This window comes from Actinia tenebrosa, unplaced genomic scaffold (genome assembly GCF_029948245.1).
Source record: "Actinia tenebrosa isolate PJP-AT-01 unplaced genomic scaffold, QUT_ActTen_1.0 PGA_scaffold0__85_contigs__length_37466705, whole genome shotgun sequence".
Classification (NCBI taxonomy): Eukaryota; Metazoa; Cnidaria; class Anthozoa; order Actiniaria; family Actiniidae; genus Actinia; species Actinia tenebrosa.
Window position 1 is genome coordinate 4,119,295 of NW_028292569.1, and position 257,302 is coordinate 4,376,596.

The 257,302-nt window shown below is 39.4% G+C and overlaps 22 protein-coding genes, 1 long non-coding RNA gene and 1 pseudogene across 30 annotated transcripts in view; 10 read left to right on the plus strand and 14 right to left on the minus strand.

Moving 5' to 3' along the window:
* The window catches only part of LOC148913294 (uncharacterized), a 2,600-nt gene extending 1,578 nt beyond the window's left edge, over positions 1-1,022 (plus strand). Inside the window, exons 1-2 of the mRNA XM_089028587.1 lie at positions 1-864; positions 958-1,022. The exon at positions 1-864 is cut by the window's left edge and continues 1,578 nt beyond it. Coding sequence (XP_088884713.1) covers positions 1-531 — 531 coding nt within the window. The 3' untranslated portion in view covers positions 532-864; positions 958-1,022. The remainder of the gene's footprint in view (positions 865-957) is intronic.
* Positions 1,023-31,155: 30,133 nt separating this feature from the next.
* LOC148913295 (uncharacterized) lies at positions 31,156-32,950 on the minus strand. Its single transcript, XM_089028632.1, has one exon. It carries the CDS (start codon positions 32,906-32,908, stop codon positions 31,547-31,549), a length of 1,362 nt encoding a protein of 453 aa, XP_088884758.1. The 5' UTR covers positions 32,909-32,950; the 3' UTR covers positions 31,156-31,546.
* Positions 32,951-35,212: 2,262 nt separating this feature from the next.
* On the plus strand, positions 35,213-38,002 carry LOC148913296 (uncharacterized; annotated as a pseudogene). Its single transcript, XR_016119054.1, has 6 exons — positions 35,213-35,320; positions 35,374-35,682; positions 36,032-36,087; positions 36,180-36,268; positions 36,339-36,449; positions 37,025-38,002. The product of XR_016119054.1 is annotated as an uncharacterized LOC148913296 (transcript).
* Positions 38,003-41,449: 3,447 nt separating this feature from the next.
* On the minus strand, positions 41,450-48,416 carry LOC116303844 (schlafen family member 5). The gene is made up of 4 exons (XM_089028675.1): positions 48,260-48,416; positions 47,691-47,795; positions 46,535-47,267; positions 41,450-44,991 (listed from the first exon to the last, which is right to left on the minus strand). The coding sequence occupies exons 1-4, from the start codon at positions 48,303-48,305 to the stop codon at positions 44,085-44,087; spliced, it is 1,791 nt and encodes a 596-aa protein (XP_088884801.1). The 5' UTR covers positions 48,306-48,416; the 3' UTR covers positions 41,450-44,084.
* LOC148913297 (schlafen family member 8-like) lies at positions 48,311-52,988 on the minus strand. The gene is made up of 4 exons (XM_089026028.1): positions 52,547-52,988; positions 50,553-50,581; positions 48,458-49,406; positions 48,311-48,354 (listed from the first exon to the last, which is right to left on the minus strand). The coding sequence occupies exons 2-4, from the start codon at positions 50,556-50,558 to the stop codon at positions 48,311-48,313; spliced, it is 999 nt and encodes a 332-aa protein (XP_088882154.1). The 5' UTR covers positions 50,559-50,581; positions 52,547-52,988.
* A 1,658-nt stretch (positions 52,989-54,646) lies between these two features.
* LOC116303846 (vang-like protein 2-B) lies at positions 54,647-56,928 on the plus strand. The gene has a single exon (XM_031713454.2). It carries the CDS (start codon positions 54,839-54,841, stop codon positions 56,345-56,347), a length of 1,509 nt encoding a protein of 502 aa, XP_031569314.1. The 5' UTR covers positions 54,647-54,838; the 3' UTR covers positions 56,348-56,928.
* A 3,195-nt stretch (positions 56,929-60,123) lies between these two features.
* On the minus strand, positions 60,124-115,926 carry LOC116301460 (uncharacterized). Of its 2 annotated transcripts, none has more exons than XM_089028789.1 (44): positions 115,692-115,926; positions 115,492-115,559; positions 115,305-115,350; positions 114,236-114,354; positions 113,763-113,806; positions 113,579-113,666; positions 113,056-113,118; positions 111,924-111,985; positions 111,190-111,275; positions 110,409-110,491; positions 109,266-109,360; positions 108,367-108,484; positions 107,545-107,692; positions 106,305-106,353; positions 105,295-105,427; positions 104,686-104,719; positions 103,585-103,612; positions 102,738-102,756; positions 102,102-102,227; positions 101,255-101,314; positions 100,797-100,889; positions 100,059-100,139; positions 99,389-99,498; positions 98,514-98,640; positions 97,737-97,848; positions 97,064-97,173; positions 96,169-96,258; positions 95,638-95,702; positions 94,923-95,059; positions 94,116-94,153; positions 93,501-93,596; positions 92,638-92,685; positions 91,895-91,998; positions 90,750-90,935; positions 88,797-90,042; positions 87,182-87,381; positions 85,927-86,023; positions 85,003-85,109; positions 84,032-84,113; positions 66,449-66,571; positions 65,662-66,095; positions 64,969-65,086; positions 64,384-64,683; positions 60,124-61,378 (listed from the first exon to the last, which is right to left on the minus strand). In XM_089028789.1, exons 1-44 carry the CDS (start codon positions 115,744-115,746, stop codon positions 61,286-61,288), a joined length of 5,721 nt encoding a protein of 1,906 aa, XP_088884915.1. In that variant the 5' UTR covers positions 115,747-115,926; the 3' UTR covers positions 60,124-61,285. The 2 variants fall into 2 exon arrangements, with proteins under 2 accessions (XP_088884915.1, XP_088884868.1); XM_089028742.1 differs by having other exon boundaries at positions 102,738-102,759.
* Positions 115,927-119,791: 3,865 nt separating this feature from the next.
* On the minus strand, positions 119,792-123,080 carry LOC116301475 (pyroglutamylated RF-amide peptide receptor). 2 transcript variants are annotated; one of them, XM_031710544.2, is made up of 3 exons: positions 122,838-123,080; positions 122,335-122,457; positions 119,792-120,994 (listed from the first exon to the last, which is right to left on the minus strand). In XM_031710544.2, exon 3 carries the CDS (start codon positions 120,985-120,987, stop codon positions 119,971-119,973), a length of 1,017 nt encoding a protein of 338 aa, XP_031566404.1. In that variant the 5' UTR covers positions 120,988-120,994; positions 122,335-122,457; positions 122,838-123,080; the 3' UTR covers positions 119,792-119,970. The 2 variants fall into 2 exon arrangements, with proteins under 2 accessions (XP_031566404.1, XP_031566403.1); XM_031710543.2 differs by having other exon boundaries at positions 122,787-123,080.
* Positions 123,081-124,007: 927 nt separating this feature from the next.
* On the minus strand, positions 124,008-128,556 carry LOC116301463 (substance-K receptor). Of its 2 annotated transcripts, none has more exons than XM_089029099.1 (2): positions 128,001-128,556; positions 124,008-125,898 (listed from the first exon to the last, which is right to left on the minus strand). In XM_089029099.1, the coding sequence occupies exons 1-2, from the start codon at positions 128,009-128,011 to the stop codon at positions 124,860-124,862; spliced, it is 1,050 nt and encodes a 349-aa protein (XP_088885225.1). In that variant the 5' UTR covers positions 128,012-128,556; the 3' UTR covers positions 124,008-124,859. The 2 variants fall into 2 exon arrangements, with proteins under 2 accessions (XP_088885225.1, XP_031566386.2); XM_031710526.2 differs by lacking the exon at positions 128,001-128,556 and adding an exon at positions 126,668-126,931.
* Positions 128,447-136,564, minus strand: LOC116301473 (b(0,+)-type amino acid transporter 1). The gene is made up of 10 exons (XM_031710541.2): positions 135,791-136,564; positions 135,117-135,242; positions 134,142-134,241; positions 133,741-133,785; positions 132,907-133,030; positions 132,239-132,342; positions 131,073-131,169; positions 130,451-130,606; positions 129,552-129,717; positions 128,447-129,409 (listed from the first exon to the last, which is right to left on the minus strand). Exons 1-10 carry the CDS (start codon positions 136,278-136,280, stop codon positions 129,339-129,341), a joined length of 1,479 nt encoding a protein of 492 aa, XP_031566401.1. The 5' UTR covers positions 136,281-136,564; the 3' UTR covers positions 128,447-129,338.
* A 1,339-nt stretch (positions 136,565-137,903) lies between these two features.
* On the minus strand, positions 137,904-144,183 carry LOC116301464 (cilia- and flagella-associated protein 45). Its single transcript, XM_031710527.2, has 13 exons — positions 144,084-144,183; positions 143,848-143,946; positions 143,620-143,719; positions 143,119-143,188; positions 142,780-142,846; positions 142,263-142,424; positions 141,449-141,535; positions 140,973-141,236; positions 140,408-140,515; positions 139,330-139,607; positions 139,071-139,184; positions 138,609-138,785; positions 137,904-138,299 (listed from the first exon to the last, which is right to left on the minus strand). Exons 1-13 carry the CDS (start codon positions 144,084-144,086, stop codon positions 138,167-138,169), a joined length of 1,662 nt encoding a protein of 553 aa, XP_031566387.2. The 5' UTR covers positions 144,087-144,183; the 3' UTR covers positions 137,904-138,166.
* Positions 144,184-144,475: 292 nt separating this feature from the next.
* LOC116301465 (large ribosomal subunit protein mL37) lies at positions 144,476-147,601 on the plus strand. The gene is made up of 3 exons (XM_031710528.2): positions 144,476-144,881; positions 145,690-146,030; positions 147,214-147,601. Exons 1-3 carry the CDS (start codon positions 144,481-144,483, stop codon positions 147,549-147,551), a joined length of 1,080 nt encoding a protein of 359 aa, XP_031566388.2. The 5' UTR covers positions 144,476-144,480; the 3' UTR covers positions 147,552-147,601.
* An 860-nt stretch (positions 147,602-148,461) lies between these two features.
* LOC116301461 (uncharacterized) lies at positions 148,462-150,513 on the minus strand. The gene has a single exon (XM_031710523.2). It carries the CDS (start codon positions 150,434-150,436, stop codon positions 149,321-149,323), a length of 1,116 nt encoding a protein of 371 aa, XP_031566383.2. The 5' UTR covers positions 150,437-150,513; the 3' UTR covers positions 148,462-149,320.
* A 2,467-nt stretch (positions 150,514-152,980) lies between these two features.
* Positions 152,981-154,498, plus strand: LOC116301462 (uncharacterized). The gene has a single exon (XM_031710525.2). The coding sequence runs from the start codon at positions 153,050-153,052 to the stop codon at positions 154,151-154,153; it is 1,104 nt and encodes a 367-aa protein (XP_031566385.2). The 5' UTR covers positions 152,981-153,049; the 3' UTR covers positions 154,154-154,498.
* A 529-nt stretch (positions 154,499-155,027) lies between these two features.
* Positions 155,028-155,970, plus strand: LOC148913298 (uncharacterized). Its single transcript, XM_089026031.1, has one exon. It carries the CDS (start codon positions 155,116-155,118, stop codon positions 155,968-155,970), a length of 855 nt encoding a protein of 284 aa, XP_088882157.1. The 5' UTR covers positions 155,028-155,115.
* Positions 155,971-157,131: 1,161 nt separating this feature from the next.
* LOC148913299 (uncharacterized) lies at positions 157,132-157,677 on the minus strand (the record flags this gene model as incomplete). The annotated part of the gene is made up of 1 exon (XM_089026032.1): positions 157,132-157,677. A coding segment is annotated over one exon (546 nt), but the record flags the coding sequence as incomplete, so codon positions are not given.
* A 1,686-nt stretch (positions 157,678-159,363) lies between these two features.
* On the plus strand, positions 159,364-160,843 carry LOC116301474 (neuromedin-K receptor-like). The gene is made up of 2 exons (XM_089026034.1): positions 159,364-160,404; positions 160,838-160,843. The coding sequence occupies exons 1-2, from the start codon at positions 159,364-159,366 to the stop codon at positions 160,841-160,843; spliced, it is 1,047 nt and encodes a 348-aa protein (XP_088882160.1).
* Positions 160,844-163,606: 2,763 nt separating this feature from the next.
* Positions 163,607-183,283, minus strand: LOC116301471 (uncharacterized). The gene is made up of 31 exons (XM_089029335.1): positions 183,057-183,283; positions 181,201-181,294; positions 180,571-180,678; positions 180,077-180,163; positions 179,639-179,730; positions 178,777-178,845; positions 177,751-177,830; positions 177,425-177,534; positions 176,422-176,474; positions 175,817-175,880; positions 175,407-175,497; positions 175,141-175,220; positions 174,405-174,472; positions 173,698-173,808; positions 173,044-173,137; positions 172,266-172,385; positions 171,730-171,815; positions 171,087-171,246; positions 170,458-170,648; positions 170,297-170,382; positions 169,539-169,654; positions 168,880-168,975; positions 168,523-168,645; positions 168,203-168,264; positions 167,920-168,021; positions 167,050-167,229; positions 166,283-166,365; positions 165,849-165,932; positions 165,184-165,289; positions 164,856-164,994; positions 163,607-164,700 (listed from the first exon to the last, which is right to left on the minus strand). The coding sequence occupies exons 1-31, from the start codon at positions 183,182-183,184 to the stop codon at positions 164,080-164,082; spliced, it is 3,684 nt and encodes a 1,227-aa protein (XP_088885461.1). The 5' UTR covers positions 183,185-183,283; the 3' UTR covers positions 163,607-164,079.
* A 2,066-nt stretch (positions 183,284-185,349) lies between these two features.
* Positions 185,350-186,824, plus strand: LOC116301459 (G protein-coupled receptor 161-like). The gene has a single exon (XM_031710521.2). It carries the CDS (start codon positions 185,455-185,457, stop codon positions 186,679-186,681), a length of 1,227 nt encoding a protein of 408 aa, XP_031566381.2. The 5' UTR covers positions 185,350-185,454; the 3' UTR covers positions 186,682-186,824.
* An 879-nt stretch (positions 186,825-187,703) lies between these two features.
* Positions 187,704-189,025, minus strand: LOC116301466 (core alpha-(1,3)-fucosyltransferase-like). The gene is given in 3 exon segments (XM_031710529.2): positions 187,704-188,485; positions 188,487-188,549; positions 188,551-189,025. Coding segments are annotated over 3 exon segments (1,044 nt in total). The 5' UTR covers positions 188,872-189,025; the 3' UTR covers positions 187,704-187,825.
* A 3,717-nt stretch (positions 189,026-192,742) lies between these two features.
* Positions 192,743-194,601, plus strand: LOC116301467 (core alpha-(1,3)-fucosyltransferase-like). Its single transcript, XM_031710530.2, has 2 exons — positions 192,743-194,040; positions 194,157-194,601. The coding sequence occupies exons 1-2, from the start codon at positions 192,743-192,745 to the stop codon at positions 194,158-194,160; spliced, it is 1,302 nt and encodes a 433-aa protein (XP_031566390.2). The 3' UTR covers positions 194,161-194,601.
* A 4,794-nt stretch (positions 194,602-199,395) lies between these two features.
* LOC116301468 (hydroxylysine kinase) lies at positions 199,396-203,785 on the plus strand. The gene is made up of 2 exons (XM_031710531.2): positions 199,396-200,050; positions 201,606-203,785. Exons 1-2 carry the CDS (start codon positions 199,577-199,579, stop codon positions 202,239-202,241), a joined length of 1,110 nt encoding a protein of 369 aa, XP_031566391.1. The 5' UTR covers positions 199,396-199,576; the 3' UTR covers positions 202,242-203,785.
* Positions 203,786-203,852: 67 nt separating this feature from the next.
* On the minus strand, positions 203,853-220,078 carry LOC116301470 (orexin/Hypocretin receptor type 1). Of its 4 annotated transcripts, XM_031710532.2 has the most exons (4): positions 219,915-220,078; positions 214,175-214,274; positions 206,034-206,155; positions 203,853-204,852 (listed from the first exon to the last, which is right to left on the minus strand). In XM_031710532.2, exons 3-4 carry the CDS (start codon positions 206,119-206,121, stop codon positions 203,957-203,959), a joined length of 984 nt encoding a protein of 327 aa, XP_031566392.1. In that variant the 5' UTR covers positions 206,122-206,155; positions 214,175-214,274; positions 219,915-220,078; the 3' UTR covers positions 203,853-203,956. The 4 variants fall into 4 exon arrangements, with proteins under 4 accessions (XP_031566392.1, XP_031566397.1, XP_031566393.1 ...); XM_031710537.2 differs by lacking the exons at positions 214,175-214,274; positions 219,915-220,078 and adding an exon at positions 212,684-212,744; XM_031710533.2 differs by lacking the exons at positions 214,175-214,274; positions 219,915-220,078 and adding an exon at positions 210,734-210,847.
* Positions 220,079-256,178: 36,100 nt separating this feature from the next.
* LOC148913300 (uncharacterized) lies at positions 256,179-256,900 on the minus strand. Its single transcript, XR_016119011.1, has 3 exons — positions 256,808-256,900; positions 256,559-256,622; positions 256,179-256,239 (listed from the first exon to the last, which is right to left on the minus strand). It is a non-coding gene; the product is annotated as an uncharacterized LOC148913300 (long non-coding RNA).
* Positions 256,901-257,302: the final 402 nt, after the last annotated feature.

A 257,302-nucleotide genomic window follows, 5' to 3' on the forward strand; every position in this document is an offset into this window, starting at 1 on the left:
AGGAGTGTCAAGCGGTCGATGAAAGCTATACTCGGTGAAAGGACGGTAGATGAAGAGGTGCTGAGAACCGTACTCTCCGAAGCGCAAGCAATTGCGAATTCCCGACCGCTGTGCCACAACTCTGACGATGTCAAAGACTTGGAGGCGCTGACACCCAACCACCTTCTGTTACAACGTCCAGCTGTCACTCTTCCTCCGGGACACTTTGAAGATACAGATTTGTCAAGCAGAAAAAAATGGCGACAAGTACAGATCCTCGCGAACCATTACTGGAAGAGGTGGGTTCACGAGTACTTACCCACCCTGCAAGAACGCCAGAAATGGCTCAAGCCACGTCGAGACCTGACAGTCAACGATCTAGTACTGATTGCGGATGATAACGCACCGAGAGGCCAATGGCTTCTTGGTCGCGTTACTCAGGTGTTCCCTGGTAGAGACGGACGGATTCGAAGTGCAGCGATAAAGACCAAGAACTCAGAGTTACACCGACCAATAAGAAAACTCTGCCTATTGGAGGCATCAGGACAGTGAAGAAAGAAGAAAGAAGAAAGAAAAAAGAAGAAAGCTGCTATGCAGATAAGACAATTATATGCTAATGACGAAACCCTGGTTTCCTCATCGGGGGCCGGGATGTTGAGAATAGTTAACTTTTACATACATTTATTCGTTTTGTTTGTTTCTTACGATTTCCTTGACCCCATGATTTACCAGAAATTAATGATTAAACATAGCAATGAAACTTGATCTAGCCTTATGCAATAAAAGACACTCGCTTAATTCTTAATGAAACGACATGCACGTGCCTACGAGCCAACGATGATTTTGCCATGAAGACTAACTTAGATGCGTGATTCGCCACCAGATGTAAGTACAATAAATTCTAAACGTATATACTGTTTAAGTGTAAATATTTCCTCAAAAATGTAGGCTAATTTAGGAATTATTGTTACATTTTAGCGAACCTTGTACTAGCTTGAACCAGTTTGAACTTGATCCACGAATTAAACTTGAAACAGATACGAGTGAACATTTGTCAACTAGCTCTAACAAGCGTATCGTATGGTGGTAAAATAGACATTCCCCCGATATCTCTAACAAATTTCATAATTTAGAAAATAACTTCCACAATCAGAAAAATCATTTCATAATCTAGAAAATAACTTCCAAATTATTCAGAAAAATCATTTCATAATCTAGAAAATAACTTCCAAATTCAGAAAAATCATTTCATAATCCAGAAAGTAACTTTCAAATTCAGAAAAATAATTTCATAATCCAGAAAATAACTTCCAAATTATTCAGAAAAATCATTTCATAATCTAGAAAATAACTTCCAAATTCAGAAAAATCATTTCATAATACAGAAAATAACTTCCAAATTCAGAAAAGTCATTTCATAATCAAGAAAATAACTTCCAAATTATTCAGAAAAATCATTTCATAATCTAGAAAATAACTTCCAAATTCAGAAAAATCATTTCATAATACAGAAAATAACTTCCAAATTATTCAGAAAAATCATTTCATAATCTAGAAAATAACTTCCAAATTCAGAAAAATCATTTCATAATCCAGAAAGTAACTTTCAAATTCAGAAAAATCATTTCATAATCCAGAAAATAACTTCCAAATTCAGAAAAATCATTTCATAATCCAGAAAATAACTTCCAAATTCAGAAAAATCATTTCATAATCTAGAAAATAACTTCCAAATTCAGAAAAATCATTTCATAATCTAGAAAATAACGTCCAAATTATTCAGAAAAATCATTTCATAATGTAGAAAATAACTTTCAAATTCAGAAAAATCATTTCATAATCCAGAAAATAACTTCCAAATTCAGAAAAATCATTTCATAATCTAGAAAATAACTTCCAAATTATTCAGAAAAATTATTTCACAATCTAGAAAATAACTTCCAAATTCAGAAAAATCATTTCATAATACAGAAAATAACTTCCAAATTCAGAAAAGTCATTTCATAATCCAGAAAATAACTTCCAAATTCAGAAAAATCATTTCATAATACAGAAAATAACTTCCAAATTCAGAAAAATCATTTCATAATCTAGAAAATAACTTCCAAATTCAGAAAAATCATTTCATAATCTAGAAAAAAATTTCCAAATTCAGAAAAATCGTTTCATAATCCAGAAAAAAATTTCCAAATTATTCAGAAAAATAATTTCATAATGCATAATCCTGCTTTTGAAATCTCGATCAACTTAAATCTTGACTTAAATTGACATCTACAATCAGGATGTTTTGTAATCAGTTTTCTGAAAAATAAATATCTAAAACACTCGATAACAATTTCCGAGTCATTGTTTACCTTCCTTCTTCGCTGGATCGACTCGCCAAGTATTTGTTGGAGCAAACTTTGAGCTTAGCGCGTTTCTTCTTCTTTGTCTGATTCGTTTTGCTGTAATCTAATCCTGCGTCTCGGTATATTTTCGTTTTTTCCGGCCGACGTCTCGTCGATTTCGTCATGTATGACTTCTTTGACTGGGACTCTGTTAGAGTGGCCTTTATATAGTCGTTAAAGAAAGCGTTATCTGATATGATTGGTAGATTGAAGAGTTAGGGACCCAATAAGATCACAGTGGATACTACCATTTTCGAGCTATCGTGAACGACAAACATTTTACCGCGTTTGTTTAAGCGTTAAACCTGAGGCTTAAGGTGGCTGCCTACTTTTGAACGTTCGAATTGAGCCCACGATGAGCGCGCGCTCAAAAACCGCTAAAAAATCTACAAGATTTTATTGAAGAACCATACGCGTTTTGAGCTTCAACAGGGCAAAACCCTCACATTTTGCACGGGACTCTATATTTTTTGATAGCTCATTCGAAGAAACTCCTAAAAATCTAGGTTATATCAACATTTTAGGAAAAGTTTAAATCAGGAACACGTGAAAAAATAGATTTTTGTAGGGATTTTTGTTCGACTTTATGAGATTTTCTAAGAGCACCGAAACTACAAAATATGACAAATCAATGTATCTCTCTGTCTTTTTGTCGAAAATATCCATGTATTATTGTAGAATGATTGACTAGCCTTCATTTATGCAATCATATAGTCTGCAAATAACTATTATCTTATTCATCTTAATTTTTTTCTTATCACTTCTAGTGGCGCAATTTTTACTCCAAAAGCTCGTGCGTAGGCTTCCATTAAATGCTGATTATCTCGAAAACGAGCTCGGGACACCCTATTTTTCTTTCCAGATTTGGAATCAGCATTAAATTTCAATTCGGAAAATCGAAGTTTTAAAAAAAGCTTAAATCAATTTCCAAAAGTAGGCAGTCACCTTAAAGCGTTAAACCTGAGGCGTTTAAAAAGCGTTTAAATTAACAAAATTGTTAAAGGGCCACTTGGACGAAAATCGTTCCAAAATTAAAACTCTTTCATTGTTATTCTTAAAATGATTCGAATAAATCCCGAATATCTCAGTCACTTCTCGCGATGGAACCGCTAGAATCTCGTCCATGCGTCCTACTTTGTTGTGATTCTTGGCGTGCCGAGATGTATTGAAATTTTCGAATTATGATCGTCAGTATTATTGAAACTGAAAAAATTCAGCGCCTAGACATTGTTTGGTCATATAGTAGTTAGGAAACCGAATGAAACATTATATATTTTCTGAACAAACCAAATAAACCGAGTTTTACGAACATGGCACATACATTACCCACCAATGTTTTGGTTTGGGTTGAGTAAATGACGTCATAAGTACTCGTGCCAGTCTTCTTGAGTCGAATTCTGTGATTCAAAGAAATTAATGGCTGACGAAAATAAATCGTAAAATTTTGGCCCTTTCCTTTCGAATATCAGAAAGATATTCCAGTGATTGGTTCTTAATGTATTCAGGATTATTTCAGCAAAGTTCCAGCTCGAATGAAAGAGTTTTAATTTTGGAGCGATTTTCGTCCAAGTGGCCCTTTAATAAAATAAAATAATGAGAAGTTTAACTAGAATTCTTTAAATTATGTGCATAGTTTTTGCAAATTTTGTGATTTCGTGACAAAATAAAACTCTAATAAAATGTTTCAAAACCTTGTAAAGCAATACGAAAACATGTTAGTTGTGTTCTTCAAACTTGATATGTTCACAGTCAAAACGTTAACTAACCACGCGACAAAGGCGGCCGCTCGTCTAGTCAGAGTGTCAGGTTTAACGCTTGAACAAACGCGGTAAAATGTTTGTTGTCACGATAGCTCGAAAATGGTAGTAAATTATAAAAACCTAAACCTATAAAAAATCAATTCAGTCGAGGGCTAACCATGGAAAAGTGAAGATCTCCATAGTAATAAAAAAAATTGGAAGAGTTTCAAAGCAATTTGATCCTGCGTTTCGCGCAATGCATCTATGGATTGCCAGGGGGCAAACAAAGCAAGTCGTAACGAGAAATGTATGGGGACGAATCATATTTTCCACTAAAATCCGTGATTTGTTGGTGGATATTGCCTTTTATCTCTCTAATTTTATCGGATATGAAGTCGAGGAATGTGTATTCATCGAATACGTAAGTGTTTTGTTTGAATAGTGTGATAATACAGTCGGAAAACTCGATTTTCTTGCGTAAGCTAGATTGTGATATAGCAAGACGGTGCCTACTATTGTCCACGCGCACACGTACTGCGCATCTACATTCGAGGAATTTCAAAATTTATTACTCGAATAGCACGAAACAAAACGTTTATTTTCAATAAAAGTTAAAGCAGAAAACGATCTTAAGTAACCCAGGCTTGTTAAAGAGATAATTTGCTAAGGTTTAAGTATTATTGACAAAGAATCATAAGGTTTTTTGGGCAAGTTTCAGTGAAAAAATGACAGACTCATAGTTCTAAAAAACCAAATCCTTTCAATAATAAAGCTTTTTATCGTTTGTTTAGATTTAATCCTATAAAACTTGAATAAAAACAAACAAGAAATACATATGAAATTGAAAATGTACCATTTATTAATATCTAGATGTGTAATTATAGTTTTGAAAATCTTTCTTTGGTCGCTAAACACCTTCATCATGAAATTCTTTTACTTTGGAGTTCTCAATCTAAAAAATCATCTTATTACGTACCAAATATTTCAGAAATTCCTTTCTGCTGTTAAGTAAAAAGTCAATAGTAACTTCACTTCAAGGGTAACACACAACAGGCAGAACGAAGCCTGGGAGTGGATGAACAAACAATGAATGGTGGGATAAAACAAAGAACGCAGCTCACATGTAGAACAATACATATTGTTCACCATAATCCATGCTCTCTTTGTTTTTGTTATTTTGCCCAATCCCAAGCTTCGTTCTACCAGTGGACACCGACCCCACTTCAAACCCAATAGTCTTCCTGGAACTATAAAGCTTATAAATATCGAGTTTTTCTCTGTGTTTTTTGCTTGCATGGCAGGAAGCAGCATGTTTAGCTTGACGTGCAAACGCGCCGAAAACAGAGTTTGTCACGCCGTTTTTATGCTGTGTAACGCTTGTCACGCATTCGGCATAAGATTTATCCCTAATAGTGTGCTTTAACAATTCGTATATCTTAAAAACGCCTGGATACCCCTATTTTTTCTTCGTTTAAAGGATAGAGTAAATGCTAAATTAGCCTCGTGAAATGAAATTTATAAAAAATAATTGGTTTTGAAAAGAATATGGACACAATCTTTATGTACCTACTGATCGAAAATAGCGAGCACGAAGCTAAAAAATTATATATATTATAGCCAGCTATTAAAGTAATGGTAGAATTGGGTATATTTTAGTAAGGAAACAAAGTGTCAGTCATTTAGGACGATTTAAATGAGAAATTTCTCAAAATCTTTTGAAAAAAAATTTTTTTCCTGGTGTTAGTAAAATCATGACGTCATCACTTTTTAACGATTTTTAAGCCTTATTATTTCTTTTAAATGCATGGTGACCCCTACTTTTCTAACCAGAATTTGACAACCCTTTGATAGGTTAAAATAATTCACATAGTCATTTAAAAAAATAATTGATTCTCAATTAGTAGGCACCGTCCTTAACGGAATTATTCAATAGGATATTACTATTGATACATCAGTATGTGCAAGTGTTCCTATTCTAAGTAACTATTACTACAGTTATGTGTACAGTAAACGGCGTAAATAAATTTGCATACGTTATGTACATGTACGTTATTTAACATTTAAAACTGTGATAGAAATTATTAAAGTGCTAACAATCTACAGTAGAGTTAGTAGAATGTGTAAGTTTGTATATCAGGTGTCATATTACGTAATGTATGCATAAGACGGACACTTGGCGCCGGTCCTGAGAGTGTAAGTCTTAGAGAGGTTTCGATGTATACACTTATTTCAATAAAGATAGTCACCAAAAAACCTAGAAAGCTGAGATCACTGAGGATCATGGGAATTTTTTATTATCAAACAAGTAAATCTTTTGATACAATTTGCTGCTTGAGAATGCTCAGAAGAGGTGAGACTGTAACTGGTAAAAGATCTAACATCCATCAATAGTTATTAAAGTAGTTGAAACATGTAAAATGTATCTACCCATACTCCTTGCAGGTCTCAGCTTTGTAGCTTTTCAGGTAACTAACTTTATTGAAATAAGTGTATATGTTGAGTCAAGTAGTCGAAGTGTCGCTATGTATGCTTTCACAATCTAGCCACAGGTAGCCCAAGCTTGGTTTGTAGTGTCCTGTTATAAGGAAATGTACCTAGATTATTCAAAAATTTCGATAAAATCATTGAAACGTGAAATAAAGCCTCGACATTTTACCCGATCATTGAGAAATAGCACTTCTTTCTCTCTTACAAAGTTAGAATCAAAGAAAATTTATGATGTCTTTGTTTCAAAAAAGGCTGAACCTCCAACAGCAAAATTTAAATATGACATTGAAAGTGAGGAATCCTTGAACTGGAAGAGCATATATACGTTACCTTTTATAGTTACTATAGAAACTAGGTTAAGAGAATTTCAATATAAGATCTCAAATAGAATAATACCTACAAACACTTTTTTGCATAAAATTGGAAAAATAGATTCTCCACTTTGTAGTTTTTGTAAGGAAAAAGTGGATACTCTTGAACATATATTTCTTAAATGTACAATTATAAAAGGTTTTTGGAACGATATAATTACTTTTTTAACAAAAAATAACATTCAACATTTTACTTTAAATGTAAATAGCATTCTACTTGCTGTCTTTGAGAAAGATGATATATATTACAAGCTTTTAAATCATATCAACCTTGAGGCAAAGCATTATATATTTCTTTGCAAGCTTAAAGAACTCACACCAACTATAGATTCTTTTCAAAAAAAATTAAAGAAAAATCTCGTGACTCGTTTTCCATGTTGGATACTAATATTAGAAGTTTAAGAAAAAATATTGAGAATCTTGAATCTCATTTATTGAATGAGGTAGAAATCGACTTTGACATAATAGGGGTATCCGAAACTAAAATAACAACTAAAAATGAATCTTTGGATGTCAATTTGAATATCGCAAATTATGCTTTTGAATTTGTGCCTACGCCTCTTTCTTGTGGAGGCGTTGGCATGTATATAAACAAAGAGGTTGATTATTCTGTCTTGGAAAGGACATCTAATGAAGCATATCAAGCATTGTGGATTGATTTTAGCGACAAACGGAATGTCATTTGTGGAGTTTTGTATAGACAGCACAATTGTGCAAATGACTTTCTCTCATACTTTGAAAATGCACTAGAAAATTACAGCTCGTCACAAAAAAATATCTATGTCTTAGGTGATTTCAATATAGATTTGCTAAAATCAGAAACTTGTTCATATAGCGAAACGTTTTTACTTTCTTTACAAAGCTGGTATATGTTTCCAAAAATAGACAAACCCACTCGTGTTTACAATAATTCTGCAACTCTTATTGACAACATTTTAATTAACAATCCTGTCTCTGGAGTTTGCAGCGGTAATCTAATTACTGATATTACTGACCATTTCTCACAATTTTGCATCATTCCTTCTGGCAAAGGAACCAATAAAACATACCGGCAAAAAGTTAGACGCTTTTCAAAATCGTCTGAAAGTGAATTTGTGAAAGAAATTTCTGAAACTGATCTCACAGCGTGCTTCTCAGAAAATAACGTTGACAAAATCTTCTCCTCCCTTCTCCTCTCAACAAAGTTGCTCCTCTGAAAAAACTAAGTAAGCGATATATTAAAAAGCTAAACAAGCCATGGATAACCGAGGGAATTCGTGAGTCTATAAGGATTAAAAATCAGTTATTAATGTCTGGAAATAAAGACCGATATCTTTACTATAGGAACAAAATAGTTTCTCTTATACGAACAAGTAAAAGAAATCATTATGAATCTTTTTTTGAAGAAAATCAAAGGAGTGCAAAGAAGACTTGGCAAGCTATTAACTCATTTTTGCACAATAATAAGAGTAAACGCAAACAAGTTTCAGCTTTAAAGGATTCTTCTCTTAACGATCGTGTTACTAGTAACCCACACAAGTTACCTAACATTCTCAATACTTTTTTTGCTGCTGTAGGAAAAAACTATGCTAGTCGAATTCCGCAGTCCAAGACACATTTTACCGAATACCTTAAAAATATAAATCAACTTAATTCCATGTTTTTCACTCCTGTGACAGCATCTGAAATAGATGATGAAATTTTATCGCTATCTAATAATAAAGCTTATGGTCTATACTCATGCCCAGTTAATTTTTTAAAAGCATCTAAACCGTTTCTCAGTGAACATCTTGCGAAACTGATGAACTTATCTGTGCAAACAGGTAGATATCCGACAAAACTTAAGATCTCCAAAATTTGTCCTATTTATAAATCGGAGGATGATACAGACCCTAGTAACTACAGACCTATATCACTTCTCTCTGTGTTTAACAGAATCTTTGAAAATACAATGTATAATAGATTAATTACATTCATACATAAACATCATATTCTCTCTGACATGCAATATGGCTTTAGGAAAAATCACTCCACACGACATACACTTCTTGATCGTGATTAGTACAATACAACATAATATGGACAACAAAATATACACATGTGCAGTTTTCATTGATTTAGCGAAAGCATTCGATACTGTTGACCATTCCATTCTCATGAAAACACTTTATATTTATGGCGTGAGAGGATGCGTCCATAATTGGTTTAAGTCGTACTTGTCTGAGAGAACTCAAACTACTAGTGTTAGTAATCATATATCGAATAAAGAAGCAATTAATTTTGGGGTCCCTCAGAGTTCTACATTAGGTCCTTTACTCTTTCTCCTTTACATAAATATTAGCATAGCCTCTAATATTTTAAAATTTCATCTTTTTGCAGACGATACAAATACACTTCACTCGAATAAATGCTTAAAAACCCTTGAAAGGGAAATGAACAATGAACTAACAAAGCTCCATGATTGGTTCACTGCAAACAAACTTACCATAAATATCAAAAAATCAAACTTTGTTTTATTCCATTCAGCTCGTAACAAACCAAAACATTCATTGAACATTAAAGTCTTGGATTATAAAAGTAACCAGTATATACAGCTTGAAAAAAGGGATTATGTAAAATATCTTGGTGTTTTATTAGATAGTACATTATCTTGGAAGCCTCATATTGATTATATAAGCAAAAAAGTAAGTAGAATAGTGGGTATTCTCAGCAGATTGAGACATTTTGTTCCAAAAAATACTCTAATCAAAATGTATAAATCCCTCTTACAGCCGCTCTTGATATATGGAATATGTACCTGGGGTCGAGCTTGCAAAAAGCTTACTGATAAATTGCTCATTCTGCAGAAGCGCGCTCTAAGGTCAATATTTTTCGTGAAATCAATTCAAAGTGCAATACCGATATTCATTGAACATGAAATTTTACCAATCAAATCTCTCTATTTTTGTTCAGTAGCACAGCTAATGTACGATGTTAAATATGATTATATTCCCAGTAATATTAGCAAACTCTTTACTTACATAAAGATATTCACTCCTATGAAACAAGATCTTCTGCCAGTGATAATTTCTTTACTAGATATTTACGTTTAAACACTCAAAAAGATTCCTTCTCGCGAGTGGGTGCACGTCTATGGAATCAAATACCACCTTTCATTAGGAGTTTATCCAAAAAAAACTTCCAAAAGGAAATCAAAACCGTTTTATTAAACGATCTTAATATTAATCGCTATGATACTGAGATCTTCAAACTTTTTAAGTAAGTCTATCTGTAATAAGCTATTTTTCATTTTCTACTCAGTGAACTACTTTTCATTTCCTATTCAGCTCTTTGTACTCTGATATTAGCATTTATTTATTATTAACATGTAAAGACATCTTTGTAAATCTACGTGTATATTCTGTGAATTTAACCTGCCTAGACTAGCTTTAGCTATATGCAGGTTATATAGTTTTTCTTTTTTGTATTCTTTTATTCATCAATAAAGTTTATTAAAGTTTATTAAAGTTTATGAAAGATTACCTTTATGTGTGAATCTATCATAGCGAGAGATTCAAGCAAATTAGATAAACATAAAAAGAAATAGAAAACGTTATGGAAATTATGGAAACCCCCTTGAATAATTAACTGTTTGAATAATTGACTGTATGTATGTATTTTATTGCATTATCTGTAAAAAAAAAATTTTGTAAATATCAAATGAGATGCTTTGTTATGTAAATATTCAATAAACTGCTATGTATCAAAAAAAAAAAACTTTTTTCTCTCTGTGTGGTTATTTTTTGAATTTACCCCGTTTTAAGAAATTTTTTCCCCCCAGTAAGAAATACACAATAGCAAATCAAACACGTTGACGTCATTTAATGCGTTTGGATCGGCCAGGATAGGCCCAGTGAGTGTGGCTCATAATACTTGTAAACAACCGACAAGTTTTGGCACCTTTTGAATCACACACGCGTATAAATGACGTCAACGTCTTTGATTGACGGCAGTCTATTGCAAAGTGGACATCGCGATTTTTGTCTGGGGTGGCAGTAAACCAGCTGAACGCAGGCCAGCTGTGTAGTCTGGAGTTATAAGGCAATTGAGGATTGGCAGGTCACTCCACTACCCGTCGTGCTTCTCCTAACAATTCTCTCATGTTCTGCCAACCCCCGCGTGCTGAACTGCACACAGCACGCACGCGCGTTTTCTATTTCTTCAATAGCTATTTGGGAAACTCCTCTCTCGAAAAATGTATTTTTTTTTATTTTGGGGAAAGAATTGTTCGATTTTTGCAATAGTTTTATTTTTTCTGTATGTCGAATTTCTCGCGTATTTTTTAAATGCCATTTTTTCCGGCTTATTTTGTCACCCAAATACTTGCGCTCGATAAATTTTCTCCAAACTCGGGAGTAAGAATTATGACCATCTATTTATCAAGAATCTGAAGTTTCATGAAAATGCATCGATTTTTAAGCGACCTAGCCTGCAGAGCAGGCGTTCTTTTGATGGGTTTAAGGAAGAATCGGGGTTCCTGTTTCAACTACGTGCCTGGAAGAAATATGGGACCCAGCAAAAAAAGGGAAAGTGGGGGAGGGGGAGGGGAAAGAAGGGAAGCCTTCTTCCCCTTCCTGCCCCTCCCCCTTCGCTTCTTTTTTGCTCGGTTTCAATTCTTGCTCATTCCAAATTTCCAAAATTCCCCCTAATCCCCGGTTTTGCCCCAAACTCACAAAAACGCCTGCTTTGCAGGCTATAAGTGAGCAAAATATATCCATATTTTTGCGATTAGAGAGAGTATTTTTACTTTTGTAATCTAAGAATTATCCTTAAATTTTATGGATTGCCTTAATTCCCCCTTTGAACAGTTTTATGAGCTTTTTTAAAGATCACTGAACTGATTCCGAGATTCTGTAAAGGTACTTTATATGTATACAGGTCAGTGCAGTGACATAGCTGAATGTCTTTTGTGAATGCGAAAGCTTTGATATTTACGCTTAAAAGATAAAATACGTTGATGGATTTTGAACAAAAATCTATTCAGTTCATGTCGGTTGTATTGATTGGTCAAATGCTATCTTTGAAAATAAAGAATGTTTATGGTTAAACTGGGAATAGGATTTGGTGTACTGGGAATGGGATTTGGTGTACTGGGAATAGGATTTGGTATACTGGGAATGGGATTTGGTGTACTGGGAATAGGATTTGGTGTACTGGGAATGGGATTTGGTGTACTGGGAATAGGATTTAGTGTACTGGGAATGGGATTTGGTGTACTGGGAATGAGATTTGGTGTACTGGGAATAGGATTTGGTATACTGGGAATGGGATTTGGTGTACTGGGAATGGAGCAGCAGTAAGGGGGACTCGCGATTGATGTCGTATATTCACGGGTTTTACCCGCGTTATTCCGAACGCGTCCGAGTCGGGTTTTACCCGCGCGACAAGTCCCTTACTGCTGCTGTGTTGGGTACCGCAAACGGAGGTTAAAATATTTGTTGGATATACGATGCATGAATGTAAAAAGTTCACCAATGACTTCTGTGTGATTTGCCTAAGATTCAAAGTTAATATACCCAAGCCCAAGGGTTTCTGGTGTTGTGGTAAAAAAATGCAAATAGAAGACGACACGTCAGCACAGTGTTACGAGTGTGGTAAGAATATTCGTAATGCCGTACCGAATGCTACCAGAGAGCAGTATTACGCCAATGGAGGTCGTACGAAAACACCTTATAAGAGAATAAAATACTTTAGGGACTGGATGAGTCATATCCAAGGTTTACATCCGGTATATTTAGACGATGAAGTAAGGAAGAAAATCATAGACCATTTAGAAGAGCCAACCCCGCAAAGTCTACGAAAGACATTGAAAAAATTAAAGCTAGGGAAATATTACAAAGCTATTCCTTATCTTTTGTCTGAAATTACCGGTAAGTCTATTCCCGAGGTTTCTGATATGAGCAGAGCCGAGTGGATGTTTTGTCGGCTGGATAAGGATATTCCTTATTACCCCGACGTAATTTACGAAATATTTTACAAAATAGACCCCAACCACCCACTGTTAGGATGGATTCCAAGAAGATAGTGGATCTTATGCCATAAGATTACGCGTAATTTCCAGACTGTCGTTCGATATGTAAACGAAATCCTGTCGCGCTCTTTTCAAAGCAGATGTTTACTGAGCAAGCTTTCTTTGAAGCTCTTCTTTTGCTTCTTGGTAGATCTTTTTGCGAGATTCCTCGGAAAGATCTTTTACGACGGTTTTTTTGTTCCTTATGTCCGACTTTAATTTCTCGTACTTTTCCTCTTCGGCCAGAATAAGCGAGAATTCTACGTCGTCTATCTTTCTGTCACGCAAAGCCTTTGAGACAAGATCGGTAATTGTATTTACTTTAGCCCTTGACAGAGCTATTGTCGTGTCGTGCTTGGATATTTTGCTTGACAACTGTTTCATAATGCCCGTAGCAACAGCCGAAATAATACCACAGGCTGCCCCAACGCCGGCCAAAGGAACCCCAACAATTATTCCCGGTCCAGTAAGCGAAGTAGCAACGCCGGAGCCCGTTAACGCCACGGATATGGACCCTGAAGTTATCGCGATTTTATGTAGCGTACTCCGGGCTCTGACGTATTTCTTCCTGACCTCCTCATAGTGTTTTGTTTGCCCTTCCAAGTAAGCCAGTATTAAGTTCGCTTTATTAAGCCTGAAATTCTCCGCGTTTAGTTCGTTAGGACCTGTATCCTTAGTGGTAGTGTGATAATTGGGAACATCAGGATAAAGTGGAGGTGCTGATGGTATAACATCCATTATATACTAATGTACGACGCTTTTGGGAATAACATAGAGGAGCAGCCACATCACGACAACAGGGATTATGCCAACTGGAGAGCATTTAGGAAAATGTTTCCGCATGCAGACCCTAGTAAGTTTGAGCGTAGACCCGATGGGATTTATTATCAAGGCTCCAGGATGTACAGCAATGCAGACTTAGAGCCAAAGGCGACCGCCGAGCATCCTAAGACGGTAGAAAGGCAACCTAATTTTCCAGAGAATCTATTACCGGCAACAGAGGGTTACCCATTTTACGACAACAAAGGTGGAGCGGATGACTTTGCTAAGATGGTTACCTCCTTAGAAATCCCCGTGGGTCCTACGACTTTCAAAACAAAAGTCAGAGACATCTTTAGAGAAACTGCCATGAAACATAACTCAGGGAAAGAATCCAGAGAATGGTTATCAGGTCCCAACATGCGGTATTGGCCGCAGCAGTTAAACTTTGCTGTCTGGGCTGCTACTAAAGGATGTGGTATAGCCGCGGATATGTTCCATATTCCTTTCCTAAGATTCCACGTTGCCTTTACTATTCGCAGGATATTGTTTGAGTTAGGAGCGCCGCTTCCTGGTGACACTGTCTTTAACCCAAAGGATAACAAATATGACAAAGTCGCATGGGAGCGATTAAGGAATGAGTTTAAGCTTACCAACCCTGATTTTCGCAACAAAGAGGGTGCCGCCCATGGTTTAGGAGAGACTTACACCTATGCTTCGTATGTTGTTGCCAGCATAGAAACGCCGGGCATGGGGTATCCTAGCTCCTACGAATTCTCGGACTTAGGAGGCAGCGGAACGAAGGGTAATTTAATTTACTACATAGAAAGCAAAGAAAAGTATCCTTGGGCGCCTTTCTTTGCCGCAAAGGGCATTGGACTGAAAAACCTAGCAAGGATTAATCGAAGCATCGAAGCCTTTGTTTACTGCATTCTAGGGGCCCAGGTTAGCACTCGCAGCCCCATCGTAGATGCCTCCGGTGCGTCACAGGAAACGCAACAAGTATTCCTTGTCCTCTTCGAAAGCGCTGTTATCGAGAATGAGATCTCTAAGTCGGTGCAGAGATATCAACTTGCAGTGCAGCAGTCTAAAGTGCGGCTGGATTACGCTTTGTCGCCTGGTTGTTGGTTGATGCCAAGTAATTTGGTTATCAACGCCAATTCCGTCGTGGGTTACAACAATAAGCTGCAGCGAGCTACCAAGGACATGAAGTTTGGGGTGAACGACGTGAACTCTGACACTCTTAGAAGCATCCCCCATTTCGTGGAGAAGCCTAAGAAGGAGCACGTAGAAAAGCCCGCACCAAAGAACGTAAAGAAGAAGGTTTTGCCTGCGATACCTGAGGAATATGACCATAACTTATTAAAAGCCGGCCTAGCAGTCGCGGGTGTTAGTCTGAGCTATTATATATGGCGATGAACAACCCCTACGTAGCTGGAGTAGATTGTGTCTATACAACTTACACAGGCGAGAAAAAATACACCCAAGCATCTTGGGTTGATGTCACGGGCATGTCCGTGAATTTGAACTACTCGGGAAAGAAGTTAATCCTTTGTAGTATTTGCATTGGCACAGAGAGCCATGCCAACGTGGGCTTTAGGTTCCTGGATGACAATGGCATACTGCAGCCTAAGCGCGCGAAGACGAACAACAGGGAGCCTGCGCATTTCTCCGTAGAGCCGTACCCCGGCAGCGCTGAGAATCTTACGACTTGGACTTTACACATGGTTGCTGATTGCCATGGGAAGGTAAAGCTGCAAATGCGCGTAGACGATACTGGGAGCGTTTGCGTGAATAGCATAGAGGATCAAAGAGATAAGCCTTTTAACCACGCGACCATTAGCACTCTTACGGTGCTTAGTCTTTAAATATATGAATCCACACGCGAAGGAAGATTGGTTTCTTCATTACCTAGAGGAAAAGGACTACGTGGGCGACGAGTGGTATGACACCGGACTGTGGGTGGATGTTGGGGGGCTAGGATTGATCATATGCACTATTAGTATGTCGGAGCGGTATTCATGTAATATTGGATTTAGGATTGTTGACGAGACCAACGCCCCATTGTTGCCTTACAGAACGAAAAATAATAATAGGCACCCGGCCCATTTTTCATCCGAGATTAACCTATATAGCTTCGAAGACCTAGTACCATTAACTTTTCACATGATAGCCAATTGTCAATATGCGAAGCTTCAGATTCGCCCCAGCGATGCCACTACCGCCGGCGCCAAGCCCAGCATTGTCCGAATAAATGCTGCGGGTAAGGCAACCGAACCTCCGACGGATGCTACTTGGAATCATAAGCCCATTAGCACCATGAGCGTGCTGCCGCTAGTTCCGCATTAGCAAGGCGGCGCGAATACTATCTTTACTTATTCCCAGTCGAGGATGCCTCGGGCGCCCGACGACTATAAGCCCCCAGTAATACACGAGGATAAGATTAACCCTTCATCTTCCTCAGGAGTACCACCCCAATAGCTACGACTAATATCCAAATGTTGTTGCCCACGAACTTCAACAGTTCTCCGCCGGTTCTTAATACCAGGCTTAAAACGCTACCGAGCAAGCCAGGAATGCTTGCTGCCATTTTTTTACCTAAGTCAGTTAGCCCATTACCTAATTTCTTTACACCTGCGCCTGTAGCCTTAAGCGCGCTAAGGATTACAGCTACTACGCTTGAAATAGCGATCGCAAATGCCAGCGGCACGCCATATTTCACCAGGAGCTTTTTTACCTTTTCCTTGGTGGTAAGCCCCAGTTCCCTTTCCTTACCTTCTATTTGCGTTTGTAATTCCACCAGTCTTTCCTGAAGGGTTTCTACTTCCTTTTGGGCTGCCTCCCTTTCTTCTTCAGGGCGAGTTTGATCTTCGATTATTACTCGCTGTCGATCTATTTCGTACTCCAAGTCTTCGACGGCCTGTTGAAGTTGCCGTATTTGTTCCTCCGCCACTGCCTTGTCCAGCATTACTTGCCTTTCTCTGTCAACAGACTCCATTAATTCTTTTCCTAAGCGCTGTAGTTCCGTGTCTTTTCCCGCCGCTTCATTTACCGCAGTCTGTAACCTTTTTACCACACCGCTTTTTTCATCCATCAACTTAGTCAACCTAGCTCTAAAGTCTGCAATTTCAGCAGCATGACTCTCAGCGGTTAACCTACTTTGTTTAATGAAATCATCTTCCAATTCTTCTATTCTACTTTGTAATGCTATGTTATCCTCCTTAAAGTCGTCAAGGAGCTTAGTGATGCCACCCTCATCTTTGGTTAGCATATCAAGTTGTCGCGTAAGGTCATCGATGGTTATATTATTTTCCTGTATTTCATTCTTAAGTGCTTCCCTTTCAGTCCTTATTTTCTCTAAGTATCTCATTAAGCCTCCAGTCGCGTCGCTATCTTTTGGAAGTTCTTTAAGTTGTTTGCTTTTTTCCTCTTCGACGGTCTCTAATTGGTTGAGTTTTTCCTGGCGCTCCTCTTGCAGTCTGATTGCGGATCTGAGGGCAACTTTAGTGACAGGGTTCGAAATACCTCTACGGAAGGCCCTTTGAGCAGCTTCTGTTTCCTTTTCTGTCAAAGTGCTTAGTATCGTCAAGTTGGGCGTTCCAAGCGCATTTGTGACTCCTTTTGGAAGCTGGTTGTTAAGCAGGCTGGTATTTCTCCTTTGATACAGGTTGTGCCATTTTTCCCTACCCGATTCTCTAACTTGAGCTTGCCCTTTGTCTCCTATTTGGAAGTCCAAAGGAGCCAGGTTTATGTTTGGGTATCGCTCTCTTAGGTCCTTGAGGAGGTCCGCTGTTAAGTCCGACCGCACGCCAAGGGTTTCCATTTGTAAGTACTCTGGAATGGGCGTGTGGGGGTTCTTAGACTTGAATTTATCTCTCAAAGAACGCCTAGCATTGCGGGCCCTGACGCCATATTTGCGTGTTAGCTTGTCGAAGAGACCTTGTTTGTCTACGTTGTCATCAGGAAGTAAAGACTCGTATTCTTCGTCATTAATATCAACTTGGCCTTCTTCGGTAAGGGGGTCAAAATCCGTTCCTTCTACTTCCATTATATATGATAAGCTCAAAGTTAAATCCCAACGTATTACCTAAGCAGGTTGGCGGGCTGAAAGCAGAACGCACCTTTCACCGGGTTACGTTCACACCTTCTAGCGCTAAACCTGGAGAAACGCTGTATGTGGGCGTGCCCCGCCTAACAGATAACCTAGTATTGGTTCCTGGTACCTTGGCGCTAAGGTTCGACTTAGCGGTGCAGCCCAGCACTGTGGATGAAAGGTGTTGCGTCAATAACGTGGGTAGGAACCTCGTCTCTAAGATGAGAATTAAGTTCGCCGGGGAATCCTTGCTGGACTTAAATAGGTACGATCTGTATACCACCTATAAGGACCTATGGTTAACAGCCTTCGACCGCGCGCAAAGGATAGAACAAGGAATTGGTAGTCTCATCCTGCGTAAAGTCCGCACGCCTGTTAAGACGCAGCCCACGGACTCCAGCGGAGAAACCGCAGTGGCAGACGCAAAGCGAATAAAGACAGCCTATGGTAGCAAGTATGTCATCCCGTTGGACTTCGAAGTGATTACGAGTCATGGCGTGTACTACCCCAGACAGTTATCCGAGTTACAGTTCGAAGTAACCTTGGCCGATACGACCAACATCCTTGGAGAGATGTCCACCGCAATTAGTGGAGCCGTGGATCCCTATTCTATCACCAACTTAGAGCTGCAGTACGAAACGGTATACAGCGAGGAATTAGCACGCAGTGCTGGCATGGAATACAGCTCCGGAAAGGCATTCCTTTACGACCACGTAGTGATGTATAAGACATTTAGCTTCTTGGATAAGACGGATGAGGTTATCAACCAAAGCATTAACCTCCCCCGAAGAAGTCTCACGGGGTTAATGCTGGTGTTTGCCAAACCCTACGAGGCCGGTAAGCGCGACTCCGAAGCCTTCCATAACCCCAACATTACTAACGTGGGGGTAAACATAAACGGGGTACCAAACAAGGTCTACTCCCAGGGAATAAAGCCTGTAGACGTGTACAGAGAGGCAAAGCGTAAGTTTGGCGACCAAATTAGCCCCGAGGAATTCTTTAATGATAAGTACGCGCTGTGGATTGACATGCGCACCATTAACGACGAAGACCTACATGGTCAGGGTTTACGTCTAGTAAATACCCAGGATGGTATAACATTGGAGATCAAGCGCACCAAGAACGCCAGTGCAGGTGACAGCGACAAGATAAACTGCTACATCTTCGTCGTCTCAGACGCGCAACTGAGCGTGGAAATGAATCAGCTAAAGAGTGTTGCCTATTGATGGCTATAAAAAATATGCTATATATACAATGCTTCGCGTATTTGAAAACAACGACACCAAACTGCAATGCATAGTGCAAGGCGAAACTTTGTACTTCAAAGCAAAGGAAGTGGCTTTGGCGCTGGGTTACGCAGACCCTAAGGATGCCATTAAGGTGCACGTTCGTGATAAATACAAGAAAAGGCTTAGTGAACTTAGAAGGGAGGTGAATCGCCTCCCTTCCAACTTACACCCAGATTCCCTGTACGTAACCGAATCCGGGTTGTATCAGTTAATATTTAGCTCTAAGATGCCAAAGGCACAGGAGTTCCAAGATTGGGTCTTTGAGGAAGTCCTACCCGCGCTAAGGAAAACAGGTAAATATGAAATAGAAAGGCGCTTTGACGGTCCAAACAAGTTGGTATTCAAAATAGAAAATGAGTTTGACCTGCATAAAAAGGTAGTGGACTACATCCGCAGATTCTACCCCAAAATGCTCATAGCCCCTGGTCTAGGTGAACTGCAGGATTCGGACGGCAAACGTATAAAGTGCTGGCAGAAAGGATATCAACGCGGTCAGCCCGACTTAATGATCTTGAATGCGCACACACATTACCGTGGTTTCTGTATAGAGCTAAAGACCCCAAAAGGCAACGGCAGGTTATCTGAAGATCAGCAACTACTCTTACAGAGGTATGAAGAAAACGGCTATAAGGTGCTCGTAAGCAGCGACTACGACGAAATCTGCAGGGAGATCACTGCGTATGCTGAACACCTACGAATTCCCTGCAGGTGGTGCTGTAAGGGCTTTAAGACCAGTGAGACTTTGGCAACGCACTTAAAGATAATTCATAGAATATATGGACAAGGATAAATTTAACGAGTTAAAGTTCATACAAACGCACTGGCGCGATTTGGTGGTGGGGGAAATCTACGAGATAAAGAATTACGTAGTCTTTGAAGACTTGGACCGCCTGCGCTTGGTCTTAAAGAATAAAAAAAGAACGTACACCCTTTGGGCGCCTGATAGGATATGGTACGCCATCGAAGGGCAGGACGTTACCCATGTTATGAGTCATGGTAAAAAGGATGGCAGGTGGGTATTTGACGTGGTTAAGTATGAGCCTGAGAGTCCTCTGCATTCATAATGTCTAATAGGGTCCGCTGCGCTTTAGGATCCGCCGAGCACCAATGCCCCACAAAGGATCCTTCGAAAAATGCACTGCCACAATGAAGGCAGGTGTATTTTTTACGCGGTTTGGGCGTCGCAATGCAATCGGCTGGTAGTTCGCACGTAATACAGTCCATATATTGAAAGGGTGATTAGGAATCCTCCTAAGAAGGCGGCTGCGTAGGCTAGCACATACCTTTAAAAGGGGTCCTTATTTTTATTGTTGTTTTGTTGATGATACTTAACAAACAACAAGAAAAATAAGATCAGGATTTGAGACTCTTTGCACAAACCCTGCTTTACTATTAAAGGCCCCAAGAAATGCTATTTCGAATAGTGTCTCAGAATGTTAACAATAAGGTTAAATCTTTGTTAAGGATATGCTATTTCAAAGAGTGTCTCAGAATGTTAACAATAAGGTTAAATCTTTGTTAAGGATGCGTATCATATATTTCAAAAGGTGTCTTAGAATGTTGACGCTTAGGTTAAATCTTTGTTAAGGCAGTTGAAGATATGTTCCTCTTCTCTAACACAACCACAACGATCGCACTCCTGCCTCCAATACTCCCTTTTAGTCCACAGGACACCTTCGGCGCGTTCAAAAGAGGGGAAAGTACGGACTATCTTCTTATGGTAATCTATGCGATTCCTTAAGTAATCCTCTTTATGCGGGCAGCGACTCATCAAATCCGCACATTGGTAGCAATCCACGCCTTCTAGGTCATACGCCCCAAAGAGAAATCGATAATTCACTTCATGCGTTCTCCGGTGCGTCTGTAAACGTTGACGACTACTGAGTATCTTATTACAGAAACTACACTGTCTGGTTTGATCACAGACGCCCCTTTTCAGATGCTGCTGCATTTCGGAGGTGTTAGGGAATTCCTTATTACAGTCCTTACAAAGCCCACAAATGCGTTTATCCTGATGTTGTTGCATCTTTTGAACGGTGCTGAATTCCTTACCACAATCCTTACAAACCTTACTAATTGGCTTCTTTGTGCAAACGCCACGACGAACGTGGTATTGTAGTCTTTGTTTGGTGCTGAACACCTTCTTACACATCAAACAGTCCATATATACTTAACAGTATCTTAGCCTCCATTTAACATCCTTAACAAAGATTTAACCTTATTGTTAACATTCTAAGACACCTTTTAGATAGTTTCTGTGGTGTCTTAACAAAGATTTAACCTTATTGTTAACATTCTAAGACACTTTTGAAATAGTTTCTGTGGTGTCTTAACAAAGATTTAACCTTATTGTTAACATTCTAAGACACTTTTGAAATAGTTTCTGTGGTGTCTTAACAAAGATTTAACCTTATTGTTAACATTCTGAGACACCTTTTAGATAGTTTCTGTGGTGTCTTAACAAAGATCTAACCTTATTGTTAACATTCTGAACAACAACAAGAAAAATAAGAATGGGATTTGAGACTCTTTGCGCAAACCCTACTATACTATTTTGAATCCTGCAAGTGCCCTTCAAAAGGGGTCCTTATTTTTATTTATTATTATTAAATATCCTTAATTATTCTTAATAATAATAAATAAAAATAAGAATGGGATTTGAGACTCTTTGCGCAAACCCTATTTTACTATTTTAAGCCACCTACTAACCATTACGGGCGTTCCAGGCATCCTTAACAAAGATTTAACCTTATCGTTAACATTCTGAGACACTATTCGAAATAGTTTCCAGGCATCCTTAACAAAGATTTAACCTTATTGTTAACATTCTAAGACACTATTCGAAATAGTTTCCAGGCATCCTTAACAAAGATTTAACCTTATTGTTAACATTCTACAGGGAATATCGCATGAAGTCCTGCACGCTTTCTTTTGCCCAGCCCGCCATCGTCAAGATCGCGCCAAACCGTTCTGCACGCTTCAGACCGCACATTTCATCGTACAATTCCTGCACGCGCTCTTTCAGCCGGTCTATCTCCTCCCTTTGCATTTCTATGGTGTCTCTTTTATCTTTTGCGTCGGTGGCAATCCTTCTTACTGCGTCCACTGGGTCCATCGTATATATAATGGATCCGAACCATATTCCCTGCAATGCGTTGATAGTAGGACCCACCGGCTGCGGCAAAACGCAGTTCGTAGTGGAGCAGCTATTAGGACCCTTTAGATACCGCTTCGACTACATCGTGCTGCTTTGCCCCACCTACGTGAATAACCGCACCTGGGAAGGCATAGGAGTGAAAGATGACGACTTCTTCGTAGATATTTTGGACCCCAATCAGTTATCTGGACATTTGAAGTTTTGGCACAAACAATTCCCCAAGGACACGCAGACACTCCTCTTACTGGATGACATCGCCTGCGGGGACGACGTAAAAAGACGCACCTCGGAGTTGGTGAAGCTTGCCTTTAGCGGCAGACACGACAATATCAGCGTTTGGTTGCTTTCCCAGCAGCTTACCAGCGTCTCTAAGCCCTTCAGGGAAAACATAGGCTCCCTGGTCGTATTTTATACTCCGAGCCGGAGTGACCTGGAAACCATCTTAAGCGACTACGGCGGTGAGATAAGCAAGGAACAGTTACACGAATACATGCGGCATTTAAAGACGCACCAACATTCCAAAATGATCTTCTCTTTGAGGTTTCCCTACACGGTTGGAATCTATGATTCCTAATGTATATGGATATTGAGCAGCTCTTAGATGAAGTCCCCACACAGTTAGATGAAAGTAACCTTAAGGAACAACTCAACATCCTTGTGTCTTCGGGGAAGTGTAAAGAAATGATAGGTAAGGAACTTACCCATGAGCAGGTTAATAAGTTGTCAGAAGAGGAGGTTAAGAAGTTCCATAAGAGGTATGAGGCCGCCCTTGCAAGTAAGACCACGGACGCCGTAGCAGATTCCGCTATCCGACTTGCGACTAAATTGCTTGGACTTGCGCTGCCCATAGACGACGTGGAGCAACTACAGAAGGACATTAAGAGATGACTATGTCATCGCCCAAGAACTTAAGATAACCTGCGGGTGGTTGTCTTTGAAGTGTGGTAAGTTAATGGCAGTCGCCTCTGCGGCTTTGCACGTAGCTCAGCATGTCGACTTGAAGGAGGTACTGGTGTCTTGGAAGGACTTCAAGAAGGACAGAGAAGTCGAAAAGGTCTTCCAGGCAGCACTTGCTGAGGTACCTGATCAAGTCACCTCAAGTACTTAGTCAAGTCGTCGTCAAGTACTTAGTCAAGTCACCTCAAGTACTTACTTAAGTCATTATTAAGTCGTCCGTAAGTCATTGTCAAGTCGTCATCAAGTTACTTGTTAAGTCCTTCAAGTCCTTAGATATAAGATGAGTGGCACCGAAGAACAACCAGAAGATACCAAGATTACTAAGGCTAAATCTCCAGGCAGAGTTGCCGCGGGGAAGAAACTCGCGGAGATGAATAGGAAGAACAAGGCAAAAAAGGAGGAAAAGGTGGAGGAAGAGGAATCCTTTATTAATCCTGGGTACGTCATTGGCGCGATAGGAATTGCTATAGCAGCAGGCAGCCTCTACTTACAATGGCGGGCTACGAAGCCAAAGGTAAAGTGGGAGGCCGCAACATATCACGCACCCGTGAAGGAGCCCCCTAAGAGTAAGATCCCTGAAATGGAGTAATAACCTTCTCGCTTTGTAATATAATGTCGACCGCGTTGTTGAAAACTGTTGAAGAAGCAGCTATTATTACTTCCATCGTTGCGGGTATTGGTTGGGTAGGTAAGAAAGTGCTCAAAGAAGACTTTACTGAAGACCCAAGCAAGAGCTTCGCTAATTTTGCTAAGATGACCGCTGCCGTTGGCGGGGCTATCATGCTAAAGGATTACCTACGGAAGGAAAAGTACCTGCCGACGACGTAAGCTTTGCTTGCGTCTAATATAAATGGCTGCTTTGATAGGAGGTTCACTAATTGCTGCTTTAGCATTCACTGGCGCCAGTTACGCAGGTAAGTACATAGAAAAGGCGGCAACTGGCGGAAGTAGTCTCGAAGCTGAAAGAAAGAGACACGACTTGGCGCTGGAGAAATATCAGCGAGACGTGGCGGCTTGGAATAAAAAAAGACAAGCTTACAGGGATTGGTTGGATAAGAACTACCAAGACAAGATGCAGGCGGATAAGAACTTCGAAAACACAGACTACGCCTTTAAACTTTATGCACAGGCGCACCCCGACTTTAGGTTAAGAAAGCCTCAGTTTAAGAATTACTACCAGCCTTCTAAGAAACAAAAAGATAGCGAGTTGGTCTTCGTAGGAGTCGCAGGGCTGGCGGGAGGCGTAGCTTTGGCGTATCTAATATAATGATCGTCTTTTTGGAAAGCGACAAGAATAACTTTACCACTTATTTGAATCCTCCCATCCGCGCGGAAAGTGTTCGGTTGGTTAGTTGCTCTTTGTACAATTCTTGGTATAATTTAGTCAATGGCATGGTCAACGTACTTAAGGCGCCTGGCAGTTATCAAGGTGAAATGCTACCCGATGGACATTACACGCCAATCACCCTTGCTAAGGAGCTCGCCAAGCGCGGTTATACTCTCACCACGGGATTACCACACGAAATGACCTTCAAACATAATATGCCAAACTATTCAGTAACTTTTGGAAAGTCTGACCCATTGGGATCTTTATTATGTGCCTCGGGCAAGACAATTACCGACACAGCCATACCCGTGAAATGGAAAGTCGCATCCTCTTACGAAGTCTATTGCGACTTGGTCCATAGTTACAACAATGGAGAAAAGTCTTCTCTTATGTCCAAGTTTCTGCCCAAAGGTAATCCATTTGACCCAGTAGAATACACTCCCATTTCTTTGAGCTATGACTTGTCTCATTTGGTAGAAAGCATAAACATCACCATTAAAGTGGACGGAAAGACGGTGGATTTCAACGGACGTAAGATTAATCTCGTTTTGGAATTCATATAATGGGCCGCGTAGAGGACAAACTCAAAAGGATTTACTATGGACCTGAAGGCTATTGGAAAGGAGCGTCAGCTATCAAGAAACTCGCGACCGCGGCCAGGGTATCAGAAGAAACGGCTAAGAACTGGTTGAAAAAACAAACCCTCTGGCAGGTTTATCTTCCCGTGCCCAAGTACATTCCCAGGCCCAGCTTCACCGTAAATGCCCCCAATGAAGTTCATCAGGCGGACTTGCTTTTCTTACCACACGACAAGGTGAGAAGAAAGACCTATAGATACGCTTTGACCGTAGTCGATATCGCAAGCAGATACAAGGACGCCGAACCCATAACCAGTAAGGATTCTGGGGAAGTCGCAGAAGCCCTAGGTAGGATTTATAAGCGCGTCTTGAAATGGCCTAAGCTGCTGCAAGTGGATGCGGGGACGGAGTTCATGGGCGTGGTTACTAAGACCCTGAAAGACCACGACACTAAAATAAGGAGAGCCGAGGCAGAGTACCACAGGGGTCAGAGCATTGTCGAAAGATTCAATAAGACCCTGGCCGAGCGTCTCTTTGGATACCAGTATTGGAAAGAGCTGGAAGATCCCTCCAAACGCAACAGGGAATGGACACAGCGGCTCCCCCAGGTCGTCGCGGCTTTGAACAACGAGGCGGCCAGGGCTACGGGAATGAAACCCAAGGATGCCATAAAAAAGAAACACGTGGAACACAAGTCCTACGTCAGAAGTTCGAGGGCGGTCGGACTGAAGGAAAAAAAGCTACCCCGTGACATAGTGGTTAGATACCTCTATCAGCCGGGGGAACTCGAAGGTGGCAGTAAGAGAGCCACGGATCCTAACTGGTCTTTGGAAACGTATGAGATTTCGAAGTCCGTCACCAAGGAAGGGCAACCCGTGTTGTATTACCTAGATGGCCCAAGTCGTGGATTTGTCATGGAAGAGCTGCTCATAGTCCCCAAAGACTCAGAGTAGTGCTGCTCCGCGCGCCCGATTACACTCTAGGCATGTCAGTCTTACGTTGCCTCTGCAATGCCCGCGTTTGTTATTTATACGATCCACGGAGAACTGCTGATCGTCATTTGGGTCAAACCTCCATAGTAGAGGTATGTTACATTTGGCACAGCGTGCCCCTTTCTTATAGACGTCGTCCACGCATAGGTCGAACGTCATATTTTTTTCTTCGTCGTGCCGCTTGTAGCGAAGGAGTTTCTTGGCGATATTCTCTTTGGCTATGTCTTCTGGCGTCTTATCGTAACGCAGTTGCGGCCCCCAGGCTCTTTTTAACTGCTTGGCATATTCTACGCGGCTTACGGCGGTGTAGATAAGGTTGCTCCAACACAGCCGCTGGTCTATGATCCATAAGGTTTCTTTTATGGTAAGTCCTTGCGCGCTGTGGACTGTCATGCAATAGCCCAAGCGCCAGTCTGGATGAGAGGTAATCCTTTCCACCTTTTCTATGGGCACCCAGGCTTTATCGTGCGTTACTGCGTTCTGCAGTTGGATGTCGGTACCAGGTACCCAGACATCTCTTTTTTGCATGCGGGTGTCGTGGGGTTTGTAGCAAACAGGTACGGGATGCGTAGGGAAGCGCTCTCGGTGTATATTTAGCAAATCCTTTTGTATGCGAGATTGTGCTGCGCGTTTCACTGCATAGAAAAATGGATTTGCGTACCTGAGCAAATGTTGTACAAATCTATTATACTAAAATTGACACAAATTTGTTTCCAAGCCAAATTTGGTCCAAATGTAATTTTTTTATCCCAATCAAATGTGAGTAAAAGTGTAGCATTCTTGGTATTTGCATCAGATTTGACAAACATTTTATTTCTATAACAAATACTGTGTTTTACAAAACATTTGCCACGAAAGCAAATTTGGTCCAAATTTAAATATTTGTGTCCCAATCAATTGTGAGTAAAAGTGTAGCATCATTGGTATTTGCATCAGATTTGACAAATATTTTATCTCTATAACAAATGCTGGGTTTTACAAAACATTTGCCACGAAAGCAAATTTGGTCCAAATTTAAATATTTGTGTCCCAATCAATTGTGAGTAAAAGTGTAGCATCATTGGTATTTGCATCAGATTTGACAAATATTTTATCCCTATAACAAATGCTGGGTTTTACAAAACATTTGCCACGAAAGCAAATTTGGTCCAAATTTAAATATTTGTGTCCCAATCAATTGTGAGTAAAAGTGTAGCATCATTGGTATTTGCATCAGATTTGACAAATATTTTATCCCTATAACAAATGCTGGGTTTTACAAAACATTTGCCACGAAAGCAAATTTGGTCCAAATTTAAATATTTGTGTCCCAATCAAATGTGAGTAAAAGTGCAGCATCGTTGGTATTTGCATTAAATTTGACACATATTTTATCCCTATAACAAATACTGGGTTTCAGATAGGATTCGATATGCCACATACATGACGTCACTCTTTCTGTTCCAGAATGCCAGTAATCTCACAGCTTAAAGATTTTTCACATACATGACGTCACTCTTTCTGTTCCAGAATACCAGTAATCTCACAGCATAAAGATCTTTCACATACATGACGTCACTCTTTCTGTTCCAGAATACCAGTATTCTCACAGCATAAAGATCTTTCACATACATGACCTCACTCTTTCTGTTCCAGAATACCAGTAATCTCACAGCATAAAGATCTTTCACATACATGACGTCACCCTTTCTGTTCCAGAATACCAGTATTCTCACAGCATAAAGACCTTTCACATACATGACCTCACTCTTTCTGTTCCAGAATACCAGTATTCTCACAGCATAAAGATCTTTCACATACATGACGTCACTCTTTCTGTTCCAGAATACCAGTATTCTCACAGCATAAAGATCTTTCACATACATGACCTCACTCTTTCTGTTCCAGAATACCAGTAATCTCACAGCATAAAGATGTTTCACATACATGACCTCACTCTTTCTGTTCCAGAATACCAGTAATCTCACAGCATAAAGATCTTTCACATACATGACGTCACTCTTTCTGTTCCAGAATACCAGTATTCTCACAGCATAAAGATCTTTCACATACATGACCTCACTCTTTCTGTTCCAGAATACCAGTATTCTCACAGCATAAAGATCTTTCACATACATGACCTCACTCTTTCTGTTCCAGAATACCAGTATTCTCACAGCATAAAGATCTTTCACATACATGACGTCACTCTTTCTGTTCCAGAATACCAGTATTCTCACAGCATAAAGATCTTTCACATACATGACCTCACTCTTTCTGTTCCAGAATACCAGTAATCTCACAGCATAAAGATCTTTCACATACATGACCTCACTCTTTCTGTTCCAGAATACCAGTATTCTCACAGCATAAAGATCTTTCACATACATGACCTCACTCTTTCTGTTCCAGAATACCAGTAATCTCACAGCATAAAGATCTTTCACATACATGACCTCACTCTTTCTGTTCCAGAATACCAGTAATCTCACAGCATAAAGATCTTTCACATACATGACCTCACTCTTTCTGTTCCAGAATACCAGTATTCTCACAGCATAAAAGATCTTTCACATACATGACGTCACTCTTTCTGTTCCAGAATACCAGTAATCTCACAGCATAAAGATCTTTCACATACATGGCGTCACTCTTTCTGTTCCAGAATACCAGTAATCTCACAGCATAAAGATCTTTCACATACATGACGTCACTCTTTCTGTTCCAGAATACCAGTATTCTCACAGCATAAAGATCTTTCACATACATGACGTCACTCTTTCTGTTCCAGAATACCAGTAATCTCACAGCATAAAGATCTTTCACATACATGACCTCACTCTTTCTGTTCCAGAATACCAGTAATCTCACAGCATAAAGATCTTTCACATACATGACCTCACTCTTTCTGTTCCAGAATACCAGTAATCTCACAGCATAAAGATCTTTCACATACATGACCTCACTCTTTCTGTTCCAGAATACCAGTATTCTCACAGCATAAAGATCTTTCACATACATGACCTCACTCTTTCTGTTCCAGAATACCAGTATTCTCACAGCATAAAGATCTTTCACATACATGATGTCACTCTTTCTGTTCCAGAATACCAGTAGTCTCCTTGCATTCATACAACACCAGATATACATGTAACCAAAACATATATAAACCAAAAATGAGAACAAATATAGGATAGCAAACTGTATCATTTAGTGCTGTTGTTCTTTGGAAAACACTGCCAATGCATATCAAAAACTTAAAAACATTTTCCTTTAAAAGAAAATTAAAAGATCACTATCTTTCAAATCAGAGATTATAAGTATTTCTAGTGTACAATATAAGATTTATCTCAACTAGAGTTCTATTCTGCTTTTTCTTTATTTATATGATATTAATATATATTTTTAAGTATCTTGTATATCGGATTGTAACTGAATCAAAAATCTCTTTATCCTGTACATATCAGTCACCAACATAAATATTTGTCAATTTTCTCTGCATATCTTTTTCTAATTTGAGGCTGGGGGGCAACTAGAAAACGTCACTGTTATTGTCCTCCAGGCTCAAATATCTCAACTAATCTCTATTCTCAGTCTGTAATGTCATATGCACAAATGATATGAATAGAAATAAGTGTAATCTCTTTATTATAAATATTTATTATGCATTTATATTATATTTAAATTTCTTTATATTGTCATCAATTGTAATTAATATTTAAGAGCAATAAACTTGTTCTGTTCTGTGTGTTCATACATGACGTCACTCTTTCTGTTCCAGAATTGATAATGTAATGTTCTTGTACATTCAACACTCAGAGAAAAATTAGTGAGTTTTTAATAAGTTCTTAGGGACCATTCATTTTTTATCAGGGAGGGGAGCCGGTGGAAATCTTGGGTAGGGGGCATGTCAAAGAATCTGGCTTATAGAGGGGGGGAGGCACACGTAGAAGATGCAATGTCACAAGCGGGGGCCATTCAGGTATAGAACATGAGGGGGGCAGCAGATGTCAACAGCAATATAGAGGGGGGGCTAGTTTTTCTTGTATGGGCTCTTGCTGTAGTTTCACTGCCCCCCCCCCCCCCCCTCCATGATAAAAAATGAACGGTCCCTTATTTAAACCAAAGACTTTTTATTTGCCAAAACAGTTAAACATTTATACCAAAGCAAACAAATAACACTATTTTGACTAGCAACAAAGTGGGAAGCTTTTTAATAAAGACATTTAGTTCGAAAAAACAAACTGTAGTCGGTCTTTTCAATCTTTCTTAGTTTTTGTCTGTATTTAAAATATTTTACCATCTGAAGATATAAGGGATCTTTTTCGTAGTCAGAAGTACTAGTATTAATTGTTGATGCAGTACTTGTATTCAATCTCTGATTCTCAACTTGAAAATTAACTTCAGTAGTAATAATAGCAGGAGTTGATGCAGTACTGGTATTTTCAACATCTAAATGAACTTCATTGGACACATGCCAGTGATTGCCTTTCCCTTGTCCACAGGTTTTACTTTTCTTTGCCTTCTTTTTCTGCTTTGACCTCTTGATATAAGCCATTCGACTTGTTTTATTGTGCTTTCCCATCGTTAATTCCTTTTAAAAGAAATGGGCATCGAACGAGATTGGCGTGGTAAGCTTATATGATTTTAGCTTAGTACACAACGCACTCACAAAAATTTCGCGATCAATTTTTTTTAAACGGCAATAGTTTTAAATTGAGGATCATGTGGGCATTATAAATAGTAATATTATTACTATTATTAAAATACACATACTCACCTTAATGAAGAACTTAAGTGCGACCAATAAACCTTATTTCTTTAAACTAGAGGTCCATAGCACATGGATGCATGTCTTCGAAAAACCGAATCCCACAAAGCAATGCGCATCGCTATTACCACAGGAAACCCATTCAACGATAACAACAAAATAGCAAACATTCAACTTTAATAGTTCAGTAAACATTCAAGGGGACCTTTATGCACTGTTTTTATGTAAAACAGCTGTCTCAAAAATTTCTCTAACACCAAAAACAAAAGAAAAAACAAACAAAAAATAAAGAAAATGAAGAAAATAAAAGAGTAAGCTTAACATAGGATTTTCTTGCCATTAAAATATTGTTGAATTAATTACTTGGTTTCAAGTGGTATACCATGGAATATCCCATGTGTTTATTGTATTATTTTCTATGGCTTCAAGTGGTATACCATCCATGGAATATCCCATACCACAGTCAATTTTGTAATTTTGTTTTTGTACTCACTAGGCCTTATTGAGTGCAGTATGTACAAAGAAAATATACAGCTATTTCAAATATATATGTATTATATAATAATATAATAATATGCTAAATAGTTAAAGATGACTAAGTTCTTAGTTCTTAGATAAAGTAAAACGTGAATGACTAACGAATCAATTACCTACTACACTTGGATTTTCTGAGCCAAAGGACAGACAACCATGACCTTTTCACCCTTCAAAGTATCAACTGCAGGCACAAACTTTTGATGGATTCTTTGGACAGGAATGAAATTTGCTGGACCATCCATCTCAAACAAATCTCTGCACCAAACTTCAACAGGTGGCCCAAGATCCCTTTTCGCAGGGTGTTCCTGAAACCAGTGGACTACAGCAAAAACACAAGATACATACTGTCCTCCTATTTTGACATTTTGCTTGAGAAAGTATCTGATTATTCCTGGCCTTAAGTGAACACCACTTCTGTCAATTTTGCCACCAAGCTTACACCATCTTGTCAATATAAATGATGATCTTTGGCCAATTGAGTCACTTGATCCTAACTTCTCAGCATTAAATGAACATGAAGAGTATCTTTCAAACTGGCTTGTCACAGATGATTCATCAACTTCATCAAACAAATTGTTATAAACCTCCTTTAAAAAGGGTAAAAATTCAGGGTCCAGGCAATCTATAGAATAGGCCATCATACAGTTAAATAAGTTACCATCACAGGCCCAAACTCCTTTTTTGAGTGGTCCAATGGAAAGAAGACTCGTGGCTATAGCACCTACATGTTCACTTTCTGCTGTTGATGTGTCACATGCATTTTCCATTAGAGTTCCAGCTTGTTTTCTCAATAGTCTTTCAAAAATTGGTTTAAAGTTCTCTTGAAATGCACTGGGGAATGGAATATCCCTTAAGAATTGATCAGAAGTAAACCTCCTCATCAGTTGAATTTCTACTGATTTCTGATTGGTACCATACTCCCCCAGGATACCATTATACCTTTCAAAGCTGAAGAGCCAGAAAGAGTATACTGGACCATAATCCAAAATGCAGTCCAAAATATGTGTATGAAGATGCATATTAGGGGTGATCTTTGCAGTACCGTACATGTTTTCAACTGCCTTGCAGAATTTTAATATGTATGTGTGAGCAAGCATTGCTTTGTTTTCTGTTATAACTGGAGTACAAAATAAAAAGCATGCCATTACAAAGTCTTGCCATATTTGCAAATCAGGTTTTGGCAAAATATCCCAAAGAGCAAACACTGAGTAGATGAGTGTAAAATTCTTCCACTGATCAGCTGTAAATCCCCCATAGCTGTTTTCAATTTTCTTCGGCATCCTACCAATACTTGATGGAGCTTTGACTTTATCAATCTTGTCTTGTATTTTACCTAGGTGGTTTTTATTGATTAGGGGGGTTTGCTTTTCGGAGTCAATCCAAATATTTTTCATCACGTGTTTAGCAGTTCCAGTAAACAAGTTATGCATTGGGTCCACTATATGAAAACGCACACAGTCAAAATAAGGTAAAAACATCAGTTCGCTGAATCGGGTACCATATTGTGATTCCTTGGCAGTTCGATCAGCTGCAGAAGTCTGTTGCTGAGTATCTTGTGCTCATGCTGTCTATGTTCTTTGTTTGTTCTGGGTTCACAAGGAGCAAATCCAGAAAAATCAATTCTTGTTGCAACGTTTCCTGGGAAAAATTTCTTACATTTAGAACAACCAAGATTTGAGCCATGTCCTGTGAATCCACAAACTTTTCTGGTAGCAGGGATGTCGCAACCAACGCATAGCAAAACACTACGAACTAACACCTCTGACCCAGCAACTTTCAGTTTGACACCTGTCCATAGCTGATTAAGCTCTGCAACTAGAGGCTGTAGATATGTATTTATATTTCTTTTTGGCTCTTTTGGTCCAGGGATGATTCCAACCAAGAAAACATTTTCAGGTTTGAACCTTTCTGCTCTTGGAAGATTCATTAAAACCATGTAGATGGCTCCAACACTATATATTGAATGCTTAAATGGCTGGAACCAGTCAACATTAAGCATAAAAGCATAATTTTTTGCTGCAGCTAAAAAAGGTTTTCCATCTACATACTGCCATTCTTTCCATAGTCTACCATCAAATACATCAGCAAGAAATGATTTTGGTACATTTCTATCACGCCAGCTCTCTAACTTTGTCATGAAATTTGGTCGTTGTAAAAACTGTTCCAGAGTAGACACTATGCTATTGTAACAGTACACTTTGTAGGGATATAATCTAGTTTTTCCACCTTTCAAATGTACCTCTCTCAAAAGTGATTCATTGCATTGTGTTCGACGGAATTGCTGGCGATGGTGTGGAAATTCAACAAATGTGCATTTCTTTGTGACATGCTTTCCAAATTGTAGAGTGTAACAATCAACAAAATTATACAGATTCTCACATTTTGGACAAACTACAAACTTTATGAATTTATCTTGATTTAGTCCCAATTTGTTCTTGAGCAAATGCAATGACTTTGGAATCAGCATAGCCAAGCCTGTTACCATGGGAACCATGGGCACCGTTGATCCCAGTGCTTCAAAGAAAGTTTTCAAGAAACTCAATAGAATATCAATTGCATTATCTGAGAGACTACAAAATGAAGACCATAGACATACGAATAGTAGCAGCCAATGAACAAGACCTTTTACTTTATCCAATGTACCCAAAACATTAACATCCACTGAATACAGGTTTTTATTGACCCTGAAATCACAGTCAACGTCTATGTCGTTCAGGTCCCATACTTCCTGTAGCTCTGGTCTCCTTTCGTGATATATAAATTCATCATCACTCTCTCCCTCAGAAAGACCAACTAAGTTTCGATCTTCCGTTTCTAATTCTGCAATGTTGACACCTACCAAAGCAAATATATTTTTATTAAGCATAGTTTCATAACAAACTGTTATTTATTGTAATAGGAGAAATAAAATAAAACCCATGAAAAAACTTAAACAACTTTTTTTTACAGTTAAAACTTAAAATACCTTGAGGATTTCGATCTTCACAACTCGAAGTCGCTTCAAAATCTATACTGTTGTCCCCATTTATACTCAAGCTTGTATCACTATCGGTATGTTCTTCTTCGGAAGATTCACCGCATATTTCCCACTTATTCTCCTTTTTGTTGAAATATAAATCTACATGTTGTCTGAATGTCCTCAAGGAAACAAACTCTTTGCAGTGTTCACAGTATTTTCGCTTTGAATTTGACGGCATGTTTCTCGGATTTGTTTCATGGTTGTCTGGCGGGAACTGTACCGGAACACAGGAATCCCATACCGGTATTCCAGTTAAATTATTGTCACGTGTCTGGTCACGTTTATCAGTTGATTTTAAAAGGGAGTTGATTTTAAAAGGGAGCGTTTGGGAGTGTAGAGTGCATTCAGTCAAACTGTTGAATAGTTAGATAAATGTATCTTATAACTTAGATGAGTATTTAGTTGACGTCAACTAAAATATTAACTAACTTATCTAATTTAGGTGACGTCAACTATTCAACAGTTTCACTGAATGGACTCTATGCAAACAGGAAATACCGATCATATTTCAATTAATAATTATGACCTTTGAAATTCATATCATGTAAGAACCACGTGCTGTATTTACTTTAAGCCAATAGCGTTACAGCTTATCCAAACAGCGCAAATCTAACCAACCGCATGCCAGAACTAAGATCACTGAAATCTAATACTCGAACAGTCATAAGGCGCGGTAAACTTGAGTGTGTGGTAGCCACTTTCAAATATCTTTTGTCCAGAACACGTGTATTCCTTGTTTCAAACTGAACGATCGTGGTAAAAAATGGCCAGACTGCCTCCTAACAAGCCAAGTCGTCGTCGTGATCAAGATAAGAGAGCCAGCACGAGTCAGGGAAAGACAAGGCCGCAGATCACCGATCCAGCTGAGCATGCGGGTAATTCTTCAACTGACACAAGTTTAATTCAAGAACCTCTGGAAGCTAGTACCCCAGTTCTTACTGTAATGAGACAAGCCGAGTTTTGCCAAGTGGTGGTTCACAGTTGTTCGAAACTCCGCGCACAACTGCTACCGAAAATCATCGTAGGTCAAGCTTCCTGAGCCTCCTTCCACCAAGAAATACCACGGATCATGAAGATCACGGAGATAGCCAAGCGGACATCGCTAATCAGTTAAACGAGTTTTTTAAAAGGCAAGACGCCTTCAACAAAAGTATAGAAGAAAAAGTTCAGTTAGCGCTGAATGAAACAGCAGAGAAAACAAGGCAATCAAAACGACTTCCCAAGGAACTATCGGTAAGTCAATCAACAAGCTTTGAATTTTCTGTTTCGCATTAGTTTTGGCGCGCAAAGTTAGTTACGGTTGATGCTGTAAATTTATTTTACCATGCATTACTTGTGGTCTGTTACAAATCCCGCGCTGTGATTAACAAATTGCTACTGATCTCTTATTGGTAGTAAACACGTAATAGCTAAAAGGTTTCAACCCAATGTATATATGTATCTTCTTTAGACTTGAACGATTGCACCTTGAGCTCTCGTGCTTTACACCATGAAGCGAGATTTTTACTGATTAAATATCAATGTCAAAGGCTACGAAATTTTACTTTTACTGGTATTGACTTTTCGTCTGTTTTTATCGCAGAGCAATGTAAGAGCAGTTTATGATAAAAGCGATAAAAAATGGGACTTGTCAAAAAAGTAAGTCTTTATTATATTCATACTGTTTCAGTTATTGTCATTGGAATTACCCTACCTATACTTAAACAATCAATCGCTGGTATTTATTACAGATTCAATGATCAAGATAGGGAAATAAATGCCGCGATCTTGGCAGGAGTTCGAAGCACTGATTCAAAGACTTCTACCGCGCTAATTATGAGTAAGTTTTTAAATTAATGATAAGTGATCCAAGACTTTATAGCTTACACAATTCCAATTTTGATTAACAGGAGCAATGAGAGTGCATTTCAAAACAAAAAAAGCGGCAAAGACAAAACAAAGAACAAAAGAAAGACTCGCAAGTGCTGAAAGAGCAAAGAAAGCGTTCGCGACTGAACTCGGTAAGTAAAAAAGCACATCAAACTTTTTCGTGAACAGCTTGAGAGTTGAACCTTTTTCTCATATAATATAGTAAAACAATGGTCTCGGTTTTCAATTTGTCCCCGTTTGACCAGTAGGAAAGGTATCTTAAAAGGTTTCTTGGCCTTTAATGAAACTCGCTCACAATAAGAAACAAAGAAATTTTAATAACAATAGGTGATTTCTTATTACTTCTGATAATTGTTAGCACCCGGGCTAATAAATAGGACATCTGGTATACATGAGACAATTAATAAGCAAAATAAATATTTACTGATTTTCCAGGGTTAATATTCAATCATCGAATAACAGAAGAGCTAGAGTGAATATAATTTCCCTCAGTGTGTATCTTTGTCTCATATGACGCTGTGACTATTCATTACCGCTCCTTTGTTATCCGACGATTGAATATTAGCCTTGGAAATCGATACGCGAGGCCATTTTATAGGTTCAAATTCCAAAGTACTGTGGTCTAATCATGTCGTATGCGCAATCCATTACATTATGATACCACGTTTGACAATGTTATTTGTCGATCCTTCTCGTCTCTTCTCAGAAAAAGGCCAATCGTATCAAAGCGCTCAACCAGTCTACGTCCATAGCTGAGGATGACAAAAAAAAAATACTGCAACGTCATGACAGTGGATTTTATGTCCTCGGAAGAGTCGGCATCCGAAGACGAGTTAGATGCCGAGGATCCATCGGAAGAGTCCGATTCGGAAGAAGAGGGGAGCAAAAGAAAGAAAAGGGACTTCTTTCTTTTGAAACCTCTCCCATGGAGAAGCGAGGAGGTCACTAAACTGATGAAAGTTTTGGACAAAAAGTCAAAGAGGAGGAAATCTCAAAAAAGTCTTAACATGAGTTTAGAGAGAAGGGTGGGACCTCCTTCTAAGAGATGGGCTCACATTGATGCCCCAGCCTTTTCTCTTAAATAGGCTAATTGATTGAGTGAATGCGTAAAAAGCTAATGTGGCCAGACCATTGATTAATATATTATCTACAGCATTTGGCCGAAATAGCTTTGTACTCATTGAATACATTAATTGATGCATTTTATTTTCCTATCGGTATTTCTAATTATGCACGTCCTTAAATAAGGACGGCATTCACAAATTAGCCTCCATAGCGATACTTCATGTTAGTACGATCATTGTGATTTAATATGCGGCCGATTATTTTCAATAGACCTAATCGGCTAGCGTGTTGCTACGTACGTTGCCACCCAATTCAATTCTGGGAATGTTTCATTGGTAGTTATATTTTGGTTTTAGAGTTGAATTCGTAGAGACAAACTATTCTATTCCCAGAAGGTTTGAATTGGGTGGTAACGTACATAGCAGCACGTTAGCCGATTACGTCTATTGAAAGCACTTTACGAGTTGACTTGTTGACAACCCCAAAAACGTCCGTCAAAATGAAGTATCAATTTGTTGCAGTTCAGGGAGACAGGACAAAACAAATGTCAAAATGAAATTGTAATAATACTATTTCTGTCATTATTGTCAAAGAGCAATAAATTTTTTTCTTGATGTAACCTGAGTATCAATGCAATGTTTGGTTAATACATTAATTTACAATATAAATATTGAAAACATCATGCATATAGCGAGTATAGGTGGTACACATATGTTCACTGGAAATGCGAGCAAATTTCGTTATTTATCTCGAAAAGAAACATGATTTTACTCACATTTGCTCCTGAAGCAAAAATGTTCAAATACGAGTTTTGCGATGCATAGGCAGCCTTGAAAATATATGGCAGTTGACATAGATTTGTTTAACTAACAAACGCGAGCAAATTTGGTCGTTTACCAACAAAGCAAAACAATTTCTTTATACTTAACTTTACTCACATTTGCTCTTGAAGCAAAAAACAATCAAATAACCAGTTTTCTACACATTTGCTTCGTTTTCAAATATTAAAGATTATTCACATTTGCAGATAGTCAATTTTGTAGTAAATATTGAGTTTACTAACAGGTTTGCACGCATGCAATTTTAACGCAAATATACAACAGCACTAACATTTTACTCTGATCGCCAAATCTAAATCAAAGACGGCATTTACCGGCTTTGCTTCATGCGCAAAACCGATGGCAAATCACAGATTTGTACTGAAGCAAATATAAGCAAATTGGAACAAATGTGGTATTTACTTTAAATTTGCTTCACATTTGCGGTGCAGGAAATCCATTATTCTATGCAGTGTTTGCTGCTCAGCACCAGATCCTTTGGATGCCATGAGTACAGGAAGTCTTCGTAAGACTTTGCTCGTACTCTCTTACGTAACACCTTAGATTGCTCGGCGTCACTAAGGCCCCTTAATTCCGCTTTCAGGTTTCTTATTTGATCCTTGCTACGGTAGTCGGTGTTGATTTCCTCCGCATGGTCTACGAACCCCTTTAGCCATTCCTGGGGCATCTCTCCGGCTATTGGAGGAGGCTGGCAGGGATCTCCGGCGAATATTACTTGACACTTTCCACGGAGGAAGTCTACGAATTCTTTGAGGATTTCTAAAGGAACGGTGCAAATTTCATCCCAAAGTATTACTGGTGGTATGTCGCGGATGGCTTCTGGTACCCACTTTTGTCCATTCCAGCGAAAGAAGCTGTGGTAAGTTTGCGCGTCGTGGCCCATACCGCAGAGTTCCCTTTCCAAACGGTGCGTTGGCGTTAGCACCTTTACTTTTGGGAACAACTGCAGTACGCGCGTAGTCTTACCGCTGCCTCCCGTACCGTAAAGGTAAGAGAAGCGTTGGTAAGAGATTGGGTCCGCAACCGACGGTAATGGCTCTTCCGTCGGCGTTACGGTGCCCCGGAGGTGTTCTCCGTGATATTCTACGCGTTCTCTCCAAGCTTTTATTTCTTCATCTTTGACACGCCATTGACCACTTTCTGCAAGTTCGTCGTCGGTGTAGAATTCCTTCATCTTTTCTAACACTTCGGGCTTTACGTACAAGGAATCCGTAGCTACGCGCGGAACGTCCTCTTTGTCAAACCGTAGGAGCATCGCAAGTAGGTTAATATGCGCATATGCTAACATACTCGCACGCAGGTGGTAATATTGCGGCCTGTGGTCTTGGTAGTAACAAAGTGCATTCCATTTCTGTTCTTTCTGACCTTCTATGAAGTAGTCCCATTTCTCCACAGACACCATTGTTCCTTGTTCGTGGGCGCGCTTAATAAGGAAGCTTAACTCTCCTTCGTCTGTTATCAGGCGTCGCTGCATGTGTTTCTCGCCCTCCTTAGCGCCCTGTGTGAATTTTCCTATGACAACGCGTGCTGTGGGGTTGTGTTCTGGGAGCCATTGCGTAAAGGCGCTGTGACAAAGTATGGCTTCATGCGCTGTGTATTTTAAAAGTTTGCGCTCTTCAAAGAACTTCAATAGGGGCACCGGTATCCATTCTTTCTCCTGCAGGTGCTTCCCATACCACGCATAGATTATTGGATGTAAGTCTTTAGCCAACTTCCAAGACGTTAATCGTACGAATCCAGTTGCTGGGACGTCGTAGTGACCGTCTAACGAAACGCGGAAGAATTGGGAGTCTGGATGTCCGTAACGGTCGTAATATTCCTTACAATCCCCTAGACCTTTAAAACTTGCAGGGTAACAGTGTTTCATATCCAGAGACACGTACTCGTCTTCGTCGTACTCCATGTTCCAAAGACCACCGTGACCGTGTTCTACACAAGCTTTAGCTATATCTTTGAACTCTTTTGGGGTAGGTTTCCAGCCGTTTCTTTTCTTGGCAGCCAAGAAGTCCAAACTACGAGAGCTGAGGACCTCGTCTGAGAAGTCCTCACCAAGGGATTCACATGCACTTTGTATGCGCAGGTGTTCCATTTCCGGTCGGTATAGAGTACCATCTTGGGTCATAAACTGACTTCCCTCCGCGTCCATTAACCATATGGAATTCTCATGAACTAATTCTGTCAATGGTGACTTCTTATAGACCTTTGTCTCCTTCTTTTTAGGAAACCTTAACTCTCTCCATGCGTGTGCGTTGTGCTGATAAATGACTATAGGAGCACCTCTGCCTCCGTATTTGTGCGTTCCTGGGTAAATAAAGCCGTCGGTAATGTCTTTCACGTGTATGCGCCTTTCTAACGCAGTTTCTAACTTCTTGATGTTGTCAATAGTTGCTCCAGCCCTACGAGTAGCATCTTCCCATCTCTGGATGGCTTCTCTTCTTTTTAGGGTAAGTTTACCGCCCCGAGAGGAATCTTCGAAGAACTCTCTTACTAACTTCCCTACGCGGTTGCCGGGATGTCGCATTGGTTTAAGCTTCTTAACGTCTGGTTTCTTAATCTCGTACGCGCCGTAAATAACTACAGTAACCGGGTATGCGACCTCGTAGAACAGTATGTCTATTCCTTCAAGTGCTCCGGGCCTGGTGTCTTTATTCAGCACAAACAGGTTTTGCTTACCTGACGCCCGTATTGGATTGCGCCCCTTTTCTATCATCCACTCACCGTCTAAATACTTTATAAATGTTAACTCCAAACGGTAATTACCTTCGGGCATCAAATTGATTATCCTTTCTGCTCTTTCATATGTCATTGTCTCGTCCGTATCGCCCTCCATAAACGTTGTAAAGGCAAAGTCAGCATCCAGGCGATCCAACACCTGAGTTCTCAGTTTGCGCAGTTTTATTTCTAATGCTCGTGATGGCGTCCATCTATATGTAAAGGATATCTTAACCTCCGTTTGCAGTACCCAACACAGCAGCAGTAAGGGACTTGTCGCGCGGGTAAAACCCGACTCGGACGCGTTCGGAATAACGCGGGTAAAACCCGTGAATATACGACATCAATCGCGAGTCCCCCTTACTGCTGCTAATGGGATTTGGTGTACTGGGAATGGGATTGATATATAAAGAGATAAATAAGGGGGGAAATGGATACATAAATAGATAAATGTGTAAACAAATCAGAACATAAATAAATGAATAATTATAAATTGAAAATAAAAAGCACATGCACATTTTTAATACTTTCTTTATTCTCATAACATAGCACTACGATTTTCAAAATTTTTTTTTCTTGGCATGCACTTAATTAAGTAACAGTTGTTCCTCAAAAATTTTATGACTTTTTAAGAACATATCAACCTTTTTTCTTGGCATGCACTTTTTATAATTTAGTTACAGAGTTATTGTTCCACAACAATTTTACAAAGACTTTTTAAAAACCATATCCACATTTTTTCTTGGCATGCACTTTTTATAATTTAGTTACAGGGTTATTGTTCCTCAACAATTTTACAAAGACTTTTTAAAAACCATATCCACATTTTTTCTTGGCATGCACTTTTTATAATTTAGTTACAGGGTTATTGTTCCTCAACAATTTTACAAAGACTTTTTAAAAACCATATCCACATTTTTTCTTGGCATGCACTTTTTATAATTTAGTAAAAGAGTTATTGTTCCTCAACAATTTTACAAAGACTTTTTAAAAACCTAGAGTAAATAATGGATTTCTATTATAATAGGTAACTAGAGTATACATATTATCCACATTTAAAAGATAAAAATGGGGATGGAACTAACCAAAAATTTGGGATCCTAAATAAGATTGAAAAATTCTACCACAATAGCTGTATACAATCATTGGTTTCTAAAAAGGTTCATAATGGTTTTGTTGCATGTTGGATATCGTTTAACCTTGAAAGGTATTATTTAATCCCATTATTATTATTTGAATATGTCACAAAAGACAATTGCAGAAGATGTGCAGACAATGTTTGGGAAAATTCCATATCAATGTGACCTTTCACTGATTGGATAAACATTGTCCATGCATAGTGCATTGTGGGCTTGGTATACGACATGCAACATGCACATTTACCAACCTTTTTTTATGAAATAGCTGTAATATCACTATGTATAATATCTCCTGCCTGGATTTTTTTTAAACTAACATTTTACAATACTTGCATTCTGATTCCTTTTATATTCATATCATAATAATTATACTTTAACATCTAAGTTGTGACCTTTTTGCATGCTGCTTTGTTATAGCTTCTGAATCAATACAATTATAATTTTTTGTTCATCATACCTTATGCAGTGTTACTTGTACCTACAGTAGCGCACTGGCAGGCTTCCTTTAATTTCTCTCGCTCGGGGAAAATTAAAGGAAAACTCTGCCAGCAGGGTAATTTGTAAGTTACAATGTATGCCAAGGAATTTGCCTGTTTCCTGTGGGTGATTTCCCTTGTATGGAGTAAGCCAATTTCAAAAACTCCTTTTAATAATTCTTATACCTGATAAAGTCCTCTTTATAAGTATTCTCTATATAGTGTTATGATAAGGCTTTTAAGCAGCTATTGCCCATGTTGTTGAAAAGATTGATCTTGTGAGCCACTAAGAAAATAAAAGGGTGAAGACACAACATTTAGGATACTGATAAGGATAACTTTACCAGAGATAAAAGTGAATCCAAGTTTAGATGAATACTAGAGCCTCTTTAAGATCCAGTCTCACATGATTACTGACGATTCTGATTCATTAGGCTAATTACGATTATAGAAATTAATATTACATAGGAGATAGCAAACAGGAAAAAACTATTCTTTATAGCCTAAAGACTATTATAATATATTTCCATATCATTGTATTCATTTGGTTTCTCACAGATTAGTTCATTATTCTATTTATATTTAAAGAGAAGAAATGTTAGTCGTTCCTGTTTTTTAATCATGTGTGATTTGAGTTTTTCATAAAATAACCCAAGAGAACCTAGGATCTGGGTGTTACTAAACAGCGAAACACCAAAACACCGAAACAACGAAACAACACAATAAAACATAATTTTTTGCCAAATTCTAAGCTTCTTTGAGTCCGCATCCTGTGGAAAAACATAGTTAATAACTTAAATTAACTTTATGACTTCCTTTTAACGTACTTATGAATCACTGAGCTTTGACACTTTCTTCATTAACTAATTATAACACGATCTACAAACTCATATAAAAACTACCTTTTTTTTTTCAATTATTTAATCCGAATAAGAAAATAAATTAAACTTATCAAATGGAAAGAGAATGTTTTTGCCGTTTTTTCCAACATTACATAAATGCATATTTTGATAATGAAATCTGTGAAGGAAATGCACTTCAACACGTTTATAAATACACGTTTATACTGGGAATGGGATTTGGTGTACTGGGAATGGGATTTGGTGTACTGGGAATGGGATTTGGTGTACTGGGAATGCAATTTGGTGTACTGGCAAAAACATTCTCTTTCTGGTTTTGAGATTACTTTCTTATGCAAATTTAATAATTGTTAAAACATAAAGTAGTTTTCATTTGACTTGGATCATGTTAGAGTGGATGCAATTAAACCGTGAAATAAAATCAAACTAAATACTAACTAATAGTATCTATTTAGTGACAAATAGTTGCTATCACTCAATCAGAATATTCATCATACAAAGACAAATACACAATAGACCATTTGTGTTTTGAAGCTTAGAATTCAGCAAAAAATCATGTTTATTGTGTTGTTTTGGTGTTTCGCTGTTTAGTAATGCCCCTGGGATCTCTCTCCTTCCTAGCTTACTCAACCTGTGTTCCTGTTACATCTCTATCTCTTTTTTTTTGAAAGTGTTTCACCCCCTGAAGTTTATAACTTCATCCTTTACAAATGGGATATCTGTTTTTTTCAAGCAGTCAGCCAATCCAAAAGAGTTTGCCACTTGATCATCCTCAAGGATCAAAATGAGCTTGAGCTTTGCCCGACTACATAAGGAGACCATCAATGCCTCATTATTCTGGAAACCTGAATTAGGATCAAAGTGGGGGCAGAACCCAATAATGATGTCTTTATCCTCCCCACAGAAGTCGCGGATAGTGTCAAACACGATACCATGTTCAGAGACAGCCCTTCCATCCTTGACTGGACAATGCCTTGTGCGTTCATCAAATAATTTACGATACAAATTCTTTTCCTTTTCATCAGTAAAAAGGACGCCAATGGTGTCTGGATCAACTCCCTTATTAACCATGTCTTTAAGTAGGTGAATCAACATGTATACCAGAGTTACCAAGTGCTCTTCTTCTGGTTGATTTGGCACCAGAACTTCGACGTCCTCTCCTTCAAGATTATGTCCAAGTTGAATCAGAGGGCCATTCTTCCTGAATCTTTCACAAATGAATCTGTGTATTTTGCCAGTGGTCCTGATGACGGTACTCAGCTGCCTTTTGGAGAAACCATCTGGTAGCCTATCAAGTACACAGGATCCTTTGAATATCTGCTGGGAAGAGTCACTAAATATCCAAAGACTTGGAGGATTCCCGTTACGGTACGAATTCATGAATGTCTCCCACCAACTCCCACCAGTCGATTGAAGTGTTGAGGGGTTCTCCTTGAAATGTTGGCATTCATCAATCACAATATGCTCCACACCAGCAAGTGCATTATCATGTTCATTTGTCTGATAAGAAGTGATTCCAGAATCATAGTTGCATGTTAAACATAATGCCCCTGGTTTACCATCCATGGTTACTTTAATGTGCCTAAAAAGAAAGGCCAAAATATTAAATTCATATGTTTGAAAACCATAAAATGGAAAATGGTAACAAAACCACACTCTACATGAATTAATGAACTGGCAACAAATTTCGGTCCCTTAAGTTTTGGACATTCCGGTTGTCGCTACACTCTAGCTTCTCAGTTAACCAGAAAAACCCTTCAATCAAGGGAGGGTCCAACAAAATCTACTTCAATCCTTGGATCATCATCTTGTGTTAGTCAAGTTTTCATTATTTCTCTCCCTTGATTTGAGGGTTTTTCTCTCTCTCTCCCTCTCTCTCTTTTTCTACTCCGCAAAAAATCGTTAAAGTGCTAGTCTTACAAAAATGACACCATCCCTGGGAATTGTACCATATAAAACTAGATATGTAATGTAGCTTACTGTCCAAATTCTTTTTCAATACGAGACTGGGAAGATGTTGCATTTAGCCGGTAAAGTTTGGCCGTTTGAGGCCGCCATTAACCGATTGCGTTCCTGGCAACTTTTAGTGATTTGAAGGAAGTGACGTCATACGTGCCACCCTTCAAAATTCCCGGCTTTTCACAATGTGTAATTGCAACCAAATGTTTTGATTTAAAAACAAGCCTTAAACCAAGTCATGCATTCTTACAGAGAATGCTGTAGAGTCAGTGTGGATAAAAAGGATGCCAGTTGCGCATATGACGTCACACATAAATTAAAATGCAACCACAAAATCACTGCTCATAGAAATGGCGGACGGTCTTTTAACAATTTTCGGAAGTAGAATTCAGACTGGAAAAGTTTCTTTTTCGAACCAATTATTGTTTATTGGTGAACATCATAACCTATTTTAGCATATAGAAAATCGGGGATTTTTTTGCGTCATTAATATATTCATAAGACTAGCACTTTAATCTCATGTGAATCTTTGCTTTCAACTCAATAGAGGACTCAGGGCCGGGAAGTATAAAAAATCTCTTTCTAGATAGGTCTATTGTTTTTCAAAAAGTTAAAAAAAAGTTAAAACAAATATTGGCAAACAAACAATTAGTGCTCTAGCACCAGATCTATGGAAAGAAATTCCAACTGAAACCAAATTAGTTAAAAAATCCTTCATTTTTAAAAAAAAGGTTAAGGAGCATTTGCTGCAAAGCCAATGCCCCTCATCTTCGAATTAACTACCAAAACAATTATACATGATATAAATTTTGAAAACTAAGTGTTAAATTAGACACTGACATTCCAAAAAATTAACTAATACCAAAAATATGAGAAAAGAAAAATGTAATTAACCGATTAATTTGTAATTAGAATCTTAGTATTTTAAAAATTTAAAAAAGAATGTAAATAAAATATATTGTATTGTATATTGTATTGTATTGTATTTTCAACAAAGGGTGCTCTCATCTTAAGAGAGCTCAATGTAACTCTTCCCTGGCTCTAAATGAGGGGAATAGTGTTGTAAATCTAAAGGTTAAAGTGAAATTAAGCTAGAATCCACAGACATTAATGAAAACGAAAAAAAGAACAACAATTGCAACTGAATGCATACAAGGACATCATACCTGACTTTAGCCTCCAGCACCTCATTTGAGCACATAAACAAAACTTCTTTAAAAGAAAAGCCCTGTCTTCTTAGACGATGAATACGTTCAATCGCCAAAACAGTTTTCCCACTGCCAGGAGGGCCTGTTATCATCAATTTTGGCGATTCAAAATTCTCAAAGAGAATCTCATATTGCTCCTTGGTGAGCAAATGAAAAAGATGATTGCCAACAAAACTTTTAAATGAGGAATTCACTCTGGCAAGTACAGGGACTAGGGCTTTAATGATGGCCTGATATTTCTCATTAGACATCTGGTAGGCTTTGGGATAGACAGATAACTGAGATATCCTTCTATCTAGTATGCCTATGTCATCTTCTACAGAGCATGCAAGCGTGATAGGCTTAACATAGAATTTCTCCATGCACCCTCCTTCTTGGGCAAGTATCCCCTTCAACTTAGTTGCTAGCTTTATGTTGTACTTGCAGCTTTCACTGGTAGCTTCTCCCTCACATAGACTAACCAATAAAAGAGGAATGCTTGGAGAACAAACCAAAATGTCCCGAATCACCTCTGCTGGCTTAGTGTTTGGAAGCCCTATATCAACTCCCCAACATCTTTCAATGAATGTAATGCCTTCCCATTTATTTTGTTTGAACATCTTTTTCAAACAGCTAATAAATGTTTGCAATAAGCTTCTGTTTCTTGAATGCTTTGCTTGTTTTGGCCGGATCTTTAGTTTCCCTGGTGAACCTGCAATAAATAACAAATAGACGTCTTTAGCTTTAGTGTAATGTTTTCCCATTTCAGACCACCGCCACCGCCATCATAATCATCATCATCATTATGGTACAAAATATAGATAAATTAAAAAGCATCTTCAAGATCCAGCGTTAAAAAGGGTCTTCTTCAAGATCAAGCGTTGTTGAATATTTTTCCAGTATTGAATTCCACTGTTCAAGATTTCCACAAGTGTTAAAGTGGAATCTTTTTGTTACAAATAGATCTAATGGAATGCAATACTGGAAAAAATATTCAACAACACCAGATCATGTATTTTATTCTTGAAGGCTCTTTTGTATACTGAAAATACAAGTGCTTCATGGGATATTCTATGGTGTACCACTCCTCTCTGGTAATTAATATATATTATATGAAACATGTATTCTCAAATACCTTCTATCAAATCACTGTAAATATCTTCGATGGTGTCTTTCACAGTGTAATAGACTGTTCTCCCGCGTGTTTGACGCTTTAATTTCTTTTGGTCATTTTCATCTCCTGTCAAAACATTCACACAAAAACGTTTTAATGACAACTATCAAAGGTATGAATAATCAATAAGAAAATTAAGGAAAAGGGTAAGTTTGTTTGTATATTGGTGGGGATGGTTCATACAAGAAATCTATTTGTTCTAGCACCATGTTTACTTATTGAGACTTCAAAATTATTGGGGGCCCCCCCCCCCCCCCCCCAGACCCAGAAGAGTCAGGCTTTTCCCCAGCACTGGAAACACGAGGTGTGCTGGGGGCAAGTTTTGTCCACAAACACCTTGATATTGGTAAGAAAGCAAAGTTTCAGCTCATAATGTAATAACCCTGCTCATAATATAATAACCCTGGACACACACTTTTAATAAGGACACACATTGGTGCATTAACTGTTTCCAGTGTATTATATAATGCAATTTAGGGTAGGGGAAAGTGACCTTTAATTGCAATTCAAAATATAAATGTATACCTTACCTACAGAAATAAGCTTGTGTAGAGAAAGCCATTCCTTAAATTCCATATTGACTATTTTGTTTTCCTGATCCAGTACACTGCATACCGGTTTTTTCCTAAACACAGCAGTACCAGGGAAAGCACAAATATGGACTGCTATGACCCAAGTGTCATCACCAGCCCCATCTACTGGGAAGAACTTGATATGATAATCTTCACCTGCTTTAGGTTTAACCTCTTCTCCAGAATCCGAAACCCAAAGCTTTCGTTCCAAACATTCAACTATACTACGATGGATATTATCTTTCTCTTTGTTATCTTTGACCTTTTGTCCTTTGATGAGAGATTGTTTATCTCCTATTCCGAAGTACACTGTCCCTCCCTGAGTGTTAGCAAATGCCACTACATTATCACTTAGCTTGGTACAAAGGTTATTAGCCAGGTTTTCATCCTTGTTGGGATTGAGCAGCTTGTGTTCCTCGGTCATTGTTTCATAAGACAATGTTTCACCCAAACGAAATGATGTATGGAATTTTGGATTGTTTGCACAGACACACCCTTCTTTCTTACTTAGCAGCTCACAAATTCTGGAATACAAAGAGACTTTGTAGTTTCTCCGTACGCTGCGCTGTAGAAGGTGAGAATCATCAGTTAGAATGGTAACTGATGACTTCCTTACAAATATGTAAGTCGTGGTACCCTTGGTTTCAATATCTAAAATGTCATCAATTGAATCTTTTTCACCACATTCACCTCCAAGTGAAGTCTTTCGTTTTTCGTACAATTCTTTCAGCCAGTCATCTATATCTTTCCCTACTGGTATCTGTGTACTGTTAATTCTTATAACTCCTCCACTTGTGTTTCTAAGTGCAATTTCTACTCTTAAAACTTTTTCCACATCCAATTTCCTCTTTTTTTTCGTCTCCCAGTTAAAATTGATATCAAAATCAATCACAACTTCTGCCAACTTGGCTAGCTCATCTTGGGGGTAAGGTGTACTACTACTTGTACTACTTGCTGATTCTATTGATTCAGAGTAAGATGTGCTCCCTAATGATGACCCATCATCATCAATAGAAACATCGCGTTGCTGCGGATCAACGTCCCCTGCGCCTTCAGCTTCTTTACTTTCATCGTTGTGGGGCTGGTTACTTTTCTTACTATTTTTCTAGAACAATTTATATATATGTGCATGAGGATATATATGAAATATATATTTGTACTGCAGTTGCAATGTATCAAATTGAGCTGATCCTCGCAAATTGAAAGACTCAGAAAAAAATCTGAGTCTTGAACAAGATTTGAACCCGTGCCCTAGCTGTTCCAGTGCCATGCTCTAACCACTGAGCTACCAAGTCTCATATGAGACTTCAAGGACACATTAGGTGGGTTTATTGGTCTGATAGGAAAGATAATGTGTATGACAATATATATGAATATATATTATCATTTATATAAGAACACAAATTTGAAATCTATGATCCTTTTACTGATACTTTCAAGATCATTATTACAGTTTAAATGACTTACTACAAAATAATTCTTTTATGCATTTACCTACAAAATTTCAGTCTCCTTTATAGCTACATTTGTATGGTTCCCAGATCCCCCTGGGCTATAGAGGGCCCAGGAGAATCTTGAACCAATACTTATGACTGTTGCAAAAAAGAGTACGAAATTTAGGATCATCAGAGATAATATAAATTTCTGAGATCCAGTTCTAAAGCAGCAATAAAAAAAGCAAGAAAACACCTTTTGTGTGTGTGTTATTCTGAGTTTAAAGTTACATGCCTCCCCCTGCAAATCTATTATTATTTTATTGTCTCCCAATTCAAATTTATTTCATAAACCCTCTTTATTTGATAGCTTCTCCCAAAGAAAATAGTTAGAGTCCCCTCGCCACCCCCCTAAAAAAACATACTGTAGTCTCCTCAATGCAGCCAGTATGCTTCCCTTCACTCTATAGCCCCAGGCATGTACACCTATTTCAAAAGACATTGTCCGTTGTAGATCTGAAATCTGATATCTGAGACCAAGTAGCATGCTGCAAATTGTAATGTATTCACAGCCAAACAACATAGTTTTCTTTCAGATGGGAATATATATATGCATGACTTTTCAGTTAAAGAATGTGATTTTTCGTATTTTAGCTGGAAAACATAACAGCACAAACATTTGGTTTAGTCTCAGATCGCCCATTTCAGATCTCCAACAGACAACGTTTTTTGAAATAGATGTATCTTACAGTAAAGAGTGGTTTCTAAATAGTTATGTGCTTATCAATTTCATTGGTTTCATAAAATACACAACATACCTCCATTTGAAGCACTATGCCTCTTTTTGCTATTGGGTAAACAGAAAGAATATTAAGTCAATTAATGTAATGATCCAATTAAAAAAAAATCCATACTCTGTACTAGTTCCTAAGTCCTTTTTTCACACTTCTTCAGAAACAATTAAATCAATGTTAATAAATATATATTATATTTCATAGCTTGGCTTGCCTTTTTCCACTGCCTAACATGCATGGTGAACGTAGCTTTAATTGGTTCAGAAAAAGCCCTCTAATAACAATCAACTGTCTTGACTGTCACAGAATTCATTTCTGTTTGTAAAATACAGTATTAACATTCTCAGTGTCTATGCTTGACTGTATATCCCAGCTGGGCATTAAAATTCATATTACTCCTAGTAATTCTTACAGTACTTTATGTACTGCATGATTCTACATGAAGTTAAAATAGTTAAATCCTCTTCTTGACTGTGATAGATTATAGAAATCAAGAGTGGTTTTTACGAGTAAAGTGCACTTGGTTCTCGTCTCTGGGGTATCGAGGCTAAAAGTTTAAGTTCCGTGGGGTCTCTCCCTTAACTATTCTTGAGGGTTTTTCTTTGGGTTATCCAGTTTTCCCCAATATTTCTGCCCTGAAAAGATTGTTTTTCATATGTTGAGCATGAGCAGCAAGTTTCTTGTGACAAATTTCTGGACTGCCCGAAGTCAAGATTCCAGGTAAAACTAAAATGCTTTGTGACTTATTCATTATTTCAAAATAAAACGGGATTTTGAGGTTTGAAAATATCATAAGCTTAAGCTTCGATGTAAGGGTTTTTTGGTTGAAAAATATCATTTTTTTGTAATTGGTTAACACAACTATAATGGATAAATCTGATCTTTTAAAAGTTAACTAGATTACATTTCTAGAGAGCATTAATGCCAAATATTCGTGCTCATGTGATGTACTAATATCTGGAATAACCGGTTTGAAAACAGGTTTCTCATGTGATTTCTTCTTAGGGAACTGTTGTTTCAGGTCAGAGATGTTTTTCTCCCCTAAAGCAAGAACAGGGAACAGAAAAAGATTCTTACGATATATAATAAAATCTCCTGACTTCACAGGTAACTCAAGCAATAAAAAGGTTTGTTAGCAGTTCCAGGGACTCTGAATAGAATAGAATAGACTAGCAGAATAGACATCTTTAGTTCAGGTGCAATGTTTTCCCATTTCAAACCATGTGTCATTCCCTAGAGTATTGTTTCTTTTGTTTCTTATTGTATTCTTCTAAGGTTGTGCATAAGAAGACACATGAATATAGATACAACTCAAACAAAGAATATTATTCTCAAGGGACACGTGGGCTGAAATGGGAAAACATTACAAAAAAATTTTAGAATTTTCCTGACTGAATACAAAATTCCCTAGTCTCTTAGATTTCTTTCCAGTAACCAGTAACGCGGCCACCCCAGACAACAATCATGATGTGCACTTTGCAATAGACTGCCATCAATCAAACATGTTGATGTCATTTACGCGCGTGTGTGATTGAAAAGGCGCCAAAACTTGTCGATTGTTTACAAGTATTATGAGCCACACTCACCGGGCCGATCCGGGTTGATCCAAATGCATGTTAATGACCTCAACGTGCTTGATTGACAGCAGACTATTGCAAAGTGCACAATTTTTGTCTGGGTTGGCCGCGTAGCAATGCAAATGGCGGTAATCCCAAAAGTAAAAAGAGGACGGGTATTCATCGAGTGTTACACGCTCGACCAAACCCAAATTTGGCGTTATGTGTGAGTTCAAGTAATACGCGATCGATATATAGTCGCGCAACTCGACTGCAAGAAGGGATCTTTCAATAGATAAGAATTAAAATTTGAACTGAACGCGAACATTCAACATTTTCGATCAAACACAGCAGCCTGGCATCACTTCTTGTATACGAATTCTGTTTTTCTATGCACGATAAACTTAAATACTAACTTAAATTGACATTTTCACATCATTCTTATAAATTTCGAGTGCTTACCATCGATTTAAATCCTAAGTTTGTCTGAGTCTTCGTCGTTGTTTCAGCTTCTCTCTTGTCTTTATTCTTCGCTCGATCGACTCCCTTTTTCCAGGAATCCTTTAAGCTCCAATGTTTTCAGGATGATGCAATAAGCCTGAAGCGAGATGACGTTTTACCCCCGTCTCTAGACCCTAATCCTTTTCACACTGCTTTTGTTCTTTAATTATGACTATTGTTCCTGTATTCTCTAAGAAATCAGAAATTTTAATATGAAAGAATTTTAAAAACTATTATGGTATAGAGTCGGGGGCCGGGGTAAAACGTCATCTCGCTTCAGGCTTACCACAGGCAGCCCAATTCTTGTTAAACATAAAACTTTTCTTACTTTTCATAAGAGCGGTCTACCTTTAGTATTTAGTAAGGAATCATATGGTTTTTCCTTCCTTCCTTCCTTCCTTCCTTCCTTCCTTCCTTCCTTCCTTCCTTCCTTCTTCCTTCCTTTCTTTCCTTTCTTTCTTTCTTTCTTTCTTTCTTTCTTTCTCTTCTTTCTTTCTTTCTTTCTTTCTTTCTTTCTTTCTTTCTTTCTTTCTTTCTTTCTTTCTTTCTTTCTTTCTTTCTTTCTTTCTTTCCAGTCAGGGAAGGAATCGCATACTTTAATAAGTTAATTAATTGACATTTAGTGTAAAGTTGCTAGGTACGAAATTTGATTTTATCCCCAACCCCACTAGATCTGACCTCTTTCCCATTCCTTGAATGATGTAATCAACGATAGAACGATTAACTTCATTACAGTGCTGGTAAAAAAAAACTTCCCATAAAATTCTGTGTTCAATTCGAAAATTAAGGAAAATAAATTACTTAGTTCCGGCAGCAAACTGTAAATCATGCTAATCCAGAACACGAAGTATGACCTACAGAATCTATAGCAAGCCTAACCACATCAATGATACCGTCAATTGATTCTTTGAATTAATTTAATTGTCGGGTGTGTCTGCCACCGGCTTGAGGAATTTCAATCCTTCCTCAAAGAATCCAAGCGTGACACGGCTTGATTTATTTATAGATCCAAGGTCGGAGATACCCTTCAACTTAAAAACACTTCAATTCAATGAGATGAATTTCACTGTTTTTAGTAGTGTTTTCTCATTTTTATAATTATTTGTTGGGGGGGGGGGGGGGGGGGTATTCATGCTTCCATCTATTCCTAAACAAATTAGGCTTCCTCGGAAAAACAAAGGTTTGAATCTTGTTATGAATCGTATTTAAACTAAATAACGCGTTAATTTCTTCGAATTTCGAGTTCAACAACAGTTTAAGTTAGTTAAGTTGACGATGGATTTTGAGCAAAAACCTTCATGTCCGTTGTATTTGTCAAATGTTATCTTTAAAAACAAAGAATGCTTATCGGTTTTGATTATCGATTATTTTGAATACAGTCGCCATATCTCAAGTGAATTCTCCTCGTAACTTTCGAACTATTTGAATACTTGAGCCTGAAAAAACATCGAATATTCATTTTTTGACTAAAATGTTGATAAAATGATAAAACTGCTTAATTGATTTTGAAATGAAAATCGTGTTTCGAAAATACATCGATAAAAGTATCAATTTTGAAAAGCTATTTTAAAAAGAAGATTTAAAAAAAAAGATAGATAGAGGCTCAAGATTCCGTTACTTTTCACGTTATTTTCCAGTTGCAAATTGACCCTTTAAGTGCCGTAACGAATTAGACAATAATCAAGTCTGAAATCAAATCCTTGAATGCATAATTAAAATCTGTCTCGAGTCAATTGATTTTTTTTATTACAGTTAATTGAAGCTAATTTTGTTAGAAATCTTTCTAAATTTTTTCATCAGATTAATGTCAAAGATTCTTAATAATACGTGTTGGAAATTGCATTAAAAGGGAAGATTCTTAGATCACTTGGATTATTGAGTAGATTGGGTGTCAAAGAGGCTATTGAATAACCCACGTGACTTCCGAGGTGACTGTGATTGATTCCCAAAAGACACAGTCTAATTATTCTGATGAATTTTGATCTGACCAATCAGTGCGTCCCTTGGGTAACCATTTCAATGGCCTTGTCAGTTGTGTGGTTGACAGAAGCACCGCGCGGAACGCGAATATGAATACATTTGATCTCCAAACATTATACTTCGGTGGTTTGTGAACGCTGTCTTCAAACTTAGCAGAAAAGATCGAGTCTAGAGGGTTTATTCTTCGCCATTAATGCTTAATGAACTTCGGTCTTTGACCGATAAAGGAGTGTAGCTTTTTTTTTGAGCATTTTATTTGATTTTGAAGAGAAAATGCCGAGAGATCACTACCGAAAGGCTCCTGATAGAGACCATTACTCTCAGAACCATAAGACGGATCGCCGTGAGCATGAAACAAATGGCAGTCAAGAGCTCGACGAAGGAGTTATTGAAGTCCAAGTTATCCCACAAGATGATAACTGGGGTGAAACAGCGACGACCATAACTGAAACCGCTACTTCTATAGTGACACTTAGCGAGGAAGACATTAGTGAACTTGGCAAGGAAAAGAAGCGTTTTTCGTTTGCTTCGTGTCTAAACATCAAACTCATCCCCGCTGGAATCTTAAGTCTACTGCTCATTATCTCACCGATTCTTTTCATCGTTTTACCCGCGGTCTTATGGAAGCCTCTGATGTGTGGAATCGAATGCGATGGTATGTTTTTGAGCCTAGCTGTGAAAGAAATCGTTCTAATCGTAGGAATATGGGCTTTGTATTTCCGAAAGACGCGGGTGAGAATGCCGAGGGTCAACGTCTTGCGAGTTGGGATCATGACGCTCGTGTTTTTAGTTCTTGTGTGCTACTGGCTATTCTACGCTTTGAGAGTCATTGCCAACAAAAACGACTTGAACCTCGCGAATATTATTCACTTTTCATCGACTTTATTAGACACTTTATTATTCCTACATTATCTGTCTGTGGTTGTTTTATGGCTTCGACATTCAGAACCTGTGTATAACCTCAAAGTCATCCGAAGTACGGATGGTGTGAGTCAGTTTTATAAGGTGGGAACGATGTCTATACAAAGGACTGCCATATTTGTGCTCGAACAATACTACAAAGATTTCCCCGAGTATAATCCTTATATGATGTCAGTTCCTGCTCGTGCGGCCACCAAACAGTTCTCGACTCTAAAGTTCTACGATATCGATGGCAAACTCACCGACAACAGTAAAATTAATCCGCGAACTCGAGCGATCATTACTTCGAGTTCCCAAGGCCGAAGGAATCCCGGACGAAACGACCGATTTTACGAAGAAGCTGAGTTTGAGAGGAAGGTGAAAAGACGCAAAGCAAGGCTAATGGCAGCGTGTGATGAAGCGTTTGGTCATGTTAGACGTGTTCAGTTGGACAGAGGACCCACTGTTCCTATGGATCCGGAGGAAACCGCTCAGTCTTTGTTCCCTTCATTCGCGCGTCCTTTACAGAAATACCTTCGTACCGTGAAGCAACATCATCGGCATAACATGGATGCCATTTTAAAACATTTATCTCATTGTCTGGCGTTTGATATGTCGCCTAAAGCCTTTCTGGAGCGGTATTTGAGCGAACAACCATGTATTGAGTATATTAGCTCACGAGATACTCAAGAATGGAGTTTAGTTTGCGAGGAACAAGTCACATCGGGACTGTCCAACTCAACCGTCTTTCAACTAAAGAATGAGCAACTTTCTCTCGTCGTGACGGTCAACGACATCCCGTACTTTGATCTCTCGGAAGAGGAATTCGATTTTGAGAATAACAAATTCGTCCTGAAGTTGAATTCAGAGACCTCTGTCTGAAAGGATTGGAGGAAGATAGAGGAACGTTTGTTGACATTGCGTGTAAATATTGCTCGCATTTTTAAAACTTGATACCCAAATATGAACTGATAACAAAAATTGCGTCCCATGAAATCTACACGTGTTGTTCGTTTCATGAAATCAACGCAGAATTTAGTTGGTTTCTATTTGACACTGGAATGGTTTTTCTGGCGCGTTTGCACTGAACTGGCTTCTTCGAAAGCATCGAACAGGCTTTCTTTAGCTAGTAATGGTTTTTCTGATGTAGAATTCTTCGAGAATTCATAAGCTTTATCTACCTTAGATTCTATTCAAAAAACCAACGGAACAAGGTTTTTTTGGTAATATTTTAGGAAGATGTTTTTACATGACTTAGAAGAATAGAATCTGCGCGAAATATAAACTTCAAAGTGTGAGGACAATAGTTTTTCAAAACCATCTCCGTTGTTGAAGTACATATATTATTATTATAACTTACCACGTTGTACAAATCTTTCCATAATAATCTGTAAAGTACAGTCTAGCTTAGAGTTTTTCATTTCAATTCATGTCTGGAATTAATAAATATTTTTAGACGGTTTTTTGAAGTGTGCACTTAACTTTCTCTCCGGATATTAATATTATTCGTAATGATTTTCTTTGTTTTTGAGAGCTTTTTTAAGTGTTACAACTTCGTAGCTCACCACTCGTCCAATATCTGTAATATGTTTACAAGTTGGGAACGCGTTTATTGCTAGGGTCATGGCCAGTGATTTGTAATACTAAGGTAATCATTGTTTTGTAAATTCACCATTGATCATGATTTGGGATAAAGTTTTCGTAATCTTAGGACAAAAATGGGAAGATTTCAAGACTTTATGATATTCTTCAAACAGATAACAGATAAATAATACTATATGTATTTTAACAGGCAATCAAGGGTGTGAAAAAGGTGTTTCAAACAATACTCCGTTATTGTTTCAACTGCTTATTAATGTCTAGTATTCCATCGCACAAAATCCTTCGCTATCACTGCAAGACAAACACGCCAAATCGCTCATGAAAAAGCTTTTTCTCTAAATTTGAATTTCGAAATTCAAATATTATTGCAAATAACGCCTTCAATTGAAATCTAGTATGGAAGACAAAAGACTAAAACAGCGGGACTTCGACAGGAATATCAAAACATCCCATTTATATTTGAAGATAATAGAATTAGCAATGCCTAGCGGCAGTTCATGTTCAATAGAAAGTAATGCATTAGCAAATTGATAGCGTGCTTCTTGGAGTCGATGATAAGTGAAAATCTTTGATCCGAGTAAAAGGCTGTCTCGAAATTTGCTACGACTACAAATCCGCGTTAAAACCACTCGAACACAAATCATAATAACAAAACAAGTAATTGCAAAAGAACGACAGGAAAGCATCTTATTTTTTGTTTATTTTAACTGTTGAAAATGTTTTTAATTTTCGAGAATCAATATTATTAATAATTGCAGACTTCAGATTTTGTCGTTTGCGTAGAGTATTTCTTGAATGTCGACAAAAATTAGACCAATCTTTTCAAATTTGAATATCTTGTTTTTAGATGGTAAAAAGTGAGATTGATTTAATTAACAGGATGTGAAGTTTTGTTGTTATAATTCAAGTATAAATGTTGTATGTATATATTTCAGAATGACTTAGGAAGGAATCTTTGTTGACGTTTCGGCTGACTTTATGTAATCGGATTCGGCTACAAAGGCGGTCGGGTCTGGTATGTGTCAAGTCTTATCTAACCAAGGAGGGCTGACCCGATAAATCAGCTAGTTGCAAAGTTCAATGCGGCCGAGGGGACCAACACTGACTGAGAAAAACGCGCGCTTTGTGATTTGCCGTAAAACTCATCCATAGTGAATAAAACCCAGAGGATAAATATTCTTCGTTTGCACGTTACGTTTATCCGCTGGATGAGGATTTATCCGGTGGATCAGACTTTATTTTAATACGCTTCCGACAACCGGCTCCCAAGTATTAATTCGATGCCTCAGTCTTCGTTGTTATCACAGTTTAGTGTGGTGGTCTGTTTGTTTGCTGTTGATTCTTCTTTTCAATGTTCTTTGGGACCCTTCTTAGCATGCGTTGACTGTCATTTTGTCAGTCGTGTCTGAGTGTCTTTCTTTTTCCTTTCTCTCTTTTTCTCCTAATTAGCTAGTTTTCTTATTGTCGATCCGTGCATCTCGGTATCAGAGAACGTAACCCGATTATCAGGCTCTCTAAGGGGCGGAGGGGCCTGATATGATACTCCTTACAGAAAACGGGGCCAGCCGATTCTCCACAACGTGTCAGCGGTCTATAGTTTTCGACTGCATGCTGCTATTCAGTCCTAATCGCCTAATACAAACACCACATTTAAACCGGAAGCAGACGTCTTTTTTTTTTTTTTTTTTTTTTGCCGGAGACAAGGTGGACTGTGGTAATTTATGAGCGGACGTACACGCGTAATAACACAGCATTATTTCGCATGCGCAAAATATTCCATTATAATTCGCACCGAATATCACAACGTAATTACAGCGACTATTTTTGGCTTCCCTCATTGTACCAATTTTTTTTATCTGGCCCTTTTGGGTCACAAAGCACCTTTTCCGAATTCCCTTGCTTGGACTTGATAAAATAGAGTAAAAGTATGAATACATCAGGTTCAACCTCGAGTCACGAACTGATTCAATAAATTGAATTGATGGTTTTCAAGTAATCCCAAGAAAATCAAATAACAAACACATGGCGGCCATGTTGATGGTATTGACACTGAATAGGGGGTAATAAAAAATACCACCAACATGGCCGTGATGTCTTTGATGGCCGATTTAGACGGTACGATTTTCGCCGACAACTATCGTATACAACACGCTCTCGCGTCTGTCGTAGGCGAGTTGTAGGCTTGATTTACACGTTACCACTCGAGTTCTAGGATGGCGCGAACGTGTTGTGTACGATAGTTGTAGGCGAAAATCGTACCGTCTCGACCGGCTTTTAAGTGCAAACGAAGGCTAACATGGAGCTACAAAAGAAATCACACTTTCTCGATGGGATTTGTGACATTTCTTTTGTTGGTTTTTTTCTTTTTCTTTTTCATGTTAGCCTCGCATTAAGACATTTTTTAAGAAGAATCCTTCGGTCTCCACACGACCTCTAGTTAACCAGACACTCCTTAAAAATGTAAAATATGCCGGTTACCAGACCAATTGCATTGTGCTATTTCGCGGATATCTGGTTTGCGCGCTAGTACCGCGAGACATGAAACACTAGATTCAGATAACACGTGTTATGCTGGGAATGTAAGCCAGTCATGTTAACCAGCCGGAATGGCGCGAAAATTATCCTTCACTTAGCCAACATAACTACAAGGGTTGAATAAACACAGATGTTTTCAATTTGGGATCATCCGTGTTTAAACGGAGACTAGTCTCCCCCACAGCCGCTTTCAGTGTCGTCACGCAACGATTTCTACTCAGGGGAGAAAGCGTTGCGTGACGACACTGAAAGCGGCTGTGGGGGAGACTACACGGAGACGTAATCGTTGTCCAAAGTAGAAACGAATTCTACTTTTTGAAACAATCGCTGCAACTTGTCTCGCAACATTTTTTTTCAAATTGTGCCGTCGGTTGCACGCTGCAATGCCCCATGCCACTTGTGTCGCATCGCCGAAAATTGCTCCGTATAATTGCGCATTTAGCCTTGCGGGTGTCACCACAGGTAGACCAAATTACTTTTTTCAACTGGATACAGAAACGTGAAAAAAGACAGTGTCATAATTACTTTACAAAGTTATAATTTTTAAAACATCAACTATTCCAAATTAACAATTCACTTAAGATTTTGTTTAAAAATAAAAATGCAAAGATTATGACGTTATCTAGGTTCGTCCCCAGGATACTCCGTCAGCCTGGGGACTAGGCTAGATGTTGTCATATCTTTAATGGGTGTTTAAAAATAAAGACGTCATATAGCATGCAAAGGTTATGAAGTTATATATCTTTGTTTAAAAATAATGACGTCATATAACATATAAAGATTATGACGTCATCATACTTTTACATTTAAAAGCTAAGAAAACCGTGGAATGTTAAACATCGTGTTCTGACCAATCACATGCGACAGTCAATTAGAAATGAATTCATTCTCGCATGTGATTGGTCAAAACACGATGTTTAACATTCCAGACATATTTTAGGTGTTCACGGTTTTCTTAGTTTGACCGTAAATTGTTTATATAAAATACAAAGATTATGACGCTTTCGTAACTTTAATCTGTGATATCTTTGAAATCCCGTCTACAAAATAGCGAGATTAAAACTAAAGAAAATCAAGTGCTTCTTAAATTATCTTCTCTTATCTAACAATTGTTCTATCAAAGTGAAAATAGGAGATTTCGTAGAACTGTAAAATAATGCGGCACGACACAAAAGCGGCGTAGAATGACATCATCCACTGAACCAATCAGAATGCTCACGTACTGTCACGTCACTACAAGCTAGATCATTGTCGCGACACGAGTGATAAACGTCTGCGCATGCTCTAAATCCGTATGCAAATTAGTCAAAACATAAGTAAATTTGACTTTCAAACATGCCTGATAAATTGGACTTCACAAAATGCCAAAACTTAGTGTCCACGCTTGAAACTTAAGGCTAATTGTCTCATATTGTGTTTTCTAATACAGTATCTTGGTCTGGCAAAAGTATATTCTCGAACTTTTTTGTATACTTGGAGAAAACAAACATTTATTTTCTCACTCAAACTCTTCAAAATTCTTAGAAAACGTGCTGAAATGCACGCATGCGCAAACGTTTTTCTCTAGTGTCCATTGTCGCAAGATCATTTCAGTCATGTTTTACACGAAATCTGTACTATAAAAGGATTAACTAGACTAATTGTGTTAACTGTTTATGGTTTTAGTAAAGGATTCTAGACTATTTACTTGAGTCTTGGGAACTCGTCCGGTAACAGTGCGTGTACCCTACACGTGGGACATGTGCTTTGCTCTCCCAGCAGCCATTTTCTGATACACTGAAACATAAAATTACATCGTTTCAAAAGCACGTTGAATTATACCAAGTGGGTAGGGGTGGAGATTGGGCAACGCGCGCCTTAAATGTCCTAAAACACATCAAAAAAGAAAACGTAGCTAGCCATCATTCGAAAAAACAAAAGTACGACAGAGGTTTTGCACCATCGCGTGCTCTTCCCCACAATACTGCTTGCGCTGCTTGTAGTGAGATGCCCCGGTTGTACGAATCTGGGATAGCGCTATTCGACGTATAAATCCTTATACAGTGGATAAATCGATGCTGTTATCCATAAATTTATCCACTGGATAAGATTTATCCGTCGGATAGAGCGGATAGAGCTATCCACCCTTCGTACAACCGGGCCCAGGCCAAGAAAGTCCTTTTGCTTTTGAGAACTGAATTCTTTCTTATGTGTAATATAATGTATATTACAATGATTTAGGTTCATGACAAGCTTCTTGTCAAACTCATCCAAGATGGCGGCTATGCAAACCAACGACATGTCAAAGAAGGTAAACGAAAAACACATCCTCTCAAAGGGACAAGATTAGAAACCGTTGTGAATTAACTCTGAGTCTTGAGTAAACATTGCTATAAAAATAAAAGCAGAAGACAGCCTTGATGAAAGTTGATCTTGAGGGAATTAGGGGTTGAGAGTTCAAACATCAAATGTTCTTAAAATAGCTGTACAGAAATGCCTGTGTCAACACTAGATCTGCCAGAAAGTGGGAGTGTTGGGTTTATTCAACCCCTTCAGAGCGATTTATATCGTATTATCAATTAGATAAAGTTGTGTAAAAGCTTTGATAGCATGTAGTCTGGAGATCAGCTATATAAACTGCTCTACGCTATGATTCATTGGGAACAGTACATTTTGTATCAAGGGAGGGGGTGATGGGATTTGAAGGGGTTTCGTAAAAAAGGCGACCTTAAAAAGGGGAACCACAAAAAAATTTCCAGGCGCATTTTATTTAGTTTTATAAAACTTTTAAACTTAAAACTCTGAGCAAATTTGAAAAGGACTCGACTAAGGATTTCATTTGCAATAAACGGAAAGGGGGCTCCAATTTTTGGTATAAGTTACCAAGTGAATCTCACACTCTCCCTCCCTTCCTTCCTCCCGTCCTTCTAGCTTACTAGGGCTGTCAAATGTACGAACCATCGAAGTACATATTGTTAGCACATCCGCTTAGCCATGAAACGAAAATCGATGCAATTTCGTGGCATTCCTAACTTCACTGATGTCTTGTTTCTTGATTGAGGGGAGGGGTGTGGGGGGATCCTTCCTATATTTCCGACTGCAGACACTCCTCTTCCTTTAAACGTTATCACTGCAAGCTTATTATCCCCTAAACTAACTTCTATCGATACGAGGTTATCCTTTACAAAACCTAAATCCTCTAACAAGGACTTTACGCACCGGTCTATAAGTCTAAATCAATTTTTCACAATCGTTATAGATATATTGTGAGCTTTTCAGCGATCAAGTACTCCTAAGTGAGATAGATTTAACACCAGTAATGTGTCTAACTAGATCTATTAATACACCGCGATTGTTGTACTCAACGAGTCCTGACATCCTGTCATCTACTAATCCCTCTACATATTTCACTAGACGGTACGTCGTCTGGGTTTAATACCCATATCTGTCCTTTAGTATAAAAATACCTACACAGAATAAACGTAGAGTGTCTAGAGTAAACTTACTGTGTAAATTTTAAAAAAAATTAACGATCTTCTTTATACACAACTTTGAGATGTTTAAAATTCTGCTTCCTTAAAGACGACGAGAGGTGCTGACTATAACCTCGCGCGCACCACGGAGCTGACTTCACGACAATAAGCGCAATAGAGCTACATTTGCGGCAGTGGTTATTTATGCCTAAGTGGGAAGGGGGGCAGTGGTGCGGGATGGGGGGGGGGGGGGGGTTGGTGCGTAAATGCTTTATCTTCTAATGAAAAATAGGGGGAGGAAATTTTAGTACGTTTCGGGTTTGTTTGGTGGGGGGGGGGGGGGGGGATTTTTTAAAGCGCCTTACGTGGTTCTCAACATAGACCCCTCTCTGGGGATCCCTGTTAGCAAAGTCTCCAAGAATCGTCAACGAGGGGGACTCTGCTAGCAAAGATAACGAACGACACTGCTAGCATAAATAACGAACAATCCCTAATAAACGAAAACTCTAAGAGAGAATACAGATGGCATGTTATGACTCAACGTGTAAGTTTGCTCAGCAATGTTTGGATAATGTTAATACTAATAACACACTCCAATCGACTGACCAGGGTTATCACATAATGCACACTTCATTCGGCTTATCGGGCGCTGAGAGATCGACAGACTAACCCTGTTTATACCATCTTTGATGGGATTAATCTCGAAGGAGACTCCATGTTTTGGATATCAAAGGTCGAGATAAGTCATGCGACTGCGTTAATAGATCACGTGATTATTTTCTGCCAGCACCGCACAAAATTAACCGCTGTCAATCACTTAGATAAATAAGCGTCACGCATTTCTAGATACTGTGATATAACAAACTGACCGAGATTTCTAAAAGGGGTGTACGACACCGGCTTTAAAATATAGAAGTTGGCGGAAAATGTTGACGGCTACATGTTCCAAGGAGATTTAAGAAAGCACGTGCCTTACCTGAGAGGGTACGCAACGAAAGGAGCACGATCCTTAACCGAGAGGGTGTAGAACTTGTTGAATGCTTCACAAATATTAGAGGTTTGGTTGGAATTGGGAAAGCAAAATATATATATATCGAGGTTCACCCCTTTACCACTTTTATTTCAGCCCCCCCCCCCCCCCCCCAACAAAAAGAATGTCACGTGACCTACCGCGTTATGATACTTGTGGCTACACTCTAGGGTAACAGTATCTATAGGAATTGGTTGTGGTTGGAATTGGGAGAGCAAAAAAAAGATCGAGGTCCAACCCTTCACCACTTTTATATTCCCCCCCCCCTCCCCCTCAACAAAGTGTGTCGCGTGACTTACCGCGTTATGATACTTGTGGCCACACTCTAGGGTAACAGTATCTATAGGAGACTTCATATCATCATGGCATATAACACACGGGTCGTCGTCGTCATCCAGTTCAAAATATCCGCATGGCTTGTTATTATCAAGTGCCGAAGCCGCAGGGGGTGGTGGTGAAGAATTCTTTGTCGTGCCATTCATTCCCGGCCCGGGTGGGGTCGGGTTGGTTTGGAAGGGTCGTGATTGTTGGGCAGTGGGTCGCAGAGACTGTGCTGTTTGAGGCTGTTGTTGTCCTGCAGGAAAGGCTATTATGCCAACCTGGAATTGGAATAAAAGTACACGTTTATAACAGTTCAGGAAGCAAACACGTTAGTGTCGAACCACAGTAAAAGCTGCCGATACACGCTGCACGCAAAAAAAGCGAAAGACTATTTAGATGCTACAATAATTGAACATTTTTATCCGCCACTTTTGACTGTAAAGAAAATATGTTGCATAGCTGTGTATTAGGTATCACACGGTTGTACTTTTGCATGTCGAGCTGTAAAAAAAGCAATGCAGTTTGAAATGGAAGAATATTGCCGTGACTAATTGCTGTGTTACCTTGACTTTAGCAGCGACTAGATCAGAGACACTCTTGACGATCTCCTCCAGTGACAGTCCTGTTAGAGTGCCTCGTTTGTTCTGACGAACCTCTTTGATCAAACCAGTAAGTTCAGCCCTGAAAAATAAACACATAAGAGGGATTGCGTGACAATCACGGCGCATGAGGTCACGGCACGGTTACGGTTACGGTACGAAATTAAACTTCGACGATATAATACGGCGGCCATCTTGGTAGGGGGTAAAACAAACAAACGATGACGGGAAATATATATAGTTCCGTGTGTTTGTCTTTCTTTTATGGGTTAAGGTGATTAATGTACCGTATTAGTTCACCTTTTGCTGTATTCTCTCTTGGTGAGCTATTAATATCAATGGACGTCATCACAAAGCTGTTTGCCCCTGGATGACCCACAATGCCTTGCGAAGCAAGATGGCCGCCGTATCGTCGAAGTAGTCCATTAAAACCGTTAAAGGTAAAAAGCTCCGCAATGGTACCATAACGACATGCATTTATTAATGGAGAATTTTTCCAAATCATAAGAAAACTGTTTTATTACAAGCCTTTCTGGGAGGAAAATCCCATGAAGGTGGAAGGCGAGTGTTCTAACACTGCACTACCATCGGTTCTCAATACACGCTCGTAACTCGCCACTAGATTAGCCAATCCCAGAGCGTAAATTCCGTACTAACCTGGCGAGATAAGGATACATGGTAGACAGCCTTAGCATGATTCTATCAAAGCTGTTGGTAGGGCGGCTCTTGTTTTCAGCATCTGGTTTAGCCCCACTAGAAGATGTTCCCTCAGGTGCAGCCTGGGGTACCCGTTTGGAGATCTGAGAAGGTCCGGGAGGTCCCTTGAATTGCTGTTGCTGCTGTTGCTGCTGTTGTTGTTCCTGGAGCTGTTTTTGCTGCTGCTGCTGCTGCTGCTGCTGTTGTTGTTGTAGTCGTTGTATTCCTGGAGGGATGGCAGCGCTGGGGACGATGGAATGGGGCTGGGGAGCTACTACAGCCATTTGTGGAGCAGAGTGACCCACGTACTGTGATACTGGGTTCATTTGCACGTCTGGGGTGGGCTTGGGATGGTTTTGTAGGGGTGGTAGTGGTTGGGCTTGAACTTGGAAATTCTACGACAAATAACATGATGAAAACAGGATCACTATAATGCTATATAGTATAACATTAATTTCGGGGTTTTGTACAAGCGAGTGGAAAACAAGAGCGTCACGCGCAAGGCACGCCACGCCACGTGAATATTTCTAAAGTACTGACTTGGCTTTTTAATAGTCCTCTGTCCCTTCTTTTCCGCGACCGAGGACTTTTTTCCTGCTTCGCGCCAAATTTACGGTTTTCCGTCGGTGAATAAATTATATCAAACAGCCAATGGCGACAATTTTAGTGCGAAACGGAAATCCAATCCCTACAAGGGAAACAAGTCGTCTAATTCTCCTTCCATGGACAGAGAGGTAAAAGTACATACCTGTACCAGTGGTTGTAGCACTGGTGGGGCAGGGAACGGTGCAGGTCCTGGTATGGGCAGCTGTGTTAACGATGACAGCGGACGACCAGTCTTGAGCTCGCTGATTTGAAGATTGAATGATGCCTAGGAAAGGATAAAAGAAACATTACGAATTTGATCTTATTGCTTTAATCCAGCGTGAAAATATCTAATCACAAAGGAAAGTTAAAGTTAAAGCTCCCATTTTTTTAATTCCATAAACTCAAGGATGTCACATACTAGGATTCTAGTAACAAACTGACATGGAACGAGTATGAGTCGCAGATCTCGTAGAGAAACAAATCTCTGTGGTCTCGCGAGTTCGATTCCTGTACTCATCATCACATCTTCTCCAGGTTTTGGGATTTCCTCCCTCCACATTCCTTGCTAGTAGAGCCTATTTTCCTTTTGTTTTGGTGGTGAGAAAAATAAACTCTGCCGAACAACGCTATCATGATTTTAACAGCCGCTCTCGTCAAAAAACGTTTGGCGAAACGATTTGTTACATTTGTTCACGCGCACTACAAGTAACCGGTTAAAAACCGGATTTAAAACTGGTTTTGTTCGTCCACGATCGTGGACGGCAGTGTATCAAAGGAAACGCTCTACATCGGCAGAGTCTACCTCCTCCCCGTCTGAAAGAAGGGAGAGCAGCAGTAAGGGGGACTCGCGATCACCATTCGGAATCGCCCGGGAATTACCCGTGTTTATGCACTAGCGTCCCCCGCGGGAATTACCCGTGTTCTGTTATATGTTGCGCGCTGAGCCCCTTACTGCTGCTGTGTTGGGGATTAAAGGTAGCCGAAACGATGGGCAAGGTCGCAAACGGAGGATAAAATATTCCTTAGATATAGATGGACACCATCAAAAGCATTAGTAACAAGACCGTGCGCCGACTGCGAACTCAGGTGCTGGACCGCTTAGACGCCGACTTTGCCTTCACGACATTTATGGAGGGAGATACAGATGAGACGATGAGCGAGGAAAGAGCAGAAAGGATAATTGACTTAATGCCCGAAGGTAATTACCGCCTGGAGTTGACGTTTATAAAGTATTTAGACGGCGAGTGGATAATAGAAAAGGGCAGGAATCCAATACGGGCGTCTGGCAGGAAGGACCTGTTCGTTTTAAACAAGGACACGCGTCCTGGGGCGCTGGTGGGCATCGACATGTTGTTCTACGAAGTTGCTTACCCGGTCACCGTGGTTATTTACGGTGCGTATGAAATTAAGAACCCGGACGTTAAGAAGCTCAAACCAATGCGGCATCCGGGTAACTGCGTGGGTAAGTTAGTTAGAGAGTTCTTCGAGGATTCCTCTAGGGGAGGTAAGCTTACGTTGAAGAGAAGAGAAGCCATCAGGAAATGGGAGCATGCTACTCGTAGGGCAGGAGCCACCATTGAAAACATCAAGAAGTTAGAGGTTGCTTTAGAAAGGCGCATACACGTGAAAGACATCACCGACGGCTTCATTTACTCCGGGACGCACAAGTATGGGGGCCGGGGTGCGCCTATCGTAATTTACCAGCATAACGCACATGCGTGGAGGGAGTTAAGGTTCCCAAAGAAGAAGGAGACGCGCGTTTACAAGGAGTCGCCGCTTGCAGAACTAATGCACGAGAATTCTATTTGGTTAATGGATGCGGAGGGAAGTCAATTTATGACCCAAGATGGTACTTTGTATCGTCCTGAAGTGGAACAGCTGCGCATTCAAAGCGCCTGTGAGACTTTAGGAGAAGACTTCTCCGACGAAGTGCTTAGCAGTCGCAGTTTGGACTTCTTAGCCGCAAAGAAAAGAAACGGTAGGAAATCCACGCCGGAGGAGTTCAAAGACATAGCTAAAGCTTGCGTGGAACACGGCCACGGCGGTCTGTGGAACATGGAATACGATGAAGACGAATACGTGTCGCTGGATATGAAACACTGTTACCCCGCAAGCTTCAAAGGCCTGGGGGATTGTAAGGAATATTATGATAGATACGGGCATCCAGACTCGCAATTCTTTCGTGTTGCGTTGGATGGTCACTACGACGCCCCAGCAACGGGGTTTGTACGGTTGACCACCTGGAAATTAGCAGCGGGTCTGCACCCCATAATCTATGCGTGGTATGGGAAGCACCTGCAGGAGAAAGAATGGATACCGGTGCCCCTATTGAAGTTCTTTGAAGAGCGCAAACTTTTAAAATACACAGCGCATGAAGCCATACTTTGTCACAGCGCCTTCACGCAATGGTTACCGGAGCATAACCCCACAGCGCGTGTGGTCATAGGTAAATTCACGCAGGGCGCTAAGGAGGGTGAAAAACATATGCAGCGACGCCTAATAACGGACGCCGGCGAGTTAAGCTTCCTCATAAAACGTGCGCATGACAAAGGAACGATGGTGTCTGTAGAGAAATGGGACTACCTTGTCGACGATAAACTACACAAATGGAATGCGCTGTGTTATTACCAGGACCATCGACCGCAGTATTACCATTTGCGTGCCAGCATGTTAGCCTACGCGCACATTAACCTTCTCGCAATGCTCTTGCGGTTTGACAAAGAAGATATCCCCCGCGTAGCCACGGATTCCTTGTATGTAAAGCCAGAAGTGTTAGAGAAGATGCAGGAGTTCTACACTGCCGATGAACTCGCAGAAAGTGGCCAATGGCGTGTCAAAGATGAGGAGATAAAAGCATGGAGAGGCCGTGTAGAATATCACGGAGAACATCTTTACGGTAGCGTGGAACCAACCGGGGAGCCTCTACCTTCAGTTGCCGACCCAATCTCTTACCAACGCTTCTCTTACCTTTACGGTACGGGAGGCAGCGGTAAAACTACCAGGGTTTTGGAACTCTTTCCAAAGATAAAGGTGTTAACGCCAACGCACCGTCTGGAAAGAGAATTAACGGAGATGGGTTACGACGCGCAGACCTACCACAGCTTCTTCCGCTGGAATGGTCAAAAGTGGGTACCAGAAGCCATCCACGACATACCCCCGGTGATACTTTGGGATGAGATTTGCACCGTTCCTTTAGAAATCCTGCAGGAATTTGTAGAATTCCTCCGTGGAAAGTGTCAAGTGATATTCGCCGGAGATCCTTGCCAGCCTCCTCCAATAACCGGAGAGATGCCCCATAAATGGTTAAAAGAAATGGTAGACCACTCCGAAGAAATTAACACCGACTACCGCAGTAAGGATCAAATAAGAAACCTGAAAGCAGAACTTCGGGGCCTTAGTGACGCGGAACAAAACAAGATACTACGCAAGAGGGTACGAGCGAAGTCCTACGAGGACTTCCTTCACACATGGCATCCAAAGGATTTGGTGCTAAGCAGCAAACGCGCATCACAGTCTCGCATACAGAAAGACTTGCTAAATATACACCGAGAGCGCTTCCCTACACATCCCGTACCTGTTTCTTACAAACCCCACGATACCCGAATGCAAAAAAGAGATGTCTGGGTACCTGGTACCGACATCCAACTACAAAATGCTGTAACACATGATAAAGCCTGGGTACCCATAGAAAAGGTGGAAAAAATTACCTCCCACCCAGATTGGCGCTTAGGTTACTGCATGACAGTCCACAGCGCGCAGGGGCTTACCATAAAAGAAACCTTATGGATCATAGACCAGCGGCTGTGTTGGAGCAACCTTATCTACACCGCCGTAAGTCGTGTGGAGTATGCCAAACAGTTAAAAAGAGCCTGGGGGCCGCAACTGCGCTACGACCGCACCCCAGAAGACATAGCAAAGGAGAACATTGCCAAGAAACTCCTTCGCTACAAGCGCCACGACGAAGAAAAGAGCAAAGATCCCCGCTATGCGGGGATAAAGTTTGACCTATGCGTGGACGACGTCTATAAGAAAGGAGCACGGTGTGCCAAATGCAACATACCTCTACTATGGAGGTTTGACCCGAATGATGATCAGCAGTTCTCCGTGGATCGTATCAACAACAAACGCGGGCATTGTAGAGGCAACGTAAGACTGACATGCCTAGAGTGCAATCGGGCGCGTGGAGCAGCACTACTCTGAGTCTTTGGGAACTATGAGCAGCTCTTCCTTGACAAATCCACGACTTGGGCCATCTAGGTAATACAACACGGGCTGCCCTTCCTTGGTGACGGACTTCGAAATCTCATACGTTTCCAGGGACCAGTTAGGATCCGTGGCTCTCTTACTGCCACCTTCGAGTTCCCCCGACTGATAGAGGTATCTGACCACTATGTCGCGGGGTAGCTTTTTTTCCTTCAGTCCGACCGCCCTCGAACTTCTGACGTAGGACTTGTGTTCCACGTGTTTCTTTTTTATGGCATCCTTGGGTTTTATCCCCGTAGCCCTGGCCGCCTCGTTGTTCAAAGCCGCGACGACCTGGGGGAGCCTCTGAGTCCATTCCCTGTTGCGTTTGGAGGGATCTTCCAGCTCTTTCCAATACTGGTACCCAAAGAGACGCTCGGCCAGGGTCTTATTGAATCTTTCAACGATGCTCTGACCCCTGTGGTACTCTGCCTCGGCTCTTCTAATCTTAGTGTCGTGGTCTTTCAGGGTCTTAGTAACCACGCCCATGAACTCTGTCCCCGCATCCACTTGCAGCAGCTTAGGCCATTTCAAGACGCGCTTATAAATCCTACCTAGGGCTTCTGCGACTTCCCCAGAATCCTTGCTGGTTATGGGTTCGGCGTCCTTATATCTGCTTGCGACATCAACTACGGTCAAAGCGTACCTATAGGTCTTTCTTCTCACCTTGTCGTGCGGTAAGAAAAGCAAATCCGCCTGATGAACTTCGTTGGGGGCATTTACGGTGAAGCTGGGCCTGGGAATGTACTTGGGCACAGGAAGATAAACCTGCCAGAGGGTTTGTTTTCTTAGCCAGTTCTTAGCCGTTTCGTCTGATACCCTGGCCGCGGTCGCGAGTTTCTTGATAGCCGACGCTCCTTTCCAATAGCCTTCAGGCCCATAGTAAATCCTTTTAAGTTTGTCCTCTACGCGGCCCATTATATGAATTCCAAAACAAGATTGATCTTGCGTCCGTTGAAATCCACCGTCTCTCCGTCCACCTTAATGGTGATGTTTATGCTTTCTACCAAATTAGACAAGTCATAGCTTAAAGAAATGGGAGTGTATTCTTCTGAGTCAAATGGATTACCTTTGGGCAGAAACTTGGACATAAGAGAAGACTTTTCTCCATTGTTGTAACTATGGACTAAATCGCAATAGACTTCGTAAGAGGATGCGACTTTCCATTTCACAGGTATGGCTGTGTTGGTAATCGTCTTGCCTGAGACACCTAGTAAAGATCCTAATGCATCAGTTTTTCCTAGGGTTACCGAGAAATTGTTAGGAAGATTATGTTTGAAGGTCATTTCGTGCGGCAATCCCGTGGTGAGAGTATAACCGTGTTTTGCTAATTCCTTAGCAAGGGTGATTGGCGTGTAATGTCCATCGGGCAGCATTACGCCTTGGTAATTGTTAGACCCCTTATGCACGGTGACCATACCATTGACTAGATTATACCAAGAATTGTACAAAGAACAACTAACCAGCCGAACCTTATGGGCTTTGATGGGGGGATTCAGATAAGTGGTAAAGTTATTTTTATCGCTTTCCAAAAAGACGATCATATATTACAGGGGACAAGTCCCCTTCTAGAAGTAAGCTACGCTTGCTGACTTAGACTAAATACGCCAAAGCTACGCCTCCTGCCAGCCCTGCGACTCCTACAAAGACCAATTCATTGTCTTTTTGTTTCTTAGAAGGCTGGTAGTAATTCTTGAACTGAGGCTTTCTTAACCCCGTTAATGCCGCGGGGTGTGCCTGTGCATAAAGTTTAAAGGCGTAGTCTGTATTTTCGAAGTTCTTATCCGCCTGCATTTTGTCTTGGTAGTTCTTGTCCAACCAATCCCTGTAAGCTTGTCTTTTTTCATTCCAAGCTGCCACGTCCCTTTGATATTTCTCCAGCGCTAAGTCGTGTCTCTTCCTCTCAGCGGCCAAATCTCCGCTTTTGTCGCCTCTAACTAATCTATCCAAATATTGACCGCCATAATTAGCTCCAGTGAATGCTAAGGCTGCAATAACTCCACCTGCGACCACGCTAGCCATTATATATTAGAAAATCACACCGTAGGCAGGTACTTTTCCTTCCGTAGGTAATCCTTTACCATGATAGCCCCACCCACGGCAGCGGTCATCTTAGCAAAATTAGCGAAGCTCTTGCTTGGGTCTTCAGTAAAGTCTTCTTTGAGCACTTTCTTACCTACCCAACCAATACCCGCAACGATGGAAGTAATAATAGCTGCTTCTTCAACAGTTTTCAATAACGCGGTTGACATTATATTACAAAGCGAGAAGGAAAATCTAGGTCGCCACGGGTGATAAATCTACTCCATTTCAGGGATCTTACTTTTTCTAACAGCCGGTTCCACAGGTGTGTGATATGTTGCGGCCTCCCACTTTACTTTTGGCTTCGTAGCCCGCCATTGTAAGTAGAGGTTGCCTGCTGCTATAGCGACTCCTAACGCGCCAATGACGTACCCAGGATTAATAAAGGATTCCTCTTCTTTTTCCTCCACCTTTTCTTCTTTTTTGGCTTTGTTCTTCCTGTTCATCTCCGCGAGCTTCTTTCCCGCAGGCAACTCTGCCTGGAGATTTAGCCTTGGTAATCTTGGTATCTTCTATGGGTGGTTGTTCTTCGGTGCCACTCATCTTATATTAAGGGACTTGAAGGACTTGACAAGTAACTTGATGACGACTTGACAATGACTTGGCAATGACTTGACAACGACTTGACTAAGTACTTGAGGCGACTTGATCAGGTACCTCAGCAAGTGCTGCCTGGAAGACCTTTTCGACTTCTCTGTCCTTCTTGAAGTCCTTCCAAGACACCAGTACCTCCTTCAAGTCGACATGCTGAGCTACGTGCAAAGCCGCAGAGGCGACTGCCATTAACTTACCGCACTTCAAAGACAACCACCCGCAGGTTATCTTAAGTTCTTGGGCGATGACATAGTCCTCGCTTATGTCCTTCCGCAGTTGCTCCACATCGTCTATGGGCAGCGCAAGTCCGAGAAGCTTGGTGGCCAGCTTAATGGCTGAGTCTGCTACGGCGTCCGTGGTCTTACTTGCAAGGGCGGCCTCGTACCTCTTATGGAACTTTTTGACTTCCTCTTCTGACAACTTATTAACTTGCTCATGGGTAAGTTCCTTACCAATCATTTCCTTGCACTTCCCCGAAGACACAAGGATGTTGAGTTGTTCCTTGAGGTTACTTTCATCTAACTGTGTGGGGACTTCATCTAAGAGCTGCTCAATATCCATATATGTTAATGGAATACGGAAACCTCAAAGAGAAGATCATCTTGGAATGTTGGTGCGTTTTTAGGTGCCGCATGTATTCGTGTAACTGTTCCTTGCTTATCTCGCCTCCATAGTCGCTTAAGATGGTTTCCAGATCAGACTTGCTCGGAGTATAAAATACGACAAGTGAACCTATGTTTTCCCTAAAGGGTTTAGAGACACTGGTAAGCTGCTGCGAGAGCAACCAAACGCTAATGTTGTCATGTCTGCCGCTAAAGGCGAGCTTCACTAATTCGGAGGTGCGTCTTTTTACGTCGTCCCCACAGGCAATGTCATCCAGTATGAGTAAAGTCTGTGTATCTTTAGGGAATTGTTTGTGCCAGAACTTAAGATGGCTGGATAACTCGTTAGGATCCAGTATGTCCACAAAGAAGTCGTCGTCTTTCACTCCTATGCCCGTCCAGGTGCGGTTATTCACGTAGGTGGGGCAAAGCAGCACGATGTAGTCGAAGCGGTATCTAAAGGGTCCTAATAGCTGCTCTACCACGAACTGCGTTTTACCGCAGCCGGTGGGTCCTACGATCAGAGCGTTACAAGGAATATGGTTCGGATCCATTATATATACGATGGAGCCAGTGGAAGCAGTGCAAAGAATTGTCGCCGACGCAAAAGATAAAAGAGACACCATAGAAATGCAAAGGGAGGAGATAGACCGGTTAAAAGAGCGCGTGCAGGAGTTGTACGATGAAATGTGTGGTCTGAAGCGTGCAGAACGGTTTGGTGCGCTCTTGACGATGGCAACGTGGGCTAAGGAGTCCGTTAAGGACTTCATGCGATATCCCCTGTAGAATGTTGACGTTTAGGTTAAATCTTTGTTAAGGATGCCTGGAAACTATTTAAAAAAGTGTCTTAGCTTTACTATTTTGAATCCTGCAAGCGCCCTTTAAAAGGGGTCCTTATTTTTATTTATTATTATTAAATATCCTTAATTATTCTTAATAATAATAAATAAAAATAAGAATGGGATTTGAGACTCTTTGCGCAAACCCTACTTTACTATCTTAAGCCGCCTACTAACCATTACGGGCTTTCCAGGTATCCTTAACGAAGATTTAACCTTATTGTCAACATTCTGAGACACTCTTTGAAATAGTTTCCAGGTATCCTTAACAAAGATTTAACCTAAACGTCAACATTCTGAGACACTCTTTGAAATAGTTTCTGGCCGTTAAGGACTTTATGCGGTATCCCTTATAGTGGTTATTAAATCCTTATTATATATGGAGTGCGTGCACTGCAACAAGGAGTTCAGCTCGAAGCAAATGTTAAAATACCACGTTGAAAAAAAGGTGTGCACTAAGAAGGCACGCGAAAGGCGTTGTAAGGAGTGTAATCGACTCTTTAGCAGCGCGCAGATGTTGGATTACCACGTGGATAACCGCGTTTGCCTAAAGAACGTATGTGAGCGCTGCGAGGAGGACAAGAACGACGAATGGCACCGACATCGATGCCGCGGTAATTATAACCTGCTGAGCGTGGCTTGCGAGGAGCACGGCGACGTTGCTGCACGATGTTGCCCAAAGGAAACCCAAAGGAAGTTAACGCGCCGGAAGAAAGAAATAGACCAGCGCTTTACGGAGTTTGACTGCGTCGAAGGCGTAAGGTGGGAAGATAGGGAATATTGGGAGGCAACCTGCGAGCGTTGCGGCTGTCAAAGAAGTGACCAGCATATTTGGCAGTGCCTCTACGACGGTCAAGGCGGCTTTAAGGAGTACTTAGATCGCTTTGAGGCCTGGCATGCCGGCAATGAGGCGGCAAGGAAAGCCCGTAGAAGTTAGAAAGGACCTAAGATAGTAAAGTAGGGTTTGCGCAAAGAGTCTCAAATCCCATTCTTATTTTTATTTATTATTATTAAGGATAATGAATAAAAATAAATAAAAATAAAGACCCCTTTTAAGGGCGCTTGCATAATGAAAATAAGGACCCCTTTTAAAGGTATATGCTAGCCTACGCAGCAGCCTTCTTAGGAGGATTCCTAATCGCCCTTTCAATATATGGACTGTATTACCTGCGAACTACCTGCCGACTGCATTACCCCTCGTAAGCCGCGTAAAAAATACACCTGCCTTCATTGCGACAGGGTATTCTCCGAAGGATCCTTTATGGGGCATTGGTGCTCCGCGGATCCTAAAGCGCAGCGGGCGCTTAACTACAAAGAGGAGATGGAGTGACTCTTCTTTCAATGTCAAACTTCCATCGGCCATTTACCTTACCATAGCTGCGTAAGTGGGTGAATTCCTCGCCCTGAATTACGTACCGCACGCAATCCGGCGCCCAAAGGGAATATTCCTTACCTTCTAAGTCTTTGAGGACTAACCGTAAACGGTCGATGTCTTCGAAGACGACGTAATTTTTTATTTCGTATGCTTTACCGTGGACAAGATCACGCCAGTGAGTCAAGCTGAGCTTCATTATACCTATGGAATATCTTTAGGTGCGTTTTCAAAGTGGCGTAGGACTTAAACCGCTTTACACAGCCCTTACAGGGAATACGAATGCCATCCGCGTAATCCATCAGGGCACGGCAGATAACGTCGTAATCGTTGCTAACCATCGTTAGGTAACCATTTACGTCAAGCTGTGAGATTTTCTTAGATTGCTTCGCGGATAAGACGCCGTTTCCTTTTGGGGTTTTCAACTCAATACACAACCCGCGGTATTTCTTATGCGCATTTAGGATCAAAAGGTCGGGTTGACCGGCTTGGTAGCCTTTTCGCCAGCAGGTTATTCGCTTGCTGTCTGAATCTTGAAGTTCGCCAAGACCCGGCGCTATGATGAAATCGGGGTAAAACCTACGTGTGTAGTCGACGACCTTCGCGTGTAGGTCGGCTTCATTTTCGATCTTAAATACTAACTTGTTTGGGCCGCCAAACCGCCTTTCTATTGCATATTTACCCGTTTTCCTTAGCGCGGGTAGGACTTCTTCGAAGACCCAATCACGAAACTCCACAGCTTTGGGTAGTTTGGAGCTAAATATCAGTTCATACAAACCAGGTTCGGATATAAACACGGCATTTGGTTGCGCAGTAAAGGAGCGGTGATTCGCAGCCCCTTGTAGATCAACCCATTTTTTCTGGTATTTCTCAGATACGTGTGCTCTAATTGCATCTCTAGGGCGCTCATAGCCCAACGCCAAAGCCACTTCCTTTGCTTTGAAGTACAAAGTTTCGCCTTGCACTATGCATTGCAGTTTGGTGTCGTTGTTTTGAAATACGCGAAGCATGTTATATTTAAGAAATATTTTAATATGCGACACTCTTTAGCTGATTCATTTCCACGCTCAGTTGCGCGTCTGAGACGACGAAGACGTAGCAGTTTATCTTGTCGCTGTCACCTGCACTGGCGTTTTTGGTGCGTTTGATCTCCAATGTTATGCCATCCTGCGTATTTACTAGACGGAGGCCTTGACCATGTAGGTCTTCGTCGTTGGTGGTGCGCATGTCAATCCACAGCGCATACTTATCATTGAAGAATTCCTCAGGGCTAATTTGGTCGCCAAACTTACGCATTGCCTCCCTGTACACGTCTGCGGGCTTTATTCCCTGCGAGTAGACCTTGTTTGGAACGCCGTTGATATTCACGCCGACGTTAGTAATGTTAGGGTTGTGAAAGGCTTCGGAGTCACGCTTACCGGCCTCGTAGGGTTTGGCAAACACCAACATCAACCCCGTGAGACTTCTTCGGGGGAGGTTAATGCTTTGGTTGATAACCTCATCCGTCTTATCCAGGAAGCTGAACGTCTTATACATCACTACGTGGTCGTATAAGAATGCCTTCCCGGAGCTGTATTCCATGCCAGCGCTACGGGCCAGCTCTTCGCTGTACACCGTTTCGTACTGTAATTCTAGATTAGTAATAGAGTATGGGGTTGTTGTGGTAAGTGCAGTGCTTAGCCCACCAATGATGTTATTAGCATCTGCTAAGGTTACTTCAAACTGTAACTCGGATAACTGTCTTGGGTAATACACACCGTGATTCGTGATTACTTCAAAGTCCAGTGGTATGACATACTTGCTACCATAGGCTGTCTTTATTCGCTTTGCGTCTGCCACTGCGGTTTCTCCGCTGCCGTCAGTAGGTTGCGTTTTCGTAGGTGTGCGAACCTTACGTAGAATGACACTACCAATTCCTTGTTCTATCCTTTGCGCGCGGTCAAATGCTGTTAACCATAGATCCTTATAGGTGGTATACAGATCGTACCTATTTAAGTCCAGCAAGGATTCCCCAGCGAACTTTACGCGCATCTTAGAAACAATGTTGCGACCCACGTTGTTAACGATAATCCTTTCATCTGTGGGGTCAGACTGCACCGCTAAGTCGAACCTTAAAGCCAAGGTGCCGGGTACTAAGACTAGGTTATCTGTTAGGCGGGGTACGCCTACGTACAAGGTTTCCCCTGGCTTTGCGCTGCTGGGGGTAAAGGTGACCCGATGAAAGGTGCGTTCCGCTTTCAGTCCGCCAACCTGCTTAGGTAATACGTTGGGATTTAACTTTGAGCTTATCATATATAATGGAAGTAGAAGGAACAGACCCCGACTTCGATCCCACCACTGAGGAAGGTCAGGCTGACATTAACGACGGTGATGAAGAACCGCTGCTTCCCACCCAACAAGTCGACGATTCCCTAAGGGATAGGATTGCAAAGGCCCTAAGACATCCCAAAGCACGCGAGTACACGTTTCCGCGTGAGCACATAGAGCTTCAAAACATGGGCGAGCCGGAAGCAGCCGCGCGGGAGACCGTAGAGTGGGCAAAGCAGGAGCTGGAGCGGCGTTATCCCCGCCTTGATGCTGACGACGTAAGGCTCACAGAACGCGGAAACAAAGTTCTCATAAGCGTTCAAGACCTAAGATTTCCTGACAAAGACCGCTGGACGAAACCACAACCCCTCTTTGATGAGAATGGTGACGTTAGGGGTGACGTCTCAAGATTAAAAGGCTTCCAAGTGGCTACCCGGAGCGCTTTAGAGCGGCTGGAGACCCTGAACGAAAAGGTTGCGCTAGAAAAACGCGCTGAGGAGCTGCAAAAAACGTTAAAAGAAAGGGAGGTAGAATACGCAAAGCAAGGTCAGCTACTTGCCGATGCTGAAAAGAAGTCCGCCCATCAAGATGAAAGAATAAAAGAAATAGGAAATCAGGTGGATCAGGCCCTGCGCGAATTAGACAAAGCACGGGAGGACTTAGGAGAAGCCCAAAACTCAGGCGCCTCGGTGGAAGCACTGCGGGAAACGTTGGAAGAAAGGGAGGAGGAATACATGAAGCAAAACCAGCGGCTTGCCGACGCGCATAGAAGGGAGGTCGAATTCAAAGAGCAAGACATAAGGGATCTGGTAGACCAAAGGAATGAGATTCGACGTGAAAGAAATAAATTACAAAAGGATCTTGATCTCACCCTGCAGGCGTTGGACGTAAAAAGCGAAAACCTGCGGGCTGAAATGTCTGACTCCTTGGTAGAAAGGCGAATGTTAATGTCTGAAATCAATGCAAAAACAGATCAAATTCAACAGAAAGATCAAGCCATCAAAGACTTAGAGTATGAAATAGAACGACAGCGGGGGGTAATCGAAGATCAAGAACGCCCTGAGGAAGAAAAGGAGGCAGCTCAAAAGGAAATAGAAAATCTAGAGGTACGCCTTGCGGAATTACAAGCGCAAAAGGAGAAGTTGGAGAAAGAATTGGGACTTACCACCAAGGAAAAGGTAAAAAGAGCCCTTTTGAAGTATGGTATTCCGCTGGCATTTGCGGTTGCTATTTCGAGCGTAGTAGGAGTCATCCTTAACTCACTTAAGGCAACGGGCGCGGGCGTAAAGAAATTAGGCAATGGGCTGACGGACTTGGGGAAAAAGATGGCAGCCGGTCTTCCTGGGCTGCTGGGTTCGGTTGTTTCCTTGGCACTTAGGGCCGGCGGAGAACTGTTGAAGTTCGTGGGGAATAACATTTGGATCTTGGTTGTCGCTATTGGGGTGGTACTCCTGAAGAAGATTCAGGGTTAATCTTATCCTTGTATGTTACTGGTGGCTTATCGTCGTCAGGCGCCCGAGGCGTCCTCGACTGGGGATAAGTAAAGATAGTATTCGCACCGCCTTGATAATGCGGAACTAGCGGTATGGCGGTCATAGTGCTAATGGTCTTATGATTCCAGGCAGCATCAGTCGGGGGGTTCGCCTTTACTGTGGCGGCATTTATCCGAAGGTAGGCAACGCGGTTGGGGAGAACTTGTAACTTCGCATATTGGCAATTGACTATCATGTGAAAACTTACTGGTGTTAAGTCTTCTACAGTCGGTGGTGGGGGTTCCGACGAGAAATGAACTGGGTTCCTATTATTATCTTTTTTTCTGTAGGGTAGTAATGGATGGTCATTCTCATCGACAATCCTAAACCCGGCTTTACATGAATACGCCGTTGAAATACTAATAGTACACATGATTAATCCCAGGCCCCCAACCTTCACCCACAGCCCGGTGTCATACCAATGCTGTTCTAAGTAGTCCTTCTCCTCCAGGTAATGGAGAAACCAATCTTCCTTCGCGTGTGGGTTCATATATTTAAAGACTAATCACCGTAAGAGTGCTAATGGTAGCGTGATTATAAACCGTATCTCTCTGATTTTCTATACTATTTATGCAAACGCTCCCGGTGTCATCTACGCGCATTTGCAGCTTTACCTTCCCATGGCAATCGGCGACCATGTGGAAAGTCCAAACCGATAGATTTTCGGCGCTGGTTGTGGTGGGCTCTACGGAGAAATGCGTAGGCTCCCTGTTGTTTGTCTTATTTCTCATAGGCTGCAGTACGCCATTCTCATCCAGGAACCTAAAGCCGACGTTGGCATGGCTGCTCGTACCAATGCAAATACTACAAAGGATTAACTTCTTTCCTGAGTAGTTCAGGTCCACAGACATGCCCGTGACATCAACCCAAGATGCCTGGGTGTATTTTTTCTCGCCTGTGTAAGTCGTATAGACACAATCTACTCCAGCTACGTAGGGGTTATTCATCGCCATATATAATAGCTCAGACCAACGCCTGCAGCTGCTAAGCCGGCTTTTAATAAGTCATGGTCATATTCCTCAGGTATCGCAGGCAGGACCTTCTTTGATGGTTTCTTAACTACGGGTAGCTTCGTTTCGTGTGACTTTTTTGACTTCTCCACGAAATGGGGAATGTTCCTAAGAGTGTCAGAGTTCACGTCGTTCACCCCAAACTTCATATCCTTAGTAGCTCGTTGAAGTTTGTTGTTGTATCCTACTACAGAACCAGTATTTATAGATAAATTACTAGGCATTAACCAACAACCCGGGGCTACTGCATAGTCCAACCTCGCCTTAGAATTTTGTATAGCTAGTTGGTAACGCTGTACGCCCTTGCTAATGTCGCCCTCCAAGATTGAACTTTCGAATAAGATCAAGGCTTCGGCTCGCGTCTCTTCTGCGGCGCCCGTATTTCCAATTATACTTGATCGGGTATTTACCTGAGCTCCAAGGATAGAATACACGTAAGCTTCTATGCTGCGGTTCAAACGGGCAAGGCCGGCTTTGGTTAGTCCTTTACCTTCTGGGGGTATGAAATTAAAGTATTGCTTCGTTTGCTCGTCGTTGGTAATCTTGATAATCAGCGGGTTAGCCCCACCATACTTACCACCCTCGTCTTTGAACAGAGGTCCGTCTCTGACTTCCTTAGTGGTTTTGGCATTTGGTTCAAAGAAGGTGCTACTGTCGTGAGTTTCTTTGTGATACCCAGTGTCCCACTGCAACCGCAGCGTATGCACTTCCTTATCGCTTAGCTCGTGCCCACCAATCCCCCAATAAGCCCAAATATGCCCCAGCCCATTGTTAGCGCCCGTAGTGCATCGGAAATCCTTCCCTACAACACCAAACTCCTTACAAAGCCTGTTATAGGCCGGCACGCTGTATTTGTTATCTCTTGGATAAAACGCGGCATCTCCCGGCAGCGCAACCACCCCCATCTCATGCAGTATTCTTCTAACCGTGAAGTGGAAGTGAAACATGAATATTGAATTCTTCATCAAGTTTGCACTTACCCCACAACCGCTGGTGGCGCACCAAACTGCAAAGTTCAACTGCTGCGGCCAATAACGCATGTTAGGACCGCTTAACCATTCATGAGATTCCTTGGCGGTGGTATGATTAATGGGCACGTTTTTGAAGATATCTCGCACCTTTAACGGAAAGGAATGGTTGTTAGAGATCCGCATGTTCAATGTCAAATCCAAGCTTGGATGTTCATCAAATGAAACCGCGGGTATCGGATAAGTACCGGTACCAAGCAATAATTCCTTTGACCAACCTTGCACGGGCTTATGTTCGATATAACCAGAATTCTTCAGTTGATTGTCTATCTGATCGACCAGCGTAGGTTTCAAATCCTCATTGCTGTACATCCTAGAACCGTTATAGTAAATACCATCGGGCCTTCTTTCGAACTTACTAGGGTCTGCATGCGGAAACATCTTCCTAAATGCTCTCCAATTCCAGTAATCTCGATTATCGTGATGTGGCTGCTCCTCAATATCATTCCCAAAAGCGTCGTACATTAGTATATATAATGGATGTTATACCATCAGCACCTCAGTTGTACCCAGATGTTCCCTATACTACACCTAACGAATTAAACGCTGAAAACTTTCGTCTGAATAAAGCAAACTTAATTCTGGCTTACTTGGAAGGGCAGGCAAAACACTATGAAAAAGTTAGGAAGAAATACGTCAGAGCCCGGAGTACGCTACATAAGATTGCGATAACTTCAGGATCCATATCCGTTGTGTTAACGGGCTCTGGCGTTGCTACTTCGCTTACCGGACCGGGAATAATCGTTGGAGTTCCTTTGGCCGGCGTTGGGGCAGCCTGTGGTATTATTTCTGCTGTTGCTACGGGTATTATGAAACAGTTGTCAAGCAAAATATCCAAGCATGACACGACAATAGCTCTGTCAAGGGCTAAAGTAAATACAATTACCGATCTTGTCTCAAAGGCTTTGCGTGACAGAAAGATAGATGATGTAGAATTTTCGCTTATTCTGGCCGAAGAGGAAAAGTACGAGAAATTAAAGACGGACATAAGGAATAAAAAAACAGTCGTAAAAGATCTTTCCGAGGAATCTCGCAAAAAGATTTACCAAGAAGCGAAAGAAGAGCTTCAAAGAAAGCTTGCTTAGACATCAGTTTTGAAAAAAGCGTGACAGGATTCTATTTACATATTGAACGTCAGTCTGGAAATTACGCGTAATCTTATGCCATAAGATTTATGCTAATTACTCATCTTATGGCATAAGATTTATGCTATTCGCTCATCTTATGGCATAAGATTTATGCTATTCGCTCATCTTATGCCATAAGATTCACTATCTTCTCGGAATCCATCCTAACAGGGGGTGGTTGGGGTCAATTTCGTAAAATATTTCGTAGATTACGTCAGGGTAATAAGGAATATCCTTATCCAGCCGACAAAACATCCACTCGGCTTTTGTCATATCAGAAACCTCGGGAATAGACTTACCGGTAATTTCAGACAAAAGATAGGGAATAGCTTTGTAATATTTCCCTAGTTTTAATTTTTTCAGCGTTTTCCGTAGACTTTGCGGGGTTGGCTCTTCTAAATGGTCTATGATTTTCTTCTTTACTTCGTCGCTTAAATATATCGGATGTAAACCTTGGATATGACTCATCCAGTCCCTGAAGTATTTTAATCTCTTATATGGCGTTTTCTTACGACCTCCATTGGCGTAATATTGCTCTTTGGTAGCATTTGGTACGGCATTACGAATATTCTTACCACACTCGTAACACTGTGCTGACGTGTCATCTTCTATTTGCATTTTTTTACCACAACACCAAAAGGGTTCTGGCTTAGGTACGATAACTTTAGGTCTTAGACAAATTATGCAAAAGTCGTTAACGAACTTCTTACATTCGTGCATCGTATATTTATAAGATATTTTAACATTCGCGCAACATATAACAGAACACGGGTAATTCCCGCGGGGGACGCTAGTGCATAAACACGGGTAATTCCCGGGCGATTCCGAATGGTGATCGCGAGTCCCCCTTACTGCTGCTAGGGAGAGAAAGAGGAGAGACTCTGCTAGTAGGGACCCCTCCACAAAGCCTACCACACTAATACTCGTTGTGCGAATCAGCCATGCTTTCACTTGAGAACTATGAGATTTCCCAGAGGATTTCCCGTCATAACTTATATATTCACTTACATTACACTGTATGATTTTCTGACGGCAGTCATTAGCATATGATTTCCATATGGCAGTAAGTTCTTCTAGTTTAGAATTGGCACTAGGGTTCATAAAAATAAAAAACAATCACAATGAAAAAAAAAAATTAAGATGCTGTTTGTTATGTTTCTTGAAGCAAAATATCGGATATTCACCATTTTTCATAGATCGGTTCACTGGTCAAACACAAAGCATTCAGTCGAGGGTGCAAGGTTCAAATTTGAATAAACCTTTGAAACAACCTTGGCGCTTCGCTTGAGCACTTTGTGTTTGACCAGTGAACCAATGTATGGAAAATGGTGAATAACATCTAGAGCGTCTGATTAGCAAACAGATGGTCACGGGTTTGAATCCCGCCTGGAGCTCGGAATTTGCTTGAAGATATTTCCATTCACATATTTTTTTAAAGACGCGGGGGGGTAGGGGGGGGGGGGGGGGATGTGGCAAATATCTAGTGAAGGACATCACCGCACTTGAAAAAGTACAAAGAAGGGCCTCGAGACTAGCACTTCGACAAGCGAGAGGGGAAATGCCATACGAAGAACGATGTAAGATTTTGAAGTGGCCTATCATTCTCCTGAGAATAAGATTCTTTGTTCCATGCTCAAGTATATTCTCGTGTGCAGACGTTAAAGAGCGTTAAACAGAAATGATGCTCTATGGAATGACGCATCGTCTTGAGAATAAGATTTTTGTTTGAGTTATCTATATCCATGTGTCTTCTAATGTGCAAACGTTAAACAAAGAAAGGATACTCTAGGGAATGACACATGGTATGAAAAAGGAAAACATTACGCCCAAGGTAAAGAGGATTGTAGATCGGTTTGGTTGATTCTGGTGTAAAACTTTTTGATGTAGCTGACAGTGGTATTGGAGATCCCAATATTGGATTTCTTTGTAGTCAAGCTTACAAGCATCCATCCAACTGTGACAGAGAAAGAGTTACTAACCTTGTTTTTAAAGCTTCCAGGAGATTGTTGATCGTAAGGTGAGCTTCGTGCATGGCTCGCTCTAAGAACCGCAGACCAACATCACGACGAAGCTCTAACAGTTTCACCTGAAAGATAACAGACCAGTGGTGAAGCGTTACCTATATCTATGGTGTATCACTTAGACTTGCTCCACGCCGACCTCACTGAAACTCACAGAGTCATTGGGCTGCCTGTGCTTTATTCAGCGCACGTGAACTAATACTGGGGCATTTTCTTGACTATATTATATCATTAAATGACCTCACTGAAACTCACAGTCATTGGGCTGCCTGTGCTTTATTCAGCGCACGTGAACTAATACTAGGGCATTTTCTTGACTATATTATATCATTAGGTGACCTCACTGAAACTCACAGTCATTGGGCTGCCTGTGCTTTATTCAGCGCACGTGAACTAATACTAGGGCATTTTCTTGACTATATTATATCATTAGGTGACCTCACTGAAACTCACAGTCATTGGGCTGCCTGTGCTTTATTCAGCGCACGTGAACTAATACTAGGGCATTTTCTTGACTATATTATATCATTAAATGACCTCACTGAAACTCACAGTCATTGGGCTGCCTGTGCTTTATTCAGCGCACGTGAACTAATACTGGGGCATTTTCTTGACTATATTATATCATTAGGTGACCTCACTGACACTCACATAGTCATTGGGCTGCCTGTGCTTTATTCAGCGCACGTGAACTAATACTGGGGCATTTTCTTGACTATATTATATCATTAGGTGACCTCACCGACACTCACATAGTCCTTGGGCTGCCTGTGCTTTATTTAGCGCGCGTGAACTAATACTAGGGCATTTTCTTGACTATATTATAGAATTAGATGCTATGCCCGGGGAAAAAATGAATAGCAAGAAGGGATTTTTGATTACCTCGGCATCCTGAGCTCGTGTTTCTTGCTGCTGTTTTAGAGTATTTGCTTTCTTGATAAGTTCTTCTTTTTGTGCAAGGCTGGTATTAAACTTCGTTCTGGGGAGGAAACAAAATGATGACATGCCAGTGGTGGTGATGGTCATGATGGTGATGACAGTGGTGGTGATGGTCATGATGGTGATGACAGTGGTGGTGATGGTCATGATGGTGATGACAGTGGTGGTGACGGTCATGATGGTGATGACAGTGGTGGTGACGGTCATGATGGTGATGACAGTGGTGGTGACGGTCATGATGGTGATGACAGTGGTGGTGATGGTCATGATGGTGATGGCAGTGGTGGTGACGGTCATGATGGTGATGGCAGTGGTGGTGATGGTCATGATGGTGATGACAGTGGTGGTGATGGTCATGATGGTGATGGCAGTGGTGGTGACGGTCATGATGGTGATGACAGTGGTGGTGATGGTCATGATGGTGATGACAGTGGTGGTGATGGTCATGATGGTGATGACAGTGGTGGTGATGGTCATGATGGTGATGACAGTGGTGGTGATGGTCATGATGGTGATGGCAGTGGTGGTGACGGTCATGATGGTGATGACAGTGGTGGTGATGGTCATGATGGTGATGACAGTGGTGGTGACGGTCATGATGGTGATGACAGTGGTGGTGATGGTCATGATGGTGATGACAGTGGTGGTTATGGTCATGATGGTGATGGTCATGATGGTGATGGCAGTGGTGGTGAGGGTAATGATGGTGATGACAGTGGTGGTGATGGTCATGATGGTGAGGACAGTGGTGGTGATGGTCATGATGGTGATGACAGTGGTGGTGATGGTCATGATGGTGATGACAGTGGCGGTGATGGTCATGATGGTGATGACAGTGGTGGTGATGGTCATGATGGTGATGACAGTGGTGGTGATGGTCATAATGGTGATGGCAGTGATGGTGATGGTCATGATGGTGATGGTAATGAAAGTGCTGGTAATGACTACAGATATTTTTTACTCTAGGCTAAATGATTTTCCATTGAGATCTTTTGGGATAAGATTTCTTTGTTTGAGCTTCAGTCATATAGAGCGTTTTCACATGACGTCAAAGCCACCCTATTGGTGTACCTTTGACAATAACTTTGTCTATTTTCTTATGTTAGGTACACAAATATGGCTGTCATCTCTATTGTCATTTAACTCTCTAGGGGCTGAAGTGAAAACGCTCTATAAGTGTAAATGTATAAATGCTTACTTTTCATTGCTCAACTCATCTTTAGCTTCTGTTAATTCTTTCTGTAGTCCAGCGATGGTAGCCTGATAACGGTCCCGTTCTATCCTAAAGTGTTCTTCAAGGGAGTTAGCAAGCTTGACTTTTTCTTCACACGTCTCACCAAGTCTCTTCAGTTCTGATTCTCCTTCTTGTTTCGATGATTGTAATTCTTTTTGTAATTTCTGCACAAGTATGAATGTCATTAGGCGTAGCCATTTTGACAAACCACATCTTGTGATGCTTAAATACTCCTATTTCAAAAAACGTTGTCATCGCCAAAGGCGATAGGCGATAGGTTATTCCAACATGGAAATGCCGTTTCGTTGAATACAAAGAATATTGAATCAGTCTCAACACGAAGGTCCATGTTCTTGACGAGAATAAGAAACAGAAACACAAGTCATTCCAGCTATTATTGGATTTTAGAATGACCCTCTCCTATTGCTTTTCGCTTATCTGCTATTGCCTATCGCCTTTCGATGACAACGTTTTTTGAAATAGATGAAGAACAGTATTTGATAAATGTTTAATTTTAGCAATGCTCCTTGCAGCATGCCTACAGTTTGCACTAGTCATACTATAAAATGTTTTATTCAGTTAGAAACTGCTGCTGCAACCATTGCAAGAAGCAGGCCTAGAAATTACTTCTTGAAGTCAGCCAGACAAGTTGCAATTAACAAATGCGTTAAAACACTCATGAACAATTTATAAGATTTTGGTTCAACTGGAGCCACCATACACGTCACGAACATGGATTTTTATACTTCGATAGAGATTTGACGTCACGGGCATGTCAAGGCAAAGACAGGCGCGTTAGTCAAAGATAATTAGGGTTGACTATGACCTTGATGAAGCTCTAAGTCTTCATCTAAACTTGGATGCATACTTCATCCCTGATGAAGTCATCCTCATAGTATTCGAGTGGTCTTTATATAAAGATCACATGTGTCTTTATATATAAAATCACTTGAATACTAATGAAGAGGACTTTATCGGGTATAAAGGTTCATGCACGTGACGTGTATGGTGGCTCCAATTGGACCATAAGCTTATGAATTATTAATGAGTGTTTTAAGTTCATATATTATGTGTAAATAATGTCAGCACTGGAGAAAATATACCGGAAAAACGCGCAGACAAAATTTAGGAATATTTCATATCGTTTTGACATTTCGCTCATAGCATTCGCATCGCCAATATTGCATTTCAGGTTTGGTATGCAACGTGCAACAAAACCTTTACCAACCTTATTTGATATATAGAGGATATTACATGGGCGCGCGGAGATACGAAATTTATCTTCGAGTGTTGAAAAGATCTCTCACGAGTGAGCGTAGAGAGAGATTTTCAACACGAGAAGATAAAATTCCTATCTCCAAGCGGCCATGTAATATTCTGTTTATTATATAATTATCAATGAAGTATGTTTTGGCTTTTTCAGGCAATTCTTCCCGTGTATTTTTGAATAGCCATCGCAATGGTGTTATCTTCACACGTGAAAATAACATGTTATTTTCACCTGTGAAGATATCAATTTTTCGAAATAGAGAAAAATAGATATTTCATTGGTAATTATATAATAAAGCTGTATATTTACCTCTCTCTCCGTTTGAATATCGGTGAATCTTTTCTTCATTCTCTCCAGTTCTTGAGTATGTCTCTCTTGGATGCTATTCAGCTTTTCTGTAGCATCCTGCAGCTTCCTCGATATTTCATCCTTCTCTTGTGTCATCTTCTGATATTCCACCTTGAAGGGCTCTGGTTGTGAATCAGTCATAATACCCTTGGCTTTCGTTTGCAGTTGTGTTTGTACTCCTTTAGACTTGCATCCAATGGTAGTCTCTGAGCCAGAGTTTTCAACTCGTTTGTATTTCACAGGGGTAGACAAAGTTGGACTCCAATTTCTATTTTTGCTCTCAGTGTCTTGTACCTGTCCATTTATTGCTGACAAATTCTCCCGACTGCCACCCACTAGGGGTAACAAATTGTCCAGATTACCAGCCACTAAGGATGACAATGTCTTTTGATCACTACCCTCTGGGGGTGACAAACTCTCACGACCCCCACCCTCTTGTGGTGTTAAATTTTCCCCATTACTACCCTGAGTGGTTGTTTTTGTACCAGTTGGCTTTTTCAGTTCTAATGTTTCATCAGAGCAGTCACGGAATACATCAAGTTTTGATAACATTTCACTACCATTACCGCTAAGCGTTTTAGAACCTTCCAATACATCACTCTTCTTCTGTTTCCATGGAGATCCACTCTGTTCCATATTGGACAGCAGTTTTAAAAGGTCAGATCCACGCCCCTTAACTGTTCCTTCTTGCGACAAGTTGGAAGTTTCTTCATCGTCTTCAACATTCTCCGAACAAATTGCATTATCCTTAGATAAATCCTTTATCGGTGACACATCACCTACTTGCAAACTCTCGCAAGACGACGGCTCACTTGGGATAAACTCCCTAACTTCAGGATTCAATGGGGACTTCCTTAAACTGGTATTTGAGGAATGAACAGTGCCATTGCCGTTAAACTGGCCAATATTATCGTCCTGTAGGAAATCATGCTCCATAGCCGAACTATTAAGTGTCCTTATACTAGGTTTATTTTGGGTAATATATTTGTTAACATTTTTGACTATTTCTTGGAAGTGCAGTTCGTCTGGAAGCATGACGACATTGCCTTGTACGACAAATTGCTCGGATTTCATTAGAAATTGTTTAATTCCGCCACACTCTTGTATTTTTTGTTGATGTGTTTCGGGTAGAAAGCTGATTGGTTCGATCATGCGTGCATCGCCAACGTCAAGTGGTCCGTGAGCATTGAGGGTCTCCTTAAACAACCTGGAAAACAATATTTATAGTGGTTCAGTATGAATACTGGGCAAGGACATCAAACAACCCTAATGAATTTTGACAGGAATCGAACTAGCGTGACAAGGCCATCAAACAAACCCTATTCTTGTGTGACAGGAATCGAACTAGCGTGACAAGGCCATCAAACAAAAATCTATTCTTGTGTGACAGGAATTGAACCAACGTGACAAAGCCACCAAACAAACCCTATTCTTGTGTGACAGGGATCGAACTAGCGTCACAAGGATATCAAACAAACCCTATTCTGGTGTGACAGGAATCGAACTAGCGTGACAAGGATATCAAACAAACCCTATTCTGGTGTGACAGGAATTGAACTAGCGTGACAAGGACATCAAACAAACCCTATTCTGGTGTGACAGGAATTGAACCAGTGTGACAAGGACATCAAACATACCCTATTCTGGTGTGACAGGAATCGAACTAGCGTGGCAAGGCCATCAAAAAACCCTATTCTGGTGTGATAGGAAACGAACTAGCGTGACAAGACCATCAAACAAACCCTATTCTGGTGTGATAGGAAACGAACTAGCGTGACAAGGCCATCAAACAAACCCTATTCTTGTGTTACAGGAATTGAATCAGACTTTAGAGTAAACATGGGGCTCCTCCTCTCCAAACCAAAACACACCTACAGAAACACCCAAATAAACCATAGCTTATGAGACACTTACGAATACATATAATCTTCAATAGGATCTACACAAGTTTTTTCTTTAGGTGGTGGAGTGTCTTTAGGAGCAGTGAGTGTAGTAGCTTTTGGGTCCACGGCTGCACGGTACTCTTTTTCAAAGGCCTGCACATCAGACTGCAGATGAAGAGGGATGGCGAAAGGAGAGTTTGGTACAGTGGAACTGAAACTGATACCAAGAACAGATAGTCACTAGATTTTACATGAGATATTGTGCGTAACAACCCGTGTCCACTATACAATAACAAAACATATCTCTCCATAGACCCCTTGCACTAAATCCCCTACTTTCTAGGGGAAAAAAAGATTTTAATCCTCAAGAGAAGGATATTCTTTCGTTTTGACCTCAAAATTGGAGTTAGCGCAAGATGTCTAAAGTCAGAATGGTGACAGGACCGAAATACCCCCTTTTAAAAACCATGGTTCCGTCTCTCCACACTTTCCCCGTCCAATTCTTGGGGTGCATGTTATGCCATAGCCGCCATGTTGGTTGACGATAACAAAGCATTTCTCATTAGCTTCTGTTGTTAGATCAACCAATACGGCGGCTGTTCCATTGTTATTTATTATATAGTTGGGATAATACGCGCGCGCTGATTGGTCGAAAACTGTGCGCGAGGTTCTGTTAGATTCTGCGACCGTCTTTCTTTTTACGTAAATAAATTCAATACCAAGATAAAATTAGTAACTATATAATGAAACGAATAGAACAACTTTTTCCTTGCTTCGTTCAGAAATAAAGCACTTAGGAAACGCCTTCAATTCTTGCGTGCTTTATTACTGAACGGAGCACGGAAACATCTGTTTTATTTGTTAATTATATCTTATACACCCATTTCAAGAAACGTTGTCGGTCGGCGATCTGAAATCTGAGACCGAAAGGAATTGTGGGTTGTAGTTCGCAAAAAGTTAATATCTTGATATACTAACTTTGAGCGATGACCTGCGCTGACAAACTATCTGGGTAAGTGTATATTGAATTTTGAACGAGAAAACACTCAGTTCCCCACAATTCCAATCAGTCTCAGATTTCTGATTTCAGATATCCAACCGACAACGTTTTTTGAAATAGGTGTACACTGGATGAGGAAAATATCATGTCATCTGTAGAAATCAAAGTTCTCTTACTTTTCTGGTTTTTCTTCGTCTTCTTCTTTCACTGTAGCAACGGTAGGTTGTTTAGCCCCCTCTCCTTGACCATCATTCAGAAACTCGTCCAAACTTTGAACATTCTGTCAAAGGATTTAAAAAAATGCAAAACCGAATGACCAAACGATGCTGAATTACTGTAAAAAAATCCTTGTTTTACGAGGGTAAAACTTAATAGCCAGTGGCTAAAAAAACAAATTAAGAATAGCTACATACCTAGAATTAATTTTAAAAAACCTAATAGGACGGATTGCATGATGGCGTCATTTGACTCCCACTACCAAGAATGCTTCGCGAATTTTCTTTCTTATTTAAATTTGTATTCCCTCATGAGAATAGTAAGACAATAGCCAATGTGGACGAGCACGAATATGTAGCACAAAGTACGATGGGAAACCGAGTACTACACAAATTAGAACAAAAAAATCAATAGAATTAACACAAAAAATACTATTTTATCTTCGTCTGTTGAAGTACGTAAAGTTTCATAGAAAATGTCAAAGGAAAAATTGTCAGAGGAATTTTTAGAGGAGCTGAAAAACCGTAAGTACTCGGTTTCCCATCATGCTTTGTGCTGGAGATTCGTGCTCGTGCATATTGGCTATTGGTGCTAATTAACTGAACAAACGAAAGTGTGCAAGGGAGTCTGGTAGTTGAGGTCAATGATACCAACATGCAAACGTCCTATTACTAGCAATAATACAACCATATAATATTATTACCTTTTTCTTCTTCTTGCCTTTCCCCTTGGCACCTCTCAGATAACATCCCTGAAACATGATAACAATACACTGTGTCAGAGGAACACTGAGGGAAACAGTAATAGATAGATGGTTATACAAGGTGAGTTGATAGACAGACCCACAACAAGGGTCTGTGATCTGTTTTCTGTTTCTTTATGTGTTGCTTTAGCCACCTTCGACGGCCGTATGCTAGATAACTTAAAAGCGGCGCGCGTCTATATACTGCGAAATAAACACGATGGGAGCTGTAGAGCAAGAGAGGAGTCGTAGAGAAACACGAGGCGTAGCCGAGACTTCTCGAGTGCTTTACAGCTCCCATCGTGTTTATATCACAGTATATAGACACAAGCGGACGTTTTATATCGCTTTTATAAAATATTTTTGAATGATTTCGCGCGAACGTGTCTCTGTCCTCTGATATAAACAAGGTAGCCACCCAATCAGCGCGCGCATTATATCTCAAATATTTTATAATAGTTAATTATGTTTCATTTCCATGAAGTAAAGTCATTATCGTCATCCCATTGGCTCAGCCGGTTGGTAACTGGCCTGTTGTGCACGTGCGGAAGGTGGTGGGTGCAAGCCTCTGCCGGATTAACACTCAGGGTCCAAGGGTCAGTTCATTTTTTATGGCCATGGGGGAGGAGGGCTTGTGGGATTTGTGGGGGGGGGGGGGGGGGGGACGTAAACAATCATGGCATTTAAATGGGAACCACCTCAAAAATATTTAGCTATCAATAGAAAATTTATTTAACAAATTAACCTGTTGTAATTTGTTTACCGAGCTCAGAAATAAGGCTAAGACGGCATACACTGGAGTTTTAAGAGTGGTCAATACATACCAGATCATCTTGCATTCTTTCTTCTCCTTTTCTCAGGATGTAAACTCCAGTATCTACCACCCTTGTGTCTTTGATGAGTTGTTGTGGTTCTGCACACTAATGACACACAAGTGAATATAATAAATCCGGTGCGCTCATTGGTTACAATTTACATCTTATGCTGCTATATTCACCTGCAGGTGAATGTAGCACGCACGCTTAAACTCACGCTTATTTGTCAATTTGTGCCGCTTGCAGAGATAAATAAAATTTTAAAAAAAACTTTGTCTTCATTATTTATTGCATTCACTTGTGTTGATATACTAAAACAATCATTCACCTCGGGCTTGGTAAATTATCGGGGAATATTGACTCGCGTCTTGGTAAATATTCCCCGATATTCACTTAGCCTTCGGCGAATAATTCTTAATTAATTGGAATTTAGCTTGTGAGGTTAATATGGAGGGAGGAAAACAAAAAACCCAGAGAAAAAACCTTGTATCAAGGGAGAGACCTAACAGACTCTGCTCATATGTGATGTCGCGTCCAAATAATGAACCCAAGACTCCAGAGGTGAAAAGTAAGTGAACTACAACTACCCCACTCTTGATTTCTAAATTCACTTTCTGCACATACCTGGGTTTTATGTACTTCTTTCTCTTCTGGTTCTTCAGCTGAAAAAGTAAGAACGAATCTGTAAGAACATACATTCATTCATAAGTGTGACGTCTATTAAGGCTTAATTAAATATACATAATTGAACTGGTTCATAGAAACAGTATTTAAAAAGATCATTATTTTACTCATGGTTTACATGAAAGCTATTTTAAATTTGCATTATTCAAAATGGCCAGCATTTAATATATTACTAGTTACAACAAAAACACTAAAATACCTTACTTGACGTCATCATCATTAACATATTGGAAGTATGAACCTTCATAACTTAGAGACGCATCACTCAAATCAAGAAATATTTTACCAATAAACTATTTACTTTATGCAGAACCAGTACTGAAAATATTGTCAAAGGGTTCATTTGCACTTTTAAAACAAATTCAACTGGGATGATATTAGAAGGATACACCTAACTGAAAAAACGTTGTCAGGTTCAAAAAAAGGTTATATCATCAAAGCTAAGACCGAAGGGGAGCATGGGAAGACAAACAATTATGCTAATTTCATGCGTATTGCAGTTTTCCCTTCCTGTGCACATTTTATGCATCATGGCTTTGGCATGTTGTTAATCTAGGTCAACCGACTTTGCTCTACTGTGCATTTTTACATGTCTATATGCAAATATAATACACATTTCGGAGTACCCAAAATCCTTTTAGCTTCGATGATATGACCTTCCTGAACCCGACTACGTTTTTTCAATTAGGTGTGTTGTTACAAAACATTTCTATATTGTTTATTCCAAGAGCATCAAGATTAACCTACCCGGTTTTGTTTTTTCCTTGATATTGTTCGGAGCAGGATCTTTATTCTCTTGCTCTGCCATATCTTTTTTAATGTTGTCTGCTTTCACTTCTTCTTTTTCCTTTCTTTGTTTCTCTCCTTTTGGTTGTTTTTGATTGCTAGAATAGACAGAATTGATTGTTTATCAATGAATTATATCCTAGGGAATATTTGTTAAGTGGGAAATGCATCCCGTGATTTATCGGCCATTGGCCCAACACCAGACAGTGTAGTTTATAGGGTTGATGCCCCCTTGTCATGATGCCCCCAGTCATGACGCCCCCACGTATACCATGACGCCCCCAGTCTGTACTACCGTGACGCCCCCAGTCTGTACTACCGTGACTGCCCCCAGTCTGTACTACCGTGACGCCCCCAGTCTGTACTACCTTGACGCCCCCAGTCTGTACTACCGTGACGCCCCCAGTCTGTACTACCGTGATGCCCCCAGTATAAACCCCTAGTCTCTATTAACACTTATTTAATAAGAAGTTTAACAATATTTCATAGTATAAATCCAAGAACGACAAAAAAATAATGAAAAGGAAAAAAGTTGACAACAAAATTTCATCTGATTTAAGTCCGATTATTAAAAATTGAATCGGTTGGAATCACAAACTCTTTAGCACTGTCACAGATTTTCTGTTTTTGGGGAGGGGGAGGGGTAGGGGAGGGTTAATATGTGATTTGTTCTTACCCATGAGCTTTCACTTTGTTTTGCTTCACTTGTTTTTGTTTGGCTTTCACATTTTCTGGAACAAACTGAAAAAAGAATTTAAGTTTTCATGGCAAAATCAAGGGCTAAAATGGCAGTGTTGTTAGGCAACAGACCTTTTACCGTGGGAGTAATGTATTCCCATTTCAGACCACATGTCATTCCCTAGAGTACCATTTCTTTGTTTAAAAGTTAATTGTGACAAGACACATGAATATGGATTCAACTCAAACGAAGAGAAGACTGTTATTCTCAAGGGAATGACGTGCTTTGAAATGGGAATACATTATGCCCATGACCAGCCCCTCCCTTGTTTTCCATTATGTTTATAGTAAAAATGCTATGGCTTGGATTTTTTCATGTAGCCCCCACCTCTTGAGACTGATTTTTTATAACCCCCTTAATTCCCCCCCCCCCCCCCCCCCCCAAATCAAAGATGACTTGGCCCTTAGTATCCTATTTATTTTTTAATTGACTGCTGTTAAATAAAGATACTAAAATAATTCAATATACCTCAGTTTTGAGTCCGCTAGTACCATATATCTGGATACCAACCACAGGTGCACCACAATCAGGTGTCAAGCACACACGTTCTAGATAGTCCTATGAAAAAAGGTATTAATAAATATGAGACAATATTCAGAATTTTTATGAAGCCAGATTGGAGTTTCAAAGGGTTGGCAATGGTCTGAGAAGGGTATATATTGGTGTTGCTTAGTTCCAGAAAATGACTCCTCCATGGAGGGTGATTGGAACTTCAAGGGGTGGGAAGGGTCTGAGAAGGGTATATTGTGTAGTACCAGAAAATATCCACACCTCACCCATGGAGGTGGATTGGAATTTCCAAGAGGTGGGGAGGGTCTGAGAAGGGTATATTGTGTAGTACCAATAAAATATCAATACCTCCCCCATGGAGGTGGATTGGAATTTCCAAGAGGTGGGGAGGGTCTGAGAAGGGTATATTGTGTAGTACCAGAAAATATCCATACCTCACCCATGGAGGTGGATTGGAATTTCCAAGAGGTGGGGAGGGTCTGAGAAGGGTATATTGTGTAGCACCAATAAAATATCCATACCTCATCCATGGAGGGGGATTGGGACTTTCAAGGGATGGGGAGGGTCTGAGGAGGGTATATTGTGTAGTACCAGAAAATATCCACACCTCACCCATGGAGGAAGATTAGAATTCTCAAGGGGTGGGGAGGGTCTGAGGAGGGCATATTGTGTAGTACCAGAAAATATCCAAATGAATTTCCAAGGGATGGGAAGGTTCTGAGGTATATTGTGTGGTTCCAGAAAATATCCCCACCTTGTCCATAGAAGAGGGTTGGAATTTCCAAGAGGTGAAGAGGGTCCAATAAATGTGTTTCTGGTATTTTGAGATTATTATCAATACAAAGACATTTACCTTGTCAGCATTGCTATCACCATAGTTACTCTTATATTTCTTCCAGCAGTTGGGATGATATTCTATTTTACATGATTCATCACATATCAACCTCACATAACCCTTGTAGTCTGGGGGAGAAAACAAAGACATGAGACAACCTCATTTTATCATTCGTTTGTTTGTTTATTCATCCATCTATTCACCATCTATCCATCCACTCACCCAACCCATCCACCCATCCACCCACCCATCCATTTATCCATCTATTCACCCACCCACCCATCCATCCATCCATCCGTCCATCCATCCATCCATTCATTTATCCCCCCACAAACCCACCCACCCACCCATCCATCCATCCATCCGTCCATCCATCCATCCATTCATTTATCCCCCCACCCACTCACCCATCCACCCTTCAAACCACCCACCCTCCCACTCTCCCACCCACTCACCTACCAATCCATCCATCCACCCACCCACCCATGATGTTTGAAACCCATCAATGAATATGGGTGGGGTTATTATATGAAAGTGGGCGTCACTGCCATAACAAAACTCGAGTCTGTTCCACAGTTCGGTGATTTTCATAATCCCCTACCTCCCTCCCCTACCTGGCTCCTCTCTTTCATACTCCATTCCCCTATTCATTCTAATCTCCCTCCATCATGCCTCCCCAAACTTAACTCACCAGGATCAGAAAGGTAGATATTTATCTTCCCTCCATTACATTCATTATATCTACATATAGCATCAGGTCTAGGTGGATGTTGACATCGTGATATGATGTCCTCAAACGCTACCTAAAACAAATAAGATTACAAGTTAGAATGATTATATTAAATTTTGTCAAATATTTTGATATTTTGAATAGCCCACTTCCAAGATATGCTTCACTTGTCACACACAAGGGTTTTAATGCGAGGCTTTGTGCATAATGCTGAGTGATTAGTGAAAGAAAAAGAGAATAAATTAAATTCAGGGTTCCTGCTGCATTCTCGTTACAAAATTCAAGGACTTTTTAAGCACTTTTCAAGCACGAAAATTCGATTTTCAAGGACAAAGTTTTTTGCATTAGAACGTGGTTTTAAACACTGATTCAATGTTAAAGTGCAGCTAATTCAGCCGGGGCCACTAGCTTAGATAAAAAACGAGCATGACACGCAACCAACCAGTAAACAAGCATCCAGAAACTCTTCTATCAATTTTGATCATTATTCATTTTAAAAGGAAAGTTAGAAATAACATTAAGTTTGCATTAAATTCAAGGAGTATTCCAGGGGTTTTGGCATTTTCCCCTATTTTCAAGGGCTTTTCAAGCGCCCTTAAAAACGTGTTTTCAATTCAAGGACTTTTCAAGGATTTCAAGGAGTAGCACGAACCCTGTTAATTTTACACATAGCCTCATACTGAAACTTTTGTGTGTCACAAGCGAAGCATATCTCTGAAGTAGACTATTGTAGTGTACCTTGAGTTTTCCTGGTTTAGTTTCTTCTATAATGGTCTGTGTTCCTGGCCATCTGTATTCACCATACTCTTCTCCACATCTCACCATGTTGAATCCTTGGTTGAGTGGTTGAAGAGCTTCACTAAACCTAACCACAACAAAAACTAAGGTAAACAGATTTCAAAGATTTATTCCAAGCAATCTCTAACTTTTAAGTGGCTTCAATTTATTGAATCAGTGGGGGATGGGGGTTAATGTATTAAGTATTTGGGGGGGGGGGAGGGGGGAGGGGGGAGGGGTGTGGGTGAGGACAATAAAAACATTTGGGTAAAGATACAAGAGAAGTTTTCCAAAAATGTTTTTACTGCCATTTTCAATACTAAGCGAACTCAGTAATTAAAGTTGCTCATTCGAATTTGTTTTTTTATTGCTGCCAGTCAAAATATAGAAGAAAAACCTTTATAGAACTGCATTTTGGAAATCATTTTCCCATAAGATACAACTTATGTCATTGATGTTGACTGAATTGATTGACTTTGATTGATGTTGATTGTTGGCTACAGCTGTATGTGGTAATGCACTACGGTGTTGATGATCCTCCTACAGCCATTCTCAATCACATGTTGCTCTTGCGATTGTTTCTGTCGCGATGAAGGAGGTTTTGGTGGATGCAATCACAAGGCATTTCTTTAACATTGTCGGAAACACAAAGCTATAAGGGCACGTGCCTATAGAATGTCATGGAAACGCCTTGATTGACATCCACCAAAAGCTTCTTCGTCGCAACAGAAACAATCACTAGAGCAGCGAGTGTGATTGAGAATGGCTGTAAATGAATTATAGGATTATACCACCTGTAGAAAGTAGAATTTGAGTAAATGTTGTGTTTTACTAACTTGTTCTGTCGTCGAAAGACCTTTCCAAGTCCATAGAAAGCCAATGGGAACTTGATATCCTTGTACTTGACAATGATTGTCTCAAACTGTTTTGTAGCTTCAAGGAGTTCCTAATTACAAACACCAAAACTGTAAGTTGATACAATCTTATGATTGACATAAAGCACATGCAGAAAAACCATGAAATGAATAGAGGATATTACATGGGCGCGCGGAGATACGAATTTTATCTTCGAGTGTTGAAAAGATCTCTCACGTGTGAAGATAAAATTCGTATCTCCAAGAGGCCATGTAATATTCTGTTTATTATATAATTATCAATGAAGTATGTTTTGGCTTTTTCAGGCAATTCTTTTCATGTATTTTTGAATAGCCATCACAATGGTGTTAACTTCACACATGAAAATAACATGTTATTTTCACGTGTGAAGATATCAATTTTTTGAAATAGAGAATTTCATAGTTAATTATATAATAAAAACAAAGTTCATACTGACAAATAGTAAATATTTAGTGAATATCCGTTGCTATCGCTAAAATTCGTTACACAAAAGACACAAATGGTTTCTTCCGTATTTTACTTTGTGTAATGAATGTTCAGACTAGATTAATTCACAAGATCTCAGAATATTATTTCCAAGCATTCAGCTTGGCTTTCCTAAAACCTTACCTTGTAAATGCCGGTTTCCAGACAAGCTGTGCCGTGGGCATATAAAATTAGAATGTAATCTATACTTTTAATTTTGAATATCTAAAAAAGATACAAAATCAGATATGAGGAAAATAATCTCTAATTATAAAATCACTGAATCGTATGAGTCATAAAACAAAGTTAAGTAGAGACAGGGTTTAAAATAGTGACTGGTCATCAGACAATGACCATCTAGGATTGAAACTGGTCCGGTCATAACTTTTGCCTCTAGCATCTTTAGAAACGTCAATCTCATACCCAGAGCCTACGTTTCTTCTGGCTTGCAGCGAAGAACGAGGGCTCTGGGATAATCCATTTTTGGCGCATGCGCAGTTTTCCGGAAGTGAAATATAATAAATGAAAATCATGCTTTCAAACTTACTTTCGATCAAAATAAGAATTAGAAATCGGGAACATATTTATTTTTATTTTTGGCAAGTCTTTTAACGTATGCGCTCTTATACTGGAAGTCCAAGAAATCCTGGTCTCAAAAAATGGATTATGCCAGAGCCCTTGTTCTTCGCCGCAGGCCAGAAGAAACGCAGGCTCTAGGTATGAGATTGAAGAAACGTGGTATGACTGAGCCAATTAATTTGGTTGGTCATCATGGCCGACAATTGAACAGCTGTTATTTTAAGCCTTGTGAAGGAGCTTGAAGTGGGGGAACCCTAAAGTCATAAATAGTTGACTACAGATTAGAGTAGAATAGTGATTCACCTCAAATGCATTTTCAAGTGAGAGCATTTCAAAGGCTTCTCCATAGTAACGTACAGATGCCTTCACTTTACCATCCAAGTATGCCTTGCTTCCCTATTCACAGTGATGTAAGAATAAAATTAATAATAATAAGTTTGTAGTTGGAAATTTATTTTGGTATGCTAGCATGTCTGTAATCAGGGGGTAACAAGGCCCATAACTATCAGATGGATGGGCAGAATGACTGGCTGACTGACTTGCAGACTGAATGGCCGACTGACTGGCTGACTGAAAGACTGGCCGACTGACTGGCCGACTGACTGGCCGACTGACTGGCTGACTGACTGGCCGACTGGACAAATTAAGAGTGTCTAAAGGGGTTACGGGGGGACTGACCATTCAACCAACTTAGTCATCCATTTGCCCAATGTCTTAACTACTCAACTATCCAATATGAGCATTATACTTAGACTTTTCACCTGTTTGAGTGCAAAGGTAAGGTCTCTTCTCTTCTGAGGGCCCTCTGTTACCTCTAGTGCCTAAATATTCACCAAACATTAAAAAACCATAATTAATTAAATAAAATCCACAAATATAGACATACAAAATGGTAATAAATAATTCTACATCTACATCTAAATTTATAATGTACAAATGTACACAATGTACAGTTATCGCACTTATAGTACACATAACAAAATTACTCGACTCTGATTGGTAGAGAGGAGTACAATTATAGCGTTAATTGTACTCCGTAGGAGTACTAAATTAAGTCGCTATGGCAACACAGCCAAAACAATGTCAAAACAATTATTTTCTATCATTTTGTACTTAAAAAACATATAAATAAAATTTTAAAGCCGTAAGAACTAATCTTTTTTATGCATTTCAGTTGCGCGATGGACTGAAAATCGCCCGCCAAATAGACAAAGATGAACGGCGTCGCTTCGCATTTTTTACTGAAATTTTGTTGAGTGAACTATAAACAAAAAATCACGCGATCTTCTCATACAATTTGGAATTAATAGACACTCGTAATGTTTTGAAAGTTCTTTAATTGCACTCGCTTAAAGGCTCGTGTAATTACAAGTACTTTCAAAACATTACTCGTGTCTATTAATTTCCAAATTGTACTCGAGATCGCGCGATTTCCTATACTAACTATGAAATAAAAACTATTAAAATAAGTACAAAATAAGTGTAAATGTATATACAAATTAATATCATAATAAATAATAATAATAATATAATAATAATAATAATAAATAATAATAATAAATAATAATAATAATAATAATAATAATTCCCAAGCAAAACAAGACTTACCTCTTTTCTTTTTGCTTGGTCTGGTTCTTTTTTATCTCTTTCCTTTCTTTTTCGTTTCTTCATTTCTGGTTGAACTGCTCCATTGACTTGGTTTACCTGAGGTTTCTCTGCCAATTGTTTCTTCATCTATGATATAGATTATGATATATTCAACATTAGTAAAAATACACAGGTGATTATTGAAAATCTTGCGCGCTGATTGGTCGAGAAACTCACACTATCACACGATAATCGCCTTCAGCGATAATCCAAAATGGCGGCCTGCCACTTTGTCTATTTATACTAAAACAATTATTTGCCTTAGCCTCAGTTAATATCGGGGATTATTATATGACCGTGAATCTTAGAGCCTGGACACTAGAAAATCGAGCAATCTGATTGGATAGATCGCATCGCGGAGTGGTCTAGATTCTCCGGTAATAACCGGTCTGATCGCATATTAATCTTACGGCGAAAACATTTTGTCCTTTTTAATGAAAAGTGGTCATATAATAAAACTCTTATCAACCGAGCTTGGTCGGTCTTTACGGGATAATCTTGACCTCGGTCGGGTACAGACCTCGCTGCACTCGGTCTGTACATTCCGACCTCAGTCAAGATTATCCCGTACAGACCTCCCGCTCGGTTAATAATTACCTGGTTATCTTGATTTTTCCTTCTGAAAAGAATAACATTTGCTATGAGTTTTTGTTATCATTGAGGAGTTTAACAAAGCTAAGTAGTACTTTACAATAGACTAATCAACATGTGACTAGGAATTTAATATGACCCAGTAAAAGAGGACCAAATAAAGGGGCCTTTGGATAGACAAGTAAAAATTTGGTCGTACATTGTCCATTGACTAGCCATTACTTCCTAGCCCTGGACCAGTAAAATAGGACCAAATTAAGCGGCCTTTGGATCAACAAGTAAAAATTTTGGTTGGACATTGTCCATTGACTAGCCATTACTTCCTAGCCCTGCAAAGGCTAATCTTAATTTGCACTCTTAAAACATAGTCTAAACTTCATGTTGTCATCCATTTCTTGAAACTTAATAATCAAGTACAACCAAGCAAGTCACTCAAGCAAATACCAGGAAAGTTCTATAAATAGACCTTAGTCACACAACATCCATGTTTATTGCCACGAGAATTAAAGAACTTGTTTCTGCCCATTCAGACAAACTCATCCCAAAGTGCTTCAATGTGAGTCTCATTGGGCAAAAATCTCTTGTTCCAGATAAATAGAGGTTTTGCACCATCACGTGCTGGCACCAAAATCCAGCTTGAACTGCCTGTAGTTAGATGGCAGAACAATAAAATCCCTGTGCTCTTGGGAATTGAATTTGTTCTCATGTAAAATGATTGTATTGTTCCTGGCATCTAACATGGCTGCCGTCACATGATAATACAAAGCTGCTATTGGCTCCTTGTGAGAGGTCTATTGCAAAGAAATTTTAAAAGCTGTCTGACTTAGATACCGGGTAATAAAATATTACTTACATTGGTATGGCATCGTCAGAGTCACTTTCTGTTTTTCACAAGAAAAAAAGAAAGACTAAATCAATAACATATCAATGAATCAAGGCTGGCATAGTTGTTGTGAATATTTATTGCTTGCAACCAGAATGGATGGGAATGCACACGGCCATTGTAAAATTGATTGACAGAAGCCAAAATGCCTGGACATCTGAGTTGGTTAGGTCACAGAAACATGAAACACTGTATAAGAGTACAGTCGAACCTCTATTAAGCGGTCACCCACGGGACTTAGCCAAGTGACCGCTTAATAGAGGTTGACCGCTTGATAGAGGTTTTACTTATTTAGGCCACATTTTGTAGAAAATTAACAAAAGAGTGCATAATTGATCACGAAATGTACATTTTATTCTTAGAAAACAGTAACACTAGAAAATAGAGCAATAAAGTGCAAAATTGCTCACTCAAAATATTTTTTTTCGTCGCAAACTGTAGAACAACATTGCATGACTACGTACGTACAATACAGTGGTTTGTTCTTGCTATAAAAAATCATGATTTGTTTAAGTTACAGTACAGTATTATGAAAAAAACTCAGTTATGGTTGTTTGTAATTTAGGGGCAGACAACTTAAGTTCATGAAACATGTCGTTCACTTTGCTAAGCGCTAGCGACAGCTCTTCGTGACCATGGAATTGCGCGAAGTGGAAATTGGCCGAAACAAACTGGCTAGTGCTGCGGATTTGCTTTATACACAGTGACGTAGAATACGAACATCTGTTATTGAAGTTATGCTATCTAAACAACTGTTAAAAGAATGTTGACATGTTTTATGTATTTGGTGTCATAATACATCAATGTGTAACCAGTAGGTGACCGCTTAATAAAGGTGAAATACAATGCAAGTTTACAAATTGGTACGTTGATATGGTGACCACGTCCGCTTAATAGAGGTGACCGCTTAATAGGGGTCAAGTTTACAGTATACATGAGAGAGAAAATTCGGGACTTTAGTAAGTGACCGTTGAATAGAGGGTGACCGCTTAATAGAGTGCCGCTTAATAGAGGTTCGACTGTATTTCATTAACCCTAAGAAAATTTCTGATTCATTTAGTAAGCTATTACCTCTTGAAGAATCTGTTACTAATTCTGGAACGTCCTGATAACAAAAAATAATAATCATTGAAATAAAATAGTTTTTGTAATATATAATAGAGCGGATGCAATTAAACTGTGAAATAAAATCAAACTAAATACTAAGGCCCCGTCCACACGTATCCAGAAATTTTTGTATCCGCAAAGAAAATGTTTGCGTCCACACGCAGCGTATTTGAATCGTTTTCACCTTCCACACATGTCCGTTTTCGTAGAATTTGCAGATACAGTCACAGAAAATTTGAGGACACACGTGGACACAACCCGTATCCGTAAAAAAAATTGGTAAATAGTAGCTATTTAGTGACAAATAGTTGCTATCACTCAACCAGAACATTCATATACAAAGACAAATACGCAAGAGTACATTTGTGTCTTTTGTTTAATAAATGTTCTGGTTGAGTAATAGTGACTATTAGTCACTAAATAGATACTATTAGTCAGTACAGTATTTAGTTTGATTTTATTTCATGGTTTAATGGCATCCGCTCTAGCTCAACAAAAAAGTAAACCAGGAATGGCTCACACACAGCTAGAATTTAGTTCGTTAGAAAACGATCAAAACAAAAGTTGATTTACCTCCCCATCTGAATCTGTTTCATCAGAACTGGACATCATATCATCATCATCATCATAAATATCATCATCACTATCTCCACTAGTATCGGAGGTATCAGCATCTACAAGGTCTGGTATGCCATCTATAATATTCCTTTTGAAAAATAGCAAAGAAATATGATTATGTTTCGTAAACTCAATTGGTATTAGTCAGTCTGTCATGCAGGGGGTTGCAGTTTAACTCCTGGCCAGACCAACACTCAGGGTCTTAAGATAACTTAGGTGAAGGTGCTTCCTTGTTAATTACCGGTACACCTGCAAATGATTAGAGCTTTGCTTGGATCAGATGACCACGTTAGACTGGTGGTGGTCCTATCCCTAATCAACTAGAGATGTTAAAAGCAGACCATGAGTTTATCAGTTTAATTACCGTCAAGTGTTATCGTCAATCACCAAGGTTGGTGTCATTATTATTATCAGATTGTGTCAATGTGTCCAGTCAATGTGTCCAGTCAATGTGTCCAGTCAATGTGTCCAGTCCATGTGTCCAGTCAATGTGTCCAGTCAATGTAACCAGTCAAGAGGACTAGTCTAAGAAGCATTTGGCTGGACAGGTACCAATTTTAGTTGAATATTTTTTATTGACCAAACCTTTTTAAACCCTGAGGCCTATTCACTTGATACGGTGGCCATCTTGGATTGCAAGGCATTATGGGGCATTCAGGGGGCAAACAAAGCTTTGTTAAAGTAATAATGTTGATTGATGATAACAACTCACCACAACAGAATACAACAAAAGATGAATTTAGATTGGACATCAATCACCTTAATCCACAAAAGACACACGAAACCTTACAATGTATATATTTTTTCTGTCATCATTGCTTTGTTTTGCCCCATGGCAAGATGGCAGCAGCATCATCAAAGTAGTCCATTATTGCTATTTGCATTGAACTAATTGTCATTTGATTTTCATTCAGTGCTTTTAAGTATAGAAAATGTATAAATTGTGATAATCATTATTTATTTACGCTTTGGTTTGATGTTTTTCCACTTTTGCAGTTTTTCTGGCTTGGATTTCTGCAAAAAAAATTAATAATTTGAAAATAAAGCTAATGTATCAGGAAATTTTTTAAAAAGCTTAAAGCTTTTTTCTTGAAAAAGGCGCAATATAGCCTAGCTACTTGCTTCACACTCGGGCCATCAGCAATGAAAAACCTTGAGCCATAAAAGTGAAGTTATACGAGATGATTTTTAGCACAACATTGTTGCATGAAAAGTTGGCATGGCGGGTGCAGAAATGGATGGAAACAGTGTTGTGAGTTTTGAAGGTCATTCAAAAACTTGCAACATGTTGCTTCAAAGACACATCGCTAAAAATTGAAACCACACACTAGGTTACATGAGAACAATTTTTGAGCAATATCACTGCACGAAAAAGTTTCAGTGTGAATGGTCTCCTGAAACACCATCTTAAGGGGGGAAAAGACTGCTTGCCTAGACCTTTTTGAATTCCAAATTACTGCTGTGATCCTTGATTACAGACTCATTTACTCAGGGTTAGCCTCATTTCAATAAGCCAGTTCAAAGTTTGAGAATCGTTTTCAGGGCAGTGTGATTTTGTCCCTAATTTCTAACTTTCTTTTGCTTATTTAAGAACAAAGGAAAGTTTAAACAAAGGTGAGTAATTCAGGATAAAATCGCATGCACAGTGAAAATGATTCTTAAACAATAAACTGGCTAATTCCAACAGTAAAGTAGAGAATGCACAACTTCAACAATACAAACACTTTGAAATTCTACTATCCCTCACCTCTGGAACACACGGATAATCTGCACAAAGTTGAGGCTAACCCTGAGCAACAGAGAACTCGAAACTGAATATTTGAATCTGTGAGTTAGCTACTCACTAAATTGCCCTATTTCACCATGACATCCAATGCTTGTTTATGTGGGGATAGAATCGCCAAATCCAATAGAAAATTCAACAAAATTTGCTCCTAGCGAAACAATTTAATCTAAAATGGCCTGATTTTCAGATATAATATGTGTTAATATGTACTAAAAAATATTCTGAGCATTTGCTGGCTATTCTACCTCTCTTTGTGGAATGATATGGGATTTAGAACAATTTTCGGTTGACCTGACCCCGTCCGACGACCATGATCTTTTGCGTTTAAACAATAGATTGTTTTGATGTGACATCATAGTGAGGTAGGGCAATTAGATGGTTTGATAAATTACAATAGACACTCTTTCATAACCCCATACCTTTGTTTTTTTCTTTTAAGAACTTTTCATACTGAAAATCTAAATCCTTACTGTCCCTGGTGCAGACTATTTTTGCTTCTCGGTTGGTGCTTATTGCCTCATCGATCAGCCCAAGTTCAAAGTATGCTTGTGCATATCTGTACTGACCCTGCGCAATAGCAGAAAAAAATATAATTAACCGTTTTGTCAAGGTTGCATGCGCATCCAACTTTACAGGCCACAAAACTGAAAAGTGCATATTAAGTAAAATTGATAAGCCAGTTTTATATTTAAAGAGAAGAATGATCGATTTTATAAATTCTTAGCTAAAAAAATTTAGAACAATGCATGATAATACTTGCATTCTGGTATTGTGGCCCGTCAAGTTCCTTAAATTTGGATGCGCACGCAACCTTGAGGAAACGGTCTATTTATATCTTGTTGGATAAAGAGCACACACTGTGGTAAGAGGGAAGTGTGAGGCAGGAGTCTGCTCTGACTAAAGGAGAATAAGTATTGACACGCATCCATAATATTTAATATAATGAAAACTTCACTCAATACCAGACAAATAAACCTAATATAACACTAGGTTAATTATGGTGGCCCTCGACAGCAACCCTCGAAAAGATAACACAACCACATTATTTTCAAAACAGTTATTCATGTGCGCTTGTGTGTGTGTATCACCCTTGGATTTGCCATCCTCAATAAAATGTCAGTTGGTGCTTTTTCATGAACAGTGATAATACCAAGGACAACAGTACTGACCGTGTAAAGTAACAATATCAAGAAAAATGATACTTTCAACTGTTAGAAATTAACTCTAGGGTTTTCTCCTACCTTTGCCCAATCAGGTTTTAGCACAACAGATCGCCGTCCATCAAACAGAGCTTGCCATGTTTCTTTAGTTCTTAAGTAACTCTGTGCTCTGTTCCCATATAATATGTAGCTATATTGCCTACAAGATAAGAACACTTATCAGTTACGGCACGATTACATGGACCAATATTCTCAGCAATTGTCTCAACTTGCAAGAGGGTTTACACAGTGCAATGGAGATGCAAATGTTGCCAAAAGTAGAAACGATTTCTACTTTTTGCAATGATTGCTGCAAATTGTCTCTCAACATTTTTTCAAATTGCAATCTAGATTACAATCTGTAATGCTCCATGCAACTTGTGTCACAACGCTGTTGCGAGACAAGTTGCAGAGAATGCCTTTATTAACCTCATCCAAAGGCAACCAGTAATCAGATTCAGTCCTGGCGTTTCTTATATACTTAGTTAGATAGAATTAGGATGAGTTTACATAGGCAGTAACAAAGGCTTTGCTGCTCATGGATATAAACATGAACGTTGCGTGATGACCAAGGTCTATTGTTCCGCAGGTCAACTATGTTCTTTGTTTGGATTAATCTTTTATCTATTACTTATACACTATTTTTATACTGTACTGATTTGAATAAAGTTTGTCACCAAAAACTTAGAAAGCTGAGATCACTAAGGATCATGGGAAAGAATTCATTTCAAACAAGTGAAACTTTTTTGATACAAACTGCAGCTTGAGAATGCTCTCAGGAGGTGAAACTGTAACTGGTAAAAGATGTGCAAGTCCATCAACAGTTATCAAGCGGTTACAACATGTAAAAAATGTATCTACCCATCCTTGTCGGTCTAAGCTTTGTAGCTTTTCAGGCAACTAACTTCATTGAAATATGAAGTATTTATTAGTTGACTTACGACATTAGAATAGCTTTGGTATAGGCTGATATAGCTGCCTTGTATTTGCCGTCCATAAAATGTGTATTCCCTTTTTTCTTCATATCTATACTTTGCTGTAAAACAAAATTAAAAACATGACAATGAACCACTACTGTAAATGGGAATTGGAACTTATTGATACAGGCTTTGGGAAGGTGCTACATGCAGGGAACAAGATTAACTTTTAAACCCACTAGCAAAACCTTGCCTGTATAAGTTTTGTTCTCATCACTAGTGATCGGATGGGGTGAATAACAAACATTACTTGATGTGGATTCTAAACTTTTCAGTCCTACAATTTCTAGAATGTGGTCATACTCACAAAACTTAGCTAGTTAAATTTTTTGTCACTCACTAAATATGAAATATGACCGCATTTTTAATTTTGTGACAGAACAGAAACTCTGCACCTGGGAATGCAAAATCCTGTCATGACTTCTCTTGAAATTGGGTAAGCAAGGGCAAGTAGAGGTGAGTGCTCACCTCTCATCAATGCGACCTGGGTTCAAGTCCCGCTAGGCTCGGTGTCCTATGTGAGTAGAGTTGTTTGTTGGTTCTCTACTGTGCTTCGAGGGTTTTCCGGGTTCTCCGGTTTTCCACCCTCCACAAAAATCAACTCTTATTTCCAACTGGATCATGGAATGAGGGCCACAGGTTTGTTGCCCATTGGCATTTATGGCTATTAAGTGCTAGCCTTGCAACACAAGCACAATTTGTTTTTTTCTTTTTAATTTTTTTAATCTATTGCTATCTTTTTTTCTTTGAGCATTTACCTCTAATTGCAAATGTTATTGAACCCTGAAACAACCTTCCCTTGAGGAAGTTTATTAATAAATAAATAAATGGGATTTAGCAGTGGCATTTCTACAGAGTAGCTATTCATCGACTGTAATTCCAATTGGAATTTAGGAGTTGATTTTTGCAGAGGGAGGAAAGCCAGAGAACCCAGAACACCCTCGAAGCACAGGAGAGAACCAACAAACAACTCTACTCACATACGACACTGAGCTCAGCGGGACTCGAACCCGGGTCGCATTGGTGAGAGGCGAGCGCTCTCACACTGTATCACCATCTTACCTTGGTCTATTGCATTCTTGATACTGTATTAAGATTCTTACATACCTGCTCATTCTGACGACATGTATCTTCAAACTGTTTGGTCAGATCTTTGTTATCTCTTGTTAATTTTCTTATGTGGTCATACACTGAATAAAACAGACAGCAATACAATTGATACAAGCTATGGTAGTCCAGTAGTCCGTAATATTTTGTATCTCCAAGGGGTTAGGTGTGTAGTCAGTCTAAAGGTGCGATTACATTGAGCAACTTTCTCTGCAACTTGTCTCGCAAAAGCATTGCATTAAAAATTACAAGAGGGTTTACACGCTACAACAGAAACTTAATCCTTGCCAAAAGTAGAAACAAATTCTACTTTTCACAACGATTGGTGCAACTTGTCTTGCCACATTTGTTACAAGTTAAAAAATCTATCAGTTTTCTCTGTAATCACAGGGTGGGACAATCACGAACAGAACTCTCAGATCCAAGCTGGGTGAAAGCCCAAGATCGAATTGGAATTTAGAAGTTGGTTTTTGCGGAGGGAGGAAAACTGGAGAACCCGGAAAACCCTTGATGCACAGGAGAGAACCAACAAACAACTTTAATCACATACAACATCGAGCTTGTAGGGACTCAAACCCGGGTCACTTTGGTGAGAGGCAAGCACTCTCACCGCTACGCCACCCGTGCTTCCCTACATGCTCCCAACACCATTGCAAGACAAGTTACAAAGAAAATTGTTCTATGTAATTGTGTGTTCATCCTTGTTAGATACACCTAAGATTTGCATTGATCTGGTTTCTTATCTCTAAAGTAATAACCCTTGCTACAGAATGGAACTTACTTTGTTGAAGTGCCAGTAGTAATGAGGTATCTCCTTTACGTTTACTATCCCCCTTTTTCTTTAAATGGGCTGTTTTGATATGCTCCCTGCAATCCAACCAAAATAAATAAATAAATAAATAATATTCTGAAATATCTTGGATATGTTTATTCATGTTCAAATTAAACATGGAAAAGAAGGTTACGAAGAGAGGCGTATCTTATATTTATTTGTGCGAATTATGTTGTGAATGAACAAATGGATTCATTAATAGGATGTTTGGGTGGATGCATGGTTGGGAGGGAGGGAGGGAGGGAGGGAGGGAGGGAGGGAGGGATGGATGGATGGATGGGTGAATGGATGGAGATTGATGAATGAATGGATGGATGGATGGATGGTTGGGTTGGTGGATGTATGGGTGTGTGGGTGGGTGGTGGGCAGATGGACAGATGTATGGGTGGATGGATTAGAGTATGGGTGGATGGATTAGAGGATGGATGGATGGGTGAATGGATGGGTGGATGGATGGGTGGATGGATGGATGGATTAAAGGATGGATGGATTAAAGGATTTATGGATGGGATGGTGGGTGGATGGGAAGGTGGGTGGGTGGATAGGGTGGGTGGGTGGTTGGACAGGCAGACAGAAAGGACATTTTGACAGGTTAATTTTTTTAGCCTTACAATTAATAAACTGCTTATCAAAACAAATTGCAGCCGCCTAATGACTTACAAAATTCCACTGACATTACTAACCTGATTTTTAAAAATATATTGAAGCTTTCTGCACACACAATAGCATTGTCTAGTTTGTCCAGCTGTAAACAATAAAGAAAAGAAAATGTTTGACATTAGTATGATTCAACCATTAGTATTCACAAAAAAGAATGCCTAGACATGTACATAACACTGTTTGCATGTGAAGTTTCTAATGCTGGGTGCCCCTCCCCATTTAAAATAATATGCAATGAAAGTCCAAAAAACTAAATTTTTCGGCAAACAGCAACATTGTCCATGGACACACCCAACAATTGATAATAATAATAATAATAATAAATTATGATTTATATAGCGCTAATATCCCCATGGTTCAACGGCGCTTTACAAAAAGATCTGATAAAACACATAAAAATATAACTATGAAGGTATTTAGTGTGGTTAAGTAGGTGTACGTTAAAATCTTTAAACAATAATAATTACAAACAACTTTATAAATACATACATATTTGATAGACTTTTTTTGCATTATAATGATGAAATCAATAATAGACCTCAACTCGGACGCGCTCGGAGGTTTAATGTTTTTCCATGTTTTTCCATGTGTCATTCCCTAGAGTACTACTTCTTTGTTTAATGGTTGCGCTCAGTTGCACGTGAGAAGACACATGGATATGGATGCAACTCAAACAAATAATTTTATTCTCAAGGAATTGACACGTGGTCTGAAATGGGAAAACATTGCTCCTGAGCCGAGGAGGTCTATATTGATAAAACGAATAAAAAACTTAAATTGAAAAATAATATTTTTTCTATCTTTTGAACAACTGAAAGATTTATAAATCATTAAACTATTAATTAAAATGCCAATTAATGGTTCTGGGATAAGCTTGCTGTCTGGATATCAATCAAATTACATTGTGAATCAAAAAACTATGGGCACCTAGAAATATTCTAGGAATGTTCTATTCTTCTTTGGCCAATTAGAATTGACTTTCTAACCACAAGATAAAGGAAAGATAACAATCATGCTTCTGATTGGCTATTGAACATTCTTGAAATATTTCTAGGTGCCCACAGTATTTTGATTCACATCGTATGCTTCACAATTATACAACAGAGTTATTACAATATTACTGTAACGATTGTTAGTAATGCAGTTGTGACTTACAGCATTAACTTTGTCCATCATTCCTAGTGCTTTTTCTGTTTCATCACTGTCTTCCTTTGCCAACTGTAAGTCAAAGTAAACAGTTATTTAAATCAATCAATCAATCAATCAATCATCATCATAGTCAATCACAATTAGGTAACTAAACAAGCTTAAATTTTCTCAAATTCTGAAAAAACCTCTGGGCTGATCTAAGTCAGGGCATTGCTAACTCACAGATTGAACCCTGAAACAACCTCTGTTCTGATCTAAGTCAGGGCATGGCTAACTCACAGATCGAACCCTGAAACAACCTCTGGGCTGATCTAAGTCAGGGCACAGCTAAGTCACAGATCGAACCCTCGACAACCTCTGGGCAGATCAAAGTCGGAGCACGATTCACTTGCAGATTAAACCCTGAAGCAATCTCTAGACAGATGAAAGTCAGGGCAAGGCTTCATATAACTCTCCAATTTAATTGAAATTTTTCTTTTATGAAAAGACTAACAATAACTATACAAGGTGAGAAAAAAAACAAGCTTACCAAGTACTTAGTCACATTGTTGAAAGCATCTTCAATAATATCAACAGCCTCCATACATTCTTGGATATGCAGTGATGGATCAATATTCCTGTGAATAGTATTCAAAATATATTATAACAATGTGTAGCATTCTTATTGGAGAAATACAAAATGCATGCTTGCAAAATTTGTGAGGTTGACTTACTTTTTGGTTGGCAGGAGATTGCATTCATGGGCCCAATTGATCCACTGCAAAGAAACAACACAGAAAATGCCTTTCAACATAAACAGGAGACGATGCAGGGTAAGTTGAAGGGGGGGATGTAGCACCCCCCCTCCAGCATGTTGGTTATGCTTCTTCAAGTAGTAAAGAAAGTATATTTCTTTTAAGTATATTTCCTGTTGTGTCATTTTCAAAATTTGGTCAAGCCCCCCTCCCCCTCCCCCATATCTTTGAAAAATCTCACAGAAACTACCATGATTATGCAATAAATAATTATTACAGCTGTCAACACCCCCCCCCCCCCCCCCCCCCCGGCTTATTTTTGGCTGGATCTGACTCTCATACATGTACACTGTGCTGACTGAGATATACTTCCAAAAATCTCACATAAACTACCATGATTATACAATAAATTATTAATACAGCTGTCAACAGGTTCAAACACAAAATGTTACCTTATCTTCCTGTTCAACAACGTCAAACAGAAATGGCGATAGGAGATAGATTTTCATCACTCTGGTGTGTCTTTCTCTAGATGCTTTGCTCAAATCCAACCACATCTCAACACTCTCGGCTATAATATTTGGAAAAAAATGTAATTAATGATCAGTGATGAAGAACAAAAAAAAATTGCTGGTGTTAGTACAAAACAAATCACAGTTTTTCTTGGTGTGCTTCTTTTGCATTTTCTATGTGTTTAGCCACATATCTGAGATCATTTTGAAAGCATACTGCATACATAACATTCTTTCAAGCACATGGTAGAGTGAATTCACTAAATTTGTGAAATAGATATTAGACTAATACACTTTATTAGACCCTAAAGCCATTGTTTTTGTGTGACTTTTTTAATGACAGAGCGTATTCTTGCAATTTAATTGGCTAAAAAGGTATGGTCACGGAGACAGCGCGCACATGAAACCGTTTTTCTCTTAAACTTTTTCCTCGTTTTTATATGTGTTTTTATTTTTATTTTATCGTATGAAACAAATCGCTCAAAGATTTCCTGTCTGTCCTCTTATTGAAAATAGATGATGTCTTAAAATGTTCAACTACTCACTGCACTCGTGGTTCTGCTTGAGTACTGAACATTTTAAGATGTCGTCTTTGTTCACTAAGAAGACAGATAATGTAAATCTACAGATGAGCGATTTGTTATATTACATGTTGGCTAGTATTTCTTATTTCACAGGCTAAACGCCTTCATTCTTATCACATTTGCTGCACTGCATACACCTATAGTATTGAGACCACATCTAGGTTGTGAGCAAACCTTTCATACAGAAATCAATACCATGGACCAACCCACCATACAAACCTTAAAATATGCAACATGGCACATTTTTCAAAATCGTAAACAACATTCGTAAGATCAAAGCAGTCATGCATTTCCCAACTATAAAACTAGGCTTATTTCTAATCAATTATTGTCATCTGCAATAGTTTCAGCTTTAGCACTGTAAAATATCTAATAACATGTCGTTTTAAGGAAACATCTTCGCTTTTTTAGCCACAAAAAATTACCGTTTGAAACGGCTTTACGATGATGTAGTCTTGGTCCTTTAGTCTCCTAGAAAATAAAAAACAATGCATTTTTATACAAAAATGTGGGACAATTATGTGGGTTTAATATCTAAAGGAGAAAAAGAATTCATAAAGGCTTAAAAAATATCACTTTTATATTATTTTTTAAAGGCGTTTTTTTACTCACGTCGTCTGAATCTGAACTGTCCACGAGTGAAGGCATACTGCTATCTGTATCGCTATCTTCTTCCCTAACTTCTCAACAGAAAAAGAAAGAAAGAGAAAAGAACAGTAAATAAGCTATAGTTAAGTTCCGTTGACAAGAAAATAGCAAAGAAGGCGGAAATCATATTTTTGGAGTGGTTTTATTGTAGTTTTTTTCATTACCTTTTTTAGGCTTGGCTCGTGTCTTTGAGGGCCGTTTACGAGGTGAACTCGGCATTTTTAAACTCAAATTCCTTGACTTTCTCTTCACTAAACGAAACAGAATATATCCTAAAACACTCCTTGAAGGCTTGACTACTTATTTAGGATAGTTTTTTTTTACACTTAAAGAATATTTTTCGCTGCAATTATGAAAACATTACGAGAGTTTATTTTGCTGTGAAATACAAAATGGCGGTTGTGCTATATGCATGAGACATCGTGACGTAAACACGACCGTTGATTGGTTGAAATTCTGTTACGGAATATACTGAGGTATAGTACGAATATACGTGCCTTTATATATATCTTTAGTCTTTATTTATTTTTTATTTATTTATTTATTCAATTACAATTAGATGTTTACATACGTGTTTTTTTTTTACAAAATACAAAGGTATATTATTTACAATTAAGGATTAGTATATTTACAATTAGTCTTTAGTCTAATCTTCTGAATAGTTTTGTTGGATAAAATATTAAGCGGCCACGAAGCCTTTTTTCTAAGTGACACAGTTATCCAAAACAGACATTGACATATATGTAGGCGGCACAGCGGGGAGGTGGGTACTTCTTCTTTTTTTAAACAGCTTTATTGGGAAACTAATATTACAATGTGTTGAATAGAAAAAACTAATAGTTACCCAGAAAGGGAAGTCACGAACGGGACACGAGACCCATGCGAGGTGACCACCTCATGAAATGTTGAAATAATTAGCGTAAAAATATATGCAAAAAATATAACATTATACGTAAAAATAAAATAAAGAATGGAAAAATAAGTTCATTAAGATGAGACTAGTGTACTTTATGAGGTTAACCTCTATGACAGGGACATATATACATACGTACTGTTTTGTGAAGATGTTGTAATGAGGCATATACATGGACAACTCAGACAACAAATGCAAGGTCATCAGCGCGAATGACTATAATGAAGTGTCTATTTTGGGTCTCTGGACTCAAAATGGACCCTTCTCAAATTACCACTCTTTCCACTGCTACGCGTTGATCAATACAATAGTCGCAACAGGGAAATAGGGCAATATAGTGCCGCCAATCAGAGAATATAAAGGTACCGACACAGTTTATTTGAATGACGGACTATCGATGGTTTTCACAGCCACCGTTGGATGAATTTAACAAAAGATCCGTCATTTGTCTCTTTTGTTATATCATCCAACATGGCCGCCGTGTCTTTTGTGGGCTTTTGTTATTTCATTCTCTTGGGAATGATTGCAAACAACTGCGCGTAGCAATAAAAAGTGTAGTAAAGTATTTTATCTTCGAAGAAAAACTTACGTGCTTGTCTAAAATGAAATTTAATCTATTCAAAGTTACGGTGGGGAGATGCAAAAAAAAATTTAAATTAAAAGTGGGCATAAGTTTCAGTTCACCCATCCAGTTACTAACTCCGCCCACCCGGACTTGACTCAGTGTCACGGAAGCCCAGGTTTTTTCCACTGGACCACGGTTCCAGGTGAATCAGCATAACAATAGCCGTGAAAACAATGCACCGAATAGACTAGACTTTTTAACATAAAATTTTCAACCGATTCCGTGCGTGGCAGAGATGCAAGGGATTAGCCGATATGGTCTGGGGGCCGGCTGGTCTCTCCCCTGATGCTTCGGCTAGAACATTTTCTTGCGTAATTCGTACACCCAAGGGCAGAAGGATTTAATCGCCGTCAGGTCCGAAGTCCATACGACGCCTCAGCTCTGCGGATGTCTCGGGGGTATGGCACAATTGAATCGATTTTTTTTTTTTTTTTTTTTTTTTTTTTTTTTTTTTTTTTTTCTTCCTTCATTTCTGTCGGTGGGTTCGAACTCCATCGTATCCAGAAAATATTTTCTATTTTTTTTAAGCATGTTATCATCAATTTAGCAATATCATATTATGTTTTAAAGAGTAACTATACGTAATTCCTTTTTGCTCATACAGCTATTTCAAAAAAGGTTGAATACTGAATACTGCATACTGAATAATGCATTCCAAGACCAAAGGGCATTATACGTGGGTCTAGTCAATTTGAAATAAAAAGTAAATATACAGCAATTAAATCAGATGCGCCCCCTGCATGCGATTAAACTGGAAGATAATGTTAAGAATAGGAAGTTTAATCTGCAAGAACAATTAAATCGGGTCTAGTCTGATTTACATGAGAAAGAATTCACTTTCTTGGGGGGGGGGGGGGGGGGAATGCTCTATTGTTGTGCCTCCTGTCATGCCCGCCATCACGTGATGGTGCAAAGCCTCTGTTTTACATTCGTAGGCTTGTTTCCTAGTTTGCAATACGACGATGCCCTTGCACGCACAGTATTAGAAACAATCCAAGACCACCATAGAACTCTTAAGAACTTTTTCAAACAAATATTTGACAACCTGAAAGTACTGAATTACATAGTCTTTCACGCACCCGCCATTACAGTCGTCACGCAACGCTCACTCCCCTAAGTTACTTAGGGGAGTGACCGTTGCGCGTGACGACACTAATAGCGACTTCGTAAAAGACTATAAATTACATTCCTTATTAGAGTGCATTCAGTCAAACTGTTGAATAGTTGACGTCACCTAAATTAGAGTGAATAAGAGAAAAATATCAAATGCCCTTGGCAGAATTCGAACCCACGTCTTCGGTATTGTAGTCCTAAATTAGATAAGTTAGTTACTATTTTAGCTGACCTCACATAAATTTCAAACTGCGAGTAAACAGCTACTGAGATCAGGGGGAGAAACGATGATACAAATGAATGTCTATTCACTCATTCTTTTGTAAAACAACCCCCCGGATTAGCATGACCGTTATTTGGCGCGCTTTTACTATTTTAGGTGACGTCAACTAAATAGTTATCTAAGTTAGATACATTTATCTAACTATTCAACAGTTTGACTGAATGCACTCTAGCACAATTCAATAAGATTAATATAGTTACAAATTCAGTAGGAATCATGAAACTTTATCATCATGCAAAATACAAGACAAATCGTTTTTCCAACTACTCATTTGTAATGGGTTTAGTAACTACTATGATAATGGTCACGAGGCTTTATTCTTGACTGTAATGAGGATGATGATGATGATGTTGATGATGATGATGATGATGATGATGATGATGATGATGATGATGATGATGATGATTGATGACTGATGATGATGGATGATGATGATTGATGATGATGATTATGATGTTGATGACTGATGTGATGCTGATGCTGGTGTGATGGTGATGCTGATGCTGCTGGTGCTGCTGCTGCTTCTTCTGCTGCCGATGCTCTGCTGCTTCTGCTGCTGGTGCTGCTGTGTGCTGCTGGCTGTGTTGTTGCTGTATGCTTCTGCTGCTGGTGCTGCTGCTGCTTCTGCGGTAATGCGGCTGCTCTGTGCTGCTATGCTCGCTTGTTCTGCTGGTGATGCTGCTGGTGCTGCTGTGCGGATAAGATGCTGTGCTGCTTCTCTGATGTGCGGCGGCGAGGTGCTACTGCTGCCGCTCCTGCTGCTGTCTGCTTGCTGTGTGCAATGCTGCTGTCTGCTGCTGCTGAGGATCCTGCTGCTGCTGCTTCCTGTGCTGTCATGCTGCTGCTGCTTCTTGCTGCTGATGCTGATGTGCTGCTTGTCTGCTGCTGTGCTGCGCTGCTGCTGCGCTGCTGCTCTGCTGCTGCTTGCTCTTATGCTGCTGCTGCTCTATTGCTGCCTTCTCTGCTGCTGATGATTGCTGCTTGCCTGTTTGTGCTATGTCTGTCCTGTATTCTGATTGATCTTGCTATGCTTATCTGCTGCTGCTCTGCTGTTGATGCTGCTATCTGCTCCTGCTGCTGCTTGCTGTGATGCTGCTGTGCTCTGATGCTGCTATCTGCTGTGATTGCTGCTAGCTCTGCTCTGCTGTGCTCTAATGCTGTCATGTGCATGTGTGATCTGCTGCTGCTGTATGATGATGATACTGCTAGATGGATGATGATGATGATGATCTAGAAGAAGAAGATCAAGAAGAAGAACTTTATTAATAAAAGTGAGCTTTCAGCCCGAGGCTTATTTCCACGAATCACTTTATGCTACATCTCGTATTGGTATAGTTGTATTAGGTATTTTTATTTATTTCGATTTTACATTATAGTTACGTACGCAATTTAGTTTATAACTGCAATGCAACTTGAATAAACTTTCTATCTATATATCTGGTCTGGTCTGGTCTGGTCTGGTCTGGTCTGGTCTGGTCTGGTCTGGTCTGGTCTGGTCTGGTCTGGTAACTACATAGAATGTTCATTGGTAGTTTCATCATTGATGCCACTTCTGGGATTCTTCATACTTGTGTATATAGAATCTCTTTTATTGTCATAACGAAAGGCATTTTTACGAGACTTTCTGCAGTAAACAAGCTCAATCAAATGGCGCCGAAAAACCTTGCTCTGGAAAGTATAGATAAACGGATTGATAGAAGAGTTACACGTCACAAGAATGATTCCACAGATAGAGGGAACGTCAACCGAGTAATTGTACTCTATGTCAGTGTAATGGTAAAGAAGATAGATGATGGAGTCTGGTAACCAACAGGCAGCAAAGATAACACTGACAATGACCACCACCTTGGTTACTCTCTTCCTCGACTTCAACACGGCTAGTTGCGTACCTTGTTCTTGGTTTTGCTTGAACCAAAGAGTGTAGATGACTCTGCTGTACAGAACAAGCATGATGGTGATTGGAATGACCCCGAAGTAGATGAAACAAAGTGTGCTGTAAGCACTTCCAAACCACTTCTTCGACCATATTTGCATACAAAGATGGGTTTCTTTGTCATAATCCAATGCCAGAAAACAAGGAATGATTATCACAAATGCAGAGGTCCAGCATCCAGCAATCACTTGCTTAACTTTCCTTCCATTTAGCTTGTACTTTTTACTATAAGGATGCATTACAGCAAAGTACCTCTCAAAAGATATGGCAACAAGAGTGGCTGCAGAACAAGCACCGCCAATCCAAGCAAAATACCCTCCCGTCAACAATTTGCACACAACTGTTCCAACAATACCATCAGGATGAGAGAAAAATTGGCTGAAGATGTAGAGCGGCGAGAAGAATACCCCGACCATCAAGTCTGCTACAGCTAGGTTGAGGAGAAGATATATCATTGGAGATCTTAAGGACTTGTTGGTTAATATGATCTTGATGACTAGGGAGTTTCCAATGATGTCCGTCAATACTAGGATTGATAACGTCAGGGTGACACCTATTTGGGCAGCTTTGTCGTCAGCATACAAACCAGACATGTTTGACCTGGAGGAAAAAATGAATAAAGCAGTGAGTTGAACTGCTTCAACTTTCTTTCTTTTTATTTAATCTGATCAGGTAGTCAATCAGTTTGTTGATCCATCCAGCGATCCATCGATCCGTCCGTCCGTCCGTCCGTCCGTTCATTCATTTTAGAGCAGTTTGTGTCGGGTCGAACCTTTTCATTACTGTGATACCTTTGGTAGCCATGCAACTAAACTTTCATATTTGGAAAGTTATAAATTTCACTTTCTGCATATCTTGTGGGCATATCATCTTACCCCGGTCTTCAAACAGAAAGCGATTTATTGAGCGAGTGCATGGGGATGTGAAATAAAAACCATTAGTTCGCCAAGATATATCTACATCATTCTTTCTTGTACATTTAAAATATTTTTCAGCGAAGCATATTGGTCAAGACGTTTTGCTTCCAATTTAGACCCCGTCCACACGTAACCAGAACTTTTTGTAACCGCATCTTTTTTTTTTTTTTTTTCGGATAGATACGAGGGTAGCACTTAATAGCCAGTGGGTAACAAATCTGTGGCCCTCATTACATGATCGGATTGGAATAGTGCCTAGTCCCTTTGTCGGATAGTTTTTCTTATTGAGCATGCGCTAAATCGTGTTTACGTCATCGTATTCGAAAATTTATGGATACGACATTCCACACGAATCCGTATTCGGAGCGTATCCGAAAATTTCCACTCTGGAGACCGTTTTCGAAAATTTCCGGATACGGATACAAAAATTTCTGGATACGTGTGGGCGCAACCCGGATCCGAAAAAAAAAATGCGGACGGGTGTGGACGGGGCCTTAGAAATCATAGGAATGATCTTACTGGAACCGTGAGACAAGATTGTATAACTAGAAGAAGAAGAAGAAGACAATGGAGTTAGCGTCTACTAATATGTATTTTATGTGTAATATAGACACCAAAACACTAATTCACAGATAAGCCTATTATTACAGCAAAATACAGCAAAGTTATTTTGCCCACCAAATTAAATTTAAAGGCTTCAAAACTGGAGTGCAGTGTTAAACTTTATAGACGAAGAGAACGTCTTAAAAAATAATCTGAGATGCTACGTTGGAGTTGAAGGAATTTACTCCTCGTCTTTTTGACTTATTCAAGAACGAAGATATTCAAACTTATTTGAAAAATTAAATAAGCTTAAATAGACTACATACTATTGAACTTTTCTTGTAAAAATGTCGAATCCAAAGTCGACCTTTAATGCGATCAATCAATCAGTCAATCAATCGCTTTATTAATGTGCCGTTCTACTAGCTTGCCACAAGTGAGCATACTAGTCGGGGACACCAATTTCAATTTCAAACTCACCTCGTTTGATAATTCTTTTTCTGTTGAGTTTACCAGATCAGCTTCTCGTGAAGTCAACAAACGCTACCAACTTGTTTTGCTTTGCCTTTCTGTGAGTAGTGTTACTCAATTCGATTTTTCCTTCTGAAAAATGAAATTCCCTTGCAACAAAAACTTTCGATTTTATTGTGAAAGGTCTGATAACCAAAAAATCTGAAAATATATAATGTCTTAGCAAAAACTTTCGTCATAAAAGCTCTAATTTTGACCTGAACTGAAGCGAAAGGGGATATTTTATGTAAGGAAAAATTGTGAAGAGAAAATCAAAAAAAAAAAAAAAAAAAAGATTATTTTAACATCTACTATTTTGATAATTTGTTAAGCTTTTTTTGTAATTTAAATATATTTTTATACAAATGGTATATTAATAAAGCTTTGGGGTATCTCCGATTGGAAAAGAATGCGGATCGTACCTTATTTAAGGGATCCAAATCTGCAGGTTGGTATATTTTGCCTCAACTCACCTAACCTCTTTGCGCTCGGTTGATACTTTGGTACCTCTTAGGGTGTCGCAAATCTTAAAGGACTGTACCAGAGAGTAAGCCAGTACTTCTAAGGGTTTACACTTATTTTTTAACGTAATAGTAAGATACCTGAGATTAGAACATAGTTAATGCAACGGAATGGCTGGGAAACCTATTGTTCTAGGTTTTTGTTTGACTTTATCCATTGTTATATGACGTTGACCTTGCACAGAAAAGGAAAAATGGTTCTGTACTTTGTTCACAGTATTAGGGAATATATATATTTTTTCCTAAAAAACGTTTTAAAATGGTTATTATTTGTTAATTAATCCTATACGATATTATTTATTGCTCATCGAAAAGGAAATTGCCCTTTTTAATGCTTTCTTTTTTATCATCTAGTAATTTAACTGTATCTGAACGGAAATATTTATCCGCATGGTTTGTTGGCATCGGATAAAATTTTTCACTTTCAAAATGTTCAAACATGAAAATAATAAGGAAATGAGTATTTTCAGTCATACTTGCTTTGGTCCATTGTTCACGGTCAGTATCACGTGATGGTACGGTTCAACCTCAAACGCAAAACAATATCTTTATTCTATGGAGTTTCCAAACCATTCCACTCTATAGCTATTATTAGATTATGACAGCCAGAATGGCAGCTGTGATTCAGGATATTTCCTTTCGGTTCACCGTTTATGGGAAGCATAATGCGCCGCCTCTCATCAATTCGGCTCGAGTTCGTCCTGCCGATCTCGATGTCGTATGTGAGTAGAGTTGTTTGTTGGTTCTCTCCTGTGCTTCGAGGGTTTTTCTCCGGGTTCTCCGGTTTTCCTCCCTCCTCAAAAATCAACTTCTAAATTCTAATTCGATCTTTGGGCTTTCACTTAGTTTGGAGCCTAGCTCTGTTGTGATTGTCCCACGCTGTGATGCAACAGCGAAAAGCTTTGTAGATTTTGTAGATCATCTGACGTCTGTCACGCACTTAGATAGTATGAATTATATATTTTTACTATGAGAATTCGCCCACAAAGCCCTAGGCACGAAGGGAATAAGATATGGGAAAAAATCGGCCCGAGGCTTCGCGAGCGACTAGCCGCTTCAAAGATTTTTATTATTTTTCTATAATCACCTGTGTATTTTTACGAATTTAAAATAGATGACGTATGAAATATTAGTTATTATATTTAATGCTATTTCTCCTGTTTTCTATCAATAAGCTGAAAGAAACTCGACCTCTTTATCAAGGTGCACTTTCCATTTCTGGTGTTCGTGTTGACACAAGGGAGTATGGTCACTTTAGGTTTGGACGATATATCCGTGGGTACTTATTTGGTGTGTGCATTACATGCAGTTAAAAAAATAAGTAAAGGATCAAACAATAGGGCGAGGGTATTCCTATAAAGGCCGAGGCCGAGGGCGCAGATCGGATTTAATAACCAACGTCGACGCAACGATAACAGGCAGATTAGGATTCCAGTTTTTTCTTCCCGCAAACGGCAAACGTGACCACGTTTTCATCGTTTCCCTACATTTCACTTTACCTTTTGCAAACCTTCTCGACAAAGACAAGTATTCTTTTGTTTATCCACTACTTGGACATTTTTGCGTTTACTTTTCACTAATTAAAAAATAAATATGGTCAACTGACGTCTCACGTTTGCCGTAAACGAGAATCTTATACTCTAATTGCATAGATGCGTTATTTAGGAACAATGGATTTGGATTTCATATTGATTTGATATGAATGTCCCCGGGACAGGTCTAGATTTTTGAAATATAGACCTGTACCGGGACATTATTGAGGATAACAACCGCATCACACAATAGGATTGGGGTGTGGCTAGTTATTAATAGATGTAATGAAAGCCTGCTGTAATAGCGGAGAAAACTCCGTCATTTTCGTTTCGTAATTTCATGTGCTAATGGTTTTTGGGGAACGTGCTGAAATCCACGTACAGTGGTACAGTGTGGTGTGGTCTTTTCGTCTCTATTTTATCAGTCCTTTTCTGATGTGATTTATTCTTTTAATGTTGTAATTTGGTCTTGTGTACCCTGGTCATGGTTGTGCTGATCAATACGACTGCCTGTTTTAGGGCCGGTGTCAAACGATTCCATCTCCACACCAACCGAATTTCTTCGAAATCTCCTCAAGCAAACAAGCCTGATTAAGCAATTTCTGAACTTCTCGCTCTGTAGAGTATAGATGAATGGGTTGATGGCCGAGTTGAACGTTGCCAGGACGACACAAATGTTATAGATTACGTCATTATTGTTGAACGGTTGGTCGTAGTGGTGAAGAAGGTAGACGGTTTCTTCGGGCAACCAGCAGACTGCATATACAACGCTGACAATGACCACCATCTTGGTTACTCTCTTTCTTGACTTCAACACGGCTAGTTGTGTACCTTGTTCTTGGTTTTGCTTGAACCAAAGAGAGTAGATGACTCTGCTGTACAGAACAAACATGATGGCGACTGGAATAACCCCAGCAAAAATAAACCAAACCGTGCTGTAAGCTTTAGCAAGCCACATGTGTTGTTTCGGCCATTTTTCCATGCAAATGTTAATGTATTTATCGTAATACACGGTCACAAAGAGGGGAATATTCAGCACTACAGCGAACATCCAGCTTCCAATAACTATTCGCTTAACCCTTGGTAACGTTAGTTTAAGCTTCGTAGAGTGAGGATACATTATAGCAGTGAATCTCTCACAAGATATCGCCAGAAGAGAGATGATAGATGACGCAGCACCCGTCCAGGAAATATTTCCCGCCGTTAGAAACATGCATGTTAATCTTCCAGCAAGTCCATGAGGATGGATAAAGAAATGGCTGAACACGAATCGAGGCGTTAGAAACACACCTACGATCATGTCAGCCACAGCAAGGTTGACGAGAAGGTAGTTCATTGGTGATTTCATGGATTTATTGGTCAGAATGATCAGTATAACCAGGGTGTTTCCTATGAGGTCCGTCACTACTAGGATAGATAGTGCCACGGTGACGCCTATTTGAACAGCACTGGCTTCAGCATACAGCCCAGACATGCTTGATCTGTATAATCAAATTAATGATAAAGCAATCAAATCTAAAATACTACTCTAACTTCGAATAAGCCTGAAGCGAGATGACGTTTTACCCCCGTCTCTAGACCATAATCCTTTTCACATTGTTTTTGTTCTTTAATTATGACTATTGTTCCTGTATTCTCTAAGGAATCAAAAATTTTAATATGAAAGAATTTTAAAAACTATTATGGTATAGAGTCGGGGGTAAAACGTCATCTCGCTTCAGGCTTATTCTCTGTTGCTCAGGTTTAGCCTCAACTTTGTGTAGAATATTCATGTGTTCCAGTGAAGGTCCGTGGAATTTCAAAGTAATCATTAATACGAGAATCCCTTGAACACTTCAGTCTTTATTCAGTTAATTAGCAACTATTATTTTACTATTTTCAATAATTATTTTACTATGTTAAAAGGCAATTCGAATCTGAACGAGAAAAAAAAAAAAAAAAAAAAAAAAAAAATCGAAGTATTTTGATAGAATTACAGTAAAATGACATCGTCATGCCAACATCTCATTATTGAAGTTGTGCCTTCTTTACTTTAGCGCTGGTATTGGTGAATATTTTTACACTATAAAACGAGGCTAACGCTGAGTAAATGCGTCTATAATCAAGACCCACATTGGTACTGTACGGATTCCAAAAAGTTCCATGAAGCGTAACCCCGAAAATGTCAACCCAAGACCGTTAAGGACCACGGGTAGGCATTTTTTAAATGGCTAGTTCCAAAGACCGACTACGACCTTTCACTAATTTTACCTGCTAAAATATATGTCCATTGATTACTTGTAACTCCTACTTGATCAAGATCTAGTCTTTATGTTCTCATTTATGATAGTCTTAGCTCAAAATCCTGGCCAACTTTGACTGTATGTGTTTTGAGTTGGAGATTTAGAGCTGACGTGAATTCATTTACGAGACCAACAGGATGTTAATATATAATGTAAATTTTACGTCAATCATGCAAGGAGCATTTGGTCAGAGCCTCACATGCCAAAAAATAAGCTCATGGCTAAATCGTTCAACGCCAGATTAAACTGGAATTTAGAATTGAATTTTGTTGAGGGTTGAAAAAAACAAATAGCCAGAACAATAAACTCGTTCCATTTAATGAGTTCAAACATGGATTTTCTTTATGAATTTTTACATGCACGACTTTTAGAAGAGCGTGCTCGCTCTAGACTCATCTGCTTGTATAAATAAAGTCACTATTTATTTTGCTAAGAGTTTGGAAATTTGTTTGCCGGTCGCTTATAAATAGTGCTCTTAGAATGCATGCGACAATACCAAGTGCAGATTTTGTTTTTCACGTTTTTACGTCTGTCACAACACATACACCGACAAACTGTTTGCGAAATGAGTCAGTATTCTCAAGGAAAAGTTTGTTTTTGCTTTCCGGAGAGACTTGGGATATTTGACATAAAGATTTTAGTTTTGATCATTATCAGCGAAGATCATGTTAAAGCTGGAGCCGATTTGAAAGCTGTGTAAGACGTGTAAGTGCGATGAAGGTAAACATGGTTTGCGAGTGTTTGAACTATAAAGGTGAAAAAGTGATTTGAAGGAAGCTGATGTAATTTCATCAGAAAGAAAGAAAGAAAGAAAGAAAGAAAGAAAGAAAGAAAGAAAGAAAGAAAGAAAGAAAGAAAGAAAGAAAGAAAGAAAGAAAGAAAGAAAGGAAGGAAGGAAGGAAGGAAGGAAGGAAGAAAGAAAGAAAGAAAGTTCTTGAACAATCTAAAATAAAGTCGACATTAGTATTATCAAATATATTAAGATTGAGAGTCTCGTCGCCGTCCCGCTGCTTTTACGAACGACAGGCCATTACGATTGGCAAATAATACCCGCGCACTTCTGACAGTTTATACTTATATTTCAGAGCTCCATGCAAGTTATATCACGAATGAACAAGAAATTTCAAGCTAATGTACCTTATTTTTCACTTTTAAGATTATTTCAAGGTTACTTTGCCTTATTTACATTTTTGGATTTAACTTCTCGACGAAAACTTTCATCAAAATTACTTTAGTTTTCTGAAAAGCTCGCTCGTTATACAATTACTTATTATTAGTATTAATTATGAAATGTTTATTACCTTATGTCCATTAGGGCTTGTTTGAGCTGGTTTCAATGGTTTTTCCACTGAGTTCTCGATTCGTCTTTGCGTAGTTTTTCTCGGACTAGCGATGTTGTAAACACATAGAATTCAACTTCCCGAGCTTCACACCATCCTAAAAACAAGCAGCCTTTCTTGTTTAGTTTTTGGTCTGCCTTCGTCGATATTTGGAAGTCGGAAAACTAGAATATATAAACGGTTTTAAAAGACACTTTGATTTATGCGACGTTTGAGCAAAAGTGGAGACTTAAAAAACAACAAACTCGCACTGCCCAGACTGTTCGGTTCTACATTGAAAATAAATCTGAAGTTTTTAAGTGCAAGTACTAAGCATTGGTTAATTGGAAAACTGGAGATTAGGGCATTAATTTAAGAAGGAATTTAATCGCACATGATAAATAAGAATACTGTACAAATAGAACCAATTGTAGGTAAAACATTGTTTATCTTGCTTGGCGTGACAGGGTTTTTTTACATCAATAACGACAAGACTCCGAATTGTTCTCTCTTACGAATTCGAAATCCCCCCCCCCCCCCCCCCAACTTTCTGGTTTATTAATAACTGGTAGCTAAAAGACCAGGATAAATCAGTTTGTTGCTTTGTAAAAAATGATTTATCCTGATTTATTTATTATTTACTTTGTTACTTTCTGAAGTTTTCCTTGTCATTAAATGTGTGGTCCTCTAGGTATGGCCTAAAGATAAAGTTCCTTGCTGGAACAATCTGATAGCGTTTAACACTCGTACCGTGCATTTAAGCACGCTCTCTAAGACGGAATTCTAGCGGTTTTTTTTTAGAAAATAAATGTCGTTTTCCCGAATATACGAACAAATTTGTCAATATGAGTATACATGCTTTTGTGGGACCAAGATACTTAATTGTTAAAACAATTTGAAAGAATTTGCTAATTATAACGTAAGTTTTCAATTTTAAAGTTAATTTGCAAGACAAGTTTAAAAAAAGTTTGGATATTTTTAGAGCAGCATTGGGGTCAGTTGCATGCGGACTTTGAGCATGCGCAGTTAGCTGGTTTTCTCTCGTTTCCCGATATAAGAAGTTGTACTTAGTCACGTGACCACCCCTTAGCTCTACATACTGCAACTCAGTACTACCAGCCTTTGCGCAGCCTTTACGACTATTTGTGCGCATTTCGTCGTTATTCTCAAGGGCAAAGAATACAATTTTGAATGAATAAGAAAATTTTGCAAAGGATTCTGGTAATTGTACGGAGTAAAATTACGTCACCATGCTTGGTGAAGTGTCTACTTTGCAGTCTCTACTATGTGCTTTGCGTTCGACCACTGAAGAAGATGGTTTTAAAGTAAGTCTTTCTCTGTTTGTGGTAGAGCAACGTTAAGGAACTTCTGCAGCCAAAGAGTCACTCGATCTGGAAAGAAATGTGACATTAATGTTATCTATACCTATGTACGGTCAGTCGGTCAGTCGACGTCAGTCGGTTGGTCAGTCTGTCTGTCAGTCGGTCAGTAGGCAAGTAGGCCAAATAAATTCATTTATTCAGTTAAGCTTACCAATGCATCCTGGGACGAATTTGTAGCGAACAAATACAAAATACACAGGGATCCCAGCCAGAACAAAAAGAAAGCATAATGTGGAAGATACTGGAGACTGTGCGAAGGAAGCAACCACGAGGTAGATCGACAGCAAGATAAGTAGGCATGGGAAAACGATAAACACCTGAAATTACCAACAAATTATTTAGACGTAAGATTGATATAGAGAACTATGGTTCAATGACTGGACAGGGCTGCTGGAATAACGAGTCAGCGGTCGTGGGTAAAATCGCGGGCTCACGATGACTAACTTGGTTTCCAAAATAGGCCCAAAATCTGATGACGTTTTATACCTTAACTACCACAATCTTTTCAATTAAATCTTTTTTCATATTCAAATGTTAAAACTCGATCCTTTAAAAATATAATATACCAAGACAGTGAACATTAGCATACCAAAAAAAGCTACCGAATAGAATTCTGGAAGTGTAGGTATAACGTTTAACATGGCTATAGTTTCTAAAAAAAGGTACAAAAGTGCAGGGGATAAAAAATGTAGAAAAAAAAAAAAAAGGGATAACGACGATAAACTAATGAAGGCCTAGAAAAAATAAAAAAATTATTTTCATCTGAGCTATCAACCAATGTCTACTGTTTGTTTTAATTCTATGTAAGACTTTTATTATTTATACTTGCACTAAAATGCTCGTTCCTAAAAACCCTCGGGACGACAAATTCGAAATTCACACAGATACGAAATTTTCCATGGCCATGTCTATTTAGACAGTTTGGCGCATGCGCATACGTTTTTCATCCTTGACGCATGCGCATACGTTTTTCATCCTTGTCTATGCCATCTATTATGTCCTCTTTTATATAAATTATGTTTCTTGTAATTGAATTTGAGATTTGAATACCTTGTAAGGTCGTTCGCTGTCTTTCTTTTTGTACCTCAACCATAGAAGAGCAGACAGAGTTACGCCATAGTTGAACCAGACCAGGAGACTGAAAGCGTTGAGGAGGGAAGCGATGGAAGATGTGTCTGGGATCACCATGATTGTACAAATAATGAACTGAAAAAAATGTCTTGGTAAACCAGTGGTGCTTACCATTTACCCTAAAAAAACTCGGAATTACGGTTGGAAAAACAAATGGTGCGTGTCATTCCCATCGAAATGTTCCAGAAAACTCGGTCTTTCGATAGGTCATCCACTTTTCCCGCTCTTTTTTGTTCTCCCGGTTGCGCGTGCAGAAAAACGAATGGTTTAAAAATAGCATCAAACTGTGCACATGATGGTTACGAGGCTATATAGGGGGGATTCCTTCTCTTAGTTCATTTTCTATTGTATGAAGCATGTGCAACTTTGACAATATCAATGTCTCGAAATCCCACGGACTTAAAAATAAATATACTGAAACAAAGATAGATATGCATGTATAAATGAATCTGTGGTTATCACGTAAAAACAGCAGCATGCTTTGAATAATAAAGAAGACTATTTATTTATTATTTTAGATAAATTTATGATATTAGCATACCGATGTCAGTAGGGCTGGAAGAGGAGTTCGTTGTTTGGTGTGTATCATGGCGAGGAGCTGAGGAAGGTGGCCTTCGCGAGCGGCGGCAAAGATTAATCTAAATGATGAACGAGATATCAAAACAAACTAAAAATTAGAATTGCCCTATTTCACTAGGACGTCACTGCTTGTTTATGTGGGGGATAGAATCGCCAAATCCAATAGAAAATTTAACAAAATTTGCTCCTAGCGAAACAGTTGAATCTAAAATGGCCTGGTTTTCAGATATAATATGTGTTAATATGTACTAAAAAATATTCTGACCATTTGCTGGCTATTCTACTTCTCTTCGTGTATTGATACGCGTTTTAGAACAATTTTCGGTGAATTTGCGTTGATTTGATCCCGTCCGACGAACATGATCCTTTGCGTTTAAACAATAGATTGCTTTGATGTGACGTCATAGTGGAATAGGGCAATTGTAAACTATTGAAAAGCAAGTGGAAGAAGCTACATAGCACTTAGTTGATGTAATGTTTTTCAGAAAATCTATCGATTCTGTATTCCTCGTTTGTCCGTTACGTCATCGCAGCCATGTTGGTACCATTTAACAAAAGATTTCTCATTAGCATCAAATTGTTAACAGTACCACAATGGCCGCCATGTTTTTGTCTTTTAACTCTTTTGGGAATGTTGCAACCCATCAATAGAGCGTTTTCACTCGCGTGAGAACATAGTTAATTGACTATGGAGAGAAGGCAGCCATAAACAATAGAAACTTTCTGCACGGTATTTGCATAAAAATAGAGTTCAATTCCTGGAGGATAGAAAATGTATTGTTTTGGTACCCCACAATAGCCCCTGTGATGTCACGTGAAAACGCTCTATTAGTTGCGATTCATTGTATTTTTATGAAAACATTACATTGCTAAGTAGGTTCTACGATGAGCAAACGGCACATCGTAGGCCAGTCTTCTGCCAGACAGACTGGCAAGCGAGTTACAGACAAGCAAACGCGGGATGGACAAAACAGATGGTAGACAACCAAATTGGTTAATTAACAGAGAGACACAGAGACAGGTATAAAAATAAAGAAAATTAAAGAAAAAATTCGCAGAGAATTCAACAAAAAGAGAGCAAGAAAGCAAGCAAACAAACAAACAAACAAATCGTAGCTCACTGCTTACCTTCCTCCAGCAAAAGCACTGCCATTGACAGAACCAAAGACAGAACAGGCAACAAGGAATGGAATAGTCCAGGCCATTACACCATACAAACGGCTCGCTAATGTCTAATAAAGAATAACAAAAAATGAAATTTGTAAATAACACCGCTGCGTTTAATGATTACAGACTGATTCACTCAGGGTTAGCTTTGTTTCGGCGTCTAAATATTCACAAATACAAACGGTAAAGTGAATTAAGAATGCACAGCTTCAACAATACAAACACTTCGAAAATCCACGAACCTTCACTGGAACACGTGAATATTGATGATTGAAAGCATTCCAAAGAAATTCAAAAGACAAGGACATGCATGGCGGCCATCTTGTTGCGATAAACAATGGATTCTAATGAGAAATAATTTGGTAACGCACCAACATGCATCGCCGCTATGAGAATAGTAAGACAATTGGTGCTAATTAACTGAATAAAAGTAAGTGTGCAAGGGAGTCTGGTAGTAGAGGTCAGTGACGCCATCATGCAAACGTCCTATTCTACACAAATTCTGAGCTAACCCTGAGCAAACAGACAACTTGAAACTGGAGTACTTATCAAAACAGGAACACCCTATATTCGATGTCCAGAAAGAAATTTTGACAGGTGTACGGATATAATGCATTGATGATAATTACCACAGCCACGGCATTGGATTTCATAACTTCATCTCCGCTGAGCACCGTCAAGAAACCAACATTGACGAGAACGTACGAAGCAGAGACAACAGGAACTGCAATCCAGATGGACAGCGGTAGGTTTCTAAAAAACAGCATTCGGAATGACATTTTTATTTGACGTTGTTGTTGAGAGAAAAAGAAAGAAGCAAAGTTGACGGGAAAAATGAAATACACTAGTGAAAGAAAGAAAAGAGAAAGAAGGAAGAAATGGAGAAAAGATGGTAGACAGAAAGGAAATAAAGAATTGAGGGTGCTTAACATTTAAAACCAAGTATCCGGCTGGGAATTGGTTTGCTGATAATGATACATGCAGAGCGAGAATCAAATGGCACCGAAAAGAAACCGAAATTAAAAGAGCGGGAAATTTTGATTACCGACAAATGGTACACGCGTCTACCGCGGGAAGAACCAAAAAGAGCGGGAAACTTTGATTACCGACAAATGGTACACGCGTCTACCGCGGGAAGAACCAAAAAGAGCGGGAAAAGTGTAACCTACAATCGAGAGACCGAGTTTTTCGGACCTTTTCGATTGAAATGATACATACCACCTGTCTTTCCAACCGGAATTTCCCTTGTGTCCCTGGTTAACGGTAAGCAACCAAATAGAAGGTAGGAAGAAAGAAAGGAAGGAAGGAAGAAAGAAAGGAAGGAAGGAAGGAGCGAACGAACGAACGAACGAACGAACGAACGAACGAACGAACGAACGAACGAACGAACGAACGAACGATGGAAAAAAATAGGGAGAACTATATAATTTTAAAGCTATATTTCTGTTAGAGAAAAAGTGAACCTTTTTGGATTCTTGAATTCTTCTATTACGTAATTGATATTATTCCTGTGAATAGAATATGATAAATCATTATTAATTATTAGTTATGAAGGGAAGATATTCACAAATACAAACGGTAAAGTAAAGAATGCACGACTTAAATTTGAAATTAAACGGACCTTCATTGGAACACATAAATATTTTACACAAACTCGAGGCATGTGAAACTCGTGTGTAGTGAATATTTTTGCATTCATGGCAAAATATGGCAAATTCACCACCCCCCCCCCCTCCCTCAGTAGTCCTTGCGATGGGCCTGACGTTTAATGAACAGTTTAGTTAGTTGCAAAGCGGGTTAAAGGCCTTATGTTCACTTCTAGGCTCAAGAATAATTGAAGTGTGTACGTGTGTGATTTAATTACCATCCATCGTATGAGAACAAAGCATTGTAGAAAGCAAATCCAATGACACTTAGTCTTGGCTCTGTGCCCTTGAACGCGTTGGTGAAACTAGATACGTGACCTGGGGAAAGAGTTTTAATGGGGCATCAATGAGAGAAAAGTTATGGTCATGGGGAAGTGATCATGGATGCAATGGTGGGGTTGATGGATGTGGTGATGATGATGATGATGGTGAAGATGATGGTGATGAGGATGGTGATGAGGATGGTGAAGATGATGGTGATGAGGATGGTGATGAGGATGGTGATGATGATGGTGATGGTGAAGGTGATGGTTATGATGATGATGATGATGATATTGATGATGGTGATGATGATACTATATGATGATGTGATGACACTATATGATAGCAGTGTTAGTACGGGAAACATGGTGAATGTTATGATGACAGTATTATATAATGACTTGATAATGCATGTTGGTAATTAATGATGCTGGATGAATATAATGCATAATGGTGTTGATAATCATAGTGATGACGATGATAATGATAATGATAATACGAAATGTGTTTTTGTCACTCGGTAAAGATCTATATGTTAAGTGTATGCTACATCGAGTGTATAAGCAGATTAAAAAATCTGCCTCAGTTGGGTTCTCGCGGGACTTGTCTAGCAAACGAGAGGTCAGTGGTTCGAGTCCCGGGAAAACCCAACTGAGGCAGATTTTTTAATCTGCTTATACACTCGATGTAGCATACACTTAACATATAGATAATGATAATGTGGGTCATGTGCTGCTGCTGCTGATTATTGGTGATGATGATGATGATAATAATGATATGGTGAAAATGATGCTGCTGCTAATGATAATGACGATGATGATGATGGTCATGATGATATTGGTAATGCTTCTCCTATTGATGATAGTAATGTTGGTAATAGCGATAACATCATAATGAAAATGATATAGATGGATTTTAAAGTGTTTGCAAACCTTGTGCGATTCTCACGATGCCAGTCAATATCAGCATCACTATGGCAACCATCTTGGCAACAGTCAGTCCGATCTGCAGCCGACTTGCCCATTTCACGCTTGCGCAGTTAACGACGATAACCACCCCTAGTGTGTCAGAAGACAAAAACATAAATACGTTTATATGAATAAATATTCTGGTTTTGGACACACGTATCCGGAAAATTTTGTATCCCCAAATTTGGTTTTGCGGATGCGAAAATGCTCGCGTCCACACGCAGCGTATTCGATTCGTTTTCGAATCGTTTTCACTGTCCACACGTATCCGGAAATTTTTTGATCCGCTGATGCACGCTAGTGCCTAGTGCCTTTGACGGATAGGTTTTCGTATTGAGCATTCGCAAAATCGTGTTTACGTCAACGTATTCGAAAATTGGCGGATACGACCTGGGATACAACCGGGGCCTTAAATTCAAAATTCTAACATTTTTACTTTATTTTGAAGTCCTTTTTTCACGCTCTATTTGTCATTCCCTTTTAGGGGGGTGGGGGGTGGGGAGGCAAAAATGTTGAATTTTTAACCTCACTAATAAATGTTTTTGTAAACATTGTCTTGGTTAGGATTCCCACTTCGCTTGAGTACTGCATAGAATCGAATTATTAATACAATTCATTGCAAACTTAGTTTCTCTTACCTAAAGCTATAACTGCTAGGAGTTTCTGAAGTTGTACCAAATCTTGTCGGTCTGTACATCCAGGATAAAAAGGCTCAACTACGTAGGATCCAAAGACAAGAACCAGAATAGCAACACCGCCATTTTTCAAAAGCAAAGAATATACCCAGGAGAACAAGAACGCAGGGAGAGGTCCAAACGCTTCCATGAGATACACATACTCGCCTCCAGACTTAGGAATGAGAAGCCCTAACTCTACATAGCAAAGAGCTCCTAGAAGACTTATCAAACCACACAGTGACCATACTACAAGGCTTAGACCAACTGAACCTGAGTATATAACGACCCATTTTGGGGTAGCGAAGATACCAGAGCCAATTATAGTGCCTACGAGAAGAGCCACACCGCCAGGGACTCCTAATGACCTTTTTAAAGTGATAGCTTCTTTAGTGGTATCGTTTATGGTCAGACTTTCCGACTCAAAAGCTGGATTTTTCTCGTCCGCAGACATTGTTTTTGAGCTTGAAGGCTTGGCGGGAATATTAAACACACTACTTTACAATTCTTACTGACCTTTACTTGAACTGACGCTTAGTAGAATAATTAGCATTGGGCCTGTCTACATATAGAGTATACAGTCACTGATTAATGCTTTGCTTGAATACCTGTGAAGTTGGCGGGAGTTTCCACGTAGAAACTCAAAAGATAAAACATATCTCATACATCGTTTCACTAAAACGATGATGAAAAAAGTATAATTATAATATATCAAAAATATTTTGGCAAAATCATGTTGAGAAATGTAGTCATGAATAAAAGCTAGTTCTTATTTATCTAGTTCTTGAAAATTCAGTTGTTTGAAACGAGTGCCAAAAAATGTACAATTAATTTTTTTCAAACTTTGTGAAAAGTCTTAGAAAAGTTTCTCATGATTGCAGACATGCCGAGCACTGTTTAAATGTAAGATAATAGCTTAGAAAAAAGTTGATATAACTAAACTGTAAACCAATAAAGTTGTACTGTCGTGAAATATGCAAAATAAAGAAACTTGAGTGAAAAACACCATATGTGGTCAATATTTACTGCATTCAGCGCCTATGTTACACATGATATGATGCACAATAAAGCAAGTTTTAACAAATTCACGTCTGATAATCATTGCCGGAATGATCTTCTACTTGACCAGAGAAACCGCAAACTGCGAAATCGAGGTCATAAATTACGATTTTGGGCGACTTGGAAACTTTCGAGTTTAGCTAAAATATTGTCAAACATTTCTCACAAATACGAGATCGAAATAGATATAATATAATCAAATTTCTCATGATGCATGACGTTTATTCATTATTTGCATATCTCAGCGACAGTTGCATTAAGGCGAATCTAACTGTCAATCACGCAGATCAAAAGATCAAGCGAAAACTAGAAAAACACGTTGAAATTTCTCTCTGTATGAAGAGCCCCAAAAATAAATATAGAATATGATCTCAAAACCCCTATGAATCCGAAATCCGAGATCCGAAGGCGACCGAGTGGAAAATCCGGATCTAATTGATTATCCGCAATGAATCCAGATGGTCCTGATGCAGAACTCCTATTTCATAAAATATAGACGAACGTGATCAAAATAAATCATGACGTCATCCGGCCGAATCCGCAGAAGGCTAAAAAGTACCCCCCTTTGGCTCCGAAGCGGCTCCGGAGCTCGATGATGTAGAACGCCTCCTCCCCCCTACTGCGGGCCCGGGGTAGCCCGACGGGGCCCGTGGCGCAGAACCGCCATTTCATATCTACAAAATACCGCCACAAAAAATTGACGGCATAACTCCCTATTTAAAGTCAGATATATATTAACTTTTTAGCTTGTTTTGTTTATTTTTTCAGCCCCTAATATGGGTTCGTAACCGGCTGTAACTCAAAATATCAGGTTGAACAAAAACTTTCGCTTGTTTTGGATTTTAATTTCTACCTAGTCTGGTTTTTCGTTCTATTGAAATTTGACATGTTTAAGTTTTTGCAAAGCTCATCTAAATGCAAGATTTTTCTAACTAACTTTTTGATACAAGAAACACAATTATTCAAGCTCAGTTTTAATGCAAAATTGACGAACACCCTCACCCACTCTAGTTATACAACTTTTAATTTTGAAACTCTATTTACATTTGTTCAGTTGAATTAACTAAAATATAAAAACGCAAAACACTGCACATCGAAGAACGTTGAAACCAGTAGAATTTTTTTCAATCTTTGACTTTTATTGAACTAAAAACCTCTTTACAAATAAATCAAAATTCCAAGTTCCAAGACAAACTGCCTGACAATTATATTTACATATTTTTTTGGTCTTAAGTTATGAATAGCGAATACATTTTCCTTGAAAAGTTGAGAGTTATTTATTTAATAAAGTCGAGATAGTGATGGCGGGGGAGCTTCAATACGACGAGCTACTTCGTTACAGTATTTGTCCGGGACGCCGGCGTGTTTTAATTCATGCAATTTTCGTCTCTTGATGTCGTCAAGCTTTTGTTTCCTAAAAAAGAAGAAGGTTGGTTAGAAAAAAATTGTTACGGTGTAAAACGACGACGTTATCAACAGCAACAAACGCAGCGGTAGCAATAACGACAACAGAAGTGGAAAAAAAATCAGACTGAAAAGGAGAGTTACCGCGAACAAGACAATCTAAATCTTTCGGGAAATCAAACTATTTGAAAAAATCAAACTATTATATATTTTTTACTCTTTTTAGGATAAAAAAGCTCAAATGTACATATTTGTTTTTGTAAGCTTGCATACGCATAGTGATTGGTTGAATTAATAGGTTAACAGTTGAATGGTTTACCTTGCTTTTGCTTCCTGATCAAGTTTGATACCTTCTTCAAAGAACGCATTTCTCGCGTGTACGCGATCTTTTTCCTTTTCTCGGATTTGCTGGCGCACTTCATCGGCGTACTGATGGCGGCGAATGGAAGCTACTTGGTCTGATTCTTCGTCTTTAACTTTTTGTTCTTCTTGTGCTCTGCAATAAAATGAAAAAAATATTCGTCAAAACAAAAATAAGACTTTTCAAACTGCTTAGCAAATCTCCTTAAATCTAAACCTTTAGCATTGAAGATACAGATTCAGCTTTTCCTAACCCATCTTTTAATCGTCTGAAGGAACAGTTTTACAATTTCAAACCTCTTTACCGATAAATTATTAAGTGAATAAAAAAGAAAGACAGGCTTTGCGGGCAAAGAACGAAGGAAAGACAGCTAAAGGAATTGGAATATTATCTAAAACGTGTATTGTGGGATATACTTACTTTAGAACACGTTCAAATTCAGCTCTGTCTCTTGCGGCTTGAACAGCGAGGAAATGTTCCTTGTTCTTGACTTGATTTTCTCTTGCAGCCTTCAACATGGCTTCCGTTCTCATTCTACGTGAAGGAATTAGATTTGTGAGAAAAGAAAAGATTGGCAGACCAGGGAAAAAAAAAGAAAAAAAAAAAAAGAAAGATGCATGACGAGAAATAACGATAAACTTTTGAGACAAAGTACAACTAGTTTTGAAAGCAAACTCACTTCTTCTCATTTTCTTCTTTCTCTTTCTTCCTCCATTCTCGTTCTGCTTCTTCTTGGTTTCTCTTGGCTCTCAACGCATCTTTTTCAGCCTGTACATCCTTGGCTCTCTCCTGCTGAGCGCGAAGCCTAGCTATCTCCTTTTCTTTCTCAATCCTAGCTTTCTCCAGCTCCTTCTGATAGGCTTCTTCTCTTTCTGCCTTTTGTTTCAGGTATTCCATTACCTTTACTTCTTCCATTACTTCTTGTTGTTTCTTCACTTCTCTCTGGCGTTGAATTTCCTATAACAAACCCATGAAATTATCTATTTAGAAAAAACGTTTTCATATGTTTTTCTTGGAAAAGAAGAAAGTCTAGCGCGGTAGCAGGCATACGGTCGCTAGCTGGCTCGTCCCCCGTCGTCTCACTTGTTTTGATCGAAGCGCGCAAAGGGTAAAGGGAAGGTAAGAAGACGACTGGGGACGAGTCAGGGTCGCTAGATTTTATGAAAGCCTCCATTAACCGAATAACCTCTTTAGCTTAGTCAAAGTCTTGAAAAGGGTTTTTCAGAACACAAATTTAACCCACTATTATAATAAGCAACTAACCTTTTTTTAGGCTGTGTTCATAATGCATGGCAGAGGGGTGGGGGGGGGGGGGGGTGGCAGGTGAAATTGATGGGGGATCGGGAAAATTTTGGTAGGAAAATGGGGGATAGACAAATTTTTATCAGAAAAATAGGGGGGATGCACAATTGTTGGAAGAAGCTACCAGCCTTGCTTAGGGGGGATCGTATTTTTTTGCATGACTTTAAGGGGTGTTAAGAATTATTCTGGACATTTCAAATTTTCACCTGCCTCCCCCTGTCCCCCCCTCTGCCATACATTATGAACACAGCCTTAGCGATCAGTTTTCAAATTCCCAAAGAGTTTTTACACATATTTATACTTCTATTAAGTAAGCTATATTTAATGAGCACTTGAGAACTTCCCCTAGGTGGCCACTTTGTTTTCGTAAGAGACTTTTGACAGTAATCAGACTGATATCTTCTGTATCTAATAGTAAAATGAAATTGCTTTGGTAAGATAAAATCTTAGCTTACTTCATTGGCTTTTGCAACGTCTTTCATCAGAGATTTCTGCACTTCTTTCTTCTTGATTAGATTTTCCATGTCTTCAACTTGCAGCTTGTCCAGATACTGGAGCATTGCCTAATAAACAAAACAGAAAGATTGGAATTGTTTCGATAAGAAACAGTTGAGCAACATCTAATCTATGAATACTGTGTCCTAACTTTGCAAGTCAGGTCATTTTAGGGTTTAATACGATTTGCAATAAATTAGAGGTAAACACTCAAAAAAAAAAAAAAAAAAAGAAGAGTAAAGCTAAAAAATAAATCGTCCTTGCGTTACGAGGGTAACACTTGATTAGCCAGTGGCTAACAAACCGCTGGCCCTTGTCCCATGAACGAATTGGGATTTAAAAGTTGATTTTTGCAGAGGGAGGAAAACAAGAGAACAACACTAGTAACTCCACTTACATACTTGAATGGAAGCTGGGTCAAATTGCCGTTGGTGAGAGGCAAGCCCTCTCACTGCTACACGTCACCCATGTGCAGAGTTTTAAAATCCAAATTATTACTTTTAATATTACACATAATGAACTTACGACTGTCTCTTGGTCTTTCCTTTCTTCCTCCAACATACGGTACTGTTCATTGTCCTTTATCTGGTCCCTCAGAACCTTAGCTCCTTCTAATCTCTCCTCCTGTTTAGCCTTTTCCCGTTCTTCATACTCCACTAGTGCCTTAAGTCTCTCTACTTCCATCATTTCATCCAGGCGCTTGTCTTCCTGGAGCAGTTCTTTCTTGATTTCTACTTTTTCTATAAGTTGGGCATCTCTGATAGCATGACATTTAGCGTTTAAAATCAACTGAAATAATCAAAGAGCAACTCTGTTTAGTGCATAGAATAGAAAACTTACTTGAGAGGCATTGTGATGACATGTTACTACAATTTTAAATATAATGCAGACTTTGTATTTGAATGTTGCACATTGGAATTTGGCTATTATTGCTGCTAGTCAAAAATATAATAAAACAAGCTAGTATAAATATGGAGAATTTTCCTATTATTCATATTTACTTCATTCAGTTTCTTGATTTCATCCTCTTGCTCTTCCATTTGTTCATTTGCTTTTTCCAACAGGTGCTGACTTCTCACCTTTGCCTCCTGAAGTGATAAGGAATCATACCAAATTTATATATTAATTTTGCTTAAGGATCAAATTATTAAATTCTTATTCAATCTGTGAGTTAGCCTTTCCCTGACTTACATCAGCCCAGAAGTTGTTTTAGGGTTTGATTTGTGAGTTAGCCATGCCCTGACTTACATCAGCCCAGAGGTTGTTTCAGGATTTGATTGTTAAGTTAGCCATGCCCTGACTTAGATCAGCCCAGAGGTTGTTTCAGGGTTCAATCTGTGAGTTAGCCATGCACTGACTTAGATCAGCGCAGAGGTTGCTTCAGGGTTCAATCTGTGAGTTAGCCATGCACTGACTTAGATCAGCGCAGAGGTTGCTTCAGGGTTCAATCTGTGAGTTAGCCATGCCCTGACTTAGATCAGCGCAGAGGTTGCTTCAGGGTTCAATCTGTGAGTTAGCCATGCTCTGACTTAGATCAGCGCAGAGGTTGCTTCAGGGTTCAGTCTGTGAGTTAGCCATGCACTGACTTAGATCAGCCCAGAGGTTGTTTCAGGGTTCAATCTGTGAGTTAGCCATGCACTGACTTAGATCAGCCCAGAGGTTGTTTCAGGGTTCTATCTGTAAGTTAGCCATGCCTTGACTTAGATCAGCCCAGAGGTTGTTTCAGGGTTCAATCTGTGAATTAGCCATGCACTGACTTAGATCAGCCAAGACATTGCTTAGTTATAAAATACAAAGGATTTGGTTTTCACCAACCTGTTCCAGGTCAGTCAATTTTTCATTTTCCTTCCTGTTCAAGTCCATGTACTGCATGTAGTTTTTTCTTTCTTCCACTTGGTTTTGAAGCTCCTCTTTCCTTCGCTTCAGTTCTTCTAATGCTGCTTCTCGTTCTTCTTTGGACAAAACCCTTGAGGCAGACTAATAAGCAGTAAAGAAAATACTGATCTTAACCCTTTCACTACTAAAAGGGTCCAAATCAGGCTCTTCCTGGAACATAATTAGGGTGCTATTTATTTCTCAATATCAAAATAAAAAACGAAAAATATAATGTCCTAGGGGACGGGTAATTGAAAAGCTTTTGGCCACTCTAGGGTTAAATAACAAATTTTAAATTAATGTACATTGCACACCGCAAAAATAGTCTTGGGGCAAGCAAGGGCATTAAATGTTTAACTCCCCACCAAATTAACAGCAGGGGGGGGGGGGGTGGGGGAAGGGCATGTATGTCCAATTGGATACCAGTATTTATTCAACTACTCAGTTATCAACTTACTTTAATACGGCCAAACTCGGCACCCTCAAGGATAATAGAACGGCCAGAAGGATCTTCTTGGGGTACCCTGGAAATACATACAACAAAATGTAAAAAAGATAAAATAGGATTTCCACAGAGTGGCTCTTCATCCACTGAAATTCCAATGGAATTTGGAAATCAATTTTTGTGGATAGAGGAAACAGAGAACCCAAAGAAAACCCTCAATGCACAGACTCATATACAACACCTGGGGGTACTTGAACCCTGGTGGCATTGCCAGGTAAAAGCTAAGTGCTCTTATCATTACGAGGTGGTACATGACACATATACCTCCTCCTCACCCTTTGTCATCCTTACCTCAGTCTGCGAATCAAATCCTTGGTGATCACTTGAATAGTTTCTGGCTCATCTGAATGACGAGATCGTCCTAAACACGAACGATAAAAAATGTAAGCTCATAATTGTCTTTATTGCTGACGCGCTGGATTGACACAACAGCTGCTGAAGGGAAGTCGGGCTAACCACTGCTGTCAATCAGAGTATGCAAAGGTACCAAACAATATTTCCTTTGACTGCAGTTTTGATCAGCACGTAGCAATGAAACAGTGGTAATCCACTGTATAACAAATCCTCAAATTATAAAAAACATAAGATTTTCTAAATTCTTTTTAAGTTAAAATATTTACATTTAGCTTAGTAAAGTTAAATGCTAGTCAAATACCATGAAAATGAATAAGGTTTTTATTTTTTATTCATATAATAATCAAAATATATAAGTTTTATTAGAGAAATTTTAGGGCAAAGATTGTAACGAAGTAGATTATTGAAGAACGACTATTTAGCTTTTTTTAAAAATACCTTTTCCGATTGGGGATTTCTTTCTTGAAAGAAGTAATTCTTCTTCTCCTCGTACATCCCTTGGTCTTGTCTTTTGGGGGGAACCGAATAAAGATTCGTCCTGAAGAATATAAAATTGTACGATATTTTTTTGGTCAACGATACTTATTTTCTCGATATTTCTTTAATGTTTAAAGTTTATCGCCAAGTTAAATCATGTGAATTGAAAATAAAACAGTATTTGCTTACCACTGTCGAAGTTTTGTTAATAGTGCGGTACTGCCTTGTATAACATCGTCTTGATCCTGAAGAACCCGCAGAATCTACTGAAACCACTGTACTGTTCGGCTGTGCAAGAACAACAAAAAACCCCTCTTCAAAAGATCGCTCCAAAATAATTCAAAACTGCTACGAATTAACCTCAAAAAATGTCTATATGTTCTTTATATTTTAATAAAGATATGAGAGAATTTTCAAGAACTTACCATCACTGGTAGCGCTTAAAATAAGTCAAAATCTAGAGCTTCTTCTCGTCTTCGTTGAAGTCGAATACAAAATGGCGATCACCTGAACAACAGCAAACTTTACATCAATGTTGCTATGGTTACAGCGCAACAAATACGAAGAGAGACTGGAACTGCGTTGCTCTAAATTACACAGGAAACCCAAATAAAAATAAGTTCAACATATTTCGAAAAAAATAAAATAAATAAATAAATATCTTGTAAATATTCTTTTCAAACAAAAACAAAAATCCTGAATGAGTTCGCCTGAGTTTTCAAGTTTTAGAATTGTTACAAATACGTTAAATAAATAAGCAATTATAACCAAACTGGGTTTCCTGTGTAATAAAGAATCCGAGAGGGATTGTCATACTTCAAGATGGCGGCCACCAACATGTGGAACAAGTGTCTCTCAAACTTCAAAAAACACAGCTTCATAACGACAAACCAAAAGCTTCTTTCCTTTAGATATATCTTAGGAAGACATGCTGGGCTTTGTACTGCTGTAAAACCTTATGCTTTCCATCCAAAAACTCGTACATTAGAGTCAGATATCCAAGCACTTTATCTTACCAAGACAATTCAAAAGGAAGGTCTCCCAGATTCTTTACAGAAAAGTATTTTAGACGATTCTTTGACAGATAAAATGATGGATAGATTTAGACAGTGTGTAGTACAAACACGGCTTTTTAATTACGAGGGAGAAAGGTCCACCAAGACGACATGTGCATTGCCCTTGATGTTGAACATGATGAAGGTGGTGTGGAGTGAAGCAAATAGGTAAGGATTTGAAAAATCTGAAAAATTCTGTAACTTAAAATAATGTAATTCTATATCTTATTATCTATTGCAAATGGTGGTTAAACACTAACCACCATGTGCTGTCATCCAGACAGAATTCTATTGCTGGGTTTTAATCAGTGCTATCGTCGTGTACGGATTAACGAAGTACGTCATAGGTTTCCGAACACACGAGTGGGACTTAGAAATGTTGGCTCTCCTCACTTAGAAAAAAAATTAAGTGAAGACACCAAGAATTGAACTCGGTACCTTCGGCACCAAAGAACTACTACAATGCCAACCCCAACCCTAACCCTAAACCTAACCCTAAACCTAACCCCTAGACCACGAAGTGAATTCGGTTGGGTGGTCTCATTTTTTAGTCATATTTTAACGATGTATCATCAGCGCGTGCACATAAATATTTATTATAGTTTAATTTATGCTATCGTAGGGTACGACTACTAGCCGATTACTCAAAATTTGAATTTGAATAGAATTCTCCTGACAATTCCCGTACACAACGATACAACCTTTTAATCAGCCAATAAAAGTGTCTGAATCTCATTATCTGCTTCAAATGGGGGTCAAACACTGAACACCATGTGCTGTCAACCAGAAAGAATTCTATTGAAAACTTGCAATTCAGCTGATGAACATTTCTGCTTGAGACACGGCAATGACGTCAAGTGAAACCAACTTATAGTCCTTGCACAAATTTTCTTGAGTGATCCCAATACAATGTTTTCAGGTCTATTTGCTCACTGTTTCTAATAAAGTCCAAATAAATTACATTCTTTTTTCATAGCTTTCCTGGTCTTAATGACATGTCTCTGTCTCACAAACCCCATGTATCAGCAGTATGGAAACGGCATGACGACACCATCCAAGTATCTGGTAACCTAGGTTACCTACTCTCATCAAAGACATTATTAAGTCCTTATGTCACGGCTGATTTATTGAGGGAAACTGAAGAGATAAAGCTAGAGAGTCTCGATCTTATTGCTCCAGTGTTCAATCTACTAAGAGTGGCTTCAAATTGTGAGACAGACACTGGGTTTTATGATGGCGCACCTTACCCACACGCACACACACTTGTGTTAGTGAATACAGAGAACAAATGGTCCACTAGGGAAAGATTTGCTCAAGGTAAGCCATTTTGTTTTATTTTTTTCAATTTTTATCCAATAATATTGTTTTTAGATCCATACAGTCAATCTGTAATATGACACTTTATCATATGACCCATACGGCCCTGCTCGTGCGCTCTAATAAAACCATTGGAAAAAGTCACGTGATGGGGGCCAGACGGGTTGACATAAGCGGGCCGGAAAAACCAGTCCAGCCCTGCTCGAATCCGCGCGCCTTCTTTTTCTTAATTATTTTTATTTTCGTGAGGGTCATATGATAAAATGCTTATTGGCTGAGTTAGGTCGGGCCGTACGGGAAAATATTTGGCTCTCGGTCATTTGTACAGACCTCGCTCTTTCGGTCCGTACGACATGACCTCGAGCCAAATATTTTCCCGTACGGCCCTCCCACTCAGTCAATGAGTACATAGTATGTGAACTTTACACACAGTGTAATGTTGGTGAAAATGGTAGTGTACACTGCTGTTGTACCGACTTTTATCTACTGTTGAGATGGGAATAATCCTTGGACTTTTCATCATATTACACTGCTCAGTTGAGTTTGGCATAATGGTAGTAAAATTGTCGTGAAGGTTTGTTGGTGAAATGTACATGGGCCAACATCATGGATAATTGTCATACACACACTTTATTGATGGTGATGTCAGTAATATGCTTGCTTATTTCCTATTATACTTTTTATGTTGCTACTGACAACATTTCACTGACAAAATTTTGTGGCCAAACTTTTGTTGTGCCAAACTTGACTGAGTAGAGTAGCTTTTTTTGTTTTATCCTGTGCCTAAGTTTTTCGTACAAGTTCACTGGTTTCCCTCTCTCTTCAAAAATCGAATTCTATCATCTGATTCAATCCTTCAAAAAAAACATATCAATTGCTTGGAAAGCATAGCTTTAACAATACTGACAATAGTCCCTTTCACAGTTCCCTGCACCATCTTAAAAGGTAGCAGTGCCTTTGAATCGAAGCAAAATGAACGGTGAGCTTGCAATGATAGAGACCTTTTTAACACATTAAACGATTATTCACATCTCTATCATTTCAAGCTCACTGTTCATCTCACTTCGATGCAAAGGCACAGCTACCTTTCAAGATGGCTCAGGAACTTGTAAAGGGGACTACATAATATTTAAAAAAATATTTTCTAAAGAAAAAACTTCCTAAACAAAATTTTTATTCATAGGTTTAATGTTCACATTTGGGAGGCTCGTTACCCAGGCAATCAATCTCCATGATAACCAGATGGGTAAGATTTTAAAGGAGCCTTTAACTGCTCAGTGTGTGGTATCAGATGGTTATAAGCTGTCCTTTATTATCTACCAACTCAACACTTTGGATTTCTCTTCTGATGAGGGGGTCAAAAATATCGCTTGGGTTTTACCCGGAATGAAGATGTATGAGAAAGCTTTACTGGAGGAGGTTATTCCAGAGAGTGGTCAATATGAGGCCAAAGTAGAAGGATTTAATAGAGACTGTTTTGAAATTTTCACTAATCTTATCACCAATGGAACTTTGAGATAATATTTGTAAAAAATAATTCGTTATTACTGAAAAAAGATTAAAGATTTTGAGTTTGTGGTCCATTCTTAAATTTTCCTAACTCTTGAACGAAGATGATGATGATGATTTATGATTAGTAATGATGAAGTGTGGAGAGATGGGACCTCCATTTAAAGTGGTCATCTGAGGCACTCGAAATTCAAACCATTTGCAGATGTAATAGACCTCTTTACCTTGGGCATAATGTTTTTCCATTTCAGACCATGTGTCATTCCCTAGAGTATCATTTTTTGTTGTAGATGAGAAGACACATGAATATGGATACAAGTCAAACAAAGAATCTTATTCTTGTGAGAATGACATGTGGTCTGAAATGGGAAAACCTTATGTCCAAGCTAAAGAGGTTTATTACAAAGGCAGCACTTTCTCCTCAGTTATTTTGAGGAAATGAGTGTTGGTCCGGCCGGGACTCGAACCATGACCTGTAGTCTCACAAAAAAGTCTGATGTTCAACCAACTTAGCCAACCGGATGGCGGTGAAGCTTAGTAATATGAAATATACTGATGAAAAATCACTTGCAGTATTTTTTGCTGAACATATTGTTGGAGATATCAGATTTCTATCTACAATCCTGGACAAAAGTATTGGGACAGCAACATAAAATTGTTATCTTCTCTTCCCCCCCCCCCCCCCTGAATTCAATGTTGGGGCAAACGGGGCGTTTGCGATGATGTGTGGTTTGACCAACATTGAATTGGGGGAGGGGGGGTGAGCTTCATAGAGATGAAATGGCGTATAAAAATTGAGAAATTATGGATATTAAGACAATATTTAAAAATTTAGTGCTGACTTTTCAAGTGGCCCAATGACTTTTGTCCAGGGTTGTAGCTAGATTTACGATATGCCTGTGTTCGCAAAGTAAGAAAAAAGTTTATTACCTAAACTTTAAACCTTTATTTCCAAAACAATATATACTTAATAGAAAGATAAATACAGTCATTTTAGCATATGGTGCTTATAACCTGGTTTGGTTGCATCCTTGTTTCTAGTGCCCCTCTCGCGCACTGATTGTTTTTTTCATCATCAATAAGAGGACAGACAGATAAAGCTGACGTCAACGAGCGCGCGCTCTTTCCGTTGGTTGTTTTGATCATTAAAAATGAGAAGTTTTTATCGTTTTTGTTATTGTAAAAAACAAATTGACATCAGATTTTTATGTGTCTGTCCTCTTATTGACAATAAATTGTGTCATCACATTGTCAAAGTAGTGTGGATCCACAAGGCGTAGCCGAGTGGATCTGCATACTACTTTGACAATGTGATGGCGAAATTTATTGTCAATAAGAGGACAGACACATAAAAATCTGATGTCAATTTGTTAAATTGAGCAGGTACTGTGAAAGAGAATGGTCCAGGTTGCATGGATCAGCTATTGAAGTCCATTATATTTCAGGCAAGCAGCAAGCTATGAAATCTGGTCTAGTCTCCCAATATTCACTTCTTTAACTTAAGCTATAAAATATAAGTTAGATTTAAATAAAGTAATAAAACTTTTTCCTAAAAACTAATACAAAACAAAAAATAATAATGAAAACTTGGGGGAAAAACAATTTTTTTGTCAAACTTTTGCTTCAAAAGAGCTTTTGCAAAAACCTTGACTTATTTCCTTACAAATATGCATGAATTATTTATTAAACTTTAGTTAAAAACATGCAACAGCCGTAAAAAACTTCAACAAACTTTTTAGGAAAGTTCGAAAAAATAGAAAACGTGTTTGCGTTCAAATTCATCAAGTCATTTGAATCGCGAACGCATCATGTCGGACTTGTTTTTCATTAAGCTGTTCTTCCATTTTCACATAAGGTTGACTTCGGTCGCCAGTAGAACGAGGATAACGCTCTACAATGGACTCGTAAACATTTTCAACTACATGAAACGGGTTCTTCTTCTCGTATTCACCCAGAGTCTTATCCACAAATGTCAAAGCCACCTTATCTTTACCAGCACCTTCAACTTGGGTCTTGAAGGCAGAAACAGCAGCTTTGGCCTCCATTTCTTTGTATTCATCGAGAGCTGGAAATACTTTAGCGTAAGATTCGACCTTTGTGAGGTCATCGTAAGCTTGAATCAAAATATCTGTTGGCGTTTTGTCGCTCTGGATTTGTTCAGAAAAGTACATTTCTGCTTTGCGTTTGCCTTGATCTTTAGCGAGCCCTTCCATTTTAGAAGTGAAAGTTTCTACTGCTGACTTGGCTTCTAGTTTTAAGTACTCGTAAGGGCTTGGAAGGGATGAAATAGGGCGCTGGCAACAGCATCTGTACGTGGTTAAAACGATAAATGGGACACCAAGCATGATGGCCAGAAGTGAGAACGCAATGATTTGCGATTCGTCGCTGGCCTTCGAAAACTCAAGCTCAATTCTCTTCTTTTCTTCGATAGTTTTGTTAAAAAGTCTCGCTTCTTTGTTCCCAGCTTTCGCACAGGTATAATATTTTCGCTCTAGGAACGACCAAAAGATCCATATCGCTGAAGCTACAGCACTGTAGAACAAAACCTCGAGGAGATTCTTGCTGAAACCCCATTTTGGAAAACAACAAGGACAGTATCGCCTCCTTGGGCTTATTCTCCTTCGATCGCCTTGATAACAACATCCTGTCGCAATTTTCCAGAAGCCATCGTTCAAAAACAGAGCGATAAGGAAAAGTATTATTCCTGGAGCGATGATAAACATCCAACCGTACGAAGCATGGTCTTTTATAGGGCATTTGAAGAGATCTTCGCTCGATACGATCGCTTGCATTCCAAACACGAGTAACACTGTCACGACGTTTCGAACTGTTCCAGTTTGTTTCTGGAAAACCGATTTCAAATTTGTGAACATCGCTGCCATTGTGATGGAAGCCATCTTTGAAGGTGGTCAAAATCCAATGTGGCGAGAAAAACAAGTCGTAGACTGTTGTTGTGGTCTAAAAGTCACGCGATCAAGCATAGTAAAAACAAGACTACCACAGGAAGCCCAAACGTTCAAATCGTATGTGAATCATCTGGGCATCGTGGCATGACTTATTCGAACAGTTCGAAACCTGAAAGACTAAAACAATATCTGGGCTGATCTAAGTAAGGGCACGGCTAACTCACAGATCGAACCCTGAAAGAATCTTTGGGCTGATGTAAGTCAGGGCACAGCTAACTCACAGATCAAACCCTAAAACGACCTCAGGGCTGATCTAAGTAAGGGCACGGCTAACTCACAGATCGAACCCTGAAAGAATCTCTGGTCTGATCTAAGTCAGGGCATGGCTAACTCTCTTATCGAACCCTGAAAGAATCTCTGGGCTGATCTAAGTCAAGGCATGGCTAACTCACAGTGAATCGGGATCGGAATGCCAAAGTGCAACACATTGCTTGAAGTAGCGCCGAGTCTTGTTGAAAGTGTCGCTGGTGAAGAAGAGACAAGAAAAGGATATAGAGATGTTTCCCCAACGAAGCCTATTGGTCCTGAAGAATCCATATAATGTTGTCGCGCATGATAAACTATAGATTTGCTATGCGCGGTAACTCCAACTTCGGCTTGGAACTATTATTGGTGGTCACCGAACGGAACTATAAAATGGAGTATTTGGGAAGCGTGATGACGGGCCAAAGGGTCGCTACCAGTCTTTCTCTAAACTTCGTACAAAAACGTCTCGCTGCAGTGCTTCAGTTGTCACTTCTAGTCACCCCTCTCCCGCTTTTTCACAAATCAAAAAAAGTGTTTGTAAGGAAAAGTATTTTTATGGGGAAATTTTCTATTATTCCGCCATTTATGGGTTTCTTGTGGTATTTGCGCAATGTATTCTATAACCGTCACCCCCTTTAAATCCTAGTTCCATCCCTTACTCCTCCCCTTTGTTTGTCTCCCTTGTATGGCTGGCACTGATCACCAGTCAAACGAGCATCGTAAGTTGCTACTTATCGCATTTGCTGTCATCACACCAGGCAGTATCCTGTGTCAAGAGAGGTTACTAGCCAAGGATACCGCTGGAACAACCATCTGCGGATGTAGTGTGGCCGTCACTATATATTTATACTTTCTAATATAAACAAATGCCTTTGTGCATGATATTTACCCACTTCAGGCCATCTCATACCCATTTGACATACCTAGTGTCATTGTTGAAGTCTAAAAAATCCTGGCCCTCAAAATGAAGGCCGAAAGCAAAAGAGTGGCACCGGATGTAATGAACTGAAACCTTGGTAACAATGCCCACACTTATATTAAAAACAAGTTACTCATCCATCGAATAGCCTGCGTGCAGCCAGACTTTTCTCTCGACGGACTTAACAGTAAGTTAGGCCGGCTGCACGCAGGCTACCAGCGAATGATGTCGATTGGATACAAATATTTTTGTAGCAATTTTTTTAGGTTATCCTAGAATTTGTGTGAAATATAAATGTTTCAGTGAAGGTGGGTAACAATTAATCGCTAGTGGTTAACAAACTAGCCCGTAGGGGGAGGGGTGGGAAGCGGCTGTACACGGACTACTAAAGGTGGTGACACACGGTGTAACATTGCACGTGACATTGCAAGCAACAAATTTGAATCTGGGTGACACACATTGCAATAGGTTGCAAGAATAGAGCGCAATTCAACTTCAGATTTGTTGCATGCAACGTTGCGTGCAACAAGTTTGGGGTAGACACACGCTGCAACAGTCCTGTTGCGTGCAATGTTGCACGCAATGTTGCACCTTGAGTCAGCACCTTAACAAAGCTGTAGCCTTCGTTTTATGATTGAATTGGAAATTAGGAGTTGATTTTTGTGGATGGAAGAAAAGCAGAAAACCAAGAGAAAAACCCTCGAAGTACAGGAGAGAACCGACTAGAATCTTGTTCACACACAATACCGGGCCCGGCATCTTTAGTTCCAACCTGCTTAAATTTTGCATACAAAATTCGAGTCCAATCGATGGATATTGGAAGAACTATAATAAATACAATTTCCTAGGAGGGCAATCCGGCTGCTGAATTTTTGCGATAGCAATGTCCCCTTGTAATTGGTTGACATACTCCTCTAGATAGTCCTTTGTGTATCAACGACGTCCCTAGTGCTCGTGATCAAGCTGTCTCTTTTCACTATAGAAGCTATATATCGGCTCTAGGAATAAAACGTGCACAACAAAGAAAGTCGTACTTAGATGGTACTTGAGACAGTGAAAACGGGTCACTGCTGATTACCACAGGGACCCCAAAACTTAATACTGAACCGTTTCAAATTGGCTTGTATTCACTACTGTACAAAGAGAAAACTTGAATTGTTTTTGAAAACATGAGATGTATAGGACTAGCAAATGCTTTTTTTTGTTTAGATGATATTATCCCCCCCCTCAAGAAAGAAACGTGACCATACATAGCTCTTCAGTACTTCATTGCATTAGAGCTCATTAGTATGTGCATCCCAACTAGTCTAGATTCAGTCTGCATAATTGAACAAAGCACTCAAAACTCGTTTTCCTTACCCTTTTAAATATAAATCGAGATGGCTGTCGACAAGCCTAATGTTGTAGCCACTGCCAAAGAGCTCATCAATGATAACACCGCCACTCTGCGAAATATTATTGCCACTTTGTTCGTGTTTGCATTTCAAGCTCTGGTAACAACAGCAGACCTTTTCAAATGTCCATCCAAAGGAAACGCTTCGTATGGCTGTATGTTCATATTCGTGCCAGCCCTGGTTCTATTCCTGATCTCGCTGCTCCTAAGCGAAAGCTTCAAAAAGGTGTCTCAAGGATGCTGTTACACTGTAGACCCATCGAAGCAGATCGTGCGAAAATATTGCCCCTGCAGTCGTCCAAGATGGTGCTGCAACAAGGAGATGTTGACGGTTTTCTTCTACAGCTTTATGGCAGGCTGTCTGTGGATCTTTTGGGCCCTCTTGCAAAAAGACTACTATACTTGTGCAGTGTTTGGAAACGAAGATCAGTTGAAGAACGTTACAGGAAAGAATAAAACCATTTTGGAAAAGCGTTACCAGAATACACAGACAGAATCCCAGATCTATGGGTTTACCCTTCTTGCACTCATTCTTGGGATTCCATTGCTCTTTATAACCATTAGAAGATGCTGTTACCTTCGACCCCTCGCTTCAGTTCCAAGTCTCTTTGAGTACGAAAAACTGGAAGCAAAAGCAGCTGAGGCGAAGCTGAAAGAAAAAATCGAGGCATATGCTACAGCCCAAGGCGAAGGCAAGGCCGAGAGGCACTTTGCAGAGCACTTCAAAGCAGATAAGAGCGTTGCCGACATCATCCGAGAAGCTCGCGCTGAACTCTCAAGCATCGAAGGTTACTCTGAAGCATTGGATTCCCTCGATAAATACAAAAAACTCGAAGCGGAAGCTGTCAAAGGAAAATTCAAAGACAAAGTTGAAGAGTTGGCGGAGGGAAGAGTTACTGTAACTTTCGAGGATAAGACATGGAAGGAGTATGAAGATGATGACCCGTACGACTTCGTGGAGAATGTCTACGAGTCGATTAGCAGGGAGTACCCTCGTGTGACTGGTGATCAGAGCAAACCGTACAAGAAGTACAAGCACATCGGAAAGAGAGGGGAAATCGAGATGACTGAGCGCCATGATGAAGCGTGAACCAAAAGACAATGTAGTGTGATTCCTTGTAGTCTTAGAACTGTCAAAATTGATCAATGGTAACGTAAATATGTAGGAAATGATATGGTACGAGTAAAAGAGACAATTTAGAGTATCTTTAAAAGGTATAAACTATAAACAATATTGTAATTAAAGTAAGTTAATGGATCGACCAAGACGCCCAGTAGGGTCTACTCAAGTCAAGCATAACGACTTCATAACGTACTTTTAAAAGTAAGATAAGTTTTTAAACTGAAGTTTTAAAACTAATAAATCAAATAAATTGGTTAGAAATACCTTGTTAAGCTATCTACAAGTGTCAATTAAAAAACAATTCAAAACGGATTTACTATGTTATGATATGTAGTAATAACAATAATAATAATATAAAGAATAAATAATAAGAATATAGGATTTAATAATGATAATAATAATAAGATGATAATGATAATGTAATAATATGATAATGATGATAATAATAATAATGTTAATAATATGATGATGATATGATAGTGATAATAATATGATATAATAATATAATATAAATAATATAATGATAATATAATAATGATAATAATAATATGTGCTCTGCTCTATCTACTGCCCTGCTGCTACTCTGCTATGCTGCTCTCCTGCTCCTCCCCCTCTGCTCCTACTCCTCCTGGTAATGATAATATAATGATTGTATCTCTATATGATAATGATAGTACTTCATGAGGTTTTCCTACCTACCCTTTTTGGTCAAGAGGAGCCCCTAACTGATTCACTGCACGAAGTTGTCACGTTAACTCCAAATCAGGGTGGTTTGGGCATTCCTTGTTTAAAAGAAGATTCGCCTCAACAATTCGCAGCATCGAAGTTAATTGACATCTAGACACACCGAGTCTATAAAAGATCAAAATTTAACACCTTTGGAGGACTCAGAGGATCTCAAGAGTCAATATCGCAGTTTGAAAGCAATTATGACAAAGTCGAAAATCGAGCGCATCGACGGTATGATGAATCCAGAAATGGCAACTTACATCGATCAAGCAAGAGATAAAGGTGCAAGTTCCTGGTTAAACACTATTCCTTATGACAACCAAGGCCTAACCCTCAACAAGCAAGAATTTAGAGATGCCTTGCGCTTACGATATAACATGCCCCTAAGTGATCTACCTTTGACTTGTCCATGTGGCTCGTCTTTCGACGTCAATCACGCGTTATCCTGCAAGAAAGGAGGCTTCATTGCCCAAAGACATGACAATGTTCGCGACTTTTTAACCACTCTCTTGAGCAAAGTCTGCCATAACGTCCAAGCCGAGCCTCGGCTGATTCCACTGAATGGAGAACGGTTTAACCTAAAATCCACGACTACAAGCGAAGATGCACGCCTGGATATCAAAGCGGGGGCATTCTGGCAACGAGGAGTGACAGCATTTTTTGACGTACGAGTGTCGCATGTCAACTCCAAGTGCAACCAGAAGAAAACCACCTCATCAATATTCAACGAACAAGAGCAAGAAAAGAAAAGAAAATATCAACAGAGAGTTCTGGAAGTGGAAATGGGTTCATTTACACCGCTTATCTTTGGGACCAATGGTGGTATGGGCAAGGAAAGCCACATTTTCCTAAAAACTCTAGCGGATAAACTGGCGAACAAAACTGGACAAAGCTATTCTGACACAATAACATATATTAGAACAAAGTTGTCGTTTGAGATTTTGAAAGCTGTAATTACATGCATTAGAGGCTCCCGCACTCCTTTTTATAAGAACAACGAAAGTGACTTTCTATTGGACTTTAGCATTAATACTAACCTTGCCGATATTAGATAATTTTAGACTTTTTTATAATGCTTGTTTTTCATTTGTTTTTTTCTAGTTTTTTGTAAATAGTAACTTTTTCTCTTTAAATTTCACAAAGTACATAATGTAAATATTCTTTTATTATTATTATTATTATTTTAATGATTTACAAACTTATTATTATTATTACATTATTGTTAAGTATTTTTGCGTGATATTCTATATATATGTAAGTGTCCTATAGAGTTATTATATTTTGTGTAATAAATGTATCATAATTATTATAAAATAATGATGATATAATGATAATATAATAATAATATATAATATAATATGATAAATAATGATATATGATATGATATAATATATAATGATTGATAATATGATGATAATAATAATAATAATCTATGATAATATAATATCTAATGCTTGATCATCATATCCTGATCCTCTGATACTCTCATCTATATGTCTCCTCATTATCCTCCTGATCTCTCTCATCATACTGTATACTAATGCTGGCTCTCCTACTCTCTGCTCATATCTCCTGCTCTCTCTCTCTCCTCATTCCTCCTGCTCCTCTATGCCCTCCTCATGCCTACTCTCCTCCATCTCTCTCATCACTCTCTCCTGATCCTCCTCTGCTCTGCCCTCTGCTGTGCTCCTGCCTCATCTCCTGCTCTGCTCTATCCTCCATCCTTCCTACCGTGACTCCCATACTGCTGCTGCTACTGCTATCCTCCTCATGTCTCCTAATACTGCTCCTCTCTGCTGATATACTCCTCATATGCCCTGCTCCTCCTCCTTAATCCTACTGCTGACTATGCTCTCCTCTCTGATTGCTCTCTCCTCATCCTGCTCCTCCTGCTCCCCTCTGATGCTCTATCTAATCTACTGATCTCTCTATCTGCTCCTGCTAATGATATGCATGCTGTCCTAAAATCTGCTCTGATCTCTGCTCCTCTAATCTCATCTCATATCCTTTTTTAAAAATCCTACATGAAAAATATCTATCCATAATAATAATAATCTAAAAAAAAAAGAAAAGAAAAACTAAAAAATATACTACTAATATAAAAATATATCTACTAATATATAACCATAAATCTATTTAGTAAAAATTAATCCTAATAATATATGTTAAAAAAATTAGTAATCTGGCAAACATTTTAATATACATATATATTATCATTATATTATGTTAAAGTATTTGTTAATTGCTGCATTTGCAGTCTCAACATCCAAGTCTATGTCCTTTATGTTCCTAAATAATCTTCTTGTGGTTCTTGAGCCCCTAAGGCATAGAAGAGCCGATCTCAAAAGGGAGAAAGAAACCTTTGCTCGTATCCAGGATACAGTGGTGGCATAATCTTCTCCTTTCTTGTTGGCAATTAGTTCGGCGAGCCTACTGTGGTATCTTCTACACTCATCTGCCATACCTCCAGTTGTAGTGAATACTAATGGCGTAAAAGTCGCTTGTTCAACTTCCAAGACTCTGCTAGCATACTTGCGCTTCTTCTCATTCTCATGCAGGTGGTATATTTGCTGGGGGGTGAGGTCTTTGTAGGACTCTGCATTTGGGTGACACACCCTAACATCAAAGAATGCAGATCTCTGCTTTTCCCAAAAGCCACGTGCATGAACGTCAAGGCGAGCATCAGAAGCTTTATTAGAACCTCTGGTCAGGATTTCTCCTGTAACTTCTTGAAGTACTGGTTCTATTTCAACGTCATTGCATAATAATAATAATAATGATAATGATAATAATAATGATAATGATAATAATAATGATGATGATAATGATAATAATAACAATAATGATAATAATAATAATAATGATAATGATAATAATAATGATAATGATAATAATAATGATGATGATAATGATAATAATAATAATGATAATAATAATAATGATAATAATAAGGATGATGATAATGATAATAATAATAATGATAATAATAATAATAATAATGATAATAATAATGATAAAAATAATGATGATGATAATGATAATAATAATAATGATAATAATAATAATAATGATAATAATAATGATGATGATAATAATAATAATAATGATAATGATAATAATAATGATAATGATAATAATAATGATGATGATAATGATAATAATAATAATGATAATAATAATAATAATGATAATAATAATGATAAAAATAATGATGATGATAATGATAATAATAATAATGATAATAATAATAATAATGATAATAATAATGATGATGATAATAATAATAATAATGATAATGATAATAATAATGATAATGATAATAATAATAATAATAATATATTGAGTATTACACGGTGTTTCCATACTTTACATATCCTATTAAGAAAAAGATGTTATTAATAATAATAATAATAATATTATTATTATTATTATTATTTTTATTATTATTATTATTACTGATTACATCTTTCGTTCTCACTCTTTCTCTCTCCCTTCTTCAGCCCTCTTTCTGTGTGACGTCTCATTTTATTGGGTTGCCTGTGGCAAACAAGCCTTAAAATACATCGCGTTCTCCGTGTTTTTTTTTCCGGTCAGAAAATTCAAACATTGCGCAATAGTATCCAGCTTCACGGCACTACACAAGAGTCCTTTCCTGGCATATGATACAGAGATCTCTGTACAAAGTCTGATCTATTGCCATGTGACAGTTGCCAATAGACCCGTTTCGAGTTCCAAATTACCGCTGTGTTTCTTGATTACAGACTCATTTACTCAGGCTAAGCTTCGATTTTGTGAAGAATATTCACGTGTTCCAGCCAAGGTCCGTCAAGATTCAAAGTGTTTGCATTGCCGAAGTTGTGCATTCTTTACTTTACCGTTGGTATTTGCGAGTAATTAGACACTGATTCGAGGCTTAGCCTGAGCAAATGAGTCTATAATCAAGAAACACAGCGGTAATTTTGAACTCGAAAAGGGTCTATTAATGTCAATGAGTTTTTTTCACAAATTTTATTTATCTCTGCAAGCGGCACAAATCGACCAACGAGCGTGCGCGTTATATTCACCTGTAGGAGAATATAGAGGCATAAGACGTAAATTGTGACCAATGAAGATGCTGGATTTATTATATTCACTTGTGTATGCTAAAGTATATTAATATGTATATAATTCCAAATTAAGTTCGGAATTTATCTTTTTTCTTGACAGAATTTCACTCCTCTCTGATAATGACACCCGCGTGTCATTTTATCACTTCTCCAATTTTTTCTTCTTCAAATAAACAAAATAAATATCCTTCCCCCCCTCAAAACCAGGTGATAAATGCTGCTAGTTTTATAAGAAACGCCATTTTTCTATTTGTTCTTCTGAGAGCTTATTCTCTTTTTTGATCTTTAGGAAAAGACTATTGCCAAATACTGACGCCAGCTTTTTACTTTGAATACATTTAGATGTCTTCTCCGGCAAATTCAAGCATCAATTTAACATTCTACAATTCTTCGGATACGACGAAAACCCCACCTTGGATTATCAGCGATCCCGAGATTTACAGAGTATTATTTACAGTGTGTTACGCCTTGATTCTGGTCTTGTCTGTGCTAGGCAACACTTCCATTATTGCTATTGTTGCCAGAAATCCATCGATGCGAAGTACCATCAACTATCTGATCGCCAACATGGCAGCAACAGACTTGGTAGCATCGATAGTCGTTACAGCACGATTTTTCGTCGTCTTTCACACTCTCTCTTGGGAATGGCATATTCCTGGAGTTCTAGGGAGCATTCTCTGTAAATTTGGTCCATTTGTTCGAGACGTCTCACTGCAAGTTTCATTCCATAGTATCGTTGCCATCGGATTTGACCGTTTCTTTGCCGTTGTCTTCCCGATGAGAGCCACTCCAAGACTTCTTAATACCCGTGTATTATTGCCCATGATCTGGCTGGAAGCTGTTTTATTTTATTCTGTATACATTATTAGGTATAGGATAGTATCTTACCAAGGGGTAAACATTTGTTATAGTATTTGGCCCTCTGGGTTTGACCCATATAAATCAGAAATAACTTTCACGCTTATTCTATTAATCCTAAGCTACATTATCCCTTTCGTAATCATCTCAATTTTATACTCTATTATTGCTTCTCATATAAAAAGGCAGGACATCCCAGGACCACAATCACAAGAGAATGAAGAAAGAAGAAGACAACTCAACAAAAGGATTGTGAAAATGTCTTTTACGATTGTGATGAGTTTTTTCACATGTTGGACGCCTTACCACATTACTGTACTTCTAAATCTTTTCAAATGGCGAGGACAAATTTCTTCACAACTTGGAATTGTTCTGGATATTTTTGTTCTAGTTTCTTATTCGAGCTTAGTAATAAATCCTTACATTTGTTTTTTATTTTGCTCTAATTATAGAAAAAGTTTCAAGAAGCTTTTCCCGTTTTTCTTCAATTCAAGAATCGAGCCTTTGGATATCAGAGGGCGGACGGTTAGTCTCCCCCACAGCCGCTTTCAGTGTCGTCACTCAGGGGAGAAAGCGTTGCGTGACGACACTGAAAGCGGCTGTGGGGGGAGACTACCGGACGGTGTGCCGTCTTCAACAAACTGAAATGTTTACCTTAAATCCATTTAGAAGGGTCGTTGGAAATGAAGAAATTTCTACCGTCCAATAGATTTAGCTTTATACACAAACACACAAGGTTAAGGTATATACAAAGAAATCTCAGTTGTAAAAAGAACATTCCGTTGAGATACAACTGTATAATTTTTTTTGAAAACAATGCACGAACTTATTACAGGTAAAAAATTAAAATATAACACAATATAAAATCGTTTTCTATGTTATTTTATTCGTTTTTTATTGCTTTATAATGAATACTAATTTATGAGTGATTCCTGCTTCGTGTTTTTGTGAAAAATAGTTGTAAAAACATGTTTAAAAAATAATTTATTTTACATTAGTAACGCATGGATTGGTAGGGCAAATTTCCTCATGACTTACGCGCTAGAAGAAAGTTCGAAATGGAACTTTTGTATTGTTTTTTAGAAGGGAGGAAAACTGGAGAAAAAACTGCGAAACTCAGGAGAGAATCAAATATACTCGGGTTTTTTTTGACATATCTTTTTCCTATAACACCATTTTATTCACCCTGCAAAAAATGAACAAATTTAAAAAAATAAAATAGGCCTTTTTCGAAAATAAGCCCTTCCAAATGGTACATTGAGTAAATATATAAAAATGAGCTGATCCTCGTAGAATATGAAGCAACTTATGCAGCTGCAAATTGAAAGACTCGGCTTTTGAACCCGTGCCCTGGCAATTCCAGTACCATGTTCTAACCACTGAGCTACCAAGTCTCATATGAGACTTCAAGGACACATTAGGTGGGTTTATCGGCCCGATAGGAAAGATATATGTGTGAATGAGAATATATATATGAAATAATATATATTTGTAGTGCAGTTGTAATGTATCAAATTGAGCTGATCCTTGCAGTATATGAAGCAACTTATGCAGCTGCAAATTGAAAGACTCAGATTTGAACCCGTGCCCTGGCGATTCCGGTGCCATGCTTTAACCACCAAGTCTCATATGCGGAGACACATTGTGTGATACGAAAGCTTTTTTTCAGAAATTTGCGGTATCAGATTTTAACAAAGGTATCTTACAAAGGATACTATCAGTAATACTCTTATTAAAACTCCTGCAAAATGAATTGTGGCTCGACTTCTTGATGAGAAATTCTAACAACAATTAGTTTTCATATCAAAGAGATTGACAAGAAAAGCTGCCATGAATTAGGCGACGAATAATTTCAATTCAAAACAGGTTTTGTAAACAGATTCAGAAAATATTGAAAACATGAACAATTTCCCCCCACGATTTTTAGATAAATGCAGAATATTTTTTACGTAATTGCACTATTATTTCAAAGTTAGAATTCAAAAGCAATTTGTGCTACTTTGATTACGATTTTCGAAGAATAAGAGAGAGAGAGTATTTGCGGGCAAAAGGCGTGAAATTTGATGACATTTTGGGAACATGATGAAACCACGCAAATGAGATTTATATTAAAAAGAAAAAATTCGAACAAACAAAAAGTGACATTTAACACGTTTGAAGTTCATGCCAGTGTCAGGGTAAATATACACAAAATAACGGAGAAAAAAGATTCTTCAAATTAAAGTCTGCTTAATCGTTGAATGAACTGCGGAATTCCAAAACCTTAACAAGAACATGTTACAAATTATTACTTTCCAAAAGGCATATCTTTACAAGCTTTGAACTCATTTCCTTTAAACTTCACAGTGTTATTGTGATATTTTCATGCTCTTTCCAGCTATGGTTATCATTTTTGTTTTACTAAATTAAGAATACCTCCAGATAAAACTTATTTTGTATTCTCTATAAAACCAAGGAATGCTTTTTTTTAAACCATTCGACCGGCTCAAGTCTACGCGACTGGACTTCAACACTTCCCACTCGCCTACGAAGGTTCGTGCTGTAAACCAGGCATAACTAGTCAGATAAAATTATGGAGTCAACTCGGCTTCAATGATTACTACCCAGAGTTCCTTTCGGTCCAGTCGCGTAGGCTTGAGTTGGTCGACGACAACATTTTTTGAATTGACTGTATATAAAGGGGTTCTAAAGCCCCGTTTACACTGGCGATTTTTGCGGCGATCTTTGTGGCAATTTTCAGTCGGGAATATGAAATCTTTTGTCTCATCCTTCAAAAGAGACATTCGTCTATAGGAAAATCTTGGTATCCTGAAAAAAACTTTACAAGTAAATTCTTTACCATTATTTATTATGGACAAAAAATCGCATCCATAAAAAAAAAAAAAAAAAAAAAAAAAACGCATCAAAAATCGCCGCAAAGGAAAATCGCTAGTGTAAACGGTGCTTAAAACTCGTCATCAAAACTAATTTGGGTCGAAATCGTATAAAGTTTGTATTTTAGTGTTAAGGTAATGGAAACCTTGGTATTCATTGAAATTTCTTGGCTGACCTCAGCAATAGAAGATGACAAAATCCGTATATCCGCGGCCATGTAATATATATTCTCTATTTCTTCGTGCACCTGCTTTTGACAGCTACAGATTAGGTGAAGTGAATGCGTGCCAATAGAAAGATGAGAAGTCAAACAGAAAAAAAAAATGGAACGGGTTTAACTTTAAAATGATCTTGGTTTGTTTGTTTGGAGTGAGACGACGTGTGGTAAATGTCGGTAGTGTTTCCTCTAGGGAAGAAAAATATGAAGGTGGAAGAGGAAAGAAGCAAAGGAAGAAAGAAAGAAAGAAAGAAAGAAAGGAAGGAAGGAAGAAAGAAAGAAAGGAAGAAGTCAGAGAAATAACTAAGAATAGAGGAAACAAAAACAAAAACAAAAAACAACAAAAAAAAGAAACAAAACAAAACAAAAACAAAAACAAAAAAAACAACAAAACAAAACGAAACAAAACAAAACAAAACGAAAACAAAACAAAACAAAACGAAAACAAAACAAAACAAAACAAAACAAAACGAAACAAAACAAAACAAAACAAAAAAAACAAAAAAAAAAAAAAACAAACAAAAACAAAAAGGAAAGGAAGGAAGGAAAAAGGGAGCCACACAGGTTCGTCAAGTCAAAACAAAGGCGGGACAACCTCGTGTCCAGCCCAGAAATATTGAAAATCTTTTACAAATATGAGAAATAAAACAAATTTATTTAAAATCCGTGGTGTCCTGCACCAATAAATACCATTATTATTTGCAATAATTATATATCTGGGATGATAAATATTATTGATATTATTCAAAATTATTGTTTTCAACTTCAAAAGGCATCATTATTATCTTATTATACAATCTATTATAAAAAATATTGTTTTTCGTGCTCGCAAAGTGAACTTTAACATGACTTTCCCCTCTTCTCCACTTCACTCACGTGACAAGGCAGCCATATTGGTGTGCCAAACAATAGAAACTTTCTGCACAGTTTTTGCATAAAAATAGAGTTCAATTCCCGGAGGATAGAAATGTCTTATTTTGGCACACCAACATGGCCGCTGTCACGTCACGTGAAAACGCTCTATAGTTATCAAGCGGTGGAATCACGTCAAATGCATCTACGCATAATCCTTGCTGTTCTCGCTTGGTAAAATTAATATAACACATTAGCTATTCAATAAGGCAGGAATCAACATGTGCATTTATGTCCGCATTTTTCGTTCCTTCTTCGAAGACTTTCCTACAAATAGGACATGTCATACTACTTTTCTCAGTATCAGTGACGTCATTCTCCCTACCCCTCCCTAGAGCGGAGAAAATACTCGACTGTTTTTGTCGCTTTGATGTTGATCCCGTTACGTCAGAAGACATTGGTCTCTTTAACGATGTCTTCCCTCCCCGGCCCCTTTTTGACACACTTGTCTTACCTCCACTAGATTTAGCACCTACTTTCGAAGCGGTGCTTCCCGTTGCTTTGGGGGCACCAAAATAAGAGGATGTAAGAGCTCCATTAAATTTAGTCTCTTTGATGCAATCTTTCGTACTTTTGTCAACAACAACAAGTTCCCCACCATCCGTGTTCTCTGGATTACATTCCGGATTTTCCACGTCTTTAGTCTTGATTTCTGTTTGATCAGAACTTTCTACAGGGCGAAAAAAGGTCTTTATAGTGATTGGAGGGTTGATGGCTTTGGCAAGGGTTTTATTATTGATGGCGGCTACAGATTCTTCGGTTGCCAGTGCTGCCGACTTCAGCGAGTCCTTGATCGACGAACTCCCATTTTTATTCTCCTGAAATAAAGTTTTATTTTTAAAGGATCTTCTAAAAATGTTCACCAAAATGAGATTTTTAACTCAGCCTAGGCTCTTTTATTACGCGCAGTAAAAACTGACCGCAAATATATTGTAAAAATATAGATTGGGTATATCCATGAAGGAAATCTTACCAATAGTCTGTCGTTAATGTGCTGTTCCTTTAACAGTGACGTCACTTCCGGAATAAGTTGCTCTGGGTACCGCAAACCGACTAACCGCTGACCATCGTCAAGCTCGACGCGGACGACTCGTAGCGTTCTATTTTCTCGACTGTTTCAAGCAAATTTCATGTATCTGTTATAATTAAAACTCTGAAAAATTCTTATTACACTACTCTAAAATTAGGAAACAAGAGCTACGAATAGATTCAAATGACGTCATAAAAAAACGTTAAACTAGTTACCAATCTATCGAGTAGAGTCAGACCACAGGTATCCCAATGGATACTTTTCTACTTACGTTAGTCCTATTTTATCAGCATTTCGTGCTACAACCCATTCAAGTGTAGATAGTATAGGTACAATTCCCCCGCACAGCAGACTGACTTGTGAAATACGACACCCAACTGAAACAAAAACAAAGCTTTAGTTACAAAAATTATTTTACACGACTAATATCCCACATGGTTCTCTTATACCTTTCCTCTGCAGATAAATTCTGAGCATGCGCATTTCGCTGAAAGAACCTTGCTTTTACAAAACAGGCAACCAATGAGATTCAATGCGGTTCTACTTATCCCAGTCTCGTACCAAAAGCCTACGTTTGTACTGGCCTGCGGCGAAGAACGAGGGCTCTGGCATAATCCATTTTGAGACCAGGATTTCTTGGACTTCCGGTATAAGAGCGCTTACGTTAAAAGACATGCCAAAATAAAAGATATGTTCCCGAATTCTAATTTTTATTTCGATCTGAAGTAAACACAGAACTATGTTTGAAAGCATTATCGTTATTGATTATATTTCACTTCTGGAAAATTGCGCGCCAAAACAAAATGTATTATACTTTAAGCGGCTTGTTCTTCGCCGCAGGCCAGAAGGAACGCTGGCTCTGGGTACGAGATTCATGTACTTATCCCTTGAGTTTGAGCATGCGCATTTGACTTACTATGACAACCTCAGTCTCACCTCTACACAGAGCTCCAGATTTACAGTTCGGTCCGTGAAAACAGTAGTCTTTGGTCTTGTCGTATTGAGCTCTCCATCCCGACTCTACAGGGTAAGAAGATCAATATCAAAATCACAATCAAAGATTTTAATTTTCCTAGCCTTATTCGGGATATTCCAATCGGAATGGGCTTCCTTGGCTAAATTAGGAAGCGGAAGACTTGGTACCAAGCTATATATTTGTTCCTGTGTCGATCCACAGGATAACCACAATTTAACATTTTCGTTCTTCTACCACAGGTAACCCACATTTGTAACCTTGGCTTGGTTCAATCTCGTCCCCCGAGCCCTGCATTTCTTTTGGTCAGCACGTTACTCGTTTCCTGGAGCTGACCAGGAGGAACGTGGGCTCTGGGTGGGTGGGTATCAGATTGACCTTGGTTCTTTTAACTTACCAGCTTCTTCAGGAGAGATCTTTTGATATTTATGGAGCAAGTCTTTTTTCTCCTCTTCGAAAGGTGACTGCCCTGTATTTGGTCTGAAACAAAAAGGTTTACAAGGAAAATTAAAGTCTGCTAGCGTTACTATTATAGGTCAAGGGGATGGTGGGTATAAAAAAAGGAACAAACAAAAGAAAAGATCAATAACTTGTCAGTCCCCTCCCCAACCCCACCTTGCCCTGTAATAACGCAGCGCAACCGTGACGTCATAAAAACGAAGACAAAGGCGAAATTCGGACAAACAAACTTACAAGTTTACTTTCAGCAGATAATGTTTACAGCCGATCGCAGTTGATCTTAGTTTACATGGGTTATTATTGTAACTTTAAGTAAAAATAATAAAATCGGTTCGTATAATCCTCGTAGCGGTTAAACAGAATGCAATGTTTGTCCGAATCTTTAAGCTATTTTTAGAATCAGTACGCTGCGCTATTAAGTTCACATTACAGTCAAATTTTCTATTAGGCATTCCGAAGTTGAGAATAACACTGGGTCGAATTGACATTGAAGTGTATTTATGGATTGCTTTTGGGGACGAAATAGACGCCATCTTGGAAATATGTCGTCCAAAACAGCCCCACAATGCACTGCAATGCCAACTCGACCCAGTTTTTTCTCGACCTTCAGAATAATTACCTAAATTAGTATAATTTATAAATCTAAAATTCTAAGAATAAATCGTAAGCATTAAGAGAGGTGGAGACAGGTATTTTTACTCTTACCTTATAATATTAAATAAATGAGTAGAAGATTCTTTCTGTAATGCCAGTAAGTAGAACCGTTGGTGTTTCTGTTCTCTCTTGGAGCAGTAGAAGCCATTCAGTTCTGCCTTAGAACTGTGGTTGAATCGCGATAAGGCTGATTCCCAGTCTACTCCTCGGTCAACGTTCAGGATCACGTGACTGGATAAAGGAAAAGTAGTAAGTCGTCTAACGTGTATATCTATCCGTCATAGGAGACGCGGGTGGTGCGGCTAATTCCATTGTGTCAAAAGAGCGATTGTATTAGAGGACAAAGTACATGATTACTCAAACCAGTTTTTTTCTCAACCTAGGAATGGCTAATACGCTGGTTATTTACGTTTTCGGGTCACAGAGGCTAAAGCTGCCGATACATGCCGCAATCTTTTCTCGCGCTGGTAACGCTATTTCACATTTTTGTTGTACCGAAAAATTGCAACGTCTACCATATCAAAAAGGTTTGAAATGGCGTGATACGAGTGATGTTTTCATAATTGGACGAGCCTTTCGGCGAAAACATCACGAGTATCTATATATTCAGAATTGCACGAGAAAATTGTGCGATTTTTTGTTTATAATACATTCAACAAAATTGAGCAACTTAATTGGGCCTCTACAGAGTACAATTTAGGATAATCAATTGTACTCTTCTTGTCCAATTAGAATCGAGTAATTTTGTCGTGTATTATTGTTATGCACTGATTAGCCTCTCATACATGTGCTTCCGCGTGAACACGAGGTTAGTCAGTCCTGAACAACAGTCATTCAAATTGGTAGCCATATTTCGATCAATTGATCGCATAGACAGACGGACAAGCAGAGACAGACATTAAGGTATCTACTGATACGTACTGTGTAGGCATAATACATTTCTGTACTTCAGTGAAGACTGGGCGTGGCTTGTCAATCATCGTGATGGACGACCCTGTTATGTCTGTCACGCCCTCATTAAACCTGAATGATAAAGAGCATTATGTCAAATAATACTCTACCCTCCCATCCCTCCCACTGACTTGATAGCCCTCACTCCTTCCCATTTTTATTCTGGTAGGAATATCGAATAAATATTGCTGCCGTCGGTGTAATGAAGGTCCATTATATTCTACTGTTTTAGTAATCTTCCAGTCTTACTTACCTGCCTTCCCGTTTTGCTCCCTCGATAACCGCGTTCATACACTCCACAAAATACGAGAAAAACTAAAGTAAAAGAAAATAGATAAGATCGAATGAAATAAAGGGGGGGTGGGGAATAGGGTTACATTATACGCAACAATAAACCGATATCGAGTTCTCTGTTGCTCAGGGTAAGCCTCGACTTTGTGTAGAATATTCACGTGTTCCAGTGAAGGTCCGTGGAATTTCAAAGTGTTTGTATTGTTGAAGTTGTGCATTCTTTACTTTACCGTTGGTATTTGTGCAAGTGGTGGTTGTAGAATATATGAGTTTTCGTCATACCATATTTTGTCGCTCTACGCTCAATCCCAGAATTCTGTTCAAGAATCTAGCAACATCACCGCTGTCTTTCTCTTTGACTGTACTACTGCCTGGATCAGCTAGTCCCATCATCTGAATACATTCCTGAAGTAAATCACAACATGCTTTATTTTACGAAAATTGTCAATTTTCTCGCTTTCTGATTGGTCTAGCCAGTTGATCGGAAATAGTGACGTAGAAATGACGTCACTGTAAAACTGAGGTGTCTTCAAATTTTAAGACAATCTTATTCAGAACATTGAATTGTCTGGTGTAAATAACACAGTTAAATCATTCAATGTAAATACGAGGATGAATTATAAAATCCTACCAATTTACCTTTAGGGTCTCATGAAAGCTGTCTAGTTCGTAGGCCGTGGAGATCTGGGCACCAGCAATGACTTGTTGAAGGCTCACCCCAGGTTGTAAATTACTCTAGTGAAGATAATAGATCATTATTGTTAACCGTGATTGAATACTTATGATTAATTAATCACATACCACATATCAGTGAAAATGTTAACTAACAAAATTGTACAAATTAGTGGAAAGTTTCGTAGGTCTACAGTCTACTGGGGTCTACTGAACTTACTAATTTGTGCTAATTTTTGCAATTTGTTACGAAGTTTTTTTCCGGATAAATGGAATGCACTCTCATGCAAATTATAAAATAACCGTTCTAAATCTCGCGTTCTGAATGGTTGGAAGCGCGTGCTTCATGAGGGCACACAGCACGTGCGAGCACTTTCAGTTTCGTCATTCCTGTAACTTGTATTTTATAAGAGATAAAAAACTTGCTTGCTGTGTTGTGTGGAGTTATAAAACACTTGGGGATTGGCAGAACACTCGAGAAGTGTCTAGAAGCACTCCGCTACGCGTCGTGCTTGTCCTAACACTTCTCTCGTGTTCTGCCAACCCCCGCGTGCTTTATGCTGCACACAGCACGCGCGCGTGTTTTCTATTTCTTCACTTGAGATGCAAAATGAAAGAATACTTACAGAGCTAATACATTGATACATGCTTCTCAGAGCAGATCGACCATAATTTGTATCAAAGTTGAATTCATTAAGATCTGCACCTGTGGCCGCACGACGGTCACCCTTGGTTAACGCCCCTGGAAATAAATACGTTTTACAGAAACTCATAAGGAGGTTGAAACGTGTAACAGCCATACATTTCTTTTGTACGATACTCAAGGAATATTAACTTCTTTCTTGACAAATTTCTTTCTAGTTAATCACGTCCTCTTAAAATATTCCCAAAACTAAGAATTAAAGACAGATATTCCAAATTTTTGATTGAAAGATTCAGTAAATCATCTCATCATCTCATCTCATCACGATCAGGAAATGCAGTGCGAAGTTTCATAGTGAAGAGAAGCGGCCATCTTGAAACCAAACTCGTAATTCCAAATATGGTATCAAAACTCCTAATTTGCATATCTGGATATCTCGGAGCATACTTTTAGTGTTACTCGCTTCAACTTCCTTAGTTTTAAGTTTCTGGTTTTTAAGCCTTCTAAGACGGTTTTATTTGATTCTATGAAGAGAGCCATGTTGGAAGACGAAACAATTCCTTATTTGATATTCATTCACCACTTTCCATACATCGGTTCACACACAAAGCATTAAATAGAGGCCCTAAGGTAGTTTCAAAGAACTATTCAAATAAGAACCTTGCAGTCTCGACTGAATGATTTGTGTTTGACCAGTGAACCGATGTATGCAAAGTGCCGAATTCTTATTTCTTATCGTACCTAAAGATTGTAGTCGCCTAGCAACAGCAGCAGCAAATCGTCTCTCTCCTCCCAGGTTAGTTGTCACGAGTTTATAGATAGGTCCACTGAAAATACAATTGAAAGAAAATTTATCATTTCTGTAAGCTCATTGGCTGACGCCATCACGTGTCCTGAATCACCTTCTCTGATTGGACCGATGTGATCTTCCCAGCTGTTGGACCGCCTTGTCAGCGCTCCACGGTAGCTCCATGGTGAGGTGGACTCGACGTTTCTGATTGGCTACTCGTAGATCTGAGTGCAAGGAGATTCCCGTACTAGCCGCGTCTGAGATTATGGCAACGAGCTTCGATCCATACATGAAATGATTCCTCTAGAGAAATAAGAAAATAACTTCAAAACCATATTTATTTTAGAAAAAAGAATAAACCCTTGGTTGCTCAGGATTAGGGACTTCAAGATTTGCCTTGTGGATGAGTTGACTTTACTGACAATGTCCTGAATGAAATCTCCAATGAACAGAACCCCAAAGAGAAGTTATTTACACTTCCGGTTGACGTCGCCGTCGTAGATTTTGCTTCTTCAGACCGCGTGTCATTCTCTTGAGAATAAGATTCTTTGTTTGAGATGTATCCATATTCATACGACAAGGTATATCCTGGCTTAATGTGCGGGTAGCTAATGCATATCTTCGAAGAGTAACTATTAATAAAATAATTAAACCGCTCTATTTACACTGTTATGCTACTGTCTGACTCACAAGTCTCGTTAGAAGGTTCACTCCTAGCCTCGTTTTCAAGACAAAACTCACCTCTTGTATATTGAGACTTTCTACTTGAGTACTGTCCGACTCCCGAGCCTCGTAATGGGGTTCTCTATCACTGGCAGTCCTAACCACGCGACCACGCCTCCCGGTCATCTCTGCCACGTGACCTGGGCCTCCTAACTGATCGATGAGGTCATCTAAGGGACTGAAGTAAAATAGATTCATAAGCTCAGTTACATATACCTCACAACAGCACAAGTGTGGCCGCCTAATAGAGGTTTCACACCATCACGTGCCCATGCCCATAATACAGCTTGGGCTGCCTGTGGTTAGATGGCAGAACAATAAAATCCCTTTGCTCTTAGGAACTGATTTCTTTCTCATGAAAAACGGTTGTATTGTTCCTGGCATCTAACATGGCTGCCGTCACGTGATGGTGCAAAACCGTTATAGAGCGTTTTCACCTGACGTCACATCGGCCATGTTGGTGTAACAAAACAATACATTTTGTATCCTCGGGGAATTTCACTCTATTTGTTTTTGCAAACTATGTGCAGAAAGTTTCTATTGTTTGGTACACCAATGTGGCTGTCTTGTCACGTGAGTGAAAACGCTCTATTGGTCTTCTGATGTTCAAGCCAACCAACATGGCGGCCATGACGTCACATCATTACCGACACCAATTTACCTTATGGGGAGACCGATCTTCTTGATAAAACCAAGAAGAAGTGACTTAGCAGTGACAGACCACTTGTCCTCCACAACCGCACCATCCTGTCAATCAACAATACAATAAGTCACGTGACTAAACTCCCTTAAACAATGCAGTTGCGTTAGAATAAACACCCTAAACACCCGCTGTGGTGGACGCGTAAATATGAAAATGGCGTAAATGGAAAATCAAATATTTTGTAAGAAGTTGTGTTAAAAAAATCGTGAAAGGTAAGGGATTGATGCCAACATCATTACTTAGACATTCTATAGCCGACGATATACTAGGCGATTTTATACGCTTGTTGGAGCGAATTTTGATCGTCGCTTGAAAACTCGTCATGTGTGTATGCTACTGCGACGGCGAGTTTCCAGAGCGATCTTGATCGGAGCGACCAGCGATCTAAATAATCTGGCATGTCAGATAATGGCGATCAAATTCGCTGGCGATTGGCTACGATCAAAATTCGCTCCAACAAGCGTGCATGTCGTCGGCTTTTAGTGTGAACGTACCTTGGTCTCTATCTTAGTAGGAAAGAACTGTAAGATAAACCTGGTCATGATCTCCTCTGTGATGGAGATGAATCTGTTGATGGTTCCTCCGTTACGATTCAGCTCACTTTCTAAACTTGCCTGTTGGTCAGCACATACAAATATCAATGTACACTCCTTTTTCATACATATAATTAATGCATAGTTTTTGAGGGCCACAGGTTTGTTGGTATTTTTATACTATTACGTGCCACCCTCGTTAAATAAAGTATTTATTATTATTATGAAGTGTCTGGTTGCCAGAGGCTAGCGATAGCGAATATCGTATTGCAAACGATTCTTGGCGAATCTAGGGTCAAACAAGCTAGCGTGATCACATGGATAGCGTGCGATCGAGTTGACCCATTAGCAATAAATAGCGTTGATCGATATCGCGGTAATTACCGATCAAATAGCTCGGAGCTGCTGATGACCAAAGATAATGCTAGCGTAATCACCAGAATAGCGTGTGATTGTAATAGTGTGTGTTTAACGTATATAGGCGGCTAGCGGGTAGTCAACAAACAACGGTTATCGTAGACTATTCGCTGCTACACAGATCGAGTCTAACTTTGACTAAATTTCATTTAACCACATTTAGAAAGCGAGGCCAACAAACGTATACTAAAAGAAGGCGACGATTCTTGTGCACCCTTTGAACCCCCATTATTTAAATTCATTAACATTTTCAGTCTTCTCACGGTTTTTATACCAAAGGAAACCCACTTTGTCAGTTATTAGTTATTTGTACGGTACTAACCTCTCCAGTTGTTTGTAGACCAATCACAACACTCATGTTATTCTGAAGGGCTGTCTTGGCTTCTTGCACGATGGTTGGTACTTTCATGCTCATACTAAACAGTAGGAATAACTTCTGTTAAAATGAAATAGAACTCCCAGGATCACGTGACTCCATATTAACACCATGCACCATCAGCATCAACTTCACTACCACCATCAACACCATTATGACCTCCATCATTACCATCGTCATCATGACTTCCATTATCACCATCATCCTTATTATCACCATCATCACCATCACCACCATCATCACCATCATCATCACCATCACCACCATCATCACTACCATCATCACCACCATCACCACCATCATCATCATCACCACCATCGTCTTTGTCATCATCATCACCATCACCATCATCACCACCATTATCATCATCATCATCATCACCACTATCGTTATCATCATCATTACCACCACCACCACCATCACCATCAGCGTGTAGTCATCACCATCACCATCAACATGTACAGTGTATAATCATCATCGTGTAGTCATCACCATCATCATCATCGTGTAGTCATCACCATCATCATCATCGTTTTGTCATCACCATCATCATCATCGTGTAGTCATCACCATCATAATCATTGTGTAGTCATCACCTACCAAAGCTGTTTAAAGAACCTCTGATGACAGGACCAGAACTGTGACCACAATCTAGGGGTAGCTGACTTGGTCCTTGCGACTGCATACTCCAAGGATGTCTTTATTTCATTCCTGGACAAAAACAAATCATGATTACCAGTATTTCTGAAAGAACAGGCCTCTATTGATAGCTGGCATTATAAACTGGTTAGTTGAAAAAAACTGCGAGTTATGGCCACGGCACTACTGGACCCGAAGTTGTAGCTTACTCACTTATTGAGCTGCAGACACGTTCGTCGTTATAGCACTCTAGTATGATTCATTTGGATTATCATTCACTGATTCATTGTGTAGAATATTGTGGTCTATTGCAGAGGAAGGTCCATCTGTATCTGTATCTGTATCTGTATCTGTATCTGTATCTGTATCTGTATCTGTATCTGTATCTGTATCTGTATCTGTATCTGTATCTGTATCTGTCCATCCGTCTGTTTGTTTAAGGTTGTTTTCTGTTTTGTCAAGACTGGACGGCGTACAATCTATAACTTGTCATCGCTTGTCACCACTGCAAAGTATAGCAGTGGCGCAGCTCAAACGGGGTTGAACTGAAAGCATGTGAAGGCGCCTCTGGCAGCCGCTATACAGTCCATGTATGACCACGGAGCACAGCTCTAACCAGTTTGAATTAGTTATATAGTTATATATAACACAAAGGTTACGCTACTTACCAGACATGTACTGAGGTATCATAAACTTTTCTTTGGTCATCTGTTAATACTGCTTCAGCATTCATAAACTGATAACAAATATATATAAGATGACACGCATTTATGAGTATAGCTATATCATACTTAACAAACTGTTGTTCAAGTCAACAAACATGGCGGCTATAGACCCCTTGCATGTGACGTCAAAGCAGCTCAATTTGGAGGACAAAACAAAGGAATTTAAATCTCGTGAGAATTGGAAACCTTTTGTTATGTCCTCCAAGATGAGCTGCATTCCGATGTACTGCGAAGTAGTACCCAAGACCAAGACATGGTCGATATGTTTTTTTTTTAAATGAAAAGAAAAATCAAGGCCAAATTACTCTGTTGGCGTCACATGCAAATCAAGAATACAGGCTTTGCACCGTCACCTGATGGCAGCCATGACAGGTGACATGAACAATTGAATCTGGTCTAATCTGAATGAGAAAGAACTCAGTTTCCCAGGGAAAGAGACTATTGTTGTGCCTCCTGTCATGGCTGCCATCACGTGACAGCAGCCACATGGTACATGGCAGGAACAATAGAATCGTTTTACATGAGAAAGAATTCATTTCCCAAGAGCAAAGGGATGTTATTGTTCAGCCATCTGACCACAGGCAGCCCAAGCTATATTATGGCGGGGGCACTTGATGGTGCTAAGCCTCGATATACTTAAACAAAAAACAACAACAATATACTCATATTAAGAACCCACCTCTGCTTGTCTGAAGCTCAGGCCCCTTGAGACATACATTCCAGATGCCTTCATTTCCATAGCCAGCATCTCTGCTGCACCTGTGAGGAGAAAAATAATACAGATACACGACGTCATTTTCTGTCCCGTGTGAAGTGTTCATCAGCTAGTTTTCACTAGAATTTGTTATGACTATTTGAGGTGACTATTTGAGGTCTATAGTCTGCCTGACAAAAACTTACTACTCAGTACTAATATCAGGGGAAATAACGAAAAGCTTAGCTCACCTAGACCTCGTTTGGTAATGGAATCCAGGAAGGACTGGAATGATCGAAAGGCTGTCCCTACTCCCCACAGTCCAAGCCTCTCCATGAAAGCCTTAAGAGATAAAAACAAGGTTATGAAGATCACAGTGGTGGAAAGATAATATCTCCCAAAGATATGTTGAATAGTACACACATTTTGGCCACAAAATTCTGCACAATGTACAACTTAGAATCCTCTGAACTGGGAAAAAATTACGCTCAAGTGGGTCGAGTGTTATCGTTGGAAATCCAGGAGAAAAATTTGGTTGCTTGTTTCTGGTAGTGAGAAACAAGTGACAGAATTTTACCCCTAGGTTCCCGAGGATGGTTAGGCGTAGAAAGTGTAAAATTAAGGAAGATATTCATTGACAAAGTAAATAACATTTTTTTACCATATTTTTGACATCAGTAACTCCAGTGGCACTACAGTACACCACTCTTGCTCTAGGTAACAGTCTTAAAAGACAAATAATATAATGGCAGTTAGTTATGATGTCACATGCAAACCTATTGAGCAGGTGTATGTTACGTCATAGCCGTCATCTTGGTTGACGATAACAAAGCATTCCTTATTAGCTTCTCTTGTTAGATCAACCAACATGGCAGCTGTTTGATTGGTATCCTCCTATTCTTGGGGTGCATGTTACGTCATAGCCACCATGTTGGTTGACTATACAAAGCATTCCTCATGAAGCTTCTATCGTTAAATCAACAAAAATGACGGCTGTTTGATTGGTATCCTCCTATTCTTGGGGTACACGTCACGTCATAGCCGCCATGTTGGTTGACAATAATAAAGCATTCCTCATTAGTTCTCTTGTTAGATCAACCAAGATGGCGGCTGTTTCATTGTTTTTCATATCTCAAGGGATTTTGAGTCACATGGCTGCACGCTTTCTATAGATCCATTTAGTTGATCTGAGAAAAATCACAATCGAGAAAAAAAAAATTTATGGTACCACCATATTTTGATTCGGTATAAGTTATTTTTACAAACCGTTGAATAGTTGTCACAGCAAGAGCTACTTTGGTGCTGTTTTCTTCCTTCCCCTGAAAGATCCAGAGAGAACTGTGTCAAGCAAAGCAATTTTATAATTGAATCTGATCAAATATAACATTAATTCATATTTTTCCACTACTAGAGCGGCCAAAAAAGGCCAACCATAAATGTGACATTTTTCCTAGAGAGGCCAAAAGCAGCCAGCAGAAAAACATTTCTGCTTTGCAATTATCCATCCCCTAGGACATTTCTAATGTGTTTACCACTCCTAGGTGGACGGCTTAATGCCTAACAGGCCTTGTGATGCAATTGATAAGGCAGCTGGTAGATTGAATTAGAATTTAGAAGTTGATTTTTATGGAGGGAGGAAAACTGGAGAACCAGGAGGAAAAACTATTGAAGCACAGGAGAGAACCAACAAACAACTCTACTCACATACGATACCGAGACCAGCAGAGCTTGAACCCGGGTCGCATTGGTGAGAGGAGACGCATTAGCAGCGCACGCCACCCATTCTTCCCAATTTCCCATTCCTATGTGTTGAAACACGTGGGCTATTGTTTTTTTTGAATCATTAACAAATCAGATTCTATCAACTGCTTTGATGTGTGTTATAAGGCCTCAATATATACTGAGCATATATTTTTCATTTTGATATTGAGAAAAAAAAAACACCCTAATTATGTTCCAGGAGGAGCCTGTGTTGGACCCTTTTAGCCTCTAGTAGTGAAAGGGTTAATATCATAAAAAAGAAAAAAACAAAGGGAGAGAAAATGAGAGAAAATCAATGAAAGAAAGGAAGGAATGAGAAGAAGTGAGTTATAGAAGTGAGGGATGGAGGGAAGGAGGGAAGGAAGGAAAAAGGAGGAAAAGAAAAATGGAAAGCACTAAAGAAAGAAATAAATTAGAAGAAAGAAAAAGAAGAATAAAAAAGGAAAATAAAAAAAATTAATAAAAAAGAGAAATTGAAATACTGAAGATACAGTTTTTATTGACTTACTGGGATGAAATGCTTTGCTTTGTGACACTCGTCAAATATCAGGCATCCATCGAACGCTTCTCCTCCACACCAGTCCATTAACTGCTGAAGACGAGTCTGCCGACCAGTGCCTATTCATTTGAAAAATGAAGGTGCATATCACTACCTTTATCCCACACATATTCTATATATTATAATTATTTAAATCATTGACGGATGGAGGGAGGGAGTGGGGGGGGGGGGGGGGGGGAGGGAGAGAGGGAGGAAGGGAGAGAGGGAGGGAAGGATTTGTATGGGAACAAGATGAGTGGGATGGACTAATGCATAGATAAATAACCACAACACACCTTTTTGAACTGAGGAAACCAATGTAGCATAGGTGCTGAAAACAACCCCTTCCTTGCAATCTGCTGGCAGACCAAACACCCTGGCAAAAATTATCATGATTTTATGAGAATGAAACATGATGACATACACTAAATCAAAATATGGTGACCAATCTGAACAACTGTATTGTTCTAGACTGACTAGCCTTATGTTCGTGTGGAAACAAAAGTGTTTTCACATGTATAAAAGGGTAATCAGTCCTGCACAATAGTTATTCAAAATAGTCACCTTATTTTGATTTAGTGCACTAAGTTCTATTTTTCATATTTTATTACCTCTTTTCCACTCTAAATGTGTATATTCTTGTAAACTGTTTACAGTAGTAGTGTCAACACAGTGCAGGTAATTCATACAAAAATACCCAATCAAGGACTGAGGGTGTTTTATGGGTAATAGACTTGCCTCTCACTCTGCATGGGTTCTCTGGTTCGATTCCTGGACTCGACATTAAATGTGAGTAGAGTTTGTTAGGTCTCTCCCTTGATTCAAGAGTGTTTCTCTGGAATCTCTGGTTTCCATCCCTCCACAAAACCACAACACCTTAAATTCCAATTTGATTTGTGAGTTAGCTGTGCCCTGACTTAGATCAGCCCAGAGGTCGTTTCAGGGTTTGATCTGTGAGTTAGCCATGCCCTGACTTAGATCAGCCAAGAGTTTGTTTCAGGTTTTGATCTGTGATTTAATTAGCTATGCCCTGACTTAGATCAGCCCAGAGGTCGTTTCAGGGTTCTATCTGTGAGTTAGCCATGCCCTGACTTTCATCAGCCCAGAGGTTGTTTCATGGTTCAATCAGTGAGAGAGCTGTGCCTTGACTTAGATCAGCCCAGAAGTGTTCTCAGGGATCAATCTGTTAGTTAGCTGTGTTTCAGGGTATCAAAAAAATTTGAGGAAACTTTTTTAAGGTTAAGCGATGGTAGTGTGTTAGTAATAGTAATAAAATATTATAATGACTATTAATAACAGTGTAAGGCACATGTAATGCCTACTTTGTCTCCTTGTCCAGTTGTTGACAGCCTTCAATGACTTTGATAAAGCAACCAATGTCATTCAAATCTCTGAAAACCAATGACAATATTTTGCAAAAAAAGTTACTCCTATCTATAAGTAATATGATACAGTGTAACAGGGTTCATGTTGGATTCCCAAGGACTTTTCTAGGAGTATTCAAGAAGGTAAATTTGAATTTTTAAGGACATTTTCAACCAATAACAATATTTTGCAAACAAATGTCACTTCTGTCTATAAGTAATATGATACAGTGTTATATAACACCTGGTTCATGTTGGGTTCACAAGAAAAAAATCAAGCACTTTTCTAGGAGTATTAAAGAAAGTAAATTTGAATTTTCAAGGACATTTTCAAAGCATTTCCCTAAAGCTTTATTTGTTGCTGTGCTTAATGAAGGAGAACACTTTTTAAATCAAGCAACACATTTGGATTGTTTGTTTGTTTGTGGTTGCACATTTGGCATATCCCCCACAGATTTTCCTGGGTAACCACAGGTAGCCCAAATAACCACAATTTCTATAATAACGGTTTATTTTTGATCAATAGGACGTTTGCATGATGGCGTCATTTGACTCCCACTACCAAGATGCTTTGCGAAATTTCTTTCTTATTTAAATTTGTATTCCCTCATGAGAATAGTAAGACAATTGGTGCTAATTAGCTGAACAAAAGAAAGTGTGCAAGGGAGTCTGGTAGTAGAGGTCAATGACGCCATTATGCAAACGTCCTATTACTTTTTACCAACATTTCATATTATATATTTTATCATAAATTCAAGGGCTTTTATTCATCATTTTTTTCTTTTTTTATTATTTGTGAAATATAAGACTATTTTCTCACCTCTGAGCATCAACTTTAAGATCAGTTGAAATACTAAACCAAATGTGCTTGCATCTGCCTCGGGCATAGTTATCCAAGATTATCCCTGAGATCTGAAAAAATATCATCATGATGTCAGTCCAAATCTTTATTTAAATCTCTTTACAAGTTGTCATACATGTATCTTTTAAAATTTACTGTGGTTTTGGATATTCTGTGAACTCAGATTTTTCAACGGCTTGTTGTGAATTTTGTTGTTGTTGTTGTGAAATTGGTTTTTCACTGCTGCCAGTCAAGAACATGAAAGGTGCCGACTGATCATTTTCGACTGATGGCAGCGAAAAACCAAATTTCAGTGTGCAGCTCGTAACTACCGAGTATCTCATAATATTGAACCTACCTGGTTATTATTGCATAGGATATAATACCTGGTTGCTATAATCGGTATTATTCTATTACCTGTCTTCCTTTGCCGACACCAGCTCCATCTCCAATAAAGAATCCAGCTCTTTGTTCGTTTGGAAGAATTATTTGATGTCTCTGGCACTACGAAGATGAAAGTGTAATGTGTAGTTCCAGAAATTATCCATACCCACCCCACAGAGAAATTTGGAAATTTCCGAAGGGTTGGGGGTGAAACAAAGAACAAAAATTGCAGGTATGTATGGAAGAAAACTGGAATTTCCAGGGGTAAGACGGGGTCTTAAAAAAATTCCTCCATGATTTGGGTATGGATAATTTCTGGAACTACTGTACACAATAAGATTTGCTATAGAAATATTTATCATCATAATGCATCCTCATGATTCTAGCTAGCGCTAAAATCATTTTCATCATCATCAACATCATTTCCATCAATCATCAGCTTCATCATAACCAAATCCACCAACAATTTATCATTGAACACTACTTTATCATTAAAACCAGAGAATCCACACAAAGGTATGACTTACTGCATATAGAACTCCCTCTAGCTGGAGATCACTCAGTTTTCCTGTCGATACAACATCTGTTGGTAATGAATCAAAGAGAGGGTACTTGGCTTCTGGTGGTGGCTGAGCCTGTTTGGAATGACCAATGCAATTAATAAATAGATTGAAACAAACCAAGTAAATAGCATCTTCTTTATCATTGTCACCATAGGCATTATCATTATCACCATCATGTCATCAACATCATCATTATCATGATCAGCCATCATTATGATCATCACCAACATCTATCATCAACACCATCATCATTTCACCACCATCATCATCATGATTGCCATCATGATTACCATCATCATCACCATTATCATCATGTCATCATCATCGCATTCATCATCACCATCAACCATCATCATTGCCATCATCATATCAGTTTCTATTATGCATTTCCCTCACTATCTTGCCTATGATTGGCTACGACAGCCAATCCTCGATAGCAAATGAATAATAATGGTACGATAATAATTGTTTATTATATTTGATGGTGTGCAATAAAATACAAAGACAGTGTTGCCACATTGGCGGTATTGTAGAATAGGTGGTATATGTAATGTGTAAACAAATAATTGGCTAAATGAGTTCTAGATAACATACAGCTAAACATCCAGCTTCGACAATATCTCCAGGGTGCTTCTTGATGTCTGGTTTATGAAGTGACCGACACTGGTAACTAGAGAACACTTCCTTGCTGTAAACAACAAAGAAAGACCATTACATTCATCATTAGTAAAGGAAATCGCAAAATCTCGATTTGGAATTAAAAGACACGAGTAACGTTTTGAAAGTTCTTGTAATTGCACGAGCCTTTAGGCGAGTACAATTAAAGAACTTTCAAAACATTACTCGTGTCTACTGATTTCCAAATTGTACGAAAAGATCGTGCGATTTTTTGTTTATAGATGATGGCTAGTAAACACTAGCGTGGACTGCGTCAGTGTTTCTAATGAAACAATTATCGTAGAATGATAAGTTATACACCGTAGTGAAAATAGTAACTGACGTTTCAGACGTTAGTCCTTCGTCGGAGTCAATGGATTGACTCCGACGAAGTACTAACGTCCGAAACATCAGTTACTATTTTCACTACGGTGTATAACTTATCATTCTATGATTTTTGTTTATAGTTCACTCAACAAAATTTCAGTAAAAAATGTGAAGCGACGCCGTTCATCTTTGTCTATTTGGCGGCCGATTTTCAGTCCATCGCGCAACTGAAATGCATAAAAAAGATTAGTTCTTATTAGTTTTTATGGCTTTTTTTTTTGCCGCTGTTGACATGTATTGTTTTGGCCGTGTTTCCAGAGCGACTTAATTCGGTACTCCTATGGAGTACAATTAACGCTATAATTGTACTCCTCTCTACCAATCAGAGTCGAGTAATTTTGTTGAGTGTACTATAAATCATTAAATTTATAAAAAGGTTATTAGACTTCTATTTGTTTATTACAGCCAGATTCTTTTACAAGTGAAAGCGGCAATATTTTTTTTGAGAAAAGATACAGCTTCATGAGAAAAATTATTTGGCTGTAATACACAACTATAGCAGTGTAATAAATAAAAATAACTTATTAGACAATTATTGTACAACATGAAAAACATTGTCTCCCCGATTAGTAGGGCGCTTGTGCCTGAAGAAGAATTCGAAACATTAATAAATTTATTATTATTATTTCAAAACCAGTTCACAGACGGTGTATTATCGCTCTGTAATTACCCTATTTCACTATGACGTCACTGCTTGTTTATGTGGGGTATAGAATCACCAAAATCCAATAGAAAATTCAACAAAATTTGCTCCTAGCAAAGTTTTATCTAAAATGGCCTGGTTTTTAGATATAATATGTGTTAATATGTACTAAAAAAATTTCAGAGCTTTTGCTGGCTATTTTCTACTTCTCTTCGTGGATTGATATGGGTTTTAGAACAATTTTCAGTGAATTTGCGTTGATTTGACCCCATCCGCCAACCATGATCCTTTGCATTTAAACAATAGATTGTTGAAGATTGTTTTGATGTGACGTCAAAGTGACTTAGGGCAATTGCACTCTCGGAAAATGGTTGTAATACACAGGAAATTGAGTGTGTCATATAATAAAAGTAATAAATTCATTTTAAAACCATTGTCTTAGTTTGGGGAGGGGAGGTTGACATTAGTACTGATGTTTTGAAGAGAAAATCTGAGCCAAGCAAAATATAAAGCTTCTAAAGCTTAACATCAATTCATAAAAAAATTCTTTACTGCCTCAGCTACCTTCATACGTCCAGGGAATGGAGGGGGTGGGGAGGGTAAGGTTGACATCAATAAGACTTATCAATGTATCATAGATAAAATATAATTTAAAACATAACATAACTCATGACCTATTCCCTTACAGGCTAAGCTACTATGAAAAGAGCTTAAAACAGCCTGCATAGTCTAGCGAATGAATGTTGTTTTATTTCCTAGATACCTTCGTTGTTCATCGAGAACGCCATGCGCCATCTTGTTTAGTTCTTCCTGTTCTTCATTTGATCCAATAACTCGATTAATAACCATTTTAGCCGGTGTTTGGCCTAGATTAGCCGTAGGTACGAACATAATTGATAGTATGAAGCTATATCATTAAAATATTACGGTGTAAATTGAGAAAAATATAAAGTTTTGGTCAGAAATTTTTGAAGTTTTGTGGAGCGAAAGTCCCGCGCATAACTTTAGGCACCAGTCTCTTTCGGACGGAAATTCAAAACTCTAAGGGAGGGGAGGGAGGGATTTACCAAATAACCAAATAATAGGAATTTTGATTATTTTAAGCCAAACAGGCGTAAAAATTTCATGGTATCGCGATTCTCCTCCCCTATAAGTTTGATCGAGAAAGCCATTGTCGTCTCAGAATTACCGCACGCGATTGGCTCAAAGCGTTTGATTGACGGCGAAAATAGCACTTTTTTTGGTATCGACAATGCAATGGTTCTCTCAAAGAAAAATTATTCTTCTCTTTTACAACTTTTATGACAAAAATTATTTCTTGACGATGTGGTACGAGGATAAGGGATATTACAAGCTATATATCTTGCACTATATCTTACAGGTGAGTGAAAAATATCGTACAAAATTTGATTTCTTTCAAGTTACGCTTCGAAAAAAATTGCTTTATTAAAATACAATTGTTTGAATGACAAAAAAATCGTAGAATCAGCTATTCTTCTATTGACGATTTGTGTTTTAAATTAGAATTTAAATTAGGTTTTATCCCAGAACATTTTAAAAACAATTATTTTCAAATGAGCTTCTTCGGTTTTGTAAACTCAACGAAAATGTCAAATTTGCTTGAGCGAACACTTGGCGAGCAAATTTCCAATGCATTAGAAGCTAAAGAATGAAGTATAAAAAGGAAAAAAGAAAAAAAAAGTGTAAACAGTTTAAGCAATAAAACTATCTCACACTTCACTAATTTTATTATGATGAAAGTCGAATTTTGATGAAAACAAAGCTTTCGAAAGCGAAGAGCATTTTCCAGTATCCGTTGCTAGGGAAACAACACTTCCCTTGCTTTAATTTCCTTTTTCTTTTTCTTTTTTTTACTGAAAAATAGTAGAATAATCACGATACCGAAAATAATTGCGATTTTGAGACGTTTCCAACTTCAGTTTTTGCCAATCATTACCAATATTTTCTGTACCGTGCTCTCCTCTCCTGTGTCATGTCTCAGGCACACGGCGAGCAAAATTAAGAAAAAACTATATAAAGAATAAAAATAAATTAAAATGGGTGACTTTTCATCTTAAAACTAGCATCATTCAAAGAGTTTAAGAGCGAAAATTCTTTGAAGCCCACTCAAACCACACCCAAAAAATGAGACTATCAATAGGCCATTTTCTCTGAATGATTATAATGACACGAATATGATGTTATATAACACTTTCCAAAACACGTGCTCTGTTTTTTTCCGGACAAGGTCATCTTTTTTTCCTTTTTCTTCACACAGGCAGACTTAAACGGGTCTTTTAGAGTTTGGGATGAATTTGCTTAAATAAGTAAAGTAAAATCACAATAAATAAAGTGAAATAATGTTTTCAAGTTTATTTCGAGAAAAGTATGACCAGCTCAAATGAAACCACACCCAAAAAATATGGACAATCTAAAACACATTCGACTCTCTAACAGATTTAATAAGATCTAGATGGGAATGGCTGTTATATAATATATTCTATAACACTTGTGCCGTTTGACACGCAGGGCGCATTTAAATGGGGGAGGGGGGGTGGGGGCAATGGCTCCCTCTACACGTTGTTTTTTCCCCTCTCGCTGCAGCATTTCTGAAAATCATATGTTGGCAATTTCTTTAGAAGCATGTCATTGGGCAGTCCTCTGGTTATTCTTATCGCATGTCATAGTCTGACTTAACGCTGATTTTTCTTGTTCCCGCGCCCCCCTTTATATTACAGATCTGACCGCTTCTGGAATCGTTAATTAATATTCAAAGCAATAGTCGGCTTATTTATAGGACTATAAATAGCGGATTTTTTTCAGTCGAGTTAACATCTTCTGTACGTATGCGTACATTGCACATGAAATGAGTTGATCAGTAGAAGGAAGCGTTGTCCTTAATTTGGAGCATGAAAATAAGGATTTTTTCCCCATTGACATACGATACATCCGATCAAACTTGTCACGCGAATAACGAGAAAACGTTACTGATAAAGAACAGTGAAATTCAACACTGTGCGAAGGAATTTGATCAGATATTGGGGTACAAAAGCAGATCGACCCCGCAGTTAATCATCTATCAAAAGGGCAGTCGTGAAGTACTGAACAAAGCAACACTGGACCTTTTTGAAGGATAATGTTATTTGCCTCACAATACAGAAATGATTTCCAACGCCGAAAATCCCGGGGAATTCTCGAAGTACATGTATGGAGTTGTAACAACGACAGTATTTTTCATCATGATTGGTGCTATCATTTGTAATATTCTCGTAGCCGCCGTGATCTTTAAGAAAGTCCAACTCTACTCAAATTCCTCCAACAAGTTTGTGTTCAATTTGTCTGTTGCGAACTCAGCTCTCGCGGTTTTTGTGCTACCGTTTGTCATTGTATCTATTGCCAAAAGAAGATGGGTTTTTGGCGACATTTGGTGCCAAGCTTCTGGTTTTATTACAATACTACTCAGTACAGACTCACTTTTGACGGCAATGATTTTGAGTATCGACCGATACCACTGTATCGTAAACCCACTAATATATCCTCTAAGGATGTCGTCCCTAAAAACGAAAGTCCTCATTGTTTACACTTGGCTACAGAGTTCGTTCACGGCTATTCTTCCACTGATTGGATGGGGAAAATATGGATATCAAAGGCGAAAGTTTTCCTGTACGGTTCAATGGGGAAGTGTCGTCAGTGAGGGATACACTAAACTCTTCGTCACAACCACTTTTGTTCTACCTTTCATAGTTACGTGTTGGGCTTATTATCATATTTTAAAAGCTGCAAGGCAACAGGCTCGAAGAGGACGACCGGCTCGAGTTGTTAACCGGGCGTCTATTACCTCGACTACATCTGGTAACATTAGTGGGCTAAAAGCTGTCAAAACTACTATCATTGTCTTAGGGAATATTTTACTGTGTTGGGGAGTTTATATAGTAACTATTCTACTTGAATCTGTTAAGTTAAAGACCCCTGATAGTTTGCATGTGACTGCTATGGTACTAAGCTTTCTCGTTACGTGTCTCTATCCTATTATTTACGGTATCAGAGTCAAAGCTATTCGAAGACACACACGAAAGCTTCTAATATCTGTGCTCTGTTGTTGTTGTGGATATGATAACACTGTGAGACCAATCAGCGCATCAGAAGCAGGGTTCTGTGTAGCTCCTTCTTCTAGGATGTTCAGGATGAGGTCTGTCTCAGATGGTTCTGTCAATTCGATAGCTTTAGAAGGCACAGCTGAGCCAGATACTGAGGTCTGTATCGCAGGATGGTGTTTACCCACCATTGTCGAAGAAACAGACGACACCAGCCAAATGAAGTTACCCAACTCAGAACTCACTGATCTGGATGAGATAAACTACGCCTTACCCGGACAAATACCTCTATAAAATCGAACAGAAGTCAATCCATCCTTAAAGAGAACCTTATCTAAAAGACTAGTATTATTAACCCTTAGATAAAAAGAAAGATTTATTTAAGTCAGAAATATTTTTTTCCATGATAATATTTTTATTTTAAGTGCAATGTATATATTTCTGTCTTAAGCTTTGTAAAATCCATCACGTAGGTTTTGAAGCTATTTATGTAGATAAAAATTTCTGTTATTAAAATAATTCTCTAGTCGCAAAATTCTTTTATGAAACTCGAAACTCTTTGCAGGAGCCATATTTGCCTTCTACCGGATAAAACTTGGGTGGTCAAGCGAGCCGGCTTGTCGGTGTCACTGCTCTCTGATTGGTCCAGCAACATTGCATCCATCATTATCAGAGCCCAGACAGTTGGAGTGTTTGATAAAAACATTTCAAGGCCGGACCACCCGCGAGAACATCCTATAATCGATGCAAGCTCTACATATCTTTCGGCCTTATCTAGGTTCCTATGCAGGGAATCCTGGAGACGGCTTATCCCTTAAGACAGGCGAGTTCTTCGACTTTATGTATTAAAACCGAAATAATAATAATAATAATATTAATAATAATAATAATAATAATAATAATAATGAAAACTTTATTTTAACATTTTTACAGCAATTATAAATCTCTCTCAAAGGCAATTTACAATTGAGTACTCGAATATGACTTTACGAACACTTGAAAATTTACAAAACTAAACCTTTATCAATTCAGGATTATCCCATGCTTTGTTACGACAACAAAAAATGTAATAAGTGGATCTGATGATGATTTTCGTTACGCTCCTAAATATATAATTCTAATAATAATAATAATATTATTATTAATATCAATTTATTTCTTAAAGACGCATAAAACATAAGGTCTCTATGCTTCTAACAAGAATAAAATATAGAACATATAATTATGAAATAAAAAATATATATAAGATATAGAAAAAATAAAAACATATATAATTGTATATATCTATCCAATATAGAAGGAAAAAAATCAAAAAAAGAAAACAACAACAACAACAACAACAAAGTAATCTTAAAGTCAAACGTCAACAATAATATTTCTCAAAAACAGAAGTCTTCAGGTTGTTTTTTTCCATACGCACAGGTATCCCAGTACAGAGCTACCTTTCCAATAATTCTCTAATTCTATCTTCGTACTGTCCACACGAACTCTTTATTCCCCAGAAAGAATCTAAGTCATTATACACCTTCACCGGAAGATTTGGGTTATTTAGGTCCGCACACATCTGACAATTCCAAGGGTTCGGATAATCTATTTTATACTTGAGTTTCCACTGAAAATACTCATTGTACGCTGTATCGTTCTTATCCAAGTATTTCAAGTAACTCGCTAAATCTTTCAAGGACGGGAAGTCCATAACATTGATGTACGAACCTGGAATTGCAATTTTTGAATCGTACTTTAGAGGCCCTAATACAATAGGGACCATGTCATGGTGAAAAGGAGTGTACCAGTACTTCTCAGTGACATAATCAATACAGTTCCTATTTTCAAAGGATAAATAAAACTTGAATCTTTTTAAAAGCTTGTCACAATCGCGTGTTTTTCTATTACAACGATTTTTTTGATTGTATTGTTTCCCACACGCTCCAAATACAGTAACATTAACGTATTTTAAGAGTTTAGCTGTTACATTGTGTCTAAGGTTTCCACAATGACTAACCATCCAAGCTATAAACTTGTCTTTGCCTTGAGCATAATTCTTTAGATGTCGAGTAGTTTGTTTTTCAGTCGAAGCTAAAGGACTGTAATAGTTGTAATGGTACGAAGAAGTCCGAATCTCCTCGGTAAGTCATCGTCCAGTTGAAAAAACCGTTGTACAGGTGCTGGCTTATAGTACGTAAAATAAGGATTCTCGTGCATGAAATAAACCCATCTTTGTTTCGAAGTTCTGTTTTGTGAAATCTCTTTCATGGTATTTACACTTGGCATGTCTCTGCCGTGAAAAATCACCACGTCGCTTCTTGCCAAATCCATTTTATCATATGTTAGTCTACAGTTCGTTACCTTGCATGTTTTACCTCTAAAATGAGTGAAATTATAAGACGTTTCCAATCCTCTCCAAGGAAGACGACCAAACAGTGGCGTGTAAATCAAAACCAGTTGATAGCTTTGCTTTCCTTTCTGTCTTTTGAAGTGAGCCATGTCTTTTTGACTGAACTTTATTCTCCGAGAGATTTTCGGTTCTTCCCTGGAAGCGTTCAATGTCGTACTCAGTGTCTTGTTCCAAGTACATCTTCATTGTACTAACACTTTTATGAGAAAAATCAACAAAAATATCTTCCTGAAACCAAATGATTCCTAAAGTAATCAAAGCAATACAAGTTACTACAGAAATAAACACAACTCTCAACAACATGTTGTTACTCGGTTGGGGTTAGAAAACTACGTGTAATAGGAAAATAATTAAGAGAAGAGAAAAGTATTTTTAGTAAACGTGTCAATTATAATTATTCACGAGGAAGAATTGGTTCGTCCTGCTAAGGCTCATGGGTTCTACGTCTTGGATACATTCTGCAGCTAATTAAGATAATTATTTTTCGATTCGATTTACTTAAACTTTAAGTTTAAATTAATCCACTACGATTTGGCGAATTGCTTTTATTGTTGTTGTTTATAAATTTATTCGTATGTACATGTACTATCAGAGTATGCGTGCTTTGAAGGACCATCGCGTTTCTAAGCGCTTGAAAGATCTCACCAATCTCGTACCCAGAGTCTTCCCGCCCCTTCCTATCGTCAACGGGTAACCGGGCGCCGTCCCAGGCACTGACGACAGGAAGGCGCCGGAGGACTCTGGTTACGAGATTGAGATCTCACTAAAGAGAACACACAATTAGATTCATGGAATCTAGCTATAGCAAGGATTAAAATATGAATAAGTTAGAAAGATCATACTGAGAAATAAAACAAAACAAAAGAAATAGCTTTTCTCTGCAAGGTTTCTTTTTAAAAAAGTAGTTCTTTTAAGATCGAAGTAGTATTTTTCGCTTGTTTTCGACACTAAATTGATCAATTTCTTTCCTTCCTTCCTCCTTCCTTCCTTCCTTCCTTCCTTCCTTCCTTCCTTCCTTCCCTCCTTCCTTCCTTCCTTCCATCCATCCTTCCTTCTTTCTTTCTTTCTTTCTTTCTTTCTTTCTTCCTTCCTTCCTTCCTTCATTTCTCTCTCTTCAGTTCTTTCTGATCCCACACATCACACTTGGCATGACTTACATGTTCAAACCGTGCTTTTACAAATCCTTTAAAAAGCTTTTCCGCGGCAACAGATCAGTATAGTAGATCAGTATATCAGTATCAGTATAGACAGTAAAGAACGCTTAATTGATTTTGTAGATATATTTTCTTCCCTGTTGTACTTTTTCTATATATATATGCTGTTTTGTTTTTTTTCTTTCTAATCATTACATGTAATCTCCCACGATGTAATCTCCATTGTACTTTTCTATATATATGTGTTTTTTGTTTATATGTCAAACTTTTTTTTGCTTTTCCCAAAACTCCAGAAACCTTGTAATTATACCGTTAACTGTGTAATCTCCCAAGATAAGACTAGCTCTTGGAGAGAACAGAGAGAACAGAGAACAGAGAGTTAATATGTTATATCGACTAGTAGCTCCCTTAATAGCTTCGCTCCATTTCTTTTGTAGTCGTTAAGCTGGTTGGCAGATTTGAATCATAAAACTTTACCGTATTTCTCAGCTGGAAGGCTGTAATTATAAGCCGAAACATTTTTGCTAATGACTGCAGACAACGAAAGAAGACTCATTTAGCCCAGAGTACTATAGCAAGCACTCAAAGTCGTCAATCAGCAAACATTTTGTCAAGAAGAGATAACTAGCTAAAAACTAGTGTGAGCTGCGTCGGTGTTTCTAATGAAACAGTAATGATGAAAAGGTAAATTATACACCGTGAAAAGATGAAAAAACTTACTGACGTTTCGGACGCTAGTCCTTCGTCGGAGTAAAAGAGGGATCAATTAGGGTATTGTTAAGGGTATTGAAAAGACTAGCTAGATTGCATGTTAGTAGATCGATATTTCCTAGATCCAGATTTTTCAGCTCGACAAATAACAGCACTGTACCTCGGAAATAAAGAAAAGAAAACATAACCATGGATGGATACAAGACATATATAGACATATTTTTTCGTTGTTCAGTGGGGGAAAATATCTCGTTTTGACGAGAGATAATAGAAAATACTTGAAAATTTTGGCTGTGACAAACAATGCATTGCACGCCTAAATTCCAAATCATCTGGTATTGGTGGGAAACGATACGACAAATGCGTAGCCGTACTATTCACAAGCCGTAAATACACGTTGTGTTTGGATGGATTACTGGACGACAATGGAAAGCCATTTTAATGTTTCGACGTGTCGTACTGTGTATAAACGTGCTGTAACTCCAGTATGTGATTGCCACTCGTACGAAAACGGTTTGCTGAATAGTGTTTTCTTTTTATGGTCTGAAGGTGATCAGTGAAGTTAAGTACTTGAAAAACAGAACTACACTTTTGAGTTTAACATACATGTTTCGGCAGTGACCTCTGCCATCGTCAGTGGATGCACAGGTAGCCCAAGCTTGGTTTCTGTGGTGTCCTGTTATAAGGAAATGTATGGGGAATCATCAAACATTTCAATAAAATCATCAAAACGTGAAATAAAGCCTCGAAATTTTACCCTATCATTGAGAAATAGCACTTCTTTCGCTCTGCGTGGTTATTTTTTTTTAAATCCTTAAAACGGGCTAAATTCAAAAAATAACCACGCAGAGCGAAAGAAGTGCTATTTCTCAATGATAGGGTAAAATTTCGAGGCTTTATTTCACGTTTTGATGATTTTATTGAAATGTTTGATGATTCCCCATACATTTCCTTATAACAGGACACCACAGAAACCAAGCTTGGGCTACCTGTGGTGGATGTAAGACTAATTAGCGGTGAGCTATAAATTTTCTTTTTAGCTATAAAGTATATACACCCTTATGATGCTTAAATTGTTATTGAAAGTTGTTAAGGGTATTAAAAAGACTGCAGGATCTCAATATAATTATATATATTACAACACAAATGATAGGCTTTCCGGCCGTAATATGAACTACCAATTGCCCTATTTCATAATGACGTCACAGTTTGTTTACATGGGAGACAAAATCACCGAGAACAATGGGAATTTCGACAAAATCTTCTTTCTCTCCGAAAGTTTGGCTTCAAATTGTCCAGTTTCCGTATATGTTATGTGTCAAGGTTTATCCTTCCATACTAATAGTATTTTTTTTTGTCATTCCTCCCTTCTCTGTTTTGTAAATGCAATTTATTGTGTGTCTTTTTCTTTGTGTTGTTGTCATTCTGTCCCCCTCTGGCGATCAAGATCCTTAGCGTTAAAACAATAGACTGTTCTGTTTTGATGTGATGTCATTATGAAATAGGGCAATTAAGGTCCTCATTGAATGCATCTAAGGATCTTATTACTAGTGCTATATAACAGCCCTATCACCCAGTCTAAGCCATTGCCTTAAAATGGAATACCACCATTATATTCTTAATTGGACAGGTCTTGCTGATATGGGATTAATTAGGCAGCTATATAATTAATAGGTAATGAGATTTCATGCTCCCCGATCAAGAAATAATTAGATTCGAAAAATTCCTCTGACTGCCAAATTGGACTTGGCCTACGGCCTCATCCAATTTTGTCAGTCCTCGGAATTTTCCTCGTCCAATTATTTCTTAATTGGACAGCATGGAGTCCTATTACATATACTAACTTGACACTTAAATAAAGTTATTATTATCATTATTATTATTATTATAATCGCCTGATGTGACCAGCAGCAGTCGCAGCGTAACTGAGCTCAAAAATGGTGGGACACATGAATAAGTATCATTTATGAGAATCTTATTTAACTGAAACTAGCTGATTCGAAGTCGACTTGTTCTCAGAATAAGGGCAAGCAAATAGATACAATCAAACTCGATAAAGCAGAAAAACTACCTCTTTAATTATTTCCATTATACAATGCGTTTCACTTTCAAGAAGATATTTTTTGCTAGCACAATCATTCTGTTGTTGTTCTTGATTCTGGCTGCAATTTATCTTCGTGTTCAACTTACGACAGCAATGAAACAAGTACGAATGGAAAAAGTCGAAGAGAATAACGAAAAACAAGCAAGGTTGAACGAAACGATGATTACAATACGTTCGCGGCTGTTGGAGATAAAGAACACAGGAAAACAAGTGAAAATGACAGCAACAGTAGAGGGGGAAAAACATTCGAAACTACACCCACAAAACAAGTCACAAGAGATGCAATATAAACTAGTTTTGATCTATACTCCATGGTTTGGAATTATGCCATGGCCACAATTGAAGAACACGTATAATTTCACTCATTTTAATGGCAAATCCTGCAAGGAATCAAGATGTAGACTGACATATGATAAAAAGGATCTGGCAAGAAGCGACGCGGTAATGTTTCATGGAACAGACTTACCAAGCGTAAATACAATGAAAGAGATGTCACGAAACAGAAGTTTGAATCAAAGATGGGTTTTCTTCATTCACGAAAATCCTTACTATACTTTTATTAATACAAACATGTATAACGGTTTCTTCAACTGGACAATGACTTACCGAAGAGATTCGGATATTTTCGCACCTTATAGATATTACACACCATTGGATTCAACTGAGACGTCAATCAACAAGAAGCAAAGGAACTATGCTCAAGGCAAAGACAAGTTTATAGCGTGGATGGTTAGTAACTGTGGAAAACTTAGAGACAAAGTAACAGCAAAACTCCTTAAATATGTCAACGTTACGGTGTTTGGGCCGTGTGGGAAGCATTTTAACCAAACTAATCGTTGTAATAGAAAAACACGCGATTGTGAGAAACTTTTAAAAAGATTCAAGTTTTATTTATCCTTCGAGAATAGGAACTGTATTGATTACGTCACTGAGAAGTACTGGTACACTTCTTTTAATCATGACATGGTCCCTATCGTATTAGGGCCTCTAAAGTACGATTCAAAAATTGCAATTCCAGACTCGTACATCAATGTCATGGACTTCCCTTCTTTGAAAGATTTAGCGAGTTACTTGAAATACTTGGATAAGAACGATACAGCGTACAATGAGTATTTTCAGTGGAAACGCAAGTATAAGTTAGGAAATATGAATCCTTGGAAATGCCAGATGTGTGCTGATCTCCATAACCCTAATCTCCCCCCCAAAGTGTATGACGATTTGGGTAGTTACTGGGATAAAAAGAAATCTTGTGAGAAGTATGAAGAAGAAGTCCGTAAACTATTACAAAGGTAGATTTTAGATCCGCTGGTCGAACAGAAATGTGATTTAGCATAAATTCTTGAAAAAATGGAAGATTGGATTGTAAATATGTAAAATCTCAGGTTTTTTTTTTTCTTTTTTTCAGATAGTCACCGACAGTCATGCTATGTATTGCAAACCATCTATTGTACTGGGCCCGGTACGAAGAGTGAAAAGCGCGCGCTATCCGAAGGATAAATCTTATCCAGTGGATTAACGTATTGGATAACTGCGTCGACTTATCCACTGGGTAAGGATTTATCCATCGGATAGGGCTATCCACCCTTTGCTTCAACCGGGCCCTGCTGTTTAATTTTGGGAAAACAAATAATTTGTTGATTTTTTTATGAGTAGTTTGTTTCGGCTTGTCTTTTATAAGCAATTCTTGCCATAAAACCTTGTTCACTGAGGTTATTTTATTCTATTGACGTCATAAAAAAATTTGTTATGAGCTCAATACTACAGCAAGAAATGACGTCACTGCAAAACTGAGTTGTCACATAGTTTAACTATGGTTGTCATGAAGATTGCAGCGAAAAATAAAAACATGCCCGTCATTGCAATTAAAAAAAAATAAAAATAAATCGTTACCATTATAGCACTGCGCTTATTAGCAACGTAATTTAATATTTGCTGGCCTTAAAATCCAGACTGAAAATCCACGATTTCAAGGAAGATTAAAGTGGCACTTCACTGAGTTAAAACAATTTTTTTTTTCGTTTCTGATTGACAAATTTTTTCCCCCAAATCAGCTGGAGAAAGCCCAAGAGTAGAGTTAGAGGGCCTCTGACTAGGCTCAGTTTCATTTGTGAGGTTGTCGTTTGTGACAAGCCTGCTCCCACTGACCCAGTGAGGGGGGATAGGATCGCGAGCGCACCGAAACCACCACGACCTAGCCATTTCATTTTCATTTTCATTGATGGTCGGTGATATTTAACAAAAATATTTCTCATTAGCATCCTTTATCCATCCCACCAACACGGCCGCCATCTCTTGGTCATTTAGGCCCCGTCCACACGTACCCGAAAATTTTTGTATCCGCAATTTTTTTTTTCGGGAACGGGCTGCGTCCACACGTGTCCGGAAATTTTTGTATCCGTATCCGGAAATTCTACGAAAACGGACACATGTGGACGGTGAAAACGATTCGAATACGCTGCGTGTGGACGCAAACATTTTTGTATCCGCAAAAAAAAATTTGCGGATACAAAAATTTGCGGATACGTGTGGACGGAGCCTTATTAGTGACTTTTTGCAATGCTTGAAAACCATCAATGACCTCTTTAGCTCGGGTGAGTCTTTTTTTTTTTCATTTCAGACCACGTGTCATTTCTTTGAGAATAAGATTCTTTATTTCATTTGCATACAAACAAAGAAATGATATTCAAGGGAATGACACGTGGTCTGAAATGGGCAAAACGTTACGCCCAAAGTAAAGATTTCTATTGAACACAAAAAGTATTCTATTTTAATTTAATTGATTGCGGTTTTCAGTTTTTAAAATATAACAAGAATTTGAAAATTGATTAAGAATATTACTAAATAAGATAAGTAACTGTCCAAAGATTAACAGCGAAAGGTGAAGGTATTTAACCCGTGAAATAAAAAATAATAGTCAAAGTGTATAATAGTCAAATAGACACAAAAGAAAACAGCGGAATTAAGATCTACTAAAGTGTATTAATCAAATATCTATTTCACTGGTTTAATGACTTCACTCTATGCTGATATTAATACATAAAATACACATTCGCACGTGAGTTACTAGCCTCCTTTGCAGACGTTATTTGTGTCGGTCTCTTATGCCTTCCCTGAGGCATAAGAGACCGACACAAATAACGTCTGCAAAGGAGGCTAGTGAGTTACGTGACACGATGATAATATAAAATGAAAAGATCGCTTAAAAGATCTGTTATTTGTTCTTTAAATTACCGAAATTCAACGATGCATATCATTACGAACATTATGAATAGTCTTTGGATAGTTTTCTTTTGTGTGTATTTCACATTGACAATTAGTTATTGGGCTGATGCTGTCCAATCTCTGGAAGTAATGTGCTACCCTTGTGGCAAAGGTTTCCTTATCCAAATTCACCTGCGTCGGGACTCGAACAGGGCGGCGGTAAAATTTCATGAACTTTCAAAAACTCATTAATAATTCATGAAGGAAACACAATAGTAATCATGACCATGAAGGTGACTTTTCCAGTTTAAATTATGATCTAAAATGACACCAAGATATTTAGTTTCTTTTTTCTGTTCCAGATTGTTATTGTTGATGAAGAGTTTAGGCTGAAAGGGACGTTTTTTCTGACAAGAAGTAAAAATAACAAAGTTGGATTTACTAACATTTAAAGTTAACTTGTTAGCACTTAACCATTCATTAACTTTAATTAATTCGAACGAGGCTAATAGTTTTTTTTCTAGATTTATAAGATCTTTATCAGAATAGAATAAATTTGAGTCATCGGCAAAAAGATGAATATCAAAAAGATTTAGTAGAGTTGGAGAAATCCTTAATATACAAGAGAAACAGCAAAGGGCCTAAGACTGAACCCTATAGTCACATTCATATAGTCATGCGCTAACTTACCTTTTGTCACCAAAAAAACTACCCGAATCCGCCATCATTTTTTTTTACATTCTCGCATAGCTAAATTTCTGTAGAATGCCAGCCACAATGGCCGATTTGATCACGTGACCTCTTAGTGCAAGTCGTCTATTTAGGATACATAATTGCCATAGCTTTCTCTTTTGTAGACGTTCCAGTTCTAGCTTTAAATAACTAGGTAGAGCATGGCAAAAATTCGGAATTCTCTACTTTCACATTCCCATAATACTTTGCGTCTTTGGGGGGTAACCAATCAAAAAACTGTCCCAATTAGCCCCATTTCACTATGACGTCACATCAAAACAATCTATTGTTTAAACGCAAAGGATCATAATAATAATAATACTTTATAATCATGGTCGTCGGAGGCGGTCAAATCAACGCAAATTCACCAAAAATTGTTCTAAAACCCGTATCAATCCATGAAGAGAAGAAGAACAGCCAGCAAACGCTCAGAAAATTTTTTAGTACATAATAACACATATTATATCTGAAAACCCGGCCTTTTTAGATTAAACTGTTTCGCTAGGAGCAAATTTTGTTGAATTTTCTATTGGATTTGGCGATTCTATCCCTACATAAACAAGCAGTGACGTCATAGTAAAATAGGGCAATTATTGAAAGGTTTCTTAATTGAGTTTATACTATACCTGCTTTTATCTGTACAATACTGATTATCAGTTTATTCCAAGTTATTTTTGCATGTACAGATCATCAAGAGTTTTGGTCTTACAGAAAATGTATTGACTTACGAATAATGTTTTAAAATTTTCCTTAAATGTCTTCAAGCTTCTATCTTTTTCTGGTTTTTTTTTTTTTTTTTTTTTTTTTTTTTTTAACTTCTTCATTTTATCTTTGGATAACAAACAAGGTATTGTCAACATTGTCTGATCGGCCTTCAGCAAAATAAGTGGGTTTTTACCCTCTGGTTACCCCCCAAAGACGCAATGTGTTATGGGGATGTGAAAGTAGAGAATGGCATAATCTATGTGTGACCTAATACATGTGATATAAAATAAGACTACGTCAGATGTTGGGACCTTAGCCCTTTGTAACTGTACTAGAAAGTTTAACCTTATAAATATAACCAATCTGACTTTATTCTTCACTTGACTAGTCTGAAGATGGCTTCCGCTCAGGTTGTCGAAACGTCAGTCACATCAAACAGTCCTTGTCAGGATTACATCCACCCGAATGAACATAGTACTTCGGTAAGCATTAAATCTAATTTAAAAAAATGGATTTTAAAAAAGAGAAATTTTATGTGGATAAGATGGGATTCCAACCCGCCAAAAGAAAATTGAAAGAAATAAAAAAGAATAAATAAATAAAAAACGATTCCACTGTGCCATACCCCCGAGACATCCGCAGAGCTGAGGCGGCGTATGGACTTCGGACCTGACGGCGATTAAATCCTTCTGCCCTTGGGTGCACGAATTACGCAAAAATGTTCTAGCCGAAGCATCAGGGGAGAGACCAGCCGGCCCCCAGACCATATCGGCTAATCCCTTGCATCTCTGCCACGCACGGAATCGGTTGAAAATGTAATTTCAAAAAGTGTAGTCTATTCGGTGCATTGTTTTCACAGCTATTGTTATGCTGATTCACCTGGAACCGTGGTCCAGTGGATAAATCGTTGTCATTCAAGATACTTCGTCAAGCTCGTCCGAGGAGGGTTAGCAATGGGATGGATGACCTAAACACTATAGTACTCACGCTTTTGCTCATTTTTTCCGTTTTTCTTTTTTGATTTTTGAAATAATAGAATAAAGAATATCGCTAGCATTATTAGATTAGATTTTTAAGAAATTAAAAAAATATCAAATAACGGTCTGATAAGTAAAGATGACTTAAAACAAAAGGAGAAGACGATCTACCATGGGGAATTGAATTTTAGAAATTGCATCGACAGAAGGTGTTCCTCTGAAGAGTGTTAAGGAGTGCGGAGTAGCTGGAGTTTTACAAAGATCACAACAATCAAAAGGGCACCAAAGTACGCTTTTTTTCTCTTAGATATTATATCGACAGAAGGCGTCCCGCCACAGGGAGCCCGGCTTTAGAATTTGTACATGAATAAAAAAAAATCAATAAGTGCTTTATTGGTTTTCCTGTGCTTAGAATTTGTTCATGAATAAAAAAAATTAGTAAGTGCTTTATTGGGTTTCCTGTGTCATTTGAGGTTTGAAACAAGATGCTGATACGTTGAATTTCCGGTAATCGTACTAACCAGTAACTTGATAACAGATTAACGTAACGTATCAGTGTAACGCACGTCCTAGTAAATACTGAATTAAATTTGAATTATAAGCTGCTCTCGAGTTACTTACATTACTCCTGCTATCACGTTACGTTAATCATCTATCAAGTTACTGGTTAGTACGATTACCGGAAATTCAACGTATCAGCGTCTTCAGGCATGTTTTTACAGTAAAGGACAGAATCGATATTTAAAAGGAAAACGACGGATGTTTGGAATATATCAGTTTACAATTTCATCGTGTTGTTGCACGCTACCGTGCCTCCATCATTGATCAATTCGCCCATTCGTCGCTAAACATTACGTGATATAAATCTTATTGGATTGTGTTACGATCACCAAAAAATTTACCCTGGGTTTGGACATTGTTCTCGGATTTCGGTACGAATGGTTTGACTTTCAAACAAATTATTTACTTGATTTGTTGATGTAGCTTCCTGATACAAGCAAAGTATCATTTTTTTGCTACTTAGAGAAACCGATAAACAATCGGAGAATCCAAGAACAATGTGTAACCTTTTTGGTGACCGTAAGACCATGCAACGCCGAAGTGGTCAAATAAGTGATGCTTCCTGTCACGTATTCCATAGTAATAGCGAGTGACGCCGATAGCATCACACTGAGCTCTTATTCTAAATACTGTACCTTCATTCTTAGCCATGAGTTTGGTAAGACCAGAGGTTTCTAACGACTTAGCCATGTCATTGGCTAAATCTTTATTTGGTTTTTCACATATTTCGAAGCTCAAAGAACTGGAAAGTTTCTCGGACCGAAATTTTTACATCAAAGGAACGCGAATTCATAATGATCAACCGGGCGAGTTTGTGCTCAAAGTTTTAAATTCCTTGGACAGCCAAGAAAAAGAACAATTAGATGCTGAAATAAAAGCTTCGGAATTCTTGAGAGAAAGAGGCTTTCCCTGTCCTGAAATATTTAGCGTCGTGGGAGCAGACGATAAAATGCCACATGTAAAACTAGCAGACGGCAGTCCACGAGAAATTTCCAAGACAGCTGGTTGTGTTGTCAGATTGATAGCTTTTCTTCCTGGAGACGTAGTCGATTCTTTGGAGAGAAATCCTGAACTAATGTTCACGATTGGAAAGCTTGTTGGAGCTTTAAGCCTACAGTTCAAGGTAAGCTTTGTATAATTCGTGACAATATTTACATTTTTTAAGCGCTAAAACTAGAAAGGAAGTAAAAAACCCCAAGTAAGCTTTAAAAGTACGCGGTTTTCATTTTACAAAACTGAGCATGCTTAAGCTTGTAAAATAACTGTTTATCAAAACTTATTAATTTTATTAGCATTTTGAAATCTTTATTAAATACATCTTCATTCATAAATTCAAGCTTCGGTGGCTTTTACTTTGCATTCAATGCATTCATTATGAATTTTAAGTTGTTAATTATTTTCTTGGTCTCTGACGTCACGGTGAAAAAGTTTGAATCTTGAATGCTTGATGTAAGCTTAACCTTATGAGCATGATTGTCAGGCTGAAAACATAAAAAATAGCAGTTGAGATCAAAGTAAGTACAAGGTAAGTGAATTATCATGATGCTATACGTGACAATACGCACTGTTGTCTGTTAGACTGTTTCACTGGTTAATGAGGAACTGTGTAAATGACTTCACTTTAGCTCAAGCTTGATCAAAAGTCATATATCACAAAATGTTTTAGTGAGGAAACTCGAACCGTAAACACTTCAAGTTTTTTAATTTTTTTGTTTGGGATGCATACTATACATCATCCCTTGAGCCCATCGATTGGAAATAAGATTTATTTTGAACTCAATGCTTCATTACCGTTGTAGAGAGACCTGAAAAAAACCTCAAAAGTTTTCACGGTTCGAGTGTCCTTACTGTAATAAATGTAATTCTTGGTATTAAAAACTCCATTTGAAAATACGAATAGGACATTAACAGAAAAAGAACGCTAATATATAATATTAATGTAAATGCCGTTCGCACTAGACCGACAAAAATTGTACGAGTCATTTTGATTCAAGACAGAAATTGGCTTTGATAAAAAATTGTTTGGCCTGTTGTGTTCGTACCACGAGATACCAAAATCTGATCCGCAAGAAGTATATGTCAATCAAAATATAACATTTGCCTATAGGTTTGTGGTGGTTGGTAGTTATTTTCTTTACCAAAATTGGGCCTCCACTCTGAATTCATGTTGACACCGTAATTACTAATGACCCGAATTGATTTCGCGCCAAATGCATATAGGTTCTGTTAGGGATCAAGAAATCTGACAGTTTTGACGTCTGACAAAATTTTGTCCTGCTTCGAAGCAGGCCGATGGCGTCTTTGAAGTTTGGTAAAGCGAGACAAATTTTGCTAAGATAAAGAAGTTGCGTTCGCACTAGGAAATGGCTGATGTTGACAGATATTTTTGCAAAACAACATAAATTTAGCCTAGTGCGAACGGGCCGTCTGCGCACGGCAGGATCTTACAAAGTCGTAGCGTAAAAATTCCATTTATTCTTGAGAACTGAGAAGAGGATTGGATGTCTTCTTTTCTTTGTTCTCTTCTTTCCTCCCTAACAGCCCCGGCTTTTCGAATGAGGTCTTTACTCAAGATAGCAAAATCATCTAGAAAGTGGGCGTGTTATTAGTTATTGATATTAATTTAAAAAGTTTTGAAGAAACTTTTCAGCCTTACATTTCTTTGTAAAATTTTGCAGGATTTCTCGCACCCTGGATTGAAATCAAGGTCAGAACAAAATTTTCGATGGGATGTATTGGAAATTATGAATCTTGAAAAATACATGGTAAGCTTGACAGATGAATACCAAATACACTTGTTTCGAGAAGTGCAAGAATCATTCGTGTCCAAAGTTAAACCCAAATTGGGGGAATTCCGGCGAGGCGCTGTCCACAACGACTTGAGTGGCGAAAACTTACTCGTATCAAAGCCGCCATATACCGTTACTGGGGTAGTTGACTTCGGAGATACGATGGAGTCAGTCCTGATTAGTGAGCTTTCAAACGCGATGGCATTTTTTATGAAAGGCGACCGCGGAATAGAATTTAGCGGTTACATTTTGGCTGGCTACCAGTCCGTTTTTCCGTTGTCCAGACATGAACTGGAGTTGTTGTATTACTTTGTCGCAGCACGTCTAACTCAGATAGCGCTGCATTCACAATGTAATGTAATTAAGCAGCCAGATGACAAGTCAATGCAGGCCTGCTTGAACAAGTATTTCAGTACAATAAGGTCATTCTGGAGCCGTTCCAAGGAAGATGTTGAGAAAATATGGCACGTCTGCGAAGAAAAGCTCAGGAATTCGATAAAAAATAATCAACCATTGAACAAGTGATAGGATACATATGTTAGGACCTATCAAAATTGACCTCTTCGGCGCTAGGTGTCACGTGGTATAAATCGTGTTGAATTGCGTTACGGTCACCAAAAAGGCCGGACATTGTTCTTGGACTTCCGTACAAATGTACTGACTTTTGAGCAAATTATTTGGTTTGTTAAACTGTTTCTCTAAAAAGCAGTAAGACAAGCTTCAATCAAATTAGAAAAAATGGTATTTTGCTTGTATTTATGACGCTAACTCAACAAATCAGGTAAATAAATTGTTTAAAAGTCAGTACATTCGTACCGAAAGCCGAGAATTGAATGTCCGAACTCTTTGGTGATCGTACCACAACCCAATAAAATTTATACCACGTGATGGCTAGCGCCGGAGTGGTCAATTATCTACGGCAATGGCACCACCAATAGTCCCTTTTATATTGGGCATAATGCGTTCCCATTTCAGACCATGTGTTCCCAAAGTCAGTATTGATTTTTTGATTAACAGTTGCGCATAAGAAGACACGTGAACTAAATAGATATAACTCAAATAAAGAATCTTATAATTAAGAGATTGACACGTGGTCTGAAATGACCAACGTCACGCCCAAGCTAAAGAGTTGAGGTCTAGCTCAAGAGGTCCCTGTTAGCCTCGCTTTCAGTTGTTTGCGTCCAAAGAAGACTTTATTTTTTAATAGATTATTTGTTGTATGGACGGCGGAAGAATATCCATATTTTTATCATAAGTAAAAGCATACAATGGATTAGTCTTTCGTATTTCACATAGAAATTTACAACGTTGTAGTATACATAAAATTTGGTATTATTGATTGTATGTGCATGCAGATGCCAGCATGCATATTATATACAACTTATTAATTCACTGGCATCTTGCGATCTCGTGTGTGTCCATTGGCATGCTTACATCTGTCTTGTGCCATCCTACATGCCATTCATATACAACATAATTCCTGACATGTTATATGCGGTATAATTTGAATAGGATATGTTAGAGTTTCACTCGATTGCCTTCAAACTAAGAAACAGTTGTTTCAAGTAGAGGCATTTGGGTCAATACAATAAATCTATATAAATTGACCCAGATGCAACAATTGTTGAAGGCAATAGAGGTGTGTAACTCTCATCATCATCATCATCATAATAATAATAACAATAACAATAACAATAACAATAACAATAACAATAACAATAACATTAACAATAACAATAATAATAACAATAATAATAATAATAATAATGATAATGATAATAACGATAATAATAAAAATGGGATTTGGCAGTGGCATTTCTACAGAGTAGCTCTTCATCCACTGTAATTCCAATTGGAAATCTCCAGCAGGCATCCTTGGCGATACTTCCATGTGCGTCCATTTTCATGCTTGCTTGTGCTTTCCGTGTGCACTGTGATATATACTATGGCATCACACACATTTTCCGTATTATATATAACATGTCCATATTGGCATCGCGCAGTATTATCCGTATTTTAGTATACAAAATACCAAAGCTCCATGGCGTAATACATATTTACAATGCCCATTTTCATGCTTGCTTGTTCTTTTCGTGTACTTTGGCATCACACATGTTATCCGTATTATGATATACAAAACACCAAAAGATTTGTGTCTTTATAAGCCTTCCTTATGCACCGTGGTGTATATATGCTTCATGGCATAATACATATTCACAATTTTACGAAATTCATGAATATTATCCAGATGTATCGGTCGTAGTTCCCCCAAAAGATCTCTCTTTTTTCCCAAACATGCCCATTATCTTATCGCTAAAATACGGGTCAAACAACGCGTATAATACAGGATTCAAAGTCTCATTCATATAGCTCATAAAAAGAGCTACCTCATAGATGGCAGTCCTTCGATGTACTTCGCGGGTCCCTCGGGTAATCCGCATGAGTTCCAACACGATCTTTGGAGTCCAGCAAATGATGAATATGGTAACAAATGCGATGGTAAGTTTGACGGATTTCAACTTGATTCTTCTTAAGTTATGTTCAATTGGATCGGACGATGCACTCAGTTGGTTATGTTGCGACGGCTGTCTAGGCTCTCCGACTTTTTTCAAGTTTAGGATTTTTTTCATAAGTCTTGAGTAACAAAATGTCATGATTGCTAATGGCAAGATGAAGGTGAAGTACATTTCGACAACCCAGTAGCACTTATTCAGCCACGGGTATGGAAGGCCCCTTGTTTCACATATCATAGTGGTTCCATTTTTAAAAGAATGCTGCTCCAATTCAATATCAAAGATAGCTAAGTAAGGTGTTGAGACCAAAACGGGCACGAGCCAAGAAAAAATCACGATGTATTTTCCATGACGGGCTTTCAGTTTAGACGTTAAAGGTCGTACAATGGATAAATAACGGTCCACTGCGATGAATGTTATTATATAAACTGACGCGCCAAGCGCCGAAGCTTGGATGTATTCGATGATTTTGCATGTAGCCCTGCCGAAAAGCCATTTTTCTAGGAGTTCTTCAGTAAATTCAAAGGGCATACAAAACATTGTGACAATAAGGTCTGCGATAGAGAGATGGAAGACGAGGAAATGTGTGATGTGACCTGAGGTATGGCCCCAGTGTTTTCGACCTGAAGAAATAAATAAAATGATAAATCAGTCATAAACCAAACATCTTTCTTATTTTTCCTTTCTTAGCCACTTGGGTTCCCTGTGTGATAGCGGAGGGAGGAGGAGGGTTGGGTCACTAGCTCATTTCATTCACTAGTTTGCTCTCAGTCTCAGTCGGTCATGCTGACCACAGGTAGCCCGCCAAAAAAGGCTTGAAGCGAAGATAGAGACGCTTATGGAGAACCAAGGTGGCATGTTGGTCAACAACAGATTACTCCAGAGATGAGGCGGTTAGCCGTGTGGGATGGGCTCGGAAATCGTATAAAACAGTTCATGTGAGTAAATATTAGCTAGCTTTCATTTATTTTATTATTATTATTTTTTCGTTAGATTACATTCAGCTCTTTAAGGATGGTGGGTACAGTTGTCAGCGCGCACTTTTACTGCGCACATTACGTAATCCACAGGAACTCCAATGTTTTCAAAGTAAAGATTATTATTCTTTTCTGATATATATTTTTGCTGGTGGTAACATAATTTTCTCGACTATTTTAATTCTTGCTCAAACGATCAAGACGGCGAGCCAACTTAATAATAACTCATTAAACATATTGGTAAATGGTGCTATTTTTAATAAAAGTGTGTTTGCATTGGGATATTTGGTCTTTAATGAATGTCCATGGAACTGAAAGTTAATTGGTTTGTAAAGATTGGAAATATTACCACCGACCAAACCAAAGATTGGTAAGGTAAAAAAACGACAGATATAAATAAATAGACAAGAAATAAACAAGGACACAAAGTAAACAAACAAACAATCAGAAAAACTGACTTAAAAACAACAACAACAAAAAAAACCCCAGCAACAACCAAAAATGGCACACAAAAAAATGACCCCTTGGCGTGATTTTGCTTAACTTGCTTGTATTCTTAGTTCTTATCATCAAAAATGAATAATATAGATATGTAATCGACTAGCTTAGACTCGGCGTCGTATGTGAGTAGACTTGTTTGTTAACTCTCTTCTATGCTCCGATCGATGGTTTTTCTCCGGATTCCTTCCTCCCACCGCAAATATTATCTTCTATACCTAAATTCCGATTGGAATCCCTCTGCTAAAACACAGCTATTTCCCATTTATTTTATTTATCACCGAATTATATTATATGTATCTGTATATAGAATATTCAAGAATACGCACCAACATGAAGTACGAGACAGTTCCCGATGGTCGTTGTGACGAAAAATATGGCGATGATTGAGGCTTTCAATGCAGACATGTTGATCATGGTTTATGATTTTCTGATGTTGAACTGGTCTGCCCTGCAAACAAAAAACATGCGATATCAACCTACAGACCTCTTTACCTTGGGAGTAGAGCACATGCAATAGAACCATGAAATATTGATTATCACAAATGGCCCATTGTGTATATGTGTAATGAATGTCCGGTTGAGTGTTAGGGCGACTATTACTCATTTAGTAGTCTTGTCACTGTCAATTTTGACTTAATTTCATGGTTTTATTGCATGTGCCCTAATGCTTTTCCATTTCAGACTAAGTGACATTCTCTTGAGAATAGAATTCATGCACAGACGTCAAACGAAGAAATCTTAACTCTAGAGAATGACACGTGGTCTCAAGAGTTAAAATAAAATCTCTCAATTTTGGACGTCGTGTTTTCATTGTTTGTGTTAATCTGTTTCATGAGAATAATATCTTTTTTGGTAGCAACGTCTAGCTTGATATACGTCCTTACAATATCCTGCGTAGCGGCTCTCCGCGCAGGGGTTCGGGGGTTGGGGCAGGGGGAACTCCACACCGGAGAGCTGTTTCCCAGAATCGTCATAACATGAGATTTGAATATTTAACACTCGAGGGGAATGTAAAAAAGAAAAATAAAACTGGAATAAAAAAGGAAGTGTAAGAGAGAAGAAGAGAATAAAAAATGAAAGGGAAAGAAAGAGAAGAAGAATGAATGATAGAACGAAAGACAAAGAATAGTTATTAGAATATATACTATATAGTTGATAGTTAAAAGGTTCTTGATGATGATGGTTTTTAAATATTTGTAATAACAATCCCGCAATATTTCAAGAGACAAATTCGACATCAAAGATCCAGTTAAAGTGGTTTTGCTGTAATTAACTATATTCATACAAACATAAGTACTCAATACCGAATTTTGGTGCGGTGAAAGTACGTGCCAGGTGGTCGCGCGAATGCGCGAAGAACCGGAGCCCCCAAGGACCAAAATTCAAGCAATGTTTTGCTCAAAAGTTATTTTTTTCGTATACGATAAATTATCATTATTTGTAAACATTAACTATACACATCTATACAGCATTATAGTAGTTTTATATTCTTTAGTTTTCGTTCTTATTCAATCCTCTTACCTTTTTGCTCACGGCAAAATTTAGGACAATATATGGATACACATAAGTAGAATACCAATAAAGTACGATAAAAGTGCCTCACACAAGACTCTCGTATGTTTATCCCAAAAGCCTTATGTATAGTAAGCGGTTGTGTCGATCGATCTCAACACCTTAAATGATCCTAATTAAAGCGATCCTTAGGATTGGCTCTTTCTTAATCTTTTGTGATGACTGCCACGTATAGTAGCAAAAAAAACTTATTTCATTAGGACTTATCTGAAGAGCTTGCGATGTTATAATTAGAGCCCGTGGGAAATTTAGAAATTTATGGTATTTATTATCCAGGCCCATCTGTATAGGACTGTGATCTGATTAAACTATTATTTTCTTTGTTGATCACAAGGAACAGTTTTTTTCGCGTAGAAAGTGTTGATCGATCGTGTTTATAAGCTATATGAGTTGATCTAGTTTTAGTTCTATTCTTTGAATTCTTTACTCCTTTACTCTCGCTCTCTTCCTAATTAACAATAATAACATTAATAATATTAATAATAATGATGATGATGATGTGATGATGATGATGATGATGATGATGATGATAAGCTATATGTGACCAAGTGGATGTTTAACGGCAAAGACGATGAAACTCATTGCAGGTCTTTTCCAAGATAGGTCGCAGGAAAAGAAGTGAAACTAAAACTAAAACTTGGACTAAACAAAAACACAACTAAACAGCACAAAATCTGGAGCAGAACTGATTTATTTTTCAAATTACGAATACTGTTGCGTGATCACTTACATCATCATTCCAAATATGGCTAGTATAAACGTAACGCAACAAACTCGACTAAGTCTTCAACCAGTATGTTTTCAACCAGTTTTCAACTTGGTTACACACCTCCCAACAAATTGTGTTGTCGTTCACGGCAACAAACATAAATGCAAAACTTTTACAAATACAAGGCTTCCAATAGATAATACCAAAACTACAAAGTTCAGAGAAATGTCCAGAAAAACACAATTGTCTGTAAGTTAAATCTATGTTCCTCTGGCTTCCCGCGAAGACCTGACAACCAATTCCAGTTTATCATCTTCGCTCTCTTTAGCCTCCACTTGAACTTCCCGATAAAACTTGAGACTGTGCTCTGTGTAACGTTCTATCATGCTCTCTGTACTTCCATTTCTATCTTGTGCGAGAGTCCCAGCTCATGTCAGTGTGTAAGTGTTCATTATTTTCCCTCGTACTTCATCTCCCAAACACGCGACTTGTACATTGGGTACAACTATGTCAAACGCGTAAGTGTTTGTTCAGTACTTCATCTCACGAACACATGACTTGTACATTTGGTACAACTGTGGTTTCACTGTCTTCTACTTCCCGCTTAAATTTGCTCTTGAAGTGTTCATGTATTATCCCTTTACTTTTTCATTCAGAATCTACTTATCAGTCATCGTCTGTGAATCGTTATTCAGTTCAACAGTTGAAACAAAACAGCAAAAATCGTCATCCAACAAAATGGCGTGTTTCAAAACTGAAGCTCGGCGTAACGTAAATTTAGCTCCATCTTTTTCCTTCTCCTTCTACTTCTTCTTCTAACAATCCTCTCCTCCGTGGTCCTCTTTTAAGGTCGACACTCGACCAACTGTGTCGAACTGAGTTCTACTGGTGCTTTTACTTGTTTTTAAACTTCTCTTTGGAGTCTGTTTAAAATCATGATCTTCATCTTCTCTGTTTCCTGACGATCTATCCTGCTCGCGACGCCAAATGTGACCAAGTGGATGTTTAACGGCAAAGACGATGAAACTCATTGCAGGTCTTTTCCAAGATAGGTCGCAGGAAAAGAAGTGAAACTAAAACTAAAACTTGGACTAAACAAAAACACAACTAAACAGCACAAAATCTGGAGCAGAACTGATTTATTTTTCAAATTACGAATACTGTTGCGTGATCACTTACATCATCATTCCAAATATGGCTAGTACAAACGTAACGCAACAAACTCGACTAAATCTTCAACCAGTATGTTTTCAACCAGTTTTCAACTTGGTTACATATAGATTTCAAGTCTTTAGAAGATGGTATGAACACCACCCAGACAAAGTAATGGACAATGCAAGAAGACTTGATACTTTGGGGTTTTCGGTCGCTCTCGTATTGGTGATTGACATGCAAGAGTTTTAAGTATCCGCACTTTTAATGGCTCTAATTCTCTATTTGCATATAACTTTGAATGCTCTAATAAAATTAAAAAAAAAATAAAAATAAAATAAACACAAAAATTTTAAGAACAAAGATTAGTTTTCGTTTTCATTTCCCGCATTTTTCTCACTTTGACATATCGATCAACAAAGAAACAAAGTCTGTCAATCTTGTCCTTAGCAATTATATCTGGTCTGTTTTGCCGGTATATCTTCTTGTGTTTATGGACTTGCAGATCCCACAAGTTGGTAACTACCATGAGTGGTATGGTTAATAATTCAGCTTTTGATGTTGTATTGAAGATTCAAACACATCCGAGGTTCATACACCTTTGAAATGACCATGCAGACACGTTTATTATTAAAATATCTTGAATATTTCAAAATAACTTACTATCCAAAAACAGGCGACAAATGACGGTAAAATTTTCCTAGACATTTTAGTATCCAGAAAGATTTGAAAAGAGGTCAAAAAGGTCTTATAGTAAATAGTTTAATACTTACCAATAAATGACGGTACCGCAGGGCTTCTATGAGACATGACACTTTTCATGAATTGTTAGATCATAGTTAGCTATGGCCGTTAGAACGAACAGGTGCAAAACGTGGTCAATAAATTGTTTGAAGACTAATACGCAGATGGTTCAACTCTCGAAGAAAGTTCTAATATACCGAAGGCACACGAATAACAACAAGAAAATGTCAAAGCAGATGATATGATAGTTTTCAATGTCAATTTTCTTGCAATTCCTTTCTTGAATTTAGATTAACGAACCTGCTCTTATTTTCTATGTTTGCCTAGGATGCTCGGCTTGAGCTTCATTGCTTCGACCATTGTCACTGAGACCACTGACACTTGAATTCTAAGCCGGTAATTCTATAAACAGATGTTCTAAAAGTTGGTTTATCACTCAAATTGTTTCTCAAGTATTCCGAATGTTCCAGTCCTATTGTTTAGTGTTCATTGGGTCTTTCTAGCATTTGGATGTGTTAAATTTGCCCCTGAACTTAAAAATTCTTATTCAATAATATATTTTACTTCAAGGAAATATAATTTTTTCGCGTTTTTGAAATAGAAATTTCAGCTTGACATCTGGTGATATTGTGAATAATTGAAATGTGAAGAGTTTTGTTTTGCATTCGAGATACTTGTTAGCGGGTCATGAATTAAATATGGACCTGAAAGTCATGCAGCTTATTCAAACTTTATCAAAATTCACTGTTAAAGATTACAAATTCACTGGGTAGATAACCTAACTGGTTTCCAACGTGTAGAGTATCATTATAGACTTTCTAATTCCGCTTTTTTATTTTTACTGTGTACCTTTCATCTCTGCTTCGCGTCAAAATTGAGACCAACGGGTTTTTCAGTCGATTAATGGGAAAACGAGAAGACGATACTTGCGACTCTGCCGGTAGCTCGCAAAAATGATCTTTTTATTTGTTCACTTCACTTAGGTTTTCGGTTTAAGAGTGTTTTTCCGCTTATGAATTGACGCTACTAAATAATTCTCGTAGCAGGAAGTAGAAGCTCTTTGAAACGCAAATATTTTTTAAAAATAGAGATATCAATATTGATAGCTTGAATAAATTGACTCGTTGATTCACAAAAATAACCTGCTACTGGGACCAATGTATGGAAGACTTGATGCTCCTAATTGCCTCCTGATCTGGGAATATGTTGGCTTACAGACCTACTGAAGCGCTTCTGATATATCGTTCTGTTCTCAGGATTATAGAAATAATAAAATTCGCCATTTTGGCAAACGTTAAACTCTTTGTTTGTTTTGTCTTTTTTCCGCATTGACTATTGACGTCATACAGTACATTTACTTTATTTAATTTTAGCATTTTATGACTTCAACTTCGGCTAGGCAAAACTTCCTTTCATCTCGTCAATTGTTTTTTAGTCTTTTATAAAGTTGACTTTGACTTTTGTTTATTTACACACATATTAAATATACAAAAGGAAGGACGGAGAAAAAAGGATAATAGTAGAATTTACGACCACGCATTTTGTCATTAACGGACTCTGAGTTCCGCACAAACATTTATTTTTCAACGACAGACTATAATAGGAACGACAATGATACCTGTTTTGGCTTGAAGCCGATGATTCTAAAATTCATTATTTATGAAATGAAATAACTAATCGTAACCATATGAAATAAGAGCTAACTCATTCGTATTTTCGTTTTTATAATTGAACGCCTACAGAGATTCAAGATGACTGTAATATTGAAAACAGATATAATGAAAGAGGGAGGGATAGACAGCTACTATGTTGTTTTTACTAGCTTAAAAAAACAAGGGATCCAGAAAAAAGTTCAGAAAATATTTCATGGTTTGGCCAAAATTGGGTACACCTCATATCTTCCAAAAGGGATAATTTTGAAAGTTAAAAAATCTTTTGCTTACAAAATAATTACAGAAATTCTACTTTTACGCTATAATAACTTATGGTCACCACGGGTGACAGTTTTATAAACCCTGCACCGAATCAACTTCAGTGTTTTGCGCATGCGTCATAAAAAGCTCCTGGCTAATTACACAAACTGAAAATGCTGCACTAGGAGGTACACTTAAAGTAAATAAAATAGCTAAGATATTGACCAATGGAACTAATTACCTTCATATGTAAATTGCCCATTTCAAACCATGTAAAGTTTACATTGGTGATCTCAAGAGAATTGTTAGTTTAATTTCTGAATTTATTCGTTCATATTCATGAAGATTTAAAATTTTTTGGAAGAAACGAAACATTTATCCAGAGAACATCATGCCTTGTGCCTTTTTAGGTTTTCAATCGAAACTTGAATGAAAAATAAGAGTTTGTGAACTACAAATATGAATAGAAAATACTCTTTAACATCACACAGCACGACTCTCATTACGCTAGTTTTAGGTTTAAGAGTAAGTAAGTTTTATAAATGACAATTCAGCAGTTACCCACAAGAATATTATTGGTAATCCATAGAGCGAAAGAAAAGAACTTGAAAAACGTCCGAGGTCCTGCATTCATGACTTCTAGAGAATTCATGCTTCTAGAAAATTCAAGATCAATCGGAGGAGGATCTGACGATTTTAAATAGTCATCAATTTGCTGATGAGCTAGTTCGTGAAAGAAATGTCATACTAGGAGATGTCAACGACTGCAATCATGATAAATCAAGCTTTGTGTGTGTGTGTGTGTGTGTGTTTTGCTTTTTCTTTCTTGTTTGCTTGACTTAGGACGTTAATCTCATTTCTGTGAAAAATCCAAGATATAACTTACCTTGTACATTTGTATAATGCTGATTAGTCTCGATTGTGTTGTACACCCACTATAGCTAACCTCCAACAACTGCCGAACTGGCTTGCTTTTGTCAATGAAAGATAATTGAAGCCAACCTGGCTTATATTGCGAAGGAAATGAAAAATTTGAATTGAAAGATATATTGACTTATTTCCAAATTATTAGAAAGACAAGCTTGATTGTGTAAACAAAAGACTGTAAAATTAGAATATTTCGTTAATCAGAATACTGTAGACGGTAAAACAATGAGACAGATTATTTTAAAGGCTCAGTCCTACTGTATGCAGTGCATTCAATTGCAAAATAATAGAAATATGTTTGGATAATAATGGGTTATTAGGATTTTGGGGTAAACAAACATAAGGCATAATTGAAACATTTTCTTATTATTTCTTAAATACACCTAATTTCAATAACGTCGTCATAAAAAAAACTAACAAAATAACAAATAGAAATTGATTAGAAATATTTTCTTTATTTTGATTTCAATAACTATATCAGTTTACCTTTAAGAAAATAACATCAAAAATGTCAATATGCCTTTACGTTCTAAAATTACACTTGATTTCATAACTAATCGTTGCGGGGTTTCAAATCTCGGTTTCAATAAGCTGAGAGCGGAGAGTATTAATATGTTACCGATTATTTTAGCGGATTAGCTAGAAATTTTATCGATACCTTGAAACAACTTAACTGATACTCACAGATCGATTTAACGTGGAATGTTTTGGATTAGGAACTCGGAGAAAAACCCTCGAATCAAAAGAGAGAGCTAAGAAATTATTCTAACAGGTGATGAAGATTCCATGAATCGGACAGAGAAAGTACTGGCAAATTTTTTCTTTCTCAAAATCCCCACCTTTCAAAAATCATATATTCAGTCGATCACGAGTTTTGAATTTCTTCTCTTTAAACTCTAGAGTTTTACTAATGAACATGCTCTAGAAATGGTAGTTAATTTAATTTCTGTTTTAATATTTTAAAAATACATAATAAGGCTTATTTCTAGGAACATAATCCTCACCCGACCGAGCTTCTTGGTTTCGAAGCTCGATCTTTATGAATTCATCATCATGTTGAAGAGAACGACACTGGTCAAGCTCAAATCATTTGATTAGATCTTAAATATTAAGATAAGAATCGCTTAATATTCGAGCATGAAGAAGAAGAAGAAGAAGAAGAAGAAGAAGAAGAAGGAGAAAAAGAAGAAAAAAAGAAGAAGATCGAGGCATGGAGGAAGAAGGAGAAAAAGGAGAACGATAGAACGGAGAAGAAGAAGAAGGAGAAGAATAAAATAAGAAGAGGAAGAAGAAGAAGAAGAAGAAGAGCAGAAGAAGAAGAAGAAGAGAGTAGTAGGAGATGAGTGAGGAGTCGAATACAAGAACCGAGAACGAGGGAGACGAGAGACGGAAAAGAAGAAAGAAAATATAGAAAATAAAGAAAATAGTGGTGGACTTTTTCTTTCCTTACCTGCCATTTTGTGTTTTCTTTTCAATCTCAGCCTTATTTCAGTATCCTTTATGTTCAGTCTTCTTGGCAATTATGTCTTATTTTTCTGAAGATCTAGGTGCTGAAAAAACATTTATTACATTGAGTATGGCTTAAGGCGTGATGAAAAATATTATAGTATTGATATGACGCATTTAATCGGTCTATACGATACCATAGTATGATTGTTCAACAATAGCAAGTCGGTATGTACTAAAGAAAAAACTAAATGTCTAGTATTTATCATAGTTAAACTATTCAAATACTTTCCCAGGCTGTCTTCCTTCCTTCCTTTCTCCTTCATTACTACCTTCATTACATTTATTAAGGAACTACCTAATATCTTACTCGATCAATGCGTTCATGGGAGGATCCGAGATTTTCAGTTGGCAAATTGGCTTGCTGTACTTCTTTCCTTCTTTCCCGGACATGTACTTTACATAATCTTATTACATCTTATATATCCAGAAATTTGTTAGGGGGTGTGCCAAATGAAGAAATGTATATAGAGATGCATAGCTTCAAAAAAGCGTAAGAGTAAATAGGGCGTTATGGGGCTGTCCGGTGCACCGCACGACACCCCCTGGATTCGGCCCTGATATTAGTGGTTCGGTATTGTCCATAACTTTGTATAATAAGAAGGGCCAGCCAAAACAAAAGAGCACGTACCATTACATTTAAGTTAGCGATCTGCCTACTACCGACGACGAGGGTGGGCTTTCTCTATAGTCGAAAGCCGCTGAATTACCATCATGGTGCCCTTGTGAAAAGAAAGGTGATTAAAAATCTTTTTAGATAGGCATCTGGTCAACTTAAGCCTTAAACATTGAAAATCGATGGTTTGGATCATAAATGCTTTTAAAATAAAAAGCGCGCGCTGATTGGCTAAATGCCGTGTTGATACTCGCATGCAAAATCGTTCAATATCGTCCAATAGCATTTTTAAAAGTCGGTTTATCAAACCTGTACAAAATCTGCTCGTTTTTAAATTCCTAGAAACTGTTTTTGTTTAGTTAATTCTCGTTACTTATTCGATTGGTATAGGATTTTTTCTGCCCTGTTTACCTTTCGCTGTAATAAAAAAATAAAAACTGAAATAGAAATAATTTTTTTTTTCTTTTTGATTTAGATTAAAATAAAATTTAAAAAATCCGCTTCTATGTACTAAGGAATATTACTTCCTGACATACTCCTTTACTATGATCTGGGTTAAAAAGAAATTGCCATCATCGACATATTAAGGGGACGTAACACTGAATATCCAAGCATTGAAGAGCTCAAAGGACGTACTATAAAACTAATAACACTTAGCTCTTGTTAATGTTTTTCATAACAACACTGGAAGTTCGAGAAAACAATTCAATTTGCAGTTTGATATCTAAGAATTAGCACACATGCTGAGCAAAAAAGGCAATTTTTAGTCGAATGGGTTGAAAAAAATTGAAAAGATGCAGGTGATCGATGTCAGTGACAATATACAACAATTCGATGCTAAAGTACTAATGAAGATTAATCGAAATTTTAACAAACATTTTGAGTTCGCTTAAAAAAACAAAAACTAATAAAAGAAAGTTATTTCAATTATGATTACATTGACAAACTTAGGGTGATTATGAATACTTTTGAAAAGAAATAGGACAAACTCGAACGAATTAAGGCAATTCAAAGTAGTATTTAAGAAAACCCCATGCAAAGGTTTAGAAAAGACTAAGCTCAACCAATTTTGACTTCGAAGTTAAAAAAAGACTCATCATGAATTGTCGACTGATGATGATGAGCCATGGTGATGATACATGATGATGATGATGATGATAACAATGGTGATGATGATGATGATGATATTAGTAATAACATTCAGTCTTTTTGACTTGAAAATAACACTAACAATGAGAAAAAACTGTTCTCATATCTCTGTACTATTATATGTGGCTTGTAATCTCTTAAAGATAATTAATAAAAGAAAAAATACTAAGTAAAGGAAAAAACTGGGGAAAAAACACAAATAAATACAAATGTAAAAATAAATAAATAAATACCCCGGGTAAATAAATAAATAAACAAACAAACAAACAAATAATAAATAAATAAATAAATAAAAAAAAAAATAAATAAATAAAAAATAAATAAATAAATAAATAAAATAAATAAATAAAAAAAATAAATAAAAATAATAAATAAATAAAATAAATAATAAAAAATAAATAAATAAAATAAATAATAAAAAATAAATAAATACAAATAATAAAAATAAATAACTAAATAATCACATAAATCAAAAATCCATAAAAAGAAATAAATAAAATAACTAAATAAGAACCAAAAATAGAAAAAATAAAAAAAATAATAAATAAATAAAAAATAAAAAAATAATAACTAAATAATAAATAAATAATAAATAAATAAAAATATAAATAATAAAAAATAATAAAATAAATATAATAATAAATATAAATAAAAATAATAAATACTCACCAAAGAGGAGAAAAGAAGGCCACGCTCCTTACTAAATACCCCGGGTAAATAAATAAACAAACAAACAAACAAATAAATAAATAAATAACGAAAAGAAGGAGAAAAAGAAGGCTATACTTGTTCATACTTAATGCAAAATCATTAGAGAATAATGGCAAATCGTTTGTTAAAATTCAATCAAGATTGTGGCTATGAAAAACCAGCAATATATTCCAAAAGGTGTAGGATAGATTAATATAGATGATCTCAAAACTGTGGTCATGGTATATAAAACGTGATGTAAAATATATACAAAATCACTGAAACTGGAGACTAGTACTACATACCGAAGTGATAATTTCGTCATTGGTATGACGAAAAGTGACCATCATTTGATGTTTTTACTGATCTCTGTCCCATCCTTTTAGTTTGATTTGGGTGTACTAAATGTTTCCTATTTTAGATCGTGTGTGTCATTCTCTTAGGTATAAGATTCTTTGATTGAGATTCATTCTTATTAGTTTATTCTTTCTAATGAAAAGTTATATGAAGCTAACTCACAAGAAAACGTTTTTCAATGAGGCCGTAACAAAAAAAAAAAAATCATTCAATATTCCTGCCAAGACTTCATCACACACAAGAAAGAAAATAAAGTAGGGAAAAAAAAAAAAAAAAAAAAAAAAAAAAAAAAAAAAAAAAAAAAAAAAGGAAAATGATAACTTTTAAAAGGTTGAGAAAGTGGAAATCGAAGCACATGGACAAGAATGAGATTAGAATGAGTAGTGCCAATGATGAATATTAAGCAGTTAAGACGAGTTGCGAAAATAATAATAATAAAAAAACAGTTTAAGATTTGCGAGATTTCATCAAAACTGCGTGACGCATTGTTTTCTCTGATTTGATAGAGTTGACACATTATTCCTGTTTACTTATGTAAACGTTAGACATTTTGACAACACTCTGAACTCCGTACTTCCCCGTTTTTGAAACAACTTCCGCTCATTCTTAATTGTCAACTTCTGGTTATGCCAATTTAAGTCTTAAAAGATTTACAACAAAACCAAACATAAGACTTCATGTATATTTAAATAAAAAATAATGAAAAAATAAACGAATAAAAAAAAAAAAAAAAAAAAAATAAATAAATAAATAAATAAATAAATGAATGAATGAATGAATGAATGAATGAATAAATAATAATAAATGAATAATTAATAAATAATAAATAATGAATGAATGAATGAATAGATGGATGGATGGATGGATGGATGGATGGATGGAAGGAAGTATGGATGGATGGATGGATGGATGGATGGATGAATAAAATAAAAAAAAGAAAAGAATTTTGATGGGAGTTATCACGCCAGTTTTTCTCGACACCACAACGTGCCAACATTCTGACATCAAATTGTCAGGGTCTTAACTGGAAGACGATTAAGACATTTTGTAAAGAGCCAATAATAAAATATGTTCACAGGATTATAATAGCAAAAAAAAAAAAAAAAAAAAAAAAAAAAAAGATAAGATAGAAAAAAAGAAATACTAAACTATACGAAATGTTGAATTGTTTTTATCAAATATTTCGTACTCAGATCCTCTTTTTCATGTTATTGACACGAACTAGATAAAGATGCTTTCATGTTTGAATCATGACAGGTAAGATCACGCCAAAAATGTTGGACAGAAATGCGTAACTGTTGTTAAAGTGGTACCTAAAGTAAGGGCATCCACCTGCTGCTTTGAAAACAACAATCACTTGAGTTCTTGTAAAGGATGGTCATTCACCTAGAAAAGTTAGCTTGATTTCATCAAAATTTTTTCGGACACGTAGAGACAGTAGGCAAATTGATATAGCACCGGCACCCTAAAAAACTATTACCTATTCCAAATTTGCGTACGTGACATTACAAATAATCATATTTGTACAATACTTTATTATTAAGGTAGAAATTTTTTAAAAGAAAATAAAGCAAATTAAAAAAAAAAAAAATCTTCAAAGGCTTGCGTTTGGCATGACAAAGAAAATTTCTTAACCGTTTAATGCCACGAAACAATTGCGCTTTTAAAACCTTTGTTGTCAACTAGGACAGACATTATAATTTGGTCTCTTTAAATGATATGACGAAAAGAAAAGAAATTGGATAAAATGTCATTATTGACGGCTTGATTGAGCCGCCTGCATTACTTAAACATATTCAAGCAATACCAAAATTTTACCAATAATTGTTTTTCTTGAATCGGTACTGTTAAGGCACTATCAAAGAAAACCTAATTGAAAACGTAATGAGACTTCGTTTTAATTGTAAAATTCGAATTTGCTAATGGATGTCAGTTTCCGATTTCAGGGAAAAAAAGATAATTTGATTGCCAAATACATTTTGCCCTCGAAAAATTAGTTCTTTTCAAACTATTTTTTTTACAATAGTATAGTTTTGTTTTAGTAAAATCACAACGTTATGATTTTTCCCTTGCTGATTTCTACAACCAAAGCTATTCTATTCTAATACCTTAAGAGGAAATTTTTTTCAATAATGGGCAATAATGGCGAAAAGCGCCAAAAACTAGATTTTCGTATGAGATTTGATCCCAATTTTCGTTTTGGGTTAACACTCAAAACCTTTTTTAAACAGTTAGAAACTGATGTACTATGATAAATTGCCTGTTTGAAGCGGTATTTTCAATTGTACAAAGATGTTTTGTTGCATTTGTGTTAGAATGTTGCTTTGCAGGCTTTTTTTATAGAAAATATATGGGAAATAAGCAAATGAAGGCCAAAACCTCACTTTCGAATAAAACACTTTGATTCCACTTTCATCGGTCATCTCCACTTCCAAACAAGTTAAACTTTCTGAATAACAAGTTTTTAGCCTTGTACAACAGCTTTTCTTCTAGAAAATAGTTTTTGGCGCTCACTGCTTGAATATGAAAAAAATTCTCTCTTAAAACGTTATTTTGCCTCCAACCACTGGTAATCCCAGATTCTTTCTTTTGTTCTACTTTTAGGAAAACCAACCGAAGTAAGTTTACTTTTAATAAAGTTGGTAAAGAATCTCGTAGATTCTGATAGAGTATATATGAAAAACGATGAAAAGCCAAGCATTTCAAAAAGTACTGAAGTAGGAACAGTTCTCTGTGAATACAGGCAGTTTGGTGAGGAAATAAAAAAACATTTAACAACCTAGGCTTAGCGTAGAATGTTTTTAAATCTTAACCTTAACACAAAAGATTAAGCGAAAGAAATGTTATTTAGAAAGAAAATTATTCTACTTACCGGCATCAGTGATGCTATATGGATGGGATGATGGTTTACTAGCCTTAGTTCTTCTGATGAACGATGTGGACTCTAGCTTGGTCCCCCATGATTCCACTAACTTCACAATTCAGCTGCTGGGTTGTTGATTACATATCACCTTGGCAGTAATGTGCAACAATGACATCTCCAGTTCTCACCGCTGTCTTAATTATGTTCGTATATTTATTTAAAGACAGTAAATATTCATAAGCGTGCCAATGGTAGCTCAAAAGGTAGTCACAATGCACTGCTGTATTATAGTGAATATCTTCTGTGGGAGTGAAAAATAGCATGCGTCTGTCGACTGTGCTTGATGAATGTCTATTTGATGAGATGCGACATCGTAGTTTTTGATTGGTTCAAGCGGTAGCAGAGATTCAAGAGGTAGTTCGTGGAAAATCATTTGCATCATCATTTTCATGGCGTGGTTTAGTCAAGTTTAGACGTGAAACCAATGGAGAGCCTTGCTTTGAAAGGAAGTTTCTTCACAGGCAGCTATTAAAGTCACTGTACACTGAAGTCTTTTAAGGGGTACATTCACGAGAAAATGTTTTTAAATTGAAGGAATATATAATGAGTCCTTTAATGATATTGACATGTTTCGGCAGTCCAGCTGCCATCATCAGTAGTAGATAATATATCACAAAGCTAACTAGTTATATAGCAAAAAAATATATGAATATGTATATATAGTGAAGGTTTAAGTGCTTAACTCACAACAAACTCAACAAACATCTTGTTGAACATGACTGGTGTCGCGCTGTTTGCAGCAAGGATTCTTTTCAGGTTCTTGATAGCGCACCCACGGACTTTCAGCTTAAGATCAAAGTAGTATAGGGGATGGGGGTTCCAGCGCAACGACCACTGGAGGATTACCCGTCTAAAGTACCCCCTTTGATTCGTACCGCGATTACCCGCATCCCGCGTCTATGTAAAATATGTTAGTCTATATATGGAGTGCGAAGATTGTAAAGAGTTTGTTTATGACTTCTGTATAAAGTGCTTAAAACCCAAGTTTGTACCTACTAAGCCAAATAAGTATATTTGTTGTGGTAAAAAAATGCAAATAGAAGACGACACGTCAGCACAGTGTTACGAGTGTGGTAAGAATATTCGTAATGCCGTACCAAATGCTACCAAAGAGCAATATTACGCCAATGGAGGTCGTAAGAAGACCCCATACAAAAGAATAAAATACTTTAGGGACTGGATGAGTCATATCCAAGGTTATCGACCGGTATATTTAGACAACGAAGTAAAGAAGAAAATCATAGACCACTTAGAAGAGCCAACCCCACAAAGTCTACGGAAGACATTGAAAAAATTAAAACTAGGGAAATATTACAAAGCTATTCCCTATCTTTTGTCTGAAATTACCGGTAAGTCTATTCCTGAGGTTTCTGATATGAGCAGAGCCGAGTGGATGTTTTGTCGGCTGGATAAGGATATTCCTTATTACCCTGACGTAATCTACGAAATATTTTACAAAATAGACCCCAACCACCCACTGTTAGAATGGATTCCCAGGCGATGACATCACATAGCAACGCCAACATTCCTCTTCCTCATAACAACCAGCGTTTTCCGAGCACACGATCGAAACCCGAGCACACGATCAAAACCCGAACCAAATATAAAAAGCCGAAGTAAGTTGGAAATGTAAACAACCTCGGCGAGAAACTAATCTGCATATGAACCAGACAGCCGGCGTTCGATATGTAAATAGAATCCCGTCACGCTCTTTTCAAAGCAAATCTTTACTGAGCAAGCTTTCTTTGAAGCTCTTCTTTTGCCTCCTGGTAGATCTTTTTGCGAGATTCCTCGGAAAGATCTTTTATGACTGTTTTTTTATTCCTTATGTCCGACTTTAGTTTCTCGTATTTGTCTTCTTCGGCCAGAATAAGCGAGAATTCTACGTCGTCTATCTTTCTGTCACGCAAAGCCTTTGAAACGAGGTCGGTAATAGTATTTGCTTTAGCCCTTGACAGAGCTATTGTCGTGTCATGCTTGGATATTTTGCTTGACAACTGCTTCATAATACCCGTAGCAACAGCCGAAATAATACCACAGGCTGCCCCAACGCCGGCCAAAGGAACTCCAACAATTACTCCAGGTCCAGTAAGCGAAGTAGCAACGCCAGAGCCCGTTAACACAACAGATATGGATCCTGAAGTTATCGCAATCTTATGTAGCGTACTCCGGGCTCTGACGTATTTCTTCCTAACTTTTTCGTAGTGTTTTGCTTGTCCTTCCAAGTAAGCCAGGATTAAATTTGCTTTGTTGAGCCTAAAGTTTTCAGCGTTTAATTCGTTAGGTCCCTCCCTAGGTAAATCAGGATAAAGTGGAGGTGCTGATGGTATAACATCCATTATATATACTAATGTACGACGCTTTTGGGAATGATATTGAGGAGCAGCCACATCACGACAACCGGGATTACTGGAATTGGAGAGCATTTAGGAAGATGTTTCCGCATGCAGACCCCAGTAAGTTCGAAAGAAGACCCGATGGGATTTACTTCAACGGCGAAAGAATGTACAGTAATGCGGACTTGAAGGCACCAAAGCCCGTTCGTAAAGAAAGGCCACCAAAACCCGAGCATAAAGAAGTACCACCCAATTTTCCAAGGAATCTATTAATGGCCAAGGAAGATTACCCATTTTACGACGCCCAAGGTGGTATAAACGACTTCGATAAATTGGTAACGCATTTGAAGATTCCAGTGGGTCAGCAATCATTTGACGTAGTAGTAAGGGATATCTTTAAAGATACGATGTTGAAGCATACGTCGGGTAAAGAGGCCAGGGAATGGTTAGCAGGACCCAACATGCGGTATTGGCCACAGCAGTTAGACTTTGCTATTTGGGCTGCCACTAAAGGTTGTGGTGTTGCCGCGGACATGTTTCACATTTCATTTATGCGGTTTCACGTTGCCTTTACGGTAAGGAGGTTGTTGAAGGAGCTTAACGTACCCCTACCGGGAGATAAGGCATTTAATCCAATGAATAACCGATATGACGCCGCAGCCCTGGAAAGGTTAATTAATGAGTTCAAACCACAGCAAAAAGACTTTCGTTATAAGGAGGGTAAGACGCATGGGCTGGGTATAGTTTACGTTTGGGGTGCCAATGGTGAGAAGCCGGCTGACTACGGACATCAGGAATACCCAAGTAATGAGTTAGAGTTCAGTGATATGGGTGGTAATAAGGGTAATAATTCATTAATTACTAGAATTCAAACGAACTACCCCGGCACTTGGGATCCATTTGTGTTAATGAAAGGAAAAGGTTTAAGGAACCTAGCCAGGATTAACCGTAGCATTGAAGCATTCGTGTACTGCATCCTGGGAGCGCAGGTAAATACCCGCAACCCCATTGTTGGATCCCAAGGCGCTTCACAGGAAACGCAACAAGAATTCCTAACTTTATTTGAGTCTGCAATAATAGAAAATGACATATCTAAATCGGTGCAGAGATATCAATTAGCGGTGCAGCAGTCTAAAGTGCGACTGGATTACGCTTTGTCGCCTGGTTGTTGGTTAATGCCAAGTAATTTGGTTATTAACGCCAATTCCGTCGTGGGTTATAACAACAAGCTGCAGCGAGCTACTAAGGATATGAAGTTTGGGGTGAATGACGTGAACTCTGACATGACCAAGGGCATTACTCACTTCGTAGAGAAACCAAAAAAGGAGCACACAGAAAAACCCGAACCAAAGAAGAAGCCTCAAAAGAAGGTTATGCCTACGATACCTGAGGAATATGATCATAACTTACTAAAAGCCGGCTTGGCCACCGCAGGCGTTGGTCTGAGTTATTATATATGGCGATGAACAACCCCTACGTAGCTGGAGTAGATTGTGTCTATACGACTTACAAAGGCGAGAAAAAATACACCCAAGCATTTTGGGTTGATGTCACGGGTATGTCTGTGGATTTGAACTACTCGGGAAAGAAGTTAATCCTTTGTAGTATTTGCATTGGCGCAAGCAGCCACGCAAACGTAGGATTTCGCTTCTGCGACGACGACGGCATACTGCGGCCTATGAGAAATCAAACGAACAACAGGGAGCCTGTGCATTTTTCCGTAGAGCCTAACCCCAGCAGCCTTAAAAATCATTCCGTTTGGACTTTTCATATGGTTGCCGATTGCCACGGGAAGGTAAAGCTGCAGATAAGAGTAGATGACACCGGGAGCGTTCGCGTAAATAGCATAGAAGATAATAGGGATACGGCCTATAACCACAAGACTATTAGCGCGCTTACGGTGGTTAGTCTCTAAAAGGAAACTTATTTTCTGGTATATATGAATAACCCACATGTAAAGGAAGATTCGCTTTTCTATTATTTAGAGGAGGAGGAGTACTATGGGGATAGCTGGCGTGATACCAACCTGCAGGTGAAGGTTGGAGGTCTTGGTATAATCATATGTACTATTAACATTAGTACGTGGAATGACTGCAATGTTGGGTTTAGAATCCTTGATGAGAATGACCACCCACTACTGCCCTACAGGAAAAAAGATAATAAGAGGCATTTGACTCATTTTACGTTTGAGCCCGCTACCGCGAGCGTGGAGAACCTAACACCGGTGACTTTTCACATAATAGCTAATTGTCAACATGCGAGGCTTCAAGTTCGTCCAAGCGACGCCAGGAGCACCCATCCGGGTATTGTTGGGATAAATGCAGCCCGTTCGACAGCTGGTTCTCCGGTGGATGCTGCCTGGAACCATAAGACCATTTCTACTATGACTGCCATACCTTTAGTTCCGCATTATCAAGGCGGCGCGAATACTATCTTTACTTATCCCCAGTCGAGGACACCTCGGATTCCCGACGACGATAAGCCCCCAGTAATACACAAGGATAAGATTAGCCCTTCATCTTCTTCAAGAATACCACCCCAATAGCGACGACCAAGATCCAAATGTTATTCCCCACGAACTTCAACAGTTCGCCGCCAGTCCTAAGTGCCAAGGAAACAACCGAACCCAGCAGCCCAGGCAAGCCGGCTGCCATCTTTTTTCCCAAGTCCGTCAACCCATTACCTAATTTCTTTACGCCAGCGCCTGTAGCCTTAAGCGCGGACAAGATCACGCCTACTACGGTGCTAATAGCGACCGCGAATGCAAGGGGAATACCATACTTCAAAAGGGCTCTTTTTACCTTTTCCTTGGTAGTAAGCCCCAATTCTCTTTCCAGGTTTTCCTTTTCCGCCTGTAATTCCGCAAGGTGTATTTCAAGCATATCTACTTCCTTTTGAGCTGCTTTCCTTTCTTCTTCGGGACGAGCCTGGTCCGCAACTACTTCTTGCTGCCGCTCTATTTGCCCCTCCAGGTCTTCGATGGCCTGATCTCTTTGCTGGATTTGCTCCTCTTTAGTGTTGATTTCGGCAACCAACTGCCGCCGTTCCTCCAAAGAGCCGGTTATGGTGATATGCAAGTTTTTAGCTTCTTCCTTGCTCATATCCAGGTCTTTTAGAGCAAGATTGAAGGCGTGTCTGGCTCGGTCTCTTTCGTCTAAAGCCGTTTCAGCTTCTCGCTTGAATTGCAGTATGACTTCGTTCTTGCCCTTGATTTCTTTCTTTTGAGCATCGGTTAGCTGCCGTATTTGTCTTTCGTACTTTGCTTCCTTTTCTTTTAACGTTTCTTGTAGTTCCTCGGCGTGTTTTTCTAGTGCGACCCTTTCATTCAGGGCCCCCAACCTTTCTAACGCACTTCTGGTAGCTAGTTGAAAGCCTCTTAATCTTGCCACGTTAACCTTGACCGAGCCATTTTCGTCGAAGAGGATTTGTGGTTTGGTCCAGCGGTTTTTGTCGGGATATCTCATGTCTTGGACGCTTATGAGGACTTTGTTTCCGCGTTCTGTGAGCCTTACGTCGTCGGCCTCGAAGTGGGAATAGCGCATTCGTAGCTCTTGCGTTGCCCACTCTACGGTTTCCCGCGCGGTTGCTCCCTGCTCACCCATGTTTCGAAGTTCTATGTACTCAGGAGGGGACTCACCGGGGTTCTTTTCGTGCCACATGCGATTCAAGGCTGCCTTGAAGCTTTTCCACCTACTACCGTATGTGTTTTCTAGAGCCATGTCGTAGATTAGGGGGTCGGTTTCCGCGCCTTTAGTCCATGCGTCGTATTCTTCGTCGTTAATGTCGACTTGACCTTCTTCGGTGGTGGGGTCAAAATCCGTTCCTTCTACTTCCATTATATATGATAAGCTCAAAGTTAAATCCTAACGTATTACCTAAGCAGGTTGGCGGACTGAAAGCAGAACGCACCTTTCACCGGGTCACCTTTACGCCTTCTAGCGCAAAGCCAGGGGAAACGCTGTACGTAGGCGTGCCCCGCCTAACGGATAACCTAGTGTTGGTTCCTGGTACCCTGGCGCTAAGGTTTGACCTAGCAGTACAACCAAACACTGCGGACGTGCGTTACGTCGTCAATAACGTGGGTAGAAACCTCGTTTCCAAAATACGCGTAAAGTTCGCCGGGGAATCCTTGCTGGACTTGAACAGGTATGATTTGTATACCACGTACAAAGACTTATGGTTGACCGCATTTGACCGCGCGCAAAAGATAGAGCAGGGAATCGCCAGTGATGCCATACGCAAGGTAAGGAGCGCAACCTCTAGCGCATCAGGAGAAGACGAAATAAAGGCGGCCTACGGTACTAAATATGTTATTCCATTAGATTTCAAAATTATCACGAACCACGGTGCATACTACCCAAGGCAGCTAAGCGAACTGCAGTTCGAAGTGACCCTAGCAGACACTACGAACATCCTGCAAGGAAAAGATGTAAGTTCATCAGCCGTGGATCCTTATTCCATCAAGAACTTGGAGCTGCAGTACGAGACGGTATACAGCGAAGAGCTGGCTCGTAGCGCTGGCATGGAATACAGCGCCGGGAAGGCTTTCCTTTACGATCACGTCGTGATGTACAAGACGTTCAGCTTTACGAACAACGTCGAAGAGGTCATCAACCAAAGCATTAACCTTCCCAGGCGCAGCCTTACAGGGATAATGTTGCTGTTCGCAAAGACATACACGGCAGGATTGCGTAACTCTGAGGCATTCTTTAATCCTAACATCACTAACGTAGGCGTTAGCATTAACGGAGTGCCTAATAAGGTTTACTCACAAGGGATAAAGCCCGAGGACATGTACCGGGAAGTCGCGCGTAAGTTTGGTGACCAAATTGGCCCAAAGGAATTCTTTAAGGATAAGTATGCGCTGTGGATCGACATGCGCACGACGAACGACGAAGACCTACATGGCCAGGGTTTACGCCTGGTAAATACCCAGGACGGCATTACGTTGGAGATCAAGCGCACCAAACATGCTAGCGACACTACTAAGATAAACGCGTATATCTTCGTGGTGTCTGACGCGCAACTAAGCGTAGAAATGAATCAGCTAAAGAGCGTCGCCTATTGATTCGTGCTCACTCATCCTTTTGATAAAAAATATCGTTGGTATATAATGCTTCGCGTATTCGAAAACAACGAAACCAAACTGCAATGCATAGTGCAAGGCGATAAACTTTACTTCAAAGCGAAGTCCGTGGCGTTGGCGTTGGGTTACGTAAATTCCAGAAAAGCGGCGTCTGATCACGTATCAGAGGAAAATAAGGTGCTTCTTAGGTCTTTAAAGGGTGTAACTCAGCGTGACACCCTTAACGCACAACCCAATGCCGTGTATTTGACGGAGGAAGGTCTTTACGAATTGATATTCGGATCTGAAAAGGCTGAAGCAAAAAAGTTCAGGAAATGGGTGTTAGGTGACGTTCTTCCTACGCTAAGGAAAACGGGTAAGTATGAAATAGAAAGGCGCTTTGACGGCCCCAACAAATTGGTGTTTAAAATTGAGAATGAGTTCGACTTACATAAGAAAGTTGTCGATTACATCCGCCGGTTCCACCCTATCCTATTGCTTGCACCAGGTCTTGGAGAATTGCAGGACTCTAGCAGCAAAAGGATAATATGTTGGCAGAAAGGTTATCAGGCAGGTCAGCCTGACATTTTAATCCTTAATGCACATAAAAAATACAATGGGTTCTGCCTGGAGTTGAAGACACCTAAGGGTAACGGCGTATTATCCCCCAAACAAGAGGCGTTACTAGCGCAATACGATGTAAATGGCTACCTAACTATGGTGTGCAACGACTATGACCTTATCTGCAGGGAGATTGACTATTACGCGGAAGGTATTCGCGTGCCTTGCCCTTGGTGTGTTAAGGCTTTCAAGACGCAGGCGACGCTGCAGACCCACCAAAGAATATTTCATAGATATAATGATCATTGAACAGACACACTGGCGTGAATTGGCTCAAGGCATCACATACAAAATAAAAAATTATGTCGTCTTCGAAGACATCAGCCGTTTAAGGTTGGTCCTCGAATACGAAGGTAGGGAGTGCTCCTTATGGGCGCCCGACTGCGTGCGGTATGTAATCCAAGGCGAGGAATTTACACACATACGCAGCTTTGGTAAGGTTAACGGTCGATGGAAGTTCGACGTTGAACGTAGGGTGGATGCTAATCCTCTGTGCGATTAGATAAGTATTGGTCTGCTTCGGCGGACCTCATTTTTTCGGTGATATCAAAGACTGACACGGCAATTAATGCGCCACCTACGAATGCTGCGATTTGAGCTATCATTATATCTTACTCATTTTCTTCCCTCCAAGCCTTTCGTACCGCCAGGTAATGATCTAGAGTACGGGGTTCCTCGTACAGACAATGCCAGATATGTTGTCCGCTCCGTTGACAGCCACAGCGATCGCAAATGGATTCCCAGTGCTCCTTGTCCTCCCATTTGACACCCTCAACGTCGTCAAAGCATACGAAGGTTTGATCAATTTCCTTCTTACGCTGTGTCAGCGCCCGGGATGTTTCAAGGGGGGCAACATCGTTCGGCTACGTCACCGTGGGTCTCGCAGGCAATGCCTTCGAGGTGGTAACGGCGGCAGCGGTACTTATGCCAGTTCTCCTCAAAGAAGGGCTCATCACAGCGGCGGCAGCAGCCTTTAAGACAAACCCTGTTATCACGGTGATATTGTAAGGCTTGGAGGGTGGACAGCTCTCGACCGCAGTCGCCGCAAAGGGTGCTTACGGTCTTTTGACAGACTTTCTTGGAAAGATGGTATTGCAGTCGCTGCTTACTGCTGAAAGATTTATTACATTGCATACACTCCATTATACATACCTTATTTTTTATTGTTATTTTGTTAAGCTCCTGCAAGTGGGTTTTAAGATAGGGTCTATTATTTCTTGTTGTTTTGTTAAATGCCTGAGAGAAGGTCTTAACAATAATCCTCTTATCTTACTTTAACAAAATAACAATAAATAAGAAGACCTTATTTGAAACCACCTTGCAGATCCTCTTTGTAGGTGTCAGCAGCAGCAGTAAGGGGGACTCGCGATCGATGCCAAATATATACGGGTTTAACTCGCGGATTTACGAAGACGGGTACAGCAGATTTACGGGTATTTTACCAAAATAACTTTTTGGTATCGCAAACGAAGGTTAAAATATTCCTTAGATATAATGGATACCATCAAAAGTATCAAGAACAAGACTGTGCGCAAACTTAGAACCCAGGTTCTGGACAGGTTAGACGCAGACTTTGCCTTTACGACATTTATGGAAGGTAATACGGATGAGACTATGACGCAGGAAAGAGCAGAACAGATAATCGACCTAATGCCCGAGGGTAATTACCGTTTGGAGTTGACCTTTATAAAGTATCTGGACGGGGAATGGATTATTGAAAGGGGCCGCAATCCCATTAGAGCGTCTGGTAAAAAGAACCTGTTCGTCTTAAGTAAGGCTACCAACCCGGGAGCATTAGAAGGAATTGACATGTTATTCTACGAGGTTGCTTACCCTGTCACAGTGGTAATTTACGGGGCGTATGAAATGCCCACGCCAGATGTAAAGAAGTTACAACCAATGCGACATCCTGGTAACTGTGTTGGTAAGCTAGTCCGGGAATTCTTTGAAGATGCTTCCCGTGGTGGTAAGTTAACCTTAAAGCGCCGAGAAGCCATTCGAAAGTGGGAGCATTCTACCCGCAAGACTGGAGGAACCATAGCCAATATTAAGAAGTTGGAAGTGGCATTAGAGCGGCGCATACACGTTAAAGATATCACAGACGGGTTTATTTACTCTGGGACTCACAAATATGGAGGTAGAGGAGCTCCTATTGTTATCTACCAACATAATGGGCACGCTTGGCGGGAACTAAGGTTTCCTAAGAAGGTTAAGACCTCAGTCTACAAAGTATCTCCGTTAGCAGACTTGGTTCATGAGAATTCCATCTGGTTAATGGACGCAGAAGGTAGGCAATTTATGACACAAGACGGTACTTTGTATAGGCCCGAAATGGAACAGCTGAAGATAGACAGCGTTTGTGAAGACCTGGGTGAAGATTTTCCCGAAGTATTAAGTTCTCGTTCCCTGGACTTCTTAGCCGCAAAGAAGCGTAATGGCTGGAAGCCGACTCCTAGCGACCTTCCAATTCCAAAAGCCTGCATAGAACATGGTCACGGAGGTCTTTGGAATATGGAATACGACGAGGACGAGTATGTCTCGCTGGATATGAAACATTGTTACCCTGCGTCTTTCAAAGGCCTAGGAGATTGTAAAGAGTATTATGACCGTTACGGACATCCGGGCAGCCAATTCTTTAGGGTAGCTTTGGATGGTACGTACGATGCCCCAGCAACAGGATTCGTTAGATTGACCAGCTGGAAGCTAAAGAAGGGATTACATCCCATAATTTACGCGTGGTATGGGAAGCATCTGCAAGAAAAGGAATGGATCCCTGTGCCGCTATTAAAGTTCCTCGAAGAACGGAAACTCCTTACGTACGCTGCTCATGAGGCAATATTATGTCGTCGGGAGTTTACCAAATGGTTGCCAGAAGACAATGCTACCGCCCGCATAGTTATTGGTAAGTTCACTCAGGGCGCAAAGGAAGGGGAGAAGCACATGCAACGCCGCTTAATCACAGATAAAGGAGAATTAAGCTTCCTCGTGCAACGAGCTCACGACCAAGGTTCAATGGTGTCAGTAGAGAAGTGGGATTATTTCACAGATTCCCTGCAACAATGGAATGCCTTGTGTTACTATCAAGACCACAGACCGCAGTATTACCATCTGCGTGCTAGCATGTTAGCTTACGCCCACATTAATCTCTTAGCGATGTTGCTGCGGTTTGACAAGGAAGACATTCCAAGAGTAGCTACTGACTCTTTGTACGTCAAACCTGCAGTGCTTGAAAAGGTGCAAGAGTTCTACACCGACGACGAATTAGCAGAAAGCGGGCAATGGAGGGTCAAGGACGAAGAGATAAAGGCCTGGCGAGCAAGAGTAACCTACGACGGTAATCATACTAAAGGAACGGTAACCCCGACTGAGGAACCATTACCAAGTGTCACAGACCCCATTTCTTACCACCGCTTCTCTTATCTTTACGGAACAGGAGGCAGTGGTAAGACTACCAGAGTCCTGCAACTATTCCCTAAAGTAACCGTATTAACTCCTACACATCGTTTAGAACGCGAACTCGCCGCTAAGGGCTTTGAAGCACAAACTTACCATAGTTTCTTTCGTTGGAATGGCACTAAATGGGTCCCAGAAGCTATTCATGATATTCCTCCTGTGATCTTATGGGATGAAATCTGTACTGTGCCCTTAGAAATCCTAAAAGAGTTCGTAGACTTCCTAAAAGGTAAGTGCCAGGTAATCTTCGCAGGAGATCCTTGCCAGCCACCCCCAATAGCAGGGGAAATGCCCCACGAATGGTTAAAAGGAATGGTAGATTACGCAGAGGAAATTAACGCCGATTACCGTAGCAAGGATCAAGTAAGGAACCTCAAAGCGGAACTAAGGGGCCTTACAGACGCTCAGCAATGTAAAGTACTCCGTAAGAGAGTACGAGCCAAGTCCTATGAGGAATTCATACAGGCCTGGAACCCCAAAGATGTTGTCTTAAGTAGTAAGCGTGCTTCTCAGGCCCGTATTCAAAAAGATCTGTTAAATGTTCACCGCGAAAGATTCCCCACTAATCTCGTACCCGTTTGCTATAAGCCCCGAGATACCAGAATGCAGAAAAGAGACGTACGGGTACCTGGCACTGACATTACTTTAGAGAACGCAGTTACCCACGATAAAGCCTGGGTGCAAATGAAAGACGTAGAAAGGATTACTTCCCACCCCGATTGGAGACTTGGTTACTGCACGACGGTACATAGTGCCCAGGGATTAACCGTAAAAGAAACGATGTGGATCATAGACCAGCGTTTGTGTTGGAGTAACTTAATTTACACCGCCGTAAGCCGCGTAGAATACGCCAAGCAATTGAAAAGAGCTTGGGGTCCGCAACTGCGTTACGATAAGACCCCAGAAGACGTAGCCAAAGAGAACATTACGAAGAAACTCCTTCGCTACAAGCGCCACGACGAAGAAAAAAATATGACGTTCGACCTATGCGTGGACGACGTCTATAAGAAAGGGGCACGGTGTGCCAAATGCAACATACCTCTACTATGGAGGTTTGACCCAAATGACGATCAGCAGTTCTCCGTGGATCGTATAAATAATAAGCGCGGCCATTGCAGAGGCAACGTAAGACTGACATGCCTAGAGTGCAATCGGGCGCGTGGTGCTGCGCTACTCTGAGTCTTTGGGGACTATGAGCAGCTCTTCCTTGACAAATCCGCGACTTGGGCCATTTAGGTAATACAACACAGGTTGCCCTTCCTTGGTGACGGACTTTGAAATCTCATACGTTTCCAGGGACCAGTTAGGATCCGTGGCTCTCTTACTGCCACCTTCGAGTTCCCCCGGCTGATAGAGGTATCTGACCACTATGTCGCGGGGTAGCTTTTTTTCCTTCAGTCCGACCGCCCTCGAACTTCTGACATAGGACTTGTGTTCCACGTGTTTCTTCTTCATAGCATCCTTGGGTCTCATTCCCGTAGCCCTGGCCGCCTCGTTGTTCAAAGCCGCGACGACCTGGGGGAGCCTCTGAGTCCATTCCCTGTTGCGTTTGGAGGGATCTTCCAGCTCTTTCCAATACTGGTATCCAAAGAGACGCTCAGCCAGGGTCTTATTGAATCTTTCGACGATGCTCTGACCCCTGTGGTACTCAGCTTCAGCTCTCCTAATCTTGGTGTCGTGGTCTTTCAGGGTTTTGGTAACCACGCCCATGAACTCTGTCCCCGCATCCACTTGCAGCAGCTTAGGCCATTTCAAAACGCGCTTATAAATCCTACCTAGGGCTTCTGCGACTTCCCCAGAATCCTTGCTGGTTATGGGTTCGGCGTCCTTGTATCTGCTTGCGATATCAACTACGGTCAAAGCGTACCTATAGGTCTTTCTTCTTACCTTGTCGTGCGGCAAGAAAAGCAAATCCGCCTGATGAACTTCATTGGGGGTATTTACGGTGAAGCTGGGCCTGGGAATGTACTTGGGCACGGGAAGATAAACCTGCCAGAGGGTTTGTTTTCTTAACCAATTCTTAGCCGTTTCTTCTGATACCCTGGCCGCGGTCGCGAGTTTCTTGATAGCTGACGCTCCTTTCCAATAGCCTTCGGGTCCATAGTAAATCCTTTTAAGTTTGTCCTCTACGCGGCCCATTATATGAATTCCAGGACGAGATTGATCTTACGTCCGTTAAAATCCACCGTCTTTCCGTCCACCTTAATGGTGATGTTTATGCTTTCTACCAAATTAGACAAATCATAGCTCAAAGAAATGGGAGTGTATTCTACTGGGTCAAATGGATTACCTTTGGGCAGAAACTTGGACATGAGAGAAGACTTTTCTCCATTGTTGTAACTATTGACCAAGTCGCAATAGACTTCGTAAGAGGATGCAACTTTCCATTTCACAGGTATGGCTGTGTCGGTAATTGTCTTGCCCGAGGCACATAATAAAGATCCCAATGGGTCAGACTTTCCAAAAGTCATTGAATAATTTGACATATTATGTTTGAGGGTCATTTCGTGCGGCAATCCTGTGGTGAGAGTATAACCGTGTTTTGCTAATTCCTTGGCCAGTGTGATTGGTGTATAATGTCCATCGGGCAGCAATACGGCTTGATAGTTAGATCCTCCTGTATGCTCAGTGACTATGCCCCTAATCAGGTTATACCAAGAATTGTACAAAGAGCAACTTATGAGCCGAACCTTATGGGCTTTAATGGGGGGATTTAAATAAGTGGTAAAGTTATTTTTATCGCTTTCCAAAAAGACGATCATTATATTAGGGGCATTTTACAATGCCCACGCCAAGGCCGCGCCTCCTGCCAGCCCTGCAACTCCTACGAAGACCAATTCATTGTCTTTTTGTTTCTTAGAAGGCCGGTAGTAATTCTTAAACTGAGGCCTTTTTAACCCCGTCGATGCCGCGGGGTGTGCTTGCGCATAAAGCTTAAAGGCGTAGTCTGTGTTTTCGAAGTTCTTATCCGCCTGCATTTTGTCTTGGTAGTTCTTATCTAACCAATCCCTGTAAGCTTGTCTTTTTTCATTCCAAGCCGCCACGTCTCGCTGATATTTCTCCAGCGCTAAGTCGTGCCTCTTCCTCTCAGCGTTAGATTCTGCGTTTCTATCACCGCTAACTAATCTATCCAGATATCTACCACCATAATTAGCTCCAGTGAATGCTAAAGCTGCAATGACTCCACCTGCGACTAAGCTAACCATTTATATGTTAGGTAGGTACTTTTCCTTCCGTAGGTAATCCTTTACCATGATAGCCCCGCCTACGGCAGCGGTCATCTTAGCAAAATTAGCGAAGCTCTTGCTTGGGTCTTCAGTAAAGTCTTCTTTGAGCACTTTCTTACCTACCCAACCAATACCCGCAACGATGGAAGTAATAATAGCTGCTTCTTCAACAGTTTTCAATAACGCGGTCGACATTATATTACAAAGCGAGAAGGTTATTACTCCATTTCAGGGATCTTACTTTTTCTAACCTCCACGGGCGCGTGATATGTTGCGGCCTCCCACTTTACCTTTGGCTTCGTAGCCCGCCATTGTAAGTAAAGGCTGCCTGCTGCTATAGCGACTCCTATCGCGCCAATGACATAGCCGGGATTCCAAAAGGATTCGCTTTCGTCCTCCACCTTTTCTTCTTTCTTTGCTTTGTTCTTCCTGTTCATCTCCGCGAGCTTCTTTCCCGCGGCAACTCTGCCTGCAGATTTAGGCTTGGTAATCTTCTGCTCCTCCTGAGGTCGTTCTTCGGTGCCACTCATCTTATATCTAAGGACTTGAAGGACTTGATAATAACTTGACGGCGACTTGACAATGACTTACGGACGACTTGACAACGACTTGACTAAGTACTTGAGGATGACTTGACTAAGTACTTGAGGCGACTTGACTAAGTACTTGACAATGACTTGACTAAGTACTTAAGGATGACTTGACTAAGTACTTGAGGTGACTTGATTATCAGTAAGTGCTGCCTGGAAGACCTTTTCGACTTCTCTATCCTTCTTGAAGTCCTTCCAAGATGTTCCGAAGGAACCTAGTACCTCCTTCAAGTCGACGTGCTGAGCTACGTGAAGTGCCGCAGAGGCGACTGCCATTAACTTACCGCACTTCAAAGACAACCAGCCGCAGGTTATCTTAAGTTCTTGGGCGATGACATAGTCCTCGCTAATGTCCTTCCGCAGTTGCTCCACGTCGTCTATAGGCAGTGCAAGTCCAAGCAATTTAGTCGCAAGTCGGATAGCGGAGTCTGCTACGGCGTCCGTGGTCTTACTTGCAAGGGCAGCCTCGTACCTCTTATGGAACTTCTTAACCTCCTCTTCTGACAACTTATTAACCTGCTCATGGGTAAGTTCCTTGCCTATCATTTCTTTGCACTTCCCCGAAGACACCAGGATGTTAAGTTGTTCCTTAAGGTTACTTTCATCTAACTGCGTGGGGACTTCATCTAAGAGCTGCTCAATGTCCATATATATTAAAGATCTGCGATCTTTATGGAATACGGAAACCTCAAAGAGAAGATCATTTTGGAATGTTGGTGCGTCTTTAAATGCCGCATGTATTCATGCAACTGTTCCTTGGATATCTCACCGCCGTAGTCAGAGAGAATGGTTTCCAGATCACTCCGACTCGGAGTATAAAATACGACAAGTGAACCTATGTTTTCCCTAAAAGGCTTAGAGACGCTGGTAAGCTGCTGCGAGAGCAACCAAACGCTGATATTGTCATGCCTACCGCTGAAGGCGAGTTTAACGAGCTCGGAGGTGCGTCTTTTTACGTCGTCCCCGCAGGCAATGTCATCCAATATGAGGAGTGTCTGCGTACTCGCTCGTCGAGCCTCGCGAGACGAGAATTGCTTATGCCAAAACTTCAAATGGCTGGATAACTCGTTAGGGTCTAAGATATCCACAAAGAAGTCGTCATCTTTCACTCCTATGCCTTCCCAGGTGCGGTTATTCACGTAGGTGGGACAAAGTAGCACTATGTAGTCGAAGCGGTATCTAAAGGGTCCTAATAGCTGCTCCACTACGAACTGCGTTTTGCCGCAGCCGGTGGGTCCTACTATCAGAGCATTGCAGGGAATATGGTTCATTATATATACGATGGACCCAGTGGAAGCAGTAAGAAGGATTGCCGCCGACGCAAAAGATAAAAGAGACACCATAGAAATGCAAAGGGAGGAGATAGACCGGCTGAAAGAGCGCGTGCAGGAGTTGTACGATGAAATGTGCGGTCTGAAGCGCGCGGAAAGGTTTGGTGCGCTTTTGACGATGGCCGGTTGGGTAAAAGAAAGCGTGCAGGACTTTATTAAGTATCCCTTATAAGGCTTAAATAACACTTAGTTATAATGAAGTGTAAGCAATGTGAAAGGGAGTTCAGCAGCAAGCAAAGATTGCAATATCACGTCGAAAGACGGGTATGCAGTAAGGAAGTAAACAACGTTACCGTTTGCGAGGACTGTGATAAGCAGTTCAGCAGCGCGCAGGCGTTGGAGTACCACCGTAGCAGAAGGGTTTGTTTAAAGAATGTATGCGTGCGCTGCGACGAGGACGTTACCGACGCCTGGCACCGACATAGATGCTACGGTAATTACGATCTGCTGGGCGTAGCATGTGAGGAGCACGGTGACGTTGCCGCCCGATGTTGTCCGCAGGAAACCCAAAGGAAGTTAACGCAAAGGAAGAAAGAAATAGACGAAACGTTTATGGAGTTTGACCGCGTAGAAGGTGTAAGGTGGGAAAATAGAGAGTACTGGGAGGCCAACTGTGAGCGCTGCGGCTGTCAAAGAAGTGACCAACATATTTGGCAGTGTTCGTATGAGGGTCAAGGCGGCTTTAAAGAGTACTTAGATCGCTTCGAAGCTTGGCATGCTCAAAACGAGGCCGTAAGGAAAGCCCGTAAGGATTAGTAAAAAAAGCAAGGTAGATTAGGGTTTGCGCAAAGAGTTTCAAATCCTGATCTTATTTTTATTGTTGTTTGTTAAGTATCATCAACATTTAACAAAACAACAATAAAAATAAAGACCCCTTTTAAAGGAGGTTTGCGAATGCATGTAATATATGTTAGCCTACGTAGCCGCATTCTTTGGAGGATTTCTGATTACCCTTTCAATATATGGACTGTATTACGTGCGAACCACCCGCTGAATGCATAATTCATGAGGAGAAAAAAGAAACGGCGCCTGCCGTGATGACAGACTTAATGGCTGTGGATGCTAAAGAGCCGCTTAACTACAAAGTGGAGAAGGGCTGACTATTCTTTCGATGTCAAACTTCCATCGGCCATTTATTTTACCATAGCTGCGTAAGTGTGTGAATTCCTCGCCCTGAATTACGTACCGCACGCAATCCGGCGCCCAAAGGGAATATTCCTTGCCCTCAGAGTCTTTGAGGACTAACCGTAAACGGTCCAAGTCTTCGAAGACTACGTAATTTTTTATTTCGTATGCTTTACCGTGCGTCAGATCACGCCAATGGATTAAGTTGAGCTTCATTATATCTATGGAATATCTTTAAATGCGTTGCCATTGCCTCCGTAGTTTTGAAGCGCTTGCAACACAACCGACAGGGAATGCGAATGCCCTCCGCGTAATTGCTAATGGTACGACAGATGGCGTCATAATCGTTACTAACCATAGTTAGGTAACCATTCGCGTCATACTGCGAAATTACTTTGCGTTGATCTGCGGAAAGCATGCCATTTCCTTTCGGGGTCTTTAATTCGATGCAAAGCCCTTCATACCTTAAATGCGCGTTCAGTATTAAGAGGTCGGGTTGACCGCGTTGATATCCTTTCTGCCAGCACTTTATGCGTTTGCTGTCAGAATCCTGCAGTTCGCCTAAGCCGGGCGCTATGAGCATTTGGGGGTAAAACTTGCGGACGTAGTCCACCACCTTTTTATGCAGGTCAAATTCATTTTCTATTTTGAATACCAACTTGTTCGGACCGTCAAAGCGCTTGTCCATCGCATATTTACCCGTCTTACGCAGCGCGGGAAGGACTTCTTCGAAGACCCAATCCTGGAACTTTACGGCCTTTGGCATCTTCGAACTACATATCAGCTGATACAACCCAGGTTCGGAAATGAACACGGAATGTGGATGCATAGTAGAAGGGGCACGATTCGTTACCCTTAACTCACTCAGCCTTTTCTGGTACTTCTCAGACACGTGGTCACTAATAGCCTTTTTGGTGTTCTCGTATTCCAACGCCAAAGCCACCTCCTTCGCTTTGAAGTACAAAGTTTCGTCTTGCACTATGCATTGTAGTTTGGTTTCGTTGTTTTGGAATACGCGAAGCATTGTATATCTAAGAAATATTTTAACCTTAATAGGCAACACTCTTTAGTTGATTCATTTCCACGCTCAGTTGCGCGTCTGAGACGACGAAGATGTAGCAGTTTATCTTGTCAGCGTCGCCCGCGGAGGCATTCTTGGTGCGCTTGATCTCCAATGTTATGCCATCCTGCGTATTTACTAGACGTAAACCCTGGCCATGTAGGTCTTCGTCGTTCGTTGTGCGCATATCGATCCACAGCGCGTACTTATCATTAAAGAATTCCTCGGGGCTAATTTGGTCGCCAAACTTACGCATTGCCTCCCTGTACACGTCTGCGGGCTTTATTCCCTGCGAATATACTTTGTTTGGAACGCCGTTGATATTCACGCCGACGTTAGTAATGTTGGGGTTGTGAAAGGCTTCGGATTCGCGCTTACCGGCCTCGTAGGGTTTGGCAAACACCAACATCAGCCCCGTGAGACTTCTTCGGGGGAGGTTAATGCTTTGGTTGATAACCTCATCCGTCTTGTCCAAGAAGCTAAATGTCTTATACATTACTACGTGGTCGTAAAGGAATGCCTTTCCGGAGCTGTATTCCATGCCAGCGCTACGGGCCAGCTCTTCGCTGTACACCGTTTCGTACTGCAGTTCTAAGTTGGTAATAGAGTATGGGGTTGTCGTGGTAAGTGCACTGCTTAGCCCACCAATGATGTTATTAGCATCTGCTAAAGTTACTTCAAACTGCAGTTCGGATAACTGTCTTGGGTAATAGACACCGTGATTCGTGATTACTTCAAAGTCCAGTGGTATGACATACTTACTACCATAGGCTGTCTTTATTCGCTTTGCGTCTGCCACTGCGGTTTCTCCGCTGCCGTCAGTAGGTTGCGTTTTCGTAGGTGTGCGGACCTTACGCAGGATAACACTACCAATTCCTTGTTCTATCCTTTGCGCGCGGTCAAAGGCTGTCAACCATAGATCCTTATAGGTGGTATACAGATCGTACCTATTTAAGTCCAGCAAGGATTCCCCGGCGAACTTGATTCTCATCTTAGAAACGATGTTGCGACCCACGTTGTTAACGATAATCCTTTCATCTGTGGGGCTTGACTGTACCGCTAGGTCAAACCTTAGCGCCAAGGTGCCGGGAACCAATACTAGGTTATCCGTTAGGCGGGGCACGCCTACGTACAGCGTTTCTCCTGGCTTAGCGCTAGAAGGTGTAAAGGTGACCCGGTGAAAGGTGCGTTCTGCTTTCAGTCCGCCAACCTGCTTAGGTAATACGTTGGGATTTAACTTTGAGCTTATCATATATAATGGAAGTAGAAGGAACGGATTTTGACCCCACCACTGAGGAAGGCCAAGTAGACATTAACGATGAAGAATACGAGTCTTTACTTCCTGATGACAACGTGGATAAACGAGGCCTCTTTAGTAAGTTACTTAACAGGTATGGCAGTAGATTCCGCGATGCTATGCACTCCTTAAGGGAAAAGTATAAGTCCAAGAATCCACACAAGCCTATTCCGGAATATCTACAAATGGATGACTTGGTCCCTGAAGCCCCCGACGCCCAATGGCTTCAAAGAGTCCAAGAACAAATGGACGAATCCATAGGCAAAGACCGGCCGGACGACTTCGATAGGCTAAGGGAGTTATTGCCCGATTGGGATCCTAAAAAAGCAATAATGGTGTTTGATGAAGATGAGGAATATGGTAAGGAAATAATTCTTGGTAGGCTCCCAAAAAGTGGCTCTAAGATTTATTTAATTAGAGATGAGCGGGGGAATTTCTTTCCTGACCCTAAGATTCCTAAAACGTTAAGGCAGGCCATTGGAAGTCCTAACTTAGCAATACAGGAGCAAATGTCTGAGGAGCGGATAAACATTGGTAGGCAAAGGTTCTTTGGCGCCTTTGCAAGACTACCACCCGAAGCAGGTGGAAAAACTGAAGATCAAAAAACCCTACAACTTCAAAACGCAAGGGAAAATATCAGAAAGCTAACTACGGAAATAGAAAGGCAAAATGAGGAAATATCCAACCTGGAGCAGGGAAAAATAGCAGAAGTAGCCTCCCTTAAGAGGGAAATGAACGCCGAAATAGCCCGCCTCGTAGACAAAATCAAGGACTTAACGTACGAACGCGGGGGAGACCCGCGAGAATTAACTAGGGAATTACAAGCCGTAAAAGAGGAAAGAGACGTAATGAATGGAAGATATGCAGCCCTCATGGAAAGGCTCGACGAAGCTAAGGCAGACCGAAGGGGGACGTTTCAAGCCCTTCAGGGTGCCATAAGAAGCTTGGACGAAATGGATGAGGAACTTATGAAGTCCGCCAACACCTTGCTTAAAGTCGAGCAACACAGAACGCAGTTGTTGGATGAAACCGCCCATAAAGATGAGCAAATTCGACAACTAAGCGGCGCTGTTGAGGACTTAGAGCACCACGCCAACACACAACGGGAAATAATAGCTGAACAAGCGCGCCCCGAAGAAGAGCTGGTAGCTGCGCAAAGGGAATTGGAGGAAACCCTGGAAAGGCTTGAGGAGGCAAGAACGAGGCTTGCTACCGCAGAGCGACAGCGGGGGGCCACCACCACCAAGGAAAAGGTAAAAAGAGCCCTTTTGAAGTATGGCGTGCCGCTGGCGTTTGCGGTTGCTATTTCGAGCGTAGTAGGAGTTATCCTATCCGCGCTTAAGGCTACGGGCGCGGGCGTAAAGAAATTAGGCAGTGGGCTGACGGACTTGGGAAAAAAGATGGCAGCCGGTCTTCCTGGGCTGCTGGGTTCGGTTGTTTCCTTGGCACTTAGGGCCGGCGGAGAACTGTTGAAGTTCGTGGGGAATAACATTTGGATCCTCGTAGTAGCTATTGGAGTGGTACTCCTGAAGAAGATGAAGGCTTAATCTTATCCTTGTGTATTATGTCGGGCTTATCGTCGTCGGGCGCCCCTCGGGGTGTTCTCGACTGGGGATAAGTAAAGATAGTATTCGCACCGCCTTGATAATTTGGTATTAAGGATAACACGCTCATGGTAGAGATGGGCTTATGACTCCAAGTAGCATCCGTCGGAGGATTTTTCGTCGGGGCGGCATTTATCCGAAGGTAGGCAACGTCGTTGGGAAGAACTTGTAACTTCGCATATTGACAATTGGCTATCATGTGAAACGTTACCGGCGTTAAGTCTTCTGTGGTCGACCCTGGGGGCTCCGACGAGAAATGAGCTGGGTTCCTAGTATTATCTTTTTTTCTATAGGGTAGTGATGGTTGGTTATCCTCATCGACAATCCTAAACCCGACATTACACGAATACCCCGTCGAAATGACAATGGTACACATGATCAATCCCAGGCCTCCAACCTTCACCCACAGCCCGGTGTCATACCATTGCTGTTCTAAGTAGTCCTTCTCCCCCAAAAAATGTAGAAACCAATCTTCCTTTACGTGTGGGTTCATATATATGAATGCTTGGTGGAAAAACTGTTGACCTCGTAGTAGCTATTGGGGTGGTTCTCCTGAAGAAGGGTTAATCTTATCCTTGTGTATTACTGGTGGCTTATCGTCGTCGGTCGCCCGAGGCGTCCTCGACTGGGGATAAGTAAAGATAGTATTCGCACCGCCTTGATAATGCGGAACTAGCGGCAGCACGCTCATGGTGCTAATGGGCTTATGATTCCAAGTCGTGTCGGTGACGGCAATGCCGCCAATATAATTTATCCTTACGTTGCCATCGTGAGATAGAATTTGCAGCTTGGCATATTGGCAGTTGGCTATCATATGAAAAGTAACCGGCGTTAAGTCTTCGGCACTTAGCGGAGGAGGCTCCGATGAGAAGTGGGTTGAATCCCTAGTATTGACCTTTGTCCTGTAAAGTGGCAATGGGTGGTTATTCTCGTCAATGAGTCTAAACCCCACGTTTGCACCATTACCCGTGTTAATGCTAATGGTGCATATTATTAATCCTAAGCCTCCAACTTTAACCCACATTCCAATATCAATCCACTCATTCCCTTCGCTATACGTCTTTTGATCTAAATTGTGAATGTAATGGGAATTCATATATTTCAGCAAACACAGTTTGCTTCTATAGGCTTACCGCTGTAAGAGTGCTAATGGTAGCGTGATTATAAGGTCGATCTCTTTGGTCATGTATGCTATTTATCGTTACTACGCCCGTGTCGTCTACACGCATTTGCAGCTTTACCTTCCCATGGCAATCAGCAACCATGTGGAAAGTCCAAACCGATAAAATTTCGGCGCTGTTGGGGTTGGGCTCTACGGAGAAATGCGTAGGCTCCCTGTTGTTTGTCTTCACACGCATAGGTTGCAGTATGCCATTGTCATCCAGGAAGCGAAAGCCGACGTTGGCATGACTCACGGCGCCAAGGCAAATACTACAAAGGATTAACTTCTTTCCCGAGTAGTTCAAATTCACGGACATTCCGGTGACATCAACCCAAGAGCTCTGGGTGTATTTTTTCTCGCCTGTGTAAGTCGTATAGACACAATCTACTCCAGCTACGTAGGGGTTGTTCATCGCCATATATAATAACTCAGACCAATGCTTGCAGCTGCTAAGCCGGCCTTTAGTAGGTTATGGTCATATTCCTCGGTAACCTTCTTTACTGGTTTCTTTGGTGGCACGTACGCCTTTTTTAATGGTTTTTCTACCTCTTTTTTTGGTTTCTCTACGAAGTGAGTAATGTTCCTAAGAGTGTCAGAGTTCACGTCATTCACCCCAAACTTCATATCCTTAGTAGCTCGCTGCAGCTTGTTGTTATAACCCACAACGGAATTGGTGTTAATAACCAAATTACTTGGCATCAACCAACAACCAGGCGACAAAGCATAATCCAGTCGCACTTTAGACTGCTGCACCGCTAATTGATATCTCTGCACCGATTTAGATATGTCGTTCTCTATTATTGCTGACTCAAATAAAGTTAGGAATTCTTCTTGCGTTTCCCGCGAAGCACCTTGGGATCCAACGATGGGGCTGCGGGTATTTACCTGCGCTCCTAAGATGCAGTACACAAATGCTTCAATGCTGCGGTTAATCCTGGCTAGGTTCCTTAAACCTTTTCCTTTCATCAACACGAATGGATCCCAAGTGCCGAGGTAGTTCGATTGGATTCTGGTAATTAATGAATTATTGCTCTTATCACCACCCATATCACCGAACTCTAACTCATTACTTGGGTATTCCTGATGCCCATAATCGGCCGGCTTCTCACCATTGGCACCCCAAACGTAAACTATACCCAGCCCATGCGTCTTACCCTCTTTGTAACGAAAGTCTCTTTGCTGTGGTTTGAACTCATTAATTAACCTTTCTAGGGCTGCGGCGTTATATCGATTATTCATTGGATTAAATGCCTTATCTCCCGGTAGGGGTACGTTAAGCTCCTTCAACAACCTCCTTACCGTAAAGGCAACGTGAAACCGCATGATCGGAACGCGAAACATATCCGCGGCAACACCACAACCTTTAGTGGCAGCCCAAATAGCAAAGTTTAACTGCTGCGGCCAATATCGCATATTGGGTCCTGCTAACCATTCCCTGGCCTCTTTACCCGACGTATGCTTTAACATCGTATCCCCATAGATATTCCTTACTACTACATCAAATGATTGCCTACCCACTGAAATCTTCAGGAACGTTACCATCGTTTCAAAGTCGTTTACACCACCTTCAGCATCGTAAAATGGGTAATCTTCCGTGGTTAACAATAAGTTTCTAGGAAAATTGGGCGCTTTATGCACGGGTGCCTCCTTCGTTATTGGCAAATGCTGTGCCTTTTTCCTCTCCTCATGCGGCTCCAAGTCTGCATTGCTGTACATTCTGGAGCCTTCATAGTAAATACCGTCGGGCCTTCTTTCAAACTTACTAGGGTCTGCATGTGGAAACATCTTCCTAAAGGCCCTCCAGTTCCAATAATCCCTGTTGTCGTGATGCGGCTGCTCCTCAATATCATTCCCAAAAGCGTCGTACATTAGTATATATAATGGATGTTATACCATCAGCACCTCCACTTTATCCTGATTTACCTAAGGAGGGACCTAACGAATTAAACGCTGAAAACTTCCGCTTGAATAAGGCAAATCTAATCCTCGCTTACTTAGAGGGTCAAACGAAACACTATGAGGAGGTCAGGAAAAAGTATGCCAGAGCCCGAAGCATACTACATAAAATCGCAATAACTTCAGGCTCCATGTCCGTGGCGTTAACAGGCACCGGCGTTGCTACCTCACTCACCGGGCCTGGAATAGTCGTTGGCGTTCCTTTAGCCAGCGTTGGAGCCGTCTGCGGCATCGTTTCCGCTGTTACGACAGGCATTATAAAGCAATTGTCCGGTAAGATATCCAAGCACGACACACACATAGCCCTGGCAAGAGCAAAGGCTAACACCATCGCCGACTTAGTCTCCCAAGCTCTGCAGGACCGCCGCATAGACGACACGGAGTTCTCTTTGATCCTCGCGGAGGAAAAGAAATACGGGGAGCTAAAGTCGGGTAATAAAAAAACCATCGTGAAAGATCTTTCCGAGGAATCTCGCAAACAGATCTATCAGGAGGCAAAAGAGGAGCTCCAAAGAAAACTCGCTCAGTAGACATCACATGGGGATTTCGACTGCACATTTCATCTTCTCGGAATCCATTCTAACAGTGGGTGGTTGGGGTCTATTTTGTAAAATATTTCGTAGATTACGTCAGGGTAATAAGGAATATCCTTATTCAACCGACAGAATAACCACTCGGCCCTTTGCATGTCTGGGACATCAGGAATACGCCTACCGGTAATTTCAGACAAAAGATAGGGAATAGCTTTGTAATATTTCCCTAGCTTTAATTTTTTCAGCGTTTTCCGTAGACTTTGCGGGGTTGGCCCTTCTAAATGGTCTATGATTTTCTGCCTTACTTCGTCGCTTAAATATATCGGATGTAAACCTTGAATATGACTCATCCAGTCCCTGAAGTATTTTATTCTCTTATATGGCGTTTTCTTACGACCTCCATTGGCGTAATACTGCTCTCTGGTAGCACTTGGTACGGCATTACGAATATTCTTACCACACTCGTAACACTGTGCTGACGTGTCGTCTTCTATCTGCATTTTTTTACCACAACACCAAAAGGGTTCTGGCTTAGGTACGATAACTTTAGGTCTTAGACAAATTATGCAAAAGTCGTTAACGAACTTCTTACATTCGTGCATCGTATATCTAAGGAATATTTTAACCTTCGTTTGCGATACCAAAATACCCGTAAATCTGCTGTACCCGTCTTCGTAAATCCGCGAGTTAAACCCGTATATCTTTGGCATCGATCGCGAGTCCCCCTTACTGCTGCTGTCAGCTAATGTCCGCTGTGCCTTAGGATCCGCAAAGCACCAATGTCCAACGAAGGATCCTTCGACGAATGCCTTGTTACAATGACGGCAGGTGTATTCTTTACGTGGTGTAGGCTCCTTAGGAGGGAAAATGCAGTCGGTAGGTATTTCACACGTAATGCAGTCCATATATTAATACCCTATGGAGGGTATCGCATGAAGTCCTTAATGGACTCCTTAGCCCACGTTGCCATCGTCAACAAGGCGCCAAACCGTTCTGCACGCTTCAGACCGCACATTTCATCGTACAACTCCTGCACGCGCTCTTTCAACCGGTCTATCTCCTCCCTTTGCATTTCTATGGTGTCTTTTTTATCCTTTGCGTCGGCGACAATTCTTTGCATTGCTTCCACTGGTTCCATCTATATATGAACCCAGATCACATGCCTTGTAACGCTCTGATAGTAGGACCCACCGGCTGCGGAAAGACCCAGTTCATCGTGGAGCAGCTATTAGGACCCTTTAGATACCGCTTTGACTATATCGTGCTATTATGCCCCACCTACGTGAATAACCGCACCTGGACGGGTATAGGAGTGAAAGACGACGACTTCTTTGTAGATATCTTAGACCCTAACGAGTTATCTGGACATCTTAAGTTTTGGCACAAACAATTCCCTAAAGATACGCAAACCTTGCTCATACTGGATGACATCGCCTGCGGGGACGACGTAAAAAGACGCACCTCCGAATTAGTGAAGCTCGCTTTCAGCGGCAGACACGACAATATCAGCGTTTGGTTGCTCTCGCAGCAGCTTACCAGTGTCTCTAAACCCTTCAGGGAAAACATAGGCTCTCTCGTAGTATGTTATACGCCCAGTAAGTCTGACCTGGAAACCATCTTAAGCGACTACGGTGGTGAGATATCCAAGGAACAGTTGCATGAATACATGCGGCATTTAAAGACGCACCAACATTCCAAGATGATCTTCTCTTTGAGGTTTCCCTACACGGTTGGAATCTATGATTCCTAATGTATATGGACATTGAGCAGCTCTTAGATGAAGTCCCCACACAGTTAGACGAAAGTAACCTTAAGGAACAACTCAACATCCTTGTGTCATCTGGGAAGTGCAAAGAAATGATAGGCAAGGAACTTACCCATGAGCAGGTTAATAAGTTGTCGGAAGAGGAAGTTAAAAAGTTCCATAAAAGGTATGAGGCCGCCCTTGCAAGTAAGACCACCGACGCCGTCGCAGACTCCGCCATCCGACTTGCAACTAAATTGCTTGGACTTGCGCTGCCCATAGACGACGTGGAGCAACTGCGGAAGGACATAAGAGATGACTATGTTATCGCCCAAGAACTTAAAATAACCTGCGGCTGGTTGTCTTTGAAGTGCGGTAAGTTAATGGCAGTCGCCTCTGCGGCACTTCACGTAGCTCAGCACGTCGACTTGAAGGAACTTACGATGTCTTGGAAGGACTTCAAGAAGGACAAAGAAGTCGAAAAGGTCTTCCAGGCGGCACTTGCCGAGGTACCTGATCAAGTCGCCTCAAGTACCTAGTTAAGTCATCCCTAAGTACTTGGTCAGGTCGCGCCCAGGTTATTTCCAAGTCGTCCTTAAGTCATTCCCAAGTACTTGTCAAGTCCTTCAAGTCCTTAGATATAAATGAGTGAACCAGAGTCGAAGGTAGAGCAGCCCCAAGAGGAGCAGAAAATTACCAAGGTTAAATCTCCAGGCAGAGTCGCTGCCGGAAAGAAGCTCGCGGAGATGAACAGGAAGAACAAAGCCAAAAAAGAAGAAAAGGTGGAGGAAGAGGAATCCTTTATTAATCCTGGGTACGTCATTGGCGCGTTAGGAGTTGCTATAGCAGCAGGCAGCCTCTACTTACAATGGCGGGCTACGAAGCCAAAAGTAGAACCCGTGCATGTGCCGCCAACATATCACGCACCCGTGCAGGAGCCCCGAAGCAAAATACCCGTGATGGAATAACCTTCTCGCTTTGTAATATAATGTCAACCGCGTTGTTGAAAACTGTTGAAGAAGCAGCTATCATTACTTCCATCGTTGCGGGTATTGGTTGGGTAGGTAAGAAAGTGCTCAAAGAAGACTTTACTGAAGACCCAAGCAAGAGCTTCGCTAATTTTGCTAAGATGACCGCTGCCGTAGGCGGGGCTATCATGGTAAAGGATTACCTACGGAAGGAAAAGTACCTCCCTACGGTGTAATATATATGGCTAGCGTGGTCGCAGGTGGAGTCATTGCAGCTTTAGCATTCACTGGAGCTAATTATGGTGGTCAGTATTTGGATAGATTAGTCAGAGGCGACAAAAGCGGAGATTTAGCCGCCGAAAGGAAGAGACACGACTTAGCGCTGGAGAAATATCAAAGGGACGTGGCGGCTTGGAATGAAAAAAGACAAGCTTACAGGGATTGGTTGGACAAGAACTACCAAGACAAGATGCAGGCAGACAAGAACTTCGAAAATACAGACTACGCCTTTAAGCTCTATGCGCAAGCACACCCCGACTTTAGAATGAGAAAGCCCCAGTTTAAGGATTACTACCAGCCTTCTAAGAAACAAAAAGACAATGAGTTGGTCTTTGTAGGAGTCGCAGGGCTGGTGGGAGGCGTGGCCTTGGCGTATCTGCTCTGAGCTGCGCTCAGATCACTAGAAGGGGACTTGTCCCCTGTAATATATGATCGTCTTTTTGGAAAGCGACAAGAATGACTTTACCACTTATCTGAATCCCCCCATCAAAGCCTGTAAGGTTCGGTTGGTTAGTTGCTCTTTGTACAATTCTTGGTATAATTCAATTAATGGCTTTGTCATCGGAACTTCCGGCACCAAACCAAAAATACCAGATTCCCATTACACCCCTATAACACTGGCTAAGGAGCTAGCAAAGCATGGATATACTCTTACCACAGGATTACCCCATGAAATGAAATTCAAGAAAAATAGTGGGAGTGCCAATCTAAAGGACAGTTCATTGGTAGAACTCCTGGGCCTTACTAGTACCACGATAAATAGCGGCAGTACATATGACGTAAAATGGAAAGTCGCATCCTCTTACGAAGTCTATTGCGATTTAGTCCATAGTTACAACAATGGAGAAAAGTCTTCTCTTATGTCCAAGTTTCTACCCAAAGGTAATCCATTTGACCCAGTAGAATACACTCCCATTTCTTTAAGCTATGATTTATCTCATTTGGTAGAAAGCATAAACATCACCATTAAGGTGGACGGAAAGACGGTGGATTTTAACGGACGTAAGATCAATCTTGTTTTGGAATTCATATAATGGGCCGCGTAGAGGACAAACTCAAAAGGATTTACTACGGACCCGAAGGCTATTGGAGAGGAGCGTCAGCTATCAAGAAACTCGCGACCGCGGCCAGGGTATCAGACGAAACAGCTAAGAACTGGTTGAAAAAACAAACCCTCTGGCAGGTTTATCTTCCCGTGCCTAAGTACATTCCCAGGCCCAGCTTCACCGTAAATACCCCCAATGAAGTTCATCAGGCGGATTTGCTTTTCTTACCGCACGACAAGGTGCGAAGAAAGACCTATAGATACGCTTTGACCGTAGTTGATATCGCAAGCAGATACAAGGACGCCGAACCCATAACCAGCAAGGATTTTGGGGAAGTCGCAGAAGCCCTAGATAGGATTTATAAGCGCGTCTTGAAATGGCCTAAGCTGCTGCAAGTGGATGCGGGGACGGAGTTCATGGGCGTGGTTACTAAGGCCCTGAAAGACCACGACACCAAGATTAGGAGAGCCGAAGCTGAGTACCACAGGGGTCAAAGCATTGTCGAAAGATTCAATAAGACCCTGGCCGAGCGTCTCTTTGGGTACCAGTATTGGAAAGAGCTGGAAGATCCCTCCAAACGCAACAGGGAATGGACTCAGCGGCTCCCCCAGGTCGTCGCGGCTTTGAACAACGAGGCGGCCAGGGCTACGGGGATAAAACCCAAGGATGCCATAAAAAAGAAACACGTGGAGCACAAGTCCTTCGTCAGAAGTTCGAGGGCGGTCTTCCCCCATGAAAAGAAATTAGGTAATGTCACGGTTCGATATCTCTATGAGCCTGGTGAATTAGAAGGAGGATCCAAAAGAGCTACGGTTCCTAATTGGTCTTTGGAAACTTACCAGATCCGAAGTGCGATAGCTAAGAAGGGTCAGCCCATCTTGTATTATCTTTATGATGGTCCCACTCGTGGGTTCGTCAAAGAAGAACTGCTTATCGTGTGATGTCCGAATGCTATCGTATGGATACCATCATCACACATCCACCTCTTACCGTCAAATGCAGACAGTGACACCTTCTCCTGTGTAACGTTGTGTATTTGATGTCCGTAGCTGCGCAGGCTGTTCATTTTATGTCGCTGTTCCTTACGCGTACGCAGGACCTTTAAGTAGGAATCGTGGGTTATGTCCTTCTTAACCACGTATTTTTTTACGCCTTTAGCTTTCTTTTCTACACCGTCCAGCTTTAGCACGCTGTACATCTTGGGTTTCAGGCCCACGTATTCCACGATGGGTTTTCCTTTCATCTCATCCTTCATTTTCCCGATTACTTTCTTGTTTTTAGGGGAGTAAAGAAAGTGGTCGCGTGGGTAATCACTGGTGTCGTATTCATCGATGTCGGGAACACAGTCTTCGTAAATGTCTTCCGTCTGCACCTCTAGTATCAAGGAATCGGTGTCGGTGTATAAGAGGCGGCACTTATCACCGTATTTCGGTTTTAGCTTGTCGTAGTAAAACTCATACATGAGCAGCTTTGATAGGTATAACACTGTAAACCCCGTGTATACGGGTTTATTCAGGAATAGATTCGCTTTCTTCATGTGAATCACGTAGAAGTTTAACATTTCTACGTATCTAACGAATCCAGGCTGTGACACGTATGCTTCTGCTTCCTCTCTGGTGCTGGCTATCTTTATGCTTACGCGCTTGCGGATGTTCTCCATTGTCTTACCAAATACGCTATTGTTCATTAGTTTAAACAGGTTCTTTTCGAAGTCATTCTTTGCCTGCGTACGCTTTTGTGTGTTAAAGTCAATGTAGGAGCGCATCCATGGTTCCTGCGTGAACTTCAAAACGCGGTGAATCTTCTTCACGCGTAAGCCGTGGCGCACATAGAACTGCAGGTTGCGGTAATGCACCACGTACTTTCGCTTGTCCATCAGGTTCATCGTTAGCTTCCTGTAGGGCTTGTAGCCAGGGCACATTTCCCTCTGCAGCGGACTCAGCTGCTTAAATGGTATTTCTATTGCTTCTGGTGCTAATGGGAACTCATTGTGTGCGTCGTGCAAGTGCTCTGGGTATTCCAGGTCCACCTCCAGCACGTAACCTTTGTCGTCTTCTTTACCTACATTTAGGTAAAACTCTATGGGCTTTATGTTATCCCATTCGAAGTCGCGTACAGGTAAGTACTGCGACATTGCCCAACCGTAGAGGTTGTTTGCGTCTAAGTAGAAGATGTATGTGGTTGGCTTCTCCGGGTCGTACTCCACCGTGGGATTGTTCGCTTTTGCGTATCATCTGCTGGGTCCGCAAACACCGCCGCGGATACCGTCTTCCATGAAGCGGTACATGTCGTATTCCGTTAGGAGATCCAGTTGCGCGTTTGTCTTCTTTAGAAGCGCACTCCAACTAAGCCCAGGAGCCGTGTAGAAGTTCGCTGGATCCAACCCGTAGTATTCCATTGCCATCTTTCGAAAGCTTTGGAAAACATCTGCGAGCAGCACTACGTCTGAACGTAGGTAGATGTCGTGGTATTCTCCCATATTCTCACAGGAGTACTTTTCCCACACATCTAACGCATGCTGGTACTCCTCGTCCTTTATACCAGACTCGTTTAGGGTGCTGTAGAATCTCTCTTTGGGTGGTAGGGGCTCTTCGAATCGCTCCCAGGAGTCCATGTATTCGTATGGGTAGACTCCTTTCCTTTCCGCGCCGTATTGACTGGAAATGGGGAACTCCGTGTTGTATTTAACCAAGTTTGCTAAGGAGTCCGCCATGAACTGCTGCGAGTCTAAGAACTTCAGCTTGCCTACGGTTACGGACATGTACCTTTCTTTGTTGTTGGGTATGCACTTTACTTCGGAGCCGTCTGTTCCTTGTAAAAGTAAGTGACTGTCGTAACCCCTTAAATTGTGAAAGAATACGGGTATTTCCATTTCTGGGTCTACTTTGAAGTTTATGTTGCATTTCCAATGAGCCGCTCCTCTGTATTTACCCGTGATGTGGCAGTGATCTCTAACCTTATCCACATAGAAATCCTCAACAAATGCTTTGTGGCAGTGAATGCAATGCGTGGAGGGCTTTCCCGGCTTCTCACCCTTCTTAGCATACTTCCCGCATTTGAAATGAGCTTCTCCTAGATACTTTCCATCTTCGTCCCACGCTTTCTTGGCCCGTCTTCCAAACTGAAGAAGCGTATGTTGGCAAATGTGGCATTTCTTTGCCTTGGTAAAAGCCTCCTGGCTCTCTTTGGTAAATTCCATCTTCTTTGGACGTCTTAATTGTTCTCTTATCTCCCCCTCCTCTTCTCGCAATGCTTCTAGGAACTTATTAGCTGCGTTCTTGCCTCGGTAAATTACAGGAGGGTTAGCCTTACCGTCTGATCTGACTACTATGTAACCAAAGGAGCAAATCTCATGTAATCCCACCTTATTCGTAGCACCACTTTTCTGCTCTTCCTTAGTTATCAACGCTTCAAAGTCTGCATATATCACGTAAGGCACCTGCATCTGCTTTTGATGGTCTGAGTACGCTAGGTTCTTATCTGTGGGCATCTGGATCCGTTGCGCCACTTCTTCGACTCCGCGACATATTTCGTCGTGATCCTTTAGAGCTTTAACGCTGGTAAAGGATAATAAGCAGCAATCGCAGAAGTATTTCTTGCCTTTGTGTTTGGTGTGTCTGTAAAATAGTCTGCTAACATGTTTGACCCACGAATAATGCCCGCCGTGGTAGAAGAGATGTATTCGTTCTCTTTTACTCTTTGACAACACTAGTGGCACTATCGTTTGGTCTCTGACTCCGTAAACGTTAATGGCTAAATCGTTTATTTCCTCAAATATGGGGATGTCTATCAACTGCATGGGAAATTCCACACCATCCCACTCTAAATCGTCTGTGGGATACTTACTTGTCCTACAGGGATCCTTCTCTGCTGGATACAGTGCGGATCGTATTGCCCACATAAAGCAGCGGTTGTCATCATTTTTTACGTTGACTATGGCTTTCTTCCTTTCTACCCACGTTGGTAGGGGCACGTAACTTCCTCCTCGTATTGGTACGTACCTTGCCATGCTAACCTCCATACCTTCTACCTCCTCCACTGTCCAACCTGATCCTTCTTTCGTGTAGTTAGACAGCGACTCCATTATTGCTTCTAAGGCTTCGCTGAGTGACCTATCCAGATTCGTGGACTCTAATATCACCAGTGACTTTGATCGCAGCATTGCTGTCGTCGTTACCTCATCTTTTGATAAACTTACTTCTACCATTATACTCGCTTTCAGGGCTCCTAATTCTTCTATGCCTTTTCGAAGCGTTCTCTTGACCTTCCTTTCTGACTGACGCCAAAACTGTCTAACGTCAATCTCACCGTTACCGGGTATTGACACCGTTTCGAAATTGCTTTGGGATTCCATCTATATAATAGGAAATATCTTATACCTAATTCCAGACCCTTTTCAGATCGTCGTAGTCATACTCACAATCCTGACAATGCCAAAACAATTTAACCTTAGTCTCAAACTTCTTACCACATCCACAATCATAGCTGCTCATACATTTCGTCTTCATCTTTAAATGCTTCTTCAAGTCCACTTCTTTCTTAAAAATTCTCTTGCAATCTTCGCACTCCATATATAGACTAACATATTTAACTACGTAAACACGGGATGCGGGTAATAGCGGTACGAATCGAGGGGGGTACTTTAGACGGGTAATCCTCCGGTGGTCGTTGCGCTGGAACCCCCATCCCCTATACTACTGATCAAAGAGGCGATTTATATCCGAAAACCCTTCCCTCAATAGCCAAGTTACATTAAGCACTTAAATCTTTGTCTTTCTATTTGATTTCTCTCAATTGTTTTCTTTACGCATCATATACATTGTAATCACTATATACATATTGGTATATATATTTTTTGCTATATAACTGGTTAGCTTTGTGATCTATATTATCTACTTCTGATGATGGCAGCTGGACTGCCGAAACATGTTTAGCATTAAAGGACTCATTATATATCTAAACATTATTGCCTCAGTTTCTGCTTTCAAGACCATTTGTAAATTGAAAGTAGCTTTTAATGAGTTTTAAGGTTCCGCTTTTGCCTTTAATGAGTTTTTCATCAATGTTTTGAGTTCACCTCATCCTTATTTATCTCTTTCTTTTCTTTAGAATAAATTTACGCTATAGTTTAAGTGTTTTGTATATGTTTTGATCTCACCTTATCCTTCTCTATTTCTTTCTTTCCTTTAGAATAAATTTGCGCTATAGCGTAAGTGAAGGAAATGTCAAACGAAAATTGACAATGTTGTGACGCAAGGGATCGTCAAAGCTATAAGTATTAACGGATATGCTCTCAAGGAAGAGCGCTAATAATGTAAAAATAATTGAGAAGAAAAGCAGCAAACTCAGTGATCATAAAATGGAAGTCACTTTTCATGTCAAGTCTTGTCCAAAGCAAATAAAATGGTTGCATTTGTTGAAAACTGGATTGCATGTAACAAGCCCTGTTAATCCTGATATTAATCACCTTCTTTGTTCTTCGTCAAGTTTAGCTTGCATGTCTACTAGATATTGATCAGCTTCTTGCTTTATACCATTAAAAACGACTCTGATAGAAAATAATGAGAATGATGTTATTTATAAAAGATGACTCTAGAATCATTTTCCCTTTCTACTGATCCTTCCCCTCTCATACCACCATTGCGACTTTAAAGATAGTGATGTTGCACGTATAGGTATATAGTTATATCATTTTCTAGTTTATTTTCATTTTCCACCTTCACTTGCACCTTAACTTAGAAAAAACTTTCTCCCCGCCCCCCTTCCCTTTATTAACCTAGTCTCGTAATCTCTCCCAGCGAATAGCAAATATTAGGTTCGCTCATTTTCTTTTCAATCATCCAACCCTGCCATCACATACTAAGATGTGATAAAAGTAATAAAAGAAAGTTAGAGTGAAGCTAGAAGTGAAGACTCCCTGTTCAGTTAACCAAAATTGTTTGTATTATAGTCAAGTAAATTTGTTCTGGAAAAATGTCGATGCAGAAACTATTGCTCAGATAATGCTGACTTACAACGCTGATTGGAGATCTTGAGCTGTTAAATCATATTCTAATTTCTTGATCTCTTTTTCTGTAATTATTAAATAAACTTTCTTACTGATAGCTGACAGTATTTATGATTTTACGTCATCCAATCCGTTGTTCATTCTCTTTTTATTCTTTACTAGCAACATTTTTCTTTCTTGCATTTTTTCATTCATTCAATTCATTATATAATCATTGTCTCATTCGTCCATTTAGCTCATCCATCAATGCATCCATGCATCCATGTATCCATGTATCCATGCATCCATGCATCCATGCATCCATCCATCATTTCATTAATGAAAGTGTAAAATTTGGATATTGTATGGGGACAATTAACTGGTTCTTAGTTACCTTTTAACTTGTCGACGTCCAATTCTATGTTATTGAGAGCCTCAGTAAGCTCGTTTAGCGCAGAAAGCTCTGCATCAACTGTTTAAAACATATCAGTAGTTTTATTTCAAACTGTGAATGATAATGAGAGGCTCCTGAAAAGATGTCAATCCCATTTTTTTACAACTCCCACTTTCCAGCGTCCAAATTCCATTTTTTTCTTCAAAAACGCAATCCCATTTTGTTCTTTTTATCGTTTCAGTGGCGTAAATCCCCTTTTCATAGGGTAAAATAAGCAAATACAGTTTCCCTTATCCCTTCAGGACCCTCTAAGGAGACTCTTGGGATGAAAATTCAAACATGTCCTACTAAATTTATGCGAAATGATTTAAAAAAAAAAAAAAAAGATAAAATAGTTATACTGAAATGCATATTCTTAATTTCTTCGTACCTTTTTTCTGATATTCATCCTGAGACTCTTCCCACTTTTTAAGTTCGTTTCGTAGGTTTTGATTTTCCTTGATGGTAGCAGTATCAGAAAGCAATTTTTATTGTAGCAGTAAAACTATCTATACATGTATTATGAAACAACAACTCTTCTCGGCCACTCATTAGTGCCCGAGAAAGCTGTCAGTTATTCCTGGAGTTTATGTTACGTCACAAGCCGCCATGTTGGTTGACGATAACAAAGTATTCCTTATTGGCTTCAATTAGATTAGCCAACATGGCGGCTGCAGTTTCATTATTTATTATATTTCGAGGGTTTTTGAGTCATGATTTTGAAACTAAGAATACTTAGGATGATGTATTTGAAAAAAATTAGATCATCGTACTTACATAATAGCGTCTTGCGCCTCTTAATTTTTCAGTTAGTTCTGAAAGCTCGCTTTCAAAGGCAGTTCTGTAGAGAGGGAATTCGAGAAATAAACAAACACCAGAACTAAAATTTAAAAACCTACCAACGACTATATTATACCATGTAATAAATAAATTCATCTGATAAGAAAATCACAGTGTTGTTATATAAAAGCGATTTGCATGGAGCGAAAGGCATACAGCTATAAATCAGATACTGAATTGCCTTACACTTCTTCTTTTTCTTTTTGGTCTTCGTTCTCTAGCATTTTGTTCACTTCAGATATGCTCTTGCGTTTTTCCTCGTTTAATGACTTGAGCCTTAAGAAATATCAAATGAACCGAGGTTATATATTTATGATCCTACAACGACATTGTTCTGACATCCAGGATTCCACGATTTTTGTCACCCCTTCCTCTCCCACGCTACATTCAGTAATTTTAAGCCCTCATGAAGGAAGGTGGGTGATTTTACCAATGGTCGATCTTACCTGTTTCTCCGTATTTTTAGACTTGGATAGTCTCCCTCGCAGCCGTTTTAATCTCGTTCCGCATTCCCCTACTGTCCACTTCTCTCCCCACACACCTTATGTGGTGAGAATCGTAGGGAATTTGTAGGGAATTTGTAGGGGAATCGTAGGAAAACGGCTGAGTGGTAGACTAAGACTTGGACGCGTTCCAAAGCATTTTAGGAAAGATGGATATGAAATATACTGCATATTTCAA

Bases quoted from the DNA above. Each gene is read 5' to 3' on its own strand.
- LOC148913295 (XM_089028632.1), bottom strand. From the start codon at position 32,908: ATGTTTTTACCTTATTTTGACTGTGTGCGTTTTCATATAGTGGACCCA.
- LOC116303844 (XM_089028675.1), bottom strand. From the start codon at position 48,305: ATGGAATTTAAGGAATGGCTTTCTCTACACAAGCTTATTTCTGTAG. The intron at 47,796-48,259 runs GTAAGGTATACA...ATGTTTTGACAG, and splicing joins ACACAAGCTTATTTCTGTAG to GAGATGAAAATGACCAAAAG. The intron at 44,992-46,534 runs GTATGATGTCCT...CTTTCTTTTTAG, and splicing joins GTGCTGGAGGCTAAAGTCAG to GCACATTAAAGTAACCATGG.
- LOC148913297 (XM_089026028.1), bottom strand. The intron at 48,355-48,457 runs GTGAAGATTATC...TGCTGTGTTTAG, and splicing joins AGAGGTTAAACCTAAAGCAG to GAAAAAACCGGTATGCAGTG.
- LOC116303846 (XM_031713454.2), top strand. From the start codon at position 54,839: ATGCCGAGAGATCACTACCGAAAGGCTCCTGATAGAGACCATTACTCT.
- LOC116301460 (XM_089028742.1), bottom strand. From the start codon at position 115,746: ATGCCGAGTTCACCTCGTAAACGGCCCTCAAAGACACGAGCCAAGCCT. The intron at 114,355-115,304 runs GTAATTTTTTGT...CAAATATTATAG, and splicing joins TCGTAAAGCCGTTTCAAACG to CCGAGAGTGTTGAGATGTGG. The intron at 100,140-100,796 runs GTGAATCACTAT...TATCTTTTTTAG, and splicing joins CACTTGAAAATGCATTTGAG to ATATTCAAAATTAAAAGTAT.
- LOC116301475 (XM_031710544.2), bottom strand. From the start codon at position 120,987: ATGTCTGGTTTGTATGCTGACGACAAAGCTGCCCAAATAGGTGTCACC.
- LOC116301463 (XM_031710526.2), bottom strand. From the start codon at position 126,687: ATGGACATATATTTTAGCAG. The intron at 125,899-126,667 runs GTAAAATTAGTG...TTGATTATACAG, and splicing joins ATGGACATATATTTTAGCAG to ATCAAGCATGTCTGGGCTGT.
- LOC116301473 (XM_031710541.2), bottom strand. From the start codon at position 136,280: ATGTCTGCGGACGAGAAAAATCCAGCTTTTGAGTCGGAAAGTCTGACC. The intron at 133,786-134,141 runs GTAATTAAATCA...TTCTATTCACAG, and splicing joins TTGTTCTCATACGATGGATG to GAATAATATCAATTACGTAA. The intron at 131,170-132,238 runs GTAAGCAGTGAG...TTCATCATTTAG, and splicing joins AGTGCTTTTGCTGGAGGAAG to ATTAATCTTTGCCGCCGCTC.
- LOC116301464 (XM_031710527.2), bottom strand. The intron at 143,189-143,619 runs GTATTTTTAAAA...GTTCGTGTTTAG, and splicing joins GAAATCCCCAATCGGAAAAG to GACGATCTCGTCATTCAGAT. The intron at 138,300-138,608 runs GTAAACCATTCA...CTTCTTTTTTAG, and splicing joins GATCAGGAAGCAAAAGCAAG to GAAACAAAAGCTTGACGACA.
- LOC116301465 (XM_031710528.2), top strand. From the start codon at position 144,481: ATGGCGGCCACCAACATGTGGAACAAGTGTCTCTCAAACTTCAAAAAA. The intron at 144,882-145,689 runs GTAAGGATTTGA...CTTTTTTCATAG, and splicing joins GTGTGGAGTGAAGCAAATAG to CTTTCCTGGTCTTAATGACA. The intron at 146,031-147,213 runs GTAAGCCATTTT...TTTTATTCATAG, and splicing joins TAGGGAAAGATTTGCTCAAG to GTTTAATGTTCACATTTGGG.
- LOC116301461 (XM_031710523.2), bottom strand. From the start codon at position 150,436: ATGGCTTCCATCACAATGGCAGCGATGTTCACAAATTTGAAATCGGTT.
- LOC116301462 (XM_031710525.2), top strand. From the start codon at position 153,050: ATGGCTGTCGACAAGCCTAATGTTGTAGCCACTGCCAAAGAGCTCATC.
- LOC148913298 (XM_089026031.1), top strand. From the start codon at position 155,116: ATGACAAAGTCGAAAATCGAGCGCATCGACGGTATGATGAATCCAGAA.
- LOC116301474 (XM_089026034.1), top strand. From the start codon at position 159,364: ATGTCTTCTCCGGCAAATTCAAGCATCAATTTAACATTCTACAATTCT.
- LOC116301471 (XM_089029335.1), bottom strand. From the start codon at position 183,184: ATGTTCGTACCTACGGCTAATCTAGGCCAAACACCGGCTAAAATGGTT. The intron at 181,295-183,056 runs GTATCTAGGAAA...TGTTGTTTACAG, and splicing joins GTTCTCGATGAACAACGAAG to CAAGGAAGTGTTCTCTAGTT. The intron at 165,290-165,848 runs GTGAGACTGAGG...TTTTTGTTTCAG, and splicing joins ATCTGGAGCTCTGTGTAGAG to TTGGGTGTCGTATTTCACAA.
- LOC116301459 (XM_031710521.2), top strand. From the start codon at position 185,455: ATGATTTCCAACGCCGAAAATCCCGGGGAATTCTCGAAGTACATGTAT.
- LOC116301467 (XM_031710530.2), top strand. From the start codon at position 192,743: ATGCGTTTCACTTTCAAGAAGATATTTTTTGCTAGCACAATCATTCTG.
- LOC116301468 (XM_031710531.2), top strand. From the start codon at position 199,577: ATGAGTTTGGTAAGACCAGAGGTTTCTAACGACTTAGCCATGTCATTG. The intron at 200,051-201,605 runs GTAAGCTTTGTA...AAAATTTTGCAG, and splicing joins CTTTAAGCCTACAGTTCAAG to GATTTCTCGCACCCTGGATT.
- LOC116301470 (XM_031710532.2), bottom strand. From the start codon at position 206,121: ATGATCAACATGTCTGCATTGAAAGCCTCAATCATCGCCATATTTTTC. The intron at 204,853-206,033 runs GTGCGTATTCTT...TTATTTCTTCAG, and splicing joins CTGTCTCGTACTTCATGTTG to GTCGAAAACACTGGGGCCAT.